Below are 212,532 nucleotides of genomic sequence, written 5' to 3'. Positions count from 1 at the left end.
CCTTGCTGCCCTCACCCCACCATCCTGCCTGAAGGCCGAGGTGCCAGTTCGAAGAGGGGAGATGCAGAAAGCCAGAACTCACTCAGAGAGAAGTCAGGAGCCGGTGAGGCCGAGCGTGCTTTTCCCGCACTTTTTGGCTCCCCTCACCATTTTGGCCCCATTTTCCTTCCCTGTTGGCTTTGTCCCTGTTATTGCGATTCTGAGGGTCGGATGGCCTCAGCTCTCCTGTTTAATGGATGTCTCTGCTAATGTAACTTTCTCTTATCATCATGAGGAAGCAATGGCCAAATCCACAATGTGGGCGATTCTACAGGACAAGTGGCCCGGTTTCTTCACCACATGAATCAGGTGGAGGTGAACGGGAGGAACGGCTATAACATAAGAAGTGAAAGACATTACTCAGATTTAGTCTTGTCTCAAAGTAGAGACAGCAGTATAGTGAATCCCCAGTTGTGCATCACTCACCATCAATGTTTATCAATATTTTGTTCTTCTTGCTTCAAATATTCACTTCAACAGGTGTGTGTGTGTGTTGTGTATAGTAGCTATGGTCTCAGCGTGTCCCCCTAAATTCATGTGTTGGAAACGTAATCTCCCCCGTTCAACAGTGTTGGGAGGTAAGGCCTTTCAGGAGGTAAGTCGTGAGGGCTCTGCCTTTGTGACTGGATTAATGCCACCATGAAAAGGGCTTGGGGAGTGAGTTCTCTGTCTTTCCCTCTTCCGCTGTTCTGCACGTGAGAACACCATCTTCCTCCTCTCTCGCCCTCCCACCTTCCATGATGTGAGGCCACAGCAAGAAGGCCCTAATCAGATGCTGATGCCTTAATCTTGGACTTGCCAGCTTCCAGAATTGTGAGAGAATACATTTCCATTCTTTATAAATTACCCAGTCTCAGGTTTCTGTTATAGCAACACAAAACAGACTAAAACAACAATATTTTAAAGTAAATCCTAGAGTTTCTATTATTTCATCCATAAATACTTTAATGTATGTCACCTACAAGTACACTTTGGCAAAATATTTTCAGCCTTTGACAAGGGGCTCCCCTGGAAGCATACCTGCGACTGTTTTTGTTTTGTTTTGTTTTGTTTTTTTCTAAGAGTCGAGGTCTCATTGTGTTACCCAAGCTGGAGTGCAGTGGTACTCCACTGAAGTTTGAGTGCATTACAGCTGCAAACTCCTGGACCCAAGTGATCCTCCTACATAAGCTTCTTCAGCAGCTAGGACTACAGGCATATGCCACCATGCCTGGCTGCTTTCATTTTTTCTACAGAAAGGGTCTCGCTATGTTTCCCAGGCTAGTCTCAAACTCCTGGTCTCAAGTGATCTACCTCAGCCTCCCAAAATGCTGGGATTACAGGTGTGGGAGCCACGTCGCCCAGCCCCATGTGTCTCTAAATGAAGGTTTACTCTAAGGACAGTGCTGTTTATATAAACACATTTTTTTATAAAAACACATTGTATCTCTACCCAGATCCTCAGGATAAAATTCCTTCTGGACCGTGCTTAGGAGAAACTTCACAATCTCTCACCAAAACACTAAAACTTGGGTACATAATCAAATGTTCTTTATACAAGATCTGCTAGGAAGCTTAGATACAAAATCTGTGGCCAACCATGTCATATAGCTGCATACAAGGAGATGAAATTTTCTATTAGTGTTATTTCCTATTCTAATATGTTCCTCTTCTTGCCGCTCCTTTTTCTTTCTCACCCACTTCAAATTTGTGTTGTCCTATTTATTTTTATATCTCTGTAAGCAGAGGTATGCTGGTGTTTCACTAGCTAGTTCAAGTAGTTCTCCGAAAAAGTGCATATATATGTATGCGTTTATTATAAATTTTGCTGCTATAAATGATGTATATCCCACAATAAGCAAATAATAGTAAAGTACATAATACTCTGTATTGTAAATTCCATGCAGCCAATTGATTCTGACATATGCTTTCATTGAACTTTGTCAAATTCTTTATCCACAGCTAACATACAGTTGCAGTGACACCTCTAGACACCTCCTCTCAGGGAAGAGGGAGACTCTGCCCTTTGGCTTCCAGATCCATGTGTTTTAAGATCTCCTGAGCTATGTTGGCTCTGTTCAATTCTCCCTTCCCTAACTGCCTCCCCAAGGGCTTTGTCTAGTTACAACAAAATCATGACATGTTTCTCTATGGACAGTTAAGGCCTCTGAAGCACAGTAATGATGCAGTGCATGACCCTGGACAGAGAGTTGAGGGTCTGAGTCCTCAATTGCCAGTCCCTGCCCTACCCCTTGTAAACCCAGGACACGTTATCTCTCCATTTCTTTTCCTCATGGGTGCAAATGAGAAGGTTAAATCAGATCATCGCCAAGGTCCCTTATAGCTCTAATATCCTTTGGTTAGGCTCTTATTAAATATGCATCAGATACATTCAGCTGTAAGCTTTATTTTCTGATAATACTAAAACTCTTCCCTGTGTGCACAGCCCTTATAACTTGCTGCTTGTTTAATATGTTCATTTGCTCACAAAGCACAATAGCAATATTCCCTCTAACAGCAACCTTTTATTCAGTGACTGCCTTTCTCAATATTACATTTCTTTTTTCTTTTTCTTTTTTTTTTTTTTTTGAGGTGGAGTCTCACTCTGTCACCTAGGATGGGGTACACTGTCACGATCTCAGCTCACTGCAACATCTGCCTCCCGGGTTCAAGCAATACTCCTGCCTCAGCCTCCTGAATAGCTGGGACTATAGGTGCCCACAACCATGCCTGGCTAATTTTTGTATTTTTAGTAGAGACAGAGTTTTGCCATGTTGGCCAGGCTCAAACAGGTCTCAAACTCCTGACCTCAAGTAATCTTCCCGCCTTGACCTCCCAAAGTGCTGGGATTACAGGCATGAGCCACTGTGCCTGGCCTCAGTATTACTTTTCTAAGACTTATTGGGAGGCAATCATGAAAAAATAAAATAATTTTTTAAAAGCAAAAAAAAAAAAAAAAAAAACTAATAAAACCACAAAACCGCAGCAGCTCCCTTCAGCTCCCTTCACTCCCATCTCCTTTTGCCTTTTCTCACGTATTCAGGTGCATCAGGCTTATGGAGTTGGCTCAGATCCTAAGTCCTCCACTCTGGGGAACGGACCTTTATCTGCCTGGATTTAGAAGCCAGGTCCTATTGACAACATGCTATTAAGAGTTCCAAATACCCCTTAAGTAGCTAAATGAAATGATCGTTGTCCACCCTGATCCTACTTGATTTAAGTGTTGTTTGTGAGGAGATGAATCACAAGGCAGTGCTTCACTAACTGGTCTCATTAAACTTTCAAGGTTCTGGACTCCAGGCTGTGGCGTGTTTATTTCTGGCTACACCTTCCCCTCAGACAGGTTTAGTGCCCATCATTCTCATGCAGAGGGCATCCCAGAGCCTAACGCTCCCAGTCTTTCTCCTTTACTGATTACCTTTCAGGCTCAAACTCATCCACCTGTTTCAACAGAACAGCGGCTGAGAAATAGAGCAAGCCTCCTCCTTCCTTCATAGACCACTTAACTCCTGCCTCGCCTCTGCCTTCTGTACAGGTATTATAGTCAGGTGCATGGTCCAGAGGCCTACACGTGCAGAGAACAAGACCAGGCTGCCAGCCTCTTCCCCAAAGCATCCTGGGTTTCTTCTCTGAGAATGCCACAGCATTCTCCCTCCTTTAAGGCCTTGGGTGTGTTCACAGTCTCATCTCAGACTACTGCCCACTGGCACCTCCTGTAATCTCAGTGAAAGCATTCACACTCTGGGCATCCAGGACCATCAGGACAACCCTAGCCACTTCATATTACTGTGCCAAGCACATCACCTCACTTAATTCTCACTTAACTCACTGAATTTTACCCCAAGAGGGCTGATATTCAGATGGTTGGCACCAGTAAGTCCTAATGAATTATTTATAATCCACTTCTATTCTCATGGGCCTGGACCTGGACCTGGGCCTGGGCCATAGCAGTTGTGAAAGGTATTAAATATGACCTGAAGGTAGATGCCACTTACAGTTTTCAAATGAGGAGATGGAGGCCCTGAGTTACCCGGGAAGAGGGGGAGGGCACAAGGCATTTCTCAAAAGAAGACAGACAGAAACTACAACAGGGATCATCATGGCAGACAGGAGGCAGAACCAGATTGCAGCTCAGAGTAGCATATGGAGGCTCACATCATGAATTTTAGCTCCAGAACACCTGCAAGAATAAACCAGGAATCCCGAGAGGACCCACAGACCCTCTGAAGGAAGTGGACTGCTCCTGCAGGACCCAGGAGACACCCCAAATACTGTGAGTGCCCCAACTGTGGAAGTGGGAAAAGGAGATCCTCCACCCCGGAACACACACCCACACTGGGGAAACTGAAGGCCTAGTTTGCAAAAGAAGTTTCCGACCTTACCTGGAGCTGAGTCAATTTAGAGAGCCGAGCGAACTACAAGGGTAGAGGTAGCAGTAGGAAAGGCCCTGGGAGCTCGCTGGATCCCCAGGCAGGCAATTCCTGCCTGGCACCACAGGGATCCTTCAGGAGGGCAGCCAGAGGTGTGGGGAAAATGCCACAGGGAGAAGGAAGTCTCCAGCTGAACTTTATAACAATTTGAACCAGGTGAGAAGCCTCCTGGCCAGAACTTGGGGGAAAGCGCAAATCCAGCATGCAGACTCCACAGGCAGGGGGAAGAACTGAGCGTTTTCTTTTGCAGCTGGGAGGTGGGTAGTCTGGGGCAAGTTCTCAGCCCTGCTTGCCCACTGCCTAGAAACAGATTTGGTGCTGTTAGGGGAGGCACTGTGGGAGTGAGACCAGCCCTTGGGATTGTGTGGGAGCTGGGTGAGGCCTGTGACTGCCAGTTTTCCCCCACTTTCCTGACAACATGCATGACTCAGCAAAGGCAGCCATAACCTTCCTAGGTACACAACTCTATTGACCCAGGAACCTCACCCCCATTCCCTACAGCAGCCGCAGCAAGACCTGCCCAACCAAGGAGAGTCTGAGTTCAGACACACCTAGCCCTGCCCTCACCTGATGGTCCTTCCCGACCCCCACCCCTCCCCATAACTGAAGACAAAGGGCATATATTCTTGGGAGTTCTAGGGCCCTGCCTCTCCATACTGCCACAGCTGATGCTCTCTGGAAAGTGCCACCTCCTGGCAGAAGGCCAACCAGCACAAAAATAGAACATTAAACCACCAAATCTAAGAACCCTCACAGAGTCCATTTCACCCCCCTGCCACTTCTACCAGAACAGATGCTGGTATCCATGGCTGAGACCCATAGATGGTTCACATCACAGGACTCTGTGCAGGCAACACCCAGTACCAGCCCAAAGTCTGGTAGGCTTGCTGGGTGGCTAGACCCAGAAGAGACATAACAATCGCTGCAGCTCGGCTCTCAGGAAGCCACATCCATAGGACAAAGGGGAGAGTACTACATCAAGGGAACACCCCATGGGACAAAAGAATCTGAACAACAGCGTTCAGCCCTAGACCTTCCCTCTGACAGAACCTACCCAAATGAGAAGGAACCAGAAAAACAACTCGAGTAATATGACAAAACAAGGCTCTTTAACAACCCCCCCCCAAAATCTCACTAGCAGTGGATCCAAACAAAGAAGAAATCCCTGGTTTACCTGAAAAAGAATTCAGAAGGTTAATTATGACACTAATCAGGGAGGCACCAGAGAAAGGCAAAGCCCAATGCAAGGAAATCCAAAAAACGATACAAGAAATGAAGGGAGAAATCTTCAAGAAAATAGACAACATGAAGAAAAAACAATCAAAACTTCAGGAAACATTGGACACATTTATAGACAAATGTTCTGGAAAGTCTCAGTAGTAGAGTTGAACAAGTAGAAGAAAGAAATTCAGAGCTTTGTAGGATTAACTCAATTCTACAAAGACAAAGGAAGAAGAATGAGAAAATATGAACAAAGCCCCCATGAAGTCTGAGATTATATTAAATGCCCAAACCTAAGAATAATCAGTGTTCCTGAGAATGAAGAGAAATCTAAACTTTAGAAGACATATTTGGGGAAATAATCAAGGAAAACCTCCCCAGCCTTGCTAGAGACCTAGACATCCAAATACAAGTAGCACAAAGAACACCTGGGAAATTCATCACAAAAAAATCATCACCTAGGCATGCTGTCATCAGGTCATCTAAAGTTAAGATGAAGGAAAGAATCTTAAGAGCTATGAAATAAAAACACCAGGTAATCTATAAAGGAAAACATTTCAAATTAACAGCAAATTTCTCAGCAGAAACCCTACAAGCTACAAGGGATTAGGGCCCTATCTTCATCCTCCTCAAACAAAACAATTATCAGCCAAGAGTTTTGTAATCAACAAAACTAAGCATCATATATGAAGGAAAGATACAGTCTTTTTCAGACAAACAAATGCTGAGAGAATTCGCCACTTCCAAGCTGCCACTACACGAACTGCTAAAAGGAGCTATCTAAATCTTGGAACAAATCCTGGAAACACATCAGAACAGAACCTCTTTAAAGCATAAATCTCACAGGACCTATAAAACAAAAATACAATTTAAAAAGCAAAAACAAGGTACACAGGCAACAAATAGCACGATGAATGGAATGGCACATCACATCTCAATACTAACATTGACTGTAAATGGCCTAAGTGCTCCACTTAAAAGATACAGTACTGCAGAATGGATAAGAACTCACCAATCAACTATCTGCTGCCTTCAGGAGACTCACCTAACACATAAGGACTCACATAAACTTCAAGTAAATGGGTGGAAAAAGGCATGTCATGCAAATGGATACCAAAAGCAAGCAGAGGTAGCTATTCTTACATCAGACAAAAAATCTTTAAAGCAATAGAAGTTAAAAAAGACTAAGAGGGACATTACATAATGGTAAAAGGCCTTGTCCAACAGGGAAGTATCACAATCCTAAATATACATGCACCTAACACTGGAGCTCCCAAATTTATAAAACAATTACTAATAAGACCTGAGAAATGAGATAGACAGAAACACAATAATAGTGGAAAACTTCAGTACTCCACTGACAACATTAGACAGGTCATCAACACAGAAAGTCAACAAAGAAACAATGGATTTAAACTGTACCTTGGAACAAATGGACTTAACAGATATATATAGGACATTTTATCCAACGACCACAGAATACACATTCTATTCAACAGTGCATGGAACTTTCTCCAAGATAGACCATATGATAAGCCAAAAAAGGAGCCTCAGTAAATTTAAGAAAACTGAAATTGTATCAAGTATTCTCTCAGACCACAGTGGACTAAAACTGGAAATCAACTCCTGCTGGTTCCCCAATTCTGCAGTTGTGATTTGTGCTGTTATAAACATGTGTGTGCAAGTATCTTTTTTGTATAATGACTTCTTTTCCTCTGGGGTAGATACCCAGTAGTGGTATTGGTGGATCAAATGGTAGTTCTACTTTTAGTTCTTTAAGGAATCTCCACACTGTTTTCCACAGTGGCTATAAAAACCCTTCCAGACATTGACTTAGGCAAGGGTTTCATGGCCAAGAACTCAAAACCAAATGCAATAAAAACAAAGATAAATAGCTGGGACTTAATTAAACTACAGAGCTTTTGCACAGCAAAAGAAACAGTCAGCAGACAGATAACCCACAGAGTGGAAGAAAATCTTCACAATCTATACATCTGACAAAGGACTAATATCCAGAATCTACAATGAACTCAAACAAATCAGCAAGAAAAAAACAAACAATTCCATCAAAAAGTGGGTTAAGGACACGAATAGACAATTCTCAAAAGGGGATACACAGATGGCCAACAAACATGAAAAAATGCTCAACATCACTAATGATCAGGGAAATGCAAATCAAAACCACAATGCGATACCATTTTACTCCTGCAAGAATGGCCATAACCAAAAAGTCAAAAAACAGCAGATGTTGGCGTGGATGCAGTGATCAGGGAACACTTCTACACTGCTGGTGGGAACCTTAGGTTTTCCAGGATGTATATGGGTGCTCTTCTCAATGGAGTTTGGGAAAGATACCTCTTTATTCACTGATCTCCTCCACAACTTAAGTGTTTGGGAATTGAGGAAGCCTGTGCCTTAAGAGCCAAACAGGTTCTTCTTAGTGGATTTCTTGGTATATGTGTGTGTGTGTGTATGTGTGTGTGTGTGTGTGTGTACATATATATATATATATTTTTTTTTTTTTTTTTTTTTTTTTTAAGACAGAGTCTCACTCTGTCACCCAGACTGGAGTGCAGTGGTGCAATCTCTGCTCACTGCAACCTCTGCCTCCCGGGTTCAAGTGATTCTCCTGCCTCAACCTCCCGAATAGCTGGGACTATGGGCACCCATGCCTGGCAAGTTTTGTATTTTTAGTAGAGACAGGGTTTCATCATGTTGGCCAGGTTGGTCTCAAGCTCCTGACCTCAAGTGATCTGCCTGCCTCAGCCTCCCAAAGTGCTGGGATTACAAGCATGAGCCACCGTGCTCGGCCCCCTTGCTGACAATTTTAGCCCAGGTGCAGCTGAGACAACACATGGACAGAGCGAAGAGACGATCATCAGAAATGTGAAGCACATTTGTCATCAACACTGAGCACAACTAACTTTATTACTTCTGGTTTTTTACCTTCCTTTCCAGTGATGAAAAGTCCAGTCCCAGCAAATGGCAAATCTCTATGTTTAAAGTGCACTTGGATTTTACTAATTTACTTTGCTTATGCATAATTCAAAGGGGGATTTTATTTCAGTACTTTGTACCTTCTAGTTATTATTCCTTGTGGAAATGGCTCCTCACATATATAAGGGCTAAAGCTTTACTGAAGGTTCTTTGGTTCTGTGTGTGTGTGTAACTTCATTTTCTTAAGCCTACAAAATGGAAGAGTCAGTTTGGGTGACTGCTTCATGGTGGTGTTGAATTTGTCGGTCAGTATGAATTCTAGTGAGGAGTGGGGGCAGAATGAGGAATGAAATGTCACAGTACCAGAATGCCGGCTTATAGTTTCTCGGAAGAGATCTTGTTTGAGCCAAAAGTCTGTAATTGCAGAGGAAACGACTTGATTCAGAAGTGAACAGGCAACCTCTCTTGAATGCCAGGAACTATATTCCCCAGGGCCTGAATAAGTGAGTGAGTGAGAGAGAGAGAGAGAGAGAGAGATCCACTTTACCCCAGCAGTGTGATGTAGGACATTCTCTATGTTGGGGATTGGGGTGGGGGGCACAACAAGAATCTCACTGGCTCAAGAGATAAGCATTGACACCCCTCAAGGGAAGCAGGCCAAGAAGAGAGCTCTCGCACCGTCTCCACGTCCCAGGCTGCCTCCAGTCAAGCTCGGTGCAAATCTTGTGCTGCCAGAGTTTCCTGCACCTCTGTGGGAGTAGTGACAGCCCATAAGGAAGATCGATAGAACATGATTGTTAAAATAGCATTTAGTTACATGCCCAGGGCATCAGGAAGCGTTCATGGTCAGAGGTGGGAGGACAGACAAGAGAAACAGATGGGCCCCTCTTAGGCAGTGTGGACCATCTATCAGCATGGCTCCTCTTGCAGAGCCTTCTAACCCCTCGGAACACCTGGAAGGGCCACTCTGGGCATCCTCCGGTGCCACCTTTCTGCATTGGCCCTCATCTCTGGCTTTCCTCAGCACAGGACAGACCTACCCTTGATGGACATCAGGGAGTCTGAGTTCTTAGTGGCAAACAACAGGAACTAGTGGAAACCGAAGACAGCTGTAATGAGAACCCCTGGGAGGGACGAGAAACCAGGCTCAGAGAATGGGCAGGAACGAAGGGAGACTGGAGAGCGTGAACACAGCCAGAGCAGAGTCCCAGCGCTGTCCAGCTACAGCGCTGCCGTGGGATGCGGGATGAGGCGTTGCTCAGTGCCCACCTCTGCTGCTGAGGCCACCTTAGAAAGCTTTAGCTCTCCCCGTCTGCGGCTGTGCTTGAGCAAGCCCTGGCACGTGCCCATGTCCTGGCCTCCAGGCAGCCTCTGCAACAGCTCGCTAGGCCCTGTGCTCCACCTCATTTGGCGTTGTTTCCAACAAGAAAGGATGTTTGGCTATAGAGCAGCCCAAACGACAACTTCAGGGACCACTTTGCAAGGCCCAGGAAGCTTAAGTGTGAGGTCTTGTGCCTATGTGAAGCCAGAAGTCCTTGGCACCATGACACAGTTGCTCAGTCCAAACCTCCTCACAGGGGAGGCTGACCCAGGGTTCACCTTGCAGCCCAACAGTGACCTCTGGAGAGACCACAGCATCATAGACAGATGGGGGCTTGGAGACCATCCAGTCCAGCAGCCTCGGTGAGGAAACTGAGACTAAGTCCGAACCTCCAGTGCTGAGTCCTGACACAGCCCAGATCCACCGCACCGTGGTGGGGGTGTGCTCCTTCCGGCTTTCACTTGCATGCTCATTGGCTACGAATCAGTCTGAACCTGAATGCATTAAGACATAATGGTTTTACTAGCCTCAAAATAGAAACCCAATTTCTTTCCTGACATTTTCCATCTACATTTTCTTCGCTAAGTTTTTTCTTAGCTTCTGCTAGGAGAAGTCTCTTGCCGAACAACTCTGCCTGTTATATTCCTGGAGAACATGTCATAACTGCCTGGGGTGACCTGATTAATATAAGCCTAAGTTTGGAGTCCTTCTGCGATGGTTCTAAAAAAAAAAAAAAATCTGTTATTATCCCAAGGATTTATTAGGAACAAGTACTCAAGAAGGTAAGAGTGAGACAAAATGACATTTTCATTTTCAAATCCTTTGAGCGCTTTAAGACCCAGCCGTTTCTCCTGGTGGCGGCTGTCTTGATCTGCCTAATGACTGAGCCCTTGCTTTGTCTAATCACTTCGAAAAAACACAAACTAGCTTCATTTCATTAGTGCTTAAAACGTCATGATGATTAGGGCATCCAGCAGTGAATGGAGTATTTGTGTTGCTTAAAGCGGAGCATCTATTTTAATTGTGATTAATGTTCTCAAAGTAGTCAACTAATACCTTTAAATATTAGTGGGAGGGGGACAGGAAGGATGTTAAAATGGGTTCATCAAACATAGAAGGACATAACATCTTTTGTTAATTCCAAGACTCACTTTTTCACATTTAGTATCTCGCGATCAATGGCAGTGTTTTTCGTTTCTTACTAATACATAAAACAATGATGTATTTTATAATAAATGGCATCTTAGATTCAATAAAACACTGTATTGCAAGCTACTTGTTCATATGAACTTATTGGTTAATTTATAATCTTGGGAAAAAATAAACTGTAGCCATTTCCTTATTTTAACATTTGCATGTGGCAAATAAGATTATCCATAGTGTCTATGACATAATGAAAATTCCAAGCTTCCTAACGAAACTTTCCTCCGCTTCACTCCATGGCAGCCCACTTTAGTCAGCTTCTGGTAAGACCAGTCGCCTGAAGCCTCCTGTTATCTCCAGCACGTATTGCTCTAGTAGAGAAACAGACTGATTTGGTGATCATGTCTTCATCAAAAGTGGTCTTATTAACTAGAAAAGAGTAAAACATGAAAGTTAACCTAGTTACAGAAGAGTATGCAAACGTCAACTATAGGATCAGTAGGCTCAGTAGGGTTGGTTCTTCTTTTCTTTCTTCTTTAAAACAAACAAACAAACAAACAAACAGTCTGGGCACAGTGACTCATGTCTATAATCCCAGCACTTTGGCAGGAGGATCGCCTGACCTGAGCCCAGGAATTTGAGACCACTCTGGACAATAAGGTGAGACCCTGTCTCTAAAAAAAAAAAAAAAAAAATTAGCCAGGCATGGTAGCACACACCTGTGGTCTCAGCTACTGGGGAGGCTGAGGTGGAAGGATGACTTGAGCCACCTCAAGCCACTACAGGCTGCAGTGAGGTCAAGGCTGTAGTGAGCTGTGATCACACCACTACACTCCAGCTCAGGCAACAGAGCAAGACCCTGTCAAGAAAGAGAGAAAGAGAAAAAGAAAGGAAGGAGGGAGGGACGGAGGGAGGGAGGGAGGAAGAGAAGGAAGGAAGGAGGGAGGAAGGGAGAAAGGACAGAAGGAAGGAAGGGAAAGAGAGAGAGAGAGAGAGAAAGAGAGAAAGAGAGAAAGAGAGAAAGAGAGAAAGAGAGAGAGAGAAAGAAAGAAAGAAAGAAAGAAAGAAAGAAAGAAAGAAAGAAAGAAAGAAAGAAAGAAAGGAAGGAAGAAGGAAGGAAAGAAGGAAAGAAGGAAGGAAGGAAGGAAGGAAGTGAGAGAGAGACAAAGAGAGAGGAAAGGAGAGAAAGAGAAAGAAAGAAAACTATACTCCAATACGTTTCAGTTTCAGCACTAGTGATAATGATCTGCCCCAGTATTAGCACATCCTATGACTAAGCATGCTTAAGTCTCTCAAGGTGAGAAAAGTCGTCCTGAGAATCCAAAAGGTGATGCTAAGTCTTTTTCAGCTCATGTGTGGTCGCTGAGGCATCATAAGGACAATTTACAGCTGGTTCAGAGACAAGAAACAAACTCTTGCTGGTCTTATTAACCGGCTCGATGGAAAACTTAAAGAACAGGTTTTGAGCCAGATGAAAATGCTGGGGGATGGCACAGGGAGGAGAGGGTTGAGAGTGAAGCATCTGCTTTCAGGGCAGGGGTCTGATGCTCCTAAGAAGGGTGGCACACCTGTGGCTGCCCTTCTCACCGACATGGACACACTCCCATCCCCACCCCAGCCCTCACTCCTGTAAGTTGGGGAAAATTCCCTTCTTTTTGATACAGTCTGAAACCTTGGGCACTGGAGACCTGACTTCTACTCCAGAGTCCTCTCTGGGCTTGTCCTAAGAGGCCTTCTGGTGCTCATGGCCTATGGCACAGCAAAGGGTCCTGATGTGGGTGCCCAGTCCAACTCTTCCAGGACCCTTTCTCCAGAGTCAGGACAGTGTCCCAAGTGGGGTTCAGGCCGAGGCATTTGCTGGCTGCCAGCCAGTCTCATTCAGTAGGTCGATCTTGCTTAAACAAACTTTGGTATAGACCAACAACTTTTATTAGGTTTCTAATAAAGTAATCGTGGTTTCCACCATACTTTAATGAAGAAAACAGTGATTGTTACACCAGCCTAATATAATTCAGTATAGATGTAATTTCTTTCAATTATTTTTTATTGTGAAAGTAGTATGTGCTCACTACAGAAAATCTGCGTAGAAGAGTAGAAAAAATGAAGTCAAAATTGCATGTATTCCAGAGACAACTTCTGGTAACATTTTGGCATGTTTCTTAACAGCAGCCCACCCATTTAATGGCACATAACAAGTGAATACTAGCTTCTTGCCTCTCACTGAACTGTCACTCAGCTGGGTCTGTGGAAGGTCAAGACCCTTATATTTTAATTCTAAGAAAGTAAAGGAATCAAGAATGGCTACTCCATAGGTAAAGCAGCCCCTTATGTTTTAATTCTAAACACAAATTTATTTGCTTGAGTATCCTAGAATATAATGGCCACCTGGCATGTTGCCTTTTCATTTTGATAGTACCAATTTAAACATAACATGTAGGTGATAAGTGCATTCTGAAACTATGACTGTAATGATACTATTGACCTTATTTTCCTGAGTAAACAGATTGAGACTCTACATTTTTGCTCAGTTCTCTAAAAAACAAAGGAGAAAAACACAGGAAGAAGATTCAAAGGTGCATTAGTACAGCGAACTCTTCACTAAGGGCAGCTACCTTGAGGGGAGCAGACTACGTCTTGCATACCAGGTATTTCTGGCGCAGTGAGTAAACCCTTGACCTATGTGTTCACTTTCCTTTGCACTCCCAAGGAGGCTGGATATGATTAGTCAACTAAAAATTAAATCTGATGAGCACTCCATATAAAGAAATCACCCTCTTCGCTTTTTTTTTTTTTTTTTTTTTCCTTGAGACAGTGTCTTGCTCTGTTGTATAGGCTGGAGTGCAGTGGTGTGATCTCGGCTCACTGCTACATCTGCCTCCTGGGTTCAAGCAATTCTCCTGCCTTAGCTTCCCGAATAGCTGGGATTACAGGTGTGCGCCACCACACCCTGCTAATTTTTGTATTTTTAGTGGAGACAGGGTTTCACCATCTTGGCCAGGCTAGTCTTGAACTCCCGGCCTCTAGTGATCTGCCTGTCTCAGCCTCCCAAAGTGCTGGGTTTACAGGCGTGAGCCAGTGTGCCCGGCCTTCCTTTTCGCTTTTTTATTGACTTGTTGTCTTTTTATGTTGACTCTGACTCTACATGTTTGTTATACATCAGAATTAAAGAAAAAGGTTCCTTTGGGTAGAAAACACTTAGACTGGAAAGGAAGCATGAGTGTGTTGGCAGGCACTGGCGTCGCTGCCTGCGAATGCTGTTGGTATGGCTGACTCTATTCTTGACATAACAGAAGTTGGTAAAAGGCCTTGGAGCAAAAAATGAAATCTTACCCAAGCAGATGAAATACCTGAAAATCAATAGGAAAAGATTAAACTGTTCCTAAGAAGAGATTGGGGGAACTCTGAAGAAAATGTCAAACTCCCAACGATGCTATAACAGCCACATGGTTGTGTTTCTTTTAAAAATCTTCAATGCAGGCACAGTTTGCTTCAGTTCACAACAACTCAAGTGTGCAGGTTACCATTGTCCAGCACCCCTCTGTTTTCTAGATTGCCCCCCACTTCCTGCTCATTCCATGTGGTTCTGGGAGGACCACCAATTCCAATTCCTCTTCCACCCCCTGCCTAAGGAGTAGGCACATGGCCAGTCTGGCCTATCTTGGCACTCCATAGCCATGGATAAGGTCATTGGTTCAAAGAACGGGTGTACGACCAAGTAAAGCCAATAAAATCATCTTTATGGGATTGGAACTGGATGCTGGGAGACAGTGCCTCTGTTTCTATCTCTGGGATCATAAGCGCAAAGGTACATAAGAGCTTGGAGCTTCTGGGGGCTATTTTGCAGTTGAATGGAGAAAACTTGGCTGAATGGGAAAGAAAAGAAGGAGGAAAGGAAAACCAGAGTAAGGTCATGATGGCCATATTTGAACGCCTGGATCCAATTATGCCAGAGCCAGTACTGGCCTAACTTGATTTCCAGTTACAGGAGTCAATATATGCTCTTTTGTGCTTAGGCTACTTTGATGTAGGTTTCTGTCACTTGGAAACAAAGACCTACAAAGTCTTTTGACCCTCATTTTGTACATGTGGAGAAACTAAACCCTGGAGAGTGTTGGCCAAGATTAGACAATGCCAACGGATTAACCAGTGTACTAAAAATAACCCCAGAATCATGGGGTTGGGGAACCCCTTTCCACACCCCAGCCATGTGATCTCTAACCCTGTCTGATCAGCATGAACAGTGTCAGTCTTTGTCTGAGCGCTGGAATCTCTGGATGCCAAAATGATCCTGGACTCCCCAAGTACAAATACCTTCTTTTCAAGTCTCCCACTGTGCTTTACTTTCTCCCTTTTGTATTTCTTTTTTTTTTCTCTTTAAGGAAAAAATACGGAATTTATTTTTAAGATTATCTTAAAGATCCCAAGGGCAGGAAGTATAACTGGGCCATCCAAATGTCTAGACAGCCATTGGAAAATTAGGCATCTTTATTACTCTCTGTGTCTCTTGGGGGCTACATGGCTTCTTAACTTTTGCTTTTCTCTGTTCTTCTTCCTTCCTCTCCCTGTCTATGGACCTTCTCATCGTTGATACTCATGTCTTCCCCAGAACCTGGGTTACCCAACTGCCCAGTTCATGCATCCTAAAGGAGAGAAAATATAATAAATTTCTCAACCCTCAAAAGTTTACAGCTGGGAAAAACTTCATGTAACTAAAGATAGATTAATAAGAGAAAAGCAAGTTTTATTTAAACACTCACAGTGTGCATCGCACAGGAGGAACCTCGGTTCAGGGCTATCTTTCGAGGCAATGGCTTGCAGTTCGGCCTCAAATCGTATTTCAACAAAGAGCCGTAACTCTTAGAGGAGTGACAAGACAAAGGAGAGTCTCTCAAAGCTGGAAAAACTGTGGGAAGGTAGCATAGTTTGCTCCCAGATTTCCCTGGTCCTATGGTGCTGTCTCTGGGCTGATGAGCCAGTGGGAATTTACATCTCTGTCTTTAGGCAGGAAAGGGGCAGAGGAGGTGGAGAGGACTTTCATCTTTGTGATTCACTGTCCTATCATCAGGCAAGCAGAAGGAAGGGCAGAGTGTCCCCCTGCATTTTAACTTCGTTACACTCAACAATCCTCAGTATTTTAAAGAAAAATATTTTAGTTTCCTTCAATCCAAACAGAAATCCCATCAGTTCATTTAGATCAGTTGCTCTCGGACATTTTGATCACAGGACACCTTTATCCTCAGAAATTGTTGAGGAACCCAAAGACCTTTTGTTTACATTAGTTATTTTTATCAAGATTTACCATATTCAAAATTTAACCTAAAATTTTTTAAAAGATTTACTTGTTAATTTATTTGATGATAGCAACAAGCCAATTACATGTAACAAAATTTTTCTTTTAGAATTTTTTTTTCTCACTCTGTCGCCTAGGCTGGAGTGCAGTGATGCAATCTCAGTTCACTACAGCCTCCGCTTCCTGGGTTCAAACGATTCTCCTGCCTCAGCCTCCCAAGTAGCTGGGACTACAGGTGCCTGCCACCATGCCTGGCTAATTTTTTTGTATTTTTACTAGAGATGGGGTTTCACCATGTTGGCCAGGCTGGTCTTGAACTTCTGACTTCAGGTGATCTGCCTGCCTTGGCCTCCCAAAGTGCTGGGATTATAGGCATGAGTCACGGTGCCCAGCCAACATGTTAACAGAAATATTTTTATGAAAATAATGATATTTTCCAAAGCAAATGACTTAAAGAATAGAATTGTTTTAAATCTTTGCAAATATCTTTAATATCAAACTTACTAAAAGATGGCTGGGACTTCTGCTTTAAAATAAGATAGAATAACAGAAACTGGATTTACCCTCCTGCTTGAAACAGCTAAGAAACTGGACAAAATGGGCCAAGTGCGGTGGCTCACACCTGTAATCCCAACACTTTGGGAGGCCAAGGTGGGCAGATCACAAGGTCAGGAGTTTGAGACCAGCCTGGCCAACATGGTGAAACCCCATCTCTACGTTAAAAAAAAAAAAAATTGGGTGTTTTAGCTGGATGTGGTGGTGGGCGCCTATAATCCCAGCTACTCAGGAGGCTGAGGCAGGAGAATCACTTGAAACCAGAAGGCAGAGGTTGCAGGTAGCTGAGATCATGCCATTGCACTCCAGCCTGGGCAACAAGAGTGAAACTCCGTTTCAAAAAAAAAAAAAAGAAAGAAAAGAAAAGAAATTTATGAAATATGAAATAATAGTTCTTAAGACATTAGGAAACGAAGGCTAGTGATTTCTGGAGAGATGGAGAACAAACAAGAAGAACTGTACTATTGTCTTGAGAGAGTTCCCAGGCAGCAGTGCCAGGAAAGAAAGCAGTAAAGCTCTGAGGTCTTCCTGAGCTGAGGCGATAAAGCTGGGCATGCAGGTGGGTCAAACTGGATAGAGAACCCAGGAAGAATACCAAAAAAGGAGAGCACTCAACAGAGAGAAAATTCCCAAGATCTCAGAGGACACCTCTCAAATATTCAGCTGAGAACTGGTCAGTGAATGCATGAAAATAAACTAACCAAAGTTAATGAAATAATAACCTGAAAAGATTAGGAAGGGCATACAATGTTGAAAATAGTGTCTCTTTCCACCAGCCAGAATGGAAAACCTCATAATGGAAGAGCAGGTAGAGTACTCAGAAGAGTGTGCCTCAATTGTAGAGAAAAAATTAACCCAAAACTAACCTAAACATCATCTGGTCCTGCTTTAAAAAGCTTACAAAGCAAGATCCCAAAAGATCAACTGTTTCCAAGTAATTTAATTATTTCCCAGAACAAAGTTTAAGGATATTTATGGGAATACAAAAATACCCCACACAGGGCCAGGTGCAGTGACTCACACCTATAATCCCAGCACTTTGGGAGGGCAAGGTGGGAGGATTGCTTGAGCCAAGAGTTCAAGACTAGCCTGGGCAACATAGCAAGACCCCATTTCTACTAAAAAATGTTTTAAAAACCAGCCAGGCATGGTGGCATGTTCCTGTAGTCCCAGTGAGTTGGAAGCCTGAGGCAAAAATATCACTTGCTCCAGGAGGTTGAGGCTGCAGTAGCTGTGATCGTGCCACTGCACTCCAGCTTGGGCAACAGAGACCCTATCTCAAAAAAAAAAAAAAAAAAATACAGCACCTAACAAAATAAAATTCACAATGTCTGGCATCCAATAAATAATCACCAATACAAAAAAGCAGAAAATATAACATAAAATGAGGAGGAAAATCAGTCAACTGAAACTGAACCAGAAATGACACAGATAATAGAATTTATAGAAAAGAATATTAAAATGGTTTATTATTATTGTTATTATTATTATTATTTGAGATGGGGTCTTGCTCCCATCTTGCAGGCTGGAGTGCAGTAGCACAATCTCAGCTCACTGCAACCTCCACCTCCCAGGTTCGGGCAATTCTCCTGCGTCAGCCTCCTGAGTAGCTGGGATTATAGGCAGGCACCACAACGCACGACTGATTTTTGTATTTTTAGTAGAGATAGGGTTTCACCATGTTGGCCAGGCTTGTCTCAAACTCCTGACCTCAGGTGATCCACCCTCGTCAGCCTCCCAAAGTGTTAGCATTACAGATGTGAGCCACCACTCCTGGCCTAAAATAGTTTATTCTAACTGCATTCCATATATTCAAGGAACAAGCTAAAAGATTGAGCAGGTTAAGTAGAGACATAGCTTTATGAGGAAGACTGAACTTGAAATTCTAGAGATGAACACTACAATGGAAATACACTAACTCGGGATCAGCAGCAAATTAGACACTGAAGAAGAAAAGACTGGTAAACTTGAAGATATCACCACTGAAGCCATACAAAATGAAACAAGCAGAGATAAAAAGAATGAAAAGAAGCAAACAGAACATCAGAGTGAGATGCAGAAGAGCTTTGATAAATGCCTTTGGAGTCTCTGAAGCAGATAAGTGACAGAAAAAAATTTAAATAAATGATGGCCAAGATATTAATAAAATCAAATTTGGTAAAAACTATAAACTCATATATCTAAGAATCTCAACGAATCCCAAGCACAGGAAACATAAAACTGTGGAGTCTTGATAAGTAAACAACAATGAGGAAGGGGCCCCAGGGGTGGGGAGAACAGCTATTCTGAGAGGTGGCTTACCACAAACAACCTGCTGGCACAGCGTCCTGTTTCCAAACACCTCACTCTGCAAGCAGCTCCTTCAGCACAAGCCTATGAAACTTCCCTCCAGCGCCCGCCTCGTGGTAGACAGCCCCTTCTCTGCTGTGCTGCCCACTGCATTCTTGCAATGTATCTTTGTACTTTCTATAATAAATCTGCCTTTCTTTACCACTACTGTCTTGGTAAATTCTTTTACTATCCACGATGCCAGCCCCAGCCAGTCACACCTACGACAAAAACTACCCCAACTTACTTCATATTCAAATAGCTTAAAACCAGTTTTAAAGAAAAAAAAAATCTTAAAAGTAACGAGGGGGGAAAAAACCCTACATTATATATAGAGGAATGAAAATAAGTATGACAGTGGATTTTTTTTTCTTTTTTTTTGAAACAGGTCTTGCTCTGTCACCCAGGCTGAAGTGCAGTGGTACAGTCACAGCTTACTGTAGCCTTGACCTCCCAGGCTAAAGCGATCCTCCCACCTCAGTTTCCTGAGTAGCTGGAACTACAAGTGTATGCCACCATGCCTGGCTAATCTTTTTTTAAATCTTTTATAGAGACAGAGTCTCACCGTGTTGCCCAGGCTGGCCTCAAACTCCTAGGCTCAAGCAATGAATCCTCCTGCCTCAGCCTCCCAAAGTGTTGGGATTATAGGCATGAGCCATGGTACCCAGACTGACAGTGGATTTCTTGTCATGAATAGTACAAGGTTAAAAAAAAAAAAAAAAGTGACTGAAAAAAAAAAAATCCCTACCAAACTATGTCTTTTTTTTTTTTTGACAGAGTCCTACTCTGTCATCCAGGCTGAAGTACAGTGGCTTGATCTGGTTCAAGTGATTCTCATGCCTCAGTCTCCTGAGTAACTGGGATTACACATGCACACCACCGTGCCTGGCCAATTTTTGTATTTTTAATAGAGACAGGGTTTTGCCGTGTTGCCCAGTTGTCCAGGCAGGTCTCGAACTCCTGGCTTCAAGTGATCCATCCACCTCGGCCTCCCAAGTGCTGGGATTACAGCCATGAGCCACTGCACCCAGCCTCCAAACTGTAAATCTTAGTTCATTAAAAAATTCTTCAAAAGTAAGATCAAAATAAAATAAAGACTTTTCCAGAGAGACAAAAGCTGAATGAATTTGTCACCAGCAGATCTGCATTAAAAGAAACATTAAAGAAAGTACTTCAAGCAAAATCAAAAGAACAATAGTTAGAAATCTAGAGCTACACAAATGGATGAAACAGTCCAGACTAGTAATTATGTCAATCAATATAGTCTTTTAAATCATTTAAATATCTTGAAACAATAATAAATTATTTAAAGATAATTACAATGTAGTGTGGCATTTATAACATATGTGGAAGTAATACGCATGACAATGGCACAAATGCTCAGAAGCTAGAAATGCAAGTGTATTATAAAATTCTTTTACTATAAGTGAAGTGGTATAACATCAATTGAAAGTAGAATATGGTAAATTTAAGGTGTATTATATAAATCCTAAAGAAATCACTAAAACAAAACAAAACAAAACAAATAGCTATAGCTAATAAGCTAAGAAAAATGATAAAAGGGAATTATAAAAATGTTCAATCCAAAAGCAGGCAGAAAAAAGATAAAAGGGAACAAATAACTGATGAAACAAATACAAAACAAATACCAACATTGTATTTAATCCAGCCATGCCAATAATCACATTTCAAACCCAACCATATCGGTAATCACATTTTGGCCAGGTGTAGTGGCAGGTGGATCATTTGAGGCCAGGAGTTTGAGACCACCCTGGGCGATATGGTGAAAGTCTGTCTCTACTAAAAATACAAAAATTAGCCAAGTGTAGTGGTAATCACCTGCAATCACAGCGACTGGGAGGCTGAGGTGGGAGGATCACTTGAGCCCAGGAGGCAGACGCTGCAGTGAGCTGAGATCACGCCACTGCACTCTAGCCTGGGCAACAGAGTGAAACTCTGCCTCAAAAAAAAAAAAAAAAAAAAAAAAAAAATCACATATTATATAAATCATCTAAACATTCCAGTTAAACGGCAGAAATTGAGAGACCGAATTTAAAAAGCAAGACCAAACTATATCCTGGCTACAAAAATCACACTTTAAATATGAAGATACAAGTTCGCTAAAAGTAAAAGGGTGGAATAATATATACCATGATAACACTAAAGAAAGCTGGAGTGGCTACATTAATATTAGACAAAGCCAATTTCAGACTAGAGAATACTGTCAGGGATACAGAGGGTCATTTCATAATGAAAAAGACATAAACTCCTCAAGAGTTCATAACAATACTAAACATATATGTACCTAATAAGGATCTCAAAATAAATAAAGTAAAAATTGATAGAACTAAAAAGAAAAACAGACACATTCACAAATATAGTTGGAGATGTCAATATCCCTTCCTTAACAATTGATGAGAAAAGTAGACAGATAATTAGTAAGTATACAGAAAACATAAATAACACTGTCAACCAACTTGACCTAATTGACATTTATTTTATATTTCACCAAATAAGGGCAGAATACACATTCTTTCTAAGTGTACATGGATCACTTACCAAGATAGGTCATATTCATGGACATAAAACAATTCTCAATAATTTAAAAGGATTTGACTCATACAAAACATGTTCTCTGACCACAGTGAAATTGAGCTAGAAATCAACAACAGAAAGATTATCTCAAATGTTTGGAAATCCCTAAGTACTTGGAAATTAAAGTCGGGTGCAGTGGCTCACGTCTGTAATCCCAGCACTTTGGGAGGCCAGGGTGGGCAGATCACTTGAGGTCAGGAGTTTGAGACCAGCCTGGACAACACAGTGAAACCCCATCTCCACTAAAAATACAAAAATTAGCCAGACGCAGTGGTGGGCATCTGTAGTCCCAGCTACTCAGGAGGCTGAGGCAGGAGGATCACTTGAACTTGGGAGGCGGAGGTTGCAGTGAGCCGAGATGACACTACCACACTCCAGCCTCCAGCCTGGGCAACAGAGTAAGACACCATCTAAAACAAAACAAAACAAACAAACAAAAAACATATTTGTAAATAACCGATGTTTCAGATAATAAAAGGGAAATTAGAAAGTATTTTGCATTACATGAAATTAAAAACAAATCATATGTAAATTTGTGCAATGAAGCTAAAGCAGTGTTTAGTAAATATTTTTAGCATTATATGCCTATATTAGAAAAGAAGAAAGGTTTCAACTCACTGACTCCAGCTGCCACTTTACAAAACTTGAGGGGAAAAAGCAGAAGAATAGAACCAAATATGAGAATGTTAATCAATGAAATAGAAAATAAAAAGCAACAGAGAAAAATCAGTAAAATCAAAAGATGGTTTTCAGAAAATTACAATGACATTTATGAAACTCTAGCCAGACTAAACAGGGGGCAATGAGAATATATAAATTTCCAGTATTAGGTATGAGGGAGGTGACATCACTATAGATTCCATAGACAATAGAAAGACAATCAGGGTGCTGGGCTTGATGGTTCACAATTGTAACCCACCATTTGGGGAGGCTGAAGTGGGAGGATCACTTGAGGCTAGGAGTTTGAGACCAGCCTGGGCAACATAGCAAGACCCCATCTCTATAAAAAATAAACCAGGCATGGTGTTGTGCACCTGTAGTCCCAGCTACTCAGAAAGCTGAGGCAGGAGGATGGCTTGAGCCCAGGAATTTGAGGCTGCAGTGAGCTATGATAGCATCACCGCACTCCAGACTGAGACCCTATCTCTTTAAAAAAAAAAAAATTAAAGAAGAAAGATAAAAAGGGAAATTTTTAAAAATGTTATGCCACTTTGGTGGTTTGAAAGACAACCCACCAAAGCTTTCAACGAGAAATTCCTTGAAAGTCACAAGCTCCCCAAAATCACTTTCATTAAATACATTGAATTTGTAGCTACAAAACTTTCCTACAAGGAATCAGAACCCAGATGGTTTCACTGGGGAATTCTGCCAAACATTTAAGGAAGAAATAATGTGACTCTACACAAGTCCTCTCAAGAAAAAATGAAGAGGTGGGAAAACTTCCCAACTCATTTTATGAAACCAGCATGCCAAAACTAGACAAGTTATAATGGGAAAAGAAAACTACAATCTAGTATTTCTCATGAACATAGACATGAAAATTCTTGACAAAATTTTAACAAATTGAATACATCAATATAAACAAAAGGATGACACACAACCAACTGGGGTTTATCCCAAGAATGCAAGGTTGGTTTTAACATTCAAGATTCAAACAATGTAATTCACCATATTAATGAACTAAAAAAAAAAAAAAAAACACACAATCATCTCAATAAATGCAAACTTTTTAAAATAAAATCCAATACCAGTTCTTGATAAATACTCAGATAATGAGAAATAGATGGCAACTTCCTCATTCTGATAGTGTCCATCCATAAAAAAGTTATAGCTAATGTTGTATGTAATAGTGAAAAAGAATGTTTTCCCTCTAACGTCAGAAACAAGGTGACTGTTCTCACCACTTCTATGTGACATTGTACTGGAAGTTCTAGTCAGTGCAATCAAGAACGAATAAGAAACAAAAGTCATACAGGTTGAAAAGGAAGAAGAAAAACTATCTTTAATCACAAACAACATGTTTGCTTTATAGAAAATCCAGTGGAATCTACAACAACAACAGAAAAACATTTATAATTCTTAAGTGAGTTTAGCCAGGTTGCCAAACACATGACTAATAAACAGAAATCAATTGTATTTTTATGTACCAGCAAAAATGTTTGAAAATTGGAAACTGAAACTTTTAACATGCCATTTACAATAGCATCCAAAAATGAAATATGTAAGGATAAATCTGACAAAAAATGTGTAAGACCTGCCTGTATATTAACACTATAAGACATTGCTGAAAGAAATTAAAGAACTAAATGAATTAAGAGATAGATTGTGTTTACAGATTGAATGACTCAATATTGTACAGATATCAATTCTACCCAAATTGATCTATAGATTCAGAATCCTAATAAGGTTTTTGTTGTAGAAATTGACAAGTTGATTTTAAAATTTATAGAGAAACGCAAAAGACTTGGAATAGGCAACAACTGTGAAAAAAGAATAAACTTGGAGGACTTTAAATACCTGAGTTCAAGAACTATTATAAAGCTACAGTAATCAGTAGAGTATGGCACTGACATAAAGATAAACAGAGCAACAGGACAGAAGAGAGAATCCTGAAACAGATCCACACATATGGACAACTAATTTTTGACAAAAGAGCAAAGGCAATTTGGTGGAGAAAGGGTTACCTTTTCAACAGTGGTTCATGCCTGTAATCCCTGTACTTTGAGAGGCCAAGGTAGGAGGATCACTCGAGCCCAGGGTTTGAAACCAGCCTGGGCAAGCAGGTGAGACTCAGTCTCTATAAAACAATTTAAAAAATTAGCCGGGTATAATGGCATGCGCCTGTGGTCTTAGTTACTTGGGAGGCTGAGGCAGGAGGATTGCTTGAGCCAGGGAAGTCGAGGCTGCTGTGAGTCACGATCACGTCACTGCACTGCAGCCTGGGTGACAGAGCAAGACCCTGTCTCAAAAATAAAATAATAAAATAAAGAGGTTGGCCATATCAAGCACTAGTGAACATACGGAGCAACTGGAGGCTTAATACACTGATGCTGGGAATGTAAAATGGTGTCACCATTTTAGAAAACGGTTTAATAGTTCCTCAAAAAATTAAACAGACACTTACTGTATGGTCATTTTACTGCTAAGTATTTACCAAGAGAAATAAAAGCTTATGTCCATACAAAGTCTTATATACGAATGTTCATAACAGCTTTATTTGTAATAGCCCCAGTGAGACATGTAAATGTTTATGAAAAGGTGAATGAATAAACCAAATGTGATATATATCACAATATACGTATTTCACCCAGGCTGGAGTGCAATGGTACAATCATAGTTCACTGTTACTCTGATTCCTGGATTCAAAAGATCCTCCTACCTCAGCCTCCCACGTAGCTGGGACTACAGGGCATGCCACCACATCTATCTAATTTCATTTTTTTGTAGAGGCAGGGTATTGCTATCTTGCCCAGCCTGATCTTGAACTCCTGGCCTCAAGCAATCCTCCTGCCTTGGCCTTCTAAAGTGTTGGGATACAGGTGTGAGCCACCCCTCCTGGCCTGATATATTAATACAATGGAATATTATGCACTAATATACTAGGAATGGACTATTGATATATGCTACAATGTGGATGAATACCAAAATAATTATGCTAAATGTAAAAATCCTGACAAACACGAATTTAATATAATGTAATATATATAAACTTCTAAGCTAAATTATGCCAGAAAGCAGATTAGTATTTGTCTGGATATGCGAGGATGTCCAGAGCTACAAGAGTGAGTGGATACAACGGGGCATGGGGAAACCTACGGAGACGATGTTGAGGTTTTATTGCATATATATGTCAACATTTACCAAACTGTACACTTTAAATATGCGCAGTTTATGTTCATTATACTGTGCTTCCAAAAAGACATTAGCAAAGAAAGAAGATGGCTATGTTCTTATTGTGTTTCCTCATTCAGTTGGTTTTGATCTGTTGTTTTAAAGCACATGAAGAAAACCCAGCCTCACACAGATATGTTGTTAGAAAGGAAAAATATTTTATTAGCTCCTTCCGATAACTGTGGATGTTCTTTTATGCTATACCAAAACTTGACACGTGGTAGGTTAAGTCATTGGGTGGAATCTAAAACCATACAATATACTTTTTATTCTGTTACATTAAAATACATTGTTTCATACTACACTTTGATGGGTCTTTTACCTATATGTGATTTTAACCTTGCAGACCCCTGAAAGAGCCTTGGAAAACTCCCAGAGATCCCTGAACCACACTTTGACAATCACTGATTTAGATTATTCCATTTTTTAAAGTTTTCTCTTCTAAGGATTAAATTATCAAGCCAGGCACGGTGGCTCACACCTGTAATCCCAGCACTTTGAGAGGCCGAGAGAGACAGATCATGAGGTCAGGAGATCGAGACCATCCTGGCCAACATGGTGAAACCCCATCTCTGCTAAAAATACAAAAATTAGTTGGGCGTGGTGGTGCGTGCCTGTAATCAAGAGGCTGAGGCAGGAGAATTGCTTGAACCAGGGAGTCGGAGGTTGCAGTGAGCAGAGATCATGCCACTGCACTCCAGCCTAGGTGACAGAGCGAGACTCCACCTCAAAAATAAATAAGTAAATAAATAAATAATCAACTGAAGTGTAGGCAGCTCTCTTCACTGAGCTCAGACCATGCAGAAGGGACGAAGGGAGGAAGGCAGGCTTTGTGTTGATTTAAGGACTAGATATGGTGGGTAGTTTGGATCACTTCCATTTCGGCACCCAACTGCTACTTTCTTCTTTAACACTCTCTTGAAACAAAGTTCCTAAAAGACTTGCTGCTGTAACTGTGTGCCACATATGAGCACTCAAGGAAGCAGGGTTAAATGTCACTGACACCACTCAGCTGACACATTCTGTTGGAACACAGTATCTATCTTAAGTCGCTGAGGAAGGAACAGCATTATTTCCGTTTACTGTCAGCATGTAACTGGGATCACCAGTGTATTAGTCCGTTTTCACACTGCTATAAAGATACTAGCCGAGACTGGGTAATTTATAAAGGAAAGAGGTTTCATTGACTCACAGTTCTGCATGGCTGGGGAGGTCTCAGGAAACTTACAATCATGGTGGAATGGTAGCAGGCCCATCTTACATGATAGGAGGCAAAAAGCCCGGGGGAAACTGCCATCGGATCTCGTGAGAACTTCCTCACCATCAGGAGAACAGCATGGGGGAGCCATCCCCATGATCCAGTCACTTCCCACCAGGTCTCTCCCTCAACACCTTGGGATTATAATTCAAGATGAGAGTTGGGTGGGTACACAAAGCCTGACTATATCAACCAGGGTCTCTGGGCCTAAGAAGTGTCAAAATAAAAGGAAAATACTGCTACATTATTTAGGGCACAAAACTTTTAAGATGTCACCATAACAGAAACATTTGTCCTAGCCTCCTCAATCATTGTACCCACTGACAATGCCTTCATCATTTGTCCCAAAATGTTTCTGATCAATGTTTTAATAATGACAATTCTGACTCACCAAGAATAGCTTTGGGGCTTAAAAAAAACAAAGTCTTCTCAGACAAATTGAATTGGAATCTCTGGGGGTGGGGCAGAGTTGTCAGTATGGCTTTAAAGAGAACCTAAGTCATTCTGAAAGGCAGCCAGCATGAAGCCCATCATGAAGACATCATACTCTAAGCAAACCTTTCATCTCTTTCTGATGTTCTCCTTTACCCTCCACTCAATGAGTACCTATGTTCAAAGACCTACACTACGTGTTTTGGAACATAGAAAAATGGGCCTGACACAGTGGCTCACACCTATAATCCCAACACTTTGGGAAGCCAAGGCAGCAGGATCACTTGAGCCCAGGAGTTCGAGACCAGCCTGGACAACATAGGGAGGCCCGTCTCTACATAAAATTGAAAAATTAGTCAGGCATGGTGGCACACACCTGTGGTCCCAGCTACTTGGAAGGCTGAGGTGGGAGAATAGCTTGAGCCTGGGAGGTGGAGGCTGCAGTGAGCCATGACCACACCACTGCACTCCAGCCTGGGCAACACAGAGAGACCCTGTCTCAAAAATAAAAAATACATAAAATAAAATAAATAATAAAAATAAAAATGGTAAGACATAAGACTTTGTTTTGATGAGCATCTTACAACCTTGCTACATAAATGTTATGCACCATTGGAGTGGCAAAGTTAGGCTGGCTTAAATTATATATCTACTTAGCAATTTTATAAGATGTGTGAAGAGGACAGAAAAACTAAATTGGAAAGAGAAGGCCAAGCTAAACAAGACACAAAGAGCCAAAGGCAGAGGTTTTGTCACCAGCTCGCAGGGTGGCACTCAGAGTCTAATACCTGGTGGGGACGGCAGCACAGAGAGAAAAATGAAATGGAAATCAGTCAAGGGTCCTGTGTCCCAATCCTGGGATTCACTGTTTAGAAAGAGACAAGGCTGTAGAGAATAAGAAGAGAATTGCTGCCAAGAGCTACATTTTAGAGCTGGGTAGAAGATCAACGGGAGAAGAAACTTCTGTTCCCAGAGTTTTAAAACAAGGGCCTACTAATGAGATGTAGTCTGATTAACTCCTGGTGGAATGGCTGAATTAAGACAGGCTGATTTCCAGGAATTAGGAGAACCTGAAACTGCAGAGGGTCACGCCTGAACACCAAGGTCCTGCTTAAAAGTGCGATTGCTTAATCCTCCCAACCCAAAACAAGTGAAAACTCACTCAGGGAGCAGTGCAAAAGCCTAATTTGCTAAGGTGATGGGGCATGGTAAGAAACAAAAGCGTCCTAAATTACCTATCCCACAAAAAAATAGACCTCCTCAAATTAGGACAACTGATGAAAACCGTCTGCTAGAATAACGGGGTAGCTGAATTCCTCCACAAGAAAAACCTTTTAATTTCCTTTTAGAAACAAAATTTAAAATACAAAACAATTAGTTGAGCATGGTGGCGGGCGCCTGTATTCCCAGCTACTCCGGAGGCTGAGGCAGGAGAATCGCTTGAACACCTAGGCAGAAGCTGCAGTGAGCCGAGATCGTGCCATTGCACTCCAGCCAGTGCAACAGAGAGAGATTCCGTCTCCAAAAAAAAAAAGGAAACAAAATTTAATGTTTACATTAGGAAATTATGACCACAGTTCTACTTTCTGAGAATAAAAGAATTCTTAATTCTACTGCTTATTAGCAATAAAGAACATTTGAAGGAAAAATGTCTCTGACGGTTAAAACAGGATGATTAGATCAAGTAATTCTAATTCTGTCCCATCTTTACGCAGCTAGAGGTTAAATGGCTACTCCAGTTCACACCCAGGAAACCTGTCTGAATGCAAAGGTACAAACTTAGGTTCCTTATATTTAGAGCAGGACCTTCCTTCTATGCATAGTCAATTGACATGAAAAACATACCATTTTTAAAAAATACGATTTTCAGGATCACCTGCTATGTGGCAAAAGCATATGTAGAATCACAATGTTGAGCAGGACCTGAGTGCATCCACTAAGCCAATTCTTCCTTGCAAGCAGGTGAACTTCAGAACTGCCTACGGCATCATCAGGGTTGGAGAATCCACAGTATTCTATGAATGCTTCCTGCTGGCCGGGGGCGGTGCTCACGCCTGTAATCCCAGCACTTTGGGAGGCTGAGGCAAGTGGATCACGAGGTCAGGAGATCGAGACCATCCTGGCCAACATGGGGAAATCCCGTCTCTACTAAACATACAAAAATTAGCTGGGCGTGGTGGCACGCACCTGTAATCCCAGCTACTCGGGAGGCTGAGGCATGAGAATCGCTTGAACCCAGGAAGCAGAGGTTGCAGTGAGCCAAGATCACACCACCGCACTCCAGCCTGGCAACACAGAGAGACTCCGTCTCAAAAAAACAAAACAAAACAAAACAAAAACAAGAAACACTCTATGTTGAGGGAGTAATTGATAGGTATTTTTGGCTAGCCCAGATCTTACAAGCCAAATGACCATGTGTTGTTGCAAATCCTAGGGTTAATGAAGAACAGCTGGTCAGGTCTTTGCCCTAAACACAAAGTAGGTTTTCCATTTTAAAAAGTTTCCATATTGAGTAATCCAAGTGTTTTCTCCTAAAGCCTTTATATTTCATCCTTTTAACAACTTAGATTTCTTTCTTTAGACAACTTTGGTTTCTCCAAGTTCATTTTCTAGTTGGTCTTGTTTACTGAGATCACTTTGAATTGTCCAAAGGGGAGCCAAATAAAAATGATAATACTAATAATCAGCAGTTATTGTAGGATTACTATGTGTCAAACTCTGAACTAAGCACTTTGTCTAAGTGGCACAATAATTTGCTATTGGAAGAGACTCAAAAGAATGAACAATGTCTTCCTTTCCCCTATTCCAAGATGACCAGAAGATAGTCATACAATCCTGTTTTGAGACCGATTCCCTCCCCTCTAGGGTATTATTGCCTTGGAGTTTCTAGACTGAAAACAGAAGTTGTCAAGTCCCTGAGGACAACTACTCACCCAGGCTTTGGTTTGGAAGTCTGGTGAACTGAGAAGAGGTGACGGAGACTGAGGAGGTGGGAGTTGCTAGTAGAGGCGCTCCTCCTCAAGACAGGTTGCAGGTGTGCCTAATGGAGCATGGCTAGGAGGTTTGTGTGGAAGGATTCTGGGATCTTGAGGTGAGGATCTTGAGGCTGAGCCTGGGGTCAGCAGGGAGGACGTGAGGAGCATTGCTGAGTGGGCTGCAGCATCCACACCCAGCTGGCACAGGGGGAGTCGGCTGGACACCAGAAAGCACAGGACAGAAGTACAGGTGCCACCAGAGAACAAAGAGCAACCCAATTCCATGCTTTTCAGGTATTAGCTGAAGCCCTGGGCTTTTGTGCCAATCGAGAAGGGAAGGGCTCCTCCACACGTAACACGTTGATTCTTTTCTTGATTTTTTTTTTTTTTAATGACAGGGTCTTGCTCTTTTGCCCAGGCTGGAGTGCAGTGGCATAATCATATCTCACTGCTACCTCAAACTCCTGGGCTCAAGCAACCCTCCCATCTCAACCTCCCATGTAGCTGGGACCACAGGCATGTGCCATGCCACCATACCTGGCTAATTTTTACATTTTTCATAGGGACAGGGTCTTGCTGTGTTGCTCAGGTTGGTCTCCAACTCCCAGCCTCCCAAAGTGCTGGGACTACAGGTGTGAGCCACTGTGCCCAGCCTGACTTCTTGATACCTTTTGAATGGTCCTCAAAGCCAGATTTAGGGAGTTGTTGTGGAACAAGTCCATGCCTGTTACACAGACATCTCTTAATTTCACACTCACAAGAACCTCATGAGGCTCCAGTATTGGTTGCTTTCCTGTCTCATTTTACAGATGAGGATTACAAAGGTTAACTTGCCCGAGGCCACATACATGCTTCAAGGCAGTCCCAGCTCGGCCTGATTCCAGAGCCTGTGATCTTCACCATAGTGCAAGATAACTCGAGCTATTCTGTCCATTTTTAAAAAATGGTGTCACTTTGCAAGTAATTTACAAATCAACTCTATCATTCAAAGGTGAAGAAACGCCAGGTGCAGTGACTCGCACCTGTAATCCCAGCACTTTGGGAGGCCAGTGCGGGAGGGTGGATCATTTGAGCTCAGGAGTTCTAGACCAGCCTGGGCAACAGGGGAAACCTCGTCTTTACAAAAAATACAAAAATTAGCCAGGCGTGGTGGACTGTGCCTGTGGTCCCAGCTACTCAGGAGGCTGAGCGGGGAGGATCACTTGTGCCTGGGAGGCTTCAGTGAGCCATGATTCCGCCCCTGTACTCCAGCCTAGGCAACAGAACGAGACCATCTCTCAAAAGACAAACAAATAAAAACAACACAAAGGTGGAGAAAGAAACTGAGGTCAACTTAATTATATATACCCTGTGCTATAGTTTGACCCCTCCAAATCTCATGTTGAAATCTGACTCCCAATGTTGGAGTTGCGGCCAATGAGGGGTGTTTGGGTCATAGGACAAATCATGAATGTCTTACTCATGATTTACTCATCTCCACACAAATGTTTTGGTGCCATCCTCCTAGCAATGAGTTCTCACTCTATTAGTTCCCATGATAACTGGTTGTTAAAAAGAGCATGGCACCTCTCTCCCTACACTTCCTTCCTCTCTCCCCATGTGATCTCTGTGCATGCTGGCTCTTCCCTTCCCTGTAGAGTGCAAACAGTCAGAGACCCTCAGTAGAAGCAGATGCTGGTGCCAGGCTTCTTTTACAGCCTGCAGAACCATAAGCCAAATATATCTTTTAAAAATAAATTACCCAGTCTGAGATATTCCTAGATAGCAACACTAAATGGACTGAGACACTCTTGGATACAAACTTGTACCATGTCAATATTTTAGTTACATAAAAAAATTCTAGCATAGTGAATAGAACTCTTTATACTAAATTTTAAGTTTAGAAAATGACCAGTCCTGAAAACATAGTGAGACCCATCTCTACATAAAAATAAAAAATTAGCTGAGTATGGTGGTGCACACCTGTAGTCCCAGCTACTTGGGAGGCTGAAGTGGGAGGATCACTTCAGTCTACGAGGTTGAGGCTGCAGTGAGCCATGACTGCACCACTGCACTCCAGCCTGGGCAACAGAGCAAGCCCCTGCCTCAAAATATCAATCAATCAATCAATCTCAGTCTGGAGCTGTTTACTAAGTATCCTAGTGAAGATGGTGACATCTCAGTGTTGTACTCACCAAGCAACTAGGACGTGCCAGGCACTGTGCTAGGCAGTCCTCATCTTGAAGATAAAATACAAATTTCTTGGCTCCACAAAGTCATCTTCCAGCACTATATTCTACTCTTGCCTACACATCATTTTCTCCAGCCATACTAAACTGTTCACATGTGATACAGTAAACTGAGTACCTTGCCTACTTTGTATCAGCTGCAAAGAAAGTAGGTCCAATTGGAAAAGGCAATTAGGTTTTATTCAGTGGCCAGGGAATAGAGAGGGGGAGCTCTTGCTCTAAAGGCCCCTTCTCCTGGAGCAATAGGAGTCAGGGGATTGCAAAGAGTTAGATGAGGGGCAGGGCGGGTATATAACATGCTCAGGGTGGAGTTCCAGATGCACAGGTGCAGTCCCCAAACATGATTCTTCATACATTGTATGTATACAACATGGTGGCCATCTTCATTTAGGGGCAGGGATTTTAGCATTGTAATGATATGGTAAAGGTCTAAAAGTAACTACCGTACAAGCTATTTCTCGGTTTCTCTGCTCCTGCCAGTTTTGGGCAATTTCTGTTACTTTCTTCTCCTTTCTCCATTATCACTACCTCCTTTTTACTTTATGGCTCTGCTCAATTCATGGTTTCTCTCGGGTTTCTGCTTTTCGAGCAACTCCTCCTGCTAACACTGTATCCTAAATTCAAATTTGCAGTAAGAGAGAATCTCACTGAGTCAGCAAGTCACCATGAAGGATACAGTGCATCTACTGGGCAAAGCTCTCATGCCAAAACCAACCCTATAGGCTACTTGCAGGCACATAAAATGGTGGGCTGCTTTAGAGCAAGGCACCAATCATTGACCACTGAGTTACGGCCCAGGGAGAAAAGTGATGCAACCCAGCGGGGCTTGGTGAACATGCAGAAACAACTTTCTGCTCTGTCCAGATGAAGGCTGAGAGTGTGGCAAGCCCTCACAGTGCCATCTAGTATACAAGGGTTCCACCCAACCTGTAAACCTGAAATAGTTCTCCCATACTCTAGGTACAATTATCTCTCATCAAAATCTAAATAACTTATAAAATCAGGAAAGGAAAAGATTAAGGGCGGACAGGGACAGAATCCTGGGGACTGAGGGAGAGTTGGGCTCAGAGAGCAACATCTTTTCAACAAAGCTGTAGTAGGGAGAAGATGGTAGAATTCATGCTTAATGATTTCTATCTTTTCAGTAAAGTTAGAGGAAACAGATACAGATGAGAGGAACTTGAGGGTGAGAAAGGAGGTTTAAAAAAGCCATTGTAGGCAGCATATAAATGGACATGAAATGGATTAAAAGGCACATTGCCAAATATAGAGCTGAGAGATTTCAGTTAGATCTTGATAAGCATGATTTCTAGAAAGTCAAGTTCGATGCTCTCCAGCAAGTCCAAGTATGAATAGTGAGCAGTCGACTTAAACGTTGAGAAGCAGGTTGAAAATGAAAGGACTCTAGGGTGCTGTTAGTGAGAGTATCCACATACAAATGAGCCAGAGATCTAATAATGAAGAGATATGAATGGAATGTGCATCTGAGAATTTAGCAAAATTGCTCATAATTGGATATACAGTAACAAGTAGGCTTGCAAAAAGAATGAGCCTTTCCGCCCACATTTTAGTGTGCCTGCTTAGGAAGAAAGGGAATTAAATGTCAACTTCTTGTAAAGGAATTTTTCTCATAGAGAAGAATGATAGTTTGTAAGAAGGATGACTCTTAATGGTTCTCATATTTGGTGGGGATGCATGTGATATCTTATGTAATATGAATGATTTAGCTTGGAAATTTTTGTTAATTGCCCTAGGCCATTACTTGTTTTTCTTGGTGAGAAAGGTGAAGAGAACCAATTTTCCTGCATAACCAACACATCAGTTCCTTGCTAGATGCTTTACATATGCTATCTCATTAATCCTCCTAATAGCCCTAGAAGGTAGGTATTATTACTGTTAGTAATTTACAGCTGAGAAAACCAAAGCTCACAGAGGTTAATTTGCTCAAGACTAAAAGAAGCCTGATGCCAAAGCTTATGCTCTTTCCACTAGGGCACACTGCAGAGTTGAACAGGGAGATGTCAAGATGAATTCTGACGTTTTCCTATTGCCAAGGTTTATTAGTTTGTATATGACCTCACTACAAAATGGACAGATAATTTATCAATATCTTTGTTCTTCCCAGGGTATTCTTCCTATGATGAACAATTTTGATCAGTCAAGAGGTGTCAAATGCTTACACAAAGATATGATTATAGAATGTATACCTGCAAAAGGGATACAGAGAGTTTGGGTTCTATCATTAAGTAGTTGTGCAACCTTGGGCAAGCTTCTTAACCCCTTTTGGGGCCTGTTTTTTTCATGTGGTAAAATGGGGACTTTGGAATGAGTGGTGTCGAAGGTCCTATTCGACTCAAGTCATACATTAGGTAAATATATTGAGATTTTTCTGTGTATCAGGCACTGTTTCAGGTGCTGAGAATAGTGGTAAATACAGTTAATATCTCATGGAATTTACATTTGTCAACCTTAAATAATCAAAAGGATTAGAATCCAGTAAATTGGCCAGGCGCAGTGGCTCACACCTATAATCTCAGCACATAGAAAGGCCAAGGCAGGCAGATCACCCAAGGTCAGGAGTCCAAGACCAGCCTGGCCAACATGGTGAAACCCCCATTTCTACTAAAAATACAAAAAATAACCAGACATGGTGGCACACACCTGTAATCCCAGCTATTTGGAAAGCTGAGGCATGAGAATCACTTGAATCTGGGAGGTGGAGGTTGTGGTGAGCTGAGATCGTGCCACTGAACTCCAGCCTATGTGATACAGTGAGACTCCATCTCAGGAAAAAAAAAAAAAAGAATCTCAGTTTGAGTAAGTTTACTCAAGCACAAAGTTTGACAACAGCCCCTGGGGAAGCACGTATTCCAAAGGATGGAAGTCAGTGTTCTGAAGTCTGGAAGTTTGGGATCATTTATATAGACAAAGTTCAGGGGAGCTTAACAGAATTTCTACATCTTTCTATAGAAGGTGTAATGCATAGTTCAATGATCTAATTAGCTGAGGTGGTCTTTTCTTTCTCTTAAAATGTGTATTTGGCCGGGCGCGGTGGCTCAAGCCTGTAATCCCAGCACTTTGGGAGGCCGAGACGGGCGGATCACGAGGTCAGGAGATGGAGACTATCCTGGCTAACACGGTGAAACCCCGTCTCTACTAAAAATACAAAAAACTAGCCGGGCGAGGTGGCGGCGCCTGTAGTCCCAGCTACTCGGGAGGCTGAGGCAGGAGAATGGCGTAAACCCGGGAGGCGGAGCTTGCAGTGAGCTGAGATCCGGCCACTGCACTCCAGCCTGGGCGACAGAGCAAGACTCCGTCTCAAAAAAAAAATGTATATTTAATATTCTACACTGAAGATGTAACAGTCATGGGGGTCTTTTGCTCCACCTGGTCTGATTTAGGTATAGGACAATAAAACAGGCAGTTAATCTATAACAAAGATTAGGGACTAGAAGAGGGAAAAGTCTGGTCTCTGGTCTTTCCTAGTCATTTACAGAACAAGAACAATAAGGAAGAAAGTTAATCTATAATCTAAGAAGCAGAAGGGGCAAATATGCTACGTTACTCTGTCCCTAGGGCTTAGCTTCTCCTGGACATAGTAAGTTTGGAGGGTCCTTAAATTTTATTTTCTTTTACACATTCTACAACATTTTGTATCTTAAGCCAATAATTCTCAAGGTGGTGACAAGTGGTTAAGTGGAACAAATTTTACAAATCACTTGGGGAATACTTTCTTGAAAGTGTATCTGCACCACCTCTGTGAAATTATATATATATACAGGTCTCTGCTCCCAGTCACTGGCAGAGCTGCTAAAGCTCTTGTAATTTCCTGAATGACAAGGGTGCTAGGAGAATCATTTGTTCTAATATTTGGTCTTGACTCTAGCTCCTGTCACACCGTTCCTAAAAGCTTTGTAATTCTAGGTAATAGGAAAGTCTTTTACTGTAAGGAGGCAACTCTTGGTGGGCTCCCAAACGAGGGCCAGTCACCAGAAGAACCAAACTAGGATCATAAACTTCCAACTTTCAGTCCAACCTTCCCTCCAGAGGCTGGAAATCGAGTTTATTCATTATGCCTATGTGATTTGAAGTCTCCATAAAAATCCCTCAACTAAGGGATGTGGAGGGTTTCTGGGTTGCACAACACATGGAGCCTCCTGGAGTGTGGCACACTCTGGACAGAGCATGAAAGCTCCACACTCCTTCCCCCATACCTTGCCTATGCATCTCCTCCATCATCTGTATCCTTTATGAACCTGTAAAAGTTAAATGTTTCTCTAGCAAATTAACTGAACCCAAGAAGAGGTCATAGGAACCCTGATGGGGAGCCAGATCACAGCCTGGGTCTTGTGACTGGCATGTGAAGTGGGGGTAGTCTTGTGGGAATGAGCCATCAACCTGTGGGATCTGACACTCTTTCAGGGATAGTGTTAGAGCTGAGCTAAATTCGAAAACACCCAGTCGGTGTCTGCCAGAGAATCTGGTATCAGAAGTGTTATGCTGAATGGCGTGAGCAGAAAAAAACACTTGGGTTTTTCCCATCCCTAATGGCCTTTTAGATTCCCCAGGCAGCAAGTTCTTTGGGGAGCCAGTGCTACTGTTAAGCATTTGTGGTATCTTTTTGTACAGGCTTGGCACAAAAAAGGTTTAGAATTATGTTCTAAGTGATATAGCAAACAATTAAGAGGTGCCAGTCATATTGCTATTTTGAAGTATGAAGGGCGATTCATTGAAAGAGCCATTTCTAAGCGTAAAGTAAGTTTGAAAGTGCACTTGAATTAATAGTCCCAGATGAATTTAAGCCCAGTGAACACTTGGACCAATCAGATAACAGAAATACTAGAATGTTTAGCCATCCTCTGTTGATCATAATCTCTCATGCTGAATTCATGTGGCAAAATCATGTTTAAAAACACCACTATCGGCTGGGTGCGGAGGCTGAAGCCTATAAGCCCAGCACTTTGGGAGGCCGAGGTGGGCGGATAATGAGATCAGGAGTTTGAGACCAGTCTGGTCAACATAGAGAAACCCTGTCTCTACTAAAAATACAAAAAATTAGCTGGGTGTGGTGGTGGGCGCCTGTAATCCCAGCTACTTGGGAGGCTGAGGCAGGAGAATGGTGTAAACCTGGGAGGCGGAGGTTGCAGTGAGCCGAGATCAAGCCATTGCACTCCAGCCTGGGTGATAGTGCGAGACTCCATCTCAAAAACAAACAAAAAACAAAAATAAAAAAACACTATCTTTTCACAATGAGCTTTAATATTCCAGGCCACAGCCAGTTTGCTGTATTCAAAAACAAACAAGCAAACAAACATTAGTGATATAATATCATTTTGGTGATGAAAAGCCTGTGTATGTATTATTTTTTCATGTTCTAAGAATCACAACAAAATCTAAAATGTTGGAAAGCTATAAAAAATTTATTTTCACTCCCCCCAAATCTAACTAAATTTTGTTAACTAAACACAAAATTATCATAGAAATGTATATGACCTGAAAATTAAAAAAAAAAACGCTGTCAGTCATAGAATGTTTTATTTTAAACTTGCTGTCAAACTTTCAAATACAACACATGTGGCAAAGAAACAACAGTTCACACACAACATCTGCCACAATTCTATCTTTGAACTGCCTTTTCTATAGTATGTGGTATGTTACAATTTCTTTCAACTTCTTACATTCATGGTATTCTTAAAGGCAGCAATGTCAATTTTTCTGCTTTGAAAATAGTTCAGTTAATGTTCTGAAATTGCTTAAAATGACATTTTCCTTTTAGTATTCTACTGCTGCCCACACTGACATAATTCAACATATTATTAATAAACAGTTGAGAGGTATACTGTACTTAATAAACCAACTCCCAACTCTAAGTTAACCTCAATCTAAAACAAGCATTTTCTTAAACCAGTATACTCAGCTACTTTTCTCAAAAATATTTCCATTCTGAAATAAGATTTTTTTGTGAGATACAATAGTTTCATCTTTTATTCCTAACAGAACTCATGCCGTACTTTTTTTCTCAAAATATATTTGATATATTCTGTGCAAAATGTTAAGTTCTGTATAGGTATGTACCTTATTTTGAAAAAGTTTATAAAATATAATTCCTAAAAACAACCTCAACATTAGACAATACAGGAAGAAAAAACATCAGACAAAGCCTAAGTTTTCACATGAGAAACTAAATATGTTCTTAAAGCTCCAGTAATACATTCCTTGAAAAAACTCAGAATGCACTTTGGTCATTATTAAACATATTTGAACATAGGCAAATCAAATGAAATGCTTTCTGTTGTTTTTCATAGAAAGAAAAAACATACTACACAATGAGGCTGAATTGAGGCTGATCAAAAGGAATGGTAAGAGCAAAGTGATACGACATGGCTCTGTTCTCCACACATTCCTGATTTTAAGATTATGATTTGGGGATTATAACTGCACCAATCAAACAAATTATTTACAATTAATCGTCTTAAAGTTCTTAAAATATGGTAAAAATATGAGGATATTCCACATGATACACTTTGCACCAAGAAAATTCTAGATTGTTTCAAATGAATTTTTAGAAACCAGATGCCCAGTTTAAAAAAAATTGCAAAGACCATTTCATGTTTCATGTAATTCCTAAAATACTCGATTGTACAAATATAACAACTTAAAATCAAGGCCCAATGTAAGATACTATCATATTCGCCCGATTTACCTAACACACCAACATGATAAGTTCTCATTGGACACTTGGCAAATTATTCATTGGGGAGGTTAAAAGCATCTAAAATAGCCCTTATATAATGGGGGTGGGGTAGGGATAATGCACCAGATAAGTTTAGAGGATAGAATTTGCAAGCTGAAGCTGTCTTTTCTGAACATTTGGATATAGTTTTATAACTAGCAATTAGAGAAATATTTTATTGGTTCTTAGCCTTATTCTTAAGTTGTTCATTTGAGTGTGGTGTGAATAGCCTGTACTAGAGTGTACCATGGGGAGAAAATTATTTACTTGAGTAAACATAATGTACTTTAGTAATATCAGTAGGCACTTCACTTGTGAGATGAGTATATACCTCACTCAAAAGGATACCATATCATGCCCTAGTACACTATAACAGATCCCATATAAAGATACGCATTAAAAGTAACAATTTTAAAAAGTGCACATTTTGAGCATGCACAGCTGGAGCTGTGCAAACAGCCCAGTGTTTCAAATAAATACAAGTATTACTAGTTAATTTTTATCAAAATATCTTACAGTATGGTAACCATTTACAATTATTGCTCTATTATAAGTTTTATCATCAAAGAGCACTTGTTGACCTGTTATATAATACCGTATACATTAATACTGAAGGGTGTTTAAACTGCAACTTAATCAGTTTGGATCCTGGCATTGTTTCAAAGTAATTCAAGAGAAACCCTGACTGGATCTTGATTTACTGAAGAAAATGTTTTATGTGTATAGCTGAGTTCAATGCAATATTCCAAAGTTAAAGAATTTTTCCTCAAGTAAGGCAAGTTCACGGCATTGATGGAGAAACAGTGCTTAGCAATGGCTTCTGTTTTCACAATTTGTTATCTTGCCAATTATTTATGACCAATTACCAGGATCTCAAGTATCTGGATATCAGTTTCATCACCCTTTCAACAACTAAGTACATCAATGCTTAAAAATAAAATATAAAGACTAAAATAAATGTAAAAAAAGTGAACAAGTAAAATAAATATAAGAATTGCACAAGACAGTCTGATGTAAACACTTCAACTCCCCAGCTGAGACTCCTGAAGCAAAGAATCAGTGACAAGCTTTCAGGAAGCTTAGTCAGTACTCTTATTCTGGAAAAAAGGCTACATCTTCTTTTCTTTGAATTGTCATGATTTAATCTTCCATAGCTAAAAAAAAAAAAAAAAAAAAAATAGAAGTGGTGACAAGCCAGTTTTAATATCAAAGCTTAAATTATATATAGTAATACCATTTTAAAATTCAAATTTCATTCACAAGTGCAGTTTCTAATATTTTAACTCCTTTATCCTTTTAAGAAGAACTCACCTTAAACACAAACAAAAATGTGAAAATCAGATTTCTATTGCTTTCTCTTGAGAAGTGGCTATATATATATATATATACAGAACTGGTTTAATACGATTATCTTACATCTTCCTAACAGTTAGTTGTGCATATATTGGAAGATGTATGCATTGCTATATAGATAAATAATACAACTTTTGGCCAAAAATAGAAATAGGGCTTTTCTTTTTCTTTTTTATCACCTAAATTAAAGTTTTATTAGTAAAAATAAATACTTCTTGCTGGGCGTGGTGACTCACACCTGTAATCCCAGCACTCTGGCAGGCCAAGGTGGGTATATCACTTGAGGTAAGGAGTTCGAGACCAGTCTGGCTAACATTGCAAAACCCCGTCTCTACTAAAAATACAAAAATCAGCCAGGCATGGTGGTGCACACCTGTAGTCCCAGCTACTCGGGAGGCTGAGGCAGGAGAATTGCTTGAACCCGGGAGGCGCAGGTTGCAGTGAGCCAAGGTCACGCAACTGCACACCAGCCTGGGCGACAGAGCAAGACTCCATCTCAAAATAAAAAATAAAAATAAATACTTCTACTTATCCTACACAAGACTTCTATTTATAATAGATACTGTTCCAAGTTAGAAATTCCTGTATTATAAAACATAAATATATGTAATTCTTTGAAATTAAATGTGAAATGTTCACTAATTGCAATCTTACCAAAATGACTGCATTACTGTGCATGTGAGGGTAAAATGGGTGCTACAAAAATGCAACAGGAAACTAAAAAACAAAAAGTACTTGCAACCTCTTACCTTTAAATTAAATCCAAGCAAGTCACTGATAACACCAGAAACAGCTGACAGGATAACCACCTGGGTGATGTTATAAAGCAGCGGATTCATTGTAAGCCCATATAATCTGAAAGGACTGTCCAATTCCTAGCAGAAGAGAAAAAAAAGTCAGTACCAGATTCAAAAAGAATTACTACGTAAGCTAATTCAGAACAATATACAATGAGATTTTTTAAAAAACACTTTCAAAAAAGTTACCAATTATGGATGCTTTTAGAAAGGATAAACTTGGTTAAACTTGAAACAAGTAAATTTTAATAATAGTTTTAATGGTTTTAAAGGAAAAAGGAACATCCTTTAAAAGAACTCTGTGACTAAATTTGTAACTCCAATTTCTGTCCCTTAAGCTATTATAAGGAGGCTAGAGAACATTTTTTAATATAAGAACTAGACTAGAAACTGAAAGAGAACAATACCTGTTGGTAGAAGAATTAGAAATTGGCCAAATTTTCTGATAAGATTATAACATGTAAAAACTCCTCTTTGAGTCAATTCATTTTCAAATACATGGATTGATTAATTGGTTAATTCAAACATTTAAAGTTCTATTATATGCCAAGCCCTGTGCTAGGCTCTGGGAAGTTAAGATTCAGTCCCTGAGCTGAAGGACCTTACAGTTTAGTAGACAAGTAACAAATAATTAAAATATGAAAGTCCCATTTCAAAGGTACATATAAAAAGCAAATAATGGGGCCATAGAGGAAGGTGCTCCTGAAACTTTGTGGATGGTGGGGAGTAAACATTCTAAGACACATGAGAACATGACACATCTGAATGGCTACAGGTTGCTCAGCATTGTTGGGGCCCAAGTACAAGGAAGAAAGATCACTGGGCCAGCAATGTAGAAGAAAGACTAGGGAGCAACGAGACCAGAAGCAAGAATATCTGTAAGGAGTTCAGTGTATCAAAAGCTTAAGTGAGAGACAAGGATCTCACATAGGGCAGTACTAATAGAGAAGGGATGAATTGGAAGATATTAAAAAGACTGAATCAGTGGACTTGAGAATTTCTTGGCTGTAAAGAGAGAGAGAAAGAAGGTACGATCTACGTTAAGTCCCAGATTTCTGACTAGAAATCTATGTAGTTTGACTAGAGGCTATGTATGATCAAAAAGAATCATACTATTATGCTTTGTTATTCTAGTCATTTTTATACTTTGCTCTGAGACTGTGGCTGCTCATTAAGTCTCACCTTTGTAGCCCCTTCCTACACAGTGCCTACACTCTGAAGATACAATATACATGTGTCAAGCAAACATAAAACTATTAATTCAAGATATTTTTTCCCATTGAGCATTTTGGTCAAAAATGGAGTTTGCCTCTATTATCTTGTTCATTATTTAAATGTCACCATCTTCCTCAAGATAATTAAAGGGATTTGAAAACGAAGGCAATCTGTAATTGCTTTTTATTATCCCCCCACCCACTTCTTCTGAACCCTTTAATACTATGTGGTACAGAGTCTATACCCAATTCACACTGTTTAGTTGACTGAAGAATTAGCTGTAACATTGAAACACAACTAATTTCATGCCATTCTCTGAAAATATATAAATAACTGTAACAATTATATTCAATTGGTTATAGAAGTTGAAATTTTAAAAACTTTTTTCCTTTTAAGAACTAAAAACATAATGAATATTGTAAGCAGTGATAAAAAATGTTTTATTAAATTACCCCCAAAGAATTATTATGAGATAAAATACATCAAAATTGTATTCTTTTGTTACCAAAAATTAAATGTTTATGACATACATTTATTATGAAAATTAGGTATTATTACTTTTTAAGCTAACTCAGGCCAACCAGAAGACTGCTCTGAGAAACACAAAGTAAAAACCTTCCCAAGTTAACAACAAATTTTCTTTTCTGAAATCTATTTTAAGGTCTAGGAGGCATCCATTTCCAAAGATGCCAACCTCTACAATACTCTAAACATAATATTAAGTATTAATATACAATTTCCAAAGAAATTATTTGGATTAGTTTGAGCACTTTTGCAATGAGAAGTAAAATATAAATTGTATGTATGCGCACAAGTATAACTTGTAAACAACTTGGATAATCATGAAAACCAAATATAAAGTGGTATCTATAAACAAAAAAAAATTACATCAGAATAGCATATTTGACATTATAACCATTTTCAATTCTATTCTTACCTTTAGCAGTTTAGTAGCCAGTTTTAAAACATTATTCACTAGTGTCAGTTCCTCCTTTTTGTTAGGTTTTTTCTCCATTTTCAAGTAGAGGTTTATCTTTTATAAAAAGAATAGAAATGCTTAAAATTATAATAAATACACATTTTTAAAGGACTTGAAATATATTCATTCAAGTATCTGGTTATCGAGATTATAGGTGATTTTAATACTCTTCATACTACATATTCCAAACTTCCTATACTTATTTTATAATAGGAAAATAATAACTGTTATTCAAACACTTTTCAAATGTAATCAAAAGCCAAAATGAAAGACTGGATAGCATTATTTAAAAGGTGAGACACTTTAGTATCACAGCCAAATCAACCTAAAAATAAATAATAATTAGAATAAACTAAATAAATGGTTTATTATTTCTTTCTTTCTTTTTTACCAGAGATGGGGTCTTGCTATGTTGCCTAGGCTGGTCTTGAACTCCTGGATTCAAGTGATCCTCCCATCTCAGCCTCCCAAAGTGTTGGGATTATAGACAGTCACAATGCCTTGCTGTTTTATGATTTATTTGAAAGTCACTAAAAAATATTTGTGTATTTGTATTATCTACTCTATAATAGACAATTTGGGGTGTCCACAGTTCCTTTCTTTGAAAAATGCTCTAACCCCAAGCCAGTGGAAGAAGCAAGGCTAGGCAACTGTGCTTATCCCATTAGGTCTCACCTTCACCCACAATCTGGCAGCCATCGCTGATTAGGCTGGAATGTACACCCAAACCAAAGCTAGTCAATATACTGACTAGGTAAGACTAACATGATATATCTATCAGATATTGTAGGAACATAAACTGAAAAGCCAGTAAAAGTCTAAGCCAGAACTCATGCTAAACCAAACCAAAACCGTGTGTAAACCAAAATTATAGGGTAACAAGTCTACAGAAAGGTCACTGGAAGAAAGGTGAAGAGAAGGGCAGAAATGAGAAACTGTTAGCCTCAGAGTGAGTTGGAGAAAGTGGTTGATTTTGTCCAATTCCATAAGGCTCAAGTATACTATTTTTTTGAGTTGGAGTTTCACTCTGTTGCCCAGGCTGGAGTGCAGTGGCACAATCTCAGCTCACCGCAACCTCTGGGGTTCAAACGATTCTCCTGCCTTAGCCTAACAAGTAGCTGGGATTACAGGCACGCATCACCTGGCTAATTTTTGTATTTTTTTCCCCTTGGGGTTTCACCTTGTTGGCCAGGCTGGTCTTGAACTCCTGACCTCAGGTAATCCGCCTGCCTTAGCCTCCCAAAGTGCTGGGATTACAGGTGTGTCACCGCACCTGGCTGGCTCAAGTATACTTTCTTAGGGATCTTTATCTTTGTGGTTACTCTCCCGTTTGACCTCATTTGACAGGTTTATTGATTCTTTAAAATCAAACTATCCCTAACTAAAATATTCATGGGAATAAGTTTCTTTACAAAATTCCTATAAAATGGCAAGAGGAAAATATTTAACAAATTCATATAAAATAAAAACCAATTATGCTTTATTCTTTCTACTGAGTAAAAATTATACTTACTCAAATGCGGCTCTGCTACACTGCAAAGCAAACATGTCCCACTCATAGTTTAAAATACATTAATTTAATAAGTGGTACTTCATTCTTGTCAAATAAAAATGGGACATTAAAAAAGGAAATTTGATTTGAAATATGAATCAAGGCAGGAACACTGAAGAAAGGCTTGTGTCCTATTAAATTTTACGTTTTGCTTTATAGCACAAATGACCTTAATCAAATAAAACACATTCTTGAAAAATGTAAAGGAAATGAAAACATTTTAACTTATAGATATTAATTTATAGCATAATAAGCATGCACACTCACCTGTTCAGTAAGTAATATTGAGGTATTGCTATATTTTTTACTTGTTTCTGATCCAAGGGTAACAAATCTTAGCAGAAAAAGTGTTAACGAGATGCACCAGATTACCAGTTCCCAATTGTAGTGACAATCAAGGAAGATCTCGTGTACATGAAGTAGCTAAAAGTATGAAAAAGGTAACATAAAGCAGCAATGCGATTCAAACAATTTCTTTTTAAAAGAAATAAACATTTTACTTCATAGATTGTTCATAAATTTAGTATTACATTTTAGAAACATTCTACATTAATTATGAAATATTTTAAGTACATCAAAAATATAGAGTATAATGTAATTAATATCTATGGGGCCCCCTACCCAGTTTTGTCAAATCTTAATATTTTGCAACATCTCTTTCTGATTAAAAAATATTAGATTCAGTTGAAATCACCTTAAACTTTTCCTGGATTCTTATTTTTCTTCCCCGTCCCACCCCAGAAGTAATGAATTTTATGTTTATCTTTTCCATAATTGTTTTTATTGTTTAGCTACATATACATCCTTAAACTATATTATTTTTTGTATATTTTAAAATTTATTTTCCAAGCACTTGGGAGTTGGGGAAAAAAAAGAAAAAAAATTTATATGTTACCACATTATTCACATCATTCTTTTTTTTTTTTTTTTTTTTTTTTGAGACGGAGTCTCGCTCTGTCGCCCAGGCTGGAGTGCAGTGGCCGGATCTCAGCTCACTGCAAGCTCCACCTCCCGGGTTCACGCCATTCTCCTGCCTCAGCCTCCTGAGTAGCTGGGACTACAGGCGCTGCCACCACGCCCGGCTAGTTTTTTGTATTTTTAGTAGAGACGGGGTTTCACCGTGTTAGCCAGTATGGTCTTGATCTCCTGACCTCGTGATCCACCCGTCTCGGCCTCCCAAAGTGCTGGGATTACAGGCTTGAGCCACCGCGCCCGGCCCACATCATTCTTTAATTTACTTTTTATTCCACTGAATTTTGTTTTCAAGGCTGATTCAGGATGACAGATTTAGCTCTAAATTTGTTCATTCTAACTCCTATGTTAAAGTAAAAAAATCAGCCATGATTTATTGGCCAGTAAAACAATCAGCCACAACTTATTGGTCAACCCTATCATTAATATTTTGTTGCCAATTTCCATTATTACAAGCAATGCTGCAATACACATTCTTGTATGTGTTTCCTTGTATGCACATGCAACTTTCTCTAGAAGTTACCTGGGAGTCAAATCACTGGGTTCTTGGATATTACATCTTCAACTTTATTAGATATTGTAAGTTTGTCTCTGAAATAGTTGCCCCAATTTATCCTCTCAGCAGTGTATCAGAGTTCCCTTTGCCATCATTTTCATTCATACTTGTTATGATCTAACTTCCTAATATCTGCCAATCTAATGGGTGTAAAGTGTTCTCTCATTGCCTTAATTTTACTTTTCCTGATATTTAGGGAGGATGAGTATGTTTCATATGCTTATTGGTAATTGAATTTCCTCCTCTGTGAGTTACCTTTTTATATTCTACATCTACGTTTTTTCTAGTATGTTGTGTTTTTCCTATTGATTTGTAGAAGTTATGTCTATAATGTGACTAACAATCCTATTTAAGTCATTTTGCCACTATCTTTCCCAGACTCTGGTTTGTTGTTTATGGTGTGTTTGCAGGACACGAAATTTTAATTTTTATTTGTGATATTAAAAATTTTGTTTTTCACATTTAGACCTTTAATCCACCTAGAATTTATTTTTATGTATGGCATGAAGTCATTTTGCTCCATTTGTACTTCATATTTCCATTATGTAAAGCCTTCCTGCATTGTTATACAATGCCCTCTGATCATATATTAGGTTTCTACATATATATGGCTATGTACAACTCTATTTCATCCCACTGGTCATTCTATACCTGGGCAAAAATCATAGTCTTTCTGTAATTTTAAAATAAGTCTCTCATCTGAAGGTTCTAAGAGAAATTTAAAAAAGAAAAACAAAAAGAAAAAAATAAAACAAGTCTTCATATTTCTGGTACAGCAACTTGTTCTTCAAAATTATCTGGACTACTCTTGTCTTTCTGTGCTTCCAGATGAGTTTTAGGGAGCTTTATGAGTTACTTATTTTTTAAAATAAAGCATTCTGTTTAATTACATGGGATTCCAACAATTCCCCCAGGAGAATCAATATGAAATTGAACCTTCCCAACTATTAACATTGTGACTAACATTGTATACCTTCTTTTTAAAATTTTTTTTGAGACTGAGTGTCACTCTGTTGCCCAGGCTGGAGTGCAGTGGCGTGATCTTGGCTCACTGCAACCTCCGCCTCCCAAGTTCAAGTGATTCTCCTGCCTCCTCAGCCTCCCAAGTAGCTGGGATTACAGGCATGCGCCACCGCGTCTGGCTATTTTTTTCAGTAGAGATGGGGTTTTGCCATGGTGTCCAGGCTGGTCTTGAACTCCTGACCTCAGGTGATCCGCCCACCTAGGCCTCCCAAAATGCTGGGATTATAGGCATGAGTCACCGCGCTCAGCCTCATTGTGTACCTTCTTTTATAATTTTCAATAAAGTTTTATCCTATTTCTCCATAAGGTCCTACATATCTTTTGTTAGAATTATTCTTGTGAATCTTTTTTGTTGTTGTTGTTGCTATTGGAAATGACATATGTGTTTTTGTTGTTTTTAAAGACAGGGTCTCACTGTTACTCCAGGCTGGAGTACAGTGGCACAATCATGGCTCACTGCAGCCTTGACTTCCCAGGCTCAGGTGATCTTCTCACCTCAGCTTCCCAAGTAGCTGGGATCACAGGCGTGTGTCACCACATCTGGCCAATTTTTGTATTTTTTTTTTAAGAGACCAGGTCTTACTATGTTGCCCAGGCTGGCTTTGAACTCCTGGGCTCAAGGGATCCATCCACTTTGGCCTTCCAAAGTGCTAAGATTACAACCATGAGTCACTGTGCCTGGCCAGTATTTACAGTTTTCAATTATCTATTTCTGTATATAGCAGATGTCAACAAATTATGGTCCATTGACCAAATCTAGCTTTAGGCCTCTGTCTGGCCCCAGAGCTAAAAGTGATTTTTATATGATTTCAAAGGAAGAAGAGAAAGAGGAATTAGAAGAAAAAGAATATATTTCAGAGATTGTAGGTATCAGGCAAAAGTCTAAAATATTTATCTGGCCCTTTACAGAGGAAGTTTGCTGATCTCTGGTTTATAGAAACAAAATTAATTTTTAAAATGTTGCATCTGTTTTTGTTAATCTTGATATAACAAATATATTTTAAATAATGTGTCTGTAAAGTCACTTGGATATTCTATATAAACAATCATATAGTCTACTATTTTTTTCCCCAAACTTTAGACCACTTTTTTCCCCCATCTTTGCTGATTAATACCCTCCATCAAATGCTGACTAGAAGTGGTAAAGCAAGTAACTTTGTCTTATTCCCAATTTTAAAGTAAATAACTCTTAAGGTGATATCATTATATATAATGCTTACTCCAAATTTTAAAAGATATACTTTATTGGATTAAGGACAATACTTCCTAGTCCTTGTTTCATGAATGTCCACGGAAAATTTACAAATTGTTTTCTGTATCTATTGATATGATTGCATATTTTCTGCCTTTAATCAGCTTAAATTGCATTAATAGATTTTCTAAAGTTGAAATCTGCATTCCAGGGATAATCTTAGTCATGGCCTATTTATTGTAATTCACATTCTGGCTTCATCTTCTTAGTATTTTGTTGAAGAATTTTGTATCTAATAAATGAAACCAGCTCAGTTTCCCATTTTCATACTAGCTCTATGGTACTGGCATCAAGGTTATACTAGCCTCATAAAAGGAGCTGAAGAATATCCCCTTTGTCTATTGACTAGATTTTTTGTGTAAGTTTAGGATTATCTATTTAAATACTTGACAAAATTCATCAGTAAAACCATATGGGATTTTTGTTGGTGGCATATTTTAAACTACTAAAATTTTAAACTACTTACAGCTACAAATCTCTTCAGGTTTTCAATTACCTTTTGAGTCCATTTTAATAGATTGTGCATTTCTATAAAATTGTCCACTTATGCCTTCAACTTTAATGATATAAAGCACTTCATACTAGTATCTTTAAAAAATTCTCAATTGTGCCAATATTAAACTGTTTACAGTTTAATAGTGTGCTTTTTCTTTTAAAGAATGTATTATTTGTATGTTTTTAAATCTCCAAATACATAAGATTTTTTTGTTGCTATCACTCTTTTCTACTTTGACTATATGACAGCTAGATATTGTGGTCTGTATAGTATCAGACATTTGGTATTAGTTTTTACTTTATTGCCTAATACATGGGAAAGTTTTATAAACATCCTTGTGCCTGAAAAAAAAGTCATCAACTCAGAAAAATTCTTAGCCATTATCTCTCCAAATGTTGTTTTTCAGCATTCTTTCTTTCTGGAATTCTTTCTTTCTTTATTTATCTTGAGACAGTCTCGCCCTGTTGCCCAGGCTGAAGTACAGTGGCGCAACCTCGGCTCACTGCAACTTCTGCCTCCCCAGTTCAAGCGATTCTCCTGCCTCAGCTTCCCCAGCGCTGGGATTACAGGCGTGAGCCACAATGCCCGATTAATTTTGTATCTTCAGTAGAGAGAGGTTTCACCATATTGGCCAGACTGGTCGCGAACTCCTGACCTCAAGTGTTCTGCCTGCCTCGGCCTCCCAAAATGCTAGGATTATAGGCGTGGGCCACCACACCCAGCCTCCTCCTGGAATTCTTATTAGACATATGTTGGATCTCCCACGAAGTCTCAATATCCATTTTACATTTTCTGTCCCTTTATCTCTGTCCTGTATCTTAGTCATTTCTTTCATCTCCCAGTTCACTATGTCTTTAGCTGTCTTTAATTTGCTATTTATTCTGTTCACTGTGTTTTAAAAGTCAATGACTTTGCTCCAGCAGTGAAAAGCAAAAAACAAAAGTCAAAAGTCAATAACTGTATTTTTAATTTCTCTGAAGTTCTTTTTCAAACTTATCTGTTCTCTTTTCATAGTGTTATCTATGTCTTTCATCACTGTAAACAAACTTAGTTTCCACCTGATCAAACTGAAATAGCTGGAGACCTAATCCTGCTATTGGTTTATCTGTTGACTCCTTCATGTTACGCTGTTTCTTCCTATGTTTTGATATCAGAAGGAGCTTTATCTGTGGATCCCATGAGGTCTAGGCTGAAGTCTCATGCCCCCAAACAGCCTGGTTTTGCTTCTGTCAGGTATCCAGGGGCCTAGGACCACTTTTTATATTAACTTCTTGACATGAGGGTTATAGGACAAGATGTATAATGTCCATTTGAACCCTAAACCTGTAGTAAGGGCAGAGTTATATATTCTTAGAAGAGACTTTTCCCCCATCCTTGTCATCCAGAGTCAGATAAGCTTCCTTCTTGTCTTCCAGTGCTGGTGAGCAGACTGTTTTTCTTACCCAACTTTTCACTGAGGCTGTAGATCTTGGAGGGTTTGACTTCATGGTGTGAGTAGGGAGGTATTACAGGTCAAGGCCTCATCTCCTGTCCTACGTGGGCATAAAATTTCAAGTCTTTGGGATACAATACTAAGACTGGCAATATACTTCATTCTCTTATTCTCATGCTGCCATAGCATTAATGCTTATTCTTAAATGCTCTGGTTTTCAGTTTTGTCTTCATTTTTGGACCTTTATTATCTTATGAACTTAGATATATATACAATATGTACATTCAAAAGCTGAGGGTTCCCCCAGCATTGTTTGATGTTTTTCTTGTTTGTTTGTTTTTGGAGACAGAGTCTCGCTCTATCCCCCAGGCTGGAGTGCAGTGATGCAATCTCCGCCTTTTGGGTCCAAGAGATTCTCATGCCTCAGCCTCCTGAATAGGTGGGATTACAGGCGCCTACTACCATGCCCGGCTAATTTTTGTATTTTTAACAGAGATGAGGTTTCACCATGTTGGTCGGGCTGGTCTCAAACTCCTGACCTCAGGTGATCCGCACTCCCTGGTCTCCCGAAGTGCTGGGATTACAGGTGTGAACCACTGTGCCCAGCCTGCTTGATGTTTTAAAGTAGAAGAATTTTCAGATAAGCTAGTACATCATACTACTTGGAATGGAAGTTTGCATATGTTTTATTATTTTTGTTTTTTAATTTTAATACTTTTTAACTTATTTTTAAATATTACATGGCCCATGACACAACCCTCAGGAGACCCTGAGAACATGTTCCCCTGCATTATAGCAGTGCATATCCTGAGATACTTTTGTACTCCCTAAGTAATCTGGGTCACTAAAAATTCTTTTTCAGAGTATGCAGCAGTTAAGTCACAGTAACTATTCAGATATAAGAAATAAAGAATAGTAAACATGAATAAATCGGACATTCCTGGGACAATTTTATAACTCATATGTTTCTTCTGGGAAGTAAAGATAATGAGAAGGATTCTAGGCAAAAATTAATCTGTGTTCTTTCAACAGACATTTGAGCATATATGCTCACTGTTCATGGCACAGAGATAAGATACACTTATTTATTCTACCACAAAAATAAACTGCAAAAAGATAACTTCAAAACTTACTTTTCTAACTAGGCTTACTTATATTATTATTTGATTATTTATTAATCTGAAAGTTAGTATTTATATATCTGGTTAATTTCCACATGGAGCGAGTTAACTCACCTGGGCACAACAGATAAATACAACTGAGATAGTCAATAAGAAAGCAGATGAAACTATTACATCAACTGAACGCTGAGGACCTCGACGCTGCAGGGTGTGGGTGGAAGGGAGAAAAGGAAACATTTTAAAATATATTTACTAATTAGCAGATAATTTCCATGGTTTCAATAAAGGTGTCGACTCATCACCATGAGTTTGATCATAGCTCACAATGTTGAATATACCTAATTTGTTAGGCAAATTTTAATGATAAAGTGTTATGATTTCCTGAGGATTTGCAAGAGTTAAAAGGGTATCTATATCTATATAGCATAAAATTATTGGTATAACTTTCAAATATTTCATTTTGTCAAACACAAGTCATTTATTCAGTAAATATTTCTTAAGCACCTGCTTAGAACTAGATACTGTGCTGGGTGCTAGAAATACAACAGAGAACAACACATGGTCCCTCTACCTTCACAGGAATTAGGAGGGGAGTGAGACATCAAGCTCATAATCACAGATATATGTGATAAATTGTGATGAGTGCTAAAAGGGAAAGACATTGGATGCTTTGAGATACTTGGCAGGGAGACTTCATTTAGATTTGAGGGTTAGGAGTGTGGGCCTGGGAAGATCTCCAGATTAAGGGGGGAGGGGCAGGGGCATGATGGCACACAGCAGTGTTCTAGGTAGAAGGAAGAGCATGTGCAAGAACATAAAGCAGGACAGATCACAGCTCATGTAAAGAACCAAAGCAGTCTGACATGCCCGGAATGTAGTGGACTAGGAAGGAGAGTGTTTCAAAATGAAACAAAAGACAGGTGAATAAGGGAGAACTTAGATCATAAAGGGCATTATAAACCTTAAGATTTTGTGCTTTATCTTAAGAGCAATGGAGAACCTCCAAGAAGTTTTAAGAATATAGAGCCAAATATACATTTTTAAAAGATCACTGGTGGCAGACTGAAGAAAGGAATGAAAGGAAGAAATGTGAACACTGGAATGCCAGATAAGAGGTAACTGTAGTAGCACAAGGCAGAAGATGATTGATGGTTTCAATGAGGGTGGTAGAAATGGAACAAAGACTGGCCGGGCGCAGTGGCTCAAGCCTGTAATCCCAGCACTTTGGGAGGCCGAGACGGGCGGATCACGAGGTCAGGAGATCGAGACCATCCTTGCGAACACGGTGAAACCCCGTCTCTACTAAAAAAATACAAAAAACTAGCCAGGCGAGGTGGCGGGCGCCTGTAATCCCAGCTACTCGGGAGACTGAGGCAGGAGAATGGCATAAACTCGGGAGGCGGAGCTTGCAGTGAGCTGAGATCCGGCCACTGCACTCCAGTCTGGGCGACAGAGGAGACTCCGCCTCAAAAAAAAAAAAAAATGGAACAAAGAGAAGCAAATGGATTCAAGACATATTTTGGGAGCAGAAAAGATAGGAATTGGTGATAAATTGGATACTAGAGATTAAACAAGGATAATTCCTAGGTCTGGGCTTACATGTTTCCCTCACTGAAGTATAAGCTTAGGTATGAGGGTAGGTGCTTTCATCTCATCAACAGTGAATGGCACACGGTTAACATAAATGTTTACTGAATAAAATAATCAATGTACAAAAGAATGTAACACTTGCTTAGGGTTGATAATGGGGGAAATTTTGGATGAATTCAAGCAACAAAGATCAGATTCATCCCTCCATACAACAGATATGTCATAGGAAAAAAATATCCATGCCAATTTGCAGCAGTGACACTAAGTGAACTAAATTTAATAAGTTAAATAAACAATTAATTTTTTAAATATAAGAGTAGATAAATAGGACAAACTTTTTTTTTACTTCTTTCATTATTATTTCAAAATATAAAGCATTAAAGACAGGTATGTCAGAGGATAATTGGTCTTTAGGTCAACTTTACTAAGATATAGACAGTGCTGTGAATAAATATCATTGAATTTGCATGATTACTCCATATATAATGACATTCTACTGTTACTTAATGCAGTTAAGTAATCCTCAGGAAAAAAAGCGTTTTCCTAAAACCAATTTAGATGTTTCCCTCTTCCCTCCAGAGTTTTTATATCATACTTCCACAACTAGGACAATTATTAAAAGTTTAAAGGAAAATAATGACATGAAAAGAATGACACTGAATTGCAAACTAATATTTTAAAATAGTAATCGGTCCCTTCTGTGAGGAAACTCATTGGTTAGTTTTGTTTTAAATTCTTTTTTAAGTAATGGGCTCCCTCTGCTGGCTTGTGACAACCAGGCAAGTAGCAACAAAATCCCTAATTCAGCTTTCGAATGAGTAAAAGCTGGTTACTATACATCTAGAGACAAATATATATTGATAAAGAAACTGGAACTATCAGAAAGGGCCAGCATGTTAAAACTACTTTTATCACTCCCATTCTACCTTAAGATAGGAACGGAGAGATAGCCACATTTTTATATTCTGTACTTTCTTCAACCGGAAATGAGGAACCTCAGATTTTCGAGCCCTCCTTGCAGATGTTAAATGTCCAAAGAGTTTTGCAAAAAGTAATCGCTAAAAAAGATTAAGATGAGGATTAATTTTCAAGTAGATTACCACAGAAAAACAAAAATCAACAAAACATGAATTGTTAAGATTTTATTTGGTTAGGTACTATAAAAGCAAAATAGAAAAATAATTAGGTAAAAATGACATAATGAAATAATAAAGTACTTCAGGAATACTTTTAATATTATGAAAACGATAAAATATTCTTATTCAGAAGACTACATTATACCTACCTGTTTATAAGTTCTTTCTGCTACACAGAGCAAAAAGAAGAAAATCCACACAAGAGACACGCGAACCACAAAACTTATTATAACCATAGAAAGAACTATGACATCTTCATTAGAACCAAATGCAATCACATAAAGTTCTGAAGCAGAATGTGCTGTGAGTTGTTCCAAGTCTGTAGCTTGAGAGAGTCGGAAAACAAATGGAGTTAAACCCAGTATGAGAGAGATTGCATTTCCAAAAATCTGGTATCCTATTCCTGGTATATGGTTGTTCACCTTGAGGAAGCCAGGGGAAGAGAGAGAAAAGAAAAATAAAATTATAACATAAATGTTATCTACAGTAAAATTATTTATAGCAATATGAAATCATTTGTTAAAATATATTCATTTTAATATGAATAATTTGAATCCCATTCAAGTTTGAGAGCCTACTACACATAAAATGTCATTAATTCTTCAGATCTTAAAAACAATTCATTATCAGATCTCTAATTCACTAAGTAGATGGCGAAAGGATTGACTGTCTTATCCAGATCTTGAAAAAAAAAATTTATGTATTTCATTATTTCAAGTTAGAAATATTCACAAATACTGCAATAAAAGAGAATGAGATCTCATATCCACTTAAATTCAGTTCATTAAAGAAAAAAACTCAGCATTACACTTATTTCATACATTCGTACCTTAGGGTTTTTTCTTTTCTTTTTTTTTTTTTTCAGAGACAGGGTCTCACTCTGTTGCCCAGGCTGCAGTGCAGTGGCGCAATCATGGGCTCAAGTGATCCCCCCAACTCAGCATTCGTAGTAGCTGGGACTACAGGTATACACCACAGCCCCCAGCTAATTTTTTTGGGTTTTGTAGAGATGTAGAGACAGGGTTTCACTATGTTGCTCAGGCTGGTCTTTAACTACTGGGCTCAAGCGATAATCTCTCCTCTAGCTCCCAAAGTGTTGAGATTACAGGCATGAGCCAACACGCCCAGCCACTTATGTTTCTCTTTGAATAGTCCAATATATAAATAAGTGTCTCCTTAAACTCTAGAAGCATTTTAGAAGAGAGATGATAGAAGGAAGAAGAAATTAAACAGAAGGGAAAAAGGTGAAGGAATTATAAAAATAATAATAATAATAAAAGGAAATTAGATAATGGGACAATATAAGAGTTTCCAATATGCTAGACCGGCAGAACTAAAAGGGATCTTAACTATCATGTAGCCAACTTTTTATATTATACATTAGATAAATGAGACTATTGTAAATTAAGTGATCTGCCAATTCACAGGTAATTAAGTTACAGAGCACAAACTAGATCCAAGATTCCAGAGACTTCCCAGTCAACTGCTTTTAATTGCTAATACTGAGATATGTAATAGGGAGTGTTATCAATTTCTGGACCCAGTTACTTTAATTCCTGTCTTACATAAAGTGTGAAGAGTTCTAGCATAACAATGCACCAAAGAAATTTAGAAATTGCAAGTTAAAAACAAGTCTAGAGAAATCAACATATTTTAAAAATCAGTAATTATCTGAAAAAAGAAATAATAGAAAATAAAATTTAAATCCACAGTATTTGAATTAGACTTCTTTGAACTACTCAAGACTTTTACCACTATCTGGATTACTTCTATATATTTAAGCAGGCAAGCAAGTATGAATGCAAATTTACTAGTTTGATTTTTTCATGTTTTAAGTCCTATTAAACAAATGAACCAGTAAGAAGGATACAGAAACATACGCCTTTTTAATTATTTTATTTTTAAAGTTTTTGTAACAACAATCTCTAGACCAAAGAAAAGTCTTTATTAACACCTGTATATATCTACAAGCTCCTGAATTTCTTTTTTTTTTTTTTTTTTTTTTGAGACGGAGTCTCGCTCTGTCACCCAGGCTGGAGTGCAGTGGCCAGATCTCAGCTCACTGCAAACTCCGCCTCCCGGGTTTACGCCATTCTCCTGCCTCAGCCTCCTGAGTAGCTGGGACTACAGGCACCCGCCACCTCGCCCGGCTAGTTTTTTGTATTTTTTTAGTAGAGACGGGGTTTCACCGTGTTAGCCAGGATGGTCTCGATCTCCTGACCTCGTGATCCGCCCGCCTCGGCCTCCCAGAGTGCTGGGATTACAGGCTTGAGCCACCTCGCCCAGCCAAGCTCCTGAATTTCAAAAGAATGAATAACATAAAGAGAAAAATTATAGATTATATCTATTCTAGGTCAGATAAGTGAAAACATTAGAAGATGAGAGCGGTTTGGTGACAAATCACTGTTTAAATCACAGACAGAAACAAATATACACATAAAACTTTTTTCAGGGTGAAGAAATGAGGTCAGTAGATTACTAGTATAACATTCCAGTAATTATCTTATATACAGATAATCACTAAGTCTTACCCTTGAACTACAAGAATAAAATTTAAAAACTCACTCTGTTCATTATCATTCCACTGATTTCAAGTACAGACATGTCTGCTTTCTTACAATCATTACCTTCCCATACTATAGCACTTATTTTTTCTAATCCTGGGTGGGAACTATGGAGCCAGGGCAAATGACTCTATAAAAAAAAAAAGTAAATATATTGATCACATTTAACAAATAAAATGTTTGTATATAAAGTTGTATATATATCTCTATATACACATACAATTTTAATGACACTAAAAATAAAAATTGGTGAATACATTTATCATGTTTTATAAATGGAATATGTAGATCTGTGCATAGCTAATATATTTATACACACAACTCTAAGACACTAAAATTCTATCTTAAAATTAGTTAGCATATACACTGAACAGATACCATAAGAAGTTACACGGTTATAAAACTGTACAAGTTCAGAACTTTCTGTAACAAGTATTAGTCAACATATGTTCAAAAATATACTAAAACATGTCAGCAAAAGTATTTAGTTGTCAATCAGTCTACATAGTTGCAATGTACTAATGCTAAAAGACAAATGGATATCAACTTGTTCGTAGTAATCACTGTTCAACTTATGATCATTCATTAAAAAAGAATATGACAGCCGAGATTTGAATCTCTTTGAAAGACTATATAGTGCTACAGTCTTATCCCAAAAAAGAATCTTCCTTATATACTTAATGTTTAATATCTGATTTAGTTACTTTTCTGATATTTTAATCTAGCATTTCTCCAAGGGACCAGTCTAACTTTTCGTTTATTCAGATAGAGCAAATATTACAAAACTGAAGCACTCAGCCTCCTGAGTAGCTCGGACTACAGGCATGTGCCACCACACCTGGCTAAGCTTTTTATTTTTAGTAGAGACAGGGTTTCACCATGTTGGCCAGGCTGGTCTCTAACTCCTGACCTCAGGTGATCCACTGGCCTCTACCTCCCAAAGTGCTGGGATTACAGGTGTGAAGCACTGCACCCAGCCCCAAAGCAGAACAGTTGAGTTAATGATGGCAACAAGATTAATGAAACACTAAACCTTTATATAATCAGACTTCAAGAGGAGAAGTAACTAAAAGATTAAACCCAGCTAGAGATCAGTTTGCTTGTTTATATTGCAGTATTTCTAGCATATTGTTAAGGACTCATATACTTCCTATATTTTGTTTTTTGAGATGGAGTCTTGCTCTGTTACCCAGGCTGGAGTGCAATGACGCGATCTCAGCTCATGGCAACCTCCGCCTCCCAAGTTCAAGTGATTCTCCTGCCTCTGCTATAGCTGGGACTATAGGTGCCTACCACCACGCCCGGCTAATTTTTTAATTTTTTGTAGAGACGGGGTTTCACCATGTTGACCAGGTTGGTCTCGAACTCCTGACCTTGTGATCTGCCCACCTCAGCTTCCCAAAGTGCTGGGATTGATTACAGGAGTGAGCCACAGTACCTGGCCACTTCCCACATTTTTAAAAAATAAGTTTTGGCATTCACAGCAACCTCAAATTTTATAAAATATTTCATTAAATATAACTTCTAACAATGAACAGAAGAATCTACTCTAGGTACATTTATTCTTTAGAGGACAAAAATGTGATTAAAATATAGTAAAAAAAAAAAGTTTCGTGTAAACTTTTAACACTTTCCTCTGGGGGACTAAAGTTGCATTGATTAATTTCAACTAAAGTTGAATAATAATAATTCAATAATGTAAAAAAACAGAGGTGGAAAATTTTTATCTTTTCCAGAGATAAGGGATTTTAATATACTTTAACTTTCATGATATACATTTCACTACTTGAGGTCCTGAAGAGTGCTAGGATACTAGTAATTAACTACCAACTTAATTTCTCAAATGTTATTTCCTCATTTATCTCCAAACAAAATATTCTGTTTTCGGAAAGAAATCATCTGTACCAAAATATATATCAAACTTTCTCTAGAAAGTTTATAATTATTAAGCGTAATGGAACCAAAAAGCCAGAAACAAGAAGTGCAAGAAGCTAAAAGGAAAGACGGTTAAGCTTGAGCGCCAACAGATTTCAACCCATGATTTATAGACTTTTTTAAACCCTCAGTCTGGAATAGTGAATTAAGGTCTTCCTAATTACATGAAGAAAGGAATATATCAATACCAAGAAAGCCCATCTAGAGACAGAAATAGGAAATCAGGACATTCTCATTGTCCTTCCAAAAGCACTCCTTTTACATCTAGCTACCTTGCCAATTACTCTATCCAGCATCTGATATTACAATATTTCTAGAAAGCCTAAACGCAAAAGAGAAGACAACAACTAGAAACTGGTGAATTTTAAAAGAGTTAATTACATGTTCAATGTTGTGTGTAGAAACTTGAAAAAATAAATTGAAAAGACTGCTATATTTCTTTTTTTTTTTTTTTTTTTTTTTTTTTTTGAGATGGAGTCTCGCTCTGTCGCCCAGGCTGGAGTGCAGTGGCCGGATCTCAGCTCAATGCAAGCTCTGTCTCCGGGTTTACGCCATTCTCCTGCCTCAGCCTCCCGAGTAGCTGGGACTACAGGCGCCCGCCACGTCGCCCGGCTAGTTTTTTGTATTTTTTAGTAGAGACGGGGTTTCACCGGGTTAGCCAGGATGGTCTCGATCTCCTGACCTCGTGATCCGCCCGTCTCGGCCTCCCAAAGTGCTGGGATTACAGGCTTGAGCCACCGCGCCCGGCCAAGACTGCTATATTTCTCTCTCTCTATGTGTGTGTATGTGTGTGTGAAATGTACATTGAAAAACAGTCTTGTTGAATCATGTCTGCAAGTGTGGAGAATAGCATCACATGAAATACTTTTTTAAAAGATTCAGGGAAAACATCAGAGCAAATAATTTCATTTTATAATTTTATCACATAGGTTACTCTAAATATATTTTCTTTTTTCTTTTTCTTTTTCTTTTTTTTTTTGAGACTGTGTCGCACTCTACTGCCCAGGCTGGAGTGCAGTTCTTGGCTCACTGAAACGTTCGCCTCCCGGGTTCAAGCAGTGCTCGTGCCTCAGCCTCCTGAGCAGCTGGGATTACAGGTGCCCGCCACTGTGCCCACCACCATGCCCAACTAATTTTTGTATTTTTAATAAGAGACAAGGTTTCACCATGTTGGCCAGGCTAGTCTCGAACTCCTGACCTCAAGTAATCCACCTGTCTCAGCCTCCCAAGCTGGGATTACAGGTGTGAGTCACCATGCCTGGCCGCTATATATGTTTTCAAACTAAAATTTAGAACTTAAAATTTTTTTTTCCCTTTGGAGACAGCATCACAGATCCAAAAATGTAGAACTTTTAAAATGACTACTTTATCCTTATTTAAAATCTCAACTGCTTTGCTCCTTGTTCATTCAAAACTACCTGAAAACCTTAATGCTTAAATGGTGGCATGTTTTATTTCAAATAAATTCACCATGACAACCACATACTCGTGTTTCCAACTGGGGGAATGCAGCCATTTAAGCTTTACACTTACTAAAAACTGAATTTCAGCTGAATATAGCTTTATATTTTAGTATATATTCAGCTATAGAGAAGGACTAGAGGAGAAAAATTTTCTCCTGTGGAAATGTTTCAATTACTATTTACAAAAAAAATAAAGATACACATTTGGGAATATTCTGATTAGAACATACTAATGCAAATGCTCAGTGTTTTTCATGAGAAGGGATTTTTCTATCTGTATAGTAGGCAGAAAAAGGTCTTCCAAACCTAGCACAGACTGGTTAAACAAGAAAAAAACTAGTAGCTTTTTAGTAAAGGGAGCTAATTTCCATTACTTAGCTACTAGTAAATCTAAAAGCATGAGCTTATTTTTTGAAACCTGAGAATTAAAAATCTGAGTAAGATCAAGTCTTTAATCTAAAAGCAAAAACAATATAAGCCTAAGACACCATAATTAGATATACAGAGTAGAGCATTAACAAATTTTATGTGACACACTTAGGAGCAATTTACTCTGCATAGATATCATAAAACAATTTTTAATATCATTTAAGAAAGCACTGGAATTGGCATGTTTTGAAAAAATCTATTTTTGTTTCAGGCATTCAATATTTATTAAATACCTACTGTGTACCTCACAATGTGTGATACAATACTGAGCAAAAAAACACCTGGTCCCTGCTTTTATGCTGCTTACAGTTATCTCTGGGAAAATAGCTCACAGGCATTTCCCTCAGTCTTAACTCCAGTTGTTAGTCTCAGTGACTTAGATGAATATGCAGATGATTCATTCAACACCCTATGCTTTCATGGATTGTTCACTGTTTTTTCATTTCTTCAATACCAAGGACTCTAAACTACTCCCATAGCCACACCCTAGACCTTGTCACCATACGAACTGCTCTACTTCTGAAAGGAATCTACAACTTCCCATCTTAACTGGTCTCTCAAACCTTCAATTCTAAAACACTTGTTCCCTTGAACACACCTATCCGTAAATTTATCAGTCCCTTCCTGATTTCACTGCCTTCTCGATCTAACAATCTAATGACTAGACTACTACCAGATCCACCATTTCAATCATCCCCTCTCCTGTCCCTTGAATAACTACTTATTGAGCACTTACTCTGTGTGACTTTGGGCACATTACTCAACTCTGAGCAATGTAAAATGAAAATAAACTACATTACCAAAGGTTGTGAAGGTTAAATACATGAGATACTGCAGCTAGATTCCTTTGCACAGTGTGTGGCATAAGTAAATGCTTATTAAATGTCAGATATAGTAACAACTACATTCCAGAAAACATCACACAGCTGTGTAGAATAGGCAACTACAAATTCATGGTTTCAGAGTCCAGCTGGACCCTCAACAATGTGGCAAGGTAGTATGACTGTTTTGATGTGTTCATTGGCTTGAATACACACAAACACACACACTCTCTCTCTTTCTCCACCCCCCCGCCCCCACCCTTTCTCTCTCCCTCTCTCTGTCTCCTTCCTCCATTCTCCACAAATGTTAACTTAAAGCCTTCACCACCATCCAAAAGCCTCCTCTTGTATCATCTCCCTTATTGCCAGTAGATCCCTTGGACTCTTGCACTTCACAGAAAAGAGATCATCAGGCAATAACTCTCTTACCATCTTGCTTGCTGCATGCACTCATCCTTATCCTCCTATCTCAGCAGAGAATGTTTCCCTCTTCCTGTCAAACGCTAAGCTTCCTGATGATGATTCCCCTCCAGAATCCTACGAAACGTCATTCCACCAGTCAACATTTTCTCCTGTACCTCTTTGATCCTTCCCTACTGGTTTTCCCCTGTGTATATCAATGTTTTCAAATATCTCATATATTAGGGAGTAAACACCAAAACACTCAGCTCATTTTCCCTTCTAATTACCACTTTGTTTTTCTAAACATTCATAGCCATCCTTTTTATATTTTATTTTTGAGACAGAATCTCGCTCCGTCATTCAGGCTGGAGTGCGATGGCGCGATCTCAGCTCACTGTAACCCCTGCCTCTCAGGTTCAAGTGATTCTCATGCCTCAGCCTCCAGAGTAGCTGGGATTACAGGTGCCTGCCACTATGCCCGGCTAATTTTTGTATTTTTAGTAGAGACAGGGTTATTTAAAGTAATGCCAGCTTGCCTTTTTCATTCAAAATTATATTCAAAAAGACTTTTATTCATGTTGATCTATGCAGCCGAGTTCATTCCATTTCACTGCTGTACACTGTTTTATCACACACCATTATTTATTAATTCCACTATTATTGGCTATTATATTTTCAACTTTCACTATCATGCACAATGCAATGATAGTGCCTATATTCTGAAGTTTCATTCTAAAGTGGAATGAAAGGGTCCTAGAATATACAGAACCTCAGCTTTACTATATAATGACAAACTGCTCTCCAAAGTAGCTGTACAAACAAACATCAGTATTAAGAGTTCTCTCTTCACATTCTTGCCAACATTGTAATTTATCGGGTTTTAAATTTTGACAATTTGATCAATATTAAATAGTATCTAATTGTTCTAATTACATTTCCCCAACTAATAGCAAGGCTGACCATCTTCCCTTATATTTTATTAGTCATCAGGGGAGTTGTCTGTTCACATCCTTTTATTTTTCTATTGAGTCATTTGTCTTTTACTTATTCATCTGTAGGAGTTCTTTATGTCCTGTATGTAGTAACACTCTGATAGTTAATGTACTGGAAATATCTTCTCCCAGTCTGTGGCTCATCTTTTAACATGCCCAAAGTTTTAAATCTTAAGATATTCAAATTTATTTCTCCATTTTTGTTTGTGCTTTTTATAACTTGTTTTTAAAAATTCTTCTCTAACCTGAAGTAACAAATATTTTTCTCCTGTATTTTCTTCTAAATGCTTTAAAGTTTTGCTTTTCTAAATGCTTTAGAAACTATTTGGAATAAATTTTCATGTGTAAAATCATTTGACTCACAACCATATAGTTCGTTCTTTTTCTACTGATTTGTAATGCCACTTAATGTCACATATTAGTGATCCATTATAAACACAGGTCTATTTCTGGGTTTTCTATTTTGTTCCATTGGTATATATGTTTATGTATCTATATCATACTATCTTAAGAGTATTAAATTTAAAGTAAATTTTTATATCCAGTAGGGAAAGATCCCTGATGTTCTTCAAAATTGTTTTTGCTATTCTTGATATTTTGCTCTTTAATATGGACTTTAAATCAGTCTAACTCCAACCAAAACCAGACAGAGGTAAAGAGACGAGAGCACTCTTATTTCTACTATGTAAGGATACAGGTATAAGACAGCTGTTGTAAACCAGGATGAGAACCTTTACCAAGAACCAATCATGTTGGCACCCTGATCTTGGACTTCTAGGCTCCAGAACTGTGAGAAATAAATGTTTGTTGTTTAAGCCACCCAGCCTCTGGTATTGTTATAGCAGAAGGTTCTTTGATGGCTATGCACTACCCTTTCATCAGATTGAAAGTTCTCTTTTTTTGTCTCTAGTTTTCTGACTTTACTTGGTTTTATTGACAGGATTAGATAAAGAGTTGGATAAGAGAGATAAGGGGAAGCCGAGTGAGAATTTTAAATGACCACCAAGTTTCTAGACTAGTGGGTAGATGAATGGAGATGTCATTCACCAAAATTCTGAATGGAGTAAGAACAGATTTATGAGGGAGAACTGGCTAAATCTGAGGTATTGGTGGGACACTCAAATAAAGATACCCTATGCTTTCCTCACATGTGGCTATTCAGCATTTGAAATGTGGCTAGTACGGCTGGGCAGGGTGGCTCACGCCTATAATCCCAGCACTTTGGGAGACTGAGGTGGGAGAATCACTTGAGGTCAGGAGTTCGAGACCAGCCTGGCCAACATGGTGAAAGCCTGTCTCTACTAAAAATACAAAAATTAGCTGGGTGTGGTGGTGGGCGCCTGTGATCCCTGATACTCAGGAGGCTGAGGCAGAGAATCGCTGGAACCTGGGAGGCAAAGGTTGCAGTGAGTCGAGATCGTGCCATTGTACTCCAGCCTGGGTGACAAGAGTGAGACTCCATCTCAAAAGAAAAAATAAAAAAGAAATGTGGCTAGTCCAAAATGAGATGTGCTCTAAGTGTTTACACTGGATTTTGAAGATTTAGTATTAAAAACCTAAAATATTTCATTAATATTTTTCATATTAGTTATATGTTAAAGTGATATTTTGAATATAATGGACTAAAGAAAACATTAGAATTTCCCCTTTAAAAAAATTTAATGAGGCTACTAGAAAATTTAAAATTATATATCTGACTCTCATAATATTTCCATTGGATAGCATTACTATGGGCACTTGGAGATACAACTTTGATATTCATGAGATGTAGATTTGTGAATATAACCTTATAGGTGGAGTTTAGACCAAGGTGTACATGCATCTGGCCACAAAGTATGTTCAGTAAGAAAGTACTAATGCACCTAACACACGATTTGACTTACAAAACTCCAATTACCAATAACCTTTCAGGAACATACATAACCACAATGTAAGTACTGAGATTCTATGTTTTGATGAAGCCAGACCATAGCTCACATAAAAAGAAAAAAAATTATAGAAATATAAGCTTGAATGTAAGCTTTTTCTTCACCTCTGTAAAATTTGAACATAAATTCAAAGGAGCTTGACTGATAGCTCCACATAAGCCAAAACCATAAACCAACCTGATGAAAAGGGTCGTCTCTATATTCTTTTTTCACACATGGATTAATTTGAGGATTTTCCACATCTGTCTCACTGGTACAAGATGAATGGCATTCTGCACAATGTAACAAGTCTTCCCATAACACATCTTCTGTTTCAGATTCTGGCCTTGCACTCTCAGAATCCTGTCTGGAACTTGAACAGCGAGAGCTGCAACTAGTACCCGATTTAGGGGCATCCTGAAATCAAGATATTCTTTGACATTAATACAATTTATGTACCCTTTCCAACTCAAAGGATTCTATCAGAACCCGAATATTGATACTTTTTGCTAAAACAACAAATACACCCTCAAAAGACAGTGAGACAGCAAAACATTACAAAATATATTAGTTTTTATTCAGTAACAAAAAACTCTCACATCAAAATTTATTTGATTTCATATTTCAGCTCAGATATTACTTTGCAAACAAGGGTTGTATCTATTTTCTCTTAAATTTTATATGAAGTTCACAACTCAGGCACAGAGAGTAGTCTAAGTGCATATGGTCTGCACGGTGAACATTAACTGACTTTAATTGATGTTATTAATGGCGATACCATTGGCCTTCCATATCCATGCATTCCACATCTGCAGATAAAATACAATATTCCTGAGATGCAGAACCCACAGTTTTGGAGAACTGGAGGGCGAGGGCTGACTTTATGTGTCATCAGGTTCCACAGGGCTGACTGTGAGACTTGAGAATCCTCGGATTTTGGTATTTGTAGAAGGGCAGGATATCCACCAATCCCAAGTGGATACCAAGGAATGACTGTATTTTCTTATTCTAGTCTTTTTTATTTTTTTAAGCAAGAATGGATTTATCTACTGTTTTTGTTTTGCAAATGGAAGTGAAATCAACATAAAACTGGTATCTAAACCAAGAAGGTAATTGCCAATTCATGTTCTTGAGATAATCTGTGGTATAAAAGTAAAAAACTGAAACGAGTTAAATAATTTCTAATCAGTTTACTTTATCCTGGGAGTCTGCAATGTACAAAATAAAAATGAGTAAAATTTTGATTTAAATTAATTAAAAAGAACTTTTACTGAATAAATCATGGTCATAGCCATCCTTATAGTCAGGTATGTTCAAATTCTTTTGTTTTGTTTATTTTTTCTGCTGTCCTCTGTGACTAGATTTGTCATGTACCTTTAAAATGCATTATATTTATTCCTTTGTCTTTCCTGTGCTATCACCGTGTTCAGACTTTATCATTTATACCTTCATTGCTATAAGCACCTCCGAATTGATCTTTGCCTAAAAGGCCTTCCTCTTCTTTCCAGATTAACCTTCTTAAAGCACAGCTGTTCTTTGACTCCTCTAGTCGAAATCTTTCCTTGGCTACTCACTGCTCCCCTGGATAAAGTTCTGACTCCTTCACCTAGCATGTTCATCTTCATATGTGCTACTTTTTGACCTTGTCTTCCACTACATACTACAACCTTTTTCTCCAGTGACAGTAGGCTACTCTTGAGTCCCTAAGCATGGCTTGTTCTTTGCTTTGATTATGTTCCACCCTAGGCCTTAATTATGCTCCTACCTCTTATCATTAATCCTGCACTCCTTTAAAAATTAAATGAGCATGGGAACTTTGAATACAAACCTGGCACAAAGCAGGGGCTCAACAAATGCTACCTTAAGGGCACCTACCTAGAGTGATCACTCTGTCCTTGGAGTTATTATTATTATTATTATTATTATTATTTTGAGACAGAGGCTCACTCTGTCGCCCAGGCTGGAGTACAGTGGCACGTAATCTCCACTCACCACAACTTCCACCTCCCGGGTTCAAGTGATTCTCCTGCCTCAGCCTCCCAAGTAGCTGGGGTTACAGATGCATGCCACTGCAACTGGCTAATTTTTGTATTTTTAGTAGAGATGGGGTTTCACCATGTTGGCCAGGCTGGTCTTGACTTCAGGTGATCCACCCACCTTGGCCTCCGAAAGTACAGAGATTACAGGCGTGAGCCATCAAGCCCGGCCTGAAGTGAGTTATTATTTATATTCATTTGACAATACACTTTGCACTGCTTTCCAAAATCAATCTCTCTATATATATATACACACACACACATATGTGTATATATACGTATATATACACACACATTTTTTTCTTTTTTGAGATGAAGTCACTGTCACCCAGGCTGGAGTGCAGCCGCACGATCTCAGCTCACTGCAACCTCTACCTCCTGGGTTCAAGCAATTCTCCTGCCTCAGCCTCCTGAGTAACTAGGACTACAGGAGCCCACCACCACACCAGGCTAATTTTTGTATTTCAGTAGAGATGGGGTTTTACCATGTTGGCCAGATTGGTCTGGAACTCACGACCTCAAGTGATCCACCCACCTCAGCCTCCCAAAGTGCAGGGATTACAGGGGTGAGCCATGGCACTGGCCTCCTTTTTTGAAGTGGGACTACATGCATGTACCACCACGCCTGGCTAAATTTTGTACTTCGTTTTTTTCTTTTTGAGAGATGGGGTTTCGCCATGTTGCACAGGTGGGTCTCTAATTTCTGAGCTCAAGGGATCCACCCACCTCAGCCTCCCAAAGTGCTGGGATTACAGGTGTGAGCCACTGCATGTGCACCCAATATTGTCTGTCTTAATATTCATGTGTTTAATATTCTCAAATAGACTGCAAATCTCAATACACTACAAGTCCACAAAAGATGGATTTTTTTTTTTTTTGGCCATCTCCTTACCACAGGTAACAAAATACCTCGAGTGAATGAGGTACAATATTAATAATTAATCTACTGATATTAGAATGGGGATTATGAATCTACAGTGTGTTAATACAGTGTTTGTGGGAGAAAGGCTGTTTATTTAGAAAGAAGTGAAAAGGAAAACTTTTAAAAGAGAAGAAAAATGATTAAGTAAAAACAAAATAAATATAGAAAGAAAAAGAAGACAAAAATCACTCTGCTTTGTTTTATAAACAGCACTCCAAAAATATTTCAGGTTCTCTAATGTCACCAGTTTTCATTAGCAAGGCACAGAAAGCATTAAGCTTTTAATAATTGCTAATTTAAAATTTGTGATAAAGCTAGTTTATTATCTATAACTTCTGATGCAGACTTGCTAATCAGATTTGGAAATAGTAACAGGAGTAAAGCCCTGATGACTTTAACTGAAACTAATTAATGATTACAGGATTAAGAAAATATATATAATTCTTTACAAGTATTTTTTGCCAAATGCAGATTAATAAGTGTGTTTTTTTGAGATGGAGTCTCACTCTGTCACCAGGCTGGAGGGCAGTGGCATGATCTTGGCTCCTGGGTTCAAGCAATTCTCCTGCCACAGCCTCCCAAGCAGCTGGGACTACAGGCGCGTGCCACCACAGTCAGCTAATTTTTGTATTTTTTGTAGAGATGGGGTTTTACCATGTCGGCCAGGATGGGCTTGATCTCTTGACCTCGTGATCCGCCCGCCTCAGCCTCCCAAAGTGCTGGGATTACAGGCGTGAGCACCGCACCTGGCCAAGTGGGTCATTTTATACACTTAAAAATCTGGCTGGGAGCGGTGGCTCACCCCTATAATCCCAGCACTTTGGGAGGTCCAGGTGGGTGGATCAAGAGCAGCCCAGCCAACATGGCGAAACCCCATTAAAATACAAAATTAGCTGAGGCAGGAGAATCACTTGAACCTGGGAGGCAGAGGTTGCAATGAACTGAGATTGCGCTACTGCACTCCAGCCTGGGCGAGGAGAGTGAAACTCCGTCTCAAAAAACAAACAAACAAACAAACAAAAACCCTAAAAACTATTGCCTATAATTGTCTTCATTTCAAACAGAATTTTACCTACAATATTTGTGTGATTAATAGTGAATATTACTACAAATTGCCAAATAAAGTCTAAAAAAAGAAAATTTTAGAATTGAAGTGAACAGTTCAAATTAAAACACATTTGTTTTAGTTTGTACTGCTCATCATTTCAAATCTTTAGACGCCTAAACCGAACATATAATCAAATTTAGAGAACACACAATATTTATTTGAAGGGAATATGAACTTAAAACATAAATGCTTTTTTGGGGGGTGGAAGGAAAATTGTTTAAAAATACTCAGAAGTTAAATAATTTTCCCAAGGTCATTTAAATAGTCTAACTCCAAGCCCATGGTTTCTTCATTATGCTTCTCATCAAATGTTACCTTTCTGAGATGAAAAGCTAACCTACAATTGGGAGTAAAAATTGAACAATATTTATAGAGTTGAACAAAGCAGGACAGAGTAGGAAACAGAAGAAACATTTAAAAGAAGCTGTCAGTTCCCTAGGATGCTTCCTGCATCCCAGATAACCAAGTAATTCCTCCCAACAGAACACTGGAAGAAGTCAATCAGATATAGTAGAGAGTAGAAAAAGGCAAAAAATGGGGATTAAATGAAAGTCTACACATTATATGACAAGATTCCCACCTCATCCCTGGTTCCCTTGGTGCCAAACACCAGAGCAGCCTGTTTTATTACCTACTACCGCCATCCCACTAGAAGATTGGACGACTCTTCCCTAAAAAATAGATGCCCCTAAAAAGTTTATCTATAGATATCGCCATCTGGGAGGCTGACAACGAATGGCTAGGTTCCTGACCCATTATCTTACACTAAAGCCCACCAATCCCATCCATGCATAAAATACTTCCCCAAAGAATTTTCTTTTTCATTTTGTTTTTCGTTTATCATTGGAATACTTTTATAAAGAAAAACTAAAGTTCAAACTACTCTATCTTTGGCTCCTGTCTTTCTGAAAAGACCTTAGTAGTCTTTGATAGCTTCCTTGCTCTGTCTCATATTATAAGAGGTTCCACGGTCATTTTGTGTATTTCCTGCAACAAACAACAATCAGGAATCAGTCACTTCTTCAAGAAGTTGTTTTTTTGTTTGTTTGTTTGTTTGTTTTGTTTACTTAGTGATAAATGGCACAATCTAGGTGCTAGAGATGCTTGCTCATTTGTGTTTGGGTGGGTCCAAATGATTTTTTCATACCTCACTCTTAAAGAAAAAACATTACTAGTAATTTGAAGAGAGTACAGTAATTTATAAAATAAATTTACATTTATAAATAAAAATGCAAAAGAGCACTACAAATCTTCTGTTTCCATTTTATTTATTCAAAGGAGGCTTTATTTTGCTTTTTTTAGAAAAGTCCTTTAAGCTGGTTTAAGAGTAAAAATTTTTGAGAACTGAATGCAGCTTTAAAAATATCACCTAGTCTACATTCTTCACTTTATAGATGAAGAATTTTACAGTCATATTTTATATCCATGTAATTTCTTATATCATTAAAAAAGATGTGAATCAACCAATGCTTACTATCAGCCTTACTTAGCTGGAAATCAAGATTTTAAGCAACTTTTTAATTTAAAAGTTAAAATTAATAGGTTGAATAATGTTCTGCCCTTCAAGAACCTCAATCTTTTAAAATACAGTTGCAAACCAACAAGAGCAAAGATCATGGAGTGAGAAAAATACCTCTACTGCCAAATAATTTATTCTGGGAGAGAGGTCAAACAGCCCTCCAGCTCCCTTGCAGCACCAACTGACTTCTAACAGTACATACAGTAAGACAAAATTTTACAAGCTTGGTTATCTGGTTTAGGAACAAGAGACACTACATCAAATGACGTGGGTGAAGAGGCAATGGAGCAGCCACACCGACATTAGTGTCTGTCTAATGGCAACCACTGGGAAAATAAACAAAACCACAATCACCAGAAAGATTAACCAGAGACACAACCACAAAGCAGAGTGTGCCAAGAATAGTAACTCTTCTAATCTTAATACTCTGAAGGCAATCATATTCCAGCACAGCGTAACATGTGTTTTTTTAATAAGTTTAACCCAAAACCATCAAGGAAAAAAATACTAACATAGCTCAAAAAGAGTAAAAGGTAATGTTTATAAAAAAGTGATAAACAGGCCGGGCGCAGTGGCTCAAGCCTGTAATCCCAGCACTTTGGGAGGCCGAGATGGGCGGATCACGAGGTCAGGAGTTCAAGACCATCCTGGCTAACACGGTGAAACCCCGTCTCTACTAAAAAAATACAAAAAGCTAGCCGGGTGAGGTGGCTGGTGCCTGTAGTCCCAGCTACTCGGGAGGCTGAGGCGGGAGAATGGCGTAAACCCGGGAGGCGGAGCTTGCAGTGAGCTGAGATCCGGCCACTGCACTCCAGCCTGGGCGACAGAGTGAGACTCCGTCTCAAAAGAAAAAAAAAAAAAGTGATAAACAGTGTAATTTATTTGCCTTAAAGCCAAATGTTCTACCCTCAGATTAGAAACTGAAAATACAATTGAATGAAATGCTTTAAATAATTTTAAGCTCAAGAGATATGATATAGTTGAAAAGGGTTTAGAGAAAATAAAAATTAATAAGGAAAAAGGGAAATAAAGAAAAAAGATCTGAATTTTGCAGTATGGGGACTTAATAACTGGTGACAGCAACGTGAAGGAAGTTACTTAAAATAATAACTTTGCTATGATCAAATGTATAAAGCCTTTCAAATTGTAGAAAAGTGGACATAGGAGTGTGCAGATTCTCTCTCCAGAATGATCTTCTTTAAAAGCAAACAACAAGCAATGTATGAGTCTTCAAAGATAATGCACAAAGCGAGCTCAAATGTGTGGCTATCTATCAATACATGTGCAATACATAAACCTAAAACTGCTGTTTTATAAATCCAGATCACGCAACAATAAATATTGATAATAATGTGAAATATTTATTTCAACAATTTTTAATTGTTGAAAGAAGTTATAAATTAGTAACATATAAAATAGATATGTATGTATATACTTAAGGACAAAGTATATACCTCATTAGGGTAATGTTTCTTATAATGGTGTGACTTTCTATTCCGAAGAACGCTTTCAGAAGTCCTGTCCACATGATGACGTAATGAGTATCCTGTTTCAGGACCTTCCTCACTGGAGACTTCATCAGAGACATTTGTTACTTTCCTTTGGGTATCCTAAGTGGGGAGTACACAAAGAGGATTATAGGTAATTTCTAACCAACCTTTTAGCTTTTAAACTATGAAATTTGAAATTACACATACATATATACACATAACTTCAAAATATCCTCAACTACCACAAAGTAACTAATTAGTATTACCTGATTTTCTGAAAAAATACCTTAAATCAGTGACTATACTTTTAAAGCATTTTTACTTTTAAAAGTACTTCAATAGCCATTTGTCAAATACTATCCCATAATATTTCTGTTCATAAAAGGATTTGAAACAGCTTCCAAAAATGAGAAATATGCCAGGCACAGTGGCTCAAGCCTGTAATCCCAGCACTTTGGGAGGCTGAGGTGGGAGGACTGTTTGAGGCCAGGGGTTCGAGACCAGCTTGGGCAACATAGCGAAACTCAGTCTCCTAAAAAATAAAAAAATAAAAAATCAGCCAGGCATAGCAGTGTACACCTGTACTCCTAGCTATTCGGGAGAGTGAAGTGAGAGGTCACTTGAGCACAGGAGTTTTAGGCTGCAGTGAGCTATAATTGCACCACCGAACTCCAGCCTGGGCAACATAGTGAGACCATGTCTCAAAAAACAAACAAACAAACAAAAAGAAATATAAACAGGAGAAAAGCCAAACAGAGACCACTTAAAAGAAGGTGAAAGAACATATTATACTATTTTTTCAAACTGGAAAAGCCATCAATTGTAAGACCCACCACTAATTTAATAATGGTTTATGGGACAAGAGGAAGTAAATAGCAACTGCATGTGTGCACATGTCAGACAACATTCTACACACATCAATTTGTAAAAGATATCCAGAGTTTAGAAATTATGAAATTAAATGACCCTAAAGCATACGTTTTACTGATATTTTCATGTTCCTCATACAACTTTACTATGTAATATTAATACAAGCCTGAAAACGTGTTTGAAAGCTGTATGACTGAAAATTTATCTGCTGAATGATACCAGTGATGAGAGGCTCACATCATCAGAGCTAAATGCTGAAAAAATTCTAAAATCAGAGTAAGGGACTACATTCATTGCAGGCCCATGCTGTACTATGGTTACTGGTACTGAAAATACATGAATGTTCAAGTAGTAACATATACTTTACCCAAAATTAGAGAATCCTCTTTATTTTCCTCAACACAATATGTTCATGCTCACATTCCCAAATGTAACAGAGGTAACATCTTTTAATTTGACTCTCTCTATATTTTTTACAGTAACAGCTTCTAAAGAATAAACTGTTCAACCAAAAAAAAATTTAGTGAAGCAAAGAAATAGAGACATCACATTAAGCTTTGTTACAATAAAACCAGAGTCTCTCTATTTTGGAAAAGTAAAGAAATAATTGTTCTCTTTAACAAATATGTCCCCAGTAAGATTTTTTCCAGATTAAAAACAAAACAAAAGAAAACAAAACAGGTATGTTGACACCACAGGTAATGAATGCAGGAAAAACAAGGTATCTTCTTATAGAGAACATGAATGGAAAACTGGTTTCCTGGCCGGGCGCGGTGGCTCAAGCCTATAATCCCAGCACTTTGGGAGGCCGAGACGGGCGAATCACGAGGTCAGGAGATCGAGACCATCCTGGCTCACACGGTGAAACCCCGTCTCTACTAAAAAATACAAAAAACTAGCCGGGCGAGGTGGCAGGCGCCTGTAGTCCCAGCTACTCGGGAGGCTGAGGCAGGAGAATGGCGTGAACCCAGGAGGCGGAGCTTGCAGTGAGCTGAGATTGCGCCACTGCACTCCAGCCCAAGCGACAGAGCAAGACTCCGTCTCAAAAAAAAAAAAAAGAAAACTGGTTTCCTAGTTCAGCTTTCTGAATTATTTACATGTTCCACTTAGTGCAAATTCTTACACACATAGAAGTAGGGAAAGAAAAAGGCTTAACAAACAACTGTAAGTTATAAAGTGCTTTTAACGTTTTGGGGCTAGCCACAGTGGCTCATGCCTATAATCCCAGAACTTTGAAAAGCTGAGGTAAGTGGATTGCTTTAGTCTAGAAGTTCGAGACCAGTGTGGGCAACATGGCTAAGCCCTGTCTCTACAAAAAAAAAAAAAAAAAAAAAAATTAGCTGGGCATGGTGTGGCGCATGCCTGTAGTTCTAGCTACTCAGGAGGCTGATCATTTGTGCCTGGGAGGCTGAGGCTGCTGTGAGCCAAGATCACACCATCTCACTCCAGCCTGGATAACAGAGTTAAGACCCGTGTCTCAAAAAAAAAACATTTTGGAAAAACTGAAGCCATCAATTCAGAAGGTGTCAGATTATATCATCAATCAAGTTTAATCACAACACTTGATCTCATTTACAGTTTCGTGTTACAAAGGCTCACAGAATTAATTCTGGAGAAAATAGTTCAAGGGCAACTACTATATCTAAGTCACTTCACATTAGCTAATATAAAATCACACTGGCAAACTATTTTAAAAATCACACGTACTTTGTTAGGACCATCCCTGGAACGCAGTGTTCCTGCGTTCCAGGCTGTCTCTTCTGGTCGAATAGTTTCACACTGAGGTTCATGGTTTTGTATTCCATCTTCACTGCTTTTAACAGTCTTTTTCCCATCAAGGGATACATAGCCATTGTCAGTTTCAGTTGATTTATCAATTGAATTCTTTGCTTTCTTTGATCTAAAAATTAAAATATGCAGAAGAATGTTTGGACTTAGCTTATTTTGGATAGGTTACTGATAGCAATTATAATCTGCTAATAATTACATCAGATAGCTACTTCTCTAAATTTTAATGACCATCCTATTTGAATAATAAATAATTTAGAAATATATCTAACAGCTAAAATAAACATGTAAATTAATGTCTCCTATTTCAGCTTACTTTAAAGGTTCTGAGGTCTTACAGACAACAATTCTAGGAGACATACCCTGACTTATCAAAAAATTCTTAGTAAATCAAATGGTCTTTGAACAAAATCTAGAAACAAAATTTTGCCCATTTCTGGTTAAAAATATATTTTGAAGTTTATTTAAAAAATGATCTGTCAGGTTAAGTTGCAATTCATGGTTTAACTTAGTTTGATAAATTCATTTTAGTATACAACTCATTTTAATATACAATGAAGACACAGGTCTTTTGTAACATATAAAGATATAAAAAAAGGAAAATTTTAAATAAGTTTCTAAATATTATAAGAAGTGAAAAAGAACAACACAAAGAAAATAAAAGAGTAATCTCTTTCACCCACTGAAATAATCTCTGGAAAATATATTAGTAATCATGCAGCTTATAAATATCTAAAGGGTTAGAATTGAGGATATTTATAAGAATAAATTTTTTTTCAACATACAAAATATAACATGGGAAATAAGACGTTTTTTACTAACAGGCAAACACTTGAGTCCTCTTCAAAGACTACAGCGGGTGAAAGAACAGTTATTCAAAGGAAATGGTTAGTAGAAATATGAAGTTAGTCCCACACAAAATTAAAATGTGCTCAATGCAGATTAAGTCTATCATAAAACATTTTTAAAGCAATTATATTTAAATAAATTCCCTTGAATTTTTGTTGGAGGTATCAGTTTTGTAAGTAAGGAAAAATAAAAATAGTATATTGCCTTCAGTTAGGTCAAAAACCAAAAGTTTTTAAAAAATGCACACATACCAAAAAACCCCACATTAGTTTTAACACTAAGTTACTCAGTTCTATTGGAATCTGTATTTTAGAACTGAGCAGGACCTTAAAACTCACCTATTCTAAATGCTCATTTTGGAAACAAGGAACAAGAACCAGTCTAAGTGACTTATTTAAGGTCACGCAGCCAGTTAGAAGCAAAGCTCGCACTAGAGTACAGACCTTCTGACTATTAAGTTAATTATATTCTCCATACTACCTCAAACTGCCCACTCTCCGGGAAACTGCCTGTTAGGATTTCTTAACACACTCATCAACCTAGAAAGTTTCTGTCTTATGCAAACTGGCCCCTTTCCTTCCTTGTCCTTCTTCTGCAAGGTTCCAAAAAGACCATCATTTCCCATATGCTCTACAGAGCTCCAATGCTTTTTAGTCATTCAGAGCACATCTCCACAGAGTTGCAAGACTGAAAAGTCAGATCTCCAGATCTTTTACTTTCTGTATGATCCTCAGAAGCATGGAGAGACCAAGGCAACAATAAGCCATAGGATAAAGAGGATGGGGAGAGGGAGGAACATGAATTACAGGAGATAGGAAAATGGGCAAAAAATAGAAAATAAAAGATGCAGAGGAAACGTGTTACTTTCTCTATCTGGGAGAGAAAGTGACAGAAACATTAGTTATTAATTATTTCCTTTACCTCTCCCTTGAACACTGTGCAATGTGCAGATGTGGAAAAAGACCAAGTGAAGTTAACTTACTTGATATCCTGAAAATGTCAGAAACTCAAAGATAAGAGAGAGAGAATGTACTGGAAAGGTATTTAAAAAGGTTCATGAAAATCAGACTGGGTTGAGAAGGGAGAGGAAAAGGGGGATAAATTAGGTCAAAGAAGATGGAAAAGTTGGTGGAACCATTAATCAGACAATATATGCAAGAAGAGAAATTTATTTAGGAAGAAAGATGGAACACTCTGAGAAATGTTAGTAGGCAGCTGAAAACATCAGCCTGGAGGCCAGCAGTCGAAGTAGAAATAGTGGCTGAAAATTTGGGAACGTGTAGAATGAACCAGACTCTATAGGGTTAAAAAAGGGTGAGGTAGGGGGGTGGGGGTAGGCCAGTAAAAGGGTCTTTGAGTCTGTAATAACTGTTGCTTTAACCATTTTTCTAAGGAGAACGTATTCTTTCCTTAACAGGGCAGGGTAAATACTATGTGAAACCAGGAGAAAGAGTACCGGCAGCATTCATCCCAAATGATACCTTTCAGCTATCTCTCACCTCCTCCTGTCCTTACCTCCGCTTCCTTCCAATCTTCTCTGGGTTGTTCCTCTCCCCACTATCTCCTCCAAGTTCATGTTACACTCTCAGGAGACAAGAACAGTAATTTACTAAGCTGTAGTAGGTATTTGATGCTTCTCATGAACCCTATGGAGGTAAGTTGCAAACTAAGCTACAGTGGCAAAAGAAAAATGCTAAATGTAAGTATTATTCTCAGAGTTTACAAACAGAGGCAGCCTGGTAGCAGCTGGTAATGAAAGCACTTGCAAGAATATCAATGGAGGGGGACAGCAAGAGCAGCCCAGTGATAGTCAATAATGGAAGCCCATTTAGGGACAATATTAGAGAAGGGTACCAGGTGCAGCCTGGCAGGGTTAGAAGTTGACCTACATAAAGGCAACAATTGGAATAAGTAAACATTGTGAGGATAATGGGAATCCAATTTTTCTCACTGATAGAGAAAGAAGATATAAAAAGAAGAGGCCGGGCGCGGTGGCTCAAGCCTGTAATCCCAGCACTTTGGGAGGCCAAGACCGGCAGATCACAAGGTCAGGAGATTGAGACCATCCTGGCTAACACGGTGAAATCCCATCTCTACTAAAAACACAAAAAAAATTAGCCGGGCGTGGTAGCGGGCACCTGTAGTCCCAGCTACTCGGCAGGCTGAGGCAGGAGAATGGTGTGAACCCAGGAGGTGGATCTTGCAGTGAGCTGAGATCACGCCACTGCACTCCAGCCTGGGTGACAGAGCGAGACTCCGTCTCAAAAAAAAAAAAAAAAGGGAGAGATAGAATGAACCCTGCAGGACTGTATTTGAATTGGAGCTATCAATGCAAATTGATGGTGTATAATATATCTAGATAGCTATAGAAATAAATATAATTGTAAAGGGCCAAATATACATTTTCTAGCTCTGCTCACTGAAAAGGTCTGGGGTTAACAACATCCCAGTTGCAACAAGCACATCTTGAACTCAGATTTTGGTTTCTACATACTACTCTTCTTGAAAAAATAGTTGATTCCAGGCTAGGACAGAGGAAATACAAGTTGAATCCAAAACATTTTGTTGTGCCAGAAAGTAAGAAAATGCTCAAAGACTGATACAGATATGTCAGAAGCAAGGTTAATTGCTCAAAGGGGTTCCATGGCCAAAATTAGGTCGATCTGATCATCAAAATAAATAATGACAGCAAAAAATTGAATAAAATAGAAATCTATGAGTAAATAAATAAAGGAAAACTTCTCCTTAAAGCAGAATGCCACCTAATAAATGTAGAAGGAATGATAGCGTTAGAAAAATAACCACTTGGGAATCATAATAATAATTAGGGCAAGAATAATCTATAGATGCTAAAGCTAGAAGGTGAAAGCAGGATAATAACTGGGTCATGGCCAGGCCTCCACATCCACAGGTTCCATATTTGTGGATTTAACCAACCTCAAATTGAAAATGTAGTTAGGCTTACTATGCTTGCACCTGTACTGAACATGTACAGACATTTTTTTCTTGTCATTATTCCCTAAGCAATACAGTATAATAATGATTTACATAACATTTATACTGTTATTAGGTATTAAAAGAGGATTTAAAGTAAATGAGAGGATATGCATGGGCTATATGCAAATATTATACCATTCATACACAAGACTTGAGCATCCTCAGAGGCTGGTATCTTGTGGGGGTGTGGGGGTGGTGGTGGGTGGGGGTATCCCAAAACTAATCTCTCATGGATACCAAGAAACAACTGTGATTTTGTTTGTTTTGTTTTGTTTTTAAGAGAGACAGGGTGGGTCTCACTTTGTCTCCCAGGCTGGAGTATAAACGGCAAGAGAGCTAAATTCCAATTACTGCAGGCAAAGAGGGTCAAAAACTGTGGCTGCTCCAGGCAGGTTTAGTTTTATCACTGATTGCTATATGACTCATGTTGGCATTAATAAACAGAAGTAACTACCTCAAAGGATAGTATTGATAAAATTAATTTATCAAAAGGAACACAGGTTACTGAGACACAGATGTTCAAGTAATTCCTCCTGTTGCCTTGTTTTAGGGAATAAAAATACAGTAAGGCAGTAGGGATGAGAGATTTATTTAAAAAACAAATATTGTAAAATTCTACTTACATTTTTAAAAGGGAAATTAATTCTATTTAACTTTAAAATATGCACAAAAATAAACAGGATGCAAGAAAAATTGCATTTTGATTTTAAAATAAACATATATACTAAAATCACCATCCCTCATCAAAAATGGAAGGCAGAAAGTAGCTAGTATTACGAATTAAAGTATTACTGTATAGGAAGAAATTATATTTTTTAGTATTATACACACACACACAAAATCTACCTTCTGACATTTACAATTCATGCATATAATACTCATTTCATAAAACTAGACTTAACGCTATTTTCTTAGATCAACCCAAATACCACAAATCAAAAGCACCTGGAAGCAAGGTTAGTAGTATCTTGAAAACAGGAGACATACGTCTCTATACTGCTTTTATTTCTTCCATGATAAAAGCAGTATTTCCTAGACACGCACAGTGCGCCCTTGGCAACACCCTCAGCAAGGAAAAAGCCTCAGAAGCTTGGAACTGTTGAAAAGAACCCTGGCCCAAGAGTGGTGGCCTCCTGGCTCTGCTGTTATTAGTGATTACAGTGTTATGAAGAATAAATTAAGATGAAATCAGTGAAAATGTTTATTTGTAAATTGCAAATATTGTAGTAATTTATTAGCTTACTCCTAGATTTTGAAAAACTGTTTACCAAATTGAGCATAAAAATAATGAGAGAACAAGCTGGGCATGGTGGTTCATGCCTGTAATCCCAGCACTTTGGGAGGATGAGGCGGGCGGATCATGAAGTCTAGAGATCAAGACCATCCTGGCCAACACAGTGAAACCTCTTCTCTATTAAAAAATACAAAAATTAGCTGAGCATGGTGGTGTGCGCCTGTAGTCCCAGCTACTTGGGAGGCTGAGGCAGGAGAATTGCTTGAACCTGGGAGGTGGAGGTTGCAGTGAGCTGAGATCACACCACTGCATTCTAGCCTGGCGACAGAGCGAGACTCCATCTCAAAAAAAATAAAAAATAAAAAATAATAATGGCCAGGCGCGGTGGCTCACGCCTGTAATCCCAGCATTTTGGGAGACCAAGGCAGGAGGATCACAAAGTCAAGAGATCAAGACCATCCTGGCCAACATGGTGAAACCCCATCTCAACTAAAAATACAAAAATGAGCTGGGCGTGGTGGAGTGCGCCTGTAGTCCCAGCTATTCGGGAGGCTGAGGCAGGAGAATTGCTTGAACCCGGGAGGCAGAGGTTGCAGTGAGCCAAGATTGTGCCACTGCACTCCAGCCTGGCAACAGAGCGAGACTCCATCTCCCCCTCTCCAACAACAAAAAAATACTACTACTACTAATAACAACAATAATAATGAGAAAACAGCTTATATTTAGAAGACAGCTCAGTCAGAATCCCAGTTTAATGTGGATCCGATATAACTCTAGCCCAAACCAAGGAAAGTTGTGATTTAATACTATCAGAAAATGTCAAATTTCTGGTAGGGTTTTCAGAATGTTGAAAATTGATTACAGACTTTCATTTGCCATTTTGAGAATCCCTAAGAGTCTGAGGGATGTTAGAAACAACAAAACTGATTTTCAGTATCTTTTCTGACTCTATCATTCCATGATTCTCTGAGAAAAAAAATCACAGATTTAATTCTGTTCTGGGTGTTAAAGAAGCTTGCAGGGGTAACTAAGGGCTTTTCCTAGGAATATCTTTCTATGCTGAGGGGGAAGGACCTCGAAGAAGGCGCAGCAATCCACTTAGTCATTCAGCCAGTCAGTGAACCATCATAAAGTTGCCGCTCTCCTCCGTCACTGTGCCTTAGCTGCTCACTCTCGTATTCTTAGCTTCTTAAGTTTAGCTTAGTTTCTATGACCTTATCAGATTTCTGAGAACTACTCTTCTTGTAAAAACATTGCATATCCAACTCCCTGTCTAAATTCACTTCAAGACCCAACTGAAACGTGAAGCCTTCCTGACTACCTGGCAGAGATCATTGTACCCTCCTTTGTTCTCCTAGGATATTCTGTTTGCATTTGTAACAATGTATTTCAGTGGTTTATATGTGATTTTCCTCCACCAGCTTATGAGCTTCAGCATTGTACTTCCGGCATGTGACTCAATGCAGGGCTTAGGATGGTACTTCTCAGATATTTCTTTTTTTTTTTTTTGAGACAGAGTCTAGCTCTGTCGCCCAGGCTGGAGTGCAGTGACGCCATCTCGGCTCACTGCAACCTCCGCCTCCCAGGTTCAAGTGATTCTCCTGCCTCAGCCTCCCAAGTAGCTGGGATTATAGGCACATGCCACTATGCCCTGCTAATTTTTTGTATTTTAATTTGATCTGGTGATTTAGAGACAGATAATCAGAATAAAACCAGATCACATGTTAACTAATATGCCTGACTGATCTACCTTTAAGATTCCTGTCACATTTAGCCTTAGTATTTACTGTTTTTAACACTAAAGTGAAAATTAAAGATTTAATGAAGCTAGGTGTGGTGGCTCACACCTGTAATCTCAACACTTTGGGAGGTTAAGGTGGGAGAACTGCTTGAGCCCATGAGTTTCAGACCAGTCTGGGCAACACAGTGAGAGCTGTAATTCCTGTTTGCTGTTTTTCAGTGATATTGTCACAATGAAATGAATCTTAGAGGACATGAAAGGAAAGAAAGAAAACTTAGGATCCATATGACTTCTGAAGTAAGTACTATGCTGAACGACACACAATCAAGATGTAATTCGTCCTATTCAATCTCTTTAGTAGAAAATATAATTTAATATATTAAATCATATTAATTAAATTATATTAATAAATTATAATATCAGATATATATTTAATATTAATACAATAATTAATTTATTAATATAATTAAATTATATTAAGATAATTCATTGAAATTAAAGTACTAAATCCTTAGGAAATACAATTGATTTGTATCTTTTTTTTTTTTTAAGACGGAGTCTTGCTCTGTTCCCCAGGTTGGAATGCAGTGGCACGATCTCACTACAACCTCCATCGCCTGGGTTCAAGCAATTCTCCTGCCTTGGCCTCTCAAATAGCTGCGATTACAGGCACCCACTAGCACACCTGGCTAATTTTTGTATTTTTAGCACATATGGGGTTTCACCATGTTGGCCAGACTGGCCTTGAACTCCTGACCTCAGGTGATACACCCGCCTCGGCCTCACAAAGTGCTGGGATTACAGGCATGAGCCACCGGGACCAGCCTCTGTATCTTTTTAAATTGATACTTTCCTAGGCTTTGTCAGGTTCATAAAGGTTTATTAAAGTAATTCCCAATTTTTCAAATGAGAAATACTATGTCATTTCAAAAATAATAGTTTTATCTTCAGAATAAAATGTACTTTGAGATGACAAATAGTACCTTTCCAACTTATAAATACAGGGGTTTAAAATAGTGGTTCTCTTAGTTGGGCATGGTGGCGAACGCCTAGAGTCCCAGCTACTTGAGAGTCTTTTTTTTTTTTGAGACGGAGTCTCGCTCTGTCACCCAGGCTGGAGCGCAGTGGCCGGATCTCAGCTCACTGCAAGCTCCACCTCCTGGGTTTACACCATTCTCCTACCTCAGCCTCCCGAGTAGCTGGGACTACAGGCACCCGCCACCTCGCCCAGCTAGTTTTTTTTTTTTTTTGTATTTTTTTAGTAGAGACGGGGTTTCACTGTGTTAGCCAGGATAGTCTCAATCTCCTGACCTTGTGATCCGCCCATCTCGGCCTCCCTAAGTGCTGGGATTACAGGCTTGAGCCACCGCGCCCGGCCTACTTGAGAGTCTTAAGTGGGAGAATCACCTGAGCCTGGGAGGTTGAGGCTTCAGTGAGCCATGATCATGCCACTGCACTCCACCCAAAACTATAGGAGTGAGACCCTGTCTCCAAAAAAAAAAAAAAAAAAAAAAAAAAAAAAAAAGGGCAGTTCTCTCAGTGTGCAGTGAGATAGGTTAAAAAAAAAAAAAAACAGAAGAGTGGTTCTCATTCTAACATCTAGAAAACCATCAAGATACCGTACACAAAGCTTAGATACCTGTGTGGTTATTAATTTATTTTCCTATCAGTTATGTTAACAGAGATAACGGAAGTATCCAGCTTTTCAATTTATCATCAGAAAAAATTTTAAGTCTTAGTTGATAAGTTGGTAAGTGCTTAGTTGATAAGTGCTTAGTTTAACCACTTCCTGCCTTAACAAAGTGTGAAAGAAGAAAATATCATCAGGATCTCTGAACTCAGCTTAGGACTTCTAAAATTAACATTTCTCTAAGATCTTCTTGTACCTAATATTTTTTAAAGTCTCATTCATATGCTGGCAAACCAGCCCCCAAATGAGATAAACACAGTACATCTTTAAAAATATTTAGATGTACAGCTGTCATGATTCAAGAGAATAAATCCAGAGTGAGTTAGCCACAACAATGGACAGCCACTGCAATGGTAGTCATGATCATGGTCATGCTGCCGCCCAACAGGAGGAATATTTAAGTCTCTATCTCATTTGATAAGAGAAATATGGTAAACTTCCAAAGGTACCAACCTACTAGTTTTAGGGGGACTCTGAATACTACACATAATATCAGTTGTAGACAACCAAAACAAATGAATGATTCCCAGAAAGTGAAATATATCCACTATGCTATTTATAACTGCTTATCTGGAAATGCTCAAGAAACTGACTTTGCAGTGACTAAATTGTTGCATGCCAATGTTAGAAAGGGGAGCTATATTACATCCAAGTTAGTTATGTGTAAAACATTTTTTTAAAAAAAGACTAAAGAAGAGAGAGATACAGATAGAATTCAACCCGTTAAAAAACGAAAACAAAGCGTATTGTCTCTGGAAGAAGAATAGGTGATTGGAATAGAAAGGGTTATCACTCAATGCCATGTTACTGTAAACTATTAAAATCTGGAAAACTTTCCCAAAAATTACAGTCAACGAAAATATGCCCAGGATATAACTGCTTAGTTCTACAATGCATGATAAACTTTATCCTAAGAGCACAATCACAAATTGATGAAATAGGTATTAGTGAAGGAGTTAACAAAGTGACAGAATAGTTACTTGCAGTATCCCTTTTCTTGATTAATTTAGTACCTTTCATCAGTTACACTCAATATTTTGATCACAGCTTTTTAACTTTTTCACATTTATTATAGGTATATAAAAACTAGTAACATAACCCTTAAATGTTTTGAATATTCAAAATAATAATACAAGCTTGAGTTAGGTTTAATTTTTTTTAATGTTTGCTATAATTATATTTTCCTATTTGTTAGGTCTTCATTGATGGTACGACTATACAAACTATACAAAAAGCTATTTTTCTATAGTTGTATACAAAAAGTCATTTTTATATGGTACAAAAATGCACATGGTACATTGTACAAAAGTAGAATTACATACTATAATATACATTTTATTAACTTAAATAACAATGCCTATATATTTTATTTCAGATAATTTTGGATAATTGAGGCAAGAACTTAGAAAAAAAATTATACAATTCATATGACATTTTAATACAGCCAATTCTGACCTAAAACGGTGATAAAAATAAATTAACCGATTAATACAAGTAAAATAGTAATTAAGAAATATAAAAGAAACCAAAATCAAGAAATCCTGGCCAGGTTCGGTGGCTCACACCTGTAATCCCAGCACTTTCGGAGGCCGAGGTCTGGCCAATATGGTGAAACCCCATCTCTACTAAAAATACAAAACATTAGCCAGGCATGGTGGTGCATGCCTGTAATCCCAACTACTTGGGTGGCTGGGGCAGGAGAATCACCTGAACCCGGAAGGTAGAGGTTGCAGTGAGCTGAGATCGTGCCACTGCACTCTAGCCTGGGCAACAGTGCCAGACCCCATCCCCCCCCCCAAAAAAAGGGTAATCCTAGCTAAATATGCTTTGGTATATTCATTCTCGTATAGATGTATTTATACATGACCCAAATAAACTTTACGGTGTCTATTTTTCCATTATCTATACTATTATACTTTATCAAAACAAAATCCATGAGGCTGTCACATTTAAAGTAATTAATACTCATTACCTGAGACTGAAGTGCCAGAAAAGGGATAGTGCCATCTCTATGCCATATAAAGCCTTAAATAAATACAAACCCTGATAAAAAGAAAGCAGCATGCCAGAGATCTCTGAAGACAGCGCCAACGCTGTGAGAGGTGCTTGTACCGTGGCTCTGAACTGCTCCCTCTTGTGTGTTATCTGTAGTACTAGAACCATCTCCTTCCCTATGTACTTCCAAATGGGCTGCTTTTCTTAATTTCCTTCGTCAGAAGAGATTAAGAATGGAAGGCAGCTTTAATATTTTAATAACCACTTTCTCAGTAGTACAATCAAAAATTTGGAAAACATAAACACAGGAACTTTACTTAATACATAATAAAATTTAGATTTACTAGATAAAATTTAATCCAAATATCATGATGCATATTCAAGACCAATTTCTAGAAATGTTAAGGTATTGGTCCTTGCTTATATTGGCAGGTCAGTGGACAGAAGGTTGTAAAGATTGCATTGGACGGATATTTACAAAAGCATTTCTTCCCTATTTGAATGCCACTTATCTGCAGATGAAGAAAGAAGAAAATTTAGATTGGAGAGAATTATAATCTAATTTATCAACATTGCTATTTATCTAATGTAGGTATTATCTTTTAACAATGAGATGGGCTTAAATCTCAGCACCCAAAAACTACAAATTTCACAATCTCTTAGCAATGATATTCAAAAGAGGACCTGCTCCAAAAGAGCCTTAAAACAAACTCCAGTGTGCTGAGTGGCTAGTGAGACATGCTATGTTTACTGAATCAAGGGTAATATTAAATGGATTCAAACAGAATTTAGTGGCAGGGTGTGGTGGCTCATGCCTGTAATCCCAGCACTTTGGGAGGCTGAGGTGGGAGGATGGCTTGAGCCCAAGAGTTCAGACTAGCCTGGACAATAAAGTGAGACCCTGTCTCTACAAAAAATAGGCCCAGCACGGTGGTTCATGCCTGTAATCCCAGCACTTTGGGAGGCCAAGGCGGGTGGATCACGAGGTCAGAAGACCAAGACCATCCTGGCTAACACAGTGAAACCCCATCTCTACTAAAAAAATACAAAAAATTAGCCGGGCGTGGTGGCGGGCGCCTGTAGTCCCAGCTACTCGGGAGGCTGAAGCAGGAGAATGGCATGAACCCGGGAGGCGGAGCGTACAGTGAACAGAGATGGCACCACTGTACTCCAGCCTGGGCGACAGAGCAAGACTCTGTCTCAAAATAAATAAATAAATAAATAAAAAATAAAAGAACCAGTCAGGTGGGGTGGCATACACCTGTAGTCCCAGCTACTCAGGAGGATGGGGTGAGAGGATCACTTGAGCCCAGGAGGTCCAAGCTGCAGTGAGCTGGACTCCAGCCTAGGTGATGGAGACAGTGAGACCCTGCCTCAAAAAAAAAAAAAAAAAAAAAAAAAAAAAAAAAAAACAGAAAAAAACAAAACAAAACAGCATTTAGTAAATACAGTTTAGCTGAAATTTTTTCTAGGTTTTTGTTTTTGCCAAAGCATCTTAGAAATACAAGATTTTATAAGTAGTAGGAATTATTAACACTCTAGCTAACATATATTGTCTACATAGATATTCAGTGACTAGAAATGAGTTTCAAGAAAAAAAGAAACAAACAAACAAAATACAGGCATATTGTCTTAAAATGGCCTTGAAGCAAACATAGAAACTAAATCATTTGGTAATTGATTCTGAAGCTCAGTGGCTTTTTTGAAAGAGCAACCTTACAAGATAAGATTTTAGTCTATGAAGATAAGAGGAGTCAAGAATAATTGTGGATTCAAATTACATCAATGTACAAAAAGATTACTTTTTAAAAAACAGTACCTTCTTCTTTTACCCCCTGCACTTAGAGGAGGTTTGGGTGTTCTTGTGGAAACAATCTGGCAGTGCACAGTTCCCAGGAGCAGCATCAGCCATATCGGCCCAATCACCTCTGTCAGAGGTATGCTGTGTGGGCTAGAAGTGGAGCAGAATAATACTATTGCGGCAACTACAAAAAGGGAAAGAAAATACGCTTAATTATATATCTGATGGTCACCTCTTCAAAACTCTTAAAATTGTTTTTACATTATTTTTTGCCAAAATATTTTTCTAAATTTAAATGAGTTTAAAATATTACTACAGACAAGCTCTTTCAGACTGTTTTACTGTCTGCCACAGCCTAACCATGGTATTTAGTAATAAACTCTTGGAACAAGACAACACCCAACATAGTCTCTAAATTACACCTCAACGCTGCAACATAAATTAGATGCATATGAATCTAAGGACATTTCTAAGTAACATCACAGACAATCAGAGAACCACCCTAACCTCAAGTGCATTATTTCTTTGTTTTACAAATAAGGAAATCTTATGATAAGTGTATATAATACAGCGATAAAGAGCTTCTTATTAATAGAGGTCTATCTCCTTAGAATTAATAACACATTTATGTAGGCATAGTTTCCAGAGAAACCACTAAACACCCATCAATGCTAACCATTACTACATGAAGGGAAATCTTGTTTTTGTCTACGTATGTTTTTGTCTAAGCATCCCTTAGACTTTCTGGACATAAACTGTCTTTACCTTTGTCTCCCTCCTTTATCCATCAATCACATATTCTTATTTCTCCCACCACAGGGATAGACATGTAATCTAGGCTTGTCACAGTCTTAGTAAGTCTGAATACAAAAGTTTATAAAAAGATGGGCAAGTGACCTAAGCAGGGCCAATCCGTCTTTTTCAGGGACTAATATAGGTGCTTCAAGACCTTTCTCCTAGATCACAAACACTAAAGACTATGAAAAAATGAAATTGCTAGGGGCCACCTTAACCACCACCTAGAAAGAGCCAACCTAAGAATGTGACCAGCAAGACCAGAGTCAACAGCAAAAAGATATTATCTGAGCCTCTCAATCCAGCCATGCCTGAATCCACGGCCAGGGAGTACCTAAAATAAAATGTAAATATTAGAATATTATTGGTTATTTTCTTAAGTGTGATCACTGTAATGTGGTTATATGTGCTTACTTTGAAGAAATGCATATTGATGTATTCAGGGGTAACATGTCTCAATGTATATAATTTACTTAACAAAATAAGTAAACATCCCAAAATGTTAATCATTGGTAAATTAAAGAGATGGGTATTTGGGTGTTTAGGGTGACCATATAATTTACCATCTAAACCAAGACACTTTTGAGAGTGAAAGGCACCAGGACAACATGAGTAAACTTGGGGTTGGACAATCCCAGCCAAACTGGGACAAATGGCCACCCCAGCTGTTGTACTCTTCTATCTAGTTTCCTGGGTTTTTTTTAGTTTTTATGATAAACAGTAAAAATAACGACCAAAAAAACCAACTTCTTGCAAAAGCTAGTTTGCATTTGGTTTCTGCCACCTGCAATTCAAAGAATCCTGGTCTAACATACCAAAAGCTTAAAACACCACTTAATCTGCTAATATACTTAAAGAGTATCATGAAAACAAATTTCAGCTGTATATAACTGTAAGAAGGTTCCTTAAAAAGAAAAAAACAAAAATTTTAAAATGCCAATCATCTTTATGAATTACTCTGGAATTTAACCCAAATTCTCTAGTTCTTCCATAACAGTCTAGAAGTTTGAAAAGCAGAGAGTCTTTTTTGTTTTTATATGAATTCTAATGTGACTTTTATCAAGTTCTTTAATATTTTCGAGCCTTGGTTTAATCTTCTGTATATCTACATAGTACACAGCATACATATACATATAGTAGTACACAGGCACTATAATAGGTTTTAGGTGAGGTAATGCATGTAAAACATTTTGAAAAGCTGCTTATACACAGTAAATGTATACTGAACATTGGTGAATAGCAGCTTTTTTTTTTTAGCTGCCATTAACTCTAATTTTTTTTTGGAGATGAAGTCTCGCTCTGTCGCCCAGGCTGGAGTGCAGTGGCGTGATCTCGGCTCACTGCAGGCTCTGCCTCCCAGGTTCATGCCATTCTCCTGCCTCAGCCTCCTGAGTAGCTGGCACTACAGGTGCCTGCCACCATGCCCAGCTAATTTTTTGTATTTTTAGTAGAGACAGGGTTTCACCATGCCATTAACTCTAATTTTAAAAGGGGCAAATACAAATGCTTACTTAAGAAGTTCAGAGTTTCAGACACAAAGGTGAATATCTTTTAAAACTTTAGGTTTTATATAACCTGTTGCTGGTTATTTATCTGAACTCTTTCAGCTTTGTGATCATCATTCTCTGTAATCCTAGGGCTGGGAGCATACAAATTATATTTTCTATATATCTTAACAGGAAGTTACTACATACTGTGAAATTCTGATGACAAGGCATTAGAAAAAGAGGGAGGAGCCACTTTCTTCCTCTCTTTCTCCTTTTTTCTTCTGGCTGTATCTCTCCTAAAAGTGATCATGTCCCTCCCATGGTGTCAGTTCCTGAGAGAGTGGCTTTTCCTCCATGACTCTGGTATCACTTCTCCTTTTTGTTTTCCTCTCAAGTGAAGGTTTAAAAGATACATGGAGAGCCGGGCATGGTTGCTCCTGCCTGTAAACCCAGCACTTTGGAAGGCTGAGGTGGGCAGAACACGAGGTCAGGAGTTTGAGGCCTGGTCAATAGGGAGAAACCCCATCTCTACTAAAAATACAAAAACTAGCTGGGTGTGGTGGTGCACACCTGTAGTCCCAGCTACTCAGGAGGCTGAGGCATAAGAATCGCTTGAACCTGGGAGGTGGAGGTTGCAGTGAACCAAGATCATGTCACTGCACTCCAGCCCGGGCGACAGAGCGAGACTCTGTCTCAAAAAAAAAAAAAAAGAAGATATACAGAGAAAACATTCACTTATTTTATATAATGCTGAATTATACTTTTTGAGCATTTAATGAAGTCCTACGAACTAGACAGTGCTGCTAGAGATTTCTGCTGGGGATCAACTAAGACAGAATGTTGTTGGGCACAAACATTTCCACGGCAGGACTTCACGTACTGGGCAAGTGGAACTCTAGGAGCAGGCTGAATGCAATGGCTCAACATCTGTAACCCCAGTACTTTGACAGGCTGAGGCAGGCGGACTGCTTTAGCCCAGGAGTTTGAGACCCGCCTGGGCAACAATGCGAAACCCTGTCTCTACAAAAAAAATTCAAAAAAATTAGCTGGGAATGGCGGGGGAACCTGTAGTTCCAGCTATGGAGGTGGAAGGTAGGAGGAATTATCGAGCCGTGGAGGTCGAGGCTGCAGCTGAGCCATGACGGTGCCGCCACAGTCCAGCCTGAGCAACAGAGAGAAACCATGGTGGCTGATACCTGTAATCCCAGCACTTTAAGAGGGTGAGGTCAGGAGTTCAAGACCAACCTGGGCAACATATTAAGACCCCCATCTCTACAAAAATAAAAATAAAAAGAATTAGCTGGGCATGGTGGCGTGCTCCTATAGTCCTAGCTAGTTGGGAGGCTGAGGCTGGAGGATTGCTTGTGCCTGGGAGTTCAAGGCTGCAGTGAACTATGATCACACCATTACACTCCAGCCTGAGCAACAGAGCAAGAAGACCCTGTGTCTAAAAAATAGAATAGAATATTATTTTCTATTTTTAGGACTGTTAATCTTTAAGATTCAGTGGCAATTAGGCAATGGAGAAAAAAAGACAAGACACAGTCTCTGCTCCCTATCCCTTGGTTTAGACTAGGGGTATCCAATCTTCTGGCTTCCCTGGGCCTCACTGCAAGAAGAATTGTCTGGGGCTAACACTAATGATAGCTAACATAAAATACACTAACACTAATGATAGCTGATAAGCTTTAACAAAATAAATTTTAAAAATTCTCATAAGGTTTTAAGAAAGTTTATGAACCTGGGTTGGGCCACATTCAAAGGCATCCTGGGCTACATGTGGCCTATGGGCCATTGGTTGGACAGGTTTGGTTTAGAGAAAAGAAGAGACATATAAAGAAACAATGAAAATACCTGTTATGAACCTAACTGTGCTCCTTTCATCCTCCCCACACAAATGCACATGCTGAATGAAGCCCTAACCCACAATGTGACTACATTTGGAGACAGGGCCTATAAGGAGGTAGTAAAGGTTAAAGAAATTCGTAAGAGTAAGGCCTTAAACTGTTATGACTCTTGTCCTTATATGAAGAGGCAGAGATACCAGAGTATTCTCTCTCTCCACTCACACACACAAGAAAGGCCCTGTGAAGACACAGCAAGAAGGTGGACATCTACGAGTCAGAGGCCTCATCAGACACCAACTCTGATATTGCCTCACTCTTGCACTTCCATCCCTCAGAATGGTGAGAAAATAAATTTCTGTTGTATAAGCCACCCAATCTGTGGTATTTTGTGATGGTAGCCCAAGGTGACTAATATAATACTTATGATTAACTGCTATAATATACATAAAAAAGATACATAACTACATTGGGGAGTTATGAAAGGGTTCTCAAAGAACATGATGTCTGATGTCTAATCTAAGTTTGAGAGAAAACAGAGGATTCACTAAACAAAAGGGAAAAGGGCTACCCCAAGCAAAGGGAGTTGCATGTCTAAAGACATACAGGCAAAAAAGCATGGAATGTTTAAGAAACAGCAAAGAGCTAGTTTAGCCTGGTTAGGGTGGGACAGAAATTCAAGGAGGGATTTGAAAACTCAGATTGCATCTTGAAAGCAGTAACTAGTGAAGTAATTTAGAACTTAAGCAGCTGGTTTGAATTAGTCATTTAATAGGTAAATGGACAGAAAGTAGATGATATAAGGTTTCCTGGCAGTAATCTTGGCAAGAAACTAGGCAACCAAGACATGGAGAAGTGGGGATAGAGCTGAGAATACATAGTTGAGATACTTATAAAGCAAGTAATTGAAGTAAAAAACTATACATCGTTATATAAAACCAAATCTGACTGCATTTGATTCTTTCTGCCTTTCTTTTTTTTTTTTTTTTGAGACAGAGTCTCGCTCTGTGGCCCAGGCTGGAGTGCAGTGGCGCGATCTCGGCTCACTGCAAGCTCCGCCTCCCGGGTTCACGCCATTCTCTTGCCTCAGCCTCCCGAGAAGCTGGGACTACAGGCGCCCGCCCCCACGCCCGGCTAATTTTTTTGTATTTTTAGTAGAGATGGGGTTTCACCATGTTCGCCAGGATGGTCTCGATCTCCTGACCTCGTGATCCCCCCGCCTTGGCCTCCCAAAGTGCTGGGATTACAGGTGTGAGCCACCGCGCCCGGCTCTTTCTGCCTTTCAAGAAGTGGGAACAAGAATGAGGACATAACTCAGAGCACTGCAGCACCCTGCTTTTACACAGGTTGCTGCAATGAAGATAGACATACAGTGGTTTTCAAAGCTAATGGCAGCCTGCCGCGAGGGCCATTAGAGTCACATCATGACTTTGGTACTGGCTGTGTGACTTTAAGAAAGTTAAGTCATTTCTCTAACTAAGCTTTACTAGGAGAATGTTTAGTAGTGTTCATCATAAGGGCCTTATGATTAAACTTTGGTTCTGAACTTAAAAATATCTAATTTAATGCCCAATCTAACCTGTGTTCCCTATTTAACTTAGAGGAACCAGTAGTAAATTTCAGACACAATATAATTATACAATGTCAGTGAACTTTTAGTTACATTGGAAACTTGTTTGTCATGGAATACTAGAAAGTAGCAATATTTTGAAAAGCACAATGCACTGTGATGTACAATCAATGGTACTGAATTACTCTTAACAATCTATTGCAGTTTCTGACCACATTCAAATAAAGTTTCCTCCTATAGGTAAGCCAGAAAACCTTTGAAGATAACTTTACTTAAATTAAGTTCTCTTAAGTCCTTTTGAGAAGCAAACAAGAAAATGATAAAAATTATGATCACTATAACTAGAAAATATTGATAAGCAAATATGTTCACTTCAGCAGTAATTATAATAGCAAAAAACAGCAATCAGCTTAACTGCCCAATATTGATGTAGGACAAGATTCTTTCTAGTAACTAAGAAGTCATATTTACAAAGACTCTGATACTTTTTATGACATTAGGTAAAAAAAAAAAAATGTAGCTGTTCACAAAAATAATCTCAACTATTTAAAAAGTATTATAAACTCAAAGGCAAGATGATGGGTAGTTTTTTTTTTTTCTTTAGCTTTTTCTACATTTTCCAAATTTTCTGCCATGAAAGTATTATTATATCTTTAATCAGAAAACACACACATTCTAATAACAACCACACAATCATCACAGTCCACACCCTTTTATGTATATAAGATGTAACCTGGCTTAGAAGAAACAACTTTATCTAAATAAAAGTCTGCAGTTGTTATTATATTGTCATTTATTTAAAATTATCTCTTAGAATCTGTTGATAAAACAAATTTAAATAATCATTCAGGACTGTAACCATGGGTTTTTTTTTTTTAATAACATTAAAAAGACTGAAAGGACATCAATCAAATGAAAATAACCGCTTTGTTCACGTGATGGAATATGAATAGTTTCTTCGTTAGTTTCTAAATGCTCTACAGTGTTACACATGTTGTGTTATATACTGCTGCTAAGACTATGCAGTAGAATGTTGTGTTAGGAGGCACCATAAGAACTGTTAAGTGTGTGGTTCTGGGATCAGAATGCTTAGACTTGAACCTGGACTCTACCATACTTGATGACTGCATGGCTTTGGGCCCTTAAGTCGTTCAGGTCCCACGACTATAAGTGAAGCGTAATAACAGTCCCTATACTTCACTGGGTTGATATGAGAATTAAATGAGAATCTAGAAAACACCTAGCAGAGTGCATGGTATACAGAATTTTGATAAAGTATAAGGACAGCTCAGATCACAGTGGTAAAAGGCACAGAAAAAAGAAACTATACTTAAGGTAGGAATAATAAACTTGTAAAGGCTGTATTTTTTAAAGACTGGTATGTATGTATGTATGGAAGATGCATTTTGATGAGGTTTTTTTCCTAATTTTAAAAAATCTTCTCAATTTCTATTTTTCTTTAACCATCTACAGATTCAAATATTCATAAAATTATAATGGAAAATAACTTGGTTTTCTCAAATATTTTTAATGCCAAATCAATTATGAGATTTATTATTAACATACTTATACATCATACTCAGTAGTAGTTAGCATATGTTTAAAACAAAGCCTTATTAAACCTGACAATATCACATTCTGAAAGGTGAAAGCAAATATCACTTAATTATACCTTGAAGAAGATAAAGGACAAGAAGCCAGAAAAAGATGACCTTTGATGTTACTTGTAACCACCACCGGAAGAAAAAGGGGAAAAATACAACTCGAACAATTCCCTTTCTGGTCAGGGAAGTCCAGGGACTTTCAGGCTTTGCCTTTGCAAATGCAGACCCTGAAAAAAGTAAAATAGGACAACAGAGTATATTTACATATTATTATTTAATTTCTTTAAAGAAAAAAATTTCAATGTTTGAAAAACATGACCACATAATTTTATTCTGTATTACAGTATGAGTCAGAAATGTCCAATTTATAGATACTTTAAATATTTTGAAAAAAATATTTTTTGAAATAACAGAATTTCTCCCACATATTTTATAAATACAGAACGATATCAAATGTCAGTTCTAGTTAGCAATTACAAATTGCCACTTTAATTGTCTTTTTGTTTTTTTGTTTTTGAGATAGGATCTCACTCTGCTGCCCAGGGTGGTATCAAACTCCTGGGTTCAAGAGATCCTTCTGCCTCAGCTTCCCAAGGTGCTGGGATTATAGGTGTGAGCCATTGTACCTGGTCCCATTCTCTCTTTTTAATACTATTCTTGTCTTCATCAAGGTTCACAATGTTTTTATTTCTAAAAAGACAGACAGACAGATACATATCTGACATAGTTTGGAATATTTGTCCCTGTCCAAATCTGACGTTAAATTGTAATCTCCAATGCTGGAGGCAGGGCCTAGTGGGAGGTGTATGGGTGATAAGGGTGAATCCCTCATGGCTTGAGGCTGTCCTCGAGATAGTGAGTGAGTTCTCAGGAGATCTGGTGATTTAAAAGTATGTGGCACCTCCCCGCTACCACTCTCTGGCTCCTGCTCTGGCCATGTGATGTGCCTGGTCCCACATGCCTTCTGCCATGGGTAAAGCTTCCCGCGCCAGAAGCAGGTGCTGGTGCTGTGCTTTCCGTACAGCCTGCAGAACCATGAGCCAATTAAGCCTCTTTTCTTATAAATTACCCAATCTCAAGTATTTCTTTATAGCAATGCAAAACAGCCTAATACAATATTTAAATCTATTTTGAATTCTGCTTCTTCCAGAACAATGTCTACTTGTAATAAACATTTACTTATCCAAGACTCACCTCTTACAAGATCAACATCTATGAGGTCTGGTTTCACATGTGCTGTTTTCTTTGGTTTATTCCTTAGCCCCTATAATATATCAAAAGAAGTATTGGAATTGTGTATATACTTAAATCTAGAACAGGTGAAAATCAATTTCTAAAAATTTCAATTTAAAATAAAATTGTTAATAGTACCAACAAAATGTAACACATTATGCATTTGTTACAAATGGAACACAATTACAGTATTGTAATAAATTTTATTATTGTTCAAAAAGATATATTTAGAGATGTGTATAACATGCCAGGCCGGTTTATTACCAACAGTAAAATTCTAATACAAATACTATTACTACCAAGCAAATTTAGGTGTACAGCTTTAGGTGTAGAGGGAACTGCATTGGCCCCATATTGGCATTTGGAGAGTGTTGAGGCTAGCTAGGGGAGCAGCAGCCCGGAAGGAACCTCAAGGTGTGGTGCTGTAGGCATTATTTCAGAAAGTGGTAAATCACACAGCTGAGGACCAGAAAGGATGCAGACTTCTCAGCAGATGCCAATCAGCTGAGAGCCAGGCAGGACGATGCACTACTCAAGGATGATGGTTGCCATTATGTTCACATGTCAACCCCTCATCAGACCATAAATGCCACCTCATCACCTCAGAACTTAGACACCATAACCAGGAAGGGGGAAGGGAGAGGCAGTTGTCATAAACTGAACTCATTTAAACTTGAAATTATTGAACACTGAGTAAAATTAAGTTTCTGCTATCAGTATATAGAGTGAAGTGGGGGAAGTAGATCAAAACTAGTGGAAAAAAAAAACCTATAACAAAATTAATTACTTTATTACTTAAGACTAGAATATTAAGAATTGGAAGAGCTAACAAAAATAAAAACAAAAAAGAGAAAAAAAAAAACAAAAAGAATTGCAAGAGCTTAAGCTAAACTCTTCAGGAGCCAAGTACTGCGAGACGACACAAGTGTTTAGATGATTTGTTTTTTATTCATTCAATTAAGCAAGTAACTGTGCACTAAATCCTGTCTCTGGTCCTAATCCAAGTAACAATGACACCCCCCAACAAAGTAAAAATCTGATTAAGTATTCTGTTTGCATCTAAAACAAAGAAGAGAACCATATTTGAGGTCAGAATTAACTGAGGTGTCTAAACCAAAAATGTGACCTGAAATCAAGATGTAATTAATCTTTGAATCCCTTCAAATAGTTCTGTCTGAAGTTGCAAACCACCCAGAGATACAAAAAACAAAAATGAAGGAGAAAGGGTAAAAGTTAAAGAAACAGCAATGAAAATTTTATATATAGTTGACCCTCATATTCTCAGATTCCACAACTGCAAACACACCTACTTGGTAAAATTTCTTTGTACCCCCAAATCAATGTTCACGGTGCTTTTGCCCTAATTTGCAGGCATGCATGGAGTAGGAAAAAAAAAAAAATTGAGTCACCCAACGTGCATGTTCCCAGTTGAGGTCAAACAAGGTGATGCTTTAACCTTCCTGTTTCAGCTCTGATTACTGTAAACAGTGTCCTTTGTTGTGTTTTTCACATTTTTGTGCTTTTTGTTGGCAATCCTGTTGTTCAGGATGGCCCTTAAGTATAAGTATAGTGCTTAAAACACTGTCTCGTGTTCGTAAGTGCAAGAAGGCTGTGATGTGCCTTATAGAGAAAATGTGTTAGATAACCTCTGTTCACCCAGGCACAGTGGCTCACACCTTTAATCCTAGCACTTTGTGGGGGCCAAAGTGGGTGGATCACTTGAGGCCACGAGTTTGAGACCAGCCTGGCCAGCATGGTGAAACTCCATCTCTACTAAAAATACAAAAAATTAGCTGGGCATGGTGGCACCTGCCTGTAATCCCAGCAACTTGAGGAGGCTGAAGCACAGAGAATTGTTTGAACCCAGGGGTTGGAGGTTGCCATAAACCAAGGTCATGCCATTGCACTCCAGCCTGGTGACAAAGCAAGACTCTGTCCCAAAAAATATAAAGTAAAAACTAAAAACTAAAAAATAAATATAATCTCTGTTAAGGTATGATTTACAGTGCTGTTGGCCATGAACTGTTAATGAATCAAAAATATATATTAAATAAGGTGTCTTTAAACAGAAATACACATAAAACAAGGTACTTCCCCAGGCAGCAATGGTTCAGTATTCACTCATTCAATGTTCATGGGTGACTTCATAGAACATAGCTACCCCAAATAATGAGTATGGGCTGTATCTGTACATTATTTCTGATTTTATTGTCACTATACAGTGGCTGATGGATTAGAAATCATTCCCAAGATTTTGCATATTGGAGAGGCAACAGTAATAACACATATTTAAACAAAAATTTATTAATAAAGCACTATTTGGATTTGGTATTAAGTTTATTACAGTAAGATTTTACCTTTATTACTGTAAAAATATTTGAAAACAGTAACACATTTTAATTTACTTGTTTTTTATAAATTGCTTCCCTAACAACTTGAAAGTAACCTTATTGCCAATGTCTTCCAACTAATCTGAATCTTTATTGCTGTATACCTAAAATTTTTAACAAGAGTATTTTAAGAACTAAGAGTCCCTATAGGAGAAACAGTACGTTTTCTTGATTTGTGCAAATATTGTTTTTCAATATGCTTCTTCTAATCGACCTTGTTTATATGGGGTTCATTTCCACTTTTGTATTCTATTAAAATATATTTATTTTGAGCTATATTGTAGAGCTATACCCTAATAGCCAGTTTCAATAAAATTTTCCCTCTAAGGTAGCTTATCAAGATAATTTAAAGGGTTAAAAAGAAAAACAAAAAAGCAAAAAAAAAAAAAAAAACAGAAGGCCAGGTAAGGTGGTTCACACCTGTAATCCCAGCACTTTGAGAAGCTGAGGTGGGCAGGATCACCTGAGGTCAGGAGTTCAAGACCAGCCTAGCCAACATGGTGAAACACCATCTCTACTAAAAATACAAAAATTAGTCGAGCGTGGTAGCGGGCACCTGTAATACCAGCTACTTGGGAGGCTGAGGCAGAAGAATCGCTTGAACCTGGAAGGCAGAGGATGTAGTGAGCTGAGATCGAATCTACAATTATTTTATTCACAAAAATAAAAGAAAGCATCAAGATACAAACATTCATAAAGTCTGATTTTAATTAAGTAGATATTTTACACTGGAAAATTTTCAATTGGCTTGGAATAAACCACATTCACACAAAGTAGCATAGCTTTCAGTACTGTTTGAACTGTTAAACAGTTTAAATGAACAAATAAAAAATGAAAAGGTTTTTTTTAAAAAAAGAATGAGATTATTAAAACTACTAATTTATGCACAAACTAGAAAGTAGAAACAAGCAGCACAAATGCAATTAATACCAATAACAGAAATATTTTATTTATTAAATATAATTTAAATTCTTACAGTATGTTCCTATAGTGAAATGACTCAGACACAGTAGTATAAAGTTTTTTATTAAAAAAAAAAAATTCTCTAAGTACACAGATAATGTTGGGCAAAAAAAACCGAAATGGGCTGTTTAAGTTTAGAAAGTGCTTCTGTTATCTAGACGTCTGTGTATTATTAATATTTAGATTCCATCAAAGTACATAAACAGTTTCATTTTCTAGAAATCTTGTTTAGTTCCCCCATCCCCCTTTTTCTCTGTAATGACTTTATAAGCTTTTTGGTGAAGCTTTAAAAGTCTAGTAGATAGCAAAACAGGAAAAACTTCCAAATTTACTTTTAAATTTTGGTCAAGGTAATCAGAAAAAAGCAAAGTTTTTAGTTATAATTTCTAAAATAGTTATGAAAAAATAATTTGCAACTTACAAAAGATTTTACACTTTAGCAATATCAACTCTGGGTCTTTAATTGAAAAATAAACATTTCAAAAAATATATTTTCATGTCTTTGATTTCTCTAGTAGCTGCTCACTGCTTTGACAACTAATGAAAGAATCAATTACATGGGACAAACTCAATACATTTGGTACACTGTTCTCTAAACAACAGGTAGAGTGTTTTTTTTTAATCGAATATTAACATTAATACACCACAGTTATGTACCTCTCTAACTTCCTTAGAATAAATACAAAATTATTTTACACTATAATTTGCCCCACGCTTAGTAAGAATGAAATGTGCTTTTAGGCTTGTTAACAAATTGATCCTTTTAATTAAAAATAACAAGAGTAGGGAGGATAAGTTGATTATGTATGTATGTATGTATGTATGTTTTTTTAGAGACAAAGTTTCACTCTGTTGCCCAGGCTGGAGTGCAGTGGTGTGATCATGGCTCACTACACCCTCAAACTCCGGGGCTCAAGTGATCCTCCTGGCTCAGCCTCTCAGGTAGGTGGGACTGCAGGTACGTCCCAGCTAATTAAGAAAAATAATTTTTTTTTTAGAGATAGTGTCTCACTTTGTTGCTCAAGCTGGTCTTAACTCCTGGACTCAAGCAATCCTCCCATCTTGGCCTCCTAAAGTGTTGGGATTTCAGGTGTGAGCCAGATAAACTGATTAATGGGTAGAGTGCATATTATTCAAGTGATGGATACTCCAAAAGTTCTGACTTGACTACTACACAAGCTATGCATGTAACAAAATTGCACATGTACTCCATGACTTTGTACAAACAAAAAGGAAAAAATACATAAAAGTCTATAATTCAGTGGTTCTAAGTACATCCACAATATTGTGCAACCATTACCACTATCTAGTTTTACAAATTTTTTATCACCCCAAAAGGAAAAAAAAAATAACGAGAACAAGTTTTCTTTAATTTTGTCTTATTTTTATCTTTATTTTTAAAGACTAGTCAAGTACAATAGTGGGAAAGAGGGAAAGACTGAAACAAGGAGTTCATCTGATCTGTAACTGACTGTGAACAATCGAGATAACTTGCTACTTTCAGACCTGCCAAAAGAGCAAGTTTTTAGGTTTTTAATTCTTCAATTACTATTACAAGGTATTATCTTTAAAGGGAGACATACTTCAGAAAGAAGATGTAGGTCCTAACTTTCCCTAAGATCATCCTGTTAGTAGCACCAAGTAGTAACTAATATAATCCTTCTTCACCCTAATCTCTATTTAGGATTTAAAACAGTTCTTTTTAAAAAGAGGAGATTACATAAGTAATGCAGTAATTTGTGAACAGGTCCCAAAAACTAAAAAAATTATTTATATATATTTTTTCTGAGGCTTTTAAATTCCAAATGTGTCAACCTGATAACACAACCTCTCAAGGTACTTAGTATCTCCTGTCCAACGAGTTAAAGGCTTTCTAACTGTCAAAGAGAATAAAAGGTATTATGGCATCTTACTAGACCTCTCTGCTGCTCTTTATTTGCTTGACTATCCCAACTCTTCTTCACACTCTCTCCATACTATTTTCTCATGGATCTCCTACTTTTCTTTCCTTCTTTACTTGCATCTCTTTATTTACCTACCTATTAAATGTTAGTTATTTCCCAATGCTCTGTTCTCAGCCCTTTCATCATTCAACAGAAATCTACTCATTCCTATGGCTATATCTATATAATGTTTTATATACATATGTATGTATCACAAACACATACCTATACATATTTACTTTATAAACTGAGAACTCTTAAATGTTCCTCCCAAGTACCAAATAGATATTTCTATAACAAAATTCTAAATGTGCTCTTCTTCCAGTATTTCCTATCATCCTTAGTGCCGCCTGAGTACATTTGTTAAAATATAAGCTTCTGCTTAAAAATCTTCCAATATCTCCCCTGTTGTTTTCCAGATTATGTCTAAACTCTTCGGCAAGGCACTCAAGCCCCTTCATAATCTGACTTCCATTTTCTAGTTTTACTCCTAATGACACTACTCTCCTTCCTCTATCCAACCTTTTACCAAATCAAACCACTTGAGGAGCCCTGCCTCAGTCACGTTTCTTCCACCCTTTACATATATTTCCATCTGCTCTTCATCTGTCTGAAATGTCTTCCTTAAGTTAATGAACTGCTTCCTCTATGAAATCTTTCCCAATCTCCCCAGGCTTGTCTCCCCTCTCACTCTCCTATAGAGTTTTAGACATGCCTCTCTTAAAGGAATTTATCTCACGTGTAATTATGTATCTCCCCTACAAAACTATAATCCGTTTTATCTTTCTGTCCCATGACTTAATCCTATATTTTACACACATCACAACTTTGTTAAATGTATTAATCCTTCCTCAAAAGTTTAGAGATTATCATTGCCAAATGGGAAAGAACCTTGCTCTTTATTACAAGTGACTAAGTAGTCTAAACATTAACAAATTTTTGGACCGATTTTTAGTAACTATAGAGACTGGTTTTCAATCTAATGTAAACCTTTTTATACAAAACAGAAAATGTCAAGTAACTAAAGTAATATTGTCTGTGCCCAGATTAAATTTAGCTCGTGCAGAAACACACTGATTAGTATCTATGCAAACGAAAAATACAAATCTTATTACCAATAAAGAGTGCTGAGAAACAATAAATTCAGTTGAAAAACAGTTTTCATGCTAGCGAGGTAATCTATGAGAATATTTTATCAGCATAAGAGACGTGATTACATGTTCAGGAAGAAAATGCCTACTACAAAAACATTTTAATTAGTGCTTTACTGTCCTAAATTCTTTTTTTAAATGACCAACTTTTCAGTGACTCTTTCTGAGTCCAAGTCAATCTGTTAGTAGCACCAAAAAGCAGATCTCAATTAAGCAGAGCAGCATTTGCACAGGATCACTCAGGCGGGAAAAATCCTGAAACACTTACCAGTTTAATAAACTGTACAGAGCAATGACAGCATCAAAAGGGAGGAAAAGCAAACTAGAAGTATAAGGTGACAAGTGAAAGGGGAAAAAAGCTGACAAAAAAAATAGTCATTAGAAATTCAATTTTAAAAGAACAGAAAGATGATAAAAAGAAAAAAACCACCATCAGAAGTAAACGTGACTATGGTAAATAAAGCGTACTCCTTTCTTTAAAAACTTCAATAGAATAGTAATTTATATCTTAAAAGTACATGAAAAAAACACTACAGAAAATGTAATTAATAATTCATAGAACTATGTTTCAAAATAAACAAAATGAAATAAACTCGTTACCTTGATTTCTCTCTGTTCAACAGATTTTTCCCATATTTGTTGATCATATGCTCCAATCTATGAAAAGAAGACAACACTACATTAAATGATCACTGCTGGTACCCATCAAATAGGTCTAACTCTGCTTGAAATATAAGCAACTCAGTATTCATTCAGCACAGATTAGATTTAGCCCTATCTCAGACTTCTCAGATCAGTATCGTATTATTGCAGTGGTTCTCAAAGTATGATTTCGGGACCAGCAGTATTAGTGTCACCTTGGAACTTGTTAGAAATGCAAACTCTCAGGCTCCACTCTAGAGTTACTGAATCAGAAACACAGGAGTGAGGCCCCAAAACCTATGTTTTAAAAATCCCTCTTGAATAGAGAGGGAACAACAGGCACTGGGGCCTACTTGAGGGAGGAGGTTCAAAGGAGGGAGAAGTTAAGAAAAAAAAACAAAAAACTATCAGGTACTATGCTTAGTACCCAGGTGACGAAATAACCTCTATACCAAACCCTCAAGTCATGAGTTTACCTATATAACAAACCTGGACATGTATCCCTGAACCTAAAATAAAAATTTAAAAACTCTTTAAAATCCCTCTTGATGATTCTGATGTTGAAAACCACTACCCTAGGGAATCCTTAATTGTAAATAAACACAATTGCTACAGTTCTGTTACATTTGGGGAAAATCTTTCAAGTGATAAATTCTTTATGGCATTATTTTTAAAGAAGAAAAGTACTAATATTCTATACAATTAAAAACTTATAAACATGCAGACCACAATTACCACTTAAAGTTTAAACTGGAAAACAAAGTTGTGAAATGATTGAAGACACAGGAAAATAATTATGAAGCAGAATTTCTTACAGCTTCTATTTTTATTTATTCTTAGATGCTGGAAAGTTATCTGAACTAAACCTTCAACAGGGCAGGATGACCAAATCATTCTTTATTGTTCCCATCCAAGTTATTTCCTATTAGCTCCTACTGTCTCCAGTTTCCACTTAATTCCCCACATCCAAAAGGACACTGAAATGGGTCAACACCATACAATTGTGACTAGGAATTTTCATTATTTGCATTAATTGAAAATTAGAATCCTAACAAATTAAAAATATTTCAGATAACTACACTTAAGAGACTAGAGACAGAAAATGACCAAAGATAGACAAAGATATTATAAGAAAATACAGGAAGAAAGAGTATTTTCTGACTCACAACATAATTTACCCTAAAGTCCTTTACTCTACACATTATTTTTTAAATTTCAATTTCAAGAACTGAGAAATTGAGAACACCAGAATGGTTTAAACGTAGAGGTAGAATAAAATAACTTAAGTGACTCGATAAGAGCCTTTAATGTCTGTTATTCTCTCTTTTTTTTGAGATGAGACTCGTTCTGTCACCCAGGCTGGAGTGCAGTGGCACGATCTCGGTTCACTGCAACCTCCGCCTCCTGGGTTCAAGCGATTCTCCTGCCTCAGCCTCCCGAGTAGCTGGGACTACAGGTGCGTGCCACCACACCCGGCTAACTTTTTCTATTTTTAGTAGAGACGGTATTTCACCGCGTTAGCCAGGATGGTCTCTATCTCCTGACCTCGTGATCCACCTGCCTCGGCCTCCCATAGTGCTGGGATTACAGGCGTGAGCCAACATGCCCGGCTAGTCACTCTTATACATTATCTTGCTCATATTAATTCTTCTGGTCCTGTAAATCCTATTCTCTTTTTTACCACTTTCCTATGACTCTTTTATTTTAAAAATCATATTATGGCTGAGTGCAGAGTGGCTCTTGCCTGCAATCCCAGCACTTTGGGAGGCTGAGGTGAAGAGAATCGCTTGAGCCCAGGAGTTTGAGACCAATCTTGGCAATGTAGTAAGACCCGTCTCTACAAAAAATTATAAAATTAGCTGGGTGTAGTGGCACATGCTTGTAGTCCTAGCTACTTAGGGGACTGAGGTGGGAGGATTGCTTGAGCCTGGGAGGTTGAGGCTGCAGTGAGCCATGATAATGCCACTGCAGCACTCCAGCCAGGGCAGCAGAGTATCCTGTCTCAAACAAAAAACAAACAACAACAACAACAAAATCGTGTTATACCCCCAAAATTAAAATATTGTAACACCTAGACCAAACAACATACTTATATGTAACTAAAACTGCCATGAGTCTCTATGAAGCAGGATTAAGAAACTCTAGGTAAACAACAACCAACTAGTTAGTCCTAACGGTAGAGCTGACCTGAGGTGACTAGTTGCCCCTCATCCTCTTAAATTCTAAATTCAATCAATCAATCATCTTCCTTAAAATCAGAAAAGGTAAGTATGGGAACATAGATTCCACATGAATAATTCTGCTCTAATTGAGTAATTCAGAATAACTGGGCTTATGCAAATAAAAAATTTATTTTTTAGGCCAGGTGCGGTAATTTGTTTTTTAGGCTGGGTACGGTGGCTCATGCCTGCAATCCTAGCACTCTGGGAGGCCGAGGCAGAACTGCTTGAGCCCAGGAGTTTAAGACAAGCCTGAGAAACATGGCAAAACCCCGTCTCTTCAAAAAACACAATAAATTAGCTGGGCATGGTAGTGCGCCCTTGTAGTCCCAGCTACTCAGGAGGCTGAGGTGGGAGGATCACTGGAGCCCAGGAGGTCGAGGCTGCAGTGGGCCATGATCATGCCACTGTACTCTGTCTGGGTGACAGAGTGAGACCCTGTCTCCAAAAAAAAAAAAAAAAAAAAAAGTGTAACATTTCAATGAACTGCATACTTTTCAGTAAAATACTACTTAAAACTAATAAAGAATATGTACCAATATGTTTTAATAACTATTTCAGCAGTATTTTGTTTTCATATACAAAAGGGTGCCTAACTTGTCTACAAAAGAACTATTTTTATTTCTAGGTGACTCAAGAATGTGAATGTGTAGATATATGTCCTATAATCCTAAAATCAGGAAAAATAAAATAATCCTATTCAACAGACCAAATCGGAAATGCATGTCAATCTTTGGCATAACTAGATTCAGTGTAACTCCAGCATGGTACTCAATAGGCCCCAGGCTTAGAAAGGTACAGAAAGCCTAAGAAACTCCACAGTGAAGCAGTAGGTAAAGTGGAAATGCTTCCTGAAAGCTGACATAGTTCATTGTAAACAGCAAAATGCAATCCTAAAGGTGGGTTGATAGACATTCCTATTAAAAAAGACACAGGATAAAATGGTTTGTTTTACTGGAAAGACACATTTACTCAAAGATTTGATAGGTGAGAGGAAGGGCAACTTTTACTATTAATAGAATGTCTCATGGTGTCGGGGCGGGGCCTTAAATTTTTTAAGCTAGATAAATTTCATTTTCAATTATAGCAATTAAATGTCTGTAAGTGCAGGAATCAGTTCTCCTTTGCAGCAGACTTCTTTTGTTTTGGAAATACTACCAAATAGGCTAGGCACGGTGGCTCACGCCTGTAATCTCAGCACTTTGGGAGGCCAAGGCAGGCAGATCATGAGGTCAGGAGATGGAGACCATCCTAGTCAACATGGTGAAACCCTGTCTCTACTAAAATACAAAAAAAAAAAAAAAAAGCCAGGCGTGGTAGTGGAGACCTGTAGTCCCAGCTACTCAGGAGACTGAGGCAGGGGAAACGCTTGAACCTGGAAGGTGGAGGTTGCAGTGAGCCAAGATCGCACCACTGCACTCTAGCCTAGTGACAGAGTCTCAAAAAAAAAAAAAAAAAAAAAATTCCACCAGAATGAACATTTTAGTTACTTAGGCAAACAGACTACTTTTTTGGAGAAAACTGTTAGGATGCTGGTTAACGTAAATGCAGGTGGGATGCTGGTTAACCTAAATGCAGGTGTCTCAGAAGGAGATGTTCAGGGTTTTGCTTAATAATGTATATGCCTTTAACAAATTACCCTTACCTATGAATTCAGACTGAATTATCTCTGAAATTGTTTGTTTCTTGGGATATGTGTGTAGTACACCAGAGGCCTCATGAAATCAGAGTGGTAGCCAGATGCTAGAAGTGAGAGTGAAGGGATTCTAAAGATCTCTTCTGGCCTTTAGTCTCACTTTATTCCCAGCTGGCAAGACAGTAAATCAGAATCCCCGTGGCTAGAGTGAAGCTCTTCCCTGAATGAAACATAATTCTACTGTCAATCATTATAGGGCAAGAAAAGAAGTGACACTTAGGACTAGGAAAGAGAAGAACCACCTTCTCAAGACTTAGGGTCATGGATCAAGAATAATTTGCAGAGCTGTGCTACCAAAGTTAAAAAATAACAGGACAGGTTTTCCAACATTTTTATTTTACCTCTAACACACAAATATACCAAAATAGTTTCCAACATTTCTATTTTACCCCTAACAGACATTCCTATTAACACACATTTCCACTTTACCTCTAAACACAAATAATGCACTTTCCCCTTCTGCTTTATATTTATTGTTACTGTATCCCTTTTATTTTATTTTTTTAATTTTTTGAGACAGGGTCTCATTCTGTTGCCCAGAGCAACTTGGCAGACTTGACTGAGTCACACAAATTTGATAGGTGGTTTTTAACAAATTTCTTCTACATAAAATTAAATCGCAAGGCCAAGTTCAATTATAGTTCTCTGTGAAAGAAAACTCAGGAAGAAGATAACTACTTTTTAAAAAATGGCATACAAAAGATTAAAAGAAGCTCAGTGGTAATGTTTGTCTAATGGTAATTTTAATAAGATGGTATGTCTTCAATTGAGAAATAAATACTATGTAATATTTTGACTACTTCAACATTTTTGGTACCTCTTAACTGTTCTCTTTTTCTTCTCCTTCCCCCAATGCCTCCGGTGTTTGTGTGTTTAGAAAAGGGCCTATGCAACATAACCCACAGGTTCACAGAAAAGAGATTTCTTTAAAAGTGCCTAACATTCTAGGCCGGGTGCAGTGGCTCATGCCTGTAATCCCAGCACTTTGAGATGCCAAGGTGGGCGGATCACTTGAGGTCAGACGTTCAGATCAGCCTGGCCGACATGGTGAAACCCCATCTCTACTAAACATACAAAAAATTAGCTGGGCATGGTGGCAGGCGCCTGCAACCCCAGCTACTCAGGAGGCTGAGGCAGGAGAATCACTTCAACCCGGGAGGCAGAGGTTGCGGTAAGCCGAGATCGCGCCATTGCACTCCAGCCTGGGCGACAAGATTGAAACTCTGTCTTAAAAAAAAAAAGTACTTAACATTCTAAAAGGAAATGTACTCAAATAATGTTTTGTTGATAGATACACAGAAAGAGATATACCAAGGTAATTAATGTACAAGTAACAGTATAGATATCCAACCATATTCTTCATAAGTAATGATCTGTTTCAAAGAGGGAAAAACATTGTTCCATCACATAAGAGGAGACTCTGAAATCCTGATTTATATTCTGTAGCCAATAGTTTTGTACATTGTGAGAATGTGAAGTCCTTTCTCTGGTGCTTGGCTATGGTAAGCAACTTGATCAATGCTCTTGTTATTACTCCCAGAGATGCCCTGAATACCTTAAGCCTCTGGTGCACTCATACCCAGAGCTGACCTACAGTCAGCTTTTCCATTCCTGGTCCCAGGTGACCAAGCACTTTGTCATCTACAAACTCATCCTGTATCTTTGGCAACATGTCCTGCAGTCCTGTATCAATGCCTCACAATAACTCTTTCCTCTTAATGACAGCAAGGTCAATTAAAGATTTTCTTCCCACAAGCTTTAATTCCTAACTACTGTGACCATCACCATTCCTGGAAGAATGTCTAGCCAGTTACTACTTCCCTGAGAAGACTGAAGTCTTAAAATCCAAATATCATTTTCTGTCGTCTCTACTTCTAGTATGTTTTCTCATCTAAAGTTTGAGCCATTACAGAGGTCAAAACTGATTAAAAAAACAACAACAACAACAACAATAATTATGGAACAGCATCCTGAAAGAGTAAGAGGAATAAGATTCAAAAGAAAAAAAAAAAGGAATTGAGATACTAGAATTTAGTAATATCAAACAGATGAAAATTCAACTAAATTAATATTCTTTAGATGCTTTCTGACCTACTGAAGACTGTTCTAACAGGAAAATTTCTAACAGGAAAATGAACACGTTAAACATGCTGTAAAAAGCTGAAATTAACACAGCTAATATGCTATATTGAATATATGTAAATATATACAGCAGATATTTAGAAGGATACATGAAAATCATTAATAATGATTACCTCTGAGAAATACCAAAGACAATAGCACTTTTCCTTTCTGCCTTATATTCACTGTTACTGTATCACTTTTTTTTTTTTTTTTTTTAAAGACAGGGTCTCACTCTGTCGCCCAAACTGGAGTGTAGTAGCATGATCTTGGCTCACTGCAACCTTGATCTCCCAGGCTCAATCAATCCTCCCACCTCAGCCTCCTGAGCACCTGGGACCACAGGTGCGCCCCACCTTGCTCAGCTAATTTTTTATGTTTTGTAGAGATGAGGGCTCCTTATGTTGCTCCTTATGTGAACTTGAACTCTTGGGCTTAAGTAATCCACCCACCTCAGCCTCCCAAAGTGCTGGGATTACAGGCGTGAGCCACTGCGCCCAGCCACTGTATCACTTCCTCCCCTGCCCCTCTCCACAATGGAGATGTACTACTTTTATAAACCAGGATTCTAACCCAGGTCTATTGGACTCTAAAGTAATTTGAACTAGTTATCTTAGAAACTAATATGTTCCACAGTAACTAGTTAAGTTACTATCACTGAATAGGAACTTTATAGAGAATCATCTACCTCCTCCTACCATTACTCTAATTTTATATATTTACAAGTCTCTACACATTGAGACAAACAAAATGAAATGGGAAAGGGGAAGAAGACGGAAAGGGGGAAATGGAGGAAGGGAAAACTGGGAGGGAAAGAAAAGGGTAAAGAAACGGGATGATTGGTAGGTAGAGAAAAAGACTGCCTTTGTCTACGTATCTGCCAAGGTCAGCTCTGGCTCCTATGAAAAACTTTGTAATGAATATGATGGTATCAAAAATACAAATGTTAAAATCTAGATAATTAGATGGTGAAATGAGAAACATGTATCACTTAGGAATTTTAGAAAAGAAGTATCTTTGAAAAACAATTTGAAAAGCTACTCTTAGGCTATCTAATTACCCCTAGGTTATCACATTCAGAACAGCAGTGGCTCAGGTATCAAGAGGCCAAAGAAAAGGTGTCTTGCTTCAAAAAGGTAGTTATCAATAGTTTAATTAGATTAAGTGCTTAGATAAAACATTAATAATTCACAAATAAAAATAAACAAGGCAAAAGGAGACCCAGATTTGCAAACATATTTAAAGCACCTAGTTTCCTTAACTAATGAACAGATATATCATAATACTGTATGTCAAAGCCCTAATTTTTCCTACCACCATGTTTAGTTTCTTTTTTCTGAATCTCATTTAAGAAATTCTGAAAAGCAAGCTATTAATTCTCACAAACACTAAATGCCATACAAAAAGAAAACAGAGCCCCAATTTCTTCCTAGATGAACTCCATGCAACAAACATCAGAGGCCAATCATGTGCCAGGATAAATGTTGTCTATTACAAGGGTGAACCAGCGCCCCCAGCCAACATTCCATATTTTAATGGTGATTTAATAGCTATACAACCAAAGGTAATTTTTTGAGTCTTTTTATAAAAATAAATGTTATCAGTCAGAAAACACACTTTGTCAACTCAGGAATGGAACATCAAATACCGTAAGTTCTCACTTGTAAGTGGGAGCTAAGTTATGAGTAGTACACAAAGGCACTGAGAGTGAAATGAAGAAAGCCAAAACAGGGGTGTGCAGATAAAAGTCTTTTTCCCAATTAATTGCCCATGTAATACTTTTGATAACTGCTTACAGTTTACAGACGAAAATGGAGCTGTCAACAAAATCATTTTGTTGACAAGATCACATTTGCCAAGATACCTAAAATACATGGTTTGCATTGCCATAATTGTCTACCTATAAATTTGATAAAAAAGAGAAAACCGAGAGGGCTAAGTGATATAACAAAGTTAAGTTACTGAACAAAATAGTGGATGTGAGAATAAAACACTAATCACCAATGAAAGAAAATTATTATCTATAATCCCCAAAATTATGTTGTCATGATGAACATTCGACAATTATTCTCAGTACTTCTGTTCATATTACAAAAAATAAAGAAGAGACATCTGGGCCACTTAAAATCATTAGAATGATGAGTAACCTTCAGACAAATCTTATCCAGAAATAGTAAAAAATAATTATTTTGACATTAAGACTTTTAATTCGGAAGTAAAGTTCTCAAATAGGTTCTCCTTTGGGTATCAAATAGGTTTTCACTGTTTTTTGGCTCATAACTACTACTTCTCAAACAAATTTGTCTCCTGAACCACCTAGAAATCTCTCTGAATCCTGAAACTGCTCCTAATAGGCCTTATTTCTAACCTACTATTCTCACTACTACTCAATTTATGTACTACCCTATTCTTTTTTTTTTACATCCTATTTTAATCTACATATTGTTCAGTGTTTCTAGTTGTCCATTACACAGATGTGCAATGGACAATTACACACACATACACACACACCCCTAAAGAAGTCTGTATACGTCAGACACTCAGGTGACTTTAATGATGAGGATCAAATGAGGAAGATGAATCATTTAATTACACAATATAAGCTATGATGATAATAATGTCACACAGAAAGCTGTGGTCTGAGAAAATGTCCAAAGCTAGCAACTCTTTCAAATGCATAACAACTACCAAATTATTTTACCAAATCTCTAACTTTTCTGAATCAATCTTTTTTAAAAATTCTAAAAGCATAATGAGAGGCCAAACCATAGAAGATCTTTAACCCAATCATTAAAAATATTGCCCTACAATTCTAGAGTTATTTCAGGAAGACCTTAAATGGGTAAGTATTCAAATTTAAGATATCCTAATTGGGAAAAGAAGTCTAAACCATGGAATAAATATTATTGACTATAAGCAAAGAGTTTGCTTTGCAACCACTTGCAAATCTCTTTGCTTTAACCAATCATTTATTTGTTTTTCTATCAATCATTATCGGAATATAATAAAAAAAGAGTGTTACAAAAAAAGTAAAGCTACTTGAGTAGAAGGCAAATTTAAAAATAAATAAATTTTTTTTTTTAAGATTTGAAATCTTTTGGTTGGGGGACAATGTGACTTTTCAAGGAAGAAAACAGATTTCTAGAATTCTGTCAATTTATATATTTATCTAGCCATTTGGATCAAAACACCAAACACATTCTTATCTGCAGATACTAAAATCTAGCTAGTTATCAAAGATCCCATTCATTATCAGGAATTAAAGCTAAAGCTACTTAAAATATTCCCAACATCATCTAAAACAACACCATTCTCTGCATTAATCCCCAAAAAAGGATACTACAGACCACATACCTATAACCAAATCACGAATCCTAATCAATCTCCTATTGCCAAGGAAAACCAGTTAATGACATAGTAAAACACTGACTCAAGTTTAGAAAAACGTCTTGAAGGTATTCTTTATTTCAATGAAGAGAAATGATTATGGTAGAATCTACCTCTCAGAAGTTATAAATCTAAAGAAAAAAATATTCACAGAGTCATAATTCAAAGCAGAATCAAGTAAGTACTGTTGCACACCACTGAAAGATGGTCTGAAAGGACCAATGTTTGTAAAATAAAATGTACAAGAATAGGAAACTCACTGGATATGGATGCATGAGAAAGAAATAAAGACGACAGTTTCTGGCTTAAGTACCTGGGACTGCACTGCTACTATTAACCATGACATCCTGGAATAAAAGCAGGTTTGAAAAAAGGCCATTTGGCCAGGTACAGTGGCTCACACCTATAATCCCAGCACTTTGGGAGGCTGAGGTGGGCAGGGTTTGAGTCTAGGAGTTCAAGACCAACCTGGGCAACATGGCGAAAGCCTGTCTCTACAAAAAAAGAAAAAAGAAGTAAAAAAAACAAAATAAAACAAAACAAAAAAAACCCACCATTGGAGCCTAAGACAGCCAAGGATTATGGCTAGAGATCAGGAGAGTTGGGAAGGTACCAAATCTGGACCTCAGCAGCATAAATTGGGTGTTTGGATGTTATCTGGTCAATTTGATCACCTAAGGAAATTGAATATATTAAGGAGACCAAGAACAAAATATTAAGAAGGATAAACATATATATGGAGGGGAGAAGAATCAAAAGCAGGTAATGAGACTTACAAAAATTGGATAGGTAGGAAGAGGACTAGGACAATATACTAATAAAAGCTAAACGAGGAAAGAGTTTCAAGAAAGAAGGTAAAGCAAGGAGGGCTAAAAATACTGAAATATTTTGAAGTGGTCATGGCAGTTAAATACGTTAATGTCAGTAAACTTAATCTCGTTTAAACAGTAGGCAGTCATTAGATGAGATTTGGAAGTTGGGGAGTTTGGGGAATGGGGACAATAAAAAAGGTAAAAAACAACCACTTGGAGAGACAGAATATATTGTCCACTAGAGACAGTGATTGGAGGGATACCAGATACAGCATATGCAGCCGAGTTGGTATTAGAAGCAGTCAAGTAGGTTATGTTTGTATTTTTCCTTTTACCACCAAGGTTCAAAAGTCCAGGATCAGGAGTAGAATTTAAATATCCACACATACTCTACCACCAAACACCTACAGTATGCCAGGCATGACACTATGCACTTGCAAGTTTCCTCATTTAATCTTTATAGCTTCCTTTCTCTTTTCCCTCTGCTTCTCCTAAACAATTCAGCACTAAAGCCATTAGATGGGGCAGAACCATGGGGGCCTAAAGCAGGGTGCCAGAGCTACAGTGGAGAGAGCCTGATGCATGGGTGTAGCAAAGCATGGGGTATCAATCCAACTGGGATGTGAAGGAGGACTTTGTGGGGGTGAGGAGAGTCAGAGCCTAAGGAGAGCAAGAAGGATGACCACATGTGGGGGTGACCCAGCACAGGGTACAGAAGCTCAAGCAGGGTAAGGAGGACATCCACTTATAAGATATCTTGGTGTGAGGTGTTGGAGCCCAAGAAAAACAAAGAAGGTCTAGAATAAAGATCTTGAGAGAGATGAAGAGGATATCTACATACAGGATGGGATGGCAGCTAAGATGGGAGAATGATTTTATATGTGGGGACTGATATCTCAAGAGCCTGAGAATGTTCCTATTTACTGAGTTACTGAGAAATCTCTATCTCTAAAATGCTCCTAAAGAAACAAAAGATTAGTCTGACAACTTCCGAAGCTATTTGTAAATAAGAAAATGGCTTAATAAATACATTATGGCATACTCAGAGAATAAAATGTTATGGTCATAAAATTATGTTTTTAAAGGATATTTAGTAATGTGAGAACATACTTTTGGTAATGTTACATGAAAACAGGAAAATAAAAAATACGATGTTAATATTGTTGGGGAAAAGTCACAATGTCAACAGTAGAGCAACTGTGTGATTTTAACTTTTATTATACTTAACCTGCATTTTCCACTTTTCCTATGATAAATATGTATCACTTTAATATTTATAATAAAAACCAGTATTTTACAAATCAAGAGGAAAAGGGAGCTAATACCCTCAACTAACAATCAAGTGTTAGGTGTTAGGCTAGATGCTTTTGTACACATTTCTCACGGAAAAGTACTGTGAGTAGAAGGGGGCAAGTTATTAAGAAAGCAACTGCCACTGCTCAAAATCAATTTATGAAAATAAATTTGGTTTTTCCTATAAGATACATAAGAGAAACTTTCAGCTAAAGAGATATTTTAACAACAAAACCATCAGAAATTTTAGTAGTATAAAAGGGCAGATAGATGATAAACAATTGACTATGTCAATTATCCATCCATTTTTGAACATCAGGGAAAAAAATGAGTTAAAGAGCCAAAATGCGAAAATGTGTCAATTACCCAGGAAAACAAAATCATTCCATCTGTGTGACAGAAGAGTAACTTAAATTGCATTAGGTGGTGGTGGAAATAATTCAATTGGTTCATACAGGAAAGGGAGGGAATGGAAGAAAGGGAGCTCAGCAAACAGCTTTGTGGTAGAGCTGGGAGAATTCCAAGTTCTGGAAGAAGCCAAGGAGAGAAGGTCATCATGAGTTATTTTGGCCTCTGCAGCCATGAGGGGTTGGCCATATGAGAAGCAGCAGCAGCAACCATGGACCGTCTCATCTGACTCCTCCCCAACTATTGTCCTTCAGTCCTCAAAAAATATTAAAAAGATTAGCCCTCAACGCTAGTAACACTATGATTACAGTAGAATCTGCTTCTAAGAAGTTATAAATACAAGGAAAAAATATTCAAAAAGTCAAATTCAAAGCAGAATCAAGTAAGTACTATTGTGTGCCACTGAGAGATGGTCTGAAAGGACCAATGTCTGTAAGACAAAATGTACAAGAATAGGAAACTCACTGGATATGGATGCATGAGAAAGAAATAAAGATGACAGTTTCGGGCTTAAGTACCTGGGACTGCATTGCTACTATGAACCACGGCATCATAGAATAAAAGCAGGTTTGAAAAAAGGCCGTTTGGCCAGATGAACTCCATAGATCCACCTACCTAGTTAGATATATCTAGATACAGTGTCACTTCAGGAGTCCCTCAATAACCCTCAAATGCCAAGCCACCCTTTTTAACACTTAAAGAACTAAATCTTTAATTTAGGGATTAAAAACACGTCTAGTTGATTCAATACCCATCTCTCATTATACTTACGTAAAATCAGTAAATCAATCACTGAAACTGCTTTGCAAAATTATGACAGTAGGAGAAATCTGACATCTGACTCCATCTTGCTTTTAACCTCCAAGCTGTGCTTGTTCATTCCTGGGAGCAACCAAGCTAACTTTGGGAGGAATTTAGTTTATAGTTTAAAGGAAGGATGATAATAGCCCTTCCCAAAACTACCCCCTCCTTTGAAACCACCTTTGTGAAACTAACAAATTAGCCACGAGACTAGAAATTATGGCCCCGGAGTCATGTAGCCAGAGGTCACAAGATTCATAACCTCTCCAGTTGCTCCTACAGATAACATCACTATTGTAAAACCTCAGATTGGTGTTTGAGGTATTTTTTGGACCCTGCATTCTGATGGACCAGCTGGCGCCACCCAGACCCATAAAATGGCTCAACTGGTCTTGTAATCCCAACCAGGGACTGACAGTGCAAGAAGACAGCTTTAACAACCTATGATTTCATCCCTGATCCAACCAATCAGCATTTCCTATTCCCTAGCCCACTGCTTGCCAAATTATCCTAAAAAATCCAAAAAATAAAAACAAAAACAAAACAAAACCCAGTCTCCAAAATTTCACAGACCAATTTGAATAATAATAAACTCTCTTTTCTGCTTGCCTGGCTCTGTGATTTTTCAACTCTTGGCTGCAAAAACCTGCTGTTCTCAGTGCCTTGGTTTTTCCGGGCACTAGGCAAGATGAATTAATTGGGCAACTACGTCACTAAGCGTAAAGTACTGAAGTCTTGCTATACTCTGACAGAGACTCCCAACCTCCACGTCTGTGTTATTTTATTCTGCACATCCCCTTCCCCCAACAGTGACCCAAAGCCAGACACACAACTCAAGTGGAGCCAGACTTTCCATTCCAGACATCACATGAGTAGGAGAAACAGAGACAGACAGCTAATACAGAGGAATAAAATTAACATTAACTACAGATCCCAAGAGAGAAGTTTCTAGAAATTCTGCTGCTAAGGGGCCCTACACAGCCTTGGTTTCCTTTCCTTCCCACGTCTTAGCTGGCTGATGTTGGCATAATTTACACATGTGATGAAAAGTAGAAGCAGAACACGGTGGTGTTTTTTCCTGGCCCAAGTTTAATGAGAACATTGCTGTTAATGCATGCAAACCAATACCATTCTGCATAATTTATGAAGACTGTTTATTTTCCAACTTTCTGGTACATGGCAGTACATTCTGAGTGGATTTATTTATCAAGCGACTATGTGATTAATAACCTTTCCCAAAAAGTAATTTTAGCAAAGATAATTTAACCTCTGCTTTCAACCTTGGATGATGAATTGTGAAGACCGTGCTAGTGAGGAAAGAAAAGATCATCATTGGCTGGGCGTGGTGGCTCACGCCTGTAATCCCAGCACTTTGGGAGGCCGAGAGTGGGGACCACGAGGTCAGGAGTTCAAGACCAGCCTGACCAACATAGTGAAATCCTGTCTCTACTGAAAATACAAAAATTAGCTGGGCATGGTGGCATAGTGCAACTACGCAGGAGGCTGAGGCAGAAGAATCATTTGAACCTAGGAGGTGGAGGTTGCAGTGAGCCAAGACTGTGTCACTGCACTCCAGCCTGGGCAACAGAGCGAGACTGTCTCAAAAAAAAAAAAAAAAAAAGAAAAAGAAAAAGAAAAAGAAAAAGAAAAAGAAAAGATCATTACTGACTTCTATTAATCATGGGAAAATAATTCAAATATATCTTATTTAAATCAAATAGAGGGTGAAAATACTTAAGGGTAAATACCCAAGTTCTATTTAACAAACCTATAACAATAATTCCCAAGTGTTAAAGCTTTTAGAGCCAAATCCATAAAATTTAACATTACTCAATTCATAATTATTTGGAATTTTTGATAAGTGTTATCTGAATTATTATAGAATGGAAATCATTGAAAATTATTTAAAATAAATTATTAAATTATGCAGTGGTACAATCACAGTGATTCTCCCATCTCAGCCTCCTGAGTAGCTGTGACTGCAGGCGTGTACTACCATGCCTGGATAATTTACTTTATTTTATTTATTTATTTATTTAGTAGAGACAGGGTCTCACTTTGTTGCCCAGGCTGGTCTTGAACTCCTGGGCACAAGTGATCCTCCCTCTTTGTCCTCCCAAAGTGCTGGGATTACAGATGTAAGCCACTAAGCCCAGCTGACTTTTTTAGCTTCTAAATCAAAGAAACACAGTGAAAGATGGGATATAAACATTATCTTCATTTTACCACTAACAACAGTGTTGCTCATATTTTACATATGAAACTTAAAAGAGAAAAAAACTCCAGAAGACATGAACTTCATCTTCCCACCTAATCTAAGACATTAATCAACACTGGTTCTAATTCTCTTGGCCACAGATGCATTTATAAAAATTGAATTTACTCAGTTAAATAACACTGACCAAAATCAACCTAGTCAGTAAATGTACAAGACTTCTAACAGAATAAAAACACTTAAGTTAAAGTGATAGTTGTATTAATAATCAGTAACTGCTGCTACCACTTATTGAGCATTTGCTGGTCCTTGATGGCAGTCCAGGCAGGGAATGAGACACAGACAACACATTTAATGCCACTTCTCTCAACCACCTAAGAACCCAAAGCCAGGTAAGAAAAAAGTAAAAGAAATAGGGGAGATTTGGTTGTTCAGTGGGGAGTGAAATCACTGTTAAGTAAAGAGTGCAGATACTATGGCCCAGACCAACTAGATCTGAATTCTGGCTCAAGCACACAGGCATTGTGTGACCTTAAGAAAACTAGTAGACTTCTCTAAACTGTAATGGCCTCGGTTATAAAATCAGGATAATGGCAGTAATATGTATTTAATAGGGTTTTTGTGATGATGAAATGTATGTAAAGTACTTTCAGACATTGTGTGGCACACATGAAGTGTTCAACAAATATTACCTTTTATTGGCTTGGCATGGTTTCTCATGCCTGTAATCCCAGCACTTTGGGAGGCCGAGGCAGGTGGATCATGAGGTCAGGAGATCAAGACCATCCTGGCTAATGTGCTGATAATGTGCTGAAGCCCTGTCTCTACTAAAAATACAAAAAATTAGCCAAGCATGGTGGTGGGCGCCTGTAATCCCAACTACTCGGGAGGCTGAGGCAGGAGAATGGCGTGAACCCAGGAGGCGGAGCTTGCAGTGAGCCAAGATGGTGCCACTGCACTCCAGCCTGGGCAACAGAGTGAGACTCCGTCTCAAAAAATAAATAAATGAAATAAATAAACAAACAAACAAACAAACATTACCTGTTGTTATTAGCCAACAAATATAACAACCATGATATAGGAGGCTCTGGGCCAACTACTTTACTTAAACAATGTTGTTTAATCCTTATAACAATCCTGGAAGTAGACAGAGTTATTCCAATTTTAAAGAAGATGGCTGTTTTCTTTAAAACACACACACACAGGAATAGTTTTTTTTTTAATTAAACTATTTTTTTAAAAACCTAGGAATAAATCTAACCAAGGAGGTGAAAGATCTATGTAAGAAAACTACAAAACACTGATGAAAGAAATCAGAGGTCACAAAAAAATGAAGACATCCCACACTCATGGACTAGGAGAATATTGTAAAAATGACCATCCTACCAAAGATAATCTACAGAGTCAACGCAACACCTACACAGAAACAGAAAAAAGCAATCCTACAATTCATACGGCACCACATAATATCAGAAAAAGAATAGCCAAAGTGACTGGAAGCAAAAAGAACAAAGCTGAAGGCAGCACACCACCTGATTTCAAAATATATTACAAACCTATAGTAACCAAAAGACCATGGGCTTGGCATAAAATAGACACAGAGACCAATGGAACAGAATAGAGAACTCTGAAATAAATCCACATACTTATAACCATCTGATTTTTGACAAAGGCACCAAGAACATTCATTGGGGAAAAGACAGTCTCTTCAATAAATGGTGCTGGGAAAACTGATATCCATATACAGAAGAATGAAACTAGACCCCTCTATTTTACCACATATGTAATGGTTAATACTGAGTGTCAACTTGACTGGACTGAAGGATACAAAGTATTGATCCTGGGTGTGTCTATGAGGGTGTTGCCAAAGGAGATTAACATTTGAGTCAGTGGGCTGGGAAAGGCTGACCCACCTTTAATCTGGGTGGGCACAATCTAATCAGCTGCCAGTCTGGCTAGAATATAAGCAGGCAGAAAAACATGAATAGAGAGACTGGCCTAGCTTCCCAGCCTATATCTTTCTCCTGTGCCAGATGCTTCCTGCCCTTGAACAGCAGATTCCAAGTTCTTCAGTTTTAGAACTTGGATTGGCTCTCCTTTCTCCTCAGCCGGCAGATGGCCTATTGTGAGACCTTGTAATCATGTGAGTTAATACTTAATAAACTCCCCTTTATATATATAGTTATTCCATTAGTTCTGCCCCTCTAGAGAACTTTGACAGATTTTGGTACCAGGAGTGGTTCTAGAGGAACAGAATATTAAGGATGGAGTTCTTTTGTTGGTTTTGGGGTTTCTGGAGTTGGCTGCTTAATATGATTAGACCCAAAAATGCTAAGGACTCTACTTCTAATAGTATGGAGAACACTGTTAGTCCTTGGCGTGATGTTTGTTTGGAGAGTTACGCAAAATAAATGCATTTGACACTTCTGATTCATCACTTGTGAGAGGCAAGGAGTTTAGTGACTCAACACAATACCTTTGACCATATGTGGAGAACCAAGGAACATAATGAAACTGGTTGGTTGCTCCTAAGTTCAGTGGACAAAGTGATGAAAGAAAATTATGAACTCAGGGATTCTATCTCCTGGCTTCAGAAGCAGATACTGAGCCTCAAATCTGCTAAGACTGCCCTGAGTGAGAATCTTATCTCCTCTACAGAAATAGCTGAAATTGTGGAAAACCAGACACAAGTTCTTATCACGCAAGTGGCTGACCTTCAACGAAAGCTGCATGCACAGCATCACCAGGTGTCTACTGTTAAAGTGAGTGCTTTGATGGAAAAGAATGCAACCCTGAAACGTGGAATGGGGACATGTGGGAGTACCCTGATGAGGCAGGACACTGAGTTTGTAAATTCTGATGAACCTTTTTTTGCCAGAAGAAACGGCTTCCCCATCCCCAGTAGTGGCAATATCCCCTCCCCGACCCATGCTGCCATTAGCCTTTCCACCTTTGTCTGAAGAGATAAACCTTGTGCTACCTGAGGCAGCTTTGAGGCAAGATAACATTGATTCTCCTCAGGTGCCACCACTCAAACCCCTGTTTGCTTCTAGACGCATAACTAAAGTCCCAGCGGGCCCCTAGAGATGGGGTTGAGAGTATGACCCATGAGGACATGCGCTACACTCAAAAAGATCTGCTTGAGTTTTCTAATTTATATAAATAGAAATCTGCAGAACAGGCATGGGAATGGATATTAAGGGTGTGGGATAATGATGGAAGGAACAAAGACTTGGATCAGGCTGAATTTATGGATTTGGGCTCACTAAATAGGGACTCTGCATTTAACGCTGCAGCTCCGGGAGTTAAAAAAGGTTCTAGGCCGGGCGTGGTAGCTCACGCCTGTAATCCCAGCATTTTGGGAGCCCGAGGTGGGGGGATCACAAGGTCAGGAGATCGAGACCATCTTGGCCAACATAGTGAAACCCCGTCTCTACTAAAATTAGCCAGGCGTGGTGGCACATGCCTGTAATCCCAGCTACTTGGAGGCTGAGGCAGGGGACTCGCTTGAACCCGGGAGGTGGAGGTTGCAGTAAGCTGAGATCACACCACTGCATTCCAGCCTAGTGACAGAGCAAGACTCTGTCTCCAAAAAAAAAAAAAAAAAAGGTTCTAATAGCTTATTTGCTTGTTTTGCTGAGATATGGATTAAAAGATGGCCCACTCTGAGTGAGCTGGAAATGTCTGATCTCCCTTGGTTTAATGTAGAGGAAAGGATCTAAAGGTTTAGGGAGATTGGGCTGGTGGAGTGAATTTGTCACTTTAGACCTACTGACCTCCCCAGCTGGGAGAGTCCAGAAGAGGTACCCTTGACCAATGCCTTGTGAAACAGATTTGTGAGGGCAGCACCTGCATCTCTGAAGAGCCTTGTAATGCTCTTCTGGGTACGTCAGATCTAACAGTGGGAAGTGCAGTCTCTCAACTACAAAATTTAAATTACAATGGGAATAACTGGATCCCAGGTGGCAGGGGCCAAGTGGCAGCAATCAACCCTCAAAGGCAAGGAGGGTGTGGCTACCATAATGGGTAGCAGAGACAAAGTGGCAATCAGAAATGTCTGACTCATGTAGAGCTCTGGCATTGGCTAATCAATCAGTGTTCCTAGAAGTAAAACTGATAGGAAGCCTACTTCATTTCTGCTTAATTTATACAAGCAGAAAACTTCTAGGTCAAATGGACAAAAGACTAATTTGAATTATAAAAACAGAGAATCATGGCCCCTCAATCAATTTCCAGACTTGAGCTGTTTTTACAGACCCAGAACCCCTTGAATGAAGGGGAGGCCGGGTCCCCTTAAGGAAGGGCCCCATTACACTACCGATAATTTATGCAGTGAATCTTTCTCCCATCCTTCCGCAAGGAGACCTCTGGCCTTTTACCAGGGTAACTGTTCACTAGGGAAAGGAAAATGATCAGACATTTCAGGGACTACTGGACCCTGGCTCTGAGTTGACATTGATTCTAGGGGACCCAAAATGTCATTGTTAAGGTAGGGACTTAAAGTGGTTGGGTAATTAACGGAGTTTTGGCTCAGATCTGACTTACGGTGGGTCCAGTGGGTCCATGGACTCATCCCTATGGTCATTTCTCCAGTACCAGAATGCATAATTGGCACAGACATACTTAGCAGCTGGCAGAACCCCCACAATGGCTCCCTGACCAGGTGGGTGAGGGTTATTGTGGTGGGAAAGGCCAAATGGAAGCCATTAGAGCTGCCTCTACCTAGAAAAACAGTAATCAAAACCAATATCGCATCCCTAGAGGGAAACTGCGCAGATTAGTGCCACCATCAAGGACTTGAAAGACAAAGGGGTGGTAATTCCCACCACATTCCCATTCAACTCTTCCATTTGGCTTGTGCAGAAGACAGATGGATGTTGGAGAATGTCAGTGGATTACCATGAGCTTAACCAACTGGTAACTCCAACTGCAGCTGCTGTACCAGATGTGGTTTCATTGCTTGAGTAAATTAACTCATCTCCTGGTACCTGGTATGCAGCCATGGACTTGGCAAATGCCTTTTTCTCCATTCCTGTCCATAAGGCCCACCAGAAGCAATCTGCCTTCAGCTGGCAAGGCCAGCAAGCAATTTATTGTCCTACCTCAGGGGTATATCAACTCTCCAGCTTTGCGTCATAATCTTATTCGGAGAGACCTTGATCACTTTGTGCTTCCGCAAGATACCACACTGGTCCATTACATTGATGACATTATGTCGATTGGACTCAGTGAGCAAGAAGTAGCAAACACACTGGACTTATTGGTAAGACATTTGTGTGCCAGAGGATGGGAAATAAATCCGACTAAATACAGGGACCTTCTACCTCAGAAAAACTTTTAGGGGTCCAGTGGTGTGGGACCTGTTGAGATATTTCTTCTAAGGTGAAGGTAAGTTGCTGCATTTGGCCCCTCCTACAACCAAGAAAGAGGCCCATCGCCTAGTGGGCCTATTTGGAATTTGGAGGCAACACATTCCTCATGTGAGTGTGCTACTCCAGCCCATTTATCACATGACCTGAACGGCTGCCAGTTTTGAGTGGGGTCCTGAACAGGAAAAGGCTCTGAATCAGGTCCAGGCTGCTATGCAAGCTGCTCTGCCACCTGGGCCATATGACCCAGCCAATCCAATGATGCTTGAGGTGTGAATGGCAGATAGGGATGCTGTTTGGAGCCTTTGGCAGGTCCCCATAGGTGAACTACAGTGGAGGCAAGACCCTGCCATCTTCTGCAGGTAACTACCCTCTTTTTGAGAGAAAGCTCTTGGTCTGTTACTGGGCTTTGGTAAAAACTGTACGTTTGACTACGGGTCATCAAGTCACCATGCAACCTGAACTGCCTATTGTGAAATGGGTGCTTTCTAACCCATCTAGCTATAACATGGGTCATGCACAGCAGCATTCCATCATCAGATGGAAGTGGTATATATGTGATTGGGCTCGAACAGGTCCTGAATGCACAATAAGTTACATGAGGATGTGCCTCAAATGCCCACGGTCTCCACTCCTGCCAGCCTGCCTTCTCTCCCTCAGCCTGCAGCGATGGCCTCATGGGGAGTTCCCTATGATCAGCCGACAGAGAAAAAGAAGACTAGGGCCTGGTTCACAGATAGTTTCCCAGTGGGCAGAACTTCTAGCAGTGTACCTGGGGTTGTGAACTTTGCATGGAAGGAGAAATGTCCAGGTGCAATTATATACTGATTCATGGGCTGTGACAAATGGTTTGGCTGGATGGTCAGGGACTTGGAAGAAGCATGATTGGAAAACTGGTGACAAAGAAATCTGGGGAAGAGGTATGTAGATGGACCTCTCTGAGTGGTCAAAAACTGTGAAGGTATTTGTATCCCATGTGAGTGCTTACCAGTGGGTGACCTCAGCAGAGCAGGATTTTAACAATCAAGTGGACAGAATGATACCACTCAGCCTCTTCCCCCAGCCACCCCTGTCATTGCCCAATGGGCCCATGAACAAAGTGGCAGGGATGGAGGTTACATATGGGCTCAGCAACATGGACTTCCACTCACCAAGGCTGACTTGGCTGCAGCCACTGCTGGGTGCCCAATTTGCCAGCAGCAGACACCAGTACTGAGTCCTCCGTATGGCACCATTCCTCGGGGTGATCAGCCAGTTACCTGGTGGCAGACTGATTATATTGAACCTTTTGCATCATGGAAAGGCCAGAGGTTTGTCCTCACTGGAATAAACCCTTACTCCAGATATGGGTTTACCTAACCTGCATGCAATCTTCTGCCAAGACTACCATCGTGGACTCATGGAACGCCTTATCCAACATCATGGTATTCCACACAGCATTGCCTTTGACCAACACACTTACTTTACAGCTAAAGAAGTGTGGCAGTGGGCTCATGCTTATGGAATTCACAGGTCTTACCATGCTCCCCATCATCCTGAAGCAGCTGGATTGACAGAACAGTGGAATGCGCTTTTAAAGTCACAATTAGGCCGGGCGCGGTGGCTCAAGCCTGTAATCCCAGCACTTTGGGAGGCCGAGACGGGTGGATCACGAGGTCAGGAGATCGAGACCATCCTCGCTAATACGGTGAAACCCCGTCTCTACTAAAGAATGCAAAAAACTAGCCGGGCGACGAGGCGGGCGCCTGTAGTCCCAGCTGCTCGGGAGGCTGAGACAGGAGAATGGCGTGAACCCGGGAGGCGGAGCTTGCAGTGAGCTGAGATCCGGCCACTGCACTCCAGCCTGGGCGGCAGAGCAAGACTCCATCTCAAAAAAAAAAAAAAAAAAAGTCACAATTACAACGGCAACTAGGTGACAATACTTTGCAGGGCTGGGGCAAAGTGTATGCTCTGAATCAGCGTACAATATACGTTACTGTTTCTCCCATAGCCAGGATTCACAGGTTCAGGAATCAAGGGGTAGAAGTGGAAGTAGTACCACTCACCATCACCCCTAATGATCCACTAGTAAAACTTTTGCTTTCTGTTCCTGAGACATTACGTTCTGCTGGTCTGGAGGTCTCAGTTCCAGAAAGAGGAACACTGCCACTAGGAGACACAACAACTCCATTAAACTGAAGTTAAGATTGCCACCTGGACACTTTGGGCTCCTCCTACCTTTAAGTCAACAGGCTAAGAAAGGAGTTACAGTGATTGGCCCAGACTATCAAGATGAAATCAGTCTACTACTCCACAACGGAGGTAAGGAAGAGTATGCACAGAATACATGAGATCCATTAGGGCGTCTCTTAGTATTACCATGCCCTGTGATTAAGGTCAATGGGAAACTACAACAGTCCAGTTCACACAGGACTACAAATGACCCAGACTAGTCAGGAATGAAGGTTTGGGTCACTCCACCAGGGAAAAAACCATGACTTGCTGAGGTGCTTGCTGAAGGCCAAGGGAATACAGAATGGGTAGTAGAAGAAGGTAGTCATCAATACCAGCTACAACCACATGATCAGCTGCAGAAACAAGGACTGTAACTCTGATGAGTGTTTCCTCCTTCTTCTGTTAAAAATGTGTGTGCATGTATACACTTGTACTAAGAAAATAACTTCATTTTTATTTCTTTTCTCCTTTATCATGTGACATAAGATTTATTGACTTCACATCAGCATTTAAGTATTGTTAACCTCACGTAATATTATTTGGAATGGGGATTGGTGCATTTCTGGTTGTACAAAGGATAGTTGTATTATGTTAGGCTTATTATTGTCTTTATCTGAAGATTATATATGATCTCAGGAGATGTGTATGGGTTCAATTTGACAAGGGGTGGGCTTGTGATGCTTAATACTGAGTGTCAACTTGACTGGATTGAAGGATAAAAAGTATTGATGCTGGGTGTGCCTGTGAGGGTGTTGCCAAAGGAGATTAACATTTGAGTCAGTGGGCTGGGAAAAGCAGACCCACCCTTAATCTAGGTGAGCAAAATCTAATCAGCTGCCAGTATGGCTAGAATATAAGCAGGCAGAAAAATGTGACAAGTGAGACTGGCCTGGCCTAGCCTCCCAGCCTATATCTTTCTCCTGTGTTGGATGCTTCTTGCACTGGAACAGCGGATTCCAAGTTCTTCAGTTTTAGAACTTGGATTGGCTCTCCTTTCTCCTCAGCCGGCAGATGGCCTATTGTGAGACCTTGTGATAGTGTGAGTTAACACTTAATAAACTCATATATATATAATATATAATTTTTTTTCATTAATTCTGTCCCTCTAGAGAACCCTGACTAATACAACATACAAAAAATAAAATAAAAATGGATTAAAGATTTAAAAGTAAGACCTAGGCCAGGCGCAGTGGCTCACACCTGTAATCCCAGCACTTTGGGAGGCTGAGGCGGGCGTATCACGAGGTCAGGAGATCGAGACCATCCTGGATAACACGATGAAACACCGTCTCTACTAAAAAAATACAAAAAATTAGCCAGGCATGGTGGCAGGCGCCTGTAGTCCCAGGTACTCGGGAGGCTGAGGCAGGAGAATGGCGTGAACCCGGGAGGCAGAGCTTGCAGTGAGCCAAGATCGCACCACTGCACTCCAGCCTGGGCGACAGAGCAAGACTCCATCTCAAAAATAAATAAATAAATAAATAAAATCGCAAGACCTAAAACTATTAAACTGCTAGAAGAAAACACTGGAGAAACACTTCAGGACACTGATCTAGGCAAAGAATAATTTTGGGGTAAGACCCCAAAAGCACAGGCAACAAAAGCAAAAATAGACAAATGGAATTATATGAAACTAAAAAGCTTCTGCGCAGCAAAGAAAACAAGAGAGTAAAGAGACAACCTGCAGAATGGGAGAAAATATTCACAAACTACCTATCCAACAAAGGATTAATAACCAGAATATATAAGGAACTCAAACAACTCAACAGCAAAAAAAACCCAAATAATCCAATTCAAATATATGGGTAAAATATCACCATAGATATTTCTCAAAAGAAGACACAGAAGTAGCCAAAAGGTATGTTAAGAAAAAAAAAAAAAATCCAAAACAGTAACAACAAAAAAACTCAACAACACTAATCATCAGGGAAATACAAATCAAAACGACGAGATATCATCTCACTCTAGTTAAAATGGCTACTATTGAAAAGACAAAAAATAACATAAGCTGGTGAGATGTAGAGAAAGAGGAATGTTAATACACTGTTGGTAAGAATGTAAATTAGTACAGCCACCATGGTAAACCGTATGAAGGTTCCTTAAAAAACTAAAAATTGACTACCATATGATCCAGCAATATTAAAGAAGGAAGTCCCGCCATTTGCAGCAACATGGATGGAACTGAAGGTCATTATGTTAAATGAAATAAGCCAGTCACAGAAAGACAAATATTGATTGCTATGTTTTCATATATGGGAGCTATAAAAATTGATCTCATGGAGGTAGACAGTAGTACAGGACACTGGGAAGTGAGGAGGATAAAGAAAGGTTGGTTAATGGGTGCGAAACACACATAGAAGGAATAAGTTCTAGTGTTTGATATAGCACAGGAGGGTAACAATAATTTATTATATATTTCAAAATAGCAGGAAGAGTAGTTTTAAAGTGTTCCCAACATAAAGAAATGATAAATGTTTGAGGTAATGGATATCCTAATTACCCTGATCTAATCATTACCCATTCTATGTAAGTATCAAAATATTACATGTATCCCATAAGATATATAATTATGTATCAATTAAAAATTTAAAAAATAAAAAATGAAACAGATGTAAAGACCTTCAATAACTTGCTCAAAGTCAAAAGACAACCAATGACAGAACCAGACTGAAAGACAGGATGTTCTATTCCAAAGATCTTTTTTGTTTTTTTGTTTTTGTTTTTTTCCTGCTTGATTTTTAAGTCACTAAGATTAATAAACTACAAATAGGATCTATATTTATGTGTGGTACGAATTCAAATTGTTCAAGTCAAAATGAAAGGGAGTATTTATTTTAAAATTTCTCAGATACTGTGCTAGAGCTTTCTCAAAAATCATTTAAAAGTTAACATTATCACTCCCCTTTTAAACATGAGGAAACTGAGTCTCAGAGATGTTAGCCCAAGGTCAGAGAGTTTTTAAAACACAGAAGTTGGATTCCACCTGCAAAGCATAAAAGCCCACAGGCTTTCCATTATATAATGCTACCTTCCTAGGATAAATCTGATTTGTCTTTTCTCAAAATAATAGCAATGTGGAAATTGCTATTCTTAGTGGCAGAAACCGTTTCAAACTACTTGTTGAGATGAGAATTAAGTAAACATACTACCCATTTCAGGTATATCCATTCTTTGACTTGCTGAAATTTGTTTTTAAATACTCAGATTACTAAGAATAGCCTTCACTTTTTCTTTGTATTCATGATTGTAATAAAAGTCCAATTTTGGCTGGGCGAGGTGGCTCATGCCTGTAGTCCCAGCACTTTGGAAAGCTGAGGTAGGAGGACTGCTCGAAGCCAGGACTCCAAGACCAGCCAGGGCAACAAAGCAAGACTCTCTTCTGTACAAAAAAAAAAATTTTTTTTTTTTAATTAGCCAGGCGAGGTGGTACATGCTTGTAGCTCCAGCTACTCGGGAGGTTAAGGCAGGAAGACTGCTTGAGCCTGGGAGCTGGAGGCTGCATTGAGCTATGATAGTGCAGGATACTATACTCTAGCCTGGCAACAAAGTGAGACCCTGTCTCAAAAGAAAAAAACAAAAAATCAAATTTTATTACTTCTTTCACATATAAGAGGCTAAATGCCATCCAAGGAGACTGGGAAGTTTCCACCAAGGCACTTCATGTAGAATGGGGGGAAAAAAGGAAATGTTTCTTAACATTAATGGGTATATTTATGATATTCTCTCATCTATATTAACTACTTTATAAAAGGTATTGGGCATGATTTGCCCCCCAGAACACAACTTGCTTTAAAGTTCTGCCAACTTTGTAAATTCCTTAAATTCATCAATCTACTAAAACAAAAGATCACAGGTACAGGAGAACTGCACAGATTAAGTATTTATTACACTGTCTATCACCCAATCTGAGATGATGTTAGAAGAAAAAAAATGAAAGCTCTCACATATTTCTTCTCAATTGCCATCTACTATTAGATAATTTTTTTTCCTATGATATACCAGAACTCCTTAGCTGTGCCCCCTTCCCCCACCTTGGATAGAAAGTCCAACCATGGTTACTGAAGGATACTAACATCTCTGCTTTTTACTCCTCAAATGCCAGTTGAGGCAGTTAATGTTCACAATATTACAATAATAGCAGTAAGAAGTAGTTAGAATTTATTTATCAAGTGCTGATACCCCTTTCACATATTAACTTATTTAATTCCCACTAAGTAGGTATTACTGCTATCTCTATTTTTACAGTATAAAAACTTAGGTTGTACAAGGTTAAACAGTAGCAATAAACATGGCTCCATATCTGTGTTCTTACCCACCAGTAATTTCATTAATATACATCCACAAAAACGACCCTACGTTCACTTGCCTTGGTTCTGATCACTAAGAGATGTCTGGGAAGGGTTACGTTTAATCCCTAATCATTGTCATATACTTCTCCCTGTATTACCTTCTGTGGGCTATCTTGCCAGCAGGCAAGCCATCAGGGCTTATTAAAAAAGCAAATAAAAATATACGAAACTCTTCAAGAATTAGCCTTAACAATATGTAAAATAATTAGTATTATTAATCAAAGGGTAATTATAAGGATTAAATGTGCTCATACGTATGGGGCTAACAACATGAACAGACATGCAAAAGCTCAATAATTAGCCATTACATCATCTGGATATTACCTAATGCTTCCTTTTCCTTCATATTGCAGCATGTGACAAGGAAAGAATGTAAAAGCCTATTTGCATTCTTTTACTACTCATCATAGCATATACTCTGATTTATCATTCTAAAACACAACTCTGACTAAATCATGTGTACAAAATACAAATCAAGGCTACAGCACCATCCTTGTTTACATATTTCTAATAGTTTACTATAAATAGCATGAAAAACTATGTCATATTTTAAAGCAATTTAAATGCCAAGAATATTAACATATCTTAGTTACTTATTTTAAAGATACCTAACATATTATTGCTGTTCATTCATTTGAAATCAAATATGAGACCATTAAAGAGAACAATCTTACGCTGTACAGACCAGTATTAACTTTTTTCTCACTTGACAACACAACTGAGGCTTTAAGAGATGTCATGTTTTACATCCGGTAAAACCCAGTTTCTGACTTCCAATTCCATGCCCTTTCCACTGCACCACACTCTTTTACGTAACTTGTTAACCACAGGCCAGTATTTTCCTAAGTACGTTCAACAGATACTCAGGGGAAAAAATTAAGTCAAATAAATTGAGAAATGATGTTTTCTCTGTCTGCCTCTTAGACAGTCGACTGCACATTATTGGCCCTGGAAAATCCTGAAATCATAAAACTTGTTTACCTGTGTCTCACTCAATATTTTCCAAACTGATTTGACTATGAAATCCTTTTATTCTCCTAATACTTATTAACATCATGCAGAGCACATTTCAGGAAATGTTACTACAGAATAAACCATTACGTTTAATACTTAATTTTTTTTTTTTTTTTTGGAGACAGTCTCACTCTGTCGTCCAGGCAGGAGTGTGGCGGTGTGATCTTGGCTCACTGCAACCTCTGCCTCCCAAGTTCAAGCGATTCTCCTGCCTCAGACTTCCAAACAGCTGGGACTACAAGTGTGCACTACCATGCCTGGCTAATTTTTGTATTTTTAGTAGAGACGGAGTTTCACCATATTGGTCAGGCTGGTCTTGAACTCCCGACCTCAACTGATCTACCCGCCTTTGCCTCCCAAAGTACTGGGATTACAGGCATGAGCCAAGCCCAGCCTAATACTTAATGTAATAGATAATCAGTATAAAGAGCCTATTTCACAGATTTGACAACTCAAACTAAGTCCCTTGAAATAAGTGCCTGGCTTGACTCATGGCACATCAAAGATACTTAAGAATAAAAAAACTATATAAACTAAAATTTTAATATAAATACTGTCTCCTGACAGCACTGTTTTCAAAGCAGTAAACATTTACCAAGTACCAAGTATACAGTAAGACCCTGAAATAATGGAGATATAAAGATAATGATTCTTACTCTCATGGATTAGCAGGGGAGATTAATTATCAAGTCAGCCTGTAATAAGCAGTAGAATAAACAAAATACCACTGTCATACACAAGTAGAAGAATAACTGATATTATAAAAGAGATTGGCTGGGTGCCAAGGCTCACATCTATAATGCCAGCACTTTAGGAGGCCGAGCAGAGCGGATCACGAGGTCAGGAGTTTGAGATCAGCCTGACCAACATGGTGAAACCCCGTCTCTACTAAAAATACAAAAATTAGCTGGGCATGGTGATGCGCGCCTGCAGTCCCAGCTACTCAGGAGGCTGAGGCAGGAAAATCGCTTGAACCCAGGAAGTAGAGGTTACAATGAGCCGAGATCGTGCCATTGCACTACAGCCTGGGCAACAGAGCGAGACTCTGTCTCCAAAAAAAAAAAAAAGGAGATTCCCAAATTATTGTTAAATGGAGCAGAATGAATTTAGCTTATATGGAAAATCTCAGGATGTTTATGTCTAGGATGGTAAAAGAGGATGAAGATCTCTCTGTAGCTTTCCCTGTCTCTACGCAGAAACAACTCCCCTTTCAATTTTTTTCCTCAAGGAATACTATGACATATTACTAGGGTCATGTCAAAAAGACTCAGAAGCCAACCTAAATAAGCTCCTATTATTAAGACAGAACAATCTGTCTGACAATGGGAAAGACATTATTATGGACAATAACTCCAACAGGTGGAAACATGAAATATCTTTAAAGCCATGAGTTCATAATGATAATTAAACAAACAAGCAACACAGTGGTGACCTTTAGAGGATGCTAGGTAACTACAACATTACTCTGTAAACTGTAAAGAGAAAGAATCAAGAAAAAAAACAAACAAACACTATACCACTGCCACAAAAAGAACACACACAACTTTCCCATAGGAGCACTAGCAGGAGGAGATACCTAATCCAGTTTTCAGGGGATTATGAAAGATATCTGTGAGGGGAAGATGCCAGTTTTGAGTTTTAAGGATCAACTTTAGTTAAAAAATAAAATAAAATAAAATAAAATAAAAGCGTAACTGGGCAGTCTAAACACTAAGGTGAATAATAGCATGGGAAGACTTTAAATAGTTTTATTCAGAGGGATGGCGTTAGAAGGTAAGAAAAGTTGAAGGCTGAAAGGGGTACGCAATGAGGCTACAAAGCTAACTGGAATTAGACCAGAAAAATCCTTATAGGCCTTGCAAAGAGTTTATACCACATATGACAGAAAGCCTTTGACGAGTGTTAAAAAGGTGAGTGACAAGGTCAAATTTTTGTTTAAGAGAAATCACTCTGGTGGGTGTGAAACATATTTAACTGGAACAAGAATGAAAGAATAATGAAGGTAGGGAGATCACAACAGACTTGAGAAATATTTAGAAGACAAAAGCAATAACAGAATGGTGACTAGAGGAACAAACTCACAGGGAACTTTGTGTGAGTTACGGTAACACTTCAAGGTAATTCTATTGCAGCATTTACCATAAAGTATAACAGTTACTTGTTTACATCTTGGCTCCCCATGATGCAGTTTCCTAAAGATAAGAACTCAGTCGGGCTGGGTAAGGTGGCTCACACCTGTAAATCCCAACACTTTGGGAGGCAGAGGCTGGAGGACAGCTTGAGCTCGGGAGTTTGAGCCCAGCCTGGGCAACATGGAGAAACTCCATCCCTATAGAAAATTTTTTAAAAACTAAGCCAGGCATGGTGGCTCACTCCTGCAGTCTCCAGCTACTCATGAGGCTGAGGTAGGAGCCCAGGATGTTGAAGCTGCAGTGAGCCATGATCGTGCCACTGCACTCCAACTTAGACGACAGAGTAAGAACCTATCTTCCAAAAAAAAAAAACAAGGAACTCAGTGCCTGATACATAGTAGACACATCATAAGTGTTATTTAAACATAAATGCGTGTAAATCCTATCAGGACATGACTTTTTGGAATGAGAAAGTCTTGGTTAAAAAAAAGCCTTTAATAATCCATATGTAATAAACCTTAGTTTTAGAACTACACTGAGACCAGGTGAGGGTGGGGAGGGAAGAAAAACAATATTTAATCCTAAAAATCAATCTCTACAGGTAAAACTAAATGTAGCCGGGCGCGGTGGCTCAAGCCTGTAATCCCAGCACTTTGGGAGGCCGAGACGGGCGGATCACGAGGTCAGGAGATCGAGACCATGCTGGCTAATACGGTGAAACCCTGTCTCTACTAAAAAATACAAAAAACTAGCCGGGCGACGAGGCTGGCGCCTGTAGTCCCAGCTACTCGGGAGGCTGAGACAGGAGAATGGCGTGAACCCGGGAGGCGGAGCTTGCAGTGAGCTGAGATCCGGCCACTGCACTCCAGCCTGGGCGGCAGAGCAAGACTCCGTCTCAAAAAAAAAAAAAAAAACTAAATGTATTGAATTTTCCCTATATGAAATCAATGGAGGGAGGTTCTACCTAGTAATTTTCTCCTTGGTTTTCTACCGGTAAATAAAAATAAACTACATAATAAAGTGTCACAGTGGACAAAACAGCAATAATTAGAAATACATCCTGCTGCCTACCATTTTGAGATAGGAAAAATAAGACCTCATTGCTCTGATTCCCCAAAGCTGTAAAAGAAGTACATTTTAATAGGGCTACCTTACTAACTAGCTCTTTATATACCATCTTACTCGATTGGAGATTACACTATCCCCCTTCTCCACAAATCAGGTAAACCAGAACTCTTTGTCATTCAAATCCGTCACAGGGGTAGAGAAAAAGATACCAAAAACAGAAAGCAAACTAAAGCAAGACTTCACTTAAAATGGCCAGGCAAAATATATCCTAATAAGGATATTGATTCAGGGCAAAAGTTCAAATGGGAAGCTTTCAAGTTGTATATGTTCGGCATTTTATTCTCTGTGAATCAATCCTTGGTGCTGAATCAACAGCTTTTATTTGAATAAACTCTATGGTCCATTGGATAAACAGCAATTTAGCTTCTAAGTTGACCTGTTAAATGGCATTTGCAAATGTCATTCTTTGTAGAACTTAAACATACAGCAGGTTAACAACAGTGTTTTAGTCACTCCCAGGCCTTTCAAAGTTGGTACATTTGCCTAATTTTAGGCTGCTGATGGTAATTTACTACTTTATTTCACCATCATGTCTATTGCTATGGTTAAAAATAAACTGACTGCAAGACACTTGGAATACAACTGGCAAACATTATATCATTGATGAGCATTTCTGTTTTAAACCTACTCATCAAAAAACGAAAAAGGTTAGAGGCTAGTTTTCCAGTATGTCATAAAATATTTTTCTTTCCAATACCCCACAGGTATAAGAAGCTTTATTCAATAAAGAACTTCAGCTCTATTCAAATAGCATCATTTCTTGGATCTCCTCATACCTGTGTAAACTACTACTTTAATTATTAGGTGCTGTATCTGGCAACTGCTATAGGCAAATGATTGCTTCCTTTTAATGGAAAAACTATTCCTTTTATTCAAAAAAAGTCATAAGCAAATGACTGCAGTATTTCAAATAAATTATATACTATGTAGAAATTCCTAGTCTTGATGTACCAAGGTATTTGCAAACCAAAAACCAAAAACATTCTATTACCAAACACTTAACTTCTAAAGAGAACAAATATAAAATGCTAAGAATTTAGAAATGTATGCATTATAGTGCCTTAACACTGTAAAAAAGACAACTCAAAAACCTTAAAGAATTTTTTACTGATAATGTTTTTATGAAGTCAGTACTTTTACACTAAGGAGAACTATATAGATGGATCCCATTGGAGTCTATAAACATTACTGTGTAGAAGCCTAAAAAGGTACTGCTAGGGAAGAGTGAAAGGTATTTTTTTCTATTTTTCCTTTTTTTTTTTTTTGGAGATGGAGTTGCACTCGTTGCCCAGGCTAGAGTGCAATGGCATGATCTCGGCTCACCGCAACCTTCGCCTTCCAGGTTCAAGCGATTCTCCTACCTCAGCCTCCCAAGTAGCTGGAATTACAGGCATGCACTACCACGCCCGGCGAATTTTGTGTTTTTCGTAGAGATGGGGTTTCTCCATGTTGGTCAGGCTGGTCTCGAACTCCCAACCTCAAGTGATCCACCTGTCTTGGCCTCCCAAAGTGCTGGGATTACAGGCATGAGTCACCGCGCCTGGCCTATTTTTCCATTTTCTTTACAAATGGGAGTTGAATCTGCAATCTCTATTAAGTACACATACTGCTAGTTCTAAACATAAAATTCTATAAATTCATGGTACAGTTGATAACATCTCTGGACCAGGTTAAAAATAAAAACAAAAACAAAAAAAAACAAGATCTTAAGTTTCCTTATCTCTCAATGTTTTAGTTTTCTCATCTGTAAAATAAATATAATAGAAGATTAATTCATAAGGAATCTTTCCCTTTCTGCATTTCTGATTCTTTAGTAAGGTTAGGTTCTAGCACAAGGTACCCTAAACAGTGGTAGCCTCAGGCAAAACAAAAAGGAACAACAATAAGGCCGGCATGGTGACTCAGCCTGTAATCCCAGAACTTTGGGAGGCTGAGGCGGGCGGATCACGAGGTCAAAAGATGGAGACCAACCTGGCCAACATAGTGAAAACCCATCTCTACTAAAAACACAAAAAATTAACCGGGCATGGTGACGGGCACCTGTAATCCCAGCTACTCGGAAGGCTGAGGCAGGAGAATCGCTTGAACCTGGGAAGTGGAGCTTGCAGAGACCCAAGATCGCACCACTGCACTCCGGCCGGGGCAACAGAGCGAGACACAAGACACAGTATCAAAACAAACAAACAAACAAACATCAAAAGAGCTATCAGTAAAATCAGTTCATTGGAGTAGTACTTGACTTTTCACCCAAAGAACTTTATTCAGGTTTTACTTTAGAATAACGTAATTTATTTACCTACAATTCTTTTTTCGTTTTGTTTTGTTTTGCAGACGGACTCTTGCTCTGTCGCCCAGGCTACAGTGCAATGGTGGGATCTCAGCTCACTGTAACCTCTGCCTCCCAGGTTCAAGCGATTCTCTTGCTTCAGCCTCTCAAGTAGCTGGGATTACAGGCATGTACTACCATAGCTGACTAATTTTTGTATTTTTAGTAGAGAGGAGGTTTCACCATGTTGGCCAGGCTGGTCTCAAACTCCCAGTCTCAAGTGATCTGCCCACCTTGGCCTCCCAAAGTGCTGGAATTACAGGCGTGAGCCACTGTGCCTAGCCTATTCACCTACAATTCTACAAACTGATTAAACAACAAATCAAGATAAGGCTAAACAGAGAACTCACAATAAAGGACAGCTCTATCACAATGTATTATAACCAAAGCCATAATAGACAATAACAACCACAAATCAGGTAAATATTAGAAAATGGTCATTTCTACTCTATTTGCAGTGTTAAACGAAACAGTCAAAAGTAAAAGAAAATTTGATCATTTAAAAAAACATGGCCGGGCGCGGTGGCTCAAGCCTGTAATCCCAGCACTTTGGGAGGCCGAGACGGGTGGATCGCGAGGTCAGAAGATCGAGACCAACCTAGCTAACACGGCGAAACCCCGTCTCTACTAAAAAATACAAAAAACTAGCCGGGCGAGTTGGCGGGCGCCTGTAGTCCCAGCTACTTGGGAGGCTGAGGCAGGAGAATGGCGTAAACCCGGGAGGCGGAGCTTGCAGTGAGCTGAGATCCGGCCACTGCACTCCAGCCTGGGCAACAGAGCGAGACTCTGTCTCAAAAAAAAAAAAAACATACCCAGAGAATTCACCATATAGGATATTGCATTCCTCAAAATTACCATGTAGAATTAAGTGTAAGATATAATGGAAACTATATCTGTCTTTATAGTTATCTATTCTATCCACTTTTTAATGCATCATTTGTTTTGTTCCTTCCTAAAACACCCCTCTTAACCATGAAAACAAAGTACTTTAAAGGATCCCAGATAAAGAATGACACATGCTAAGGAAAAAACTGTGTTAGAAATTAAAGCAAATAATATAAATAAATAAAAATAAAAAAGAAATTAAAGAATAAGAGGGAGAGCAATTAAATGTAAGCACATAATTTTCAAAAATACAAAGGAAAACTGACCACTTCTAATGGTGTTTTTCCATTTTAACAGATATAGAAATGTCCAATTTAAGAGAACAATTAAGGCCAAGTAAGGTGGCTCATGACTGTAATCCCAGCACTTTGGGAGGCCGAGGTGGGAGGATAACTTGAGCCCAGGAGTTCAAGACCAGCCTGGGCAACAGAGTGAGACCCCATCACTACAAAACACAAAACAAAAAATTAGCAGGGCATGGTGGCACGTCCCTATAGTCCCAGCTATAGGCACGGGGTGGGAGGCTGGGGTGGGAGGATTGCTTGAGCTGAGGAGGTCAAGGCTGCAGTGAATCGTGACTGTGCCACTGCACTCCAGCCTGGGTAACAGAGTGAGACCCTGCCTCAAAAAAGAAAAAAAAGAGCAATTAACAAAAACCGTTAATTAAATATATTATTAATAACAACAGTCTATATTTAGCAAAAGTGAACAGAAGGGAGAGGAAGTGCTATAGCAGTATGTATTGAATAGCTACTATACACCAAGCACTGTACTTGGTGTTTATATACGTTGTGTCATTTAATCGTCACAGCAATTTTAAAAGGATTCTTTTCTCAATATTACAGATAAAGAAACCAAGGCTTAGGAAAGTTAAGAAACTCACCCAAAGTTGCTAAACTTTGGACAGCCAAATATGTCCTCTAGTACATAATCACTGCAAATTGTTGTGTATAATTAGCCCCAAATACAAAATCTTGTAGCCTCAAAGAGAGGAATGGCTTTCCAGTAGCCTGTAGCAGTTACAGAAAAAAATAACATTCTCACGTATTTGATTTCAATGAGTATAAATTTTTTAAACTGCACATGTCGACTCAACTGCTCCAATTTTATAACTAAAACAATGGATTGATATTTTATATACATCTAAATGTAAACTTTAATATTCAATGTCTTTTGGTCCCAATAGACACAATCAGCATTTTAAGAGACAATCAATAATTTATCACAAAGTAGGTTTGACAATCCTCCAAAATTAGGACATTGAGAAATATACACTCTGGTTTAACTTATATGTACTTTTTTTAAAGTGAAAGAATGTTACTATTTATAATAAGAAAGGAAACCTCATAATCATTAGGTTAAACAACCCAAATATCTATTTATTTAATAAGAACTGAAAGCAGAAAATTGTGCTTAATTTTGCCCAAATGTATTCCTTAACACTTCATATAAGAGGAGATAGGTGCCAGGCATGGTGGCTCGCACTTGTAATTCCAGCACTTTGGGAGGCCAAAGCAGGAGGGTTGCTTGAGCCCAAGAGTTCAAGGTCAGCCTGAGCAACACAATGAGACCCCGTCTCATTGCAAATTGAAACAAAATTAGCCAGGTGTGGTAGTGCATGCCTATAGTCACAGCCTCACCTACTCTAGAGGCTGAGGTGGGAAGATCGCTTAGGCCTGGGAGGTTGCGGCAGCAGTAAGCTGTGATGGTGCCACTGTACTCCAACACAGGTAACAGAGAGAGACCCTGCTTCAAAAAAAAAAAAAAAAGAAAAAGAAAGAAAGAAAAGAAATTCTCACCTCCTGTTCTGCAAGGTATCTGTAAGGATGTTTTAAATTAAAAATGTTTTAAATTAAAACAAGAAAGGCTGGGCGTGGTGGCTCACGCCTGTAATCCCAGCACTTTGGGAGGCCAAGGCGGGCGGATCACAAGGTCAGGAAATCAAGACCATCCTGGCTAACACAGTGAAACCCATCTCTACCGAAAATACAAAAAATTAGCCAGGCGTGGTGGCGGGCACCTGTATTCCCAGGTACTCGGGAGGCTGAGGCAGGAGAATGCCGTCAACCCGGGAGGCGGAGCTTGCAGCAAGCTGAGATCACTCCACTGCACTCCAGCCTGGGCAACAGAGCGAGACTCTGTCTCAAAAAAAAAAAAAAAAAGAGAGAGAGAGAAAAGAGGACCTAGGTGTTTGACAATCATAATATCTAAGAACACGAAGAAAATATTTAGGATCCTGATCTTCTCTTACTCAGTTCTTCACTGGTGGTCTAGGATAGAGCTACACAGATGGAAACAAAGCTACACATCTCCACACGAAATCCATTAAAATCAGTAATATACTTTAGTTACTCTTCAGTAGTAGGTTGAATAGTGTCCCACAAATATTCACATGCACCGGAACCTCAAAGTATTTCCTTATTTGGAAATAGGGTCTTTGCAGATGTAATTAGTTAAGGATCTCAAGATGAGATCTTAACTTAGATGGGCCCTAAATCCAATGACTACTGTCTTCATAAGAAGAGGAGAGAACACAGAAAGAGTGTGAAGAAGGCAATGTAAAGATGGGGGTGAAGATTGGAATGATGAATCTACAAGACAGGGAACAACAAGGATTGTTCACCAGTAGTTAGGAGAAAGCAGAGAACAGTTTTTCCCTCAGAGCCTTTCTCCAGCAGGAACCCATCCTTGTTGACACCTTGATTTTGGACTTCTGGACTCATGAATGGTGAAAAAATAAACTTCTGTTGTTTTAAATCACCCAGTTTGTGGTCATTTGTTATGAAAGACATAGAAAACCAATAGAACTTCTTATAATATCTTGTTATAACCACTAAGTTAATTTATTTCATTATCACAATAAATTAAACCATGAGACTATATATAGAAGCACTCTGGGGAAAAATGCTATATAATTGTATGGTGGTACTCTAACATCATCACCATTCCTGTCATTGTTAAATCAACACATATGTATCTATAATACTAACCCTATCTTTTAAAAAAAAAAAAAAGTGTATACTTCTCCAAAGACAGAGACATCCGAAGTCACCTAAAAACAAAAAAACAAACAAACAAACCTCTCAAATTAAACAAATGGGTTATATCAAAGTCTCTTCAGTCTGTTTCTCAAAGAAACTTTAAGATAGGAAGACCACTGGCCTGAAAGTCAGCAGACCTTAGTTTTGGCTTTAATCACTAATTCATGATCAAGTTATTAACTTCTATGGGTGTCCAATTTCTTACCTATAAAGCAAAAAGTTGAACAGGAACTAGATAACCTCTAATGTCAAACCCTCGACTATCACATAGTATAGTTTCTTTTTTCCTTGTAAACAAGTAAAACTAAAACCCAAATTATTTAGGCTAGAGATACCCAAACTGGAGACAATGTGTGAGTGGAAAATTAAAAACTTCATAACCAAAATAGGGAAGAAAAATCCTAAGTGAAAAGGCAAATGTTACAGCGACTAAACTAACCAATCCATTTGTGCTAGGATAAGTCTTATTTTTGGCAAGTAAGTGACATTAAAAAGGAAGAGGTGGAAAACATGATCAGTGACTGAAGCAAGCAAAATTGAGGTTTATAAGTGCTACTTAATCATGATTTTGCTGTATGAGTGTTAGACAACAAACACCAACTAAATACCCACTTTTCTACCACCAGATATTAGAAGTCTAGTATTTCAGATTTTCCATTTACAAGAAATTTTAAGCCTCATGAGAATTTTTTGAATCCATGAAATAAAGTACTCTGATAAGTTTAAGAAATATAAACTCTGGGTTGATGGCTGACCCATATATCAATAATCCTTAAATAAATACAAAAGACAGTGTTACTCCTGTATATACATGAACAAAGTGGAATTCAGAGAAATTAGGCAACTTATCCAAAGTTATACAGACTGTCAAGAACAAGGATTCAAATCTCTGCTTTCTAAAACCCAAAACCTGTGTTCTTGTTAACTATTAAGATACACTGCCTCATATGGTGGTTACCATCAGATGGTTGCGACAGAAGGTTTTTGATCTCAGCCCTATTTTACACAGGTGTTCAGCTGGTAAAACTTCATCAGGCTGATTTATATTCCATGTGATTTGCTGAATATATACTATTACTTCTTTAAAAATTAATATGTGTTTGTATATACATACTCCCTCCACGCTTTAGTCGGGGCTCTTAAAAAAAAAAATCCAATTCAAACTAGCTTCAACAAAGGGGAATTCCTTAGAAGATAATGGCTGAACTCCTCAAAGCTAATCTCAGGATAGAGAGAATCCAGAGACCAGAGTACCATGATGGCCTGTGGTTGTCTCTTTTTCCTATTCGTGACCTCTGGTGCTATCTCATTTCCTCCTTTCCACAACTTTCTCCAATACAGTAACATGTCTAGAGATAGCTCCAGACTTTGCTCCTTGTTAACTCCCCCATGAAAGAAGCAAGAGTCTTTTCTATCAACTCTAATTTTTGAAAAGTTTATAAAAGGACAGCTTAGGTCACTGCGCATACCTGGACTGATCACTGTGGCCAAGGGGATGAAGAACCATTTCTGGCTTTGCCTTAACCATGTATCCACCAGTTTGGCTGGATCAAAGGAAGAGTATTCGTAGCAAAAACATGGTCATTAGAGATATTCTTAAGTACTGAAAGACACTCTAATTTGTCATCTATTTTATTGCAAGTCATAAGATAGTTACTATTATTATTTTTAAGAGTGATATAGTCATCCCTCGGTATCTGTGGGGGATTAATGCCAGGACCACTTGCAGATATTAAAAATCCATGAGTCCTCAAGTCCTTTATATAAGATGGTGTAGTATTTGCATATAACATATGCATATCCTCTCATATACTTTACATCATCTCTAGATTATTTATAATACCTAATATGATATAATTGTTCTGTAAATAGTGGTTATACTATATTGTTTAGGGAATAATGGCAAGGAAAAAAAAAGTCTGTACATGCTCAGTACACACGCAACCACTCATTTTTTTAAAATACTTTTAAGCCAGGTATGGTAGCTCACACGTGTAATCCCAGTACTTCGAGGCTAGAAGTTCAAGGCCAGCCTGGGAAATATAGCAAGACGCCATCTTTACAAAAAATTTAAAAATGAGTTGGGTGTGGTGGTGCATGCCTGTAGTCCCAGCTACTTGGGAGGCTGATGTGGGAGGATCATTTGAGCCCAGAAGTTCTAGGTTACAGTGAGATATGATCACACCACTGTACTCTAGCCTGGGAGACAGCAAGGCCCTGTCTCTAAGAATGAATGAATAAATAAATAAATAAATAAATAAATATTTCTTAAAAATGTATTTTTGATCCACAGTTGCTTGAATCCACAGATGTGGAGCCCACAGACCTGGAGGGCTGACTGTACTTCACATTTACTGACAATTTATAAACCACTTAAACATTTATTTTTGTTTTTTAGAGATGAGGGTCCTGTTATGCTGCCCAACCTGGACTCAAAATGTTGGACTCAATCAATGCCTCAGCTGTGTAAGTAGCTGGGACTATAGGTGTGCAACATCATACCTGGTAAAAAATTTTCAAGAAATCATATTTAGGTTATTGGAGCAACATGGCCAAATACAAACCTCTAGCAATCATGCTCCCAGAAGGAACACCAAATTGAACAAACTACACAAGAAAGCACCTCTATAAGAACCAAAAATCAGGTGAGTAAACACAGTACACTGTTTTAACCCTCATCAGGGAAAGATACACTGAAAAGGGTAGGAAAGAAAGTCTTGAATTATCAACACCACCCCTCCCACATTCCTAGTAGCAGCCGTGTGGCGTAGACAGAGTATATCAACGTGCTTGGGGGACAGAAAGTGTAGTGATTATGAGACTTTGCATTGGAACTCGGTGCTGCCCTGTCACAGTGAAAAGCAATATGGGGCAAAATTCAGCTGGTGCCCATGGAGGCAGCATTTAGACCAGTCCTAGGCAGAGGGGTATTATCCCGCCCAGCAGTCAGAAACTGTGTTCCGGCTAGCTCTACTACTACAGGCTAACGCCTTCTGGGGTCCTAAATAAACCTGAAAGGCAATCTAGGCCACAAGGACTGGAATTCTTAGGCAAGTCCTGGTACTGCGCTGGGCTCAGAGCCAGTGGACTTGGTGTGCATGCAACCCAATGAGATAGCAGCTGGGGTAGCCAAGAGAATGCTTGCACCACTCCTTCCCCAACCCCAGGCAGCGCAGCTCACTGCTCTAGGAGAGACTCCTTCCCTCCATTTGGGGAGAGGAGAGTGAAGAGTAAGGACTAAGAAGACTTTGTCTTGGAACTTGGATAGCAGGTAAGCCACAACAGAATAGGGCACTGGGCAGAGTACTGAAGTGCCCATTCCAGGCTGTAGCTCCCAGACAACCCTTCTAGACACCCTGGGACAGAAGGGAACCCACTGCCTTGAAGGGAAAGACACAGTCCTGGCATGATTCATCACCTGCTGACTAAAGCGCCCTTGGGTCTTGAATACATGTAAGTGGTATCCAGGCAGTACTCACTGCAGGCCTTGGGTGAGATCCAGGGTCCTGCTGGCTTTGGGTGTGACCCAGCACATTCTCAGCTGTGATGGCTACAAGGAGTAATTCCTTCTGCTTAAGGAAGAGAAAGGGAAGAGTAAGGGGGACTTTGTCTTGCAGCCTGGGCACCAGCTCGGCCACAGTAGGGTAGAACACCAGGCAGACTCCTGGGTTCCCTGATTCCAGGCCTTGGGTCCTGGTCAGTATTTCTGGACCCAGCATGGGCCAGAGCAAAGCCTGCTACCCTGAACGGAGAAAACAGGCCTGGCAGCACTCACCAAACACTGAATGAAGAGCCCTTGGTCCTTGAGTGAACACTGGCAGTAGCCAAGCAGTACTTGCTGTGGGCTTGAGGTGGTGGTGGCCACAGGGAGAAACTTCTACATGAGCAAAGGAGAAGGAAGAGGGCAAAGAACTTTGTCTTGTGGCTTGGGTGCCAACGCAACTGCAGCAGAATAAAGCATGAAGTAGATTTCTAAGATTCCTGACTCCAGGCTCTGGCTCCTGGATGGCATTTCTGTACCTGCCCTGGGCTGGGGTTGGGGGTGCGGGGAGTGGGGTAGGGGAACTTGATGCTCTGGAGGGAAGGATGCAAGCCTAGCTGGATTTACTACCTGCTGACTGAAGAGCTCTTGGGCCTTGAGTGAATGTTAGTGATAGCCCAGGGAGTGGTCGCTGTAGGCCTTGGGCGAGACCCAGTGCCATACTGGCTTCGGGTCTAACCTGCACAGTCCTAGTAGTGGTAGCCAAAGGAGTGCATGCATTACCCTTCCCCCAGCTCCAGGCAGCTCAGCAGACAGAGACTCCATTTGTTTGGTGAAAGGTAAGGGAAAGGAAGAGACTCTCCCTGATAATCCAGGGAGTTTTCCCACTTCTTACTCAAGACAACCAAAGCAGTACCTGCGCAAGTCTGCAAGAGTCACTGCATTACCAAGCTTGGGTTGCCCCCTAATGCAGATACGGCCGCAGTGACCAAAGATTTAGATCACAAAACTAAATTCCCTTTGAATACTTGGAAATCTTTCCCAAGAAGGATAGGTACAAACAAACCCAGACTGCAAAGAATACAATAAATACCTAACTCTTCAATGTCCAAACATCAATGAACACCCACAAACATCAAGACGATCCAGGAAAACATGACCTCACCAAATGAACTAAATAAGGCACCAGTGACCAATTCCAGAGTGACAAAGCTATGTGACCGTTAAGACAGATAATTCAAAATAGCTATTTTGGGGAAGCTCAATGAAATTCAAGATAAAAAGGAGAAGGAATTTGGAATCCTATTAGAAAAATTTTACAATAAGATTGAAATAATTTTAAAATGTAAATAAAATTCTGGGGCTTCAAGATATACTGGCTGACTTTAAAAAAAAAGAGAGAGAGAGAGAGAAAAAAAAATCTAGAGCTGAGTGGCCAGGCCCAGTGGCTCATACCTGTAATCCTAACACTTTGGGAGGCCAAGGTGGGTGAACTGCTTGAGCTCAGAAGTTCAAGACCAGCCGGGCAACACGTTGAAACCCTGTCTCTATTAAAATACAAAAAATTAGCGGGGTGTGGTGGTGCATGCCTGTAGTCCCAGCTACTCAGGAGGCTGAGGCATGAGAATTGCTTGAACCCAGGAGGCAGAGGTTCCAGTGAGCTGAGATCACACCACTGCACTCCAGCCTGGGCAACAGAGCAAGACTCTGTCTCAAAAAAAAAAAAAAAATCCAGAGCTGAAAAATTCAACTGCCATACTGAAGAATACATTAAAGTCTGTCAACAGCAGAACTGATCAAGCAGAAAAAAAGAATTAGTGAGCACGCTATTTGAAAATACAGTCAGAAGAGACAAAAGAAAAAAGAATAAAAAAGAATGAATCATGCTACAAGATCTAGAAAATACCCTCAAAAGGCAAATCTAAGAGTCACTTACTTTTTTTTTTTTTTTTTTTCTGAGACGGAGTCTCGCTCTGTCGCCCAGGCTGGAGTGCAGTGGCCGGATCTCAGCTCACTGCAAGCTCTGCCTCTTGGGTTCACGCCATTCTCCTGCCTCAGCCTCCTGAGTAGCTGGGACTACAGGCGCCCGCCACCTCGCCCAGCTAGTTTTTTTGTATTTTTTAGTAGAGACGGGGTTTCACCGTGTTAGCCAGGATGGTCTCAATCTCCTGACCTCGTGATCCGCCCGTCTCGGCCTCCCAAAGCGCTAGGATTACAGGCTTGAGCCACCGCGCCTGGCCGAGTTACTTACTTTTAAATGGTGGCAGAGAGAGAGATATTGGGGTAAAAAGTTTATTCAAAGAGATAATAACAAACCTAAAGAAATATATCAATATTCAAGTATAAGAAGGTCATAGAACACCAAGCAGATTTAACCCAAAGACTACCTCAAGGCATTTAATAATCAAACTCCTGAAGGTCAAGAATAAAGAAATGAGCCTAAAATTAGCAAAAGAAAAGAAACAAATAACATGCAATGGAGCTGTAATCCATCTGGCAGCAAACCTATCAGTTGAAACCTTACAGGCCAGGAGAGAGTGGCAGGACACATTTAAAGTGCTGACGGAAAAAAACTTTTACCCTCTAATAGTATATCCAGGAAAAATATCCTTCAAACATAAAGGAGAAATACTTTCCTAGACAAACAAAAGGTGAGAGATTTCATCAACACCAGATATGCCCTTCAGGAAATGCTAAAGGGAGTTCTTCAATCTGAAAGGAAGTTAAAAAGCAATAAGAAATCATCGGAAGGTACAAAACACACTGGTAATAGTTAAGTACACAGACAAACACAGAATATTGTAACACTATAGTTGTGATATATAAACCACTCATATATTGAGTAAAAAGACTAAAAGATGAACCTATTAAAAATAATAACTATAACAACTGTTCAAGATAAAGACAGTATAAAAAGATTAATAGAAACAACAAAAAATTAAAAAGCAAGGGGCATAAAGTGAAAGTATAAAGTTTTTATTAGTTTTCTCTTTGCTTGTTAGTTTTTGCAATCAGTATTAAGTTGTCATCAGTATAAAATAATGGGTTATGAGATGTTACTCACAAGGCTCATGGTAACCTCAAATCAAAAAACCTACAATAGATACACAAAAAATAAAAAGCAAGAAATCTAATTTTTCTATTTTTAGTAGAGATGGGTTTCACCATGTTGGCCAGGCTGGTCTTGAACTCCTCAAGTGATCTGCCCACCTCAGCCTCCCAAAGTGTTGGGAATACAGGCGGGAGACACCGTGCTCATCCAAAAATAAACTTTAAAAAATTAACCAGGTTGGTGGCACATGCCTGTGGTCCCAGCTACTCAAGAGGCTGAGGCAGGAGGATTGCTTGAGCCCAGGAATTCAAGGTTGCAGTGAGTTATGAGTGTGCCACTGCACTGCAGCCTGGGCAACAGAGCAAGGCTGTCTCACAAAAAAAGAAAAAAAAACCTTTAGAAACTACACAAACACATGGAAATTAAAATTAAACAATATGCTCCAGAATTACCAGTGAGTCAATAAAGAAATGAAGAAAATTTTAAAAATTATTAAAACAAATAAAATAGAAATACAACATACTAAAACTTATGAGACACAGTGAAAGCAGTACTAAGAGGAAAGTTTAATCCTCTTTAATCTAATCAGCCCCTATATCAAAAAAGTAGAAAAACTCAAACAACCTAACAGTGCATCTTAAATAACTAGAAAATAAGAGCAAATCAAACCCAGAATCAGTAGAATAAATAATAAAGATCAGAGCAGTAATCCCAGCACTTTGGGAAGCCAAGGCAGTCGGATCACTTGAGCTCAGGAGTTCAAGACCAGCCTGAGTAACATAGTGAGACCCGTCTCCAAATGAAAAAAACTAAAAAATAAAAAAGCAGAAATAAATGAAATTGAAACAAAAAAATAAAAAGATCAATGAAATAAGTTTGTTTCATGAAAAAATAACCAACAAACCTTTAACCACACTAAGAAAAAAAGAAAGAAGACACAAACATAATTAGAGATGAAAAGGGACATATTACAATGAACTCTACAGAAATTCAAAGGGTCATTAGAGACTACTATGAGCAACTATATGATAATAAATTGGAAAACCTAGAAGAAACGGACAAATTCCTAAACACAGACAACCTACCAAAATTGCACCACGAAGAAATCCAAAATCTGAACAGACCAATAAGTAATGAGATCAAAGCTGTAATAAAAAGTCTCCCAGCAAAGAAAAGCCCAGGACCCTATGGCTTCACTGCTATACTTTACCAAACATTTAAGGAACTAATACCAATCCTTCTCAAACTGTTCTGAAAAGTAGAGAAAGAGGGAATACTTCCAAACTCATTTTGTGAGGCCAGTATTACTGATACCCAAACCAGACAAAGACATATCAAAAAAAGAAAACTATAGGTCAGTATCCCTGATAATCACAAAAATCCTCAACACAATACTAGCAAACCGAATATAACAACACATTAAAAAGATCATTCATCATGACCAAGTGGGATTTATCCGTGGATGCATGATGGTTCAACATATGTAAATCAATCAATGTGATACATCATATCAACAAAATGAAGGACAAAATCAATCAACATCCCTTCATAATAAAAACACTAAAAAAACTGGGTATAGAAGGAACATACCTCAACACAATAAAAGCCATATATGATGGATGCATTGCTGGTATCAAACTGATTAGGGAAAAGCTGAAAGACTTTCCTCTAAGATCTGAAACACTACAAGGATGCCCATTTTGCTTTTTTCCCCCCAGTGCCCCCACATTCTGGGAAGAAAACAGATCACATTTTTTTTCTTTTTTGTTTTGTTTTGTTTTGAGACAGGGTCTCACTCTGTGAACTAGGCTGGAGTGAGTGCAGTGGCACAATCATGGCTCACTGCAGCCTCAACCTTCTGGGCTCAAGTGATTCTCCTGCCTCTACCTCCTGGAACTACAGGTGTATGCTACCATGCCTGGCTTATTTTTTTTCTATTTTTTTAGAGACGAGGTCCCACTATGTTGCCTGGCTGCTCTAGAACTCCTAGGTTCAAGAGATCTTCCTGCCTTAGCTAAGATTACCGGTGTGAACCATCGAGCCTGGCCTTTTTTTTTTTTTTTTTTTTTGAGACAATGTCTTGCTTTGTCTTTCAGGCTAGAGTGCAGTGGCACAAACATGGCTCACTGCAGGCTCACTTCTAGGGCTCAAGTGATCCTGCCACCTCAGCTTCCCAAGTAGCTGGAAATAAAGGGGCATGCCACCACACCTGGCTGCTTTTTTTTTTTTTTTTTCTTTTTTTAAATTTTGTAGAAACAGGGTCAAGTCATGTTCCCCAGACTGATACTGAACTCCTGGCTTCAAACAATTCTCCCACCTCAGCCTCCTAAAGTTCTGGGATTAGAGGCATGATCCACAACGCCCAGCCACTGCCCACTTTCACTAATGTTATTCAACATGGCAATGGAAGTCCTAGTTAGGGCAATCAGACAAGAGAAGGAAATACAAGGCATCCAAATTGGAAAGGAAGAAGTCCAATTATCTTTGTTTGCAGATGATATGATCTTTTATTTGGAAAAACCTAAAGACTGCACCAAAAATCTATCAGAACTGATGAACAAATTCAGTAAAGTTGCAGAATGCGATCAACATAAAAAAATCAGTAGCATTTCTATATACCAACAGTGAACAATCTGAAAAAGAAACCAAGAAAGTAATTCCATTTACAATAGCTACAGATAAAATAAGATACCCTAGGAATAAACTTAATCATGCAAATGAAATGTCTCCACAATGAAAACTACGAAACACTGATGCAAAGAATTAATATTGTTAAAATGTGCATATTACCCAAAGCAATCTACAGATTCAATGTAAGCACTATCAAAACGCCAATGACATTCTTCAGAGAAATAGAAAAAATAATCCTAGAATTTTATTTGGAACCACAAGACCAAGAATAGCCAGACATTCTGAGTGAAAAGAACAAAACTGGAGGAATCACATTGTATGACTTCAAATTATACTACAGAGCTATTGTAACAAAACCAGCAAGGTGGCCGGGCGCAGTGACTCACGCCTGCAATCCTAGCACCTTGGGAGGCCGAGGTGAGTGATCACTTGAGGTCAGTTCGAGACTAGCCTGGCCAACTGATGAAACCCTGTCTCTACTAAAAAAAAACAAAAAAAAATACACACACACACAAATTAGCCAGGCATGATGGCACATGCCTGTAATCCCAGCCACTCCAGAGGTTGAGGCAGGAGAATCACTTGAACCCAGGAGGCAGAAGTTGCAGTAAGCCCAGATCGCGCCACTACATTCTAGCCTGGGTGAGACAGAGGAGACTCCATCTCAAAAAAAAAAAAAAAAAAAAAAAAACAAAACAAAAAAACTCCAGCATGGTACTGGCATAAAAAAAGACATGTAGATCAGTGGAACACAATAGAAGCCCAGAAACAAATCCATGTAACTACAGTGAATTCATTTTCAATAAAGGTACCAAGAACATCACAATGGACGTTCTCTTCAATAAATGGTAAAATTACGCTGGGAAAACTGGATATCCATATGCAGAAGAAGGAAACTAGACACCTATCTCTCATCATATACACAAATCAAATCAAAATTGATTAAATATTTAAATCTAAGACCTTAAACTATGAAACTACTACAAGAAAATATTGGGGAAACTCTCCAAGATATTGGACTGGCCAAAGGTTTCTTGAGTAATACTACCAAAGCATAGGCAACCAAAGTAAAAATGGAGAGATGCGATCACACCAAGTTAAAAAGCTTCTGCAGAGCAAAGGAAAATATCAACAAAGAGACAACCTACAGAATGACAGAAAATATATGCAAACTACCCATCTGACAGTGAATTAATAACCAGAATATACAAGGAACTCAAACAACTCTATAGGAAAAAAAAATCTAATAATCCATTTTTAAAATGGGCAAAAGGTCTGAATAGACATTTCTCAAAAGACACACAAATGGCAAACAAGTATACGAAAAGGTGCTTCACATCATGGATCATCAGAGAAACGCAAATCAAAACTACAATGAGATATATCATCTTACCTCAGTCAAAATGGCTTTTCTCCAGAAGACTGGCAATAACAAATGCTGGCAAGGATGTGGAGAAAAGGGAATCCCTGTACCCTGTTGTAGGAATGCAAATTAGTACAGCCACTATGGAGAACAGTATGGAGGTTCCTTGAAAAACTAAAAATAGAACTACCATATGATCCAGCAAGCCCACTCCTAGGTATATACCCCAAAAAAGGAAATTAGTATATTGAAGAGGTATCTGCACTCCCATGTTTACTGCAGCAGTATTCACGATAACCAAGATTTGGAATCAACCTAAGTGTCCATCAATGAATGAATGGATAAAGAAAATTTGGTACATATACACAATGAATAGTATTCTGTCATGACAAAGAATGAGATCCTGACACTTGCAACAACATGAATGGAACTGGAGGACATTATGTTAAGTGAAATAAGCCAGGCACAGAGAGACATACTTCACAGGTTCTCACTCATTTGTGGGAGCTAAAAATTAAAAGAACTGAACTCATGAAAATGGAGAGTAGAATGATCATTACCAGAGGCTGGAAAGGGTAGTAGGGATAGGAAACAGAGTTGGTTCATGGGTACAAAACCACAGTTAGATAGAATGAGTAAGATCTAGTACTTGATAGCACAACAGGGAGACTACAGTCAACAATAATTTACTGTACAATTTAAAATAACTAAAAGAGTATAATCAGAACATTTGGAACACAAAGAAATGATAAACGCTTGGATACTCCATTTACACTGATGTGATTATATGTTTGTATCAAAATATCTCATGTACCCCATAAATATATAAACCTACTATATACCCATAAACATAAAAATAGATTTAAAAATTATATTTAAAGTTGACTTATCCTGTCACAACCTGTGTGATTCATCCAAGGGAAGCATTACTATCTGTAGCTTAAAAAAGAAAAAACTGAGGCTCATAAAAATTAAATAACATGTTCAATATTATAAGCTGGTAAATATTACAAAATCAAATAGAGGTCTCGATGCTATACACAGTGCTCTTTCAACCTTATTATACTATAAAGCATGGTAGTTTAAAATTACATTCAAGAAAAGGACACAAAAGTGAAAATGTAATAAGCGCCTTTGTCTATGGCTTAGTACTTCTTTTTGGTAGATCTTAATTTTCTCTCTACTACTATAACCAGCTAAGGCAAAAGGAATGTATAGAAAACCATACCCCCTCAGAAGGCACTTCTGTGTATCACTTAGGATGCTTTCAGAAGCAAGAAACTAAAAAACCCAACTTCAAATGACTGAAAAAATACAGGGATTTATTGTCTCATATAGTAAGAAATCCCAAATTAAGTCATTTTCAGAACTGATTAATTTTACAGTTCATAAAGTCCTAAAAAGCTCAAGTTTTCTTTCCATCTTTCATTTCTGACATCCTCAGCCCATTAGAAAGCTCCTTTCATGGGAACTAAGTCACTAGAAAAGCTTCAGGCTTGCAGGCTCATGCCTGCAATATCAACCCTTTGCGAGGCTGAGGCAAGAGGATCACCTGAAGCCAGGAGTTCAAGACCAACTTGGGCAACAGAGCAAGACCCCACCTCTACAAAAAAGCAAAAAAGGAAGAAGACTACCCGGGCATGATAGTGCAAGCCTGCAGTCCCAGCTACTCGCAAGGCTGAGCAGGAGGAATGCTTAAGCCCAGGAGTCAAAGACTGCAGTGAGCCATGACTGTGTCACTGCACAATAGCTTGAGTGACAGAGCAAGACAGGCGAGAAGAGAAGAGAAGAGAAGAGAAGAGAAGAGAAGAGAAGAGAAAACTAATTTCAGGCAACGTGCCTCACCCACCAATGTCCCAAGACAGGAAGGCAACCCTCTATTTCATATCATTATACTGTATTATTTAATATATGTAAAGCATTGAAAAAGTGGCACATAATAAGCATCACATAAAGTTTGCTATTATTATTATTGGTTGTTTTTAGGATGTGAGAGACTTTTCCCAGAAAGCTTCATTTCTCATTAGCCAGAATTGGAATACATGTCCCATTCTATGCCAGTCACTGGCAAAGGAAACAGAATGCCATGATCGGATTAGACTTACCAGGATTCACCCCCTCTGAGACTTTGGATACACATTCTTTGGCTATAAAGCCTGTGGAGAGGAATGAATTCCTTAACAAAGTAGACGCTCTTCCACTAGGAAAAAAGGTCAGGAATAATTTTGGGTAGGAAACCCCTATATGGCAGTCTTCCACACATCCTTTCTTCTCAAGGAGCTAAAAGAGAAGGAGTCTGGAGGGACCTTGGGGCTTGTTCTCACAACATGGAGAAAGGAATAAGCCAACTCTAGAAAAGCAATAAGAAAAAAGAGGCAGATGGACACATCTGATGGTGCTCTCGTCTTGGGATTAAGTCAACCCTGAGAAAAGCTTCACCACTAAGCACGGTTTAGCTTGAAAGCCAATAAATTTCCCTCTTTAAGATAGTTTGAGTTAGATTTGTCTTACTTGTAAAAGAATCCGGGAGACTGATGGAGGAAGGATAATATTAAATGACTGCACACAGTTTTGGAGTTGAAAGCTGAGACTTAATACTTTTGAACCATCTGTGCAACCTTAGGCAAGTTAGTACTCTGAAATGCCCTACACATACTTAAGTACACACACATACACACACACACGTGCACATGCCCACACGCACATTAACATGGCTGAACTTTACCAAAAAGGTGTTCCCTGCTATTTACAATTGATAGCAGTTACCAGTCAAGTTCATATTACTCAGGCTAGTTTCTCATTTGAATTACTAAATGAATCCCAATGCTGGCTCATATTTATTAGTTTTCTCATTGCCAATAGACTCCTTAAAGACAATGACCAAGATCTGTATCATACAGTTCTTCCTCAGCCCTATAAGCTAAATTCACTATTTTACTATCACTATACAATATTGCTAGTGCTTTTTTTTTTCCCTTTTAAATTTGGGGAGTTTTTCTAAGCCACTTTTCTCCTATATATTTATCTAGTGAAAATAGAACCTCATTCTCTCATAATTTTATCTGCACAGTCACAGTGGAATCTTACAGGTCATTATATTGTTTAAAGGAATACTCAGGGTGTCAATTATCTTTGAATACATGTAACTTCAGGTCCCTATTTCAAATAACTTCCAAAAGATAAGTACACTCCATTCCCTATCCTTGGAAATGAGAAACTAGAAATATGAAAGCAGAGTATTTTGCTACCAAACACATTCAGTAGCTCATTATTAACTAAAAACTATTCTGGTTTCTCCCCTGCTGTCATTCTTGTTGCATTAACAGTTCCTCCAAGTTAATAACTGAAAATTACTTTGAACCAATAGGAACTTTAAAATTATTCATAACTATGAAGGCTACAACAGCATAAAACGAAGTTTAAAATTGGATATTAAAGGACTTTTAAAATCTCAAAGTAAACCATGCATAGAATAATTTATTTAGGCCGGGTGCAATGGCTCATGCCTATAATTTATGCCAGTACTTTGGGAGGCTGAGGTGGGCAGATCGCTTGAGGTCAAGAGTTCAAGACCAGCCTGTCCAACATAGCAAAACCTCATCACTACTAAAAATACAAAAATTAGCTGGCTGTAGTAGCATGCGCCTGTAATCCTAGCTGCTCGGGAGGCTGAGGCAGGAGAATTGCTTGCACCCAGGAGGCAGAGGTTGCTGTGAGCCAAGATAGCACCACTGACTCCAGCCAGGGCGACAGAATGAAGCTCTGTCTCAACAAAAAACAAAACAAAACAAAAGAATAATTTATTTAAAAATACTTGATAATTAAGTAGAATTTCTGTACACATTTATAATAATTTAAAAGTTTGTTTTCATTTTCTCCTGGAAATTTCACATCTGATATTATAGCTCATGTTCAAAAGAGTTTACAAATCAAGTGATGGCTTTTTGCCATTCAATATTCAAATATAAATATAAAAATGTCACAATTTTCTAGTGGAGAAAGGTGTCTCTAAAGTGAGTTATGGCTGGGCATGGTGGCTCAGGCCTGTAATCCCAGCACTTTGGGAGTCCAAGGCAGGAGGATCCCTTGAGGCCAGAAGTTTGAGGCCAGCCTGGGAAACATGGTGAAATCCCATCTCCACAAAAAAATACAAAAATTAGGTGGGTGTGATAGCATGTGCCTATAGTTCCAGCTAGTTGGGGGGCTGAGGCGGGAGGATCGTTTGAGCCCAGGAGGTCGAGGCTGCAGTCTGCCGTGTTCACACCACTGCACTTCAGCCTGGGTGACAAAGTGAGACCCTCCCTCAAAAATAAAAAGAAGTGAGTTACTACCAAACAAATATTCAAGAAAATGAAGATAAATGTTTTTGGTTTTTATTTAAAAGGATACTACTCAGTAAAAGCTGGATACTATTGAATGACAGTCACAAAATCAAAGAGCATTACAATATTAAAACTTTAAAAAATCATGTAATCCAGGGCTTCTTAACCTGGGTTTTAAGACAGATGTGATATTTTCTGTATATGTACATTATATACATTTTTCTCAAAATATGAGCCTTCGCTTTCAACACAATTTCAAAGGGGTCCGTGATTGAAAACAGGCTGAGAACTATTAGCTAGTCAATGCAGAAAAGTGGAAATTGAGGCTCAGAGAAATAAAGTTATTTGCCTGTGGTTAATAAGTACAACTGCAGTTCTCCTGCCTTCATTTCACTGACGCATAAACGCCTCTAAAAATTTTTTTAATAAGCATATATTTAAGAGACAAACAGATCTGTATGACCTAAGCCAGTGAGGGGAACCCTCAGGCTAATGATACAAGAAAATATTAAGATGGCAGCCGGGAGACATGACTTAAGAACAATTTATTCAGTATGGACTAGATAAACAGAGAGTTCTAGGAGGGTCAGTTCCAAGAAAGGAAAAAAGGAAGAGATAATACTTGAATACCACTGACTGCAACAAAAGAAGTGTTACAATTTCATCAGAGACTTAGTAAAAGAATTTGGAAAACCAAGCAAAGGGAAAGAAAAGTTACACAGATTGGAAATATTACAACATAACACATCTTTAAACGATACATACACAAACATAATGATGTAAGCACCAAATACTGATTTAACCAAAATTTGGAGTCACTGGGACGATAGAGGGAGGAAACTTAGGGGAAGCTTATAAAAAAGCTAAATCCTAATCATATAGCCAGAAGTCAACAAGTAACATCTACAATAAATTGACCAAGAAAAAACAAGGCAGGCATGCTTCAAAACATGAAATACCATTTTTAAAAATGGTGTTATTCAACAAAGGCTGTCTTAGAGCATAGGTCAGCAAACCAAGGCCTATAGGCCAAATCTAGACCCTTGCCTGTCTTTGTAAACTAAGTTTTACTGGAATACAGCCACGCTCATTAATTTTACATATTGTCTATGGCTGCTTTTGTGCTACAATGGCAACACAAGGTTGAGTGGTTGCAGCAGAGACCTATGACTCAAAACCTAAATTATTTACTATCTGTTCCTTTAAAGAAAAAGTCAGTTAATCCAAGCCTAGTTTAGAACGTTGTATGACATTTTGTATCTCTGACTCCTACCCATAAATGCCAGTATTCCATCAAAAGTCATTAGGATGAGGAGTGGGATTCCTCATCTTTGAAACTTTGGTTTAAAAGGATTGCCTCTGGGGGAGCAAAACTCAAAGACTAGGTAAGGATAGGGATGGATAGTATTGCAGGCTGCTTTTTTTTTTTTTTTTTTTTTGCAATAATCCTTGAAACACTAATCTTTCAACATATTCACATGTATTTCTTCAATAAAATTAAATTTAAAAGCAAAAGGAAAAAACAGAGCAAATCAAATCCAGTTAATGGTTCTGGCAACTCCCTAATTTATGTGATGAGCCTGGGCAACATGGTAAAACCCCGTCTCTACTAAAAATACAAGATCTAGCTGGGCATAGTGGCACATGCCTATAGTCCCAGCTACTTCGGAGGCTGAGGTGGGAAGTTCACTTGAACCCAGGAGGTCAAGGATGCAGTGAGCCGTGATTGTGCCACAGCACTCCAGACTGGGTTAACAGAGTGAGACCCTGTCTTAAAAATAAATAAATATATATAATAGAATATGTGATTACATTTGCTAGTATATTTTATGACATTTCTTATAGTTGCTCTGGAGAACATTTTGGTTGCATGTATCCAAAGCTGCCAGGTAAATGACCCTTGGATAAGAGAGTCATTTCAGTTACAGGGCTAACTTCATTTACAGGGCTAACTGAATCTGAGTATAATATTTCACACCCTCTGATCCCAAGAAAGGTCAGTCAACCAGGTATGTTCTATAAATGATCTTCAGTAAACTCTAAAGTGTTTAATGTAAAAAGCCAAACAGAGAAAAAGTTTATTAGGTAGAAATTAGAAAAGAGAGAAACTTTCAAAGATATAGACAGGAAAATGTTTAAGGTTTTTTTTGTTTTGTTTTCCTTAATTTACAATTTTATTTACCTCTTTAGTTAAGCAGACTGATTTTTAACTTGACTAGAAGTTTAAAAGTTTAAAAGAAGGCACTAACAAACACAGAAGACAATTAATAGTATATTGATATCAATACTTCCAATAAAGTACCTTATATGAAAAATGTAATTATATGCCTATGTCATGTTCTACCCAGAAAACAAATAACACATCTAAAAACAGACCATAATCCCATGCCAGCTACTAAGGGAGGTTTAGGTAGGAGAATCACATGAGCCCAAGAGGTTGAGGCTGCAGTGAGCCACGAGTGTGCAACTGCACTCAAGCCTGGGCGACAGAGTGAGACCCTGTCTCAAAAAATATTTTTTAAAAGGCCATATTCTTAGGTTTGTCTAACTTTTAAAATTACTTTTAAAATTAGTAATTTTAAAATAACTTATTTTCAAATGAACAAAATTTTAAAATCATCTGTTTGGCTGGGCGCAGTGGCTCATGCCTGTAATCCTAGCACTTTGAGAGGCTAAGTGAGGTGGGCAGATCACCTGAAGTCAGGAGTTCAAGATCAGCCTGACCAACATGGCGAAACCCTGTTTCTACTAAAGATACAAAAATTAGCCAGGCGTGGTAGCACATGTCTGTAATCCTAGCTACTTGGGAGGCTGAGGCAAGAGATCGTTTGAACCCAGGAGGCAGAGGTTGCAGTGAGCTGAGATCACGCCACTGTACTCCAGCCTGGGTAACAGAGAGAAAGAGAGACTCCATCTCAAAAAAAAAAAAGTGTGTTTTTTCTACCGTATAAGAAAAGCTTTAAATGTATCATTATATTTTGTTAATAGACACCTGAAGAATAAGGTATCAAAATGTTTTAAAATGTGAAAACAAATATAATTCACTATGTACACAAAAGATCTAAGGTATTACACGAAACAACGTAAATTTTAAAGAATATAAACACTCATCAGGAGTAAACAGTTTACTGTATTGTCAAAAATGCCTATATTCTTTTGGACTTTATAAAGAAAAACATTACATCGGTAAAGCTTATTTTGAAATATATAAGATGGTACAGCTATTTAAAGTAGGTATGACAATCCTAAAACATCAAAATAAACACTTCAGTATTTCAGTTTGTAAAATAGAGTCCCCAAAACTTTATTTTACTGAAGAATTCAGCTACTGAATTGTAACTCACAAGAAACAAATTAAAAACTGTTGATATATAATATATAACTGTTGTTATATAATAGCTCTGCTAATCTTTCTCTTAGGAAATTAAAGAAAAATATTAATGCTTGTATAAAATGCTCATTTTATCCACTCCTGGAGATTTGCATTATATTATAATTAATCTAGCCACTTTGCTATTGTAGAGTAAAAAGTAGAGAAAAAATATTTTTTAGCATCATCTTTCCAATTTATTTAGAAGTAAAATAAGTACAAGGAAAATAAAAATAATCTTCCTTTTCCACTCAAAATCCTAACATCTACAGCATGAAATAAACATATATTTTTGAAATTAAAACATTTAGAAAGCTAAAAGTTTTGACTATCAACTTACCTTCTTTTGATACCAGACTATAGCATCTGTGACTTTGGACGCCATTTATTCCACTGAAATCACACATTGGTCATTTTAGGCTGTGCAAGAGAGAAAAACATACAAATGACTTTATTTCCACCTTCCAAAAGGAGACTGAACAGCATGCAGACATAGCACTCTGGTTACTTGCAGAGCAAGGGGTGTATGACGAGACTTATATTACACCCTTCCTCATTACTATTTTAGCAACAGGTTCTCTTAAGTAAACAAAAATCAGTTGCCACAATAAAAGAAAGTTCTATTTACGTGAATAAATAACACTTGTTTTCTTACAAAATAGGTTGAATTGTTTCTTTTAAAAAATATTTTAAATTTCAGAATTTCCTAGGTTATACCAGAAACTGTACATCTACAAATCCACATACAAGAAACCAATTAATTCAATCAGTAATGTAGTTTTTTTCTAAAAACCAGTGTCAGTTACCGTTGCTAAAGGATGGCTTAATAGAGATGACAGAATTTATAATGACATGTAATTTTCCCTGACACTCAGTAAACACAAAACTGAATTAAAATAACCCAAGAAGCCAAAAAGTATTTATGTTAAATACTAAGCCAATATTAGAGTTAATATACAGGAATAATTAACACTAAAGAATTCCTAGATATCACAGTTTGCCAACTGTCATTTAAGTAATTATGACAATCCTCAAAGATCAAAATAAACACTTTAATATTTCAGTTTATAAAATACAGTCCCTAAGTTTATTTTATTGAAAAAATTAAGCTACTGAATTGTAACTTACAAGAAACACATTAAAACAGATGATGTTATATAACTGCAAATCTCTTTTAAAAATAATTAAACTAAGACAAATACCAGAAACCATTTCATAGGCATCTTTTCTGTATTTGTCTAAAACAGGATTGGCACTAAACTTAATGATTCCATAACCCTAGACGTTATTTGAGACTGATTCCCATCAACTCCAGAACACTATTTTAGTCATAAGATGACACTGGCATAGAGGGTACCTCTAGTCTCGTGTTAAGGATTAGCCTAGAACAGGTTCAAAAGCAGTTATCAGCCCCAGAACTCATTACAAACCAGGATCATCCAAGGCCACACAGGACGATCTCAGGAAAATCCTGGGGGTAAAGCACCCTGCTGAGCCAATCCTAGTACATACAGATCTCCAACTGTAGAAACGCTACCACTAGTTTGCCTCAGTAAACAAAGTACCAGAGGTTTTATATATCACTCTTGGGAGCATGCATGCTTTTTGAGCATATTAAGATTCAGATACAATAAAAATTATCAGCAAGTTCAAATGTTTAGATGATAAACCTCTAAAATTTAAAGCAGAATTTACTTAATGCCTGTATTTTTGACAGTGTTACAAACCAAATTATTTTACAACCTTTCCTAAGATATTGGTGACTCTATCTGATCAAATTCAAGCAAACTATGTTTGGAAATTCCTGACAAACAGCCTAACATAATGGAAAGAAAAGAAGGATACAGTCAAAAGACCTGAATTCTAATATTAGCTCCACTGTCTATTACGTAAAATTGAAGAAGTCACTGAATTTCTCTCAACCTGTTTCTTTCACTGATAAACTAGAAATAACTGTACCTCCCCATCCCTTATAGGATCTTTGTGACCAATAAATAATATACATAAGATGCCTGCCACAGTCCAGGACATGTAGTAGGTTTTCAATTATAATTATTTTTATCATCAATTTTCATATTAAAAATTCCCCAATCTAGGAACGAGAAAGTATTTATATTTCCTTTTTTACACATAGCAATTTAAAGAGAAATACATGCAACCAGTTTTTGTTCACACTGAAAATAAAAACAGCTACCGAATTATCATAAGGTTACAATGTCAATTCTCAATTACATACATATGGATTATTTACAGATTTCAAAGTTCACCTCCACTAATTTCTCAGTCAGGTGTGGCTACTTTCATTTCTCTCACGAGGGTTTTTTGAGGAAACTTTCCCTTACTGACTTAAAATTTCCCATTTTTGTTTTTCTGTCCTGGAAGCCTTTGAGTATGATTTATTAACTTTAACCACATTGTATCCCAGAGGTTTTCCCCACTGATTTTGCTAGGGGACTATTCAATAGACATTACACCCTCATTATATTTGTTTGTCCTGACAACTGTAAATGCTTTCCAGATTGGTTATAACCTGTTCCCTCAAGCAAAGTATGAAAAATGGTACAAAAATATGAGAATATCAACTTTTCACTTACCCTCTTTTCACTTTACCCAATCTTTATTGACAAATATTCCAGATTATCTAACAAAATAAAGATCCTCTTTCCCAACCCCCTAACAATGTAAATAATATACATTTCATATACAAAATGTGAAAGGATTTTGTCAGTCTATTAAACATATCAGATATTTAATATATTTAGGGAATATTTAAATGTTCACATATAAATAATAGTTTTCTTAAAAAAAGAAAAAGCTCAAATGAAAGTGAGAAAACACTGCCTGCCTCACAAGAAAATAATCGCAAAGACTTTACATATATATATTTGGTTTACCTAGCTACACTTAGATAAATACCAAAAATCTAACAGCATTCTAATTATATAAAGTGTTCTAAATATTTTAAACTATATTATTTGGGTCTATAGAAATAAAAATTCAACTAATTTTCTGGTTTTTTTTTTTTTTTTTTAAAACCTTTCTTCAGTAATGGTGATTTTCTGTGCAAACTCATTTAATAGTTTTTCCATTGTGTCAACAACCTTTCAGTCAAACTGAATGGCTCATACCTATTTTTAAAACAGGTTTTACAGCATGCTGAGATAGATTTCTGAACTGGGTATCTGACAAAGCACACTCAAAGATACCCAAATTACACGTGGGTATAAACAACATGGATTAATAAGTCAAGTTATTTCATGAATAATGAAGATTATTTATAAAGCCTTTCCAACTTCTTCGATTCTATGATAGTACAGGAATACAGTTTTATAGTCTCTACCATCATGATAGCTCAGATTTAATGTTAAATTATCATATTAAAGTTTATCTACAGAAAAAAAGCAAAAAAAACTTACTGGGGACCTTTACTAGAGGATCTTAACCTTTTTTGATCAACTGATCTGATACAAGCATGGGTATTACGATGCATAATATTTATTTATTTAGAAATAATCCAATCCTAAAACCATAGGGCTAACTGCAGGCATAACATTGGGCAGTTAACTCTAAGCTAATACTATCCTTGACACAGATTTAATTATCACACCTTAACAAAATATCTGAAATTCTTTTTTTATTTTTAGCTTTTTTTTTTATTATACTTTAAGTTTTGGGGTACATGTGCAGAACGTGCGGGGTTGTTACACAAGTATACACGTGCGATGGTGGTTTGCTGCACCCATCAACCCGTCATCTACACTCGGTATTTCTCCTAATGCTTTCCCTTCCTGAGCCCCCCACCCCGACAGGCCCCGGGGTGTGATGTTCCCCTCCCTGTCTCCATGTGTTCTCATTGTTCAGCTCCCACTTATGAGTGAGAATACGCTGTGAATGATGGTTTCCAGCATCACCCATGTCCCTGCAAAGGACATGAACTCATCCATTTTTATGGTTGCACAGTATTTTGTTTATCCAGTCTATCATTGATGGGCATTTGGGTTGGTTCCAAGTCCTTGCTATTGTGAACAGTGCCACAATAAACATATGTGTGCACGTGTCTTTATTTACTGTATTGATTTCCACACAAAATGCCAAAGACCAGGGTGGTGGAAAAAGATGAGTACAGAACAGATGGTATGTTAAGTCTGCCTCTACGGAATCTCAATCAAATACAGTTGAACAACATGGGTTCGCTGGTCCACTTGTATGTGGATTTTTTTCAATTAAAGTTATACCAAGTGTGCCTGCTACTCCTGCCTCCCCTTTTACCTCTTCTGCCTCTGCTATCCAGGAAGGCAAAACCAACCGCTCCACTTCTTCAACCTATTCAATGTGAAGATGACAAGGATGAAGACCTTTATCATGATCCACTTCCACTTAAGTAAATATATTTTCTCTTCTTCTTCTTTTTTTTTTTTTTTCCAGATGGAGTTTTCACTCTTGTTGCCCAGGCTGGAGTGCAATGGTATGATCTCGGCTCACTGCAACCTCTGCCTCCCAGGTTCAAGCAATTCTCCTGCTAGCTGGGATTACAGGCATGCGCCACTACACCCGGCTAATTTTGTATTTTTAGTAAAGACAGGGTTTCTCCATGTTGGTCAGGTTGTTCTCGAACTTCTGATCTCATGTGATCCTCCCATGTCGGCCATCCAAAGTGCTGGGATTACAGGTGTGAGCCACTGTGCCCGGCCTATTTTCCCTTCTTTACAATTTAATAACACTTTTTCTCTAGCTTACTTTATTGTAATTATACAGTACATAAACCTGTAACATATAAAATAATGTGTTATCTGTTTATGTTATTAGTAAGACTTCCTGTCAACAGTAGGCTATTAGTAGTTAAGTTTTGGGGTATTCAAAAGTTATAGCCAAATTTTCCACAGCAGTGGTCAGTACCCCTAACCCCCAATTGTTCAAGGGTCAACTGTATAATAATGCCCATGAGTATTCTTTGCACAAATATGGTCTCCCACATTGTCAGATTTTTAACCAATCCCCATGTTACAAAAATTGTATCAAATACTATATAATGTTACAATGTACATCTCTCATTATCTGAAACAAATTTCTCTGTTCTGGCATGACTCTAACTAGGCTCAGAAAACAATGTATTTCCACCCCTGACACTTTGCGCGTGTTATTATTATTCCTATTCCATCCTTTTCTCCACTCATACATCCTTCTAAATCAGCTCAAATCCTACTTCCTCCAAGATGAAGCTTTCTTTTGTTTTTTCTTTTGTTTTGTTTTTTTTGAGACAGAGTTTTGCTCTCGTTGCCCAGGCTGGTGTGCAATGGCGTGATCTCGGCTCAATGCAAGCTCCACCTCTCGGGTTCAAGCAATTCTCCTGTCTCAGCCTCCTCAGTAGCTAGGATTACAGGTGCCCACCACCACGCCAGGCTAATTTTTGGTATTTTTAATAAACACCGAGTTTCACCATGTTGGCCAGGCTGGTCTCGAACTCCTGACCTCATGTGATCCGCCCGCGTCGGCCTCCAAAAGTACTGGAATTACAGGCATGAGTCACCACACCCGGCCAGCTTTCATTTGGACTAAAAAATGCTGAAGCTTAATGTCTCTCTTCTAGCACCAATATATGCTCAAAAATCTGTAGTTTAAATAGAAATGTAAAGCAACATGTGACCACACAGGTCACTTGGTCATATGTAAATAAAGAAAAAATGTGGCATCAGTCTTTCTTTGTCTCTAAGTACTCAGTACACTATAATATATGGTAAAGGAAGTACAGCAGATAAAAAGCAATGACTAAGCATCAGGAGGATTGGGTTCTAGATCCAAGTTCTGATACTAAGAGCTGTGTGCTCTTGAATAAGTACTGAGTTCTCTGGGCCTCAGTTTTCCCCAAGTGCCATCTAGCCAAATATTCCACAACTCAATAAAGGTTAAATAACAATTGTGTGAAAAGGAAGAGTTCAGAGCAGTCTGAGCCATGTGAGGTATGCAAGCACAGACATGTGAGTATAGGACTTCAGTCAAGCCCCTACACCCAAGCCTAGGGGGCAACTGTTTAAAGTCATTCCTTCCTGACTAGCTGCCTCACTCATTTATCTTCATGTTTCTGGAATTTGTGATACAAAGTACAACGTATAGCAAATCAATAGTTTATGTTATTTTAACATAAATTCTCAGTAAACAACTCAGGAACTGCTTCTTCTTTCCCTTTAAAAGAAAAAAAAAAAATCTTTTTTTTTTTTTTTTTTTTTTTTTTTTAAGACAAGGTCTCACTCAGTTGCCCAGGCTAGAGTGCATGGCACGATCAGGGCTCACGGCAGCTTCGACTTCCCAGCTCAAGTGATCCTTCTGCCTCAGCCCCAAAAGTAGCTGGGACTACAGGCATGTACCACGATGCCTGGCTAATTTTTTTGAATTTTAGTAGACATGAGGTCTCACTACATTGCCCAGGCTGGAAAAATCCACTTTGAACTGCTGCTAATCAGAGAGTATATTCAGAGCAACTCAAATCTGTGCTCCCAGTTGCAATCCTGAAGCTTGATTCAAATAAACCCTCTACTTGTATTAATTTTGTTTCAGCTTCTTCCTCTGAGGTCACCAATTCCAATAATGTACAGAAGTTCCTCTGAATTCTTACTAACACACCCAAAAACATTACTATTACTTCTTAAATAAGTGTTATATATATGGAATTTAACATAGTAGAAACTGTTAGACTAAACAAAAAATATCTTATTTATTTTGTTTTTAGAGACAGGGTCTCACTGTCACCCAGACTGAAGTGCAGTGGCTTGATCATAGCTCACTGTAACATCAAACTCCTGGGCTCAAGCGACTGTCCTGCCGTAGCTTCCCAAGTAGCTAAAGTTGCATGCCACCAAACTGGGCTATTTTAAAAATTTTTTGTAGAGAGAGATGGAGTCTCACTCAAGACCAGGCTGGTCTTGAACTGCTGTCCTCAGCAATCTTCTTACCTCAGCCTCCAAAAGTGCTGAGATTACAGGTATGAGCCACCATGCTGGGCCCTAAAGAGCTTTTAATTTGTTAAAAGTAGTTTATATAAATCTCTTCAGGCCCTCATATTATTATTCCATTCCAACAACCTTGTATCATTCTCTGCTGCTTACAAAATAAAATCCACAAGTACTGTATTTAGACTCTCTACAATCTGACCTTAATTGTCCAACATTATTGCTCATCATCTTCTCATACAACTTGTTTCAACCATCCCATCCTTTCAACATTTTCTACCTCTGTGCCAAAATTAACACTTCTTTTTCTAAAACAAGGAAGATTGTGACAAGACCTCTAAAATTTCACTTTCTCCATATAAGTTTCTCCCAAATTCTTCCATTCAATATTTCTCATCCTGTTCTGTGTTCCCCTTACAGTAGCATCCCCTTTATCCAAGGCTTTGCTTTCCACATTTCAGTTACTGCAGTAACTGCAGTACAGTAAAATAAGATATTTGGAGAGAGAGAGACCAAATTCACATAACTTTTCATTAAAGTATACTGTTATAACTGTTCTATTTTATTATTTGTTATTATCTATCTCTTACTTGCAGCAGTCCCCAACCTTTTTTAGCACCAGGGACTGGTTTGGTAGAAGACAATTTTTCCATGGCCAGGGTAGGGGGATAGTTTTGGGATGATTCAAGAGCATTACATTTATTGTATACTTTATTTCTATTATTACATTATAATATATAATGAAATAATTATTCAACCCACCATAACATAGAAATCAGTGGGAGTCCTGAGCTTGTTTTCCTGCAACTAGATGGTCCCATCTGGGGATGATGGGAGACAGTGACATCCAAAGTGTGTTGTTTATGTCCAGTCTATTCCATAATCTCATTTTGGTTGCTGTCAACTATACTACAGAAAACCCTGCTTCACAAAGATAGGATGATAGAAATGGAAACAGACTTTTCAGTGTTTTTGTGGCAAGGATAGTCTGCCTTGACTTTAATCCAGAATGTATGGAGATTTGAAGTTGTCTCAAACATACTTTTAAGGCCACCATCATTTGCGACCTTAAGCAGTTGATCCTCTTCTAGCACGGACAAAGTCGATACAGCTGGCTTATTCACAAACAGGTTGCAGATCCATCACTTCCCAGTTCGAGGGTCTTTTCTGGTTGGGAAGTAATGCTCAAACTCTTTTGAAAGCTGAGATAGGTGATAATGCACCAGCTGGGAGAAAGAAGGTCCTGGCTCAGTCTCTCTCAAAATCTCTGCTAATGTTTGAAACATGTCAAAAAATCCCTCAATGTTCACTCATCACCCCCATAATTCCAGTATGGCTTTGAATGCAGCCACTTTATCTACTGACTTGAACGCATTTGTCATTCTCCCCTGAAGTCACAAGCTGAGTTCTTTGAGTAGGTTGAATATGTCACACAAGTTAAGCAAGTTTTGTGATCCATTCTGTGTCACTGAAATGTGCTACCAGTGATAATAATTTTTCTAAAAAAAAAATAAAAAGCCAGGCACGGTGGCTCACGCCTGTGGTCCCAGCACTCTGGGAGGCCGAGGCGGGCAGATCACGAGGTCAGGAGATTGAGACTATCCTGGCCAACAGGGTGAAACCCCGTCTCTACTAAAAATACAAAAAATTGACTGGGCATGGTGCCGGGTGCCTATATTCCCAGCTAATCGGGAGGCTGAGGCAGGAGAATGGCGTGAACCCGGGAGGCAGAGCTTGTAGAGCCAAGATGGCGCCACTGCACTCCAGCCTGGGCGACAGAGCAAGACTCTGTCTCAAAAAAAAAAAAAAAAAAATCTCTGGAGAGATCTTGTAACTCAAAACCTCTGGCCACTGATCTACCTTTAGAAAGCCATCTTACTTCTGTGGATAAGAGAAGCTGTGTGTGCTCTGCATCCATTTCCTCACAGAGCTGCACAGACATAAACTAAAGGCACGTACTTTAATGTGGTTGATAATTTCGATCACATCCTGAAAATGTTGGTTAAGTTTGGGTGACATTTTGTGCCTAGCCAGCATTTCTCTATGGATGACACAGTGCGTAGACGCACATGCAGAAGCGATCTCTTTGACCCAAGTAGTGAAACCAGAAAGCTGTCCAGTCATGGCAGCCGCTCCGTTCATGTATATACCAACACAAAATTACCAGATCAGTTCTAGAGCTGTGGTACTGGTTGGCAACAAAAGGGCACATAACATATCCTCATGCACATCCTCCTGAGAAGTATATGACACAAAAACAAGCACTACGGCCTTGCTGTCAACATCAGTAGACTTGTCAACCTGGATTGCACACCATGGTGACTCATTAATCCTAACAATTGTGCCTCAATATCCTCTATTTCATCAAATCATCTAGTTATGGTACTAGCTGAAAAAGGAACACGTGCCACCTTCTGAACTGCAACCTCTCCTAAAAGTTCATAATAAATGTCCTTAACAGCAAGCAGGCAGGATCAACTCTTCACCAATAGTAAACGGTTTCTTAGCTTTAGCAATACTGTTAGCCACTAAGAATAATGCTCTCAGTGCAGACACATTTGATGAAGTGGTGGCCTTCCACAATTGCTTCTGTTCTTCAGGTTCACGTTTTTTTCTTCTGAAAAACTCCAAAGCCTTGTCTTTTAATGCAGGATAAGTGGTCTCCATGTGACAACGCAGTTTTGAAGGTTTCATGGCTTTGTTGGATAGCTAGTCACCACATATACAAAGCAGGCCTGGAGAATGTGAATCACCTGTTGCAATGAACCCATAATTTAAGTGGGACTCTTGGTATTCTTTTAAATGCAGCTTTCTTTTTGTTGGCAGTCTTACAGTCTTCTGCTGTCTCATCATTGGGTCTTCCCCCTTTACAAAGAAGCTCTCTAGTAATGTTTTGTTATTTACTCATTTTGGCTAAGGTTAGCTTGTGGGCTTAACCAAATCTGTGACTGAGGTAAGTGCACAGTGTGAGAAAGACGTGTGGATGGACAAGGTTAAGTAAAATAATGGGTGGACCATGCATGGACTAAAATTAAGTGTTGGATTCTGACTTAAAGCCTGTCACCAGATACAGCTGTAAAAATGAAGCACTCAGCTTACTGACAGGGTTCTGATATGAGTCTGCAAGCAATTTATTTATTGCGGTCTCTGAGCAGTCAAACCTCTCTGCTAACGTTAATCTGTATTTGCAGCTGCTCCCCAGTGCTAGCTAGCATCACTGCCTCAACTCCACCTCATACAATCAGGCATTAGGTTCTCATAAGGAGCATGCAACCTAGATCCCTCACATACACAGTTGAGAACAGGGTTCGCACTCTTATGAGAATCTAATACCGCTGCTGAGCTGACAGGAGGCAGAGCTCAGATGATAATGCAAGTGACTGGGGGCAGCTGTAAATATAGATGCAGCTTCGCTCACTTGACCACCGCTCACCTCCTGTTGTGCAGCCCACAGTTCCGGCCAGGCCGCAGACCAATTGGTTGGGGACCCTGTCTTACTGTACCTAATTTATAAAATAAACTTTATCATAAGTATGTATATGCAGGAAAAAACACAGCAAATATAGGTTTGGTACTATCTGTAGCTTCAGGTTTCCATTGGGGATCTTGGAATATAACCCTCACAGATAAGGGGGACTGCTATATATTTAATATATTGTTTTATATAGACTTTAGTGTACTTTTCTGTTTGTGCCCCTACCTCCCACCCACACGTTCTTTGAGAATAGTCCAATGTCTTTATTATCGCTGAATTTTCCTAAAACTTTTCGCCTATATTAAACACAAATATTTACAAATCAAATTAAAAAGTTGCCAACCAAAGTACCACCACAGACTAATTAATTTAAGGGCTAGAATTGAAAACTCTACCTGTCCAACTCCTGTCCTCCCCCAATACGCACATAAACAAACATACTTTTTCATAACATTAAAGGGTACAAAGATATCATGAAGATATAATAAATATGGTTGATTTATTGACCTGTCACTCAGTCACCAATATATAAGATTTAAAAGGTTTTACATATTGTAGATCTAAAAGGTCCAATGAAAGTAAGTTAAAGTCTAGTCTAACACCATTCCTAAATGCTAAAGTTAAATATAACTCAGCTGCCTTCTCCACAACCAAAACAAGAAATTTTTAGACCTTGAAAACTGGGAACAAAGTTGCTCTGCCCTTAAAAGGGTAATAAATGCTAAGGTTCAAATCACATTTTTCATATTGATACAAAAGCTAAACAAAAAGAACGCAATCTCCTACTAGTTTCAGGGCTCCTACTTTGTAATCATGTGACCTATAAATTATTACAAGTTATAGGAACAATTTTAATTCTTCATCTGAAATGAGGATAATATTTCATGGAAATGTTTGGAAGAATAAACACCACACATTTTACGGTCAAAGTTGTAATTTTAAACGAAATGCAAAATAAGGTCTAATAAACAGCTATACATTTTCTATTATACCTGTCATAAAATGAGTATTTGTAATTTTTATTTTCCTAAATGGAACCAATGCATAGTCTGTGTACTTTGGGCTAGAAGATGATACATAATCTAAGAAGAAAAACTACAGGCAAGTAACATCTCTCTAAACCTGTACTAATAAAAGTGTTTTGTGCTGTTACAAAATCTAAGTGAATTCCTATATCTATAATCTCTTTGTTAGGAGACAGGGTCTCACTCTGCCACCTAGGCTGGAGTTCAATGGTGAAATCATAGTTCACTGTAGCCTCAAACTCCTGGGCTCAAGAGTTCCTCCACCTCAGTCTCTCGAGTAGCTGGGACTAAAGGTGGACACCATCACGCCTGGCTAATATTTTTTATTTTTTTGCTTTTTGTGAGGCCGGGTCTCACTTTGTTGTCCAGGCTGGTCTCAAACTCCTGACTTCAAGCAATCCTCCTGCCTTGGCATCCGAAAGTGCTAGGATTACAGGCATGAGTCACCACGACCAGCCTAGAGTTACAATTTTTTTTTTTCTTTGAGATGGAGTCTTACCCTGTCGCCCAGGCAGGTGTGCAGTGGTGCAATCTCGGCTCACTGCAACTGCTGCCTCCTGGGTTCAAGCAATTCTTGTGCCTCAGCCTCCCAAGTAGCTGGGATTACAGGTGCATGCCACCACACCCAGCTAATTTTTGTATTTTTAGCAGATAGTACCAAACATACATGTTGCTATCTTTTTCCTACATAAATTTTGTATTTTGAATTTTTAGGGTTTCACCATGTTGGCCAAGTTGGTCTTGAACTCTTGACCTCAAGTGATCTGCCCGCCTCAGCCTCCCAAAGTGTTGGGATTACAGGCGTGAGCCACTGTGCCTGGCCTAGAGTTATAATCTTGATACTAACCACAAAGCCCTCTGCAGAATTTCCTGATGGGTACAACCAACCCACCTGATATGTCTTTTAAAGCAACTTTTTAAATTTCAGAGTTTCTTTTCTTAACTTCAGTATTACTATTACCAACCAAAGTACAACCACAGATGAATTAATTTACTCTACCATTCCTTGAGCATTCTTCGGTTTTTTTTTTGTTATTTTGTTAAGTCCTTAAACATCCTTTAAATAGCTAATTACAATGTACTGGCTTTTTGTTTTATTTGACTGCTGTGCTGCTTAGAAAAATCAGTAATGAAATATGATCCATTTAAATGGTTTAACTTTCTCATTTACTCAGAGGAAAGTTTTACCACCAACCTATCACGCTCAATTCAAACATGGACATGTTATTACTCGTTTTCAGTAGAAACATTCTAAATTAGTGTTCCAGGTACTTTATCAAAATAATAATGGACTAAATGATATCTAAATGGCTTAAAGAGTTAACTAAATGGCTTAAAGAGTTAACAGACCTTAAAAATGACTTAGAGATTAAAATTTGCTAACAATACCTCATCATCAAAAATACTACTGAGGCTGGGCTCGGTGGCTCGCACCTGTAACCCCAGCAATTTTGGAGGCTGAGTCGGGCGGATCATGAGGTCAGGAGTTCAAGACCAGCCTGGTCAATATGGTGAAACCCTGTCTCTACTAAAAGTACAAAAATTAGCCGGGCATGGTGGCGCATGCCTGTAATCCCAGCTACTCGAGAGGCTGAGGCAGGAGAATTGCTTGAACCTGGGAGGCAGAAGTTGCAGTGAACCAAGATCACACCATTGCACTCCAGCTCTGGGTGACAAAGCAAGACTCTGTCTTGAATTAAAAAAAAAAACAAAAACAAATGCAATTGAATAAAATTTGAATATTGCTTTAGAGATGTTTCAGCCACTATCTAATCATTTAAAAAAAATATTTACTGAATATTTACTAATACTACACAGTAATCGACCCTGAGGATACAACAGTGTACAAGAAACAAGATGGCTGCCCTGATGACATTTACATTGCACAGAGAAGATACAAAATATCAAGACTTGTGTTGAGGAAGTGCCATAAACAAACAGGGAGATGATTGGGACTGGATGGGATACTTTTGGAAAGGATGGCTAACGAGGTCCCCTCTCAATACTCTGAATTGAGATCTGAAGGATAACAGCCAGCTATGCTAAGAATTAAGAAAAGGACATTTCAGGCAGCAGGAAGAACAAACACAAAGACCTTGGGACACAAATGGCAGTGGTTCAAGATAAAGTCTGAGAAGGAGATAGGAGGCATCAGGTCATAGATGCCATAGCAAGTAATTTTGTTATAAATAAAACAGAAAGTGATTAAAGTGATCCCAGCAGAGCAGTGACCATCCAATTTCCAAAAGACCATTCTTATTGTGGCACAGAGAATGAACAGGACTGCAAGGCTCAGAGTGGAAGTTGTGAGGCTAGTTAACAAAGTATTATCACAGTCCCACACAAAAGAAGAGGATATAGTGGGCTCAGAGGCAAGCAGTATAGATGGACTAGAGGTAGTTTTGAGTCATATGTATGGGTAAAATCAACAAAATCTAGGAATAGACTGGGAGGGGGCAGGTTGAGGGAGGGATTAAGAAGAAAAGAATCTAGGTTTTTGGCTTAAACCATTTTCTGAGACAGAAAAAAACAATGGTTATGAAAGGAAACACAAAAATTTAGTTCGTGGCCTGTTAAGTTAACCATAGCTACAAAACATAAAAATAAAGAAGTCGAAGAAGAAATAAACTAAACAGAGGGGTAAGAGTTTATTTATTTATTTATTTTTGAGACAGGGTCTCACTCTGTCACCCAAGCTGAAGTGCAGTGGAGCAATCATGGCTCACTGCAGCCTGAACCTCACCAACTCAAACGATCCTCCTGCCTCAGTCTCCCAAGTAGCCAAGACTACAGGTGCACACCACCATGCCCGGCTAATTTTTTTTTTTTTTTCACACTATGTTGCCCAGACTGGTTTTGAACTCCTGGACTCAAGCGATCCTCCCACCTCAGCCTCATAAAGTGCAGGGATTACAGGCATGATGAACCATCATTCCCACCTGAGATTTTTTTTTAAGATGCAGAATCATAAAGAGCATGATTTCATTTTACCAAATAAATAGACACATCTCTATTGGCCTGACAAAGCAGAGAACAGACCTAGATAGATACACCTCTGCAAATCTTTGAAGAAGTGAGGGATGAGGGGTAGCTAGAACTGAAAAGAGAAAGAAAAGCAATCATGTTTTATACCCTTTTTGAATACCTTGCATTTATTAAGAGGAGCAAATATCCCCTTTTTTTAATGTAAAAACATTAAATGTGGGCTGGGTACAGTGGCTCACATCTGCAATCCTGGCACTTTGGGAGGCCAAGGCAGACAGATCACTTAAGGTCAGGAGTTTGAGACCAGCCTGACCAATATGGTGAAACCCTGTTTCTACTAAAAACTAATACAAAAATTAGCCAGGCATGGTGGCTGGTGCCTGTAATTCCAGCTACTTGGGAGGCTGAGGCAGGAGAATCACTTGAACCTGGGAGAAGGAGGCAGTGAGCTGAGGTCACACCAGTGCACTCCAGCCTGGGTGGAAGAGCGAAACTCCGTCTCAAAAAAAATGAAAAGGCTGTGCGCGGTGGCTCACACCTGTAATTCCAGCACTTTGGGAGGCCGAGGCAGGTAGATCACAAGGTCAGGAGTTCAAGACCAGCCTGGCCAAGATGGTGAAACTCCGTCTCTACTAAAAACACAAAAATTAGCTGGGCATGGTGGTAGGTGCCTGTAATCCCAGCTACTTGGGAGGATGAGGCAAAGAACTGCTTGAACCCGGGAGGCAGAGTTGCACTGGGCCAAGGCTGCGCCACTACACTCCAGCCTGCGTGACAGAGCAAGATTCCGTCTCAAAGAGAATAAATAAAAATAAAATGAAAATAAAATATTAATTTAATTTTCCATGAATTCTAAGAAAAGAAAATGAAAACTGGAAGAACTCATGAACTTCAGGTGTCTTGCCACAAGAGTTATTTAGGTCTTAAAACATCCTCCTAACATTTAGAAAAAAATTTCCTTAGCTTATAGAGCCATTAAAACAAAAGAAAAAAGTGACAAAAATCATTCTTTAATAAATCCACAGTGATTTTAACTTTTATCTACATGTTCAACTTTACATTGTATCCATAGCTTCCCGCTATGAAAGCAGACATAATTAACATGCTTATACTTCTCCAAAGATCTAACATTTAGATTTTATTCCACAGCCACCATTCTCAAAGTTGTTCCATTTTCTTCTGTATTTAAATGGATTTGATGATCACCCCTGATTCTTTTAAGATGGCTTTGCCATACCTGAAGTTACTATTTAATTTTGTTTCATTTGAGGTTGACTTGATTTAATCATCAAGCAGTATTTTTCAAGAAAGGAGTGCTATATTCTGTGCTCTTACATGTTAGAGAACATCTTTATTGCCTCCTGTGTATTTGATTAACCACTTGGTTGGCATGGCAGAGACTGCTAACTGACACCCATTATTCCATCATCCTCTTTGAAAATTGTGCTGGCACACTGCTGCCCAAAATAAAGACCTTTCCTAACCTTTCTTGCAGTTAGATGTGGCCAAGACTAGGTTCTGCTCCAAACACCACCAAAAGTGTTGGGTAGTACTCATAGTTGGGAAAAGCCCTTTTGTTCTTTCTCCCCTCCCTTTTCCTGATCTTTTCAATGTTATTTTAATGACGACAGCTCCAGTAGCCACCAAGGACAGTGACATTGAGACTAGAAACCAGATATGTTCATAGATAGGGAAGATCCTGGGTTGGCTTGGGTGAAGCCACCATACTAGTTCTAGACTGACTATTTCTATACTTCTTGTACCCAAGATTATAAATCCTTGTAGTTTAAGCCACTGTTATAAGCAGCCAAAACAAATCTATCTGATCCTGTTGGGTATAATACTTCTGGTTCACAAATTCCTACCATCAAAACTTTGTAAACATTTTTCCATTGTCTTCTGGAATTGACAATAATTGAGAAGTTAAAACTCAGCCATCTTGAATTTTTTTCTCTTTGTACAGGTCAGGTTTTTCTCTTTTTGGCCAGGACAACAAAACAATTCTCTCCTTATTTCTGAAGTTAAAAACTACTAGGATATGGTCAATTTTAATCATTTCATATTTTTTTCCTAGCATTTAGTGTGCCTGTCAATCTGCAAATACACATTTCATTTCAAAAGCTTTTGTCTGGATTTTATTTCTGAATACTTTTTCTGTTCCATTTGTTGAAGTCTCTATTTTAGGGATATCAGCTATTCTTACCTAGTCTTTTCAGAGTTACTTCTTTCCTTTCTTTTTCTCTTATATTTGTAGAGTTGCCATCCTATATTTTTTTTAATCACATTTAATACAGAAATCCTCAACTCCTATTTACTCTGATATCTAAGATTCTGCTTGGCAACTCCTAACACCTTTCTCATCTTAGGTGAGTCCATTTTTATTTTTGTGTACACATGTTTATGCATACACACACAAACTTCAGTTTGAGAATTAGGAACTACTCTTAATCTACTTTCCTATAATCCAACGACACAGAAAAGGAAGAGCTAAAATTGGAGTGAGCACAGGCATGGCTGAGGTGTCCTTAAACGTCCTGTACCAAGACTGATCTCCCTAGTGAGGGATCTAGCCTACCTTTATGGGCTTTGGCTCTTGCCCTTGACTCAGAGTACCATTCAAAATGTCGATGCTTGCTGCCTCTGCTGAGGCTCAGCACTGGTATGTAGGGTCTTCTCAAGGATTTTTCCTTGACTTTTTGCTTCCTACTCACCTCCTAGGTCTATTTCTCTAAAAGTATGAATGAGATATCGGAATATTTTGTAGGTTTCCTCTTTCCTTAGTCTTGTTTCTGGGATATGGGGCTGGGATTAGAAGACTTGTCATATACAACTAGTATCTTCTCATTCTTTCTTTACCTTCCACTTTTGAAGTATTTGGTATAAGGCTACAGATACCCCTTTTTTGTCTGCTTCTTTCCATTTCTGCCCTCTTTCTTCAACCCACCATCTACTCTTTCCTTCTTTAAACTGGTTTTAGCGAAGAAAAATTATGTGACCCCACTTCATTTTTACTCAGAAATCTCTAATATATATTATTGTTGTTGTTGTTGTTGTTGTTATTTAGAGACAGAGGCTTGCTCTGTCACCCAGGCTGGAATGCAGTGGCACAATTTTGGCTCACTGCAACCTCGAACTCCTGGGCTCTCAAGTGTTCCTCCTTTTTCAGCCTCTCAAGTAGCTACGACTACAGGTGTGTGCCAGCCACTATACTCGGCTAACTTTTTTTTTTGTGGGGTCTTGCTATGTTGTCCAGGCTGGTCTCAAACTCCTGGCCCCAAGCAATCTTCCCACCTTGGCCTCCCAAAGTGTTAGAATTAAAGAAGTAAGCCACTGTGCTTGCCATTTTACTTCTTTTAACATTTATTTTTTAAGTACTCAACTCAATTCTTTACATTACTGACTCAGTTAAAAAGTTAAATTTATTTGGAAGGCTGAGGCAGGCAGATCACGAGGTCAGGAGTTCAAGACCAGCCTGGCCAACATGGTGAAACATCTCTACTAAAAATACAAAAATTAGCCTGGCATGGTGGCGCACACCTGTAATCCCAGCTTTTCAGGAGGCTGAGGCAGGAGAATTGCTTGAACTCAGGAGGTGGAGGTCGCAGTGAGCTGAGACTGCACCACAGCACTCCAGCCCAGAAGTAAAATTTAAATATTCTAAGATAAGATTCTAAACTAACAACAGCTGCACTTTTACTTCTGCTATTTCTAACAGAAGGAAGTAAAGGGAGGATACCCAGTTTCAATTCTTTTTATAAACTCAAGATACTAAGCAAAAAATATAAGACCATAAACTAAGCTCTTCTATGAATTTGTTACAACTACCTCCAAGAAAAAAAAAAACACACACACACACAGGATGTATTTTCCCTCCTCAAATCTACTCGTCTTTTACTATCTGTTCAATTTTCCAACAAAGAACCCTATAATCTTTCTTGTTTCCTCCCCTTTCCCACCTCCCACCACTATAAATTCTATACCTGGCACACAGAAACCACTCAATAATTACAAAGGAATAAATTAATATAACCTATTTGTCATATCTCCAAATTTCTCTCATATGATCCCTCTCTAGCCCCACTACCATACACCTGGTACAAGCTGATATCTATACCACGACTACACTAACAATCTATTATTGTTGCTTTACTTTCACTTCTTATCTTTTTAAATTACTGACCTCATCACTTAAAAATCTCTAGTCTCCCACTGCCAAAGAAAAGAATTTAATCAACACTGTATTCAAAACTCTTCTTTTACAATTTGACCATAGATTTATTATTTCTCCAGTCAGTGGCATCTATCATCTCTACTTTGTTCCACACAGTTTCAATTACCCGCCCTCCCCAACCTCCCATCCATATACATACCTTACACTCTAGCTACACAGGTTCACAAATATACCATATACTTTCATGCCTGCCTCCTACTCCAGGTAATATTCCTTGTCTAAAATAACTTTCTCCTTGTTGCGATCTATTTGAAGTTACCTGAATTCCTTCTAAGGAAATCGAACTGTGAGAACACATAAGTCATGATGTTCAAATAACTCGACTACTTAGAGTAATTTAAGATTCCAGGCGCAGTGGTTCACACCTGTAATCCTAGCACTTTGGGAGGCCGAGATGGCGGATTACGAGGTCAAGAGATCGAGACCATCCTGGCCAACATGGTGAAACCCCATCTCTACTAAAAATACAAAAATTAGCCGGGCATGGTGATGTGCGCCTGTAGTCCCAGCTACTCGAGAAGCTGAGGCAGAAGAATCCCTTGAACCCGGGAGGCAGAGGCTGCAGTGAGCCAAGATCACGCTACTGCACTCCAGCCTGTTGACAGAGCAAGACTCCATCTCAAAAAAAAAAAAAAAAAATAGAGTAATTTAAGATTTAAATATTTTTAATTTCAGAAGGTGACATCAATAAGATGACTGACTAGAGACACCCAGCACGCATTCCCCCATAAGAAAGAACCTAGGCATCAAATAAACAGCTAAGATTCAGTTTGAGTGTCAATGCGAGAGTACTGGGGTGCAGCGAGCAACTGGAGATGCGGGTGTGGAGACTGGAAGTCTATGAGGGCAGTGTGGAGATTCCTGGCAACTGTAGCCCTGTCTCCCCAACCCAGATTGGATCTGCCCAGAGCCAGGAGGGACTTCCCATTTCAGGGAAAAGTTAAACAGAAGATCCCTACCAGCCCCCACTGCCACTGCAAACACCTACAATCCTTACTACAGGAGAATCCCACAGTCCTTGCAAGCCTCCAGCCCAGTTTGGAGAGCTGCCAGGAATTCATGCAGCTGCACTGCCCCAGATTAGGAGCACAAGGTGCACACTCCCCTCCCCCATCCATCCACTCCCTGGGAGAAAAGTTGCTGCAGCATGGTGCCATCTTGAGACCAGAGCCACCTCTGGAGCTCACCCTGCTCTGGAGGTTAGTAGCCACTGAATTTCTCTAGCACTGGAGCTCCATCTTCATTCCACCAAACCCACATGGGTGGTTGAACACCACAACCCCAACTATGCAGAGCTGGGGCCCAGGATCAGCTGTGACTCCAGTCCTGCACAGCAGGGAAATCAACCTCCCTTACCCTCCGCTCCCCAACACTCTGCCACCACTGCCACACTTCCAGTCAGAGGAACAGTCTGGCAGTCCCACCCAAGGCAAACCTGCCCTTGAGCCAAAGAAAACTGCTACAAGCCCTCCAAGTGGGAGCGCACCCCCTAAGTTTCTCAGCAGCTGATATATCCCTTGGGCTGGCAGAGAGGCTACACATCTGTACTCAGGTCCTGAGAAATAGCCCTACAGCACTCCCCCACTGCAGATATGCCCTTAGCTCTCCACCTGCAATCAAGCTCTAAGAAACAGTCCTGTCCCTGGGCACAGCAGGTTGCCCCTGGTGGGCATACTCTCAGTCCATCCAAGCAGCCACGAGCCCACGACTGTACCTGAGAAACAGCTCTGTGGGTCACCTGGCAAACATGTCACCTGAGCCTTATGGCATAAAAACAGACACACAGATCAGTGGAACAGAATAGAGAACCCAGAAATTAATCAATCCACGTATCTACAGTTAACTGATTTTTAACAAAGGTGTCAGGAACACTCATTGAGGAAAGGATAGTCCCTTCAATAAATATTTCTGGGAAAACTAGACATGCAGAAGAATAAAATTAGATGCCCATCTCTCATCCTATATAAAAATCGACCCCAAAACAGATCAAAGACCTAAATGTAAAACCCAAAAACTACAAAACTACTAAAAGAAACCATAGACGAAATGCTTCAGGACATTGGTCTGAGAAAAGATTTTATGAATAAGTCCTCAAAAACATAGGCAACAAAAGCAAGAATAAACAAATGGAGATTATATAAAAACAAAAAGCTTCTGCACAACAAAGGAAACAATCAACAGAGTAAAAAGATAACCTATAGACTAGGAGAAAATATTTGCAAACTATTCATGGAACAGGGAATTAATAGCCAGAATATACAAGACTCTCAAACTTTTTAACATCAAAAAACAAACAATCCGATTTAAAGATGGGCAAAAAATCTAAACACATAAAAGAAGACATACATGTGGCCAATAAATATATTTTAAAATGCCCAACATCACTAATTGATATGGTTTGGCTCTGTTCCCACCTAAATCTCAGCTTAAATTGTAGTTTCCATAATCCCCATGTGTCATGAGAGGGACCCAGTGGGAGGTAACTGAATCATTGTGGTGGTTTCCCTCATGCTATTCTCGTGATAGTGCGTAAGTTCTCACAAGATCTGATGGTTTTACAAAGGGCTCCCCCCCTTTGCTTGGTTCTCATTCTTCCCTCTCCTGCTGCCATGTGAGGAAGGACGTGTTTGCTTCCCCTTCCACCATGATTTTAAGTTTCCTGATGCCTCCCCAGTCATGCTCAACTGTGAGTCAATTAAACCTCTTTCCTTTATAAATTACCCAGGCTCAGGTATGTCTTTATTAGCAGCATGAGAACGAACTAATACACTAATCATCAGGGAAATGCAAATCAAAACTATAATGCGATACCATCTCACCCACTTAAGATGGTTACGATCAAAAAGACAAGAAAATAACAAATGCTGGTGAGGATGCAGAGATAAAGGAACTCTTACACATTTGGTAGGAATGTAAACTAGTACAGCTACTATGGAGAAGCGTATGGAGATTCCTCAAAAAACTACTAATAGAACCACCATATGATCCAGCAATCCCACCACTGGGAATTTTATCCAAAGGAAAGAAAATCAGTATATTGAAGAGACATCTGCACCCCATGTTTAGTGCAGCACTATTCACAATAGTCAAGATATGGAATCAAACTAGATGCCCAACAACAGAAGAATGGATAAAGAAAATGGGGTCTACAGACAGTGGAATACTGTTCTGCCATAAAAAGAATCAAATCTTGTCATTCGCAGCAACGTGGATGGAACTGGAGGATATTATGTTAAGTGAAATAAGCCAGGAACAGAAAGTTAAACCCTGCATGTTCTCATTCATGGTAGAAGTTAAAAAGCTGATCTCATAGAAGTAAAAAGTAGAACAAAGGATACTAGAGACTGGGAAGGGCATAAGGAAGACAGGGATAGGAAGAGATTTGTGAAAGGTTACAAAATTACAGCTAGATAGGAAAAATAAGTTCTAGTGTTCTATACCACTATTAGATGACTATAGTTAACAATAATATATAGTTCAAATAGCTACAATAAATAATGTTTGAAATAATGTATATGTCAATTACCCTGATCTGATCACTATACATTATATGTATTAAAACATCGTTATGTACCCCTCAAATATGTACATTGTCAATTAATAAAAGTAGATTTTTTAAATAATGTAATTGAATTGAGCAAAATGAAACGTGTATCTGTCCTGGACCCACGTACTATAAACAGGCAAACTATTAAAAGTTATTTCATGTCAGGCATTAAAAGTGGCTCACTCTTGCAATCCCAGCACTTTGGGAGGCCGATGTGGGCAGACCACTTGAGGTCAGGAGTTTAAGACCAGCCTGGCCAACATAATGAAACCCTATCTCTACTAAAAATACAAAAATTAGCCAGGCATGGTGGTACACACCTATAATCCCAGCTACTTGAGAGACTGAGGCACGAGAATCACTTGAAGCCAGGAGGCAGAGGTTGCAGCCAGCCAAGATTGTACCATTGCATTTCAGCCTGGGTGATAGAGCAAGACTCTTATCTCAAAGAAAAAAAAAAAGTTATTCCAATATATTAAAAATGACAACCAAATTTCCACGAGAAAAAAAAAAAAAGGCAAACTAAACACAGGCATCTAACTTTACTCCCTTACAGTATCTAACTGAAATGACAACAAAGGCATACGTACACAAGAACAGAGAGAACAGGGAAAAAAACAACAAAAATGAAGCTTGAAAGAAGGTATGTGACTTGTAACTGACCTAGCAGATCTGAGATAGCAGACAGCAATAGTAGTTTCATTCAGATATGAGTTATAGTGCTGTTGGTTGTCAGTTCAATGTTAACAAAATTAACAACAAAATTAAAAAAGGTGTCTTTCAATAGAAACACATATGAAACAAGGTTATGGATTGATCACTGATGACAAAAATGTTGTGACCAGTGGCTCACAGGAACTCAACTCTGTATTTCCTCTAAGAGCAATGCTTCACTATTGGCTAATTCAGTGTTTGCAGCAACCTTATATTAACACAGCTGTGAACGATGAGAAGTTGCTGCAACTGGACTTACAGAGTGGGCTTGCAATTAGCTCCAAGAAGGCAGATGGAAAGTTAATGAAGCAGAAATGAGGACTGAATTGTGTTTCCTGAGTTTTCTCCTCCTATTGTTACAGGGGCCAATTTAAAATTAGGATATGTGGCTTTAAATATTATTCTTGATACTAGGTCAATTTAAAAATGATGAACATATGACTGGCCACCAAATCTTACTATTTTATGTAACATCATTATTAACATGTCCAGATCATCAATTCATGATTGATAAAATTACTAAGCCAACTAGCCTAAACCACCTAGAAACTGGAGAATGCAATACAATTTGAGAGCCACTATCCCCAACGTTCTTTTAATCTGAAGAAATTTTCTGTAAGTCAGGAAACCAATATTTCAATTTGTAGTCTATTCAAATCTACATCACACAGAAAAGTACTTAATAAACATACTGCAACTACTATTTAAGTCAGAATGATGAGCTAAGCTATGTATAGCTCATACATTTCATCATTGCTTAAATATTTTCAGCAACATGACACACAGAAGGTGCTCAATAAATACATTTCTCTTCTCCCTTTCACAGTGCAAAACATTGCTATCTACTCCCACTTCTCCATCTCCTCTCCTCAATCCAATCATGCTTTTGCTCCCAATACTCCACTGAAAGCTCTCTTTAAGGACACCAATGACTTCCAGTCGCTAAATACAACGGTCAGGTCTCAGTTGCTTATCTTATTCAACCTACTGGTAGTATAAAGCACAGGTGATCATGTTCTCTTCTCCCAGAACACTTTATTCACTTAGCTTCTGGGAAACCACTCTGTTCAGTTTGTTCCTCTTTACTTACTCCTTCTCAGTTTCTTTGCTAGTTTGCCTCTTCTCCCTGAGCTCAGTTTTTGCACATCTCTATCTTTACACAGTCCCTTGATGATCACATCTAGTATCTTGGTTTAAATACCATGTATAAAAGAGTGTGTAATTGGATTGTTTGTAACTCAAAGGATAAAATGCTTGAAGGCCTGGTTTAAAAAGAAAGAAAGAGAGAGAGAAAGAGAAGAAAGAGAAGAAAGAAAGAGAGGAAGGAAGGAGGGAAGGAAGGAAGGAAGGAAGGAAGGAAGGAAGGAAGGAAAGACCATCCATCTATAGATGACTACTGTACTATTAGATTATACCTATAACCTCACCTGTTCCTATATCCACTACATTAGAAAAAGTCAAACAAGTTTCCTTACTTGAGGACTTCTCAGAGCCTTTTAACATGTTACTCTGCATTATAAATATCCAACAGAAGATTATGTACACATTATTTCTTACATTTATTTAGAACAGAATCCTTTCCTCGTGAAGCATCTCGTGAAACATACTATTGACTAAGCCACTAAATATAGCATACTTAGACATCTCTCAAGTAGTTCTAATGTCTTACAGCACACACAAATTATGTAATAAGCAAGCTTCTCCTGATTAGAGATAATAATTGGGTTTGAGGTATTCAAGTCATTTTACTCCATTTGAGGAAAACTTGCCTCAAAATTTTCCTTATGCAGAGATAAATTTATATCTCTCTTAAAATACATTCATCTGTATTAATTATGTACTCTAAGTGAACACAGAATAAATGTGTGTCATTTCTTCTGCCTCAAACAACTTAATATAATAAGCATATGTTGTCATTTATCTTTTTCCAGACTAAATGTTCCCAGTTCCTTCACCTGTTCTTCATATAACATGATTTCCAGGCCCCTCACCATCCAGGTTCTTTTTCTCATCAGATAAGATCTAAGTAATTCCTGGAATCCAGTTAGTCAACAAAACAATGTATTTGAAGAATGCAAAACATTGGAGCTACAATTTCTTGTGATAAGGATATGATCACTTGGTCATGTAGCCTAAGCCTATATTCACTTTTTTATTTTTAGCAGCCATGACACTAGTTAATATTCTTTCTGAAAATAAAGGTGTATTACACAGACCCACACATATATATACTCATCCATATACATATATACTTTACATCCACTGAGAGGGCCTAGAAACAATGACTCCTCAGTAGCAATAAGCATACCTAACACCTAGATCTCTAAATACCACTTCATAGTAAAATAAATCAACATTGCTAAGCAAAATGTCTTATTCTAGGGCTGGCACAAAGATAGTACCAGATGACTGTGGAATATCTTGTTGGATCAGAAAGTAAGAAAATGCTCAAAGAATCATAGAGACATTGGCAAAACGATAAAACAAGAATCCATGAGTCTACACTGATATGAATAAATAAGTGAATAAAGAGGTAGAAGCTTTTCTTTATCACAGAAGTCAGCTAATAAACATAAAAGAAATTACAAAATCAGAAAAATCACCATTTGGCACCCATCTTGATAATCATGGATTCACACTAGAATCATCAATAGATGTTAAAATTAATGGGTAAGTTTAAGAGTAGTAGGATACTAACATAACTTAAAAATATCTAACCACAGGTACGTATTAATTACAAAGAATTAAAGAGTGACTTTACCTTGTAGAAACCTGGCAGATATCTCCTTAATTAAATTATAGAAGTTATCATCACCAGTAATAACAGGAGAAATAACAGTATTTGCCTCCTCATATAATGCACTGGAAAGTACACAACATCACGTCTGTGGTATTCCTGCCTAAAGTACGTAACCCAGGGCTGGGCGCAGTGGCTCACGCCTGTAATCCCAATACTTTGGGAGGCTGAGGCAGGTGGATCACTTGAGGTCAGGAGTTCAAGACCAGCCTGGCCAACATGATGAAACCCTGTCTCTACTAAAAATACAAAAATTAGCTGGGCATGGCGGCGGGTGCCTGGTCCCAACTACTTGGGAGGCTGAGGCAGGAGAATCGCTTGAACCCAAGAGGTGGAGGTTGCAGTGAGCCAACATGGCACCACTGCATTCCGGCCTGGGCCACAAGAGCAAAACTCTGTCTCAAAAATAAAAAAAATAATAAAGTACATAACCCAAATCTAATCATGAGGAAAAATCAACCAATCTCACATTGAACATCATTCAGCTGGGAGTGGTGGCTCATGCCTGTAATCCCAGAACTTTGGGAGGCCAAGGTGGGCAGATCACCTGAGGCCAGGAGTTTGAGACCAGCCTGGCTAACATGGCAAAATCCCATCTCTACTAAAAATACAAATATTAGCTGGGTACAGTGGTGCCTGCCTGTAGTCCCAACTACTTGGGAGGTTGAGGCAGGAGAATCATTTGAACCAGTGAGGCGGAAGTTGCAGTGAGCCAAGATAGCGCCACTGTACTACAGCCTGGATGACAGAGCAAGACTCTGTCAAAAAAAAAAAAAAAATTGAAGGTCACTCTACAAAATAACCGGCCTCAACAGTTTTAAAATGTCAATTTCACGAAATACAAACATAGGTTCAAGTGTTTCTGTGTAAAAGAAACTAGAGAGATGTGACAACTAAACATAGAATGTGATCCTGAATTTTCTTCTGCAATAAAGTACAGTATTGCGATAACTGGTAAAATGTGACTATCTGTAGATTAGAAAACAGTACTATAAATGTTAATTTCCTGATTTTGATAATTGTACTGTCTTTATGTAGAAGAACAATCTTATATTTAGGAAATAAAAACTCAGTAGCAGTAAAGGAGTATCATGACTCAAATGAGTCGGAAAAAAGTAATACATATGTACATATATATATGGAGAAAGAAAATGATAAAGCAAATATAGTGAAATGTTAAAATGTAGGTAATCTGGGTGAAGGGTATACAGGAATTCTTTATTATTGCCCTTTTTAAAATCTGAAATTACATCAAAATAAAAAGAATATAACTGATAAGCTTAACTCGATTTTAAAATACCTCCTTTATCATGTTAATTTCCTATACGCCAACTACTGACTTAATACACATACAACTTTCCTCTCATAATTTCATTTAGTGTGGCTGCAATGGAAAAGAAATACAGGGTGGGAATAAGAAAACTAGCCCAGTGCTTCAATTTTACCAATTCATATAATCTGCTTCCATCAGAAGAAAAGCTAAAGGTCATTCCAGTTGCCTATAATCAATGAAGAGACAAGTTAAGCCCATCTCAAGTCCATTTCACCTACAGAGATTTTCAACTGTCCTTAATATCTACTATGTCCAAGGTTAAGTTAAATTACCATTCAATATATGATCACAGTAGTATTTTCAATGTTGCAAATATTTTCCAAAGATGATAAAAACCGAATTATTATACCCTTAAGGAAATAAACACTTCTCATTATTAATCTCCCTTAGAAATTATACAGACATATTTTGCACACATACACACACACACACCCAGTTTTGTTGTCAATAAGAATTGGGTTTATGGCCAGGCCCAGTGGCTCATGCCTCTAATCCCAGCACTTTGGGAGGCTGAGGTGGGTGGATCACCTGAGCTCAGGAGTTTGTGATAAGCCTGGCCAACATGGTGAAATCCCGTCTCTACTAAAAATACAAAAATGACCCAGGCATGTTGGCGGGTTCCTGTAATCCCACCTACTTGGGAGGCTGAGGCAGGAGAATCGTTTGAACCCAGGAGGCGGAGGTTGCAGTGAGCCAAGATCACGCTACTGTACTCTAGCCTGGGTGACAAAGAGAAACTCCATCTCAAAAAAAAAAAAAAAAAAAAAAAAAACAATGAACTGGGTTTATATAAGAAAATGCAATTATTTGCTTACCTTTTAACTCATCATACATGCCTACATTTATTTCAAGGGAAACATGAATGTTGACAATGAACATAAACACATTCAGCCAGTCAAACCTATAGTCTACTCTGGTTCTGGCTATATAATGCTTATGCACCCTAAACACAAATTTGGGATTTAAAAATAATAAAACCAAAATGGTACTTTTTATACTTTCCATTTAAACTATTACTTCAAAACTCAGTATAGAGGAGTTTCCACTTCTAGCCATGATGGGAGTAATGAGAACCAGATTATTCCTCTCCATTTAAAAACTAAAAAGTTAGGGAAAAAAGTGAAATGTTTTCAGATATTGGGTAACTGATAGCACATCCTTGAAAGAGTGGAAACAAAAAGTGAGCCCTATGACTGTCCAAGTGTGCTGGCTGCAAAGTTTCCAGGATGCAGTGCCAGAAGGGGAAAATCCAAAGCCCAGAAGTATCCCTACATTGAGAAGCCAGATTTGAGTATTCAGAGACATCAAGGCAGCTAGAATTCCTAGAGCAAAGTACCCAAAGAGGAGAGAACTGCACAAAGACAGTTCTGTAGCTCTGCAGAGGATTCGCCTTAAGTCTTCAGTTGAATATTGACTGGCATATGCAGTGTAGGAAAAAATACCTGAAGCAAGGGAAAGAATCACCAAAAAGGAGCAGGAGGACCAATTACAGCTTTAAACAACGTGAAATACAAAATGTCTGGCATTCAAACAAAAAGTAGCAGGCATATAAGTAAACAGGAAAATATAATTCATGATGAGGAAACAGAATCAGACCCACAAATGACAAAGATGAAAGGACTTGTAAACAAGGATACTGAAACATCTATTATTTAAAACATTGCTAAAAGAAATTAAAGACTCAAATAAATGAAAAGAAATCCCATGTTCATGGACTGAGAAACGTAACATGGTTAAAATTTCCATACTACCCAAAGCAATCTACAGATTCAGTGCAATCCCTATCAAAATCCCAAGAGCATTTTTGGCAGAAACCAAAAAACTCATACTAAAATATATATCGAATCTTAAGGGACCCCAAATAGCCAAAGAAATTTTTAAAAAGAACAACAAATTTGGAAGACTTACACTTCCTGATTTCAAAACATATTACAAAACAGTAATCACAACAGTGTGATATTGGTATAAAGATAAATCAACAAATGTAATAAAGACCCAAGAAATAAACCCTCATGTATGTGGTCAAATAATCTTCAACAAGGGTACCAAGACGACTCAGTAGGAAAAGAACAATCTCTTCAACAAATGGTGCTGGGAAAATGGGATACAACAAAAAGAATGAAGGTGGACCTTTATCTTACACCTTCTACAAAACTTAACTCAAAATTGATTAAACATCTAAACATAAGAAATAAAACTAAAAAACTCCTAGAAGAAAACACAGGAGAAAGCTTTATAACATCTGACTTGGCAATTATTTCTTGGCTGTAACACCAAAAGTATAGGCAACAAAAGCAAACGTAGACAAATGGGACTACGTCAAACTTAAAACCTTTTGTGCATCAAAAGGCATATATTTTTCTCCCTTGCAGAATGGGAGAAAATATTTGCAAATCATAAATCTGGTAAGGGGTTGATATCCAGAATATACAGATGACTCCTACAACACAATAACAAAAAATCAAATAACCTGATTTAAAAATGGGCAAAGGATTTGAATGGACATGTGCCCAAAGATGATATACAAATGGCCAACAAGCACACAAAAAGATGCTCAACATCACTAATTATCAGAAAAGTACAAATCAAAACCACAAGATATCACCTTACATCCATTAGGACGGCTATCATAAAAACAAAACAAAACAAAAAAACCAGAAAATAAATATTGACGAAAATGTGGAAAAATTGGAGCCCTTCTGCACTGTTGATGCAACTGTAAAATGGTACAAAAAGATTAAAAATAGAACTACCATATGATTCAGCAATCGCATTTCTGTGTATATATCCAAAAGAATTGAAAGCAGAGTTTCAAAGAGATACTCAAACACTCATATTCATAGCAGCACTATTGACAATAGGCAAAAGGCAGAAGCAGCCCAAATGTCCATCAATGGATGAACAAAAAAATAGTACATACATATGACAGGATATTATTCAACCTTAAAAGGGGCAAATCTAAGAGTCTTTAAAAAATTTTTATGTATATAAAATGTATGTGTGTGTATGTGTGTTTAAATCTCTTTAAAAGAGAACTGACTAAAGCTAAAAGATCAACAACATAGTTTGGGATTTAAAATATACAGCACAAATAACAGCATAAAGTTTCAGAAAGGGGAAACAGTATACTGTTAAAAGGTTCTCATAAAATATATGAAGTAGTTTTTTTACTCAAAAGTAGACTGTAATAATGATGTATACTAGCTACTACAAACAAAACTAGAAGAAAAAAAGAGTTACAGACAAGTCAAAAACGGTTATAAAGTGAAGTCATAAAAATACTCAAAGAATCCAAAAAAGGTAAAAAGAACAGATGAGACAAAAAACAAATAGCAAGATGATAGACTTAAACCCAATAATATCAATAATCACATTAAATGTAAATGGTCTAAATTAAAAGGCAGAGATTAGGAAACTGGATTTTAAAAAGCAAGACCCAAGACCCAAAAGCAAGACCTATTTTTATGTGTATCTGTCAGAAACTCACTTAAATATAAACATAAAAAAGGTAGAAAGTAAAAAGATGGAAAAAAATATCATGTTAACTCTAATGAAAAGAAAGCTCAAATGGCTATACAAAATATATTTCAGAGCAAAACATATTACCAAGATTAAAGAGATCCATTTCACAATGATAAAAGGATCCAATTCACCAAGCAATCATAACAATTATAAATATGCGTGCACCTAGCAGTAGAACTTCAAAATACATAATGCAAAAATTTAAAGAATTGCAAGGAGAAATCAGCAAGTCCACATTTATAGAAATTCAATACCATTCTTTCAAAAATTGATATAACAAGTAGACAAAATCAACAAGGACATATAGAAGACCTGAAGAATTCTATCAACCAACTTGACTTGACTGACCTTTTTTTTTTTTGAGATGGAGTCACCCAGGCTAGAGTGTAGTGGTGCGATCTTGCTGCAACCTCCACCTTCCAGGTTCAAAGAATTCTTCTGCCCCAGCCTCCTGAGTAGCTAGGACTACAGGCACACACCATCATCCTCAGCTAATTTTTTTGTACTTTTAGTAGAGACGAGGTTTCAACATGTTGGCCAGGCTGGTCTCGAACTCCTGACCTCAAATGATCCACCTGCCTCGGACTCCCAAAGTGCTGGGACTACAGGTGTGAGCCATCCCACCCAGCCTTGACTGACATTTATAAATCACTCCACCCAAAATTATTTTCAAGTGTGAATGAATCATTTGCCAAGGCAGACCATAATCTGGGCCATAAAACAAGTCTCAATAAATTTAAAATGATTCAAAACATACAATGTATGTTCTTTGACCACAGCGAAATCAAGTTAGAACTAAGGAAAAAATATCTGAAAAAATCCCCAAATATTTGGAAACTCATCTACATACTTCTAAATAACAAGCGGAGTCAAATCACAAAGGAATTTATCAAGGATTCTGAACTTGAATGAAAATGAAAACATATCAAAATTCATGAGATGCAGTCAAAACACTATTTAGGGGAGAATTTTATAGAATTAAACACTCATTTTCGAGAAGAATAAATGTTTCAAATTATGAGCCAAGCTTCCAACCTAAGATTCTAGCAAATCAAGAGCAAATAAAATGCAAAATAAACAGTAGACACAAAAACAATAAAGATGAATAGAAACCAGTAAAATTGAGGATAGAAAATCAATACCAAAAACTAAAAACTAGTTCTCTGAGAGGATCAATAAAATAGATCAATAAACCTCTAGCCAGGAGAACAGCAGAGAAAAGAGAAAAGCCAGCAGAGTCAGAATGAGAGAGAGGACAGCACTATATGTCTTACAGATATTAAAAAGATTAATAAGAAAATGTCATGAATAATTTTATGCCAATGAATTTAACAACTTTAGATGAAATGAACAGATTCCTAGGAAAATACAAACTATCAACGCTAACTCAAGAAGAAATAAACTGAGTAAGTCTGTGTCTATTAAAGAAATTGAATTTGCAGTTAAAATCCTTCCCACAAAGAAAATCCCAAGCCTACCAAGCCTATATATGCAAGTCACTTAGTATTGTCTGAAGTTTAAGATACATGGAAGGATCAAATATTTATTAACCATCATGTGCAGACACTAAAAATATAATTTGATATCATTATGTTGGTATTTCAGCAAAATTATTCTGAAGGAAGCTGTGTGAAGAACTATGTGAAGAAGCTGTGTGAAGAATTTAATTTCCTAAAAGGAAATAAATGACATAATTTGGGGACAATAATGAGGGTTTGAACTAAGTCAGTGGCAATGGTTGTTTTGTTTTTTTCTTAATTGTGAGTGTTGGGACCAGGCCAGATTGAAAGATGGATGTTAGTAGAAGTAGTAGACAGAGGACCAGATGTAGTAACTGACTGGCAATTAAAGATATGGAGAGGAACAGAGTAAGGACACCACATGACTCTTGGCTTGAACACTAAAAGAACCCTCATTAAGGCCAGGCATGGTGGCTCACGTCTGTAATCCCAGCACTTTGGGAGGCCAAGGCGGGTGGATCACCTGTGGTCAGGAGTTCCAGACCAGCCTGGCCAACATGGTGAAACTCCATCTCTACTAAAAATACAAAAATTAGCTGGGCATGGTGACAGGCGCCTGTAATCCCAGCTACTCGCAAGGCTGAGGCAGGAGAATTGCTTAAAGTCAGGAGAAGGAGGTTGCAGTGAGCCAAGATCGCACCATTGCACTCCAGCCTGGGCAACAAAAGCAAAACAAACGAAAAAAAGAACCCTCATTAAGATAGAGACTACAAGAGTAAAACAGATTTAGGAACAAGAAGATGGGTTTATTTTTCAACAAATGATGCATTCATATATTCAGCACCCAAAAGACACACAAAAGACAATGGGATATACAGAATGAACACGCAGGAAATCTGTGTAGATAAATCAGTATGCTCTGTCTCCCAGGATTACTTGCAATTAAAGCATTCCCATAACCATACAATTAATAGCTTTTCCTTGTCAAAGAATTTTAGAAATAAGTAAGAAAGTGGTTAAGAGATTTGAAAAAACAAGGCCCTTTCCCTATACACTTAATTCATGGCACTGAAACCCTACTTCACTTATGTTTTTCATTGTCATTTCGAATAGCAAAATCTTATTTATGCACTCCATCTGGTTTAATGAGTTTGATGTACTTTCTTCAGAAAAAAGTTGATAATGTGAAGCTCTCTCCATATATTTTCCCTTCTTTTGTGTGGGTAAAATGATTATTCAACTCTGCCTGTTGAATCCTACTGCCTCCTTTTAAGATTTTATTTGCTTGTTGAACATTTTCTGGCTTCTCTTATTCTATCTGGGAATCGTTATTTTAAAACATACATACACACACACACACACACGCCTGTTCAACTTAGTCAAATAATTGCAGCAACCATTTCTTGAGCTAGTCTTATAAACCAAGAATATGTCAAGTGCTTTACATACATTATTACCTCATTTAATTCTTAAAATCTCAGAAAGTAGGTAACTCCATTTAGTGAATAAATAAAACTGAATCTCAAAAATATTACATAAGGAGTCCAATGTCACACAACCAGTGATGTCAGTATCAGGACTTGAACCTAGGTCGATAGAGCACCAAAACCCATGCCACCTAATTTTCATAAATTTTTTGCTATCTGTAACAAATCCTATACAAAAGGTCTTACAAAAGTACTTTCATTCATGCAACAAATATGAGTGCCCACATGTCTTTAAAATTGCTGTAGATATACTTTGAACAGCCCCTTTTCTGAACTGTTTTTGCCACTGGAAAGCTGCATACTATGCACTTTTCCCTTCACTTCCTCTCCTTAAATGTCAAATTTAATCATGTTATGATTATTATCAGGTAGTGGTTCAGCCACAGCTATTTCCTGCCCCAGTTCCTGTTCAGTACCCAGAATAAAATCCAGCATATTTTCATTCCTAGTGTTCTACAACTACCTGTTCTAGGAAGCAGTCAGTTGTTCTTATCTGAAAACTCACTTCTGTATTTTGTGTCACATTAGCAATTTTCATGAGACTAACAAGGTGGACTAAAAATGCAGTTTTCCTAAATGTCACTTAATATTTTCCCCTTTCACATGATTCTGGTCATCAAGTGATGTTTCAGATTTGTAAATTTAATGTATTTATGGTTCGGTATTAATCTGAGAAGACAGAAGCATGAGACTTTCTCAGATTTTCAAGGGCAGTCCCAATTTAAAACACACTGGCCAGGTGTGGAGGCTCACATATGTAATCCCAAGACTTTGGGAGGCCAAGGTGGGAAAATCACTTGAGGTCTCTAGCCTGCCCAACATAGCAAGACCCTGTATCTACAAAAAAATAAAAATTAAAAAATTAGCTGGACACAGTGGTGCATGCCTGCAGGTGTAGCTACTCAGGAGACTGAGGCAACAGGATTGCCTGAGCCTGACAGTTCAAGGTTTTACAGTGATAGCACTACTGTACTCCAACCTGGAAGACAGAATGAGACTCTGTCTCAAAATAAAAAAAATTCTGTCCCACTATCATGTATCAAGTACGGGTTAAGAAAAGACAGTCAAAATATGCAAAGGGGAGTTTGCAATAATGACTCCATGTGGCTACAGACTAGGTAATAGGGTTAAAGCATGGCAACCGTCACTTTGGAATTCTTCTTTGCGTCTTACTTTGAACTGGGAAAATAAGTATTGGAAGGTAAATATTAAATAAACATGTAATAACGGACAAACTGCTAAGGTTTTCCTGTAATTTTAGTATCTAAGTATGCAATTTCCAATTATCAAAATTGGGTACTACTCACTTTGTCCAACTACATTTACATACCATTATCATTTAAAGCTGGCCTTCACACATACATTTTATGCAAAGCTACAATTACCTACCATTCCCTCAACAATCCACATTTCTGTTCTGAGACTTTGCCTCTTCCTGTTCTGCACGGAATGTCCTCTTTCCCCACCTACAAATACCACCTTCAGATCTTTAAGGCTTCAGTGTTAGCTCCCCTGAAACCCAACTAGTTCTCTCTTAAAATTATTGTTTCTTTTTTATTCACTGCTTTCCATGTGCCAGTACTTTATATATTTTATTTAAGGCTTAATATCTTCTTTGAAGTATTATCCTTTCCATTAAACAGATAAGGGAACTGATGCTAAAAGAGGTTTGGTATTATGTTCCAGGAATTCAAATCCAGACTGTCTATACTTTAACTGAATTCCTGTCTCAAGAATTATTGGGACCACAAGCATTTTGGATTTTGGAATATTTTGCATATACATAAAGAGATATCTTAGAGATGGGACCCAAGTATAAACACAAAATTCATTTATGTTTCATTTACACCTTATACACATAGCCCGAGGGTAATTGTATATAACATTTTAAAATAATTCTGTGCATGAAACAAAGTTTTGACTTTTTTTTTTTTTTGAGACAGTGTCTTGCTCTGTCACCCAGGCTGGAGTGCAGTGGCACAATCTCGGCTTACTGCAACCTCCACCTCCTGGATTCAAGTGAGTCTTCTGTCTCAGCCTCCCAAGTAGCTGGAACTACAGGCATGTGCCACCACACCCGGCTAATTTTTTTTGTATTTTCAATAGAGACGGGGGTTTCATCATATTGGTCAGGCTGGCCTTGAACTCCTGACCTCAGGTGATCCACCCTCCTTGGCCTCCCAAAGTGCTGGGATTACAGGCGTGAGCCACCACGACTGGCTTGACTGTATTTTGACTGTAACCTGTCATATGAAGTCAAGTGTCTTGTGGCAACATCTTGATTTCAGATTTTCAGTTTACAGATGCCGAATCTGTATATATCGTATTGTATTATCATCGTTTGTTCAAATATCTATCTCTCCCATTAAACGGATGCTACTCAAACACAGAGAAGGTAACTCCATCCCTTTATCTTCAGCAAAATACAATAGTGCCTATTATACAGTGATCTCAAAGTGTTACTGTGTACAATAGTGGATTCAATTTACGGTTTTGCAGCATTATTTTCCACTGAGTAGTCTCCTACTATAAAGTCTCCAAGAATCCAATTTTACTGTGGTAATAAAGTATAATGGCTTGGAATGTAGGCTTTGGAATCAGAGTGCATAGGTGTGAATCTCACCTCTACTGACTTATTAGTGAAGAAATCTTGAACAAATTAGTTAATCTAAGTCTTGGTTTGCTCATCTATAAAATGACAGTAATCAGTACCCATCTCACAGGACTAAAATGATTAAATAATATACAAGTAGTCCAACTATTTCGACTCTCATTTTATCCACATGACACCCTAAATTCTCTTCATTTTAGTGAAGGTTTTTTTCATTACAAATTCCTTGCAATTCTGCATTAAATGGACCAGCCAAAAAAGGTTCATGGTTTAAAAATTGGGCGGGTCACCTTATTTTTAAGGCCAACTGTCCAGTGCCAGTTCGGGTTCAAAGAAAGTTTACTCGGCCGGGCGCGGTGGCTCAAGCCTGTAATTCCAGCAGTTTGGGAGGCCGAGACGGACGGATCATGAGGTCAGCAGATCGAGACCATCCTGGCTAACACGGCGAAACCCCGTCTCTACTAAAAAAAAAAAATACAAAAAGCTAGCCGGGAGAGGTGGCGGGCGCCTGTAGTACTAGCTACGTGGGAGGCGGAGCTTGCAGTGAGCTGAGATCCGGCCACTGCACTCCAGCCTGGGCGATAGAGCGAGACTTCATCTCAAAAAAAAAAAAAAAAAAGAAAGTTTACTCTTGGAGGCTTGACTATGCAAGAGTGCCCCTACTGTATACTATACTTGTTTACTCACCACATTTTCATGCTCCACCAGAAAGTGGTCAAAATTAGAACACGAAAACTCTCCACCTCACTAACACCTAACTTAAAACTATCAGATGCATTCAGACAGCTAGTCTGTGCGGGAGGCAGGCTATTTCTGGAGCAAAAAAATTTCCTGGAACCACTTTGTTTCTGGCCCCAGACACGGCTCATTCTCCCCAGACCTCCAGATTCCTCTCCTCTAGGTTATGAAGGTTGAGCCACTGCAACTGATAAGGCATATCCATTTCCTTCTCTTAAAATTTGCAGTCCATACACCATATCCAAGTTAGGATTTCAACTTGTTACACTGTTTTGTGGCTCTTTAGGCTAAAGCGCGCAGTTTCCAGACTCTCAGAATTCCCCTTCCAATATTAAAAATATGGTGAAAAAAGCCCACTTTGAAAGAAAACAAACTTTACAAAAATAACTGTAAACAAGATCAAATACTGTCTCTAGCCAAAGTCTTGGAGGAAAAAAAAATGAAAGAAACGTTTAAAAATGGCAAAAGCTAACCAAAAACTGTAAGATTAAAGTAACACCCCTAAAAAGTAGTCTCAAAGCAAGGAGGATATACTACACACAAAGAAAGTAACCGAAAACTACAAAATATTTAATATTCACCATGAATTTCAAAATTACTTGGCATGTAAAGTACGCACTGAGATTAATAAATTGTTCCAGATCCTGCACAGGTTAGTATAAGGCAGTTCCTTGTTTTTGCCACGCTAAAAATAAAAAGGGTGACAGATTAGTGACAGAATGATCCCTGAAGTTACACAAGGAGGTGCTGAGTTAGAAAGCACCTCGAAGGACAATACCAGAATGCTGGCTGTCAACACTGGGCAGATAAAAATAAGAAAAACCGAAGCATGCTGATGGAGCACGGTATTGTTTCCAGACGGCAACTACCCCTTAAGGCCCATGCCTAGCATCTCAGCACCCTCTCCACGGTGTTGGGATCGGAAAACTCGACTGCCGCCTGCTCAGAGGGGGCAGGGCAGCGACCCTCCTTCCACCTCCGCCAGCGCGCGAGCCGCCGCCCCCTCCCGAGCCCGCTCCTCCGGCCGCTAGCTGACCTCTCCCTGCCCGCCAGGCTAGCCATCCAAGACCCCTGAACGCCCTTCCAGGACCCGACGACCCCTCAGCACAGCGCTAAGGAAAGGAAGCAAAGGTCAGGGGCCTGGGAGCGGGGCCCGAGGGGCGGGTGGCGGTGCTGGGGTTCGGCCCGTCACCATCAAGGCTTGAGGACCGCGCGAGCTCGGGGGGAAGGCGGCTGAGCCTCCGCCACCAGCCGACTGATGGGAGGGGGTCGCGGCTGACTCCAGCCCTCAGGTACGGGAGACTGCCGGGAAAGTAGCCGGCGGCGGAGGGCGACGCGCTGGCTCCGGAGCCCCCACCTCCATCCCGACGACCGCTCTCCTCCCTCGTCCCGATCCATCCTCGAGATTGTGTCAGAACTCGACGACCTCCACACGGCCCACCCGAGCGCGGAGGTGATGCCGCTCTTACCGTAGGAGCGGGCGCCGCGCCGCTAGGAGGCGGCTGAGGTGCGCGCGGGAGACTCCTAGGCTAGCGCCGCCGCCGACAGAGCCCGAGGAGCCACAACGAGGCTGCCGGCGGGCGCGCTGTCTCCAGAGCGTTGCCCCACCCCCTCTCCCGCAGGATTTTGCGCCGGAGCCTGCAGTCACTGCGCGCGGGCAGGGAGGATGGGAGAAGGGGCGGGACGCCCGAGAGGGTGGAGCTGAGCGCCGGCTGCGCTGATTACCATCTGTGGGCCCAATGGGAGCACGGAAACTCCAGGCTGATCTTGGACTGATTTCCCTCCTAACCCGTGACAGTAGAGAGGCGGGACAAATGGGGCTTTTTATTGCCGCTTTTCTGTCCAACCCGAAAGTTAGGAAAGGTCGGTTGGTTTACACTGGAGGACAAATGGTCCAATTACCGCGGAAAAGGGACCTCTGAATCCAGATTGGCGTCCTCCCTACCTATAAGATAGGCTCAGGGGCGGTGAGAACCAGCCCCGGATGTGGGCGCGGCACTGAGGTAGGACTGAGAGATCCTATACCGCAGTGTTTTGGGGAGGCGGAACTGAATTTTTTTCTTAATTATCATGTGACGGGTTCTGGATTTAATGGGGGGAAAAGTGCGGAAAAGGACAAGGATCCAAACTGGCGAATTTCCTGATCTTCGCGTCCCTCTCCGCTCTCCGGCCGGCGGCGCTGCCAGGTGAGTCTGGGGCTCTGCCCTAGCCCGCACGGTAAAGCGGTGCTGGTCTCCTGATGCTTCCGTGGGCTGTGCGGCCGACCCCCAGCCCATCACACAGCCAGCCCCAAACGCGCCCACGCCTGCTTGGCTCCAGGGCTTCTGTGCGCATCCAGCAGGAACCGTGGTGAACTCCAACGTGTGCTGGGCCCACAGCCCATAAAAGGGGAGCGTCCGGGTGGGGCGCCGCGAGCCGACTGTTGGTGTTTGCAGAAGGGCAAGTATAGTTTAGGAGCGTTCTGAAGTTTCAGGGGCAAGTAGGCCCCCAGATAAGCTAAGTTGTAAGCAGAACGCTGTTCCTTTGGCAAGGCTGTTGCTGCAAGGCTTTTCAAAAGCGACTCATTATGAAGAATAAATATGTGGACTCATAAAGCAAAATTATCTTTGGGATGAGGCGGGTTCACTTGGTAGAGTACTGGCAGTGGCGAGAGAAGGGAAATGGGGGCTGATACCCACCCGCGGGCGATGTGGGTGGGGCTCTATATATTTCCATAACGGGGTCACTCCGAAGGTTTTAAAAATGAATAAGGAATCATTAACAGATATTTAAGTGTCTTCCTAGTGCAGGAAATAGCCACCTTAAATGGGAAACATTTTAGTTGAGCACATTTTTGGAGTACACACCTCCCCCTTTCATGTGGAGAGAATAGTAGGAAACATAACGACTGCCCAAATTGATGCAGACGTAAAGGTAAAACTGGGATCGTATGTCATCGTTGTAGCTCAGCCTACAAGCGTACAATCCTTCAGTCGTCATTTAAGTATCAGTAGTGCTTCCCCACTGAGGGTATTTGCGTGCAAGAACATAACAGAATTTTGTTACATCCCACATTATAAATCTTGTAGGCACAATAAGATTGTTACTTGCATCCTTTCACCTCCAGCCTTAAAGCACCTGTGGTGAGTGCAGCCAAATATAAGAAAAAAATGAAGTTTGTCTTATCCGATGGCAGATGGAACAGTTAGGTTTAAGCAAATGTATAATCGTAAACCGTTTTTCAGAGGTTCACAAAAATGGCCAGATAGATTGGAGATGGGGATTGTGCAATTTACAGGATGAAATCCATCCATGGTTATTAATCAACACACACCCATCCAACCCTGCTTCCAAATTCAGTCCCACATCCCACTATATGGCAGCCTCTGGCCAGGAAAGGAAACCAACACAGAAAAATGCCTCCTTAGGAGCAAAAGTACTGCAGTATGAAGCCTGTGCCAATTAAGTAAACAAGTTTAAGTGCCACTAGATGGGTATAAGGGAAAAGAGGTGAGTTAGGAGACTCATACTTAACTGTTGAAATAGAACAGATGTGTCCTCTTGCACCGTGATAGCCATCCACTATTTAAAGTAGTATAGATGTTGCACAGTACATCAAAGTTAGTTCTAAAATATAATTGAGCACGCTAATCTAGGGTATTTGGCTCAATTAGCCAGTTTCTTCACCTTTTCTCTATTATCTTCCTGCATCTTTCCTCCTACCACGCATGCTTTTGTTCCTATGGGTAGCACCTTCTGATCTTTTTCTCTTTCCATCAAGTATTCTCTCTCATCTTCAGTGCCATTCCCCATTGGCTTATTTCTCTGTTTGTAGTCATAAATTCTTCCTTTCCTGAAAATTTCTTCTGTCAGTTTCATGTACCCTTTCATTTTCTCTTCTCCAAATGCCTCAAAGGAATAAAGTGTTCTCAGTTGTTTCCATTTCTTGATCTTCTGTTAACTGCATGCAGTCTGGCTTCTGATTTCCCGTTCTACTTATCCTTTTTCCAAATGGTCATAAAGGTTGGTATAAAAAACTTAAGTAGAGGAACATATCATAAACCTATATGTGAAGATTAAATAAAACAAATGCTATCCCTAAGTTTTATGCATTCACAATCAAAATTCTAAGTTTTTAAGAATCAGCTTAGCAATTTTAGCATTGAAAAACTGTAAGGACAAAATAGAAAATATTCTAGAAAAGAAGCCAGCATGATGGCTTACACCTGTAATCCCAACACTTTGGGAGGCTGAGGTGGGTGGATCACTTGAGATCAGGAGTTCGAGATCAGCCTGGCCAACATGGTGAAACCCCAGCTACTTGGGAAACTGAAGTGGGAGGATCACTTGAACCCGAGAGGCAGAGGCTGCAGTGACCTGAGATCATGCCACTGCACTCCAGCCTGAGTGACAGAGTGAGACTCCATCTCAAAAAAGAAAAAAAAAGAAAAGAAAAAAATATTCTAGAAAAGAGAACAGCGAGTAGATACTAGGACTTCCAGATATTAATACATTCCTAGAGCAACAGTAAGTCATACAGTATTAGTGCAAAAGAGAAACATATGGATCAGTGAGGCAGAATAGTGATATAAGAAATAGCCCCCCAAAATTTAGCATCTAATAATCACAAAACATCAAAAGTTATTAGGTGGTCCTGATTATTGAATGGATAACAAGTAGTTTATATATATATATATATATATATCTCCACAAATCAGTGAGAGTATTGTTAAAAGGAAAAAAACTATTATACCAAGAAGATATTTGTAAGAATTTTTATGAGAAAAGTGAGAATTTAAGAATATAAGTTTCAGACTATGTGAAAATCCAGTGTTACCAATGCCTTTTATATTATATAGCCTAATAACCTCTTTACAATCTTTTTTTTTTTTTTTAAGACAGTGGTCTCACTCACATCGCCTAGGTTGGAGTGCAGTGAGCAACATGGCTCACTGCAGCCTTGACTTCCCGGGTTCAGGTGATTCTCCCACTTCAGCATCACGAGTAGGACAGAATACAGGCACGTGCTACTGCACCTAATTTTTTGTATTTTTAGTAGAGACAGGGTTTTGCCATGTTGCCCAGACTAGTCGTGAACTCCTGGGCTCAAGAGATGCACCTGCCTTGGACTCCTAAAGGGTTGGGACTATGGGCATGAGCCACTGTGCCCAACCACTAAAATGTTAATTCTACTTTATATTATTGTAATTTTTATTAATCGTTCCTTCCTTTTATTGATGGATTGATTGATTGAGACAGGATCTCACTCTGTTGCCCAGGCTGGAGTGTAGTGGCACGATCTCACGGGTCACTCACTACAGCCTCAACTTCCTGGACTCAAGCAATCCTTTCAGTAGCTTTAGCCTCTCAGTAGCTGCGACTACAAGGTGCATACCATCACGCCTTGCCAATTTTTTTATTTTTTGTAGAGACAGGGTTTGACTATATTGCCCTGGCTGGTGTGGAGCTCTTGGGCTCAAGTGATAGGCCCACCTTCTCCTCCCCAAGTACTGGGATTACTGGCATGAGTCGCACACCCTTCCCATTCCCTTCTTTTAAAACTCTTCTCAGCTTGATACCCACCTTTCCCTTTTTCACTACTTTGAATGCTTTTTTCTTTGTACCCCTTGAAATTGAATGAAAAAGTACAGATTTGCAAATGTATAGGAAGATGAAGAACATCTTTGCGGTGCAAGAAGAAAGTTGTAAGTGCCTGGACTTGAGTGATAGCATTGAAAAGGAATCACCTGACATTTTGAATAGAGCTTATACAGTGGATATACTAAAAATTGTATTTTGTCATGGGCTGTAAGGAATGGTGGATATAATGTCAATGATCACTAAGTTTTAGAGGATTTGAAAGGAAGAATAGTAGAATGTTTTCAAAATTAGGAATTCAGTTGGGAAAGAACCAGTTTTGTTCACTAGGAATGGAAGTGATACTTTTTTTCTGGTATCAAAACAATCTTGACTTTTTCTCCTTCTCTTAGGGTGTATTTCCTTTTTTTCGATCCTGCAACAGCCTCTTTAAACTGTTTAAATGAGAATGTCCTTGGCTCAGAGAGTACTACTCACCTGGCTTTTCACATTACTCTTCTTGATCATGTTGGTGTTGAAACTGGATGAGAAAGCACCTTGGAACTGGTTCCTCATATTTATTCCAGTCTGGATATTTGATACTATCCTTCTTGTCATGCTGATTGTGAAAATGGCTGGGCGGTGTAAGTCTGGCTTTGACCCTCGACATGGATCACACAATATTAAAAAAAAAGCCTGGTACCTCATTGCAATGTTACTTAAATTAGCCTTCTGCCTCGCACTCTGTGCTAAACTGGAACAGTTTACTACCATGAATCTATCCTATGTCTTCATTCCATTATGGGCCTTGCTGACTGGGGCTTTAACCGAACTCGGATATAACGTCTTTTTTGTGAGAGACTGACTTTTAAGTGCATCATCTCATTTCTATTGCTGTTCAACGAGTTACCATTAAAGTGTTCTGAATCTTTCAAGCTTCAAGAATACCAGAGAACTGAGGGAAAATAACAAAGTAGTTTTATACTACTTCCATGAAACAGGATTGGTGAATCACGGACTTCTAGTCAACCTACAGCTTAATTATTCAGTATTTGAGTTATTGAGATCCTTATTGTCTCTATGTAAATAAAGTTTGTTTTGGACCTCATTTTTCTACATGACTCTTGAATAATCTGTTGTATGTGGTCAGTATCTAAAGTAAGTAAATATAAAACCTTTAACCTACATGTTTGGGCCAGGCGAGGTGGCTCACACTTGTAATCCCAGCACTTTGGGAGGCCGAGGCAGGTGGATCACTTGAGGTCAGGAGTTCAGGACCAGCCTGGCCAACATGGTAAAACCCTGTCTCTACTAAAAGTACAAAAATTAGCCAGGCATGGTGGCGGGCACCTGTAATCCCAGCTACTCAGGAGGCTCAGACAGGAGAATCACTTGAACCCAGGAGGTGGAGGTTGCAGTGAGCCAAAATCACACCACTGCACTCCAGCCTGGGCAATAATAGGGCTAGACTCCATCTCAAAAACAAAACAAAACCTACATATTTGAATAGAAGTTTAATATACGATGGCTGTAATATGACCAAAGTAAATGTTTCTAAATTATGAAGGAAAAAAAAAACCTAGTTACTGAAACAGGGATGCCATTTTGTATTTACATTTAGAAAGAATCTGAGTTTGACAGATTTTTATCTAGGCTAAATTCATTATTACCTCTATCTTCTGGCTGGGACAAATAATTCCAAGGTGGCATGTTAAAAAAGCAGAAAAGCTGGGCGCTGTGGCTCACGCCTATAATCCCAGCACTTTGGGAGGCCAAGGCGGGCAGACCACGAGGTCAAGAGATCGAGACCATCCTGGCCAACATGGTGAAACCCCATCTGTACTAAAAACACAAAAATTAGCTGGGCATGGTGGCGGGCGCCTGTAGTCCCAGCTACTCAGGAGGCTGAGGCAGGAGAATCACTTGAACCCAGGAGGCATGCAGTGAGCTGAGATCACACCACTGCACTCCAGCCTGGCGAAAGAGCGAGACTCCATCTCAAAAAAACAAAACAAAACAAAACAAAAAAAACAGAAGCTTGCCAGTTACTAAAGTTAGGGGGACCTAATAATCCTGATTCTGTCAGGACAGACCCGGTCTCAAGGAATTAGTGCCCCTCTCACAATTAGAAGTGTCTTGAATTGAGAAAGCATATTATCACCTTCAAGGTACTAAGCAATTCCAATGAAGCAGAGGTGGCAGTACTTATAAAAATTCCAAAGAGGTTGAAGTGTTTTATAACCCTGAAGCACGATGATTGTTCTTACCCTATACAACCCTCACCTTTAGCTTTAAGAGAAATCTAAAGTGATTTTTTTTTTCTGTTTTAAAAAGGTCAAACAAAAAAGTGATTTCTGGCTACTGAAACAGAAGGTCTAGTTCTGCCGCCTTGTAATGACAGATAACATAAGTCACAACACAACAGATTAATACAGCGTAACTCATTAGGCATTTGAAACTAGAGAACTAGGCTAAATAAATAAAAACTAATCAACTGCAAATATTTTCATCTTATAATTGGCAATAATTAGTATTTTCGGTACATAAAAATAGGATTGAGAATAGTTAGTACTGGGAACAGAATGTTCCAGGCTTGATCAGACACCTCTAACTCAACTGAGAGATCCATCCATGCTTTGGTTTATGGGATCTATCATTAAATAAATTCAAAGTAGAAGAAAGCTTACATCTCTCTAAAAAACCAGCCAAAAGGATTTTGGGGTACAGGGAAAAGGAAAAGAAGGGATGGCACCACGGCAAACAACCAGCTAGGCCAGGAGTCAGCAAAATTTCTCTGTAAAGGGCTGCTCAGTAAATGTTTAAGCTTTTAGGTGATGTGGTTTTTTTTTGCAAGTACTCAACTCAGTCTTTATGGCAGAGAAAGCAGCCATAGACCATGGCTATATCCCAATAAAACCTTATTTATGGACATGAAATTTAAATTTCAAATGATTTTCATATCACAAAATACTATTTTTACTTTTGTGTCAACCATTTAATGCCATAAAAACCATTCTTGCCTCACACACCATAGAAAAACTGGTGGTGGGTTAGATATGGCCTACGGGAGGTAATTTGCTGACCCCTGTGCTAGGCAATAAAAGCAGAATGGAATTCTGTATGAGATGTTAAGAGGAAAGGTCTCTTGCTCCCCCAAACAGTTCTACAAGGAAGGAAGAGAGAAATTAGGTAAGAATTGTATGTAAACGGCAACACAATAACCAACTTGTTTACACATGAGGGTCAATGAATTTTAACAGCATCTGAAGGATTCCCAGAAAGTAGAACTGCTCCACTAAATAAACACTTGAAGCAGCACAATAAATTATCATAGATATGTGCCTCAATACACACATCAATGTGTTACATTAAAACATTACGTAATGAAAGACATTAAAGATAGAAATCATGCTTACAGGTAGAAAAATCAAAACAAATGGACCAATATGTAAACAATTAGTACTGTACAAAAATACCTTCCTAGGTTTTAGTTATATGATTCTTGTTTATATGACAGAGAAATCTACCAATGACGTTTTTTAAGATTAAACACACAATGCCTCATGAAGGAAACTTAAACATCAGAGGTTCTTACCAAAGCCGATTTTTTCTAGGTTAGCATGGATGTAACTTACTCTGGTTTGGGCAAAAGATTTGTCATCAACAATCTGAGTAAAAGCAACCTGTGCACAAAATAACTTTTTATAAGACTTGAAACTATGAAAAGGGGCGGAGTGCAGTGGCTCACACCTGTGGTCCCAGCTACATGGAAGGCTGAGGTGGGAGAATTGCTTGAACCGGGAATTCAAGATTACAGTAAGCTATGATCATGCCACTGCACTCCAGCATGGGTGACAAAGTGAGACCCCCGTCTCAAAAACAACAAAAAAGGCTGAGTGTGGTGGCCCACACCCACACCTGTAATCCCAGCACTTTGGGAGGCCAAGGTGGGTGGATCACCTGAGATCAGGAGTTTGAGACTAGCCTGGCCAACAGGGTGAAACCCTGTCTTAACTAAAAATATGAAAAATTAGCTGGGTGTGGTGGCCGGCGCCTATAGTCCCAGTTCAGGAGGCTGAGGCAGGAGAATCACTTGAACCTGGGAAGTAGCGGTTGCAGTGAGCCGAGATCGTACCATGGCACTCCAGCCTGGGCAACAAGAGTGAAACTCCATCTCAAAAAATAAAATAATAATTTAAAAAAACATTCAAATGATCCAGAACTTACTCAGTAACATTTCATGAACACTGGGACCAGATATGGTAGCCTCAACCAAACATGTAAAACATGAACACAAATCTACCAACAAAGAGCTTTCAAGCACCAAGAAAAATACTTGTACAAAGCTTCAAGAAGTAGAGATCTATCCTTGGGTTCAAGCTTACTGCAATTTTAAAAGTTATTAACCTGCGGGACGCGGTGGCTCACACCTGTAATCCCAGCACTTCGGGAGGCCGAGGCGGGTGGATCACGAGGTCAGGAGTTCGAGACCAGCCTGTCCAACATGGTAAAACCTCGTCTCTACTAAAAATACAAAAATTAGCCGGATGTGGTGGCCGGCACCTATAATCCTAGCTACTCAGGAGGCTGAGGCAGGAGAATTGCTTGAACCCTGGAGGCGGAGGTTGCAGTGAGCCAAGATCGCGCCACTGCACTCCATCCTGGGTAACAGGGCAAAAGTCCGTCTCAGGGAAAAAAAAAAAAAAAGTTATTAACCTTATAAATTTGGTCATCTGGTTTCCAATTTGCTTTTTCACAGTGCAGCAAATAGGAGGGAACTATTGACTAATGAACAGAAGTGATAGCCAAAGGAGAGGAAACCATAGAATCATCTTCATACAAGGTCTGGCATATCACTATGCACCTGAGTCATCAGGAAAATCAATTAATTTCTCTTTATTGAGAGGAAAATATATCAGAGTCCTTTCGGTGTTATATAAACAAGCCACAAACTACCAAAGGAGTTTTCCTTACTGTTGATTGGTCATGTTTGCACAGTAAACATCACTGTGAGCACAAAGTATTATTGGTGTCCTTATACTTCGTGGCATAAATATTAAAACATGCAGAGGGTTGAGTTTGGTGGCTCTCACTTAGAATCCCAGCACTCTGGGAGGTCAAGGTGGGAGAATCACTTAAGAGCAGGAGTTTGAGACCAACCTGGGCAACATGGCGTAACATGAGGTCAGGAGTTCGAAACCAGCCTGGCCAACATGGTGCAACCCTGTCTCTACTAAAAATACAAAAATTAGCCGGTGTTGTGGTGCACACCTGTAATCCCAGCTACTCGGGAGGCTTAGGCAGGAGACTCACTTGAACCCAGGAGGTGGCTGGGTTGCAGTAAACAGATCACGCCACTGCACTCCAGCCTGGGCGACACAGTGAGACTCTGTCTCAAAAAAAAAAAAGTTACACAATTTTAGAATAGGGTGGAAAAGGACAGGACATCTCTTCATTGTAATGATGGAGAAACTAAAGCCCAGATAAATAATTAGCCCATGGTCACGGATAAGTGGAGGAGTGGGACTCCAAATGCTATTTCCACAAATATGTCTCCTGTTAAAGGAAAAAATGAAAAGTAACAGTAGAAGATACCAGTTGTCAAACCCTGAAGATACCACTGGGTTATAAGCTTTTCTGAGGATCCTGCCTTACACTTCACGTTTCTCATTTTGTGTTGCCCTGTATTCAAGTCAGTCAGTCATACTGTATTACGCCATAAGGCAGTTGTCATCTATCTATACTTTTGCCTGTCTACCACTATCATCTATACATGACAGTCACAAATTTGTAATTCAATTATATCAAGAATAGGCAGTCCATGATAAGACACGATTTAGAAATGCCAGCTTGGGAAAAACAGTGAACTAGGAAGATAGTTTTTGATGTCCACCTGCCTTTACCATACCTTGCCTTGGCCCCTTCATGAAACTCCTCCTCACAGATGCCTATCCTCTGCCCCAAATTAGAATACAAAGAGGAGATCATCAGTGAGGAAGGTGTGAAATGACTGGAGTGACCCAGCACAGAACTCTTTTAACTATTCTTTTGACTAATTCCAGAAGCAGAAGCTAACATGTAAGGTATGTAGAGTAAGCCAGGCAATGTGCTCAGTAAACATCTGGCATGTTCTGTCACTTAACTTTCACCACAAATTAACAGAACAGATATTATCCCTCCCATTTACAGAGAGAAATACAGACTAATTTTCTCACAGTTATACAAGTGTGGTTTTGGTGGGTTTTTGTTTTGAGACAGGGTCTCGCTTTCACTCGGGCTGGAGTGCAGTGGCTTGATCATAGCTCACTGCAGCCTCGAGCTTCTGGGCTCAAGCCATCTCCTACCTTAGCCTCTTGTGTAGCTAGGACTACAAGTGTGTGCCACAATGACTGGCTGTTTTTATTACTATTATTAATTATTTAGAGATGGGAGTCTTGCTGTGTGGCCCATGTTGGTCTCAAACTTCTGGGCTCAAGTGATCCTCCCACCTGGGCCTCCCAATGTGCTGGGATTACAGGTGTGAGCAACCATGCCCAGCCTTATTCCCTTTTACTGAACTTCAGCTATATTGCTACAAATGCCCACAGTCAAATATCATGGCTGGGAGCAGTGACTCATGCCTGTAATCCCAGCACTTTGGGAGGCTGAGGTGGGAGGAATGCTTGAGCCCAGGAGTTCAAGACCAGTCTGGGCAACATGGTGAAACACAATCTCTACAAAACATTAAAAAATTAGCAGGGTGCGGTGGTACATACCTGTAGTCCCAGCTACTCCAGAGACTGAGGAGTGGGAGGGTCACATGAGCCCAGGGAAGTCAAGGTGGCAGTGAGCCTGGGCAACAGAGTGAGACCCTGTTTCTAAATAATAAAGTGGCTTTACAGGTTTTACAGAAGGACTAACTGTACGAAAATGTGCAACCTTTATGTCCTTCCATTCCTGCAATGGAATGGTTATAGACTGAAAAAAACTAGGGCAGGTTGTCATCTTCAGTATTTTCAATTTTTGAATTTTTTAAAACATGAGTAGGGAAAACCAAAAAAGCTTAAACAGAATGCCTGATAACCAGACTTTACCAATTAAGATTTAAAAATGTGAAATTCTGCCTCAGACTCTGAGATATCAAGGTGTTTCTTATGTAGCCAGGCATGGTGGCTCACACCTGTCATCCCAGCACTCTGGGAGGCTGAGGCAAGATCAGTCTGGGCAACATGGTGAAACACTGTCTCTACAAAAAACATAAAACTTAGCTGAGCATGGTGGCGTGCACCTGTAGTTCCAGCTACTAGGAGACTGAGCTGGGCGGATCACTTGAGCCTGGGAGGTTGAGGCTGCAGTGAGCTGAGATCGTGCCACTGCACTCCTGCCTGAGGCTCTGTCTCAAAAAGATAAAGTGGCTCTGGCGAAAGAGGGAGACGCTGTCTCAAAAAAAAAAAAAAAAAAAAAAAGGTGCTTATATTTGCCATTTTAATCATTTTAGGAATAGTTAAAATTTATCTTTAGTTTGTAATAATTTTCAGTGTATCTCCAGAAAAACCAGTTGAAGGAAAAATGTTGGGTAAGTTTCACAGGTTTTACGGGTTTATTTCTACAATACTGACTCTCTCCAAGCTGCCCAACAGGGCCTGGATATCTAATAGCTACTTTCTTAAACTGTATGCATAAGAGTTTTGGTTAGACTGCAGTACAAAACAAGAAACTTGGTTTCTTTATAATACCTTCTCATCCAACTTGTCTCCATTTTACTTTCTGTTGTAATCCTAGAATTGAATTTGAACTCAGACTGACTTTAAATTATACAAACCTACAGAGATGGGAGGATCACTTGAGGCCAGGAGTTGTAAGTTCATCCTGGGCAACATAGTGAGGCTCTGTTTTCTACAAAAAAAAAAAAAAATTAAATTTAGCCAAGCATGGTGGTGGGTGCCTGTAATCCTAGCTACTCAAGAGGATGAGGCGGGAGAATCACCTGAGCCCAAGAGTTTGAGGCTGTAGTGAGCCATGATTGTGCCACTGCACTCCAGCCTGAGTGACAGAGCAAGACTGTCTTTAAAAAGAAAAGAAACCTACCTAATCTTCCCCCACCCCTAGTGTATAGTATGTTCCGTCAAATATTTATTGAACACCAAGTAAAATATATTAGGTGTTGGGGATACACAGTGATAAAATTCCCAACTTCTAGCTCATGGTTTAGCTACAGTCCAACATGTGCTTAATATGTATATTTAATGCTATGAGCAGAGGGCAGCAGACAGATTTGGGTCTATACCAACTACTGGGTGAGGGGACAGTTGGAGATGTCCCCTGTAAAGCCTATGAAACGCTGTATGTAAAGCAGGGGTCCCCAACCCCCTGGTCCCGGCCTGTGGCCTGTTAGGAACCAGGCCACACAGCAGGAGGTGAGTGGGGTGCAAGTGGGCATTACCACCTGAGCTCCACCTCCTGTCAGATCAGTGGCAGCATTAGATTCTCATAGGAGGGCAAACCCTATTGTGAACTGCACATGCAGTTCAGATCTAGGTTGCATGCTCCTGAAAAATCTAATGCCTGATAATCTGAGGTGGAAGTTTCATCCTGAAGCCATCCCCCACCCAACCCCGTCCATGGAAAAACTGTCTTCCACAAAACCAGTCTCTGGTGTCATAAAGGTAGGGGACCACTGCTGTAATGGCAGTACAGGAGATGATGTCTTGAGTTTTGAAAAGAGGAAGATCTCACAATGTTGTATTCCAGATATTTATTTCCCCAGCAAAGAATTTTAAAAGTTCACAAAATGGCAATTACTGCCATCTGGTAAAGTGGAAAACTGGTCACATCAAATAGAAGAAATTGTGTTACATGAAGCTGGAAAGGGAGGGCCTATAATAAAGGCTCTTCAGTGCTATGCTAAGCATTTGACCTTTATTTGTTAGCAAAGGAAAAGCCAAGGAGTACTTCTACAAAGAAGAGTAATAATTCTATATTTTAGAAAGGTTAATCTGTTGGTAACACAAAGAATGGAATGAAATAAAGAGGGAAAGGGCACAGGACTAGAACACTTTAGGGTATTTTGAGTCCAGGTGAGATGAACATCTATTATGACTGTGATGTGACAAGAGCAACAGATGAATTGTTAAGTACTTCTGGGGTTGACTCAATCTCATAACAAATTGGACACAGGAATCAGGTACAGTGGCTTACACCTGTAATCTCGACACTTGGGGAGGCTGAGGCAGGATCACTTGAGGTCAGGAGTTCCAGACCAGCCTGGCCAATATGGCAAAACCCCATCTCTACTAAAAATACAAAAATTAGTGGGGTGTGGTGGTGCACACCTGTAATCTCAGCCACTCAGGAGGCTGAGGCACAAGAATCGCTTTAACCTAGGAGGCAGGGGTTGCGGTGAGCCAAGACCATGTCACTGCACTCTAGCCTGGGCAACAGAGACTCTGTCTCAAAAAACAAAACAAAACAAAAGGACACAGGAAAAGAGAAAAATCAAATTAAGATGATTATGAAGGAAGTGATGACAATAACCAAACTGGGAGGAAAGAAACAGCTAATGCTTGAGGGCAAGGAAAAAAAAGAATTTAGATTTGACCATATGGATCATTAGAACTAAAGTGAAAAACCAGGCTGACTGAAGTTGTGGGATCATGAAGGTAGCTCAGGGACAGACTGTAGAGGCCTAAAGGAAAGACCATGGAGACTGCCTTAAATAGTGGCAGACAGGCAAAAGAATCCTTCCAAAGAAACAAACACAACATGAAAAGAACAGGTCATAAAGAGTTTTAGGAGTAAAATGATAGTGCTGCAAGGGTCAAACAGAAATACTAAGAAGTGCAGCAGGGCTGGAAGCAGTGGCTCACATCTGTAATCCCAGCACTTTGGGAGGCCGAGGTGGGCGAATCATGAGGTCAGGAGATCGAGCCCATCCTGGCTAACACGGTGAAACTGCGTCTCTGCTACAAATACAAAAAATTACCTGGGCGTGGTGGAGGGCACCTGTAGTCCCAGCTACTCGGGAGGCTGAGGCAGGAGAATGGCATGAACCCGAGAGGAGGAGCTTGCAGTGAGCCGGGATCATGCCACTGCACTCCAGCCTGAGCAACAGAGACTCTGTCTCAAAAGAAAAAGAAGTGCAGCCACTGGATTTGGCAGTCAAAAGGTAACCTTTGAGAAAACCATTTCAACATACATGTGAGGATTTAAATGAAACTGTAGTGAAATGAGGAATAAATGTAAGATGAGGAAGCGAAGGCAGACAGAAATTCCCAAGAACTTAGGAAGAAAGACGGAACAAGAGCATTAACAAAAGCCAGACTTAAAGGTATTTTTAAAAACAACAGATTTGAGGTAGAGGCAGGTAAAAATCTGGCTTAGTTGACAAAATTTCAAGAAAAAACTTTGGGTTGGCGGGGCAGGGGGATCAAACTGTCTGTCCAAAGAAGTTTCTCAACTCTCTATTACACAACATTTGTGACTATAATATTGTTTGATGTTTGTTTTGAGACTGAGTCTTGCTCTGTCACCCATGCTGGAGTGCAATGGCACTATCTCGGCTCACTGCAACCTCCGCCTCCCGGGTTCAAGTGATTCTCCTGCCTCAGCCTCCTGAGTAGCTGGGATTACAGGTGTGTGTCACCATGCCCGGCTACGTTTTGTATTTTTAGTAGAGACGGGGTTTTGCCATGTTGGCCAGGCTGTGCGACTATAATACTGATTTGCCACTGACTCTGCACACTTAGTAGTCTTAAGTAGCAGTGAACTTTACAGAAAAGTGTAGATTTAACATTCTAACAACATAGATGCGTAAGTTCTAAATTTCAAAATGTACAGAATGATCCAGAGTTCTCACAAGTTCACAGTGCAGTTCTTGGTAGGCAGTTCACGGTAATTAAACATACAAGTTACAAATTTTAATTTCTAGTTAACATAAATTCTACTCACCCAGCCCATATTTTGTTCTCAGCTCATTCATATGCCCTGATTGGGTCTGAAGTCCAAGAAGAGCTAGAAGGGAAGATAACCTGAAATGCAGATGTTTTCCCCTCCCTTCCCTGCTCTCAGCAGAGATATGACTGCTATACAACACCCATAAAGCTACAAGGAAAAGACAGCTTTGTTTTTAGGCTGTGTGCGCTTGACATTCTAAAAAGCAATGATTTCCATCTGTAGTATGTACTGGGTTACAGAAAGAAAAGAAAAGCCAGGTTAGAAGACAAAAGGACTTACAAGCTCTCCTGAGTTGTCCCCTTAATTATCATATCTGAAGTGTGCTGTCAGTGCCAAACCTCAAACATAACTCTTTCATAAAACAGGCAATGCAGTCTAAAACCAGTAAAATTGTGTTTACATATAAATGTAGTTACATCAAGTAAGAGAAAGAGTAAGATCTATTCTACCACACCTAAAACCCATCATGTTTTAGCAGCCTAAAAGTATTTTGAAAAGAATGGCACTTTTGTCTTCCCAATCGTTACGTCTAGTGGGACAAG

The 212,532-nt window shown here is 39.0% G+C and overlaps 2 protein-coding genes across 14 annotated transcripts; one reads left to right on the top strand and one right to left on the bottom strand.

Moving 5' to 3' along the window:
* Positions 1-37,861: 37,861 nt before the first annotated feature.
* Positions 37,862-197,329, bottom strand: PHTF2 (putative homeodomain transcription factor 2). Of its 11 annotated transcripts, none has more exons than XM_033194918.1 (19): positions 196,972-197,317; positions 158,974-159,053; positions 102,963-103,019; positions 102,631-102,642; positions 95,877-95,946; positions 94,751-94,909; positions 87,401-87,566; positions 85,629-85,793; positions 74,995-75,187; positions 72,382-72,537; positions 65,541-65,759; positions 57,395-57,523; positions 54,979-55,251; positions 54,620-54,751; positions 52,218-52,304; positions 45,519-45,674; positions 43,658-43,753; positions 41,458-41,583; positions 37,862-40,509 (listed from the first exon to the last, which is right to left on the bottom strand). In XM_033194918.1, the coding sequence occupies exons 2-19, from the start codon at positions 159,016-159,018 to the stop codon at positions 40,489-40,491; spliced, it is 2,262 nt and encodes a 753-aa protein (XP_033050809.1). In that variant the 5' UTR covers positions 159,019-159,053; positions 196,972-197,317; the 3' UTR covers positions 37,862-40,488. The 11 variants fall into 11 exon arrangements, with proteins under 11 accessions (XP_033050809.1, XP_033050810.1, XP_033050815.1 ...); XM_033194919.1 differs by lacking the exon at positions 196,972-197,317 and adding an exon at positions 196,860-196,940; XM_033194924.1 differs by lacking the exon at positions 65,541-65,759 and having other exon boundaries at positions 196,972-197,329.
* Positions 197,330-202,166, top strand: TMEM60 (transmembrane protein 60). 3 transcript variants are annotated; one of them, XM_033194930.1, is made up of 2 exons: positions 197,330-197,688; positions 201,472-202,166. In XM_033194930.1, exon 2 carries the CDS (start codon positions 201,522-201,524, stop codon positions 201,921-201,923), a length of 402 nt encoding a protein of 133 aa, XP_033050821.1. In that variant the 5' UTR covers positions 197,330-197,688; positions 201,472-201,521; the 3' UTR covers positions 201,924-202,166. The 3 variants fall into 3 exon arrangements, with proteins under 3 accessions (XP_033050821.1, XP_033050823.1, XP_033050822.1); XM_033194932.1 differs by having other exon boundaries at positions 197,373-197,505; XM_033194931.1 differs by having other exon boundaries at positions 197,393-197,941.
* Positions 202,167-212,532: the final 10,366 nt, after the last annotated feature.

The sequence above is a fragment of the Trachypithecus francoisi genome, unplaced genomic scaffold, assembly GCF_009764315.1.
Source record: "Trachypithecus francoisi isolate TF-2019V2 unplaced genomic scaffold, Tfra_2.0 Lachesis_group4, whole genome shotgun sequence".
Lineage (NCBI taxonomy): Eukaryota > Metazoa > Chordata > Mammalia > Primates > Cercopithecidae > Trachypithecus > Trachypithecus francoisi.
The sequence above is the reverse complement of the archived record's forward strand: the minus strand, read 5'-3'. Positions and strand labels throughout refer to the sequence as shown.

What these genes read in the sequence shown, in the direction of transcription:
- TMEM60 (XM_033194930.1), top strand. Translation starts at nt 201,522, where the DNA reads ATGAGAATGTCCTTGGCTCAGAGAGTACTACTCACCTGGCTTTTCACA.
- PHTF2 (XM_033194918.1), bottom strand. Translation starts at nt 159,018, where the DNA reads ATGGCGTCCAAAGTCACAGATGCTATAGTCTGGTATCAAAAGAAG. An exon ending in TGTCCTTTATCTTCTTCAAG is followed by an intron (nt 87,567 to 94,750) that starts GTATAATTAAGT and finishes CCCTTTTTGTAG; the next exon opens with TTGCCGCAATAGTATTATTC. An exon ending in GAGACGACCCTTTTCATCAG is followed by an intron (nt 57,524 to 65,540) that starts GTTGGTTTATGG and finishes TTTTTTTTATAG; the next exon opens with AGTCATTTGCCCTGGCTCCA.